This window comes from Pantherophis guttatus, chromosome 3, assembly GCF_059756535.1.
Source record: "Pantherophis guttatus breed Tessera chromosome 3, ASM5975653v1, whole genome shotgun sequence".
NCBI lineage: Eukaryota > Metazoa > Chordata > Lepidosauria > Squamata > Colubridae > Pantherophis > Pantherophis guttatus.
In genome coordinates, this window is record NC_142065.1 from 75,908,982 (window position 1) to 76,197,339 (window position 288,358).

Consider the following 288,358-nt stretch of genomic DNA (forward strand, 5'->3'; position numbering starts at 1 on the left):
AGTTTCCACCCATTGATACTTGTCCTACCTTCAGATGCTTTGGAGAATAGCTTGACTCCCGCTTCTTTGTGGCAACCCTTGAGATATCGGAACACTGCTATCATGTCATCCCATGTCCTTCTTTTCATTAAACTAGACATACTCATTTCCAGTAACCATTCTTTATATGTTTTAGCCAATGGTGAAATCTAAAATTTCTTACTACTGGTTCTGTGGGCATGGCTTGGGTGTGTGTGTGTAATGTGACTGGGTGGGCGTGGCCAACTATTTTTTTTTTACTTTTAAAACCATTTTTTCTACAACCTCTTTGGCGAAGAGGTTCTAAAAAAAATTGCTTTTAAAAGGCTCTGACGATCCCAGCTGAATTGCCTGATTGGCAGAGGCTTTTTTTCTTTTAAAAAAGCTCAGCTGGGATCATCAGAGCCTTTTAAAAGCATTTTTTCTACAACCTCTTGAGGTTGTAGAAAAAATGCTTTTAAAAATAAAAAAAGCCTCTGATGATCGCGGGGCTCAGCTGGGCATGTGGGGCTCAGCTGGGGCAGAGATTTTTGCTACCGGTTCTCCGAACCACCCGCCTCCATTGCTACCAAATCGGGCGATCTGGTCCGAACCGGGAGCATTTCACCCCTGGTTTTAGCCTCCAGTCCCCTAATCATCCTTGTTGCTTCTCTGCACTTTCTTTCTAGGAGCAATCATCCTTGTTGCTCCTCTGCACTCCTCTCCACATCTCCTCTCCACATCTCCTCTCCACATCGTGGCGACCAAAACTAGATACACTATTCCAAGTGTGGCCTTACCAAGGCATTATAAAGTGATATTAACTTCACATGATCTTGATTCTTATCTGTTGAGATGACATGTATGTCTCATAATAAAAAGATACAACCAGAAACCAACAGCTGGAAAAAATTAAACAGTATAAATGTATTCATTTTGTTTTCTTTAAATAAACTGGCCCAATTCATTTATTTAATAATCAGTCGAGTGTAGATTCAAATTACAAATACAAGAATTAAATTGACACAAGACTAATATTGATGCCAGCTTTGTATCATCAGGGTACCAATGGTTTGAAGGGTATGCATAATGAACCTAATATCGATTGGAGGAACACAACATGCTGCAGATGTATCTAACAGTGCTGAGAATTTCCATATAATCACTAACATCTAGGATTCTGACTGGAAGCATATTGGCAGGCAGGGCATTTTCTTTACAAGCAAAGAAATATGATTTATAACTGGTGTTCTCCAATGGGTTTGGAAGGAAAGAAGCTGAAGCTCAAATAGTTTGGCCACCAAATGAGAAAAGAGGACTCATTGGAAAAGACACTGATTTTGGGAAAGATTGAAGGCAAAAGGAGAAGGGGATGGCAGAGAATGAGATGGTAAGATAGTGGTATTGATTCAATGAATGTGAATTGGACAAACTCCAGAAGACAGTGGACGACAGAGGGGACCTGGCCTACTATGGTCCACGAGGGCACAAAGGGTTGGACATGACTTAGCAACTGATCAACCACAATGGGTTCTCCTCAAATATCTCCTACTTCCAAGAATAATGGAATCATAGAGTAGATCATTTTGTACCCTTTCCTAGATAGTGGGGGGAAAGTTGATTTGGAGCAACCAGTAGATTCTAATATTGCCCAAGTTATATAACTGTTGTTTCCTGAAGAAAACAAAAAAGGTGAATTCTAAAGAAGCCTGAAGATGAATGGAGAACACTAACTGTGGTGAGCCAGTGGCTAGAATGGAGTATTGCAGGGCTAATTCACTGCTCACTCCAGGAGTTCAATCCTGAGTGGCTCAAGGTTGATTTAGCCTTCCATTTTTCCAAGGTTGATAAAATGATGACCCAGATTGTTGAAAGCAATATGCTGACTCAGTAAAAACCATACTGTGAAGCAGTATATAAATATAAGTGCTATTGCTAACCAATCTGATGTTGATGAAGGCCATTAGACATGGGTGCCTTCATCAACAAGAACTCAGGTACCTGTATTTCATCATCAATCAGTAGAATTTTTCCCCTGAATCCTTAATCTCAATCTCCCAGGTTGATACTAATAATTTTGCAAGAGCTGCCAAAAATTACTTATTGTTCTGTTAATCATTGCTAATAGGAACAGAGGATGTTTTGAGATGCCCCATGAAAATCATACTAATTAGAAATGTTTGAATTTGTACAAATCCTTGGAGATTAATTTATTCATCATAATCAGTTAATCACTTTTTTCCTTTACATAATTAGACATTGCCTGTTGAAAAGGAGAAATCTTTTTGTTTTCCTTCATAGAAGTAAAGTACATCATGCTGGCAGTCAAGAGATGGAAGGCGGAAATGTGAGGCTTATTATCAATACACGTTCAAGGTCTGTACTGGGTGCTGAGAATAGGTGCCATCATTGTCTACTTTCCAGCTTGAATTTCTTCTTCTTCTTCCTCTTCCTCTTCCTCTTCCTCTTCCTCTTCCTCTTCCTCTTCCTCTTCCTCTTCCTCTTCCTCTTCCTCTTCCTCTTCCTCTTCCTCTTCTTCTTCTTCTTCTTCTTCTTCTTCTTCTTCTTCTTCTTCTTCTTCTTCTTCTCCTCCTCCTCCTCCTTCTCCTTCTCCTTCTGCTTCTGCTTCTGCTTCTGCTTCTGCTTCTGCTTCTTCTAGGATCTATAGCATATATGACTTACGCTCATGCAAAATAAAATTGCCTGTACATTAATTTTATTCAATTGTATTAGAGGCATCAATTATCTAATTTTTACTTGTTTGAAACAAATATGGATCGGGAAAATTCTTTTTATTTATATGCATATCAAATTTCACAGCAGTGTCCAATTATTTTTCTGTAAGCAATTTTAGTGAGAACATATTATTTTCCAAATTACACATAAACAATTTTAATTTATTTAAAAAGTAAATGGCATACCTCATCATCTTGACTTTTATAAATTGTCAGATTTTAAGTATGAAGCCTAAAAAAATGATGTAAGGGTAAGGAATGAGTTAGGAAATTTATGGAACCATTATAATTATATTAGATAATTTATCAAGACATTTCCTGTTCATTAAAGCAATTGAAAAATGTCAGAAAGTTAGAGTAAATACCTGTGTATCTTCTGAAATTTCTAGAAATGAGTTACATTAATCATTGTGGTGACTATTCCAAAATACAAATATAGTATGAGGTAAATACTGGTAGTCCTCAGCTAATGACTGTAAATAGAATATTCCACCACTAAGCAATGCAGTCTTAAAGTGAAAAATAACATGACTGCACCAACTTATAACAGCAGTTCTGGCAGTTCCAGTTGTGGGTGTTAAGTGAATCACTCATGGTGATTAAGCACAATGCCACATGACTGAAACTTGTGACTTTTTGCTAGATTTTCCATTGACTTTACTTATCAGTGAAGGTTGCAAATGGACATCAGGTGACCATAGACACTCTGAGGGATGGAACTTCGAGGACTGGACATGTCTCCTCATTTAGTATCATCATAACTTTGAACAGTCATTGGATAGTGCTTATATACTATTTATTTATTTATTTATTTATTTATTTATTTATTTATTTATTTATTTATTTATTTATTTATTATATTTCTATACCACCTTTCTCCCGTAGGACTCAAGGCAGTGTACAGTCAAGAAAAATATAGATACACAAACATCATAAAATTGCTAATTAAAATTATTATTATAACATAGTTTGGCCCAATTAAATAGAACCTAAAATTAGATAACATTTTAAAAACATTCACATGTTCATATGTTTAGCCCTGCCTGTTGGAACATCAGGGTTTTGAGGGCACGGCGGAAAGCACGGAGATCAGGGATATTTCGTATCTCAGGGGGCAGTTCATTCCAAAGAGTTGGAGCCCTCACAGAGAAGGCCCTCCCCCTGGGAGTCACCAGTCGGCATAATTTGACTGACGGTACCCTGAGTAGTCCCTCCCTGTGAGAACGAACTGGTCGGTGGGAGGCTATTGGTGGCAAAAGACGGTCTCGTAGGAACCCAGGCCCTAAGCCAAGGAGTGCTTTAAAGGTGATAACTAACACCTTGAATCTCACCCGGAAGACCACCGGGAGCCAGTACAGCTCGTGGAGGAGAGGTGTTACATGGGCGCAATGAGCTGCGCCCATAATCACCCACGCGGCTGCATTCTAGACCAGTTGGACCAGGTGCTTTTCAAGGGGAGCCCCATGTAGAGAGCATTACAGTAGTCCATATGGGAAGTGACTAGGGCATGAGTGACCGTGCGCAAGGCATCCTGATCCAGAAAGGAACGCAACTGGCAGATCAGGTGAACCTGATAAAAGGCACCCCTGGCCATGACCATCAAATGATCTTCTAAAAATAGCCGCGAATCCAGGAGGACATCCAAGTTGCGGGCCCTCTCTGTGGGGAGCAAGATCTCATCCCAATTGTCAGTGATGGTACCAGCTGACTATACTGGGACGCCGGAAGCCACAGCCACTCGGTCTTGGAGGGGTTGAGTCTGAGCTTGTTTCTCCCCATCCAGATCCACACGGCCTCCAGGCAATGGGACATCACAGCAAGGACATCATTGGGGTGGTCTGGGGTGGAGATATATAGTTGTGTGTCATCAGCATACTGATGAACACTCACCCCGAAATCACAGATGATCTCGCCTAGCGGTTTTACATAAATGTTGAACAGAAGGGGTGAGAGGACTGACCCTTGCGGCACCCCACAAATAAGGTGCCTCGAGCTCGATCTCTGCCCCCCTGCCAACACAAACTGCGAACGGTCAGAGAGGAAGGAGGAGAACCACCGAAGCACGGTGCCCCCTATTCCTAACCCCTCCAGCCGGTGCAGTAAGATACCATGGTCGATGGTATCAAAAACCGCTGAGAGATCTAATAGGACCAGGATAGAGGAGCAACCTCTGTCCCGAGCCCTCCAGAGATCATCAACCAATGCGACCAATGCCATTTCCATGCTGTATCGTGACCTGAAGCCCCACTGGAATGGATCCAGATAGACAACTTCATCCAGGTATCGGAGTAGTTGTCGTGCCACCACACTCTCAACAACCTTCACAACAAAGCGAAGATTGGAGACTGGACAATAATTTGATAATAAAGCCAGGTCCAGGGAAGGCTTCTTGAGGAGGGGCTTCACAACCGCCTCTTTCAAGGCAGCAGGAAAGACACCCTCACTCAGAGAAGCATTTATAATCCTCTGGAGCCAGTCTCGTGTAACCTCCTGGAGGCCAATACCAACCAAGAGGGACACAGGTCCAATAAACATGTGGAAGCATTAAGCTTGCCCAGAATCCTGTCCACGTCCTCAGGAGCCACAGAGTCAAACTCTTCCCAGATAACGCTCTCAAGACCTACCCCCGTCTCCTCCCCTGGATCTACCCAATCAGAGTCCAGGCCTTCCCGAATCTGAGCGACTTTATCATGCAGGAATTGTACAAAATCCTCAGCTCGACCCTGTAAGGGATCTTCCCGTACCCCCACCTGAAGTAGGAAGCGGGTCACCCTAAACAGCGCAGCTGGGTGGTTCTCTGCAGATGCAATAAGAGCTGAGAAGTAGCTAGACTTCACCACTCTTATCGCCACTAGGTAGGTCTTAATATAAGATCTCACCTGTGTTCAGTCAGATTCAGATTGACTTGTCCTCCAATCGCTCTCCAGGCGTCTTTTCCGACGCTTCATCTCTCTCACCTCCTTGGAAAACCAAGGAGCTAGACAAGATTGGCATTGGGTCAGAGGCCGCAAAGGCACGACGCAGTCCAAGGCCCCAGTAGCCGCCCTGTCCCAGGCGACCACCAGGTCCTCAGTTGAGTCGTGAGCCAGAGTCTCAGGAAATGGCCCAAGCTCCGTCAGGAACCTTTCAGGGTCCATCAGGTGCCTGGGATGGAACCATTTGGTTGGTTCTGTCTCCCTGCGGTGGGTGGAAGTGACTTGAAAGTCCATGTGAAGGAGAGAATGATCAGACCATGACAAGGGCTTGATGTCTATATCCCCTATTCTTAGATCATTCAGCCACTGATCAGAGACAAAAATCAAAGTGTGATTCCCCAAGTGGTGGGGCCTTTAACTACCTGGGTCAGGTCCATGGCCGTCATGGAAGCCATGAACTCCCGAGCCGTCTCCAATATCTCACCAGCGGATGGCAGATTAAAATCCCCCATAACAATAAGTCTGGGTGTTTCCACCGCCACCTCGGCTATAATGTCGAGCAGCTCAGGCAGGACCGCTGTTACGTGGCAGGGAGGCAGTTACGCAATCAGTAGGCCCATCTGAATCCCCCAACCCCATTTCACAAGGAGGGACTCACATCCGGCTATCTGAGGAACAGTGGCCTCCCTCGGGCAAAGACTTTCTCTAATGATTGCTGCCACTCCCCCACCCCTTCCTTAATCCTTGGCTGATGGAATGCACGGAAACCTGGTGGGCACATTTCCACAAGGGGAACTCCTCCCTCCTGGCCTAACCAGGTCTCCATAATCCCTGCCAGGTCAGCACCCCCCTCTGAAATAAGATCATGAATGAGGGGGGCTTTATTTACCACTGACCTGACATTACATAACATCAGCCGTAGACCCAGGGTCTTAGACTCTGAACAACCCGGGAAACGAGCAATGCTTTGGGGGTCGGAGTGCACAATCGCTCGTAAACATCGAGTGCGCACTCCCAAAACATAATATGGCCCCCTGCAGCCGTCATATAGCCGTCATACTATAGAGATGCAGAGTTGAGCAAGTTGGATAGATATTGTCTATGGAGAATCTCAATCATCCAGGTCATGGATGATTGAGATTTTTGTCCCAAAAGTGTTTCTCTCTCTCTCTTTTTCTCTCTCAAAAGGCAACTGTGCTTTCTTGATTTTTCTCCTTTGGAAACCTTTCACTTTTTATCCAAGCAGCTTCTTCAGTTCAGATAGATATCTGAGCAATGGTCTGGCATGAGAAAAGGCAAAAGTGATACGCTCTGCAAGAAAACCTCTCCATTACAGTATGAATTCAAGATACCCAAGATTTCCTGTAGAGCAGAGGTGTCAAACTCAAGGCCCATGGGCCAGATCTGGCCCATGGTGTGCTTAGACCTGGCCCACGGGGCCACCTTGGAAACAGCAAAGGACTGGTCCGCAGTACCTCTGCCAGCAAAAATTGAACTCCAGGATCCCATTTTTGGCAGTGACAGCTCCATTTTTGCTGGCAGAGGGCTGTAAGAGGCTGTCACAGCCAAAAATTGGGCCCAGGGTGGGCCACATGAGCCCCCCCCAGTTCCATTTTCACTGGCAGAGAGCTAACAAAACAAACTAAAAACAAAACTAAAAACAAAACATTTGAGCATGCAAGAAGGGACAGGAAAGGACAAAAGGAAAGACAAAAGACAAAAAAAATAAGGAAAGAAGGGAAGCAAGGAAGGAAGGAAAAATAAAGAAATAGGGGAAGGGAGAAGAAAGGAGAATGAAGAGGGAAGGAAAAAGAAGGAAGGAAGGAAGGAAGGAAGGAAGGAAGGAAGGAAGGAAGGAAGGAAGGAAGGAAGGAAGGAAGGAGATTATAATGAGAGTGAGGGCGGGTCTGAGGGAAGTCCTGTCTTAGCAGTTGGCCACTACAGGTGCCCCCGACATGAGTGATGTTGAGCTGGCCATGCCCACCTCCTGGCCCTCCAAGGTCAAACACAACCCTAATGCAGCTATCAATGAAATCGAGTTTGACACCCTGCTGTAGAGAAAGCAATGGAAGACATAGGGTCCAAGGACATATGAGTTGTTCCCATGTGGATGCATATGTTGATATAGGAGAACATTTGGCAATAGGATGGCAGAACAAAAGAACCTGAACTAAATGAAAGCCCAGCAGAATTTCAGGACTGATAGGATATAGGTAGTGATCTCATATACTACAAAGCTGAGAAGCAGATTTAGGCCAATTTGAAAATCAATGTCTCAAATAGACTTTTAGAAAATACTTCTTGCATTGTCAAAACCTAATGGGCAAAGTCTCTCCAAAGAGAATCCTACAGAGTGAATCTTGCAAATTTTTTGTTTAATCAAGTGGATTTAAAATAGTCTTTGAGAAGCAATGGAGTCAGATCTAGTGGGAGGCAGGATGGGAAGAAGGGAAGATAATTTTATCTTGAAAAATATGACATCAATCTCTAGCATCAGTGAACTAAGCTCATTTCTAAGTTAACTTTAGTATTTTAAATCCATTTTGGAACTTCAAGAATGGCTCTGACAGATTGAGCAATATCAAGGATGTCAAGGTTTCTATACATATTGACTTAGATGCTATAGAAATGCTGGAAGATGACTTTGGTCACAAAGATGAAAGAGGAGACAGACTTCTTTGAAGTGAAAAAAAAGTCTCAGGACAGCTGAAATGCTACAGTTAGCAACACTTGCCAGCAATAGAAAACATCCTCTCCAAAATAGGGAGGTCTGAATTAGCATTCAAGATATCTATAGGTGTGCACCTGCTGACTTATATTTCCAGAAATTTACTAATTATGAATTTATCATTTTGTGCAAATAACAAGGCTCATTTTCTATTAATTATTTTTTTTATTCTTTTATTCTGGTCAGGCAAAAAGAAGCTAGAATTCTCATACTCCTCCTAAGTCGCACCTGGGAGAGAGTCACAATCATAAGATTGTCTGCACCATCGTGGGTTTCATTTACCTTTACCACTCTATGGTGCAGCGGTCACTGACAGTTTTTCATTCAGTTGTTGTTTCCTGAGAAGTCTCATGTAGTATAATCTCTGCTGGACCCTTTTGACCAGTGCTGCAATGTGAGTGCCCCAAGTCAGGTCCTCTTTTATGATGATGCCCAGAAATTTAAAATTTAAAAAATTGATAAGCAAGAGCTGGATGTCTGATCTATTTCTTCTAAAGTCCATTATAAGCACCTTGGTCTTATTGGTGTTAAGGATGAAGTTATTGTCTCCACACGATGAAAGCAACTGGTCCACCTCATCTCGATAGGCAGACTCACACCCCCACCCCCTGGAGATGAGTCCCACCACTGTTGTATCACCTGCAAATTTAGTAATAGTATTATTAGCATGAGTGGGAATGCAGTCATGCACATAAAGAGTATAGAGTAAGGGACTCAACATGCAACCCTGTGGTTTACCAGTATTAAGAATAAGGGCTGAAAAGATATTATTACTTAATCTGACCCTCTGAGAGCAGCCAGACAGGAAATCCATAATCCAAAGGCAGATTGAATAAGAAAGTCCAAGATCCATAAGTTTAGACACTAGTCTATGTGAAAGTATTGTGTTAAATGCAGAGCTAAAATCTACAAAAGGCATCCTCACATAGCCCCCCACCCCCGCTGTTCCAAATGAGTCAGTGCAGTGTGAAGAGTGATGGCTATAGCATCCTCTGTAGATCTATTTCTTCTGTATGCAAACTGGTGTTTATCAAATGTATGCAGAAGAGCAGAAATGATGTGCCAGCAGACCAATTTCTCAAAGCACTTCATGATGATAGGAGTGAATGCCACTGGTATGTAATTGTTGAGGTTGTTGATAGGGAACTACTTTGGCAGTGGAACAATGGTGGAAGCCTTCAAACAAGATAGAATAGTGGACTGGGATAAAGACTGATTGAAGAGTGATAAAGACTCCAGCCAACTGATCAGCACAGTCTTTAAGCACTCAGCCAGAGATGCCATCAGGACCGGCAGCCTTGTAGGGTCCACAGCCCTCAGAATACTCCTCACCTCCATTTCCTCCACAATGAGGTGGGGGCTACAATGGGCTGGTGGCTGTATTTTAGCTGTCTGTGATGTCTCCACTTCAAAGCAACCACATAAATGATTCAGCTCCTCTGTCAACGAAGCATCCTCCTCAGCAGGGATGACATTGGTCGGTTGATGGTTGATAATTTATTGAATCCATTGCCACATCCGCCTCATGTTAATACTATAAAAATTATCATCAATCTTCCTCTTATAATCAGTCTTGGACTTCCGAATGCCTTTCTTCAGACTAGCTCTGGCAACACTGTATCTTGCCCCATCACCAGACCTAAAGGCCTTGGTCCTGTCATGCAAGAGGCACTGGATTTCCTTGGTCATCCAGGGCTTCTGATTGGGATAGATCCTAATACGTTTATCCACAGTGATAGTGCAGTGTTTGATATAGCACAGAACAGTTGCAGTGTGCTCCTCTAGGTCAGGGTGGTAAAAGATGTCCCAATTTGTGTTCTCAAAACAATCCTGAAGTTGTTGGGAAGCATCTTCTGGCCAAGATTTCACTGTCTTTATTATAGGCAGAGCCTGTCTCCTAAGAGGGATATATGATGGTGCTAAAAGCAATGACATATGGTCTGATTGTCCCAAATGTGGTAATTGTATAACCTTATAGCCATGTTTAATGTTGGTATATACTTTGTCCAATATGTTTGCTTCTCTAGTAGCACACTTAACATGCTGCTAGAATTTAGGGAGCACTGCTTTTAAATCAGCCTGATTAAAGTCCCCTGCTATAATATGTACAGCATCAGGATACTTAGAAGGACTGAATGGGAGGAAAAACCCTTATAGATGTCGAGGATACTCTGGTTTTCCCACTGCTTCTCCCTTGGAATTAAATAAAAATCAAATTTAAAATCAATAATGGCTACAAAAAACAGTTTCTAGGCTAGGAAGAACCAGACAGAGCTGATTGGTCTAGTGGTGGGTTTCTACTGGTTCACCCCAGTTCAGGTGAACCGGTAGTAGTGGCGGCTGGAGGCTCCACCCACACACCCGGACATCACCATGGAAGCTCTGTGCATGCTCACAGTTCAGAACTGGTAGTGAAGGTAAGTGAAACCCACTACTGGAGGATTGGTCCCTCAAGCCTGCCAGCATCCTCACTGATGATGTTTTATTTTAAACTAGTCCAATAGTTTTGAATAAGGTTACTAAACATACTGTTAGCTGATTATATTTAGCCACATGATGGACCTTTAGTTAGGAAGATCAAATATATTTCCTTTACTTTGTAAAATGAAATGGCATGTCTCCAGTCAATAGGAAAATGGACAGAGTTTGTTCTTCTTTCATAATTCTAAAAGAATAAAAAATTTTACCCAGGACTTTCCTGGATTTCCTTGGCTTCAGCTGTGAACATGAGGAGAAATTGAGAAGAACATTTCAAAAGAGCCTTGGTGGCACAGCAGACTAAAGCACTGTTAAGTAACACCAGCTGCCTGCAATTATTGCAAGTTCAAATCTCACCAGGCTCAAGGTTGACTCAGCCTTCCATCCTTTCGAGGTAGGTAAAATGAGGACCCAGTTTGTGGAGGTAATAAGCTGACTTTGTATAAAAAAGAATACCGCTTAGGGGGCCCCCGAAAGCCCTACTAAGCAGGTATATACAAAAGTATGAAGGCTATTGCTTAATGCATTGTAAGCTGCCTTGAGTCTCCGGAGAAGGGCGGCATATAAATTGAACCAATAAATAAATAAAAGTAAGATATCAAATCACATCTAACTGAACAATCTTCTATGAGGAGAGAAAGAAAGAGGATGTTATAGACACATTTCAGTATGACATAAGGAGTATCATTCAAAGTGATGTAATGCTAATGTGAAAATTTTGCCAGATCATTTTAGGAGAATGAGCCAAAAAGTCATTGCCTGGCTTCAGCCCTATCCTATACACATGATAGGCTGAGAGTCCACATAAACCAGATTAGCAGTTATTTTGTCTTTTCCAAGAGGAAATGAATTGGTCGTCCATAATAAAGTGACCTAGACTGAGCTATATTTTGAGTTTTCAACATCCCAATGTGGTGGATAGTGAAAGTTGCAAATAGGGTAAAACAGAGAGGAGAGTTTACTTCACAAAACCCTCTTCCTCAGAGCTCAGACTATCATGATAGTCCCACAATTTTTTCAAAAAAAAAAAGACAAACAAAAATGCACCACTCTTTTTTTTTTCTCTTGAAGTTGCAGTTTCATACAGCTAAGCAACAATATCACAATTCCTTTTCATCACCATGCTTGGCTTTACTCCATGAGTGCTTTTCTTGAGACCAACTGCATATAAAAAGATTGGTATGGATTAGAACGCTCACACAAAACCATGTTAACAAACTCTGAAGAGTAAATTTAAGGCAAAATGATGGTGTGATACCACTGCAACAACAAACACTTCAATGGAGTCAAGTCCACGTTTTCTGATAATTCTTCAAATTGGATCTAAGGATGTTCTCCTCTGTGAACTTGCAGGCAGTCAGTTCATTTGATATTGTAACATGGAGAGCCTAAATATGAAGTGAAATGGCTAGAAGTGTCAGTTTCAATTCATTCTCCAGATTCCATCTCAGTTATGAATTTCTTGAACTACCATGTGTGAAATTTATCCATTATTTTCTCTTCTCCACTTCTCCTCCAGTCTGAGACGGTGGGTGCTTTCCCAAAGTAAACAATTAAGATTGTTCTTTGCTGCACTGTTTTTTCAAGAGTTCTGGTCCCCTTCAAAATGGCATTCATGTTTTTAATTACATTGGCTCATTGTGTGTGAATTATGTCTACTTAGATTTGATTATCCTATCTTCAGCTCCACAGGGATATGTTGTCCATCATCCAAACACAGTCTTTTTGAAAGTGCACTCAGATTTCCATTTTGAGTGCTCCCTCTTTAGATGTACTCATAGCTCTGTCTTTCTATTGCGATAAGCCGGCTTCCTTTAACCATTCTTCACAGACTTTTCTTCTTCTAACAAGGAACTGTCAGCCCTCTACAGAAACTGAGGAAGGACTTGTGGTTTATGAGATATACTGTCGAAGCTGCTTGATTTTCATATCTATCTATTTTCCAATAAAATATTTTTGATCTTTGCCTAAGTTCTTTGCATGATTTACCAGAGTTGTGAATTGATCTCAGGTTTCTACATTTATTAATATTATGTCAGTCAATGGCAGTCATGACCTTAAGCAAAGCTATCATTTTTTTTCTATCTTGCAGTACTTGGACATAGTAATGTCCCTCTGCAATTGATGTAAGCTTGTCCCTCGTGTAAAATACACAGAGACTGTGAAGAAAACAGCACAGGATTCTTCCAATGGTAATCTCTTCTTCAAACATAACCCTTCTAATTTTGCCCTGTAGGTTTTTATCTAAATAGAAACGCCTTCAGGTAAAGATAAAAGTACCCCTCGCACATATGTGCTAGTTGTTCCTGACTCTAGGGGGTGGTGCTCATCTCCGTTTCAAAGCTGAAGAGCCAGCGCTGTCCAAAGATGTCTCCGTGGTCATGTGGCCGGCATGACTAAATGCCAGAGGTGCATGGAAGGCTGTTACCTTCCCACCAAAGGTGGTCCCTATTTTTCTACTGGCATTTTTTACATGCTTTTGAACTGCTAGGTTGGCAGAATCTGAGACAAGTAATGGGAGCTCAACCCGTTATGTGGCACTAAGGATTCGAATCGCTGAACTGCCAACCTTTTGATCAACAATCTCAGCATCTTAGCCACTGAGCCACCATATCCCATTTAACAAATGCCTTAAACCCCAATTATTTTCTTCTCTACTCAGGCAACCTGAGAGGACAGGAACTTGAGAGGGCAGGAACCTTTGGCTGTGTAAGCAATCTGCGAGGACAGGAACATGATTCTTAGGTGTGTTTCCTACTCAAAAGTCCTTTGCAGAACTAAAAAAAAGTCCTACACTTTATAAAGAGGAGTGGCAGGGTACTTGCATGTGAAGAGTCCAGGGTCCAAATTGTGGCAATACTCACAAGGAGTGTTGGTAATAGTGTGAAGTGTAGGATATTATGTGGGTGGTAGTAGGAAAGACTACTTATGAGTATTGTGTAAGGACCTGTGCTATTAATGGCGCTTGGGAGTCCACAAAATTGGCTATAGTTGTAAAAGAACCCATTCCAGATGGGATTCCTACCCAAAAAGTCATTTTCAGAACTAAAGATGTCCTCCATTGTTGGGTAGGCATGTCCCTCAAATGTATGAATACACAGATAATTTAAAACCACAATTACATATAAGCAACTTATCTGTCTCAGTATTGCAGGATCTACAGAACTATTGGTTTGCACTTGGTTACTCCAGAGATTCATGTGGTTTAGGTCAACTAGATAGTTCAAATGTTTGAGGTTTATTCACACCAAATACTATTTCTGAGCACTGGAGTTGTATGAGTGCATTTGGAAGCATGAAATGTGAGTTTTGTGCCTTGCTTCAAGATCTTTTCCCTCCAAAACTCTTTCCTATTTTATTTTGGGAGGTTAGGGAAGGGGGAAATATATGACTTACTGTAGTTGAAAAGAAAAAAAATGTCTTTCTTTTATATAAATGCACTGGACTGAAGCACAAACTATCCAAGAAAAGAAGTCTATAGTTCAGGATGCACTGCTGAGGAAGGAAATGAAATTCTATGTTGAATCTCCCATTCTTCATTGGAATGCTTTACAAAAACAAGGGGAAATCATTGCTAAATGATTGAATTCTGAGATTAAAATTAAATAGACCTCAATAAAAGCAGCAACTAGGAACGGCTTACAATGCATTAAGCAATAGCCTTCATACTTTTGTATATTTATACAAAGTCAGCTTACTGCCCCCACAGTCTGGGTCCTCATTTTACCTACCTTAGAAAGGATGGAAGGCTGAGTCAACCTTGAGCCTGGTGAGATTTGAACTTGCAGTAATTGCAGGCAGCTGATGTTAATAACAGTGCTTTAGTTTGCTGCGCCACCAGGGCTCTTAATAATCAAAATCTTCTTCATATGGGAAAACCACAATGACCCATATGAATCAGGACCAATACTTTGGCTATTCTGTCATGTGCCAGAATAGTCATATGAAATTATTTCTGGAATGCACAAAATCTAAATACAAGATGTATTTTTAACTGATAGGTAAAGGTAAAGATTCCCTTTGCACATTTGTGCTAGTCATTCTCGACTCTAGTGGTGGTGATCTCCATTTCAAAGCCAAGGAGCCAGCGCTGTCCGAAGATGTCTCTGGGTTCATGTGGCTGACATGACTAAATGCCAAAGGCGCACAGAACCCTGTTACTAATGTGGTGGTCCCTATTTTTCTACTTGCATTTTTTACATGCTTTCGAACTGCTATGTTGGCAGAAGGTGGAACAAGTAAGGGGAGCTCACCCCATTACACAGCACTAGGGATTCGAACCACTGAACTGCAGACCTTTCGATCGACAAGCTCATCATCTTAGCCACTGAGCCACCGTGTCCCTTACATTTAATTGATAGAAGTTACATTAATGGTATTGTTTGCATCAAATGCTTTCTACTCTTAGAACTACTCACTCAAACCGCTTTTTCTTTGAAAAGAAAATCCTTACCTTTCCCATGGATATAACCTGTCAATGATATTTAAAAAAACAAATAATTGTGTTAAAAATTCATAAAAACACACAAAAATTCTACGTCGGACAAACATCATGTCAATTAAAAACTAGGATCTACCAACACCAGCTGGCAGTCAAATGCCACTAACCCAAATCCTTAGTAATGCTTCAAAGTTACAATGGACCCTCTCAAAAGCTATGTACTGATTTTGAAGTTATGATGACCTCATACACACAAACTCCATGTCACCTGATCACATTTTGGGCCCTTGGCAAATAGTTCACCTTTATCACTGTTTGCAGATCCTGCAGTCACATGACCATGATTTTCAATGTTTTTTCAGTTTCTAGGGTTTACTTCTGATTTCTGTCATAAAAGTCCCATTAGGTAAAGCGGATTCAATTAACCACCACAGTAGTCACTTAATGACTGCAGTGTTCACGAAACAACTGCAACATTCACTTAAAAACCACCACATTCATTTAATGATCATGGTGTTTGCTTAACGATCACCACAAAAATGTCATAAAATTTGATCTGGTCACATGCTGACCCATTTAACAACCTCAAAAATGTACGACTATAATTCCGTACTCAATTATGGTTGTAAATCAAGGGTTACCTATAATCAATCTCTCATACATCTTGTCTTTTAGAACTGAATTGAATACTCCAGTCACAAAATATGACAGAGATCTAGTCTCAAGAATCACTGATATACATTTGTACTAAATAATGCAGGACAAAAGCATTGAATGTCTCTCCTAAACCTGTAAAAATACTGTTCTGTGCTATCCAGTCAACTAATTTCTCTAAAGGTGTGTAGCATACAAGTTGTTTCCTACATGTAATAGGCTAATTGGCAGCAGCTTCCCAGATTCTATTTACAACCTTTTGTGTATACTTGAATTGTAACAGAAACTAGTCCAGTCCTTGGAGAACTGAATTGAATGATCTATTTGTATAAATAAGGAAGTCAACACTGGAGTTCACCAACCCCGATTTAATATTTAATATTTCTATTTAATGTATTTGAGAGAAACTTCCCAGCATCTGTATGTAAGGTGAGCTATCCCATTCTTCAAAAGAGAAAGGATGGCAGTAAGCTAAAAAGAGCACAGAATCAGGAATGCATCATTCATAGTGAACAATGAAGTCAATAGTGGCAAGTTGTGCAGGGTGCCAATCTTTCCACAATGGCTATGGGGTAGGACACAAAAAGTCACAGCTGATAGTATAGTGGATCAGATGCATAATGAATAATTTTAAACAAGAGTATCACTAGATATTCTGTTGTTGTTCTTAAGAAATTACGTGGAACCAAGAGATTAATTATGGTGAGTAGTGCTTTCTCTGGAACTGTTTATAGATTTTTTTTCCATGAAGGAAAGACTTCTATATCATGCACATGTTGCTTTGGAAAGTTTCCTAAGTTTCAAAAATGGTTTTACCAGGTGTCTTGAGTAGCCTAGATTTCTCTTTGACAGTAGGTATTAGTTGCTTAGACCTTTGGGCCTCAGTGTTTATTTCTACCTTAATGCTCTTAATTTGTTTAGCTAAGACACAAACTCATTTTATTATTATGTACTGTTGAATTTACTTTGTTGCTCCTGAGAAACAGTGGACTGGCCTTCTCTGAAAGACTTGTTCTATGGAAAATATATAGTGGAGGTGTCCATCAGATCAATGACCACAGTCTTCTTGAATACTGCCCTTAGTAATTTAGGGTTAATGTTAGCAAGCCTAAATCTTCCTGATTAGAACTTGTTAGGAAGGCTAAACAACCGAATTATATATAGTTGGGATGTGCTGACAAGTTGAGTGATGGTTTTTAGTGAGCTGATCTAACTACAAAGTCAGTTTTGCTTCAGACTTCATTTATGTTTAACCCTATTCTCTTGGGGAAAACTGGGTATTATAGCCTTCAACCCAACCGGCTCTTTACGGACATGATTACATTTACAGGAAAACTTCTGGATTTCACTTTAAATCTTACTTACCTTGAGCCTGTTCACAAAGCGGTAGAGATTTTCCACTAAATTCTTCCTCTGTGAAGTAATGAATATATGACGCCTATAATCTGGGGGAGAAAAACAATACTTGCTATATTATTTTTGAAGATAAACATTGAAAATAACAAATAAGTTTTTACTGAAGTTGATGTATTCTCTGCTCCAGTGGTTTTTTTTTTTTAAAGATACGAACTGACACTTGGAATAATTACTAATCTTTATTTATCCCAAGTGCTTTTCATCTATGAAATTTTTACATCTAATACATGAGTGCTTAATGCTTTACAGACAGATTATAAACCTACTAAAGAGGAACTGGCATGGCAGAAGATATCACATCATCATTCCACTGACTCAAAAGCCTTTTTTTTCTTTAGGTTTTTTTTTTTACTTTAAATTATCTTTCCCATTAAAACCAGGAACTAGAACAATTTTATTCTACCAAGTTACTTGTATATTGGAGCGTGTTTTACCCAGATTGCTTTTACTTCAAATTCTAAGATGTCAAATTTTGAATTTAATTCTTCCGATTCAAACTAGACTGAAATCCTATGCATTTTTTTTACTGAAAAAACATTTTGTTTTTGTTTTAAAAAGTGTCCGCAGCTTTTACTCAGAGCACTGCACATCAGAACAACTAGACACAAGAACAGTTTTTTCCCCGAACACCATCACTCTGCTAAACAAATAATTCCCTCAACATCATCAAACTAGTTACTAAGTCTGCATTACTATTAATCTTCTCATTGTTCCTGTCACCCATCTCCTCCATTTATGACTGTATGATTGTAACCTTGTTGCTGGTATCCTTAAGATTTATATTGACTGTTTCCCTATTACTATCATTAAGTGTTGTACCTTATGATTCTTGATGAATATATCTTTTCTTTTATGTACACCGAGAGCATATGCACCAAGACTAATTTCTTGTGTGTCCAATCACACTTGGCCAATAAAGAATTCTATTCTATTCTATTCTATTCTATTCTATTCTATTCTATTCTATTCTATTCTATTCTATTCTATTCTATTCTACTCTACTCTACTCTACTCTACTCTACTCTACTCTACTTTACTCTATTCTATTCTATTCTATTCTATTCTATTCTATTCTATTCTATTCTATAGGGGTTGGTTGGCTTTGCAGCAGACAAGCTGGACAAGCACATTTTGTTAAATATGGTAGGAATTCAGCTTCTCTTTATACGTGCTGTTGGGGTTCTGTCACTAATGTTCAATGTTAAAGATACAAACGCTCTTTGCTGAAAAATGCAAGGCTTCATACCACATTTCTTTGTCTTTCTCATATGTAAATACCCCTCTCCCCCCAAAAAAGCTGAGCTAGAATTTATCAGAAGGGGGTTAAGGTTAGGGTTAGGATTAGGATTAGTGGAACTGCAGGAGGTGGCAAGGAAAATAGAACAGGGAGAATTCGTATTTTAAAAAGTTTGTCAGGGCTTGAAGGAGTAAAAAACAGGATTCTGGGTAAATTTCATTGATTGGGCAGGAGGGTGCCTCAAAGCTAGAAGAACTGAGAGGTCATAAAAAGGAAATTGCTATCTTCCCAGACTTCTGTGGAGATTCTCAGTCATCCAGGTCATGGTTGTCCCAAAGGTGCTTTTTCAAGAGGCAACTAGACTTCCTTGTTTTTCTTTGAAGATGTTTCACTTCTCATCCAAGAAGCTTTTTCAGCTCTGAGTGGATGGTGGGAATGGAAGCTTTTATATTCCTTGTAAACAGCTGGTCATTTGCATTCTTTTAGAGAGTCATTGAGGCCACTCGTGGTTTTTCTGTGTCCTCGGGGTCACTTGAGTAGTGCAAATGGGTGTGGAGCCTTCTTGGAACTGCTGAAAGGACTGTGCTGTAGAGCTGTGCTTCATGCATGATGTTTTTTGCCCTATGTCCCTTCACTGTTGAACACAGGCACAGGGATGTGTCTGTGTTGTCTGCATCTCAAACTGAACTGAAAATGGTTCCTGTAATCTGCAATTTTTCTGGAAATCCATTCATATTTCCTACCATTCGAAAGGTGTTCATCCCAAAATGCATAGCTAAATATCTATGGACATTCTCAGTCATCCAGGTCATGGTTGTCCCAAAAGTGCTTTTTCAACAGGCAACTGGACTTTCTTGTTTTTCTTTGAAGATGTTTCGCTTCTCAACCAAGAAACTTCTTCATCTCTGACTGGATGGTGAGGAATGGAAGGATTTATATTCCATGCAGACAGAATTCCTTGCAGATAGGTCTTGGGACATATTTTCCAAGACCCATCTACAAGGATGAAAGCAATTGGTACTTGCCTTTTCAGCACCGGTGGGAGGGGCACCCATCAATGAAGAGCTGTGCTGACTGCTGTTGCATTGAACATCTGTCTGGCATCATTGCTCTAGTGAAGGAATGGATTGAAACCTGGATCAGAATTCTTTGGTTTCATTTCCAGTTCCAGGTGCAGCCTGAGAGACATACAGCTTAAAGCATTGCTGTACATTGAAATTGTGTTTGGAATGAACTTTTTGTATCCAGGTGTCATTGATAATTTTCACCTAACTTTATCGTTTTCAGTGAAGAAATAGTTACTTATGTAAGCCAATATATATATTTAAATATTTAAGAGAAAGGATAGGATTGTATGTGCAGCTATTTTCTTGTGGTCTAATCCCTCACAGTGTGCAAGAAATGTGTTGTAATATTCATAATTTCAGAAGAAAAATCATCAGCATACTGATTAAAAAAACACAGTATTTTCCCCCTTGGGGAAACATATAAAACATATATTATAAACATATAAAACACCATGGCAAATAATATAACATCTGATGGATCTCTGTAACACAGCTGGTTTTGCACATCTGGGCCACTTCTTCTTTAGCTTGTTAAAACTTGGCCATTGATAACAATCTGGCAGTGGGGTGGAAGAGGAATGTTTTTCTTTTGTATTATTTTTAATATATTCTCTTTTCTTGGGACCAACCCAGTCTGGAATAGAATGACACAGACACCTAAATAATAAGTATTAATAAGCAAATAGGAAAGAAAGAAAAGGAAAAGAACACTTGTTTCCATCTCCATGAAATAATCCAAATGTTTAAAGTGACTCTAAGAGGTCCAGAGAAATCACGATGTGGGACAGGTGTGGGACAGGATGCAAATTATGAAATATTTGGACAGCGTGCATTTCACACATGTGCGACGTGGTGGTGGGAAGATGCTCGCCTCCCACCCAGAAGGTTGAGAGTTCAATCCTAGGTAGTGGCAGATTTTCTCTCCTAGGATGCAAGAAAAAATATCTGCTGTGAACTCCGTGTAGGCATCAGGAAGGACATCTGGCCAATAAATGCTTAGCTCCATCCAGTCACTCTGACTCTACCTGAATTAAAGGATTACAGGGTCATGTACTAGAGCATATTGCATATATCCATAAAAAGTATTTTCACCTTTGTCCCACTGAGATTATGCAAGTCATCCTTATGAGTTCTGAGAATTGTGAAGCTAAGTATTTCTTTTTCATAATTGCAGAAGAGTAATAAATAACAGGGAACAGTGATGAACCACCAAAAATAAACTGCATTAAGCAGCTCACAGCAAATCTATTTTTATTGCAATGTGAAGTTATTTTATAAATTGGAAAATTAGCTTCCATTTATAATGTAGTTAAGAATTATTCCAACTGCTACTGTTGCATCATGACTGACAGCTTGAATTCTTTCATTAAATTACAGATATTTTTATTATACTGATAGCTATATAGAAATCAACATATCTACTTCCAAGGATGGAGTGTATGTGTGTGTGTATGTGTAGATCAAGCTATAAAATAATTGCTATAAAATAAACCTATGCATGTTTGTATGTATGTGAATGCATATCTCTATGTGTATATACATACAAACTGCATATATAGCACTTATACATAAATATTCACAATATAGATTGGTTCAGGCTTTGCACTAAGCCATGATTCCTATAATCCTTGTTTATAGAACAAGCTGTGATTTGGGTCACAGGTGCGGAAAAAACCATGGTTTGAAAATCTCAGATCACATTAATAGCAATAGCACTTAGTCTTATGTATCACTTCATGATGGTTTACAACCCTCTCTAAGCTGTTTACAGTGTTAGCATATTTCCCCCAACAATCTGGGTCCTCATTTTATCGACCTCGGAAGGATAGAAGGATGAGTCAACCTTGAGATGAATCTTATGTATCACTTGATGATGGTTTACAGCCCTTTCTAAGCTGTTTACAGAGTTAGCATATTTCCCCCAACAATCTGGGTCCTCATTTTTTTTTTTAATTTGATTTATATGCCGCCCTTCTCTGGAGACTCAGGGTGGCTTACAATGTGTTAAGCAATAGCCTTCATACTTTTGTATATTTTATATAAAGTCAGCTTATTGCCCCCCCAACTGGGTCCTCATTTAGGATGGAAGACTGAGTCAACCTTGAGCCTGGTCAGATTCGAACTTACAGTAATTGCAGACAACTGGTGTTAATCACAATGCTTTTAGTCTGCTGAGCCACCAGGCCCTTTATCGACCTCGGAAGGATAGAAGGATGAGTCAACCTTAAACCAGTCAGGATTGAATTCCTGGCAGTTGGCAGAGTTAGCCTGCAATACTGCATTGTAACCACTGTTTCACCACAGCTCCTTAAGAGAAGATCACTCAAACAGCAGGGTGGTTCAACATAATATATCACTCCAACCAAAGCTTCAGAGAACAATCAGAGCACTCCTCGTTTCACATTTCCAATAAGAGATGATGACAACTTAAATGAATAACTTATCTTTAAATCAGGAATTACTGTCTATTTTTTTTCCCCGGTGAGAAACTTAGCTATATAGTTTCTAAACCAACGAGTTCATTGCTAAAAGACAATGGAGGTCATTCATTTCCCAGTGGAAAAGTGTAGAATGTCATAAGCTATTTTTATTCTTAGTTGAGCAAAGCAATGTTAATTGAAATCTAAAATTACGTATAAGATTGTTGTAATTTCAAAGACAGCAGACAAAAGATAAAATGTGGTGTCATTGCAGAAAGGTACATGTAGCTAAAAATGTGCCAAGACAGAAAGTGACAGAGTATAATTAGAACACTAAAGGAGGAGAAGAAAAGCAGGTCTTAAGGTTCATTTTAGTCATACTAATTTTAAAACACCAGTCAGTAGGAAAAAAAAAAATCTTCAAATGTCAGGGTAGTTAAACACAACTTTGCAAATTATGGATGCCATCCAACCACATTAAGATCAGGGTGAAGTTTTACAACAGAACTAAATGGAAAATATATTGAATGCTATGGTTTTATCATCCTACTACCTAATTTGCATCTGTGTTTATTTACAGCTCACTTTATTTGAGAGCGTCATTCAAATTGCGTCCTTGCCACCGCATACTATTTTTTTTCGAAAGTGTGATTCTCTGTTAGTGAAAGCCGATTTACTGTTCAAAATTCAGAGATACTGGATCAAGCACCTCCACTCGTAATTCGCTGCTTTCATAAATTAGTAGAAGAAAGAATGAGGCTTGGTTAAAATATAGTAGATTGTTACACGTTCTGACTATGCTCCTAGTTGTTTCTGTGAAGTTCTAAAACTTACTTTGATTGACATGCCATATATATATATATATATATATATATATATATATATATATATATATGTGTGTGTGTGTGTGTGTGTGTGTGTGTGTGTGTGTGTGTGTGTATTTAATATTTCGGGTTTCTTCCCGTGTAATTGTGGATATATCCCTAAAAGGGTAGAAGCGACGTTTCGACAGAATCCCATCTGCCATCATCAGGCTTATGTCAGCAGTCTTTTGCAGTAACTGCCGTTGCTATTTCAAATCTGGTGCTGGTATTCTGGGATGGCTCCATCTTTTCATTCTGATTGGTTGGGAGTCCCAGTATGTGTTTATTGGCTTGGCTTCAGGTGTATGGTCGGTTTTTCTCCACTATACATACACCCGAAGCCAAGCCAATAAACACATACTGGGACTCCCAACCAATCAGAATGAAAAGGTGGAGCCATCCCAGAATACCAGCACCAGATTTGAAATAGCAACGGCAGTTACTGCAAAAGACTGCTGACATAAGCCTGATGATGGCAGATGGGATTCTGTCGAAACGTTGCTTCTACCCTTTTAGGGATATATCCACAATTACATGGGAAGAAACCTGAAATATTAACTATACATATATATATATATACATATACATATATATATACACATATATATATATATACACACACACACACACACACACACACACACACACACACACACACACACAACAGCTCAGTGCATCTGCCAGCAATGCTGATATGAAATTTTTCATTACAGGTAGTCCTCGACTTACAACAGTTCATTTAGTGACTGTTCAAAGTTACAAAGGCATTGGAAAAAGTGACTTATGACTATTTTTCACGCTTATGACCATTGCAGTATCTCCATGGCCTTGTGATCAAAATTCAGATGCTTGGCTGCTGACTCATATTTATGACAGTGTCCTGGGTTCTATGACACCTTTTGCAACTGTCTGACAAGCAAAGGCAATGGGGAAGTCCGATTCACTTAACAACTGTACTAACTTAACAACTTATTAACTGAACAACTGCAATGATTAGCTTAACAACCGTTGCAAGAAAGGTCGTAAAATGGGGCAAAACTCACTTAAACAAATGTTTTACTTACCAAGCAAATTGTTGGACTCAGTTGTGGTCATAACTCGAAGGCTACTTGTACTATATTTTAAGATCTCTTGCAAAGATCACTTTAAGAGAGCTGGATGCAAAGCCCTTTTCAAACACCACATTCCCTCCTTTTAAAGCCTTTTGAGATAGCTGCAAGTGATTCCTTCTCATGTACAAAGTAGGCAGAGAAGCCTACTTCCAGCAGTTGTTGGATGAACTTTTGAATGACACAAATCATATGAAACAAATCATCATTTCTCTGCTGGAAAACATTTGACTACATTTGCCAAAGCAGGGGATATTTCATTTATCCTATTAGTTTGGATTTGTTGTTTTCAAATCACTGAGAACTGTGCTCCTTAGGATTAATCAAATCTCTACAGACAGATCTCTTTCAACATACTTTTCATTTGTTAGATTATTTTAACACATTTTTTATTGTTAATTTTAATTTGGGTCTTTTGTAAGCCCCTCTGGGCACCCACCAGAGGTGGCAGCTGAAAAATAAATAAATAAATAGCGGAAAAGAAGCTCTGAGGAAAGCATGTTATAACTCATGAATGCTTATTTCCACACAAAGTTTTATTTACACCTTGTGGTGCCTAATAGATTAATGTTTTAAGGTTAACTTATATGTAAATGTAATCTCTCCATATAAAAGTGCCTCAGAAGTCATGAAAGAAAGGAAGCAGAGAACCTAAAGCCTTCTTATTGAGCTTTTCTAAGATAAAATTTCAGGAGAATGTCTGCTTTTATTACGGCAGTCTCAAAAGTGAGAACAGGTTAAAGGCTTACTGTTGCAACAAGTTTGAGTTGGCTTACAAAATTTAAATTAAGACTTGTGACCTAAAATGTTTTTTTAAAAAAAGAATTCATGTTTTTTTAATGAAGGAATGAAAAATTTGGCAAAGTTTCAATGTTTGATTGAAGTAATAATAAAATGTAATAAATACGAAACTTCTTAACACTGGAGAATTTTCTTTTAAATGGGCAAACTATTCTTTGAAGGATGTTGCAGAAAACATTTGCCTGGCCTTTGTAAAACTTATACATCCTCCCTCACCCAAAAGATCCTTTTTCCTCTGTTTGTAAGAATTTCGTATTAATCTAAACAGAAAGATCTATATGAATGCTTAAAATAAACACTGCAGAACAAAATGTTCACAGGATAAATCACTTATCTTCCTGAAGCTAAGCCTTCTTTTTGTCAATTCTGTGAGGTAGACCAGGTCAATTACAGCCACTAGAAGAAATATTGAAAGGCTTCTATATTAATATAGATTATTATAATCACACTCTCTTGAACGATTGAGTTCCTCATTCTCTTTCTTGTTGTACCCATAAGAATCAAGGTTCTGAATCTTGAATTGCCTCCTCGCTCACTCCTATTTTTCTGACCTAACCTGATATTTTTGTTAACAGTTGCCACATTCTTTCTTCAAAGCTAACTCGGTGTTCTACAGTTCTCATATTCTAATTCTTCAAGGACACCTATCCAATGACTGCAGAAATCTGGATGACTCTGATTTTGTGCTGCTACCTAGTGGTCAGCCTGTTGAACAGTTGGCTGGTTGACCCATCGTTTAAAGGTCTCTGCATCTGTTTGTATGTGGGTGGGTGTGAAATTCTGTGAGCGGAAGTCCACCCATGTTAAAGTTGGCAAGTTTGAAAAATGCTACACCACAAAAAGACTTTGTTCTAGTAAATAAAAAGCATAGATAACCCTGGTTCCTTTAGTTTGTCTCTATTACTCACCTAATTTAGGCTACAAGATTTTGTGCCCCTTTGCTTGTCTGGACCCTGTATTTTGAATTTCATTGCCCATTTTTTCTTCTAACATCTTAAGCAAAAGTATGCTTGCATTTGAAATTACTCTAATGGCTTGGAAACAGCATGTTCTCTTGCATTCCTTTTCTTCAGTATAGACATAAACCCAAACTATTTCAATCCCTAAGTCTCCTTCTAGAATTGTTGCCGTGCACTTGTTAGGTTTTCAATTGACTGTTCTCCTGCAGCTTTAAATTCAGTGGGTATTTCATGTGGGTCAGGTTCTTTCCTATTTTTGAGACCTGGTTTTCTGCCTAGTATAGCTCCCCAAATGCAATTGATTCCTGCATGTATATTCTCTCTACAAATGTTTCTGTCACTCCATAATGTCTATATAATATTTCATCTTCTTTTCACGTAAATACCTCTACTGGATCTCTCTTGTTATTATGCTTGTATTAACCTCAGCTGTAAATTTTCCTGTAATTGATACGATATTTCATTTAAACATATTTCATTTTCCTTTGTTTGGTGACATTCCTGATTGCAGTATCTTTCCTCCTTCCTTCTTGCTTGAAACCCAGAGTACATGCTCAGTCATTATACATTATTATATTATCCAAGGGTATTGTTTAAGATAATGGTTGCTTACTTTAAAAGCCACTTGAATTCTTCACTCTCTGTGGTTCTGCGCTTCAGTTTTCACAACATTACTTATTTATTCCCAAAGCTCTCAGATTCTTTCACATAAATGTACTGAGTTTGTTCCATACATTGACCTTTCCCCCTCCATTTTGTAAAAAGATATACAGAAAGAACCAGAGAAATCAAGTTCCGGAAATGACATCATGATCCCATATTGAGTCTCCATTTGTTTGAATATCCCAGTTCTAGGAGCTACCTGAAAAAAAAACAGGCCACAAAAGCAGCTTCTAGTTTATTAAACTATTTTATGATATGTAATTGATATAGCAGCAAAGATAGCCCTATAAGTTTTTTTAAAAGGGCTAATACAAGTAGGAGCTATCTTAAGGCAAGCAGTGAGGTCTGCTTCCTTAGCTCCATATTTAAACCCAGACAGCAGAGCTTGTCTGCAAAATGAGTTTCATTTGCAACTGACTTTATATGTGTGAATGAGATTTACGGAGTGTTACTTGTTAAGGTACAGCTGTTCCCTGTTTTGTAACGCTCACAAAATATGTGGTGCACACATGGCACTGAAAGGCAAGAAAGTGAGCTACTATATAAATGGCTGGAGCAGGTAGGAAATGATTGATGGGGTGCGTTTTCTGCTGAGTGGAAATGGTTGAAGGATGCCAGGGAAACAAGGAAGTGGTAGGCAATATGTATTTTTGCTTTACTTTTTTAATTAGATTGCTCAGTCTTAACTTAACCAATATATCATTTTACTCAGGCATATTGCATCACAGTTGGGCTATTTCCCCCTTCTTACTCCCTCTCCCCCCCACACACACACAAATGGCCAAATGAAAAAGAATCCCTATGTATGGGACATTGCTCAACTAAGGCATTTTGCTGTTTGAGCTTTATCTACTTTTACTTTTGTGCATATAGATTGCTAGTCCAAATTGAACTGCCTAGCTTTTCTACACACCTAAAAATGCCTTTATGGTAGCATGATAATAGCATATCAGCTTAGTAATAAAGATTAAGCTACATAACTATGCCATTAGTGTCCTCTTGCACCGATGAAGATGAAAATGAAGACATGAAGCTCCAAAGCCTAAATAGCTCAGACAGGTCAGAAACAATATCGGCATAATTAATTGATTGATTAATGCATCTGAATATCTTTACTGCTTTAACAAGTGTTAGGCTGCAGCATATTTCTTGGCTGCTGGTTCCTTAAGTGTTGATTAATTACTTGCCCCATCAGGTTGTTGTTGACTCTTTGCAATTACACAGATATCTCTCCTGGGCAATTTGTTCCCAACCTGGTCTCTCATATTTCTCATTAGAAATTTATCTTCTTCCAACCCAGCCTCTCTCAATGGATATTCAATAGATAGGCAGAATAATCAGTGAGAGAGTAAGCAGCTTTGTCTTGTTCCTTTGTTGACCTGGTAACAGAATGTTGCACCATTCTAGAGGGTAGTTATCTGTCCTGTTTATAGGTTTTATATGAGGTCAGATAAATGCTCTGGGTTCCCAATTTCCAAAGTACATTTTAACTACATCTGAATTTGACGTAGTTGACAAAAGCCTATATCAACTAAAGCTTTTCTATAACTAAAGAAGCACATATGAAGTCTTCTGTTGTTATCCTTTGCTTTCTCAGTTATCCAGTGTGTATTAGCAATGCTTGTTCCTCAATCTTCTTACACCAGCATGAGCACCTGTCATTTCCCTCTCCACATAAAGCTCTAGTTGCATGGAATGATCTTAAGCATTATTTTACTGGCAAGTGAATTTAAGTATATTATACAATTGTTTGTGTACTTTATTAAGTCTGCTAATCATATGCAGACTACTACCTCCATTTAAATGGTCATTGTGTGGTGTTTTTTTTTTTTTTGGCATATTGACTTACAATCTTTACTGATTCTTTAGTTATTTGCCATATTTCTCCTAGATATTCTATTCCATCAATTCCTATAGCCTTCCTAGTGAGTAATGACCAGAGTGCTGATATAACTTTATCTTCTAATACTAAATAGGAGATATTTTTAAAAGTATCTCGAGTGCTGACATTTCTTCTGTATACAATTTCAATAGATTCCTTTGTTGACCTTTTTTGGATCACCATTGGTGTCCTGTAGCATACTGACTTGAAGTTGGAGCCTCCTCATGAATTCAAAGATATTTTACAAGATTTTCTTGTTTTTTTCTTTCTTTCTACCTTTAATGTCTTTACATGTGTTGTCATTATAGTGTCAGTTGTCATTTCTAACAGCTCACTGAAATTCATTGACAAGTTTCTCCCTGAGACTTTTGCCTTTGATTTATGTTCTCTTCTTGGAAATTTTCACTAACTGATATACAGTTTGCCTTCTTCTGAATAATAAAATAACAAAAGTTGGAAGGGACCTTGGAGTTCTTCTCTTCCAGCCCCCTGGACAAGCAGGAGAATCTGTACCATTCTGTTCAAATGGCTCCCCAATCTCTTCTTAAAAACCTCCATTGATGGAGCATCTACAACTTCTGAAGGCAATCTGTTCTACTGGTTAATTGTTCTTGCTGTCAAGGAATTTCTCCTTAGTTCTAGATTGCTTTTCTCCTTGATTAGTTTCCATCCATTGCTTCTTGTCCTGCCTTCTGCTCAGGGGTGAAATGCTCCTGGTTCAGACCGGCTCGGGCGAGTAGGTAGCGATGGTGGTGGGCAGTTTGGAGAACCAGTAGCAAAAATCCCTGCCCCCACCCCCCATGCCCAGCTGAGCCGTGCGATCATCAGAGGCCTTTTTTCTTTTAAATGCCTCTGACGATCCAAGCTCTGATGATCCAAGCTCTGACGATCCAAGCTCTGACGACCCCAGCTGAGTTGCCTGCTGATCAGACAACTCAGCTTGGATCGTCAGAGCCATTTAAAAGAAAAAAAACTTTTTTTCTTTTAAATGGCTCTGACGATCCAAGCTCTGACAATCCCAGCTGAGTTGCCTGATCGGCAGAGGGTTTTTTAAAAACCCTCTGAGGATCAGGCAACTCAGCTGGGATCGTCAGAGCCTTTTGAAAGCATTTTTTTACATGGTTTTACATGTAAAAAATGGTTTTAAAAGTAAAAAAAAATGGCCATGCCCATCCAGTCACATTACCCCCCCACCAAGCCACACCCACAGAACCAGCAGTAACAAATTTTAGATTTCACCACTGGTTCTGCGGCTTTGAAAAATAGGTTGACCCCCCTCTTCCTTGTGGTAGCTCCTCAAATATTGGAACACTGCTATTTTGTCACCCCTAGTCCTTCTTTTGACTAGACTAGACATACCCAATCCTTGCAATTGTTCTTCATATGCTTCTTAATTTTTGTAGTCTATATTCATATTCATCTTTAAGGTCTAGACTTCCTCTATCAACGTGGTTGAATGTATGAATAGTTAGTGATCTGTTTCATTATTAGCTTTTGACTATGTCACATGAAGTTATTACTGAACTTTTCTTTCTTCTTGTACCATTATGATAGTTAATTTCATTTTTATGGTTATATTTGGGGTGGTGGTGAGAAAAGTGTTAAAAATGAAGAATATATTGGATTGGTAGAAGCTGCTAAGTTGTTTTCTTGCATCATTTCTTTTTCCTAGATCATACAGTCCATTTTCCTCCTTCTTCCTGCTAGACCATACAGTCCATTTTCCTCCAACTGTGTAGTAAGCAGTATGATCTTCTGACTTATCCAATTCCAGTTGCTAAAGTCATCATCCATCTCCAGTATGCATTGTCCTATATTGCAGAAAGTCCAACTGCCTCTTGAAAAAGAACCTTTGGGAAAACCATGACCTGGATGATTGAGAATGTCTGTAGACATATATCACTGCTATTCATTTGAAATGCCTGTTTGCTTTGATTTTGCAGCTGGGAAATCTTCATGACTTGCATTAACCTATATATTCTTGATTTAAACTTCCAAAGTTTCTTCTGAGGAGCAATACCCAGCCTCCATGAGGAATAGCAGGAAGTGGTTTTGGGATTGGTATAGGAGTAGCTATCGGATAATTCCCCTTTTCATCCATCCTTGATACATTTATTTCTGATAAATTATATAAGCAAAAGAGAGCCAGTTTGCTGTAGTGGTTATGACATCAGGCTAGAAACTAGGAGACAGTGAGCTCTAGTCCAACCTTCATCACAAACCAAGCTGGGTGACCTTGGTCTTTCTCTTAGGCCAAGGAAGAAGGCAATGACAAACCATTTCTGAAAAATCTTGCCAAGAAAATTGCAACGACTTGTCTAGGCAGCCTTCAAGAATCAGATGAAGTGAATGGAAGGGGAAAAAAGAATAGTAAGCCTTTTTAAATTTGATACATGTATTAGGTCTACTTTTTCAAAGTTGTTCAATACAATCCAATAATTGCATTTTATTCCATTATGGGAAAAATTATCAAAAGGGACATTCTAATTTCACTTGCAGCCCATCAATTCTATGCAGCAAATTTGAACAATCATAAAATGACAAAGGAAACACTTAATTCTTCTGATAAAAATAAAAGCAACATTCCCAGCTTTTGTGATATAAAAGCAGCATATGGATTAATGAAGATGATGTTATCCATTCAATTGTTTCTGACTCTTGGTGGGTCAGGTCTCTCCACATCTTCCAATCAGGTATGGCCACATCCACACTTTATGCTCCTATTGATCAGTGGTGGGATTCAATTTTTTTTACTACCGGTTCTGTGGGCATGGCTTGGTGGGCATGGCAGGGGAAGGATACTGTAAAATCTCCATTCCCACCCCACTCCAGGGGAAGGATACTGTAAAATCTCCATTCCCTCCCCACACCAGGGGAAGGTTACTGCAAAATCCCCATTTCCTCCCAAACAGTACTTGGGAGGCAGAGAATAGATGGGGGCGGGGCCAGTCAGAGGTGGTTTTTACCAGTTCTCCGAACTACTCAAAATTTCCGCTACCAGTTCTCCAGAACTGGTCAGAACCTGCTGAATACCACCTCTGCTATTGATTAATAAGAACATATTACATTTAAGAATTTAAAATAAAAGCATTGTATAGTAAAATTTCAAAATATCCCTCAACAAGGAGATGTTGTGTGTTCTATTGGCTGAAGTATTTGGATCGGTGGAATTTAGAAAGACAGGTTTCTCTGCCATTGCCCCTGCTCTTTGAAACATTCCAGAGGTGAGCTGACTCCTCCTCCTGCCCTTCCAAAGACCTGACTCTGTTATGCAACTTGGGGGCTGGCTAGTGGCTTAAGGGTGCTCCTTCCACCTTTTAGCCTTGTTAACTTTTAACTTTGATTTTTTTTAATTTTACCTTCTAAATTTTAACCTTGTTTTTTTAACTCTGTTTTTAACTTGGGTATTAACAACACTTGCAGGTAGTATATTAAGAAATACAGTATTGCATATCAATCTTTTACCTTCAGGGCTTTAAAAAAAATCAGAATAGAATAAACTTTATTGTTTCATCTTTCTCCCTTTCTCCAAAGGGAGAAAAAAGTCTTCTAAAAATTGTCTTCAAATTAACTTATCTCAAATATCTCTCAGCTGTCCGGAAATCTGATATCTCATTTCAGCATTGTTTAGCTATTTTGTTTTTAACAGAAATCTGACAGATACGTACATGTATGGATCTATCAAATGCAGGATTGCTTGATTGCTTAACCATCTGCCAACCTCTGTGTTCTTCATGCAAATTCATTTTCAAAGTAATGCATTCAAACTATCCTTCCTGACATTCATTGTGCGAACTATCGTATTTTGCCTACTTTTATTAAAGAATGGTATTATCATTGAGAATACTTTTTTGAATTTTTTTTTGGATCTACAAATAATAGAAAGGACAAATACAGATCATCTAGAAACTTTCAGAAGATAATCATACGCAAATATGGTTTGAAAGGTAGCTTTATTTTATATTTATAGTTAAAGCCAAATCTTCAATAGGGAGCCTTAATGTCTGGTGACTTCATGGTCACATTCACGTTGGGTGGTTTTTGGGTAGCAGTATGGAAATGGTGGTTTGCCATTGTCTTCTTTCGGGATAGTTTTTTTTTATTTCCTAATCTGACATTTTATTATATAAGAAAGTATAATAACATATTATAGAATAACATATTATTTTGTTCTATAATGTAACATATTGTATTATACTATGTTATAGTATTATATTGTATTATATATTATACTATGTTCTATTCTATGTTTTATCTTTTGGGGAAGGGGTGCTAAGCTATGTTATCTTAACAGTTATATGATAAAGGTTTGCCATTGACAGATCTACCAGATCTAAACTTCTTTAGCCTCCAAGCCAGGGGCGGGTTTCAAAACCCGTCGCTACCGGTTTGCTCATGGGCATGCGCAGAAGCATCCGGGCAGGTGGGCAGAGCCTCCTGCTGCCACTGCTACCGGTTTGCCCAATCTGGAGTAAACTGGTAGGACCCCATCACTGCTCCAAACCCAGGCAAGGGCAATACATAATACAACAAAAATTAAAACTAGCTATTACAGTATTGAATGGAACTGCTATTGAGGTTTAGAATGTAAATGGAGAATTAAGCAACTATTTAGTATTTTAACAGAAAAAAAAATGACTTAGCTAAATCTACAACAGTTTAATAATTTAACTGAGACAATGACTTCATTAAAGCTCTAAAATTATTAAATTAACATATTGGATTATTTTGATATTGACAAATGTATACTGTCGACATTAGAATCCCACAGATTCATATGTACCACTTTGTTTTTTTCCTACTGGGATTATATATATATATATAACTTAACAGCTATATAACTAACAACTTCTTCCTGCATTGCATGGAGGACAGTTGGTAACCTCCACACAAGCATAATGCATGTGGCCATTACAGTACATAGTTCAAAGCCAATAAATTACTACTAGGAATGGAACACCGAGCCCAAGTTGGGAGCAAAGACTGTTGGGACAAAAGTTGATGAAATACTTCTACACCAATTTGCAATGTACAGCTGCCTGTTTCATTAACTGAAGCTTCTTTCACATGGTGACTCTACAGAACTAGATTCTTGAGTAGCTGGTTTCATGAATAGTAGACTCTTTTCTTCTTTCACAGGTGTCCTTGAAGTATTCTGTTTCATTCCATTATTATAAATATTCATCCAATGGGTGTATTTTTAATGGTTTTTCTCTTACATAAGATGTTAATGTAGTGAGAATGACCCTTGATGGTATAAAATCCTTCAGCTTTGTTTGCAACAATATCACGTTCAGAGTCATAAGGAATGCATTGTAGGACCCAGCCCCACAAAAAAGCCTCTTACTGGAGATAAAAGTTTCCCTGAGCATGTTTGTGTCTCTGCTGTGGTCACCTGTCTCTTCTGATTTGATTGCCAAGGTCTAATACTTTACAATTCACATTGCACAGTTTTAGACCTTTCTTTCCTAACAGCTTATCTCTGCTGATTGCATTTTAGAAGACAAAAAACAAAATTCATGTGTTTCTTAAGGACATTATGGAGTTTAAGTGGAAAATGTTTATGTCCAAATCTTTGAAAGGCAAACCAAGGTGGCGCAGTGGTTAGAGTGCAGTACTGCAGGCTACTTCAGCTGACTGCTAGCTGCAATTCAGCAGTTCAAATCTCACTGGCTCAAGTTTGATTCAGCCTTCCATCCTTCTGAGGTGGGTAAAATGAGGACCCAGGTTGTTGGGGGCAATATGCTGACTCTATTAATCACTTAAAGAGAGCTGTAAAAGCACTATGAAGTGGTATATAAGTGCTATTGCTATAAAAAGCTATTCTCTTTTTTTTAAACAGATTTTCTCGAGGAATCATAAACTTTGAAAGAAGTAGCCATTTCAGGAATTAATTCTTCTCATACCAATCTCTCTCGGTACATCAGCTGCAATATTATTATTATTTTTTTTTAAAAAAACACAAGTTCTTCTTTCTTCCTCATTGCTTCAGTTCACCAGAAGTTGTAAAGTTAATAATAATTAACAATCAATAACAATCAGGGAAGAAAAAGAGATAGAGAGAGTGAGAGAGAGAGAGAGAAAAAACCTCCTAAAATTGATCCATTGTATGACATTCAATCCCTGACATGAAGATGCACAATGTATTGAACCTTGTAATAGTTCACAACCAGTATAATAGGATGACACTGACAAAATTGTATAGGAAACAGACTTATTGTAATTAAATTGCAGCTTTCAGCACGAATATCATCCATCTAATACACAGCACACAAAGTGAATGGAAGCGTGCAAACATGATTGTAGTGTTTACAACAAACTAATCAAGACTTCAAGCTCCCTGTTAACGGCAATATATCTCGGGATACAAGTCAGCAACCAGTTCCTGCAGTGTTCTGCATTTTGACTGTGGATTTATGGGAAGCCAAGCTAAGTTTTTGTAACTCACATCAAATACCTGCAAAGTCAGAAGGAAATGGAAATGCATTAATAATTGTCATTCATTCCAAAAAAAAAAAAAAAAACCCTCAGACACATCATGTTTTCTGGTATATGTTTATGAGGGTTAAGGAAATGCATGCTAGAAATACAGAGGCTTGAAAAGATGAAGTATTTTTTTTTAAAGAAGGCTGATTGGATTGGGCAAGAGCAGTGTATTCATTTCAGAATATGTCATTTAAATGTTTGCTGTCACTTGACAGCGATAAAAGAATAACACTGCTGTTAGTCATTGAAATCCCTATTAGGACTGCAGAGAAATGCTATGCATGTTTACTCAACAAAAGTAAAGCCAACTGCATTTGGGCCTTCTTCCTAGACAAGCAAATACAGAATTTATTCACATTAAACAGGATGGACTATAAAAAATACAGCAATCTTCGCTATTGTGCTCATTCAAAAAACCTGCCCTCAGAAACAATTGATATGCACTAAACAGCAGGCAATCCCAGTTAGAACATAGGGGGCAGTCTTGAGCTGGAGGGCTAAATCTGCCAATCTGCCAAACAGCTCCTATAAAATTTATTCTCCGCAAACCTGAATGCCAACCTTTCTACACTCCAGGAGGAGACTTCACTTCTTTGGAGTAGATCCAAATATGAAAAGAAACATTTCTAACTATGAAGCTTTTACTGTAACAACACAGAGGCACATGAGTTGTATACAGACTGATACATTAAGAATTCTGTATTAAGCTATGGGATGAAGAGTTCAGAAACATTCGGAAGCTTTTCTTCCCCACTGTTTCCGATGTGCTCATTTTAATGGCCTTGGTCAGTGTTTCCTGTACCTTTGTGAGTTAGGACTTCCAACTGTTTTTTTTTTCCTCAGTGTCTCACCCTAGTCAGTGTTCTGTCCTAGGTACCCTTAAAAATCAGGAAGCAGAGACTTGGTCCTGGCAAAACCTCTTTTTTTTACACAACTGTGAATTACATTCATTCACAGTCAGCAAGGCTTGTCCAAACAGTTTTTCAACACACTTTATCTCGCTTGGCAAGTTGCCACATAACTTGTTTCCAAATGCAGAGTAAGGCAAAACTTGGCCCAGAGTCTCTTAGAGTCACAAACAGAACTTTCCACTCTTGAAACGACCAAACGAATGAATTGTTTCCTGCAAAAGCCCCCTCCCCATTCACTCCTCTTTTGTTTCCTGTGGGAGGGGCCAATCATCTCCAAGATGTGGCTTTATCCCCAAGTCGACCCTGCTTTCTTAGTTGTTCGTGTCTTCTGGCAGCTCTGTGCATGCGCACACTGGGAATGGGCTCCAGCTTCCCTCTGCTTCACTGCTGTCTAGCTCCCTCTCTGCCTCTGACACAGAGCCCTCATCTGAGCTTTCCCCAGCCCCCAGGACTGGCCCAGGTTCCCCCAACCTCCTCACTGACCGACTCTGCTGCCAACTCTGCTAGCTGCCGGAGGGCCACAACAGTCAGTTTTTTCTTGAGCTAGAGCTCCATGTTGCTTCTTTGCCTCTTCTCACAAATGAAATGTCCAGCTCTTATACCACATTGACTCAGCTGCTATAGCTTACACCAAGCTTCATGGGGAGATGTGCCATCTTGATCATAAGTGTTCTCTGTGCATTAGAGAGGGGAACTTTCAAATGTTCTTCCTTTCCTGTTTCTCTCTCCCATTCATCTTCTTTTCATCCCCTTACCCCCACCCCAGATTTGGGGGGGGGGAGAGAAAAAGAGATGATAGATAGATAGATAGATAGATAGATAGATAGAGAAATAGATATATATATATAGGAGACAGAGATGATAGAGATAGATAGAGATAGATAGATAGATATGATAGAGATAGACATATAGATGATATATAGAAATATAGAGATACAGGAGAGAGAGGGAGAGAGGGAGAGAGAGAGAGAGGGAGGGAGGGGGAGAGAGAGAGAGGGAGAGAGAGCTCTTTTTCTGCTTTCCCTAACTATATTCCTTATGTTCATTCTATCCCCTCTCCTGTTTTCTGAACTTTAGGGCTGTGGCAAGTTAAACTACAACCTACAATCAGCATGTTTCACAAGAAAATATTCTTCATTCTTTCCAGATCTGTACCTGAGTTTACAGACTCAGATCTTGTTTCCTATATCCTGGCATATACAGCTATTAGCTTACAACCTGAACTATTTTGCCTTGCACCCATCAACCCTAAAAAGCACCCGGCTGCCAGGAAAATGTAATTTATCACCTTGTGATACAGCAGATAAAAACCCCATGATCTATATTATACAGATGAAATAGGAGAACAATCAAGGTACTTGACTCCAAGCCTTTGGAGACCACACTAAAGTCCAAGAATTTCCCACAACTATTATTAAGCAGCCCCAGCAAGTAATAATTGCCACTTCTGCCTCCTTTTGCCCTCCATATTTCAGTATTGCAGAATCCCACCTGAATTAATACATTGATTTATTGAAAACAAACATAGCCTCTTCCCAGTTGCAGATTTCCTGTACATTTTCTTTCTCCTCTTTTTTTTTTTTTTTTGCTCTAGTTCTCAAGTATATTTCATATTCAAAGTCTATCTCTCAAGGCATTCTTTGAAGCTATAGCCCCCGCATCCATTTGTTTTCACTTCCCTTTTCCACATGGGACAAGGCTTATATACCTTTGGTGATGTCATTAACGGTTGATCTGCTGACAGAACCTGTGAAAAAAAACATGGATAATTCAGGGTGGAAAGTTAGAAACAAACCAGCCAAGACTGGCTAAAACTATAATCTCTGTTGAACTTTCAAGACTGGTATGAGTCACTCCTACAGAATAGCTATCTTGACTGAAACAGGTCATGTCATACTTTGCAATCAACATGATATTAACTAATAATAATGAGAAGGAGAGGGAAGAACAGGAACAAGAAAGGTGGAAATCAGGTTACTGTGACACAAAGAAAAGCCCAGAAATCAAATTTCCAGGCAGAAATCCAGTTTCATTCCTCATAAATTGTTAACTGTGCATGTAACTGTCAGAAGGACACAAGAACCTGTAAACAGCAAGATATTTTCTGTTACAGTCGTCTCGTGAGGTTCTGACTTTAGAAGATCTCCTAGGTGCTACTAAACCCTTACACAGACCATAATGCCAATCTAACTGGTTTGTAAAAAGAGGCTTGATTGCTGAGAAAAATAATCTTAGGTAATGCAGACTGGTCCTGCTGGACTTACAGATTTTGATATGTTATTTAACTACAATTAGTACACATTTATAACTCATTGTTAGAAACACTGCTCTGGAGAAACTGAGATGCTGATGTTGTTGTAAGACTGTTCTGAACCATATTGATTTGTAATTACAAAGTATGACATGACCTGTTTCAATAAGGAAAGAACCCAAAGCTGTGGGAAAGAACACAATGTGCTATGATGCATGTTCATCACTTGTTTCAACTTTAGGTAGCCTTCTTCCTTATCTGGGATGACAATAAAGATGCTTATAGGGAAGAGGTGAAGGCTCTGGTGGACTGGTGCAATAAAAATAACCTGGTTCTAAATGTTAAAAAAACAAAGGAGATCTTTGTAGATTTTAGAAAGAGTCGACATAGTCATATTCCATTCAGTATCAAGGATGCAACTGTAGAGATGGACAACAGTATTAAGTATCTGCAGATAACTAACAATCTGAATTGGTCTCTCTACACATCATCCTTAGGGAAGTCTGCAAACCAGCGTCTGCATTTCCTATGTCAGATGAGGAGAGCACATCTTTCTCCTTCTGTCCTGGCTACTTTTTACAGAGGCACGATTAAGAGTGTTTTAACAAACTGCATCAGTGTTTGGTTTGGTGGCAGCAGTGCCTCAGATAGAAAGTCCATACAGAGAGTGGTAAGGACAGCCAAGAAGATTATAGAAAGCTCACTTCCTGTTATTCAGGATACTGCTTATAAGTGCTAAGTGCTTAGAGTTCAAAGCATTGTTAGAGATCCCACACACCCACTTTACTGTCTGTTTCTGTTGCTTCCCTCTGGGAGGAGGCTTTGAAGTATTTCTAGCAGGACTATCAGGTTCTGTAACAGCTTTGTTCCTTATGCCATCCATCCGGGAAACTGGCAAGATTCATTTTTCTCGCCATGTACATGCATACATCTGAACTAGACTGTGCTGTTTCTCTGGGTCATGTAATATATGTGGGTATGTGCATAATTTTGTATTTGTTTGTTTGTTTAGTCATGTTTATGTAGTGTATATTGGAGGTGGTAACCCTTTGAGAGCTGTATGCAACAAAATTTCATTTTAATGTATGCCGATTCGTGTACATTCAGAGTGACAATAAAGTTATTATTCTATTCTATTCTATTCTATTCTATTCTATTCTATTCTATTCTATTCTATTCTATTCTATTCTATTCTATTCTATTCTATTCTATTCTATTCTTATTCCTGAATACTATATTTGGAATGTAAGGGGTACCTAGAATATAGGCCGTAGGAATTTAGATGGGACGATTTCAAGAGGAGTAAAAGAAGCGTAAGGTCTTACCTGGCCATCAAAAAATAGTCTTAGCTTAATATAGCTTCAGTGCTGGTGGGATATGCTGTACTGATTTCGTGAAATGAAAACATTAAATTGTTGCCACTGTTTTTGGAACATTTTATATCACATAACTTTGGTGTGCACTGTATTTGGTGGAACTATGAAAAACAATGCCCAAATATTTAAAAGATTTCACTTGATCTATACTCTGGCCATTTATCTTCCAGGCGCCCAGTTTAGGTCTCTTCACAAAGATCAGGATTTTAGGATTATATGGCTATATATCCCCAGGTCAGTAAATGTGCAATTCCAGATATGCTCATTACAGGATTGTATGGCTTATGTATGCTTCCTATATGCTCAGCCAACTTTCCGCAGCTGATGCAAAATCAGAGCTTGGGTTTCTTTAAAACACAGGGATGAGAGCACTGAATGGGGAAAGCTTTACTGAATGAAGCAATATACGTAGTCAGTGCTTTTGCCAAGATCATAAAGAGGGAAGAGAACACACTGCATGCAGATTTTGTATTTACTGTGCTGTCAAATCTCATTGTACATTAAATTGAAAGAACAGTTTTGAGATTCTGATTTGGGGGAAAAAAATCCTTGACATAGCTTTCTTCAAACCAGAATCCTGAAAAAATAGTTACAAGTTCAACATGCTCATGTATAGTAATAAATTATGGGTTAATATATATATAAAGAATGGCTGATGAAAGCTTAGTAGAATAAAATTTTAATTATTTTAGTTCCGGAGTTCGCAGAATATCTGTTTCTTTCTTTACAAATATACCTGGAACTCGTATTTTTAGAATAGTTTGTAATATACATATACATGCACATACATACCAGTATATATGTGTCTTTCTCTGTGTGTGTATGCATATGCGTATGTGTATGCGTATGTATATGTGCGTGTGGGTGTGGTGTGTATAAATTATATAGAAAAAGCAGGTTTGCAAATTCTTCAAACCTTTCTACTTTTCTGGGACATTTTTTAAAAATTCAATTTTCCAAGTTTTAGATTTTATTTAAAACAAATGGATACTTCTTTATGATAATCCAAGTTGCTTTAAATGATTATTAGAAAAGAACCTTTAATACGATTGCTAATATTTGAAAATTGATCTGAAACCATGCTATTGTATCAGTGGTGGGTTTAAAAAAAATTTGCTACCAGTTTGGTGGGCATGGCTAGGTGGGGGGCATGTGACTGAGTGGGTGTGGCCAACTTGACATCACTCACACCCATGCCCACTCAGCCATATGACCCCCCCCCCACCTAGCCACACCCACAGGAAAAGGTAGAAAAATTTTGGGAAATTCTACCCCCGCTTTCCCTTCGCCAGTTGCCCCCATTTCCCCTCCTTTAGCGCCCCCGGCCCTAGCCCTGCTTCCTCCATCACCACCGCCTCTTTGTTCAGGCTGCTTACCTTCCACGGCGGCTGGTCCAGAGTCCAGAAGGCAAGCTGACTAGAATTTTTGGTGGCTCCCAGCCAGCCGCCACTGCTGGAAAGCATCTGGCAAAGAAGCCACAGCTGCAAAGTGGCTCTCAAAGAGACAGTGGCTGGCTGCCGGCTGCTGAAAAATACCAGAGGTTGCAGAAAAAGCTGCTGCCATTGCCGCCATGTTCTTTGCGTATGTGCATCTCACTGGACTTGCAAGGCAATGGGTTGCATATGTACGAAGAACATGGTGGTGATGAACATGATGGGCAGGGCGAGTGAGCGGCAACCGGGGGACTGGTTTGGGGGCATGGCCAGCCAGCCATCGCTACTGGTTCTGTGACCTTGGCCAAATTTCCACCAACCGTTCATACGAACCAGTGCAAAATGGCTGAATACCATCTCTGTATTGTATGCTCTATTGCAACTAGTTCCGAAATTAAAACAATTTCATTTATAGCAGCCAGAGAATAATGGCAACATATACCAAGAAGAGAAGTACAGACAGAAGATGTTCTTCAAGAATCTGATCCAAACATTTTTTGATTAATACAAAGGAAGAGATTCCCTCTCAATACATTACACACAGAGAGATAGAGACACTCAATATACTGTAGGTGTCATCTATGTTCAGAACTAGAATTACATTAGGATTGTACTGGTTCAAAACTAATAAGCCAGCTTTAACAACTATACTTGTAGGCAGTAGACTAATTTAGAAGGCATCAATCTGTCTCCCAACTTATTAAAACTATTTATTCCTTTGGTTGAACATTGGTTGGCTCATCTCTGTAATGGTAGTATCTCTTCAAATAGTTTTTTATAAACAAAGGGATCACATAAGGATCATCAAGGTCTCTCTTTTGATACATTTTCACCCAGAAATGGAGTGATATTGACAATTATATGAGGGTATATCAGTGGTGAAATCTGATCCGGTTTACTACTAGTTTGCTGGCTGTGAATGAGCGCTGTGAGCCAAATGAGCACTTTGTGTGTGCATGCGCAGTGCGCACCATGCACCAAATGTGAGGTGCGTGTGGGCACATTGCATGCCAAAAGGAGGCATGGGATAAGTAGAACAGTGCACGTGGGGGGGGGTGATCAGCTGTGGTGCACAACCTTTTTTTTTACTTTTAAAAATGCTTTTAAAAGTAAAAAAGGCTCTGATGATCGTGAGGCACAGCTGGGATTGTCAGGTTTTTTTTTAACTTTTAAAAGCATTTTTTTTTGTAAAGTATTCGGGCAAATAGGTTGTAAAAATGCTTTTAAAAGATAAAAAAAGGCTCTGATGATAACGCAGCTCAGCTGTGATCGTCAGAGCCTTTTTTTAACTTTTAAAAGCAAAAAAGCAAAACCTTCTGCACATGTGCAGAGGGTACAAAACACATTATTTCCTGGTTAAAACCGGGAAATAATTACAACCAGGCAGCTGGGCGGAGCCTCACACCACGATCGCTACCGGTTCTCCAAACCACCCGCCATGATCGCTACCGGATTGGGCGATCTGGTCTGAACCAGGAGCATTTCACCCCAGGGTATATATTATATTTAAGACTCTGCATGTTTCAGATGAGGTTATTTTTCCCTGAAAAGAAGTTAAAAATTAAAATTTGGAATACAACAATGCACATAGGAAGATAGATATTTCCACAATAAAGCAATGATTTGCATTTTCTCCATAAGAGCTAGAATGACCATATGTCCTTTATTTCAGAAAACTGTTCTTTAGCTTTATTTAATATAATTATCTTTTTTAAACATTTTCTCTTGAATTTTCCTTTGTAAAGCGAAGTTATAAGCATATTTTTTTAATCCCTATGAAGCTCTTTCAGATTTGCCTCTTTTCAGGTTTATCCTTTATTTTCCAAGAAAATAAGCAGGAAATGGTTCAGAATTATATTCTTTGAATATAACTGGGAATGGAAGTATTTAGCAGCCTTGTAAAAATTATTAATTTTTCTGAGATAGAGTTAAAAAGAGTGAGAGGGATGGTGGAGAACAATGAAGGGAAGAAATATTTATTTAAAGATAAATCAACTTGATCTAAATGTTACTTTTAACAATACTGTATTTACGTACAAGAATTATCACATTCTATCACAAGGGGAAATATTTTAATGAAGCAGGAAGATAGTAAAATTGATAACATTTCAGTGGGAAATAATAAATGTATTCTTATTTCTTTTTCTCCTTTTTTAAAGGAACAAAATTATCATATACGGTGGTAGAAATCTCTTTACACTCTAAGCATTCTTCTTTTTTCTCCCCTTCCTATATTAATCTTGAAGACAGATTCCACTAAGCAACATGTGGTTTTCTTTTTCCTGTTCTAGCTGAAATATCTATGTCACTAGAGGGCAGCCATTATCTGTTGGAGAAGTAGTGAAGGTCTCCACGGAAACAGAAGCCGAACTTCAGAGGCAAAGGATGTAATTCTGGATCACTGGGCTGTGTCTCAGCTGTACTAATTTTCAAGAAAAATGATTATCAACATTTCAAGTTTGTGCCTTGGGATGATCAATATAGCTTGCTTTTTAAAGCTGGCAAGAACACTGAAGGTGCAGGGGTTGAGAGAAACCAACTGGTCCCCTGTATTCAGCATCAATTATTTAGATGCATAGTACTTTCCAAATTAGGTTATTTTAGTCAATCTTCAGGTTTTTGTTTTTTTTAGTGTGTCAACTATTTTTTTTTTTAAAAAAATCTGCATACTTAAATCTGTAAAATAATTGTTAGCAGTAATTTCAGAATATGGTGAATAAAAGAAATCCTTTAACTGCTCATTCCACAATATGGATATTCAAAAATAAGGCAAACTGACTGAAGTTTATTCAAATAAGAATAAGAACACAGGCTAAATGTTAAAACCTGATATAGAAAGTCCACTCTGTATACACATGCCAACTATTATATTGTGATTCTGGATGAAGCTGTGGATTATACAGACTATATAATAGGATTTCATTTGGATTGTAATTTCCTGCAGTCCAAAATAACCCAAGCTTTTCATTTATTTTTATTTTTTTCATATTGGCTCTGCTATGTTCTATTGTGAAGTAGTTAGGCAGTTGCTGAATAATTATTTTGAATTATAAATCCATTATGAAATCAAATTTATTTTATCTTGACTAAAAGCAAATTACTGGATACACTTAATATATTTGAATAATGAAAATGTGATGCATCTGTAAAAAAATGAAGCCAAAATAAGAATTAAAACGCAACAAAACAAATGTTGCATATATAGTTGACATGATGGTAAATGTTAAAATGTTAAAGTGAAAACAGAACATAAACTCCAAAATTGGTAACAATATATGCTTAAACATTTTTCTCACTGACACATACCAATATATCTGCACATGAGCACACACACATATTCCTAACAAATCTCTTAAAATGATTTAATATAATTTTATAAATGTCAGATGTAAATGCCTTATTCTCTAATGTGTAAATAGTGTACAAACAGGGTATCAGGGGTTAACTTATTCTTCACTTCTTAATGTATTCATAATTCACCACTCCCACATATAGCTCCACCCATTGTATATATAAGGAGCTTCCTACACACTTTCCCTTGCTTCTATCTGTGAATATTCAGTGAATATAGAATGCCTAATGTAAATAAAAGAATATATAGTTAAATCTTTAACTCTTGCTAATCTTATTGAGTCTGATCCTGAAAATATTGCAACAGATTGGTAGCAGAGGATGGTTAATTGACTCAATAAAAAAACTTTAAAATGTCTAAGAAAGATAGGCCCAACACCAGGGCCTACAGCAAAGAAATGGAAACGGAACAAGAAATAATCAACGAATCCATGAATGCAATTTCGAGAGAATCCGAAGAATACACCACTGAAGACGAAGAAATAATTGATGACCAGGAGGAAATCGAAATAGAAAATAACGAACTCAGGTCAGAGATATTAAAACTATTAAAAAGCCAGAAGAATGATGAGAGCCTCATCGCGAACCTCCAAGATATGCTGAAGAACAGCGGAGCAGCGAGAGAGAAAAACATCACCAATGAAAAACCTAAAGATCCAAAAATTGTGAGTGATATGACTGCGGAGAAAAACATTACAAAGAAGAAAAACGATGATCCCGCGCGAAAATTTGAATGGCGGCCATCTTGGTTTCAACCGACCCCCAAGATGAACGAAGCAGAACCAATCAGCAAGCTTAATTCAAAATTTCTGGCGCGAAGAATGTTATCAGACAACGAAAACGAAAAAGAAGATTCAAACACCTCAGAAGAATCAGAACCAGAAAGTGAGGAAGATCCAACGAAACACCAAATAAAATCAGCGATGAAAACGCTCTTTGCTGCATTTGGGCCAAAACTGAAAATTACTAAAAAGATGCCGAAAAAGCGAGCGAGCAAACCAATGCCTCAAGACCTGCCCGCTCCCATCCTGACTACTAGAGCGCTGACGCCAGAACCCAGAGAGCCCTGCCGATACCGCCCTACGCCGCAGACCGAAGCAAGCACCAACGCTCTCAATAGAAGAGGAAGAACAGCCACCGTCGTCAGAACCACCAAAGTCGAACCAGAGACCGACTCGTCTGAAGAAGAGCAGAGCGAGCAAGCCGCAATGAGGAGAACCTTCCACGACGACGCCGAAGAAGAAATGAGCAACGCGCATGCGCGAAACTACGCTGACGATCCGGGAAGACATGAACTGGAGAGAAGATCATGCAGACTCGTAGCGAGCATCCCCACGCCGTTTTGCAATTTTCTGCATTTACGAGACCACGGACTACCTCAGGTTGTAAGTAATGGGCCCAATAGTGTCGGAAATTTACCCAGTGACTTCCCAAAACTAAGGGTTGATGGCATTAACTTACAAGAATGGTATCAACAGCTCCAGGTTGTCTTTATGAAGGAAAATTTACTGTTTTTTATCACTAGTCCCCCAAAAAGACCTTGGACACTAAAAATAGATTGCTTACACCATAGAGCTTTTTTCTTAATAATATCTAGTGTGTCTCCTGCAATGTATCACAGCATTAAGCCAAATTTGACTGTTTCAGAAATTATTCAATGCATGTTTAATTTGTTTCACAGTGACAGTGTAGCTACCACCACAAGGATATCTAAAGACTTCTTTTCATCTAGGATAAAACCAGGGGTTTCCATAAGTGAACATTTAATATCTTTGAACAAAATAAGAGCTGAACTGCATTTAAGGGGGGAGGTGATTTCAGACCAAACAATGAAAAGTGTTATTATCAACTCACTTGACCCATCATGGGACAATTTTATGTCACATTTAGACACAATCAATCTAGGATACTTATCCATAGAAAGTCTATCTAACAAATTGATAACAGAAGATAATTCTAGAAGGAATCGTTATAACAATCACACAGAACATAAACCATATAGGAAAGTAGTTTTCCAAGAAAAATATAGTGGAACATTTAAATGTCATAATTGTGGATCCAGGGAACACAATAGAAGAGATTGCCCAAAATTCTTAAAAGAAAGATATAGATCAGAATACAGAAACAAATACGATTATAGACAGCCTTCCTTAGAAAGGCATAGATATAGGAGCCCACCAAATCACAGAGAGAATAGAGGGGGCAGAGACAATTCAAAGGATAGAAAGTCTGGTTCACTGAATGGATTAAATAAACAAGACAACACTAACACTCAACAAAGTGAGAACAATAATTGGCTTATTGATTCTGGAGCAACTAATCACACCACTAATAACAAAAGTATATTATCTTCATTTGCAGAAGATAAATTTGTAATTAAGGTAGCTAACCAAGAAAAGGTTCAAGTATTAGGTAGAGGAAATGTAACCTTGCCTGGTCTAGGAAAAATAGAGGGGGTATTATTAATACCTGAAATACCTCATAACATATTAAGTGCCATAAAACTAAGCAGAGATTCTGACATTAACATTGTCTTTTCAAAAGGAAAGGCAACTTTGGAAAAGAATAAAATAAATGTAGGCACTGTGGTGACTAAAGGAGGCCTACCTTATCTGATAACAAAAGAAAAATGGTTACATAACATTGATTCAAATATGGAAGATTGTATTGAAATAGATGATGAGAATGTTAGCAACAGTGACAATGATGAATGTAAAATATCTCATGATCACACAGATGCACACCACGATAAGAAGCCAAAGATAGGTAAACCAATTCATGATGAGTGCGCTCACATATTGCATAGGAAGTTAGGACATGCCAGTTTTCCTGTAGTGCAAAAAATGACTGAACACGCAGAAGGTGTCAAAATAAAAAATTGTGAAAATTATCTGGAATGCTCAGTATGTAAATCTACAAAACTAAAAACTAGTCCCAGGCCAAGAAAATCTACCAGATCAACTAACAAAATTTTTGATTTAGTACACATGGACTTAGTTGGTCCATTAACTCCATCAATCACTTATAGAAAACGTTACTTCCTGACAATAGTGGACGATTATAGCCGCTATGGATTTGTTTATACATTAAAACACAAAGATGAAACATTTCAAAAATTTAAAGAATTTTACAAACGCATAGAAACACAACACAACATCAAAATAAAACAAATTATGACGGACAGAGGATGCGAATTCATGTCTAAAGAATTCTCACAATGGCTAAAAGACAAAGGAATGTTACATTACACATCTAGTCCATTTTCTGCGTTCCAAAACGGGATTGCAGAGAGAAAAAATTCCACATTACAAACCATGATTAGATGCACATTGGAAGATGCTGGCTTAAGCAAACAATTCTGGTCAGAAGCCTTACATTATTCAAATTACACACAAAATAGAACATGGTCCAGCATTGTAAATAAGACACCATATGAAGTGATGTATAATAGAAAACCAAAATTAGCACACATGCATATATTTGGAGTCACAGCAGACGTACACATACCTAAACAATTAAGAAGAAAGGGAGAAAATGTGTCCAGAAGACTCAGATTTATGGGATATGAGACTGGCACTAAAGGATACAGATTCATTGACAGTAACAACAAATTTATAGTCTCCAGAACAGCTGTGTTCCATGAACAAGCTAACTGGTCTAAATTACATCTTAATGAGATATTCCCAAATAAACATGAAGATACAAAACCTCATGAGAAAGGGACTATAGAAAAGCAAAATATCAACAAATATAAAAACAAAACCAAAACTTGGACAAATAGCCAACACAAAATAAAGACAGACACACTAACAAAAAAGGAAGCAAGATATTTGCATGATAACGATAGTAAACCAGAAAAAATCATTAGAAACACCAGAAACCAAATGCCAAATAAATACAAGGATTATGTAATGCACATGGATGGTGAACCAACAACACCCAATACATACGAGGAAGTATTAAAACTCCCTCACGAAGAAAAAGAAAAATGGGAATTAGCAATGAAGAAAGAAATGGAAAGTTTACAAAGACTAAATGTATTTACACCTGCAATTGCACCTAAAGATAAGACAATTATTGGTACCAGGTGGATATATAAAATTAAGAATTTAGAGGGAGGAAATACTCTATACAAAGCTAGATTAGTTGCACAGGGTTATGCACAGAAATATCCGGAGGACTATACTGACACGTATTCCCCCACTGTAAGAACAGAGAGTGTCAAGACAGCTCTAGTGGTAGCATCAGCACTCAATCTTGATGTATTCCAATATGACATACAGACTGTGTACCTACACGCAAAATTAGATAAAGAAATATACGTGAGAGCACCTCATAGTCAATACACAAACAGAAATGAGACTTGGTTGTTAAACAAGAGTTTATACGGGCTAAAGCAATCTGGTAAACGATGGTATGATTGTTTAGTAAAAGTACTTAAGACCATGGATTTCAACGCTACCACTGCTGATAATTGTTTCTTTGTTAAGAGGGGTGATGATTACATTGAATTTGTATTGATTTATGTGGATGACATTTTATACATAGGAAAACATAAAGAAAGAAGAGAAACTTTTGTAACTAAACTGAATGAGCATTTCTCATTGAAATCTTTAGGCAAGGTAAATAAATACCTTGGTGTCCAAATTAATAAGACAAAAAGGGGATTCAAACTTACCCAGAGAGATAAGATCATAGAACTTTTAAATAAATGCAACTTAAACAATGCCAAACCTTGTGATACCCCTATGCAAACTGACTTTCTAAGAAATTCTGATGAATCTTCTCCTGAGTTCAAGGACAATACGTTCTATAGATCAATCATAGGTTCACTCCTTTACATATCTAATTGGACTAGGCCAGATATCGCTTTACCACTCAATTTATTATCTAGGCATGTCAGCAAACCAACAATGTACCACTGGGAAGCTGTTAAAAGAATTTTAAGATATCTAAAAAGTACACTAGACTTTTGTTTAATGTTAGAGCCTAATGATATTAAAGAACCAAAGCTTACGTGTTATGCAGATGCAGATTGGGCTGGAGACACCTCATGCAGAAAAAGTACTTCTGGTTATGTATTTCTCTTAAATGACTGTCCAGTTTACTGGTACACTGGTAAACAAGAACTAGTAGCCACTTCAACGACAGAAGCGGAATATGTTTGTTTATCCAAAGCCGCAAATAACCTTGTATGGTTTAATGATTTAATTTCAGATGTCTGGAAAAAACCAGCTCTGCCCTTTGTTATGCATGAAGACAATAAAGCAGCCATTGAAATATCTAGATCTGATGCCATTGGACAAAGGTCCAGACATATAGATATAAAATTTAAACATGTGAGACAATTATCTCAGGATGGATTTATTAAAGCAATGCATTGCGACACTTCAGAACAATTAGCTGATATATTGACAAAGCCTTTACCTTCTAAGCAGCATAAATATTTAACCTCTAAGTTGTATGTTTTGTATTGTCCTGAATCTGAGTGTAACTGGTGTTGTATAACGAATCGGCATTTAGAGGGGGATTTGTCAGATGTAAATGCCTTATTCTCTAATGTGTAAATAGTGTACAAACAGGGTATCAGGGGTTAACTTATTCTTCACTTCTTAATGTATTCATAATTCACCACTCCCACATATAGCTCCACCCATTGTATATATAAGGAGCTTCCTACACACTTTCCCTTGCTTCTATCTGTGAATATTCAGTGAATATAGAATGCCTAATGTAAATAAAAGAATATATAGTTAAATCTTTAACTCTTGCTAATCTTATTGAGTCTGATCCTGAAAATATTGCAACAATAAAAATTTTCTACTCTTACACGAGAGAACTATTTTTTTCTATTTCAAGAACTAGGCATGAGACGTAAGGTATAAATTGCGATAATATTCCAATTTACCCAATTTAAAATCTAGAAGACCTGGGGAAGAGGAGGGGGAAAATTAAATTTATTTTCACTTCAGTTCATGCATAATTTCCATCAAAAATCTGTATTTCTGATACAGATTACTGAGGGTAAGAAAACCCACTAAAGATCAATCAGCAGACTAAAATTAGACATTGTCTAAAGGAAAAACCTTTAAGAAGGCTTGCTTATTCTTTGTCCCAATAAAACTATCAATGTCTATTCAAAGATAATGTTGAATTTTTTTTTTTTTGAAAACTTGGAGATAAATTATCTACGATGTTTGAAAAAAAAAAAGATGTTTACACGACTTGCATGCAACTGACTTCTGAAGGTTTTCAGTATTGATTACTGCATTTAAGAACTATTTGGGAAAGAAAATGACAGTGGTTTTATCTTTGTGGCACAACAGTCAAACATTTCTAGTTGACCTGAAATTGCCTGAATGATGTTGGCACCAACCTTCAAAGAAAACAAGGAATTGCCTTCAGGAATTAATTACTATGAGCTTTCCAATGAATAAAAAATGGTTGAAGCTTCATATTGCTAAGGTTGGCATCAAATTCTATTTACATAAGGAAATAGAAGCTTTTCTGCTTGCACGATGTATGATACTATTTCTATCCAGTAAATTTATCTACCCATATAGAAGAAATCTTGTTCTTCAAAGAAGGAGTCATATGTGAGCTTCTTTCCTACAAAGTCTTGCTGCTTTCCCATTTTTTTTCCTGCTTTTGGAACCACATTCTTAATATTCAGGGTTTGATTGCTGTGCAATTGTTGTTGATCATAATAATTGATAAACACCATTACCTTGTCCAACCGTACTGTACAACCTATAAATAGGCTATCCATTTGTTTCATCTTTGCCAGTCTCAGTTCCTTGCCCATTAATTAGTTTTTCTGCCTTGTTTCTTGCTTCTATTTATTTTTATTGCCAGAAAAAGTTGTTATTTGGCTTTCGTTTCAAACAAATGTGTGCTATTTTTGTAGTGGTGTTTGTCTTCCCACAGCAAATGTTCATTGTCACATGTCTGCACAAGACTTTAGAAGCTCACCTTTTGCTTGCTTATAAAGTAAGAAAGAGAAGCATTTTGGTGGAATTAGCAAGGTTGGTTTGCATTTATTTATTTATTTATTTATTTATTTATTTTCCTTCATTTTAATTAAACAACTGTTATATAATGCATCATTTATTCACGTGCTAGCAATATAGAGAAGGATAGCCTTCTAAAAGGAGATTAATTAGGGTTTATAGTTTCTCAACCTGAAGGTGTTCTGCTAATGAGAAAAGGGTCATTTACAATCTTGTGTGAAAAATAATGCGAACTCTCCAGGACTTAAAACACTGGTGCTGATCTAGGAAAATATAGAAAACTTAAACAAAAAGTAAAACAAGAAAGGCTATTTCCCCCCCCCCCCCATATAAGAAGCTGAAAGTATTTTGATTCATTTGATGATTGATTTTACTGACAGGGATGTAAAAAGAAAATATACCATGTTCTTTTTCTCCTGTGTTTTGGTACTAAGCTCTCGCACATCTTCAATTTAACAATAATCAAAACATTTCCTTCTTCTGAAATTTAAAATAGGAAGGGAGCCTGGGGAATTAGACCAAATCTTCAAATCAATTATTTCTTACAAAAATCAAACCAACCTTATTTTAAAAAAATGTGGTTCATAATAATTTCACTTACATTTCACTGTGGTGCTAAAAAATAATTGTGGCATGATCCAACCAAAGTTAAATGTTTAAGTTCTAACTACTGCAATGCAATAGTGCTGCATATCATAAAGAAAAATCATCTACACTATATTTAAATCTTTCTCGCTGTAATCAAAACTATTTATGTTATTTAATATTAGCATGACAAAATACTCTTGAATAGTTTTGTTTTGGTTTTTTTGAGGGGAGGATTTTTATTTTACATTTAATCTGTAATGCTCTTTCTCATTTGCAAGTTGTGGTGCTTTGAACTGTAGCTGTGACACATTCCAGATTAGGGACAATGCTGGCAGGGGGGTGGGTAGGGGGTTCCAGACTGTTCTCAACCCTTGTTTTGTGTGTTTGTGTGTGTATGTGGTGTGTGTGTGTGTGTGTGTGTGTGTGTGTGTGTGTGTGTGAAATGCAGTTCATGACTACAGAAGTTTTAGAACAAAAAGAATTGCTAGTGTATGACGTATGTCTTGATGGCTTGTTCCTGTACTCTTGATGGTTCATGCTAAACAAAAGCTGTCTATCAAGTATCTTCATTGTCATTTCAAAGGCTAGTTGTTGTACTTGCTATAATTGGTTTGGTTTCCTTTATATTTGAGTTTAATCCCATTTCCTCGCTATGCCATTTGATTTTTATTAGTAGATTTTGCAGATCATTTGCACTGTTGACTCTTAAGAGTAACGTCATCAGCATATGCGATGTGTCTTCCTTCAGTATTAAAACCATGCTCATCTTCTTCCAATCCAGTTTCCCTTAATACGTATTCAGCATCTAGGTTCATAAAATAAGGGGAAGGTATACAGCCTTGTCACCCTCCTTTGCCAGGGAACATGAAAGGAGCTTCCTTGAAGATTGAATTATTTTTGGCAATTGGGTGTCCCCTGGGCAACGGTGTTGTCACCGGCAAATGCTTTCCACCCAGCAGCACTCTTTGGTTAACTTTGTAGATGCTTCTGACATGAATGGATGGATGGACCCTCCTTTGCCAACATTAGAACCAGCCTCTTTCCCCATGTTCTATCTGTACTGTGGCTTCCTGAGCTGTGTATGACTATATAAGGACAAAAAGATTTTTGGGGGATTCCCATTTTTCTAGAGCATTCCACATTCCACAGCTTAACATGATTGTCACAAGTGAAAACTTTTCTATAATCAGCCAAGTATGTCCTTGACTTATTTTGGTACTCTGGCTTTCTCGGTTACCCAGTGTGCATCAGCAATAATGTTTCAGGTTTCTTGGCCTTTTCTAAAGCCAGCTTGAACTTCTGGTATCTCTTTTTCCATGTAGGACTCTAATCTATGTTGGATGATCCTAATTATTATATTTGAAAGCATAAATAAAGGGCGTAATATGATAGGTTGCACATTCTCTTAAGTTTTCATTTGGAAGAAATTGGAATGTACAATGACCTCTTCCAAATTGTTGGCCACTGAGGTTCTCCAGATTTACTGGTATAGTTTAGTAGAACCTTTAATGATTTTTGTTCTGTTGTTTGCAGTGGTGGCTTTCAAATTTTTTTACTACCAGTTCTGTGGGTGTGGCTTGGTGGCTGTGGCATGGCTTGGTGGGCATGGCAGGGGACGGAAACTGTAAAATCTCCATTCCCTTCCAATCCAGGGGAAGGTTACTGCAAAATCCCCATTTTTTCCCGATCAGCTGGGACTTGGGATGCAGAGAATAGATGGGGGCGGGGGCAGTCAGAATTTTTACTACCGGTTCTCTGAACTATTCAAAATTTCTGCTACCGGTTCTCCAGAACTGGTCAGAACTCGCTGAAACCCACCTCTGGTTGTTTGCCATAAATGTCTGTGGTCTATTGTTCCCAGCTGTGACCCAAAATGTGGCTTTACTTCTAGGAACAAGGTTAGTGACAAACTATGCCAGACATATAACCTATATACTCCTACCAAATTCACTTGAATTTGGAGTATACCAAATTCACTTGAAGAATAGGTCTTTGATATAAAAGGTACGGGTATAGAATAGGGGTATCCTGTAACTGATCTACTTTTTTCAATTTATACCAGGAAGATATTGCTTAAACAAATCATCTCTTCCTAAGATGTTTTCCAGAATAGTGTGCCACTTGCTTATCACATGTGAGCTGGGAACTAAGTATTTTCCCACTCTGACCTTAAGAAATTAATAGGCTTTTTTTTTACTGCTTTTACTGCCTGTATCGCTGAACTTATGTCTCACCACCAAATAGCTTACAATGCCAAACAGATTTTTCTATTGTGTTTCTTTCTATGCAGATTTTCTACTATTTGCCTATGTGTTACTTTCCCATTCTTTAATTATAAAATCAAAGCAAATATAACATTGTAGCTGGTTTTACATAGACTGAGTTGAGCATTCCAAGGGGTGGAGAGAGGAAGGGGGAGACTATGGGGTCTGCCCTACCAAGACAAACCTTTTGTGAACAGATGCTATGTCATTTCCTCCTTGTTGATGCTGTAAGTATGGGAATTTCATTAATAAATTTTTATTAATTGTAATTACCCAGGCATCTTTTCTTGTGCTTACCAATATTTGGTACCCAATTCGCAAATGCTAAATTAGCTGGTAACAATGGGGAAGTAACACGTTAATCTTGGCAACAAAACAGACACGAACTCTAATAGCATTTTCAGGACTTAACTAATTTTATTAGGACATCAGTATCTCTATCAGTGAGCTCCTTCTCACAATAGTTTATAGCACAATAAATCTGTTTAGTCTTGAAAACCTTCTTTGATAAAATATCTGTTGATCTGAACATCATCAAAATTTATTCCCTGATTAACTCTATATTATCTGATTAAAAGTTTATTAAAATACAGTTACACATAATGAAAAGTTAAGATCAAACACAAAATTCAAACTTAAACATCCATCCTGGATGGACCTATAAAATAAATGCAGAATGACATTTGATAGGTATGAACATTGAAGTGAAGAAAATATTTATGATGCTTATTTAGGCTAGTTTATTATAAAAGGCACTTCATCCTATTTCTATTATGTTTCCCTTCTGAAACTGTTTAATGAAACTTCAGCTCTCGTCATGGTATTTAGAAAAAATGAACAGCTGTACCAGTAAGTGGAATTTCTTGGTAAATGTTTCATATGTAATATTAATTTTCCTATAAAACAAATACATATGATTCATGTTCAACATCTAGTTATAGTAAAACGACATTTGTTTGAGCACCCTGTATAATTTTCATGTACATTTTTTTTAGTAGATTAGTAATGATTGCAGGTGATAGTTTTAAAAGTTTGGCCATGCCTGCACTCTCTGCCACCTTGTCTCTATGATGGTGTAAGAAAAACCTGTTCAGATCAAGACATGTTGATAATGGATTATCGGGGCTGTTGGAGAACAGGAAGTGAAAACTTTCTCCCTCAGGTTACAGAAAAACAGTGGAACTGTATAAGGCAATTGTTACAGCCATTATGATATTACAGAACTCATGGTAAAAGGTAAGTGGAAAAGACATTACAGACTATACAAATCATTGACTCAATTGAAGGGCTGTTGTTGCCCCTGAGGCTAGCTTGCAACATACTACACTATTACTCAAAGCAGAGAGGAGCATTCACGTTCACAAAGTGTACTTCAGAAGTGGAGCAGAATTCTTGAGATCACTTTGAAGATGAATCAGGATTTATAGAGGGAAATGTTATTCATTTCTGCCTGTAGGAGATGGCCAGGCTGAGCCTGAGGGAGGGATCAAACGCATCAACTGTCATGAGTCCCTTCGCACCCACAAGAAATCTAAATCTAGTCCACCTTGAATTCCTTCTACTCTTATCTCCTGTTAATTTCTCTTGACTGTTAGTAGTTCAGATTCTTGTAGAGAACTCAAGCTTACACTAAATCTTTATTTGAGCAGTCTGGATCTCCTGATTTTCCTGGTGCTTAACACTATCTTTCAATAAAGAGCCTTGGTAGCACAGTGGACTAAAGCACTGTTATTAACATCTGCTGCTTGCAATTACTGCAAGTTCAAATCTCACCAGGCTCAAGGTTGACTCAGCCTTCCATCCTTTCAAAGGTACGTAAAATGAGGACCCAGAATGCGGGGGCAATAAGCTGACTTTGTATAAATATACAAAAGTATGAAGGCTATTGCTTAATGCATTGTAAGGTTGCAAATAAGGTTAAGACAGTGTTGGAATGGCAGGCTCCAAAGACCCGAAAACAGTTACAAAGTTTTCTGGGCTTTGCAAATTTTTACAGAAGATTTATCCCCTCATTTGCTAAGGTGGCTTTACCATTGACTGATCTCTTAAAGACGAGAAAAAGTGCAGTTGGGAAAGGTAACCCACAACAAAAAATCAATTGGACGATATCATGTCAACGTGCATTTGACACGTTGAAAACCCTCTTCACTCTGCGTTCGCCCTGAGTCTCCGGAGAAGGGTGGCATATAAATTAAAGCAAAAAAATTAAAAAAAAAATAAAAATGACCAACAGGGCAGGGTTCATTAGCTCCATGAATACAGCAAGAATTACAAATGTCAGGTGAGAATAATGTCTAGATCAGGCATCCTCAAACTATGTGTGGCCAACTCGGCCCGCGGGACGGATCCGGCCCACCAAAGCCATTAATCCGGCCTGCATGGGACCATGAGGCTGCCCCGCCCACATCATCACACCACACCACACCACACCTACCCACTGGCCCCCACCCTCCGGCCAAGTGCAGGACTTAAGTTTGCGAGGGCTGGCAGAGTGCTTCTGGGGGGTGGGGGGAAGGCCAAAAATGGGCTGCGCCTTTTGTCAGCTGAGGAAAGAACTCAAACTGCTCGAACTGGGGAGGGGGGTTCAGTTGACACAAATGTCTCCTGACTGTTTCTTCATGGATCAAGGGGGGGATCTTTGCTTGCTTGGAAGCTCAATTTTCTCTGGCAATGGTAGGACAATTTGAGTTTTGGAGAGATTTCGGCCTTGGAATGAGAATCAATCAGGAATCAAGTGTGTGGCGCATGCACTTCCGAACTGGTAGGGAAGGTAAGTAGATTTCACCCCTGCTTTCATGGCTATGAAAGAATTAGGGATGAAGCCAAAGTGGGGGGGGGGATAACAAGAAACACGGCTGTCTCTACCCCTGGAGAGGGAGGCAGGAAGAACATGGAGTGGAATAGAAATAGGAGAGAATGGAATGGGAATGGGAATGGGAATGGGAATAGGAATAGGATGGGATGGGATGGAATAGCAATAGCAATAGGATGGCGTGAGAATGGGTAGAATGGGAATGGAAAGGAATGGAATGGAATTCAATGAGGTATCCCAGGGCACTGCCAGGATTGAAGGGGATTGATGCCCTGCAGAAGTTGCCCCAGGAGAGAGAGGGGGGGAGGGAGGGAGGGAGGTGGAAAGAGATATGGAAAGAGAGTGAGACGCACACAGAGAGGTAGGTAGGGAGGTAGGGAGGGAGGTAGGGAGGTAGGGAGGGAGAGACTTGTTGTTTGTAAGTTCCTTGGGACTGACAAGAATTGCTGCAAAACTGAGTATCCTGAAGTGGACCACTAAACAACTTAAAAAACAATCTAGTAAAAAGAAAAGCCAAGCAAAAGAGCAACATGCAAACAAAAGCAAATAAAACACCTCCAGGAGCAAAACAAATGAAAGTTTAATTTGTGTGTATTGTTTAATGGACTGTTAAATTGGCAAAATGGACTGCTAAATTGGCCATGCCCACCCAGTCATATGACCAACTAGCCATGCCCACCCAGCTGGTCCAGCCCTCCAACAGTCTGAGGGATGTGAGTTGGCCCCCTGTTTAAAAAGTTTGAGGATCCCTGGTCTAGATCCTGTGATCTTTGTCACTGCTTGAAAAAGAACTGCAATTCTGCCCAAATGTAGAACTAGAAATATTTTTCTTTTTTTTTTCTTTCCTTTTTTTTATTGAAAAAGTTTTCAAATACAAATTTTTCCCCCTTTTTTTCCCCTCTCCCTCCCCCTCCCTACCCCCCCCTCCCCACCCATCTGCCCCTGTGACTTCTTCATAACAAAAAAAAAAACCTAATTCATAACAGATTACTTACTCCCTCCTCTAGATATTGACCTTTACTTACTAAAAATATTATTAATATTATAACATCCCCCTTTATCCATACATTTCAGAAAAGAGAAAAGAAAGGGAAAAAAAAAAGACATTATACTATAACATTATAGAATAACTTCTCCACTTTAAAACTATACGATAAGTCCTACTTTAACATTTAATCTTCTATATATGTTACTATAACATTTCAAAGCGGCCTTCCCCATAAAATCTAGTTTAACATTTATTCCACTCTATCCATTTCCTCCACTCCCCTAAATATATCACTTAAAAATCCCTTTTCTTAGACTAATCAATCTACTAACTAGCTTATTCACCCACTATCATACAAAATTACCATACACAACATTTCTTAATATCTTTGATTCACTGCCCACACTACTTAAAAATATATGTCTATATTTTCCATTATATCTAAATAAAAAAAAAAGAAAAGACAATGACTTTAAATTTATAATCCATATAGTATCTTCTTTGAGGTCTTTCCACTGGATTGGTAGAACCAACATCCATAATCGGGTAACATAGCTTGCTGGTGCAACAGTTTATTCAGGATCTTCAATCATATCTGCCCCCAGCAGTAGTAAATATCTTCTTATATGTATAAAAGTAAAAACAACCACCCGAGTGACATTATAATTATATTCCATATAGTAATAATTGTGGGTTTCATCAGGATTATTAATTCCCATCATCGTAGTGGGTAACAACCCGATCTTCTGCATGCCCCAACATCATTCTCTTGCCTTGTGATTCAAGATAATATAACATGTTTATCAACACAAAGAGAAATTCCAAAATGGATAATTCAAATCCATCAGTTTAAGGCTCATTTCACGTCCCCAAATTACGGCCATGCAGAGATCTGCCACAATCCTCAGGATGATATTAACCAATACGTCGCCTCTTCTGTGTTTACACATAATCATTCATATTTTAAAGTCACTGGCTTCACTGTTGCCTAATTTAAAAATTTCTATTTTTATGCCACCTATTTCTCTTTTTCTTTTCTTTTTGTGGGTTTGGTTTCCATCCTGGTTTCCTTTCTACAAATTGTGTATCATCTGGTCGGTTTTTATTCTGCTAAGTAGATTGGTCTTGTTGGTTTTGTTTTTGTATCTCATGTTTCTTTTTTATCCCTTGTTTATCCCCTAGTAGGTTTCCATGCTTATCCTTGCCTTGATAAGTCATCACATTAAAATTAGATGCCACTTCTCTCAAATTTGTAGGTAGTCCAGCTGGGGTATCCAATAAGTCCAAAGGCAATTCATCTGGTACAGTCTCTATAATTCAATATTTTACCTTTATTTCCGGCTCCTTCTGCTTATCCTGTATTATACCTGAAGATGTTAAGTTCATTTTCAACCTATTTTGATAAAATTCTTCCGCTCTTTCAACAGTATTTAGCTGATATCTTTCTCCTTGGTATCTAAATATAATACCAACTGGGGCATCCCACCTGAATGAAATATTTCTCTTTTTTAACTCATTCACCAGAAAACCAAATTTCTTCCTTTCCATCAATATCTTAGGTGGGAGTTCCTTGTAAATCCAAATCTTTCTTCCATACAATTGCAAATTAGAATTGAAGGAATTTTGCACGATATTATTCCTAATTTCCTTATCTGTAAAATAAATCACCACGTCTCTAGGCAATTGCCTTTGCTTGGCAATCCAGGAGTTGATTCGATAAACTCTGTCAATCCTGCAAAACACTTCGTCAGGTTGAACCTTTAGAATCCCAGCTAGAAATTCAGAAGATATTTTCCTTAAATCATCTCTATTATTTTCCTGCAAACCTCTTAATTTTATCGCATATTCTGTGAAATTATATTGTACCATTAAAATCTCTTTTTCAATCTTCTGTTGCAGATTTTCTGCATTACCATACTTTTGATCAGCATCCATTTTAGGTTTTTCTTCTAAGCTATTATCCTGAGTGTTTATCAAATCATTTTCAATTTTTTGAATTCTATTGTCCAATTTATCTTGAATTTCTTCCATTTTAGACTCTAGTACATTAGTATTTGTGTCCAACTGTATCATAAATTCTGTAAAACCATTAACCACTTTTGAGAATTTTTTGTCCAAAGAATCAAACTTAGATTTCACCAATTCTTTAATTTCTTTAATTTCCTGCTTAAATTTTTCAAGTTGCTGATTCACAATCTCCTCCCTTCTTTCAATCTCCTCTATAAAAAATTCTGTTATATTAAAATCAGGTTTCTGAGACTGAAGAGTTAAGACTTGTTCCTTTAAATTATTGGTGGGGGAATCCCCCCCCTTCTTGTTTATCTGACTTTATGAGTCTCAGTGCCATGTTTCCGCCCAGGCAGGCTTTGTTAAAAAAAAGCAAGAAAGACTTCTTTCCAGTCCACAACAATATCAGATCTCCAAGGGAAAAAAAAAGAGAAAAAGACACAGGAGCGAAGTTTTGTCTACAAATGTAGCCAGTGGTATTTATTCCGCTACATTGTAGTAATAGAAAACGGAAGGACTTTCCCTTTCAGCCTCTCCTCCAGCCGACGCCACTTTAAAAGGCTTTTTTTCCTCTTTCTTTTCCTCCTCTCTCTTAAGTAATTTTTTTAAAAAAATCAGTAAAATACTTGCGGTTCAGTATTACAGGTCCAGCTCACATTTCTTTGAGTAATCTGTTAAATTTGCAGGCTTGCTTTTGACGCCTGGCTCTGCATCAGCAGAGGTCTCCCAAAGCTCGGAGCAGCGGCTGGGGATACGGGGCATCTCATCCGCTCCGTCCCAAAAGTAAAGGAAAAACTTTTGGGACTCCGCAGAGAGTTCTACCCACCCCTGCCGGCTCTATCTCCGTTTCCTCATGGAAACGGAGTTTTTTCGAGCCGCCATTCCGTTGTGAAGGCGGCTCTGACAGGCGATGGAAGCTGACGATCCCAAAGGAACGTCTGGCAGCAACAAACAGCAAACCGGAAGTCTCTAGAACTAGAAATATTGATTGTTGCTTTTAAAGTGTTTGTCTTTTGAAATGAGAAGCTTGTTAACAGGCATTTTTAAAAGAAAACCTGTCACTATCTTAATTATATCAACATATGACACAAGGGCATGATTCTACCATAATGGTATGTCGTATGTCCCATGGATGTGATATAAATACAACGGCATTACACAGAAACGTATTTGCCCTTTCTCTAAAAAAATGTGACTTGAAATGAATATGTTTATACATAAACCTGTTACCAGAAGCAGAGAAGTTGCCAAAACAACTTTGAGAGAAGTGAAGAACAAATTTGCAAACATCAAATTCCTGAAACGCTGAAGATTATTTGATTTTTAAGCTAGATCATCATGCAGACAGGATGTTGTACAATGATCATTTTTCTATTATTTATGGAAGGTGTCATATAGAATTCTTTGCTTTTTAAAATGGTGATAATTTAGAATTAACCTTGGAGTTTTTACAGTCCTAAACAGCCATTATGCATCCATATGTGACTGACAAGATCAAAAATCTTAAGATCAAATTGTAGCATCAGACTCTTTTTTTGTTTTAATCAGTGTCTTTTTGGTTTTTAGCCCTGCCTACAGCAAGATCCTGTTTTTCACATGTCAACATAGCTTCCTGCTGTGTGCTGTCAAAAGAGTGAGGAGACAAGATGGAGAATCAATTTAAGAAAAAAGCTTTACTGTAGATCAATGGAATCTGGGTAGTTAAAATATCTGTAGTAGCATACGTTTTGTCTGATCCTATGCTTGAATGTAATAAGTTCGTTTTCCTTCCTGTTTTTGATGCAATGGAGTTGAAACAATCCTTTCCATAAACGTTATTTGTCTGCTAAAATTCTCTAATCATATCAATTTAATGCTTTATGCCTTAAAGTTACAAAGTTCTAGCATTGAGAAATCACTTAACAAGTTTGATATGCCATAACATTAATTAGAAATATGTCCTTCACAGACTTTCCTCAATAAAATGCTAATTATCCAATAGAAGGCATGATGGCTCAGCAGTCAGTTCAAGACCCAAGCATCAAATGTGACAGGGTGAGCACCTGTTTTCACCTAGCTCCTGCTCACTTAGCAGTTTAAAAGCATGAACATGCGAGTAGATAAATAGATATCACTTCAGTGGGGAAGAGACAGGGCACCATAACATCATGCTGGCCACATGACAGCATAAATGTCTTCACACAGCATTGGCTGATGGCCTTGAAATGGGGATGAGAACTGCCATCTAAAGTTGACAAAGACTAGCAGATTAAAATCCACAGGGACTCCTTTGTCTCCTTTCTTCTATCCAATAGAAGTCAACAAATAAAGTACCCTGTTTCCCCTAAAATAAGACATCCCCTGATAATAAGCCCAATCGGGCTTTTGAGTGCATGAGCTAAAATAACCCCACCCTGAAAATAAGCCCTCCCCGAAAATATTTAAACACATGTGCAGTCAGTCCCTGCCATTTCCTCTGGTTAGGGTTAGGGAGACAGAACTGGAAATCAGGTAAGACAGGAAGAGGAGTCCTGTCTTGCTCCACGCACCCCAAAATAATAGGACATCTCCGAAAATAAGGCCAAGCACTTATTTCGGGGTTCAGAAAATATAAGACAGGGTCTTATTTTCCAGGAAACATGGTAGTTTCACTGCAACTTAGTTTTTGTTTTTATGATGTTTTTGAAAGATTCATGTTGAGACCTCATCACTTATGTGTTTGAACAGGTTCTGCCACAAGTAGGAAATGTGTACAGACAGCTGCAAAGTGCATGCATTAGTTTAATACTTATACAGATTTTGGATATTTATTTAATTGGATTGCACTGCATTTGAATTCCTGCAGTAATTAGTTATTGACATTTGTTAATAATAGCAATAATACTGCATTTCTTACAGTACGACCATATAGTCACCAAAGTTTATATTTAAAATAAGTGCCCTAGCCAGGATCCTGATAACTGATTATATGGAAAAATGCACATACGTTCACCAACATTAAATAATTTAGAAAGTGAGCTTAGCCCTGTAGCTAGTTTAGAACAGAAAATGAATAATGTGATCTAGATTTGTCAATGAACTTTGACCTAATGATTCTGTAGGCTTTAAGACCTCAACTTTGAAAACTCATTTAATTGCTTAGACATTTTTGCATTAAAATGCTGCCTTTTGATTTTATCTTTTGTGATATATAGTGATTCTGATGACTCCAAATGTAATGGCTTAAAAATCTTATTGGAGAAACATTACAATTACAAACAGGAGAGCTTTTTGGAAGGTGTACCCACTTTATTTACCAAAATTAGCTTAGGCATATTGATGTTTTGGAGTGGATGTGATGCTGAGCTTTATAAGCCAATTTATCCAGATGAGTCCATTAGCTAAGTAAAGTAACTACTGGAACATACTATCCTTATCCTCATCCTCCTTTCTTCTCTTTTATAAAAAAGTGAGTCTTTATTTAGTCATTTTATCAATTTATGTTATTTTTTTTAAGAGCAACATTGCTGGGAATCCTGCTAAAAATGTATCATTTGTTTGTATAAGGAAGCCTAGCTATGTGACAGTTTGGGACAATGGATGAAGCTATAGAAAGATCTAACAGCCAAGATGTCAATTTTATTGATTGCAAAGGCTAGATGCTCTGGAGGCCTAAGCAGATTTGTTAGCTCAGTATTTTTATATAACTGCTCTCTCATGCGCTGGACAGGCAGAAGAGGTGTCAGAGTTGCTTTTTGAGTTTTATTCCAATATCTGGGCATCAGTTCACCTGGAAGAGAGACCTGCTTCAATGTCCAGATTTGTGTGACAGATCAGGTTTTGGAAAGAATGAAGATGATCAGCCTATCCAAGATTCAAAGTGTAGGGAACTTGGAAATACTTTTGTGTTGTGGAAGATTCCAAGGTTTTCCTGGATGGGTCAATTTGTGCAGAAAAGAAAGGTCTCAACTGACAGGCAAGCCACAAGGCAGGTGGACAAGGCTATATGTACTGCTTCCCCATGTTCCCTTCTGAAGCAATCATTGAGAGCTGGCAGACCCCAGAGGCTACCACTTCACAGTCATCACTAGAGTGCTACGTCTCATATATGTAACAAGGGCTGTGTAAGCAGGAGATGAGAAATGCAATTTCATACAAGATCAGGAAAGCCTAGAGATACGTACCCTTGGCTACCAGGATTGAGAGAAGGTTACGATGTAAGAATGTGACATTAAATAACAGTCAGCCATCCTTGAGCTGAATTTAGAGGAACATCTATATGTGTCCCTTGAAATAAAGGGGTGTATGTTGGGACGGTGTCAAATCCCTGGAAATCAGGTAGAAAACCAACTCAGACAAAACTTCAGGTGTTGATTATTTTCTTTATTTTCCAGAAGCTTAAATGAGAGATAATGGGATCAAATAATATATAGCTGAATTTCATCAATACAGCAGGGGTGAAATCCAGCAGGTTCTGACAGGTTCTGGAGAACCGGTAGTGGAAATTTTGAGTAGTTCGGAGAACCGGCAAATGCCACCTCTGGCTGGCCCCAGAATGGAGTGAGAATGGAGATTTTGCAATATCCTTCCCCCAGGAGTGGGGAGAGAATTGGGATTTTGCAGTATCCTTCCTCTGCCACACCCACCAAGCCACGCCCGCAGAACCGGTAGTAAAAAAATTTGGATTTCACCACAGTGATGAATGCAATGTTAGAAGACATGAAAAATCAGGATTGGCAGATAATCACAGAGAAAATCTAAGTATATGGTCACTAAGAGTTGACACTGACTGAATGGTACATAAAAAATCAACCAAAAGCTCTGTAGAGAAGCATAGTGTTCAAATCAACAGAACTTTGTATTCATTTCTATTTTGTATTGGTTGAAACCTACCTAGAATATTAAATCAATTTTTGGCATCAATTTTAGGTCCAAGCTGAAAAAAATGGAACTTAGTTATAGGACCTCAACTAATATTATAAAGAATATGGAAGGGAAAAAAATGATAATTGGTTGGAAGCATTGAGAATATGTAATCTGGAGAAGAGAAGATCATAGAGTCTTCTCTTAAATATCAATAAATATCAGTCAATGATATTTGTCTACAAGTATCTGAAGGGCTGTCATATAAAACATGCGGATAGATTTGTTCAGAAAGTTAAGATATGAAAACAATTGGAATTGAATTTCAGGGAAACAGTTTTTCCTTAGGCATCAGGAAGAATTTACTAATAGTAAAAATTGTTCAAGAAGGGAACAATGCCAGAAGAAGTATTCTGACTGGGGAATTCTGGGAATTGAATTCCATACATCTTAAACCTTAAATCTTCAAATCAAGTTTGAAAAATGTTGCACTAGATGATCTCTCCAAGGCTCCTTACTCTTACATGCTAGATTCTCTGATTTCCATTTTAATAGAAGTACACTATAGTTAAGCAACTGATAGATTTCTTAAGAAAAAGCTGTCAATTCCTGTTGCAGGATTACATTATAAAACCATTACGCAGAGCCTAAGCAAGTTCAATGTGTTATGGGTTAAAATGTGAATCAAAAATGCCATTGTTTGAAATCACACTTGTTCGGCTGTTGTCTCAAAAACCAGTAGTTCTTTGTGAATGTTATAGGTTAAAAATTATTGCCCCCTGTGTAAACCATAGACAGAAATGCCAAGGCTTAGATGGTTTTGAGTGACAGTTACCCTGTAGCTGTAGAATTGTGTGACTTTGATTGAAAGCCTCAACACATGGGATTTAAATGTACTTGGAGAAGGGTTAAAAACAGACACAGCAAATTTGACGCAGTTTGGAGATAGAAACCGGTAGTTGCATCTTGGAAACTGTCTATCTGAAATTCTGGGTGAGATGTTATAACAACTTGAATGCTTCAGTTTTGCTCTCTCTCCATTTTGTGTGCTTGCTTAAGACACCTAACCTTGTCAATAAAATAGAGGAGAACTGTGTTATTCTACATTAGCTGGGATCCTCTTCTTTGCCTTCTTTCTTTCTCTCTGATTCGTGCAAAGAAAATAATAAATGTGTCCACAACCTTAAGTATCTCTTGGTTGTATTCAAAGGTTCTTTGAATTCAAGGTATCTAGTTTTAGAAGGATAACTGATGCTTTTGATTTTGAACTCTTGTTCTGCAACTTTAGCTTTGACACATTTCTTCTGCCATTAAGGGCAATGCTTTGTCTCTCTCACATACGCAGACATTTTTTTTCATGTCTGTTAAAATTTAAAGATGATTTTTTAAAAATCATCCACAATAATAGCACACAATCATTCACTTCTAGAGGAAAGACATTCCCCGCCTCCCACCTGGCTGCAAATGTAATTTATTAGACTTGGAAGGTAACTTTCAGAAAATTCTGTTTCTGATTATAAGACTGAGATTCCTTGTTTATTTACCTACCACCCAAAAGAATAAGTGGTAGTGGTGCAGGGGTGAGGTGAGGTGGGGTGGGGATAGGGAAGCCTCAGAAATGTGGTCTTGAGCTATTTCTTCAAGGCAAAGTTTCTGTGTTTACATCAGTGGTGAGTTCCTCCCGGTTCGGTCCGGTTTGGCCGAGCCGGTAGCGGTGACGATATGACATCACCGAACCGGTTCTCCCCCCCGCCCTCCCACCCCCCCACCCCCCCCACATTATTCTTACCTTTTATTTGGTCCCACCCCCAATCTATTGCTGCCTACTGAGTCCCAGATGATGACTAGAGGGAAAAAAAACTGTTTAAATTCTTGCCGCGGGGCTTCAAAGGGCCGTCCTACAGCTGATCAGTGTTAAAAGCAAATAAATGAGTCGGGTCATAAGTGCGAGGACTGGTCGTAAGTGCGAGGACCTTCTAGAAATGACTCTGATGAGCTAGCCACGCCTACCTAGTCACATGACCTCCAAGCCACACCCACAAAATAAGCCACGTCCACAGAACCGGTAGTAAAAAAATTTAGAACCCACCCCTGGTTTACATACTTTGGAAATTGGCTGCATTCATCTCAGAAATGCTTAATGGTTATGTGCTAGGTAAATACCATATTTTTCGGATTATAAAATGCACCAGAGTATAAGATGCACCAAGATTTTGAAGAGGTAAACAAGAAAAAAAAGTTTTTGCCCTCCCTAGCCCCCAGGAGCACTCTGCAGGCCTCCCAAACCCTCTGCACACCCCGTTTTTGTGAAAAATGGACCTGTTTTCATGAAAAACAGGCCTGTTTTGGGCCTTCCAAACCCACACACAGTGGTGGGTTCCTCCCAGTTCCGCCTGGTTCCGCCGAGCCGGTAGCAGTGACAATATGACATCACCAAATCGGTTCTACCCCCCCCCGCTCCCCCACCCCCACGTTATTCTTACCTTTTATTTGGCCCCACCCCCAATCTATTGCTGCCTCCTGAGTCCCAGCTGATGGCTAGAGGGGAAAAAACTGTTTAAACTCTTGCCGCGGGGCTTCAAAGGGCCGCCCTGTAGCTGATCAGTGTTAAAAGAAAACAAATGAGTAGATCGGTGCCTGCAAAAATACATGAGTAGATCAGTGCCTGCAAAAATACATGAGGAGACCAGTGCCTGCAAAAATACATGAGTAGACCAGTGCCTGCAGAAATACATGAGTAGACCAGTGCCTGCAAAAATAAATGGCCAGACCAGTGCCTGCAAAAATAAATGGGTAGATCGGTACAGCCTGGTAGACCAGTACCTCTGCTAAATCCTAAATAATTGTCACATGACCATCAAGCCATGCCCACAAAATAATCCACGCCCACAAAATAAGTCACACCCACAGAACCGGTAGTAAAAAAATTTAGAATCCACCCCTGCCCACACACATTGCATTTTTGCCCTCCCCAGCCTCCAGGAGCATTCTGCAGGCCTCCCAAACCCTCTGTGCATCCCATTTTTGCAAAAAAAATGGGCCTGTTTTTGGCAAAAACGGGATGTGCGGGGCAGGGTTTCAGGAGGCCAAAAATGGCTGTATTCAGAGAATAAGACACACCAACATTTCCAACCTCTTTTATGGGGGAAAAAAGTCCGTCTTATACTCTGAAAAGTACAGTATAACACAGGCTGTTATTTTAACTGTCTTAATATAAGCCAGAAGGTGGGAATGGGCTACTTATTAATTCATTATTATTTGTCAAAAGGTCTATGTCTCTACATGTTTATCTCTCTACATGTTTATCTCTCTACTCCTCTACATCTCTACTCCTCTATAGCTCTAGTCCTCTCTCTTTCTCTTTCTCCTACTTTCTATCTTTTGTTCCAGTTAGGTCATATGAATATCTGTGGAACAAATGTTACACATTGATAGTACAGTTATTTTTTTTTGTTGTTTTTTTGAGGCAATAAAAGTCGTTTGTCCTTTAATAAAACAGTTAATTCCCAGTCTTAAAAAAACCCTCAGAAATATCTAAATGCATAATATAGCCCCTCTGCGTCATGAATCCACCCCCCCCGCCCTCACAAAATTAAGTGCATGTTAAGTGCCCTGCAAAGTTAAATGTTATGGAGACCAAAGACTGTCTACTTCTGAATTAAAATATCATTTCACGTGTTAAATTGTTGACATACAAGCCTTATGTATGATACATTTATTTATTTCTATTGGAGCTGAATTACGATCTACTTTCTCATTACAAACTTGGCAATGTGTATTTCCAACTAACAACATTTTTTAAAAAAAGAATATCTGCTTTGTTTTTATATAAGCATTTTTAAAAAAGAATATCTGCTTGGTTTTATATAAAACTGTTCCATAAAAAAAATCAGGATAATGTATGCTCTTTTTTTCCCTGGAAAAATTTGATGCTGGAAAAAACCTATGTCAGGAATTCTGTACCTTCTGGAATTCTTTGGGAAAGAGAATTGTGGAAACTTTTATTAGATGATTGCAATGTATGTGTCTCAAAACAAACACAGGCTTAGGGTTAGGCTGGGACCTTATAATGGCATTTCAAAGCAACACATTCATGGAAAAATGCACATTGTACAACAACAACTGTGGATATTGGGTAATGTCTATGACTGTAAAAATTATGCAAATAGATAAAAGACGTTTTAATGATTACACATATTAATGTCAGGGGCTATAATCAAACTGTTTTAAAGCTTAACATAAAATTTTAGCCAGAAAAATCACAACCTAAACATTGGTCATTCAAACCCTCCCTTGATCCCTGAGCTTGTTTAAAGTAGCTCTGTTTCAATTCAGGTTGGGAATTTGAGATTCAAAGAGGGTATGATAACCTTTGAGTTTGTGGCCTGATATTTGATGGCAATCTGTTTCAATCAGAGGCAGAAAAAGAATAAGGAACAAATGAACAAATAAATAAGAAATGCTAATGATGCAGATCAGTTATTGCACAATCAAATAGCAAAACCTTCTACGTGTAACAAAACCAGAGATTTAAAATCTTGCATCTGTTTCATGATTCTTGCATGAAAATGAATTTCTTGCTGCTCATTTCTTATCCTTGGTTGTGAAGGACACCCGCACCATGCATACCCAGCCAAGCTTGGCTTCTTCCTGGCAGGACTCAGAAAAATGCCAACTTTCTGCATTTTGCAAAATGCAATTTTGCGGTAGGATTCAGTAGTTTTGTTGTCGCTGTCCACAGGGTTTCTAAGATGCCCGGAGAACTGTTGCTTATTTCTGAAAAAGAGATATCAGAGAAGAACTGGAGTATATATTTTGACCCCGAGAAGTTGTCTTGTAGACATGTCCTTCAAATTTTCAACTGGGAACTTGAAAATATATCTTCAAAGACGGTGGGAGAAAAATAACCTTGATCACCTCTCCTCCCTTCGCTCCAATAATAATTCATGTGTTTTCAATTGTGCACTGCAGTGTTGAACTGGTGCGTTGAGGGTTATCACAGGGACACAGTAGAGGGTTGTCATGATTTTAGTTGAGCCTTCTGTTGAATTTGCTTCTTGTTACTAAGAGCCTTGACCACTAAAGGATGATAAATTTGCTTTATCTTAAAAATAAAAGAAAAACACCAAACTTGCAGAAACTTTCACGTAAAACAGTTCGTGTGATATAAATCTGTTATTGCTGGATTAGATATCTGCTGGAGGATGTACACATTAAGATAAATGGATTGTCATCATTCTAGAACTGTTTAGTTTTGCATTTAGGAAGCCATCTGTTCTCTGATGAATGTCCTTGTATATATTGTTAATATATGGGGTTTTAAAGCATTCTAATGCACTGGGGTTTTAAAGCATTCTAATAAATGCCATCACTAATTACAAAATAAAGAGGGTGGGGCGACAACAACTAACTCCCTTCTCCTATTTGGAGATAATGAATAAGGAGTTTCTCATTCTGTATGCATTTTGTTTTAAGTTTTCATCATCGTTGGACAGAAATAAGCAGCTTTTTGGAAAACAACTTCTTTGGGGTAGGAAGTTAGCTATTATTTTTACCAGTTGGTGGAATTTTTGAAGTAAACTGTCTCCTAAACTCCACTGAAGAGGTTACTTAGCCTGGTAATGAAACGTTCAGAAACCAACCCTGGTGCCTTGGTGGCACAGTGGACTAAAGTGCTGTTAAGTAGCACCAGCTGCCTGCAATTACTGCAAGTTCAAATCTCACCAGGCTCAAGGTTGACTCATCCTTCCATCCTTTCGAGGTAGTTAAAATGAGGACCCGGTTTGTGGAAGCAATAAGCTGACTTTGTATAAAAAAGAACCCTGCTTAGAGAGGGCCGAAAACCCTACTAAGCAAGTATATGCAAAAGTATGTATTAACGCGTTGTAAGCTTAACACATTGTAAGCCGCTCTGAGTCTCCGGAGAAGGGTGGCATATAAATCGAACCAATAAATAAATAAATAAACCCACAAGCTTGGAGAGTGACCTTCACCCTTATTTTTGGATTGCTTTAAAAAAAGATTTCAAGAAGCTTCTATTTTTAAAATAAAATGGGGGAGAGGAGTTTCTGTTTCTTTGCCCTTAAATAGATAATAAGCAAAACTTAAGTCTTAATGCACCTTATTTCATTCACTTCCCAGGAATAATACAGAGAAAATCTCATTACCATTGTTTGTCAATTAACCATTGAATTTTGGTAGCATATTCTCAGCTTCTCTGAGCATGCAAAAGAGGGGCTTGGTTCTGCATTAGGGCATATGGATCTTGCTGTATGGTATTATTAGATTGAAAATTGTTAATATTAGAATTAAAATTCTAATTGCTTTCCACAAATGCTAAGGTTCCATCTCATCTAAATTACTCCAAAATTGCAGGCCATTTTCTAGTCTTGTTTTATCTGCTTACCTAAGCTTTAGAGTTGTTAATAAACTTCGACCTTTGCAGGTATCGTCAAGAATACTAATCTTGTTATTCATAATTTTTTATCTTAAAGTAAGCCATGAAATAAAACTCAAAAGTTTTTATCTATATTATATTTTAATTGGAAGCCTGAAAGTATTATTTTTCTCATTCTTTCTCAGAGATGAGCCAAATGTTATTCAGGCAGAAATGATGATGTCAGCATGAAATGAAGCACCCAATGTTCTTATGGATGACGTGGAGTGAAATCCAGATTTATCCTTCAACTGGCAGCAGTGGAATATAAAACAATAACTGAGGACCAAGACTATAAGATGAAACTAATATTTTACTTTACTTTAAAGATGAATGCCTAACCAGGAACCAGGAGCCAATCAGAAGGAGGATAAAGAAGAGATGGTAGAATTCAAAAAGGTGAAGAAAACCAAATTATTCAGAACAGATGACTACAAAGGGAACTAAATTCTCTATCTTATTGACTGGGCTGTGAGACTAAAAAGTCAGACTAAATGTATAATATAATTGACTAAGGGAATTGACTACTATGAATAATGAAAATAACATTGTTGAATTCTCTTGAAATAAAAATTTAGATATATTAAGCTTGTCACAAAACCAGGGATATTAAATTTCATAAATAAGGTCAATACACATCCTAGAATTAATTTAAAAATATTTAATGTATAAGAAAATCCCTGCTCCACTATATTTTTTTTGCAAGTTTTTTTGCTTCTGTAGGCTGCTTGGATCTAGAAATATCTCAGAGATCAGTATTTCCTAAGACACTGCTTTTTAACTTTTACCAACTTAAAGTCTGTAGACACCAAGCTGATAGGGAATTCTGGGAGCTGAAGTCCACACATCCCAAGATTGAGTAACGCTACCCTACTGCTAGACACAATGCCAACAATAGAAATAAGTGCTTTTATAGACCATTCAATCCCACATGCTCAAAAGATCATTCAATTTGACAAAACTATAGGTCAGCCAATTGTTTCACTTAGCAATAGAAATTTTGGGCTCAATTGTGGTCATACATTGAGACTACCGGTAGGTGCAAGCAACAATAACAAGAAACCAAAATCAAACAGAAAGCACAACAATGCCTAACTTTATAGTCACTGGATATTTGGGTATAGACTGTATAGCTGTGGAAGACCAGTAAAACAAATTGGTTACTTTACAGCTATTAACTGGATAATTAACTAAAATCCTCAGAGGCCAAGACAGTATTCTGCTAAACGCAAGCTGCTGAGGGGTGAAGTATAAAGAGTAGGGACAGTTTCCTGTCTATCTTTTGGAAGGTTTAACAAGATTTATAGCAACCTTACTTGAAGGTAAAAATCTCCTTCAAATTGAGTTTGACTCCTGGTGACTTCATGGACAGATCAGTGAAGTTTAACTGACAACATGCCTTCGGAAGTGATATGTTGTCGATCTTTCTCCTCTTGTTTTTAACTTCTGGGCTAGTCTACAGCTCTAATATGCTCTGGAGATTTCCCATCCAATTACTAACTTGGCTCAGCGTAGCTTCTGAGTCCAGACAAAGTGAGCTAGATGCTACTAAATTCAGAGAGGGAGAACGCCCTAGGGTGGAGCAAAGCATCCAACTTGTTCCATGGTAAATACCCCCAAGCGGGGGATAACACTTTATATCTTGGGAAAGGGGTCTATGGTAGCAAACCATAGACCAAGATTGATCTTCTTTGGAGGAGTTACTGTTTCCCATAACATGTGGCAACATCCTATATTAAAATAAGCATCTAAAAAGAAACCATGATTGAATAGTGAGTTTGTCTCTTGCGTCTCTTTTCCTTGCAGTATTTAATATGTGGTAGCAGCTGGCATAAGGTATACCCTGCCTGTTGCTACCGTAGAAGAATTCCAGAGGGAAGCTGGGAATAGGGAAACATGTTTGTAGGTGGAATTCCTGCTTTATTTGTTGCATTGTTACTTTTATTGGTAGGACAAAATAAAAATATAAGGTAAAGTTCATGGGCATTTATATGGATTAAACTGAATTACAAGGAGTTTGCTGCTGCCTGTTTTATCACAGATCACTAACAAGAGTAATAAACTATATATTAAATTATGTTAATAAGGAAAATTGAATTTTACAATGAAGAATATTCTCTCTCTCTTTCTTTCTTTCTTTCTTTCTTTCTTTCTTTCTTTCTTTCTTTCTTTCTTTCCTTCCTTCCTTCCTTCCTTCCTTCCTTCCTTCCCTCCCTCCCTCCCTCTCTCCCTCCCTCCCTTCCTTCTCCCTCTCTCTTAATCTGAGCACTTGCATACAATAGCCAGAAGCTAGTTTAGCCCATTGCTTGGCATGGAACCCATTGCTTTAAAAGAGCTTGCTGGAATGGTTCATTTTTAGCAATTATTCAAAATACTTAACATCTGGCACATATGCTTAGGGATGAACTTCATTTATGTAGTGATTCATCAATCATGATAATAAAGAGCTTACTGCATCACTTTGCAAACTCCAATGGAGCACCTTTTGGATTTTTCAGTTAGATCATAGGGCAATAATGGACTACATTGGCTCTAGGACAAAAATTAATTCAGATTGCATCGAGTATAAATATAAATGCTAACTCTGAGGCAAATCTGCCTGGCAATATCCATAGCAAGCATGAAGCATTGAAGACACGAGGTCTAAATTTCCTTAAGAGATTTACTTTAAAGATTTGCAAGCTAAAAAAAAATGCCCTGAAAAGATTATAAGCATTTGATTAAAGAGTCATTGATTATGAGCCTATATAGTACAATTTTAAGATGCTTCTAAATATCTTTTGGTTTAACTGAATGAGCATTTGATGCATTTTCTGTGGTGCCTAAAAAAGCTATCCTGAGAGTTTCATTTTCATTTCATTTTATTAGATTTCTATACCGCCCTACTCCCGAAGGACTCAGGGCGGTGCACAGCCAAACAATAAAAACACATACATACAAAATTTAAAAATAGAATAAAATCAGATTAAATAATTTTGGCCCCGACAAATTTAAAACCCCAAACTTTTAAACCCAATTTAAAATTGAATATATAAAATACTAAAAGATATTTAAAATTTTAAAAATCTTTTATAAAAGAGGGGGAAAATTAGGCCAGGCCGGCCTGGTGAAATAGTAAGGTCTTTAAGGCGCGGCGGAAGGTGCGCAGATCCGGGATCCTCCGTATCTCTGGGGGGAGCTCGTTCCAGATAGTAGGTGCTCTCCCAGAGAAGGCTCTCCCCCTGGGGGCCGCCAGTCGGCATTGTTTGGCTGACGGCACCCGGAGGAGCCCCTCTCTATGGGAGCGTACCAGCCGGTGGGAGGCTATTGGTGGTAATAGGCGGTCCCGCAAGTACCCAGGTCCTAAGCCATGGAGCGCTTTAAAGGTGGTAACCAGAACGTTGAAGCGCACCCGGAAGACCACCGGGAGCCAGTGCAGCTCGCGCAGGAGGGGTGTTACATGGGAACGCCATGTCGCTCCCATTACCACCCGTGCAGCCGCACTCTGCGCCAGTTGGAGCCTCTGGGTGCTCCTCAAGGGGAGCCCCATGTAGAGAGTGTTGCAATAGTCCAGGCGGGAGGTGACAAGAGCATGAGTGACCGTGCGTAACGAGTCCCGATCCAGAAAGGGACGCAACTGGCGAATCAGGCGAACCTGATGAAAAATCCTCCTGGTCACGGCCGTCAAGTGCTCTTCTAAAGACAGCCGTGAATCCAGGAGGACTCCCAAGTTGCGAGCCCTCTCTGTGGGGGCCAATGATTCGCCCCCAATAATCAGTGATGGCGTCAACTGACTATATCGGGACGTCGGAAACCACAGCCACTCGGTCTTGGATGGGTTGAGCCTGAGCCTGTTCCTCCCCATCCAGATCCGTACAGCCTCCAGGCACAGGGACATCACTTCAAGGGCATCGTTGGGGTGATCCGGGGTGGAGATGTACAACTGAGTGTCGTCAGCGTACTGATGGTACTCCACCCCGAGAGTTAAACACAATGTTCCTTTTGCATAAGTGTATGCCCTTTTATTCCATTGCGATCTATCTTGTTGGCAGTACCTAATCCTTCCATGTAATATACTTAATATGTGTGAAGAAAGCTAAGGGGATATGACTAAAAAACACTTCTGTATGAGAGCCAGTAGTTAAGATGTTGGCCTAGAAACCAGGAGACTGTTAGTTACAGTCCCACCTTAGCAGTAGTGGGTTCCACTTTCCTTCGCTATCGATTCGGAACTGTGAGCGTGCGTGTGCGCAGAGCATCCATGATGACCTCCGGGTGGGTGGGTGGAGCTTCCTGCCGCTACCACTACTGGTTTGCCCGAACTGGAGCGAACCGGTAGAAACCCACCACTGCACCTTAGGCTTGAAAGCCAGCTTGGTGACTTTAGGCCAATCACTGTCTCAGCCAGTGGTGAAATGTAAAATTTGTTACTACCGGTTCTGTGGGCATGGCTTGATGGTGGTGAGTAATGTGACAGGATGGGCGTGGCCAACTTTTTTTTTTACTTTTAAAAGCATTTTTTCTACAACCTTAAGAGGTTGCAGAAAAAAATGCTTTTAGAAGCCTCTGACAATCAGGCAACTCAGCTTGGATCACCAGAGGCTTTTAAAGGCATTTTTTTTTCTACAACCTCTTTGTCTGACGATCAGGCAACTCAGCTGGGATCGTCAGAGGCTTTTAAAGGCATTTTTTTTCTACAACCTATTCGGCCAAAGAGGTTGCAGAAAAAAAATGCTTTTAGAAGCCTCTGACGATCAGGCAATTCATCTGGGATCACCAGAGGCTTTTAAAGGCATTTTTTTTCCTACAACCTCTTCAGCCAAAGGTTGTAGAAAAAATGCTTTTAGAAGCCTCTGACGATTCCAGCTGAGCCGCACAATCATCAGAAGCTTTTTTTTTTTTTTACTTTTAAAAGCATTTTTTCATCTGAAGAGGTTGTAGAAAAAAAGCTTTTAAATGTAAAAAAAAAAAAGCCTCTGATGATCGCACGGCTCAGCTGGGCATGGGGGGGGGGGCAGGAATTTTTGCTACCGGTTCTCCGAACCACCCTCCGCCATCACTACTAGATTGGCGATCCGGTCCGAACTAGGAGCATTTCACCCCTGGTCTCAGCCCAATTTACTTCACAGGGTTGTTGTGGGAAAAATAGGGGAAGGAAAATGGATATGTTCTCTACCTTGAGTTGTTTGTAAAAATAATATAGGTGGCACATAAATAATGGGTATTTATCAGGGTATTTATCAGGGAAGGCAATGTATGGTCTTGACCTATTGGTAGAAGGCTATGAGAAAAGAGACACTAGAGTCTCTCAAAAGACATCTCCAAGATATCTTAGTATGGTGTCACACAATCTCACAATAGAGAAAGAAATATTTCTTATAATTCCCTAACAGCACTGAGTTAAATGCAGATCTGTATGCACGGGGATAGGATGTGGTCATTTATCTTGAAAAGCAAGCTAGAGAGAGATGATTTGAAAGCCATCATTTGATTTCATTATTTCTGAACTTTCATGACTAGCTATTAATTCTTTGTGCAACCTGTTAGGTTGGATTTAGGCTGTTTTAGGAGGAGAGCATTTAATAAGGATGGAGATATTTTAAGATATTTTAAATTACCCTGGTCATTTTATACCATAGCTGTTATTATCTCGTTTAGTTCTAAATCTTTAGAGATGCCTAAGACTAGGAAATCATACTGACTAGGAGGTCATTTCTAAACCTGGATAATGTATGTAACACAGATTAACCAGTTATACAGACTGGCTGATGTGATGATTTCTTCCAATCTGTGATTCAAAAATAAATGGAAGTCTTCGGGCAGTTAGTCTGTTATCATCTATCTTGACAAAAATAAAGTCAATTTTCACTGAGAAAAAGTAGCTTTTAAGAGTCTAGTTCTGAGAAAGGGCATCTTCTTGTATGCATATATAGATAAATTAGGCAATATATGTTTATCTACAGGGCAGTCTGTCAGAGGTCTATGTGAAGCAGTTTGTCAACTCGTAAAGCATTCCAGAACCCTAACACAATTCTGATTTGGTTTGGCTTGGAAAACTCATTACAGCAGCTGTCTGTGGCATTGGCTAAAGCTAAATGTTACTGGTATATGTGAGCATTGCGCATGCACAGACCTCTTTATGACACTTCTAGTGGCTGAAACAAGGCTTTTGAGGATCAATAGAACCTATCTATCTATCTATCTATCTATCTATCTATCTATCTATCTATCTATCATCTATTTCATTTACCTAACAGAACTGGAAAATCCAATAAAACAGGTAACTAAACAGCAAACTAAAGAGCCGAGACTAAAATGACCTTATATATTGATTGTATACTTTACTATGCTTTGGAAAATCAGTGTGAACAAAATTATTTATTTTATTGATATATCTTTTATTACTGATTTTTGGTTGCTTCATTTTATCTGTGGCTCACTTTGGAGGAACTGCTTATTGTTTAGTGTTATTTTAATTGAATTGCGGCTCTTGTATTTATTTATGTAAAACATTTATATAGCCACCTATAAGGAAATCTGGGTGACTCCCAGTCAAAAGTAAAAGTACCTTGTTTCCCTGAAAATTAGACCCTGTCTTATATTTTTTTGAATCCCGAAATAAACGCTTGGCCTTATTTTCGGGAGGTGTTATTATTTTGGGGCGCATGGAGCAAGATGGGACTCCTCTTGCCGTCTTACCTGATTTCCAGCTCTGCGTTTAAATATTTTCGGGGAGAGTTTATTTTTGGTGGGAGGCTTACTTTAGCTCATGTGCTCAAAAGCCCGATTGGGCTTATTATCAGGGGATGTCTTATTTTCGGGGAAACAGGGTAACATAAAAACCATTAAGCACATTAAAAACATTAGAAACAACAAAACCTGGCACCAAGTCACATAGTTTTTTTATTCCAGCAGCTGGGGGGAAAAACAGGCCAATTGTATTTCAGTTACTTTATTGGCAAAATGGGTGGTATAGAAATTTAATAATAAATAAAAAAATTAAAAACTGCCAAGAGTCTTTCAATTGCTATTGGCAAAAATGCAAATACATTGTAATACAATCTGTTTATTTATTTATTTGTTCTTATTTCTATACCGCCCTTCCCCAAATAGGACTCAGGGCGGTGAACAGCCAAAGTAAAAAACAATACATACAAAATTTAAAAGCAGTTTAAAATAATTAAATATTATTTTGGCTGTAAATTAAAACAACTCAATTTAAAATCAATTTAAAATTTAACTCAAGCCAGCCCAGCTAGTTGAAATAAATGGGTTTTCAGGGCCCGACGAAAAATCCGGAGGTCTGTTATTGTACGTATCTCTGGGGGGAGGTTGTTCCAGAGGGTGGGCGCCGCCACAGAGAAGTTTGTTCTAGCCTAGTGCCTTTATCACTACATCAAACTGGCTCTCAGTTCACCTTTATGTACTGCTTTATTCAACATCAATCTGGATATGTTTCACTGTTTTTTTATCTCTCTTTTACTATCCCACTCTCATGTAAAAATAATATGTCCCTTGTATATGAAAATACCTTTCTCAGGATTGTTCTATATTTGTTTAAACAGACTATAATAAAAGCAAAAATATTGATTTTTTTTTTTTTAGTGATTTTACTACAAAAAAGTTAATGCTGGCCATAACTTGCTACAGCACTCCAAATAAGAAATTCACATGGCACAAAATCAGAAGGCTCTGACAATTTTTGGGTGAAGCACAGAAATATTTTTTTAAGGAAAGTGTTTGAGTGTGTTTGTGCACGCATGTGATTGTGCACACATTTATGCATATAAAGTGAAAAGGAGCGGTGCAGTGGATCAACACTCATAGACTCCCCCAGGTTATCCTTTCTATTTAAAAAGGTTAGTAGATTTCCTTTAATAAAAACTCTAAGGCTGCAAAAAGCTTAAAATGAACCACCCAGAATCATTTCTGAATTTATCAATTGCTTTTTTAAAAATATAATTAAAAGCATTAACAGCATTGTGCAAGATAAGTGAATGCTATCTTTGCAAAATTCCATCACACAGTAATTTGCAAGGCAAATCATACTGAAGTCCAGCAGGCTTTTCTTGTTCTATTTTAACTTCTAAAATATGAGTTGCAATTGAAATGTGGTGTGTGTGTGTGTGTGTGGAGGGTGTATGTGTGGGGGGGCATTCTAGATCTAGAGGGAAGATGCTATACAAAGAATTCCCCACTGGAAATGTCAGCTCACCAAAAAATAAAGGTTATTATTATATTTTTCCCCTTTCCTGTGGTATTTAGTTGTATGGCGCTGTGAAAAATCAATGAGGAGATAACTGGACCTAGCATCACTTGCATACTATTGGTGCATATAATGGAGAGTTTCTAATATTGGAAATAGATTGTAGTAGGAAGGGAAGCTGTTTTCTCTCTCTCCATCTCTCTTCCCCAGTTGTATCAGTAGTGATATGTGACTGGATCAAAAGTCATTTAAAAGTCAAAAAAGAAGCCCTGTTACGCAGAAGTCATGTTAAGTTGAGTCAAGTTAAGTCATGAGTCTGAATCAAAGCCCCATGATCTAGAAATCTAGCATATTTTAGATTCTTGACTTAAGTGGCCTTAATAAGATAGGAACATTCATAAAAGAGTTAAGCAGTAATAATTACACAATAATAGCAACAGCAGAGCAACAACAATAACAATGTGTTGCTTTTATATGCAGCCCAACTCTCGGTGATTCTGGAAGGTTTCCAAATTGTTAAAAAGATTAAAAACCAATAACAATACAAGAAATATAAAACAACACAACAACGGGGGAAGAGAGATGGAGAGAGAGAAAACAGCTTCCCTTCCTATGTATTCTCTTTATTATACTGTTCTGGTAAGATACCCAACAAAAATATTCCTGGTTTCAAATCTATGTGTTGCTTTATCATTTTTTTCTAACCATGTATGTATTTTAGTCCAGTATTTTTTCCCTTTGGGCATGCCCACCACATATGAAGTGTCTTTGTAAATATCCATGTATTTTGTTTTTCCCATATCATAGAAAAGCATGCCAACCCAGTTGGAGATCGTATTCCTCTAGACTTAATAATCTTTTGTGTCTCAGATTTATCCATTTTTTTTCACCTATACAAATGCAGAGGCCTGGTAATATAACTCCCAATCTTGCTGTATTTTTGATCAGCTGAAGCTTGTGAATAGTCTTCAAGGACAGCCCTATGTAATCTCGCCATGAGGTGACCATTGAATGACTTGTCTGAAGGGCCCCATTGTGTCAGTCCAACTTTTTTTTTCTCCCTCTGCCAGTTGTTTGTAAGCTAAGAGGAAAAGAGGAAAAGAGAAACCAGTATTTATTTTTCTAGTGCCAAATTTTATATGCAAAGGAAACATTTGCTGAATTTCTCGTTCTTGAACTCATCTGTTATTAGAAATTTCCATAGCTCCTTTAGGGCTCTTGTCTAACAAATGTATTTATCTTGCAAAAAAAAAAAAAAAAAGCTCGGTGTCATTCATTCAGTGAAATCAACAAATATTATTTAAAACCAGCTGTTTGATAGAAATACAAAATTAGCCTCAGGTAAGTGGCTATTGAGAAAAGAACACAAAAACAAGGACTATGTTCAGGGAGAAAAACACCCTCATAGTGCAGCTGATGGAAAGGATCTCCAGACTTATTAGAAAGTTAGAACGTTTCTTTACATGCAATTAAAAAAAAATAGCCTGTGAAATCTAAAAATACTGTCAGCATGCAAAACTACTCTAATCAAAATTAAAAGAAAACAAAGTTCTTGAATATGGAGATTTTTTTTCACAATCAGAAGCCAAGATAATTTTTTTTTAAAAAATGTGATCAGAGAGCAGTCTTGATACGGCTGATGGGAAGATCCAGTTCAAAGGTATCACGTGTAATTGAAAAATAAAAGCCAAGACTGGCCCTCTGGTTTCACACAGGGAAAATAATGTTTTCACTAGATATACTTTGTATCTTACAGTAATATAAAGAAATGATTCCTTGCCATTACTTGCCAAGGCAAGGAAAATGCCTACGTGTTTTAAGACATCAGTGTCTTATTGTGGATTGATAAAAATTAGAAATCCAATTCTGGTTTTGTACCAGTCATGCCAGTGTCTAGAAGAAAAAAATATCTGACTGACCAGACATATGCTTATAAGCAGTGGTTGGATTCAAATAATTTAACAACCAGTTCTCTGCCCTAATGACCGGATGGGTGGGCGTGACCATGGTGGGCATGGTCAGAGGGTGTGACAAGCAGCATTCGGCCTCCTGGACCCCCCCTGGGAGCAAAAATGGGCCCCAAGAGGGCATGCCGCACCCCCCCGTGCCCCGTTTTGGGCCTGCAGCCTTCTGGGAGCGAAAATGGGCCATGGGAGACATGCCGCATCCCCCTCTCCCATTTTGAGCCTAGTAGGCCTCCCTGCACTTACCTGGGAGCCAAAATAGGATGCGTGGGGACTCCTGGAAGGGACAGAGAGCGGAGGGGCCAGCCAGCAATTTAACTACTAGTTCGCCTGAACCGGCACGAACTGGCTGAATCCCACCACTGCTTATAAGACATAAACACAACTTGAATTTGTCAGATGAAAATGCCTTATTCTCCAATGTGTAAATAATGTATATATGGAACATCAGAGGTTAACTTATTCTTTGGACTTTAATGTATTCATAACTTACCACTCCCATTCCTAGCTCCACCCCTTGTATATATAAGGAGCCACCCTCACCATTCTCGTTGCTTCTACCTTGAATATTCAGTGAATATAGAATGCCTATCATAATTAAAAAGAAATATATTTAAAGCTCTAACTCCTATTATCTTTATTGAGTCTGATCCTGAAAATATTGCAACAATCTGGTAGCAGAGGATGGTTAATTGACTCAATAAGTAATTAAAAATGTCCAAGAAAGATAGGCCCAACACCAGGGCCTACAGCAAAGAAATAGAAACTGATCAAGAGATGATCAACGAATCCACCAATGCGATTTCGAGAGAATCCGAAGAATACACCACTGAAGAAGAAGAACTAATGAGTGAAAATAATGACCAGAAAGAAATCGAAATAGAAAATAACGAACTCAGGTCAGAGATATTAAAGATACTAAAAAGCCAAAAGAATGATGAAAGTCTCATCGCGGACCTCCAGGAGATGCTGAAGAACAGCGGAGCAGCGAGAGAGAAAAACGTCATTAAAGAAAAACCCAAAGATCAAAAAACCGTAAGTGAGATGACTACTGAGAAAATAGTTGTTAAAAAGAAAAGATGTGATCCCGCGCGAAATTTTGAATGGCAGCCATCTTGGTTTCAACGAACTTCAAAAGAGAATGGAGCAGAGCCAATCAAAACGCTCAGTTCAAAATTTCTGGCGCGAAAAACACTATCAGACGAAGAAAGTGAGAAAGAAGTCTCAAACTCTTCAGATGATCCAAAATCAGAAAGTGAAGACGATTTAACAAAATCTCAAGTAAAATCAGCAATGAAAACACTTTTTGCTGCTTTTGGGCCAAGACTGAAAATTACCAAGACATCTACGAAGAAGCAAGAAATCAAACCGGCGACTCAAGACCTGCACGCTCCCATCCTGACTTCGAAAGCGACGACGCCCGAGCCCAGAGAGCCATGCCGATTTCGCCCTACACCACAGACAAGATCGAATACCAACGCACACAAAAAGAAGAAAAGAACCGTCGCCACCACCAGAACCCCAAAAACCGAGCCAGAGACCGACTCATCTGAGGAGGAGCGGATCGAGAGAGCTGAAAGGGAGAGAACCTTCCACGACGCCACCAAAGAAGAAATGAGCAACGCGCATGTGCGAAACTACGTAGACGACCCAGAAGGACTTGAACTGGCCAGAGAACCGCGCAGACTCATTGCAAGCATCCCAATGCCGTTCTGTAATTTCCTGCACTTGAGAGATCACGGACTGCCCCAGGTTGTAAGTAATGGACAGAATAATGTAGGTAACTTACCCAGTGACTTCCCAAAACTTAGAATTGATGGCATTAATTTACAAGAGTGGTATCAACAGCTTCAGGTTATTTTCATGAAAGAAAATTTACTATTCTTTATAACTAGCCCTCCAAGAAGACCTTGGACTTTAAAAATAGATTGTTTACATCATAGAGCATTTTTCATAATAATATCTAGCGTGTCTCCTGCAATGTATCATAGCATCAAACCAAACCTAACTGTATCAGAAATAATTCAATGCATGTTTAATCTATTTCACAGCGATAGCGTAGCTACAACCACAAGAATGTCTAAGGATTTCTTTTCCTCTAGAGTAAAACCAGGGGTTTCTATAAGTGAGCATTTGATAAATCTAAACAAAATAAGAGCTGAGCTACAATTGAGGGGGGAAGTGATTTCAGATCAAACAATGAAAAGTGTTATTATCAATTCACTTGATCCATCATGGGATAGCTTTATGTCACACTTAGATACCATTAATTTGGGATATTTATCCATAGAAAGTCTATCTAACAAATTGATAGCAGAAGACAATTCAAGAAAAAATCGATCCAGTAACCAAACAGACCACAAACCTTTTAGGAAAGTAGTCTTTCAAGATAAACATAATGAGGCCTTTAGATGCTACAATTGTGGATCCAGGGAACATAGTAGAAGAGACTGTCCCAAAGTCTCAAGAGAGAGACATAGGCCAGAATATAGGAGCAAATATAATTACAGACAATCTTCCACAGATAGACACAAATATAGAAGTCCACCAAATTACAAAGAAGGTAGAGGGGGTAGAGAAAATTCAAAAGAGAGGAAATCTGGGTCACTGAATGGGCTAAATAAACAAGACAGCACCAGAACACAGCAGGATGAGAATAACAATTGGCTTATTGATTCTGGTGCAACAAATCACACCACCAACAACAAAAGTATATTATCTTCATTTATAGAAGATAAGTTTGTGATAAAGGTAGCTAATCAAGAAAAGGTTCAAGTACTAGGCAAAGGAAATGTGACCTTGCCTGGTCTAGGGAAAATAGAGGGGGTATTATTAATCCCAGAAATACCTCACAACATACTAAGTGCCATAAAATTAAGCAGAGAATCTGATATCAATATAGTTTTCTCAAAAGGGAAAGCAACTATAGAAAAGAACAAAACAAATGTAGGTACTGTAATGATAAAAGGAGGTCTACCCTATCTGATAACTAAAGAAAGATGTTTACATAACATTGATTCAAATATGGAAGATTGTATTGAAGCAGATGATGAAAATGTCAGTAACAGTGACAATGATGAGTGTAGAATAACTCATGATCACAAAAATACATACAAGGAAAAGAAACCAAAAATAGGTAAACCAATTCATGATGAGTGTGCTCACATCTTACACAGGAAGTTAGGACATGCAAGCTTTCCTGTAGTACAAAAAATGACTGAACACGCAGAAGGTGTCAAAATAAAAAATTGTGAAAATTATTTGGAATGCTCAGTATGTAAATCCACCAAACTAAAAACCAGTCCCAGACCAAAAAAATCTAACAGATCAACTAACAATATTTTTGATTTGGTACATATGGACTTAGTTGGTCCATTAAGTCCCTCAATTACCTATAGAAAACGTTACTTCCTAACAATAGTGGATGACTACAGCCGATATGGTTTTGTTTACACATTAAAGCACAAGGATGAAACATTTCAGAAATTTAAGGAATTCTACAAACGTATAGAAACACAACATAATATCAGAATAAAGCAAATTATGACAGATAGGGGATGTGAGTTCATGTCTAAAGAATTCTCCCAATGGTTAAAGGATAGAGGAATGTTACATTTCACGTCCAATCCTTTTTCTGCATTTCAAAATGGAGTTGCAGAGAGGAAAAATTCCACACTACAAACCATGATTAGGTGCACATTAGAGGATGCTGGTTTAGGCAAACAATTTTGGTCAGAGGCATTACATTATTCGAATTACACTCAAAATAGAACCTGGTCCAGTATTGTGAATAAGACACCATATGAGGTGATGTACAATAGAAAACCCAAATTATCACACATGCACATATTTGGAGTCACTGCAGACGTACACATACCTAAACAATTGAGGAGAAAGGGAGAAAACGTATCCAGGAGATTAAGATTCATGGGATACGAAACTGGAACCAAAGGGTACAGATTTATTGATAGTAATAACAAATTTATAGTATCCAGAACAGCTGTGTTCCATGAACAGGCCAATTGGTCAAAATTGCACCTTAATGAAATATTTCCTAATAAATGTAAAGATACGATATCTTGCGAGGAAGGAACAACAGAAAATCAAAATATTAACAAAAGTAAGAACAAAACCAAAACTTGGACTAATAGTCAGCATAAAATAAAGACAGACACATTAACAAAAAAGGAAGCTAGATATTTGCATGATAACCATAGCAAGCCTGAAAGAACTATTAGAAACAATAGAAACCAAATACCAAATAAATACAAAGATTACATAATGCATATGAATGGAGAACAAATAACACCTAACACATATGAAGAAGTATTGAAACTTCCACATGAAGAAAGAGAAAAATGGGAACTAGCTATGGAAAAAGAGATGGAAAGTTTACAAGGATTAAATGTATTCACACCTGCGATCGCACCTAAGGATAAAACAATTATAGGTACCAGGTGGATTTATAAAATTAAGACCTTAGAAGGAGGCAATACCTTATACAAGGCTAGACTAGTTGCACAAGGCTATGCACAAAAATATCCAGAAGACTATACTGATACATATTCACCCACAGTGAGAACAGAGAGTGTCAAAACAGCCCTTGTAGTAGCATCTGCACTTAATCTGGACGTATTCCAATATGACATACAGACCGCATACTTACATGCAAAATTAGATAAGGAAATATATGTAAGAGCACCACACAGTCAATACACTAATAAGAACGAAATTTGGTTATTAAATAAGAGTCTGTACGGATTAAAGCAATCCGGCAAAAGATGGTACGATTGCTTGGTAAAAGTACTTAAGACCATGGATTTCAACGCCACCACTGCTGATAATTGTTTCTTTGTAAAAAAGAGTAATGATCATATTGAATTTGTATTAATTTACGTGGACGATATTTTATACATTGGAAAGCATAAAGAGAGCAGGGAAATCTTCGTAAATAAGTTAAATGAACACTTCTCACTGAAATCTCTGGGTAAAGTGAATAAATACCTTGGTGTGCAAATTAACAAAACTAAAAGGGGATTCAAACTTACACAGAAAGATAAAATCATCGAACTCCTAAACAAATGTAACTTAAATAATGCCAAAACCTGTGACACCCCTATGCAAACTGATTTTCTTAGAAACACTGATGAATCTTCCCCTGAGTTTAAAGACAACACATTTTACAGATCAGTTATAGGTTCACTCCTTTATATATCTAATTGGACTAGGCCAGATATTGCATTACCTCTCAATCTATTGTCAAGATATGTTAGTAAACCAACCTTGTATCATTGGGAAGCTGTCAAAAGAATTCTAAGATATCTGAAGGGTACATTAGATTTTTGTTTAATGTTGGAACCCAATAATGACAGAGAACCAAAAATTACTTGTTATGCTGATGCAGATTGGGCTGGTGATACATCATGCAGAAAGAGTACTTCTGGTTATGTTTTTCTATTGAATGATTGTCCAGTTTACTGGTATACTGGTAAACAAGAACTAGTAGCCACTTCTACTACAGAAGCGGAATATGTTTGTTTGTCCAAGGCTGCAAATAACCTTGTATGGTTCAATGATCTGATCACTGATGTTTGGAAGAAACCCACTTTACCATTTATTATGCATGAAGACAATAAAGCGGCCATTGAAATATCCAGATCCGATGCAATTGGACAAAGGTCCAGGCATATTGATATAAAGTTTAAGCATGTGAGACAACTGTCTCAAGACGGATTCATTAAAGCAATACATTGCGATACTTCTGAACAATTAGCTGACATATTAACAAAACCCTTACCTTCTAAACAACACAAATATTTAACTTCTAAATTATATGTATTATATTGTCCTGAATCAGAATGTAATTGGTGTTGTGTAACGAACCGGCATTTAGAGGGGGATTTGTCAGATGAAAATGCCTTATTCTCCAATGTGTAAATAATGTATATATGGAACATCAGAGGTTAACTTATTCTTTGGACTTTAATGTATTCATAACTTACCACTCCCATTCCTAGCTCCACCCCTTGTATATATAAGGAGCCACCCTCACCATTCTCGTTGCTTCTACCTTGAATATTCAGTGAATATAGAATGCCTATCATAATTAAAAAGAAATATATTTAAAGCTCTAACTCCTATTATCTTTATTGAGTCTGATCCTGAAAATATTGCAACAGAATTTATCATGGATTTCCAGATTGAAACCTCTAATCTCCAGATTGGAACCTCTAATCGCAACAATTCTCTCTGATCAGGCCTTCCCTGTCAGAGTAGCAATTCTAATAAATTTGGAAGTCTACTATTCACCTTTGACACTATTTGGAGAGAATTTCAAATAATAAAGTTCATTTTATTAACTGAATGAACTTCAGGAATCAACCAGTTATTCTTTTAGGGATGGCAGATAAACAGATGGAATGAAGACAAAGGAGTTTGGTTTTATACAGGACTTCAACTGCAAAGTTGCTATATGGCCAAAGATAGAAAGAGGAAAATGCAGCCACAGTGGAAGAATTGACTTTGAAACTAATGGAACTAGCAGTGATGATGAAATTGACTGCTTTGCTTAAGGCAATAATTTGACTCCATTTGTTGTGACTTGGAGGCCACTGTTGGATTTCTTAGAAGATAATGAGACAAAAACAATTTTTGACTTTGGGATTTGAAGATTAAATCTGATTTGACTAGAGAAATACTATGGGTTTTCAAATATATGGTTATTTACATTTGAGAATTTATTATGTGTTAAGTTAGATTCAGACAACCATTGGTCTGAAATGGTAAAAAAAAAAAATGTGGCTTGTAATTGTATTTCCCCCATAATACCAGGTAAACAAAATAAAAGCTCTTTTTATTTCCTCTTTCTTTTACACTTATCGTCCCCCCTTCCCCATTGTTAATTAGGCTTATTTTGGAAAGCATGTTATAAATACAGAAAAATTGCTTTCAAGGCTTTTAGAACTTTTCCAATTCATCCAAGACTCCTTAAAGTAATTTGTTCTCTCCAGTCTTGCAAATGAATCCTCAGAGAAAGACAATGACAAGAATCTACATTTTGGCATGATCCCAAACTCATCAAGGCACTGATTCCCTTGCTCCTTGTGGCAATTTTTATTTGAAGCAATGAGTTTATCAGCCATCACAAGATGAACTCTATGGAGCCAGAACAAATGAAGTGGAACACATATACATGCAACTGAAAGTTTACTCATATTATTATTATGACAGTATACACAGAAAACGAGATGACCATGCTGGATTTCGTATCCCAAATCACTAGTCAAACACTTCCCAAGCGTTAAGGACTGTGTGATGTATCAGCGGATTATACGAGCAGATCCCAGTAAAGTGGCCTTCTGCAGCTGATCAATGGTGATCTTGTCAGTGTCAATTGTTTTTAAGTGCTTGCATAGGTCCTTAGGCACAGCACCCAGCGTGCCGAGTACCACTGGAACCACCTGCACTGGTTTATCCAGAGTCTCTGCAGTTCGATTCTCAAGTCCTGATATCTGGTGACTTTTTCAAGTTGTTTCTCGTCGATTCTGCTGTCACCAGGTATGGCAATAGAATGCCATACTACTACTACTACTATTACTACTACTACTACTACTACTATTACTGGTTAATCTTTATTGAGATTCACAGCCTTTGAGGCTGGTTAATAGCTCAGCAGCTCGAGTCCTAACCAAGGACCTAGGAACTGTTAAGGTATTGTTGGAGGATGTAAGCTGTTCCGAGTAAGGTGGTTTTTTGTACAGTCAAAATGTTTAAGTCCGGTAAATTTAGAATTTCTAAATAGCGGGGTAGCCCTTTGGGTATTGCTCCAAGGGCTCCAATTATAATTGGGACAACACACAATTTCTTTTTCCACAGTCGCTCAACTTCAATTTGCAAGTCCCGGTACTTTGTGATTTTTTCTTGCTGCTTATCTTCAATCCGTGCATCACCAGGTATTGCAATGTCAATGAACCATACTTTTTTCTTTTCAACTATTGTTATGTCAGGTGTGTTGTGGACCAAGTGCCTGTCAGTCTGAATCCTGAAGTCCCACAAGATCTTGAGTTTCTCATTCTCATTCTTATTAATATTATTAATATTATTCATTAAACATGAAACTCAGTCAACTGAACATTTAAAAATGTATCATAAATACTATTGACTGGTGCTAATGGCTGATACGGGTTGCTGTCTTAGGTAACAACCAAGTATCTTCTTAAAATATACAATGTTCCGAGTAGCGTAGTTTTTTGCAGTTGCACTGGTGTTATTGCAGGAAGCTGCAATTTGTTGACGTATCTTATAAAATTCTTGGACATGGTACCAAGTGCCCCAATGATAATGGGTATCAATGTTACATGTTTGATCCATAGCCGTGTAGTTTTGATGGCCAGGTCGCAATATTTCGTGATTTTATCCAGTTCTTTTTCTTCGACTGTGGCGTCTCCTGGTACAACAATATCAATAAACTGTACACTTCAGCCCTTGATAACTGTAATAGCTGGATGATGATGATGATGATGATGATGATGATGGTGGTGGTGGTGGTGATTTCTTCCTGTGAGAGAGGTGAAAAGGAGGAACAAGAGATCCAAGTGGTAGTCTGATAACAAAATTATCAGAAAAAATCTGCTCATCCTTAAAGCGGTTTAAGCAGCAATTATTATATGCCTATTAGAATGACCTATTTTCATCTTTGAAATGCTGGAAGGAATGTTGTAATGTTGTCTGCTCAAATTTGCAGATTTGAGAAAGGTCTGAGGAAAATGCATCTTATGCTCTGAATCTAACAGCATTCTTTACCTCTGACCAAGGTACAACATCTGCCAAAATCATTGACATACAATACCAGAGATATAGATACCATAACTTTTGTTTCTCTGAATAGTGAATCCAGAGGTAGCCTATAGGCCTCCTTGGGATCTAAGGTTTCAAGCAATGTAGTGTTAGGAATCTTAGTGTCACAAATAGAAGAAGATCAGAAGGAATTACTGTAGCTATCACCTTGGTAACAGACAGTTGTAACAACTTGGGTTTGGCATCTCAGCTTAAATAAAGAAGACCAAGTTACAGCATACATTATATTACATGTTATGTAACAAGAGTCACATGTTAATCAGTTTATGTACAATTTGTTCCAAGATAGATGTGCACTCACATTCACTGACATGCTGCTGGTTGAATTTTATCACATAAATATAAATTTCCTAAATTATCCTATGTTTTAAGTTACAATATTTCTGTTCTTCAGATAATTGATTCAAACGATTCTCAAAATCAAATTCAACAAAATTGAATTTATTTTGTTGTTAGTTGTGAAATTGTGTCCGACCCATCGCAACCCCACGGACAACGTTCCTCCAGGCCTTCCTGTCCTTTACCATCCTCTGGAATCCATTTAAGATCATGCCTACTGCTTCAGTGATTCCATCCAGCTACCTCATTCTCTGTCGTCCTGTTCTTCTTTTGCCCTCAATCTTTCCCAGCATTAGGCTCTTCTCCAGTGAGTCCTTCCTTCTCATTAGGTGGCCAAAGTATTTGAGTTTCATCTTCAGGATCTGGACTTCTAAAGAGCAGTCAGGGTTGATCTCCTCTAGGACTGAGCGGTTTGATCACCTTGCCGTCCAAGGGACTAGCAGGACTTTAGACAGATACAAATCAGAAAATGTATTATGCAAACCAACAGTGATGTGGTAGAATTCTAGGACTTTACCTTTTTACCTCTGTATGAATTTGAAAAAAAAAATATTATTTTTTAAATTGCTGTTGCTTTTAATGTACATTTGTAGCTTTTTGTTGAACCTCACTAATTGTTCTGCAGTTGTAATTTACCCAGAGCCTTCCTTTCAATCTGTGGCATTTTTAAAATTAGCAATACATGTGAATAATGATTCCAGGTACAGGTAGGGATTTTTTTAAAAAAAGAATGAGCCTTTATTTTGGTTTTATCACTGTTTGTCAATAAACACCTTTGGTTCACTAAAGAATTCATGCTAACTCTTGATTTCTTTGGGCAACTCACAAAGAGGTTATAGATGATGACAAATGCCTTGTTACCTGCTGGCATTTGAAAAGAGGAAAGAAACATTTCCTTCATAACTGGTTCCCACTAACAGCTTCTCAGTCAAACAGATAAAAAAATACAGTTAAGTGTCCTATATATATATAAAAAAAGAACAACAAGAAGAAGACAGATGCAGCTACAATATACAGACAAGGATTATTTATTGCAGCAAGATACTGGGCCTGAAACTCAGCTAAATAATAGCTACATCTTTATGTTGAAATTTGGACAGTGAAGAATAAAGGGAAACTCAGGACTCGGGAGATAGATGGCACTGTACCTGTGTTCTCAAGCGAACTAGTATTCTGTTAGGTTTTGCTATTTCTTGGATTATAGAGATGGACTACCTGCTGGAAAACAGTGGAAACATCACCGGGTCTTGCCTGATTAAAACAGTGGCTCATGAGTCATATAAATGCCAGCTCTATTCAGATTTACTCATATATCCATATTATTTCAAGCAACAGTAATGACAGATTTTAGTGCCATACTTTGAAGAAAAAAATGATTTCAGTGCAGTAGAAAGTACTGAGAAGAGAATTTAGATTACGGGTAAAGCAAAATGGATAACACACATGATTACAACTGTGAGAAAAAAAAAATCCCTTTTGGTTATTTTTTTCCTGGGAAAAAGAGGTCAGCAACTTTAGTGGGGGCCAGAAATGAAACAAAAAAAAACAAACAAACTTTTTTTCATTAACTTTTAACACTGATTCATCCTTGCCCTTTAAATTTTACATACTGTGTTTATGTTTTAATATTTTATTTGTACATTGCCCAGTTTCAAAATATGATAGGTAGGTAGGTAGGTAGGTAGGTAGGTAGGTAGGTAGGTAGGTAGTAGTGGTGGGTTGCTACCAGTTCACCCTAGATTGGGAAAACCGGTAGCGGTGGTGGCGGGAGGCTCCACCCACCTGCCCGGATGCTTCTGTGCATGTGCAGAAGCATTGCGCATGCGCACACGTGCACAAACAAGCCAACCAGTAGCAAACTAAATTGAAACCCACTACTTGTAGGTGCGAAGGTAAGTAAGTAGATAGATAGATAGATAGATAGATAGATAGATAGATAGATAGATAGATAGATGTAAATAAATAAATAAATAAAAAGATGTGTATTAAAAAGGACAGGACTTGAGAAAAAAATGAGAAAAACTTAAACAAAGGAGAACTGTTTAAATACTTGTTATGAAAAGAAGTCAAAATAAAATAAAAACAAATGAGGAACTGAGTTTCAGCACAGACCTGATCAGGCATTCCTTCTATGCATAGGCTTTGTATCAGAATGGGGAGAACAGGATGCCTTTTGTCTCTGCTTTGTTGCAGAGTTTGGAAATGTTGTTGGACTTCAAACACATCAGAAGGGCATCAGGTTGGAGAAGAATGGCATACATTGTTGATGCACTGACAGAATTGTTGACTAAGTATTGAATTGCCTCAGGGACATACCGAATACTCTGTAATGCATGAAGTCAAAGAAATAGCATCAGAAGCATTAATACACCAATGCCATTTGCTTTTCACAACTTTTGTTCTTCATATATAATCAATCATGGCTTCACAATCAGCTCACCTTTACTCAGGGTTTTATTCATTTGTTTGTTTTATGGTATCCTTGATTACAAAGTAAGTTTGTGAGAGTGTTAATGAGACCAGGCACATCACAAAAGTATTCTAGGAAATAAATGAAGATCTAAGTCCATTTTCCTTGACTTTGTACATTTATAAATGTTGCAAAATATTTAAAAAATTTTTAAAAAGATGGCGAGGATATCCATAGAGCTGGGCTGAATATTCTCTTCATTACGTAGGCATACTTTTATGAAGTACTTTAATATTTAAATCTTTTTGTAAGTTTCAGAGAAGGAAGAGAATTTTAGAAATAATCAGCACTTAACTATTAAAAATGAGTTGGCCCACAATATTTCTCACTCTTTTACCTTCAATACATGCATTCCCCAAACAACAACTTTCATGGAGTGGAAAATTGGCCCTCAGACAAAGTCCATTATATGTCAATTAATGTTGATAGAAATTCTCAGTCACCAGGTCATGGTTGTCCCAAAGATGCTTATTATTTTTCAACTGAGGTTTCTTGTTTTTCCTTGAAGACATTTTACTTCTCATCCAAGAAGCTTCTTCAGTTCTATATAATATGGTTATATAATATACTATATAACTTCAATACAACTTCAATAATATACTATATAACTTCAATCAGAACTGAAGAAGCTTCTGAATGAGAAACGAAACATCTCCAAGGAAAAACAAAGTCCAGTTGCTTTTTTTTGAAAAAGCAACTTTGGGACAATTAATAATGTCATTCTGAAGGTGTACTGTATAACCGAGGAAGCAATCTTCTTCTCAACAATCAGGCTGAGTAAAAACTATTTAATAGGCCTTGCAAGAACTTCAGATTTGATTCCAAAGAGGTTTTTTGTAACATACAGGAACGTAAAGTTAGCCCTTTCTGCAGTTTTAAAGCAGCCATCCCTTTCCTTCAATCACATATTCCAAACTACCTTTCTGGAATCAGATCAAAACCACTGCACAGTGATAATATGTAATTACTAGAAGAATTTCACCACAGATTCTCTTGGGACCAAATTTGGATGTGTCACTCCACAAGCGTGCATTAATTGATAGCATGAACGGGAGATCTGCCAGTATTTCTATTTCCTCAAAACCCAAAGGGTGAGGGGGGGTATTTTTTTAAAAAAAGGCACGGCACAAAACTACACACTAACAAATTTTAATTATGTCCTATTTTTAAAAACCCAGTAATATTGATGTATTCTAATAGAATTTTTAGGGGTATGTTTGTTGGATGCTTATCCTACGGTTGGGTAGGTAATATATAGAAAACTATGTACCGTGACTTTAACTGCTACAAGATGATTAATTGGCTGTGCTAAGCAGACATAAAAGAAGGCAGGAAGTTCATTCACTTCTTCAACCTATTAGAAGGTTGAACTGCTGAAAGGAACTGTGTCTGTGTTACTGAAGAGAACTGGAATTGTAAGCAAACTATGTTTTTGTGTTGAACCGTGATTATTTGAAGAAGTGTTATCTTTGTTTTGAGAAGCCAAGTTTGTTTTTTCTACTACAAGTAAAAACTGTTCATTTTTTTTTAAACGTTCAGAGTCTGTGAGTATCTGTGTGTTTTGCTAAGCAACGTATCTATTTGCTGTCTGGTCCGTTGCATCACTTTGCAGAGGGCAGTTTTACCCTCAACAATGTTTTAACCAGTAAGCGTTATCAGAAGCACAAATTTGCTGATTGTCAGCACTGGAGAAAAAAACCTGAAGTAAAAAAGAGATGGGGTTGTGGTCACTCTTTATAGACTTATGCAAATTAGAATGTGCATGGGATTGGATACAGCAGCCAAATATTTCATAGGGTATCACACATCATGTGGTCAATGACATCCATCAGTGCAACTATGAGGTAATGGGTAAAACTACAAAGACAAGCGGGTTTAGAAAGAAAAAACAGCATAATTTCTTTGTAGAAAATCACTTTCCTTTCCTGGAGCTCTGCTCACTTCCCAGAATATTATCCCAGTTTAGCATCATTTCTCGGCCTTCTAAATATTTTTATGGCTGAGTCAACAGTTTTCATTTCCTTGCAAAGGTGCTTTGTAGAGTGGTAATTGCCTAATTTGACACCATATAGCTGAGTCAGTGCTTTGTTTTCCCTGGAAAGATGTATTTGGGTTACAGCTTTTAACTTCACCCCTAATAATTTCTGAAGGAAGGCAGGGAAGTAGGGAGGGAGGGAGGGAGGGAGGGAGGGAGGGAGGGAGGAAGGAAGGAAGGAAGGAAGGAAGGAAGGAAGGAAGGAAGGAAGGAAGGAAGGAAATTATATTCATTTTTTTCCTCAAATGTTCTTGGTTGGGTTTTTTATCTCTGATTTTCATCTCTGATGAGCATCCACTTTTAACTCAAATGAACATTCGAGTAAATCATATCCCTCAAAATGTTTCTTGAGCACAAAAGTTTGTTGAATGGAACTGCTCTGTGAAATAGTAGAGCAAAGCACCTCTTTGATCTGATTATAGAGTGTCGACCCTGAAGACTTGGAAGCTTGACATTGAGACAGAGTAAGATTCCTTATTAAGGCAAAGTGTCTTGTTAAATTGGAATGATTCAACTCTTGTGAGAGAAATTCAGGTAGTCCTCAAGTTACAATCATTTGTTTAGTGACCATTCAAAGTTACAATGTTCCTCAAAACCATTCCTCGTGCTTACAACCATCACAGCATCCCAATGATCATTTGATGGAACTGTGGGCCCTTGGCAACCAACCAAACATTTACAATGGTTGCAGCATCCTAGAGTCATGTGATCACTATTTTTGATATTCCCAGATGACTTCTAAACAAGCAAAGTCAACGGGGGGTAACCAGATTTGCTTCGTGACCACCACATGGTTCATTTAATCGCAATGATTTGTTTAACAACTATGGCAAAAATGATTGTAAAATTGGGTGTGACTCAGTAGTGGGATTCAAATCCCGTCGCTGCTGGTTCACTCGTGGGCGCGTGCACACTCGTGCGCTAGCGCAATGCTTCTGTGCATGTGCAGAAACATCCGGACATGTGGGCGGAGCCTCCTGCCACTGCCGCTACCGGTTCACCCAATCCAGGGTGAACCGGTAGCAACCCACCACTGGTGTGACTCATTTAACAACCAAATGTGGTCTCAATTGTGATTGTAATTCGAGGACTACTCCTATTTACCACCAAACTCTACAGTCCAAATTCTTCAGCAATTTTCATTAGCAGATAAATATGATAAAGGAATATGCATGCAAACGATGTTTACATTAGCATTGGGATAGAAAAATTATGCTTGCTCCCATTTATTTTTTAGTCCCAAAATCTACTACAGAGACTAAGGAACTGAAACTTTCAGTCCCTTATATCTGCACTGTATGTGTGCTTTTTGGAGATTTATGGCATGAAATCAGTTCCTTGAACTTATCTTTTCCTTTTTGTGTGATACTTAAGAAGTAAAAGTTTGCCCAATTACTTTTGCCCATTAGATGTTCCCTGAAGCATCTTAAAATTCAAAGGACTGAGTTTTCAAGCCCTTGTCAATATTGAAAAAAGGGTCACCGTAGTAATATCCTTTCTACAGGTAAAATAAAAGAAATATTGACCTATTGGAAATGAGAAAAAGAAAAAAGCAATTTCCAAAAACACAAACGTAAAAATTTAGAATTAAATTAGCATTTAAACATTTTTTTTTTAAAAAAATTATGTAATTAAGGGGAAAATTAAGCGGAAAATATAAAGTGTCTTGTCCATTTTTATTTTATTTTATTTTGTATTGATTTGCATATTTTTAGTAATGACAGCAATGGTTTCAAATTAGGAACAAAATATGACAATAATGTCATAGCATATCTCATGCATGATGTTCTCATGCAGAAGTTTAAAGTGACCAGTAGCAATGACACAAGTTAAAAAGATAAGGGTAAAAGATTTGACCAGCAATAAGTGAAATGTGGTCTGATTTCAGTACAGCGCTAAAATAAACATTTTTTTTCCAGAATACTTGTGGAGTTTTATGTAGTTTTTTTAATTTTGCCAACTAACCAAAGTGCCTTTTCATGCCCTTAGATTTTTTTAAATCTATAATTCCATAATTTCCATATTTTTTTTAAAAAAATAATGTCTCTTATTATTTCTGCTTATTTGAAATTTATGTTTTTTCTTCTTGGATTCGGCTGGCAAATTTATATTTCAGATTACTTTGCCATGAATACTCCTACATAGTTATATACTTTTGAACATAGTTTCTGGCAGATATAATCCAGTGTAATCTAATCTTTGCTTGAGTGCTTGCTTCATAGAGGTTTGTCAGATTCAAACGTTGCATTTTCTAAGGAAACAGTATTTCTGAAGAACCAAATCAAAATCCAATGTTAATTTTTGAGTCACTAATATTTCTTTCATAGTTCACTTGAGTTTCACACAGCTTGTGAATTCATGCAGTTGCATCCATTAGCTAACTTTCTGAATTTGTATATTATTAAAAAAAATAAAAAATGGTTCCTTTTTCAGATATGATTTAATGGAAATGGAATTCTCTCTCTCTCTCTCTCTCTCTCTCTCTCTCTCTCCATTTATTTCTTAATTTCCTTTACCATTATTCTGTTCCTTCATTTTGTTGAAAATACTACAGCTGATTCCTTCTTTAGAGCACTGTATAGGCATTAACGGTAGATATAATGATCCTTCATAGAAACCTGTGTGTTGTTCCTATTGACTACATCTTACATTTCTTTTCTCTCCATACCTGTCCATTCTATTGGTTGTTATTCTCTGTTGATTGATTGACAGATAAAAAAAACCTTTGTTCAGGACTTTCTATCAAACATTTTATCACTTCTTAGTACATGTCCTTTCTGTTGCGTGAATGGGAATTGGAAGGTGCTCTCTCCCCTCGAAACAAATATTTCAAGACAAACGGACAATTCCCTCAGTGCTTCTCCTCCTTTAACAAGCACCTACTCTATTAGCATCTGCCTTTCTTCTGGGATGAAATAACACAAAGGAGGTGATACTTTTTGCTTGATGTCTAGCAAAACGAGGGGCCATCTTGTACATTATGATTCCCCTCCAGATCCAGATAAAAAATATAGGTGGAATACTGGCTACATTCCATATTCTTTTCATAAATATCTGGGCCGTTAAAGATCTCTCTACCTGACTGACCAGAGAAAAGTACTTCAAGATATCCATTGAACACTATTCTAGAAATAGGATAAATTAATTAATAAATAATTACATAAAATTATTATATATAAAAACTGGTTTTTTTTACATATAATATGTATATTATATGTAATATTATATGTATTATATTTATATAAAATTATATGTATATTATATAAAATCCTAGTGAATAGGATTTTATATAGAGTGAGGGTTTTTAAAAAACATTTTGGAACAAGGATTTGTCCCCATTAAGTGCAAAGTACCATTACTAGATTTCTAGTCTTTTAAGAAAGAGATTTAGCCTATTCCCAACAAATATATTTTGAGGTTGAAAGAATATTTGAAATGGAATACTTGAAATTAGTTTAATTGTAGCTTTTAAAGGGAGTTTTGAAAAACTTCACTTGGGATTGCTTTTCTTTCCTTCAATAAAATGACACTATGATGCAGTGATAAAAAAAGAAGACTTGATGAAAAGTCTGCTTTTCAAATAGTGCAAAAGAAGCAGCTCAGAGTAGTGGTTAGAGGATCAGCAAGGACTCAGGAGGCCCAAGTTCAATCTCCACTCAAATGAACCACAGTAAGTAATGAAACTTTGTGGGATAAAGGTGGTAGAGAAGAGATATTCCCTACTATCTTTGGGGGATAGTGGGATATAACTGTAATCAATCAATAACTTCAGTGTGTATGTCAGGGCTTTGGCTGTGTGAGTATATGAGAATGAAAAAAAAGAGAGAGAGACTTAATGACTTTCCTATAGTACCTTTAAAAACATTGTTATAATGATTAATCATAGTTCTTTTAAGATATATTCACCAAAAAAAGGAATGAGGATATTGAATGGTAATTTTTTTGGGAAAAGATAGTACCTGATCACTATATCTTCTCTTAAAGTACAGTTGATTCAAAGTAGATAGGGATTCCCAGACTATAGTAGCCTGTGAAATTTGCATAGGAGGGATTATTACATATTAAAATGCATTTTTTATCTGAATTGAATTCCATGTATTAAGAGTTTCCACAGAGTTTCAGAATTATTTCTGGCTCTAAATTAAAATTGCTCATAGTAGATTACAAAAATGTTCTTTAGAAGCAATACATTCTTTACTTTAAAAATGAGAAGAGGAATATCATTTATAAAAAGAAAGTGAAGTGATTTTGTTCTTTTCTTTCCAGTTCAAAAGCTCCAGGGCTCTATTTTTTTATCACATATTCACTACATAATCAAATCATATGCTTATAGTCACAAAACGAGCTGAGGACCCTCATCTTAAAATGATTTCCAATTCCCAACTTTCACAATGTTTCCAAAAAGAATCTACATGACTTGACTTTTTAGATAGGCATAGATGCCTCAGTTTGGGAGCCTAATGCTATTGCAAGTTTGGAATCCATTAATTTTAATCTCTACATATATAGCCATTGATTAATATGGCAGATGAATATCATAGGATAGCAGAATAATAGAGTTGGACCTTGGAGATCTTCTAGTACAATCTTCTATCTAAAACCTAAGATTATTAAACTATACTAGACAAGCCATTGTCATTGTTTGGATCATTGTTTCAGAAATATTTCCTTAACAAAACAGAGGAAAAAAAATCATCACGGGTGAGCAAAAAAGCAGTGGAAGTGGGCATGAAGCTAAATTATAAATGGCTTTGAACTGTTGTAAAGAATATTGCAAGCCTCCTGTTTATGTTGTTTTTTTAAAAAAAATCTTCTACATTTTTTTCTTTCTGCAGTTTAGCTTTCTTTCTTTTTCTTTATTCTTTCTTATTCCATTTTAATCTGCATTAATGTTTACTCTTGGTTTTAAAACTTCAATAAAATTGTATCAAAAAGGAAATAATTTTCATGAAATAATTCCTTGGCAAGGATGTTCGTTTCAAGGAAAGCCTTGAGGAAATTACTGAAATGGCTCAAAGTATTTCACTTTTTTGTGGCTTGGAACAATAATGATTACACCGAAATTTATTTCTTAGACAATAATTAGAAATTTAAAAAACCAAACCACTGCACTAGGCTTAGGACCTGGGTACCTACGAGACCACCTTCTGCCACCAGTAGCCTCTCACCGGCCAGTACGCTCCCACAGAGAGGGGCTCCTCAGGGTGCCGTCGGTCAAACAGTGTCGACTGGCAGCCCCCAGGGGGAGAGCCTTCTCTGTGGGGGCACCTGCCCTTTGGAATGAGCTCCCCCCGGAGATACGGAGGATCCTGGATTTACGCACTTTCTGCCCTACCCTCAAGACTTTTTTATTCCAACAAGCTGGGCTGGCCTAACTCTTTTTAATTGCTTAATTTTAATTTGCTTTTAAAAAAGGGGTGTTTTAATTAGTATGGGCCAAATTTGTTTAATATGTTTTAAATTGTTTTTAAATTTTATATTGTATGTGTTCTATCTTTGGCTGTTCACCGCCCTGAGTCCTTCGGGAGAAGGGCGGTATATAAATCCAAATAAACCTAAACCTAAACAAAAAATGAAGGGAAAGCAATTAAAAAAACCTTTTCAAAAACAATACAGATGTATGCACAGTGATTCAACAAAATGTGGGATTTTCATACTAAGAAATTCTTACTCAAGCAAGGAATCACATACAAAATTGCAGATTTATTTTTGACATTTCCAGATATACATACGCTATACAGAAAAGAGAGAGAAAAACTATTTACTTTCGGCAGTGCCCATGATATGAAAATTAATTTTTTTTATAGATTGATATATTGATTTATATAGGGGTCGGTGCAGTGTCTCAGTGTTTAAGATGCTGGGCTTGTCAGCTAGAAAGCTGGCAGCCCAGATTTGAGACCTCAGTGTCATATGACAGAGTGAGCTCCCATCTTCGCCCCAGCTCCTGCCAACTAGCAGTTCAAAAGCATGCAAATGCAAGTAGATAAATAGGCATCACTTTGGTAGGAAGGTAACAGCACTCCATGTTGTCACAGTGCCCACATGATCACGGAAATGTCTTCAGACATGGTTCAATGACCTTGAAATGGAGATGAGCAACTCCCTCTATAGTTGGCAATGACTAACGGAGTAAAATCCATAGAGGCTCCTATAGATTAATATACTGTAAGCAAGTAGTAGACTTACACTTCACCAGGGGTGAAATGCTCCCGGTTTGGACTGGATCCTCCAATCCGGTAGCGATGGCGGCAGGTGGTTCGGAGAACCGGTAGCAAAAATCCCTATGCCCCCACCCCCCCCCATGCCCAACTGAGCCGCATGATCATCAGAGGCTTTTTTTTTTACTTTTAAAAGCATTTTTTCTACAACCTCTTCGGCCGAAAAAATGCTTTTAAAAGTAAAAAAAAAAGCCTCTGATGATCGTGCGGCTCAGCTGGGATTGTCAGAGGCTTTTAAAAGGTCTGAAGAGGTTGTAGAAAAAAATGCTTTTAAAAGTAAAAAAAGAAAAAGTTGGCCATGCCCACCCAGTCACATTACCCCCCCCACACAAAGCCAAGCCCACAGAACCCATAGTAACAAATTTTACATTTCACCACTGCATTTCACCATATCTGTAGAAGTACTGAGGTGCGTTCTGACAGATTACTCTAGTATAAATTTGTTTCCTAGTTTGCTTGAATTTGGGGATTCACTTACAATCTAAATGTCATATTTATTGGCTGTAAACATTGCTTCTAAATAAACAAACATTTTATTTATTTATAAATGTATAAATTTATTCAATTTATATAATGTTGAATTCTGTCACCCCCATAGCAATTTAAAGTGGCATATAAACCTAGTTAAATAAATAATTAACAACATATAAATACTGCACCAAATGTAGTTTATGCATGGCTTGAAAAGTTCTCACACAGGGCATATTCAGAGGTGGGCTGCTGCCAGTTCTGACTGACTTGGGTGAACCGGTAGTTCTGACCACTGTCTGGGCCCTCCCACCTGCCCCAGTGCTATTCTGTCCTATATATATATATCACTTTTTGGCTTGTTCACCCCACCCACACAGCCCAGCTGATTTCCACGTCTTGCCCACTCTACTCTCTGCGGCTGCCCGAGAAGGTGTGCTGGAAGCCACATGCATGAAATCGCTGTGTGTTTGAACCCACGCACAAGCACGGAAGGCGTGTGTGCGCTCCCATTTTCTGCACTAGGCGAACCAGTTGTTAAATTATGTGAAGCCCACTTCTGGGCACATTTGAATAATCTATACAGGGGGTAATAAGGCTATGAGGTACAATCACCACTATATCAGAGGTGGGTTTCAGCAGGTTCTAACCAGTTCTGGAGAACCGATAGCGGAAATTTTGAGTAGTTCAGAGAACCAGTAAATACCACCTCTGACTGGCCCCGCCCCCATCTATTCTCTGCCTCCCAAATCTTAGCTGATCAGGAGGAAATGGTGATTTTGCAGTATCCTTCCCATGGGTGGGGAGGGAATGGTGATTTTACAGTATCCTTCCCCTGGAGTGGGGTGGGAATGGAGATTGCACAGTATTCTTCCCCTGCCATGCCCACCAAGCCACGCCCACCAAGCCATACCCACAGAACCAGTAGTAAAAATTTTTGAAACCCACCACTACACTATATATGTTTAACATGAATAGTAAACAGCAATAATTGTACAGTTCATCTTTGTAAAGAGTTAAGAATAGGAACCCTGATGTTTGAGTAGAGATTCTGATCTGATTGCAATGTAATAAAGTTACTAACATTATTTATTCATGCTATCGTTCCAAACTGACCAGCAGCACTTCTGCCTATTTCTTACAGTTTCAAGCAACCGACTTGCTCTTCTAAGCACATGATAAATCAAAGGAAGATGAAAGTGAACTCTACGGATCTGTATACAAAACCTTCAAAGATAATTTTTAAAAAGTCTCTAAACAAATCCCTGGCTGATGATATAACAACATTTTGTTATGACACCAGCTGGACATTCAGCTATTACATTGCCGGGAGTCAAAAAAATGAATAATAACTGGTTATAGAAGATGCTGAAAAATAATAATAATAAAAAAGATTGCCCCAAACAAAGACACACTCTATGGCTTTGCTTCTCACTATAGGGGGGTAATTAAATACCAAGCAAGCTAACCAAATAATGTGCCATACGGGAATACGCCATAATATAGCAATACATAATACAAAGTAAGTTGGTAATGCTTGTCCCTATAGTGTCTATAATTAAAATAGATTATGCAATGATATATTTTAACTTAAAATTTTGCATTGTTATAAAAAGATGCTATAAATAACAACCATCATCCTAGTAATCTTGCTCTGCCAAATTCATATTATTTAAACTTTAGACGTGAATTAATTATACTGGCCATGAGCAAAAACTTTAGCAGTATTTGTTAACAAATAAGGAAAGTTATGTTGCACTGTTTGGTAAAGTATTCTAGTTTTCTAGTATATTTCATCATTGTGGTTTCAGATTTATAGTGAATTTCCATGACTTCTTAATCAAGTATGTCACTTCCATCAGTGGTTCTGGAGAAGACGTTTAGTAATATCTCCTTCAAGGATTAAACTTGTTCTTGTTTGAAGAAGTTATTAAATTAACACTGTACGCTTTGTCAAGTTGTCCCTTATACCATGGGTGTCAAACTCACGTCGTCACAGTGGCGTCACGTGATGTATCCCCCCCCTTTTGCTAAACCAGGCATGGCCATGGCCAGCATGTGACGCATCTGGCCTGCGGGCCGCAAGTTTGGCAGCCCTACTTTATACCTAGCATGATGGTATCCAAATATCACCCCTCCTTGTTAATTATTTGTTCTGTTCCACCGAAGAGAACATAGACTTTCTTTTAGTAGACATTGCTGGAGAAAAGTCATGTTAATCTATGATGGCAAAAAAAAAAACCAAACGAACAAACCTAGGAATCCGGTAGCACCTTTTCCAATTGACAATTTTTATTAAAAGGCATAGGCTTTTTATTAAAAGCAGAAATTACAGCTCACAAAAACCTTTGCCTTTTAATAAAGTTGATTAGTCGGAAAAGGTGCTATCAGATTTCTGATTTCTTTTAGCAGATAACTGCTTAGAAATCTTTAAAGAGGTTTCAACATTTTGTTCAGTTTTGATGGCTACTTATTTATTAGATTTTTATCCTGCCTTTATTACTGTTCTGTCCTCGCTACACATTAGTCTGCATGCAGCTCGATATGCAGCTAAACCCACCTAAACTGGGGAAAATAGGAATACGTACAATGAGAACCAAATACAAGATAGACAGTATTAACTTACTGCTGAACATATCGATTAATAAATACAAGCAATTTAAATCTCACCAGCGATGCTCTGTGTGGGATGTGGATTTGTCCTTGGATGACCTTGTGCTTCTGCCTTCTCCAAATGCTAAACGAAATAGAGTCTGGCTTCCCAGCATGCACTTGGTTTAAGAGTGCGGGCTGATGGGTAAAATGGGTTGGGTCAGCTTCAAAACAATATACTTGGGGCATATTTGTCTCTCCGGCCACTAGAAGGGGCTAGAGGACAACAACAGTATATATATTTATATGTTGTGACATAACAATTGCCTTATAAATAATTCAAAGTTGGAAAGATACATATTAATCTTTCCACCTCCTCTTTTCCCTCACAACAACCTGTGTGGTCAGTTGGACTGAAATTGACCCAAAGTCACTCAGTTGGCTTTCATGCCTAAAGCAGGACAAACAATCTTCTGGTTTGTAGCCTGGTTCCTTAAACACAAGACCAAATAGGCTACAGGAAGATTCTGGGTCTAAACTAGGTTTTATTAAACCAATTACATTATAAGAAAGGTTATTAAACCAATTACATTGTAAGTTTTATTATTATTCATTTCATAATGTTAATATTGCTTTATTTATATAACTTGCCTGATAGTATATTTGCAATTTTCGTTTGTGAACGTATATAAATAAATAAGTCAATTTTACTATGATCAGGTAAATCAGGTCAATAATATATGTATATATTATATATAATAATATATATATATATTATATAATATATGCATGTATACACTATTGAAACAGCGACGTCTACCCTGGCTTGGGCATGTCGTGAGAATGGCTGATGGTCGGATTCCAAAAGATCTCCTGTATGGAGAATTAGTGCAGGGAAAGCACCTCAGAGGGAGACCACAGCTGCGATATAAGGATATTTGCAAGAGGAATCTAAAGGCCTTGGGAATGGACATTAATGCCTGGGAAACCTTGACCTCTGATCGTTCAGCTTGAAGGCTAAAGACGCAGCATGGCCTTCTCCAATTCGAAGGGATATTTGTTCGGCAGGTTGAGGCAAAGAGGCAGTCCTGGAACCAGCGAAATCTGGGGACTGGGCCGGGGACACAGTGTATCTGCCCTCAGTGTGGAAGAGATTGCCTCTGGAATTGGCCTTTTTAGTCACACCAGACGCTGTTTTAGAACCTCTTTCTAGAGCACCTTTTGAGACTGAAGGTTGCCAATGCAATTATTCATTTCATAATGTTAATATTGCTTTATTTATATAACTTGCCTGATAGTATATTTGCAATTTTGGTTTGTGAGCATATATAAATAAATAAGTCAACTTTACTATGGTCAGGTAGGTCAGGTCAATAATATAAGATGATACAGTATAATATGTTATGTATAAAATATATAATAATAATCTGAAAGTCTGTAGGTTTTTTTTTTCAGATTATGTTGATAAGACTGCCACAAAGATTAAAAAAACATTATATATATATATATCATCATCATCATCATCATCATCATCATCATCATCATCATCATCATTATATATTTTCTATACATGACCAGTCTGCAGGAAGAATTAAAGTAAGTGTTTTTAAAGGTAATAGTTAATAAGTTCATTTCATATCTTTCAGGCTATTCCATCAATAAACGTGCATTTTAAAATCCAAATAGAATGAGACAGTATGTACAGAAATTCAAAGATACTTCTAAAGTTCTTTCTGGAAAAAAATGTATTAATACCCAGAGACTCGACATTCTTTACACAACTTTTGTGTTTACTTCTCTGCTTTCATTGCAGCATCTCTGATATTAGGAAATGAAATGAAAATTGAACTGTATGTTTTTCATGTAACAAAGTAGACCTGAATACAATTTTCAAATATGAATCTCAGCAACAGCAGTGAGTGCAGTGCAAGATGAAAATGAAATTACCTTACAGAGTTGACTTGGCAATGATAATCTTTCACCCAACAGAATTGAAAAAAGCTAGTAGGTGGATTGTATTTTATACATTTTTTCTCTATGCTGGGAATATCACTGCTGAGAACAAAAATCTAAAACATCCCCTAAAGTCTGCTAAAAGCTTTTATTTGTAGAATAAAATATGTTGCTTTTTGTGAGAGCTAGTACAATATGCTTAAGAATTATTAAATTCATAATGTATAAAAAAGGAACAGAGAAGCTATATAACTTCAATCTCTAGAGTTTATTATGAATGTTTAAACTTGCTTGTAAATATCAAAAGAAAAACAGTTAGACCTCTAAACATCCAATACTGCATAGCCAACGGTTAGAATGCATAGAGCTGCATTCTAACCGTTGAGCCCTGGTGGTGCAATGGTTAGAATGCAGTATTGTAGGCTAACTCTGCCCACAGTCTGAAATTTGATCCTGACAAGGCTCAAAGTTGACTCAGCCTTCCATCCTTCCAAGGTCGGTAACATGAGGATCCAGATTGTTGGGGGCAATATACTGACTTTGTAAACCTCTCAGAGAATGCTGTAAAGCACTATGAAGTAGTATATAAGTCTAAGTGCTATTGCTATTCATAGAATTTAACGAATCCTTAACTTTTACACATGAATCAATCTCCCACATACATGCTTCTTAATTCAATGTCCAAGTGTCAGTTTTCCAGATTGTTTCACCTTATACATTACACTATATTTCTGTTGGATTTCTGTTGGATTTGTAAAAACCTCCATAGCACGCTGCAAGACTTTACTGATTATACAGAAAACTATCATATGACTTACCTTCTTTACCCATCTCCAAATACTTCACATTTACTAAATATAGTCTGGTTGCTTTTCCGACTTTTGCAGAATATATTTCGATAGAGACAACACAAAAGTTGTTGTGCAAGGAATTTTTGCGTGTGTGTGACACTTTTTGCTGGTGTCACACAACCAGATGGCCATTCCAGGAGCCATCAGAAATGCCATAAAGAGTTTAAGTTGAAAAAAAGATAGAAGAGAATTTCAGCCACCTTGTAAGGTTTGGAAAATAAGAGTGACCAATGTTGAATTTACCATTTATTTTTCCTTAACTCAAAATTCAAATTTGCCAGAAGAGAAATCCATCCCTAAAGCAAACTGTATGTGAAAAGAATATCCTGTTCCATCAATCTCTATTTTCCAGTAATGATAATGTAATGGTGAATTTCTAACCTTGGAAAAGATAACCTTTTGCTAATGGTTGTCTCTTATGTATATATTTGCATTCACAGACTTTTCAGTTGATTTTCAAATATATTTGCCTTAGTATTTTGAAAATTTTAGTGGGTGCTCTATCACTGGAGGTTTTTAAGAAGAGAATGGACAGCTATTTGTCTGAAATGACATAGATTTGTTTCTTGCTTGAGCAGGGGATTGGATTAGAAGACCTCCAAGGTCCCTTCCAACACAATTATTCTATTATTCGGAAATAGTTTGATTTGGATGCTCTTTGAACTGTGTTTATACTTCATAACGTTAACATTTATGAACATTTCATTAATAAGCAGTATAGCAATGGTAAAGACACAAATAAAACTACACAGGTATGGAATATAATTAGTGTGTTATCTTAAAGTGAAGTGCTATAAGTCAGATCACTGAACCCCTTCAGATTCTGCTGTTTTTAGAACTGAACTTAGGATGACCCTTGCTCAAGGTTATACAGCATTCTTATTACTAAAAAAAATACTTTCTTAAGGACTACATGAAATTGGAGATGCAACTCTGGAAGCTGCAAAGAAAAAGCACAGGACATATCTTGCAGTGGGTGCTGCAAGAGAAGGGAGGACCATTCCAGTCTCATGGGAATCTGAAAAATGAAACCATTGCTATGTTTAAATGAAAAGCTCTTCAAAAGCGAAAAATTTTAGTCTAAGGTCTTTTTTGCATTGTACGTATGCATATCAGCAAGTCATACTCAAAGTAAGTAAATTGTTCATAAGAATTTAAGTGTAGTTTAATGATTCCATTTTAATCTGACGAGATGGTTCTACTGGCCTTCTAGCTAGAATAAGGCATAGGTTTTCTAATAAAAATACCTCAGCTGAGTCAATGAAAATCATCCAGGGTAAGACATAATATGATTTCTCTGGTGTTTGACCATTTGCATTCATCAAACCATAGTTAAGCAAATAGAATTGTAGCATTAGGAGTCAACAATTTCAAAAATACAGGAAAAACTGAATCAGGTCAACCTATGTTATAAATAAGCAAGCACTGAAGATTCAGTACTTACCTTGGAGAGAGAATGGATAACAGCTAAGGAGAGGTCCTTAGCTGGAAAAATGTTAGAAACATGTTTTCAACCAGCTGTTATGGGGATTCAGTCCAGCTCTACCACTCCTATGACAAAAAAAAAAAAAGCTAAAAACTTACTGTATATTTCTGTTTAAAGGGAAGGAAAGAGTCTCCGAGGCTTTCCATCTTATTCCAATCTTCTGAATTGCATATGCCAAGAAAGATTAAAGCGTCATATCAGACAATCGAAATGGTAGCATTCAGAAATTAGTGACAGAACAGTTCAGTGTCTCGTTAGCAGATACTCTATTAACATTCATAAAACACCCATCCTAACAATTCATCCCAATAGTCGCCTACTATCTGGACAACCCAAGACAAGTTTTAGGTATTCTGATAAGAAAGTAATGTTTTACCTGTTGTTGACACAAGGTCTTCAGTGAGAACATTATAGGGAAAGGATTCAGATGTTGGTGATCTGCTGGTCTCCAGCTGTCCTAGCAACTTTCTTGTGAGGATGCTCCCTTCAGTCTGAAAAATGATTGTATGTCTCCATGATATCAGACATCTCAGTGGTGGGGCTATTTTCTTCTTTTCAGAGGGTCCTGAAATGGAAATAAGGATCTCACGTAAGATTGGATACTGGTCTATCAGGAGGTCAAAATACTTGTTGGTATGTGTACAATTTGTAAAGACTTTGATTAACCCAAGGTACAATCGCATACAGCCTTCTATTACTCTGTTACGAATTAGGAAAATTATCATTTCCTTGGTTGAAAATTGACTGTAATATATAGTATAAACCAAGAGTATAATCAAGCATACTGTTGCTGAACTATACTACTTTTTGCTTAACAGTGCTTACTTTCATTACATCCAATTTCTTTGAAGGCATGGAAATCAGATAATGTTATTTTAAAAGTGTTTTGCATAGGAAACTCTATAGATTAATATTCCTAGGACTAAGCCATTATTCCAAGCATCAGAAGGAGAGAAATGACTATTCCAGATGAATTCCTACAGTACTTGGATTATAATACCCTGCAAATGTTCTTTTCTGTGCTTGATTTGTTTTGGAGAAATCAAAAACAATGTCCTTCAAATAAAAAACAGTAATCACAATAAGGCTCTATTGATAAAAAATGTTTGAAACGGTATAGAACTTTCTCCTTCTGTGTTCAGGGATAGAATTGGCAGTTGTTTTCTCCCACCTAGATAATATTGGGAAAGATGATGGGGATCCTGGCAATTGTTGATCCTACATTACAATGTGTGCAGATAAGACACAGGGGACATACTTTTGATATTGACATGAGCACATTATATGTACTATCCCTTGTACATATTAATTGAACTAAATTTGAAATGAGATACATATCTCCCAAAATTCTCTCAATAATGATCACAGAGAGATATAAATTTGGATAGTATGTTGGATAGTATATGTATTCATTATTCTATTGGATTTTTGAAAATGCCTAGATCTCATGAGAACTTCTACTGTTCTATTTATTCTTTGGCTTAGTTTTAACTAGATGTAATTATACTATTTATATGTGTACAACTATTTTACTGTTTTAAACAGTGTATTTCTTCTATGTATATAAAAGTACAATTGCTAGGCCAATTTGTGCATTCAGCTGTATGGTATAGAGTAGTGATGGCTAACCTTTTTGCTGTCGCATGCCAAAAGTGGGGGGAGCATGGGAAGGTCGCATGCACACATGCCCACACCCATAATTCAATGCCCCGATGCCCCCCCACATGCACGCACAACCCCCCCGCACTCCCCCCGCTTTTGGCACACAATAGTAAAAAAGTTATCAGTGGGCCTGGTAGGCCTGTTTTCGCCCTCCCCAGGCTCCAGAGGCTTTTTTGGAGCCCTCCCAGAGCCTTCGTGCGAGCCCTGTACTTATCTGGCATCCAAAATGGGCCACGTGGAGACTCCTGGGAGGAGTCCCATATGTGTGAGTGTGTGCACATGCATATGTGCGTGTGTAGGTAAATATAGAGGTAAATATAGATAGGTGCAAAAATCCACTAGAAGCTAAGCAAACTTTCAACATCATCTCCGATAAGTCAGTCCTATCTTTTCTAGTTGAATTTGCATCAAACTTCTACAATCATCAAAAGATAACGAATTCTGCTAACCAGAAGTAGATTTGTGATATAATATAATATATAGTAGAAGTCATAATTTATGCCAGTTCAAATGCATATCAAAGAAAAAAAATCATTCAAACCAAGTCTAGGCATGATCCGTGTCAGGTCTCCCTGGTGTGAAGTTGTAGAAAAAGCATGCAGATATGTAGTTAGAAATAATTGGAAGGTGATTAAGACCTGACTTTTCTGGAGCTATTGGGGATGATACAGGTAGTTGAACTGTTTTGCTCTGGGTGGCATATAAATATATATGCCACCCATGTTGATCATCCTGTGATTTTAACCACAGGAATATCAACATGGGGAAACATGAATTATGATGTCATGATGCAAGGGCCATACTTCTGTATTTGCATTGTAATAATATAGGAATTTAATGTTCCAATACAAATGGATGAGAATCCAGACAGAGATATAGATGTACAAACTACAAGGCAAATAACAATGTCCTTTAAAGGGGAGTTTCGAACGCCATTTCTGATAATAGAATCCTCCTCACAGCATTGCAAAATTAATCTTAGAATCAGATCTAATTTCTTTTTTCAGTTGACCATTTCATCGTCCTCTGATATCTCACAATGTTTTGCATCAATCAATTAAAGCAATGTATTGCATTACAAATACATTTGGATAATTACAAGGTTTGAGTACACTCCTAGAAAGGGTCTCATATGTTAATATTTTGATTGCCCTTTTAGCCTGCAAGGGAAAAATAAATATAATTATGTCCACTGACACTCTGTAAAACACTTTACACTTTAATTAGTATTATAGCCACCATCCTTGAATGACCCAGAAGTAGCAGGATTGTGAAGTGGGATTATACTAATGTGTGATTGATGATGGCTGCTCTTACCACATTATCTGCTGTAAGCAAGCATGTAACAGATGGATGTCATCACCATATAATATCTGAGTTTCACCACTTGATGAATTTCTTTACCTGCAAAGAAGGTAAACGTTGTGCAATTTTCTTTACATAAAAAAAAAAAAACTTTTACACTTGTCAGAATACTCATTAAATTATGCAGTTATGCATTTCATTATGCTACAGAACCTTTCTATTTTCTAGTAACTGTGTGCATGTGTGAGTGTTTAATAGACTCCTCATGTTGATTTTGTGGCTGAGATTTTTTAAAAAAAATGCATTTAAAAATGGTTAAATAAGTAGCATTAAGTCAGTGTCAACAGAAAAACTATTATGATTTCAACATCAAATTCAAGATTTTCATTTTACTTTTGTTTAGTGAATTCACATCATGCTTTTTTGAGACAAAGTTATATTTAAGAAAGAAAGATCATTAAGAACAGATTTATAAATAAATAATTAAAAAACTTAAAACACCAGTTCTAGGAATCAAAGAATGCATCCAACCAGTTATTCATGAATGCTAACATTTGATAAACTTTGAAACCTTCCAAATAGCACTTATAAAATCTATAGAAGCAACAATAGGAATAACATATTTTGGCAGTAAGCATTCAGAGTAGGTAGTTCATGACTAGCCTAGTTTATAAGTAGTTTGTTCTATATTACCAGTGCTAGAAATGCTGTCTCATCATCAGCGTTTGTATTCACTGTGTTTCCTGATTTACTGTTGATGCTAATATCATGATAATTGACTTTCAGACTCTGCATTTTTGAACCTGATTTTGTTGTTTAAGGCTACCATATCTGAGTTGCAATGGTCTACACAACCACTAAAAGGCAGGAAAGAATTAGAAGATATCTAAAGATCATTCAATTTTAATAGTCCCAAAGAACTAGAACTACTGAATTCTTTAGCTTGGAGTCATTATGGCTGGCAGGAGACACTTCTTTGTGTTCAGAATCCTATAATCCCAAGGCAGCCTTTACTTCTAAAGACACCTGTTCTTCAGACATGCCCTGCTTATTTAGGACTGAATTTGCAGATGCTTATTTTCCCAAAAGCCTAGCAAAACTTATACTTCCCTGTCTGACTCAGAGATGAGGTACAGCTTTTGATACCCCTGAGCTTTCTAATTTTCCCACTTCCATTTCTAGGGCAAGCAGGGCTTAGAGCACATCCATTCATTTGTCTTCATTTCAAACAAGAAGCCAGAAGAAGGGCCATGAGACAAATAGGTTCTGTTTCTTGCTGGGTTTCAATGCTAATCTTTTTTTTTTTTTTTTAGGTTCAAACCAATAAACTCCCATTCAAAGTTGTTTTTACACTGGCACCATCAGAGCATTTTAGTCCTACCATGCGATGCGGCTTATAAGGAACAAGGGATCTCCAGCATTTTTGGTCTTGGGAAAGTACTTCAGCATCTTCTCATGTGATGTTTAGAGTCTTTAAGTTTTCCATGAATGTTCTTCAGCATATATTTTGAGTGCATCCTCTTGGTTGTTTGGCATCGAGGGAGGTCCCTCTCACTGCCATCTTGAGGATTCAATTATTCTCCATGTGGAAAATATGATCTGCAATTTGGAATCTTCCAAGGGCGACAATGTTATATTGTTTGCAGGAGAAACTCTTTTTTGGACCTCTTCTTCCTTAGTAATATGGTCAAAATAGCAAATCTTTAGGAGTCGGTGAAGGCATTTTCCTGGAAGACATCAAGTCTATTGTTAATATTTGCTGACTTCTTCTATCTCTGACTATTTGAGCACTGAAGATAATTTTTCTGTTCAGTCCTTAAGTGAATAAAGGTCCAGTTGATTTCTGAGTCTCCAATTACATTGCTCTATCAATGTGCATTTCTCTGGCATCTGCTAAAGAGAAAGGAAAGACAGCAAGGCCATACCTACTGATATTGCTGGGAACAATTCCCACAGAGCTCAGTTGTCCCAGAACACATGACATGAATTCATGTTTCAGTTCTGAATAGACTTCTTCTTTACGCTTTCCAGCAACAAGTAAAAACTGGTATATGTATTCTCATTACAGGAAGAATTGACTGATGAGAATTATGAAATCACATGCATGGTTTGATGAGAAAAAAAAATGATGCTGAGGTTTAACCATGATTTCATTTCTTCTGTATTGTTATTTTGACTCACTATTCTGCCAAACATTCAGTATGAAATGGACATAACTATAACGATACGATGGCAGAACATGTGTCACAATATCACAAATTTCATATTGGTATCCCAATGTTGCATGCTAATATATAAAGGGTATCCTTTCTATACTAACATTGCTGTTAGTATAGTTAGTATGGACATTTCTCATCTCCTGCCCTATAGTGTGGGATCTTGATCTTCCCAAGGGGTAAGAAAGTAACCTTCCCAGGATTGGCCTTCCCAGTCCACAACTGCTAGAATGGGGGGGGGGAACCCATAACAAACCAATAAAGCAGAATATTTGTAGCTCAGGATTGGAATGAGGGGTTGTTGGTCCTCTAGTAGCTTGCTTCTTTTCTTGCAGATGTTTCATTACCCAAATTACTAAGGACAGAAAACTGTACTCCTTATTAGCACTGATGATGTTACCTAGTTTGGATAATGAAATGTCCTCAAGAAAACAGACAAGGTCAGACAACACCAGGGACCTCACAAACCATAACAAGGTTAAACAAAACAGATCTGTAAATGGCATGCCTTATATTCTCTAAACCAACCTCCTGCCCACTTTGCTGGAGTTGAAGTAAACTTAAAAGTAGTACTTTGAGCTGAAACATCAGTGTCACCATCTTCTTCGATAGCAAAATGTAATCACAGACCCTAATTCATTAGGCTTTCAACCTTATTTGTCCAAAAAAAAAAAAAAAAACCCTGGCAAATGATTATTTGCCAATGCCTTGGGTATGACTTCTATATTTTTATGATGGAAAGCAATAGACCTAACCTGGAACACATTCTATAATGCTTCCCAGAATTCCATGCATTATAAAGGCATGGCTAAGTGGTTCCTTGGTTAATAAATCAATATAAAAAGCTCCCTGGGTACATCAGATTTTAAAAACCACTGACTAGATAAACACAGATTCTGTGCTTATAAATGACTCATAATTGACTCTTGAGTAAATGGATATGCCTGCGTGTTTTTCCAAGACATCATTCTAGCCAGATTTGTTTCTTTTAAGCTTCATCAAAGGAGACATTCTCAAGCATTTACACATCCCTTAATGCTGTTTGTTTTCCAGCTCTTGTGAGCTCTTAAGAATGTAATGAATATGTTAGAATTCTGATGAAAGTTAAGCAAGTATTAATGTATTGAATTAATATGAAGGAATTGTGCTTTTCTTTTTTCTCCTTTAATGGGCACCATGATTTGCCAATCACTTTATTTGACCTTCATGCCTGGGCTTCATGGTCTGTATGAAAGTAGAATGTCTATGTGTGTAAAATGTTTTGTTTGAAAATATAGTCCAGTAACACTGATTGATGGTGATGCCTGATCTCTAGAACCTTATGGATACTGCATTTTGAATGAGTGAAATAGAGATAGTTCATCACCAGGTTCAAAGTAATCAGGTCAGATAGATGAATGACTCTTCTGCATGTCTCAAGTGATGTCAGTTTAAGGGACTTTTATGTCAGGACATGTCATTCATCTTGTGGATTTCCTTGGAAAACAAAGGCATTAGCACCTATTCACTTTATTTTCACATTTTGTACATGATGACTATATTGTTGCTGTAGAAAAAAAAGAGAGAGAGAACAGAGAGGGAAACTATTATAAAGTTAAATGAGTTGTAACAGTTAAATTGGAAAACGTCTCACAGAAGTTATGTAGTTGTTTCACTTTTGCTTCCTTTTTATTATTTCCCTTGTACAACTCATTTATGTGGCAGAAAAGACGATTACTACCACTTCAGTGGTTGAAAATTAGGACCAATATTAGAAACCACAAGGACTAGAAATTCACACACAGAGTCACACACTCCACCTATCTATGGAGATTGATGACAGCTTTGCTATCAGCTGTTTCTCCGTTTAGCATTTCTGAGCCTTGCAATGCATTAAAGGACAAGTTTCAGTCTTGTCCCTATCTTCCACTCCTGTTTTTTTTTTTGTTTTTTTTTTTAAATAAACTACATAGCTTGGCTTCTCTTTAGGGCAGGAAGAAACTGCCTAATAACTGATGAATAGCTCTGTGCAAATGTGACCCAAGAGTGGTCAGGGGAAAAAAATCACTCTAGATACACAAGCATTAGGAGGCCATTTAAAACAGCTTGTTAGTTGAATTGCACAATAGGGAAACTTGTAGTTAAACAGCTTTGCTAGCAGGTGTTCCCAGTGTGCTGGTAAACAGCTACATGTTTTAAACAATGGAGATAGCAACTCATGTGGAAATTCCAGTCTTACCGTCCCAAATGGGGCAATTAATGTCACTTAAGAGCTTTTCATTAAAATATTTAACTACAGCACAATGTCGCTATGCTCCTTAAGAACAAGGGGCAGGTTTTATGGTTCAACTACAGCAACTATAACTGTCAATTATGTTTTACAGCAATGGTTTGGAAATAATCTTTTCCCAAGAAGCCTTCTGCTATTGACTGATAGGGACTCAACCCTGCCCAGGTGTCAGGAACATGTTCTAGAGCAGTGTTTCTCAACCTCAGCAGTTTTAAGTTGTATGGACTTCAACACCCAGAATTGCTTTTTGGAGGGATTCTGAGAGTTGAAGTCCATACATCTTAGAGATGCTGAGGTTGAGGAACACTGTTTTCAGTATTTGTTGGGTCTTTTTAGCTCCTCGGGGCTTATTTGGACGAAATCAAAGCTATACTACAGGATTACTGGGCACTGGATTGCAATGCAAACCTTATCTGTTCTAGATATGCACTGATTTTATAGGAGACATGACATCCCTATATGGCAGATTTTTACCCTACCTATGGGTGTCGGGGGCTCACAAGTTTCATACTGTTGGTTTAGGAGATGACAGAACAGGTCCATTGTTTTTCCTTTCACACCCTAGTGAAATACTAGCTGAAAACAGATTTTGTTTTTTTTAAAAAAAGCAAATTCAGCAATGAAGTCATTGCTTGTTTTCCTGGCAATAGGAAAACAGGCATTTAACAAGCTTCCACTATCCCAATGTTTCTCAGCCTTTATGATTTGAAGAAGTGTAGACTTCAACTCCCAGCAAGGCTGGCTGGGAAATTCTGGGAGCTGAAGTCTACACTTCTTCAAGTCACCAAGGTTGAAAAACACTGCACTATCCTATAAAAGGATAGTGGGAAAAATCAAGTCAACTACTCTCACCACTGAAATGGACATGTTGTGCTTCAAATGCAATTTCATTTTGTTCAGCAAACTTTCTATCTCAACTGTAAATTTCTTGACTACCTGCATTATCCAGTACTTTCTGATTCAACTCTAATAGGTTACTCTGAGTGTCTCCAGGTCATTACTATTTCTGATACAGAAGATTGTTGAAAAATAGAAGGTGCTCCTTCCTCATTGAGAATTAAGGAATGGTGTAAAAACCATAAGTGAATGGAAATGGCACTTTTAAGGTAAAACTGGTAGTAGAAACAGTGAAATGGGCTCTATGGCCCACCTGAAGACAGCTGGCTTGAAAAATGACTTCTTCAAGGAGCTTGAGGCATATATATGTGTGAGTAGAGGCCATCCAATGCCTTTTAGTAGCAGCATGAAAGGCCACCAGCAATGAACCAGACGATACTAATTCACCTTCTCTTGAAGAAGCCAAATTAGGCAGCATGTAGTCTATAGGAGACAAAATTTATATGACAAAACAGCATCTTACAAAAGCTCAGAATGATCTCAGCTCACATGGCAACACATTGGCCCATCACCTTCCATGTCTCTGCCCAACTAGGAAACACAGGAAACCCTATCTAGAAAATACAAATGTGTCATAGTCTTATCACCAGTGTATAGGGTGGCTCAATTAGCCATGCATATATTCATAATGAGTGTTGTGTAATTGTCACTCTAGGCACAAGACAGAACTGCCCTCCAAATCTCTGTGGAATTTCTGAAGCACATAATAGAAGCCATCAGATTCCATCAGATCCATCGGGCTGGCTACCTGAACACATCCTATCAGAAGGTGATAGTGCTTACAATCTGCAGTATGGCAAGAAATATCCTATCCTGATCCATATCCTAACCTAACAATAGTAAAAGATAAGCATGAAGTTGTTTTGAGTTCTGGATGGGGGACTGATCCCCTCTTCATTCTTTCTAGACCTCTTGGTGGCCTTTGCTACTGTTGATCATGGTATCTTGATGTCCACCTATCAGCATTAGGAGGTGGAGGCATTGTTTTTTAAGAGGTTTGGCATATACTAAATGGGCAGTTTCACTTTATAACCATGGTAGGTGAGTAATCACATGTGTGATTGCCCCAATATGTATCTCATGGCTCAACCATCTCTATAATGCTTTTCAAACATCTTGAAACTCTTGGGAGATAACATCCATAGGTTTGGGATGAGATAGTATCAGCTCATAGTGCATAGATCTGGAAAATGTGATGGCCGCTTTACCAATACGTTTATTCAGCTCAGTATCCAAAGAGAGAGTGTCAGTTGATAGTTGAGCCGAGGTACACAAAGTCATGGACGACCTCCAGTTCTTGTGCAGAGTTGTAATACAGGGAGTATTCTCCTGTATGGACAATTAGTGCAGGGAAAGCGCCTCAGAGGGAGACCACAGCTGCGATATAAGGATATCTGCAAGAGGGATCTAAAGGCCCTGGGAATGGACATTAACAACTGGGAAACCTTGATGTCTGATTGTTCAGCTTAGAGGCTAAAGATGCAGCATGGCCTTCTCCAATTCGAAGAGACACTTGTTCGGCAGGCTGAGGCAAAGAGGCAGTCCCAGAACCAGCGAAATCTGGGGGCTGGGCAGGGGACAGACTGTATCTACCCTCAGTGTGAAAGGGCTTGCCACTCTCGAATTGGCATTTTTAGTCACACTAGATGCTCTTTTAGGACTTCTTTCCAGAGCACGATATCATAGTGTCTTGAGACTGAAGGATTCCAGTGATGCATAGATGCATAGACCACCCAAGCTAGAAATTCTGTGGAAGTCTTGAGCTGGTGTTTAGAGACTGTGACCGACTGGCTGGGCAAAAATAGAAGTTCATATTAAAGCCTCACAAAATGGAGATGCTGAAATAACAGTATCATTTCATCATCACCTGGGTCTAACTATCTTTGATCTAATATAATCCAAATTTTCTGCAGAAAATACATTCAGCTAGTCATTTGGGGCAAAATAAGTATTTCTGAAAATGGACTGATGGTATGCCTGCTCTCCAGCTGGCCAGACCAACCAAAACTAATCCCCAGTCTAGGGAAACAACAATAGCAAAAGATCATACACTTTTTTTGAAATAAAAAGATCCAATGCAACAACGTTATCACAAAGAGATTTCAAGATACTAACAGAAAGGGAGAGAGATAAGCTAGAGTTTTGACTATAATACAACTTTGTGATATACACAGCTAAATGTGTACTGTATTGGGTTTATTATAGTTCAAACAAGTACAGCAAGTAGTCAATCTATAAGGGTGAGTTGGTCTTCAAAAATAGAATATATTTCTTTTTTTAAAAAAAAAATCAATGCACATACAGCATTTTCCTTCATCTACATTTTCTCCCCATAGGTAAAACCATCACCTTATGATGATTATCACTCATTGCTTCATTTCATGTGGCTGTGCTTTCCATTTTTTCTCTTTTATTGATTTGATTGTAAGTTCGTTGATTGTTTTTTTAAAATACAATTTTATTGAAAGTTTTAAAAACAAGAATATGAATTAATATCTATATTATAATTATCATTTATTATATTATAAATTATAATAAAGTAAGATGGGAAAAAGAAGTAAAAAGCAAAGCGAAGTGTAAAAAGACAAAAAAGAAAATGGTAGAAGAAAAATAGGGGAAAAATAAAGAAGAGGTTTCCAATCTTCTTTACAGTAGTTATGAGTACAATTGTAGATTTATTTATTTCTCTAAAGTTAAACTATCTCTTTCCAGTTCAAACCATAAATCATAAGTTCATATTTTTCTGTTTCATCAAAAAGGCCATAAAGGATTTCTAATCAGCAATAAACATAAATATTCTCTTTTCTATAATCAGATAGGTTAATTTGGTTGCCTCAGCAAGTTCTATCGTTTTTGCCAACCATTCCTCCATTGTAGTTATTGCCAAATATTTCTATCTTTGTGCATAATATAATCTCATTCTATTACTTTTTTCCAACTCTTTATTTATCAGTGCCAAGAGGAGAAATTCTGTTTTCAGTTGTATATTAACCTTTAAAATACAATGAACATTTGAACCAGAGCTGGAATTCAGCCAGTTCACACCGGTTTGGCTGAACTGGTTGTTAGCTTTTTGTGCAGTTCGGCGAACTGGCTGATCCAACCACTGGCTGGCCCTGTCCCTCACCGTTCCCCTTCCAGTCACTCCTTGCCTGGCCTGAGAAGATAAGAGCAACAGTGTGGGAGGGAGATTCACTCTGGTACTACAGTGGTTTAAAGCACCCTGTTATTAACACAGCTGCCTGCAATTTACTGCTGGTTCGAATCTCTCCAAGGCTCAAGGTTGACTCAGCCTTCCATCCTTTCTAAGGTAGGTTAAATGAGGACCCAGTTTGTGGGGGCAATAAGCTGACTGTGTATAAATATACAAAAGTATGAAGGCTATTGCTTAACGCATTGTAAGCCGCCCTGAGTCTCTGGAGAAGGGCGGCATATAAATCAAATTAAAAAAAAAAAACAACTATCTGCACACAACTGCATTTCAAAGTCAATCTTAGAATACTTAGAAATTAATCTTAGAATACTTAGAAAATAATACCATAAATTATTTTCTCTTCTTTGAATGCTTCTGATAATTGTACGTAGGAAATCCATTGTTAGTTATGTCTGTCTACCATCAATTTTCTTGGTTTCATTTTGTATCCCCTGTGACAGAATTCTAATATCTCATGGAATTCAAACATTTTTGTTTGCCTATTGTTTGTTGCCAATTTCTTTGATTGTTGTTAGCCATCCAGAGTTGTTGGGGGTCAGGTGGCATACAGGTTCAATGAATTATGATGATTGTCTGCACAGTCGGCCAGATGTTTAGATGAATTTGTTATCCACTGTGTCCTTCCTAAGGACCTAGGATAGACAAATGCTGTTTGATGTTGTAAAAGTATTCACATAGGATGTAAGTTTTAAATTATTATTATTATTATTATTATTATTATTATTATTATTATTGTTGTTGTTGTTGTTGTTGTTGTTGTTGTTGTTGTTGTTGTTATTTACAAATCAGATGCTTGTAAAATAATATATTTCTTACATTTCTTTACTTTATATGGTCTATTGTACCAAAACCCACAAAAACATTATGGCACATTAAAAGCTTTCAGGCCAGATAATTATGTTTATTCCTTGAGTAATTTGTGAAGGAACTGACAGGGAATCAAAACTCATGATCTTAAAGGCTTCTGGGCCTTGGTTGAACATGAATAGAGTGACAGGGTGACATTGTGTTTGGGTTTTATTCTTCCCATTTTTTTTGTCCCATGTCATTATCAGCTGCATTTCATGATACAGAAGAGAAAAAAAAATGGGAAGGAATTAAATCTAAGAGGCAGGCCATGAAGGAGCTCTTTTCCCTTTGTGTATTAGAAGTTAATGCTCTTAAATGTGCAGCTGCCATCCTTCCCTCTTTTTATTTTTTATTTATTTTTTTATTTTCTTCTGCAATTACCTGAAACCTGATACTAGCAAATATTCTGCAGGTGGGAAAAATGATTAGGTACAAGAGGTATACTGAATAGACCACATGCTCTTTCAGACTATTATTTGTCAAACATCTGTAGTTTGATTTAAACAGGCATTTTCTCTGTGTAGCATTCCTTTTCTCCGGACATTATTGAAAATTGTACACAAAATGTTTGTGTATATAGGTAGTAGGTAGGAAGTTAAATCCAAGCAGCTATTCCATCCTTTTGGTAAATAATTATGTTAAGTGCTGTACATGGAAATTCCAATATCTGGACTGTGAAATGTTGAATGAATATTTTTATCATTACTATTACGGTATTTATATGCTACCTGATTAAATGATTCTTGGCCGCAAGATGACTATAATGCTAGCTGTATATAATAAATGTGAATTTTATGTACATCAGTACCGAGGCTGCTGTTGAATTCTATTTTTTTTTTCTGTAAAAGTTAGGTGATACATGATACACTTTTTGAATCACGCTGGGCTGTATTTAGAATATTACAATGCTTTGCACATGATGAAAAAAAAAAGATGGAGCTCCTTGAAGAAATAAATTAACAATTGTCTAGTAAAGATTCTGACTGTGATAAATGTCACATTTTTAATGTGCTTGCTTGGCTTTCAAAAGTACATTTCTGACAGCAGCATCTGTGACACCTAGTAAAACAAATTACAGCTGTAGATTGTCACTGCTTCTCATCTGCCCTCTTTATTATCATGTAATCTGTTAGCTTTGACTTCCCATGTATTGTAAATAAACTTTTGTACTGTGTTTTCATTTTTATGCAGACTTCTTTGTTCCAATGATCAGTTCGAACTATCACCATGAAAAGTAGCACTAGAACATAATTTTATCGTTTCCGGCAACAACAAAAAAAACAAACAGGAAGTTGGATTAGTTTAACACACACACACACAGTTGGGTTCAGGAGCATAGGAGGTTAGGAAGTCAACATAACAGCTGCTATGACCAAATCTATACCATTGGTCATGTATAGTATATGTACAACATACATAAAAAAGCAAGGCTTTATAATTGTATGGTTGCACCCCAAATCTTGGCTCTTCATGATCTACCAAATTTATTGATCATGAAGTGATGAAAGTAGATCAAAAACTGTGCTCTGAAAAAAATTAATTCTGCTTTTAGGAACTGCAATAAAATCACTGGGAAGGGAAGGTTTATGTTAATGAATTCCAAAGAGGGCAGAAAATATTTTTCTGTAATAATTCAAATTTGATTATGCTGTTGGGGCAGCAGAAAGAAAGTAGTTAGAAGTGGTTAATTAATGCTACATTCTAGAGTTAATATGAAAGATTAGAAAGGAATTTTGTTTGTGTAGCTGTTCTATCGGGCTAGAGCTGTTCTATTATGCTCAGCTCATATTATATTAAGGAATTGTGATACTCAAAGTTCATTTTGGATATCCTACTTGCCACTTCCTGTTATAGTCTTTTTGTTATTGTGTCACACAAGGGTAGAAGCACATCCCTGACTAGGCAATTTGTCTTCGTATAAAATTGTTGCATTTAATAAATGCCTACTTAAAACATTCCTTTTGAAATTAATTACAGAGGCTACCAAATAGCAATTACTGATTTTTTCCCCCAGTAAATTCTAATGAAAGAACACTCAGAGCCATATTTTGTAAAAAGGAAATAAAATCTATATAACTAGGACTTTCATTCAAGCATCTGAAATCCAAGATAGAGATTCAGAGAACAATTATGCATCTGTTATATTTTTCTTGATGACCACAAGAAAAAAAAAAACACTGCAAAACAAACACTTTGCTAATTGGAGTGGAAACCAAACTTTGGAAATACGCAGCAATGGCAAAATTAATAGCATACATCCAGTTTAGAAACTTAACCAAATTTAAGCAAGAATTGTGTCCTTATACTGTATATCCTATAACACACAAGAAGGCAAACTTAGACATTTAGAGTACGGGTTTTAAGAGAAAAGCTATTGACGTAAGGTCTGTAATCAGAAATAATTTTAAAGGCTTGATTATAATTATTCTAATTATCAGCTGGGGTACAGTGGGAAGAAAATTGAAATCAGGTTAGCGTTTTAATAATGTTTATATTGATTTTTCCTATATCAGTATGCCGATTGGTAAATAAAATAACCTTACATGTTTGTGTGATTTCCAGAATTTTGATCAGGCAGTATGATACTACTACAATGTGAAGAACAGGGGGATACACCTCTGTTTGTTAGAAGCTGGAATGAGCACAGTCAGGTTTTGGCAGTGTGTTGCAATGTTTTCATGTAGTAACATTATTAAGAGGAGAACAGAGCTATTAGTAGAGGAGCTTGATAGCTTTCTCCATAATTTCAAGTGAGGAATTGAATCAAAGGCCAATTATAGGTCTATAAAAAGAACCTCTTGGTAGACTAGAAAAGCTTGAATGACAATGCAAGATGATACATTGATCTGCTATTGAAAACCATGGTCTGTAGTCAGTATTTTCTACATGTAAGTTTATTTTTAACTTCATTCATCCAATCAGTGAGCTTTTGATAGAGATGTTTGACATATAAGATGTTGGTCATATATTGTATGGTTACTGGGTAGTAATTAGCCACATTATCTTTAGAACGTAAAGGACCATGAGTTCAAGTCTTGTCTTAGCCATGAAAGCCAGCTGAGTGTCCTCTCTCTCTTAGCCCAACTCACTTCTCAGGGTGGTTGTTATGGGGGAAACAGGAGGAGGAAGGTGTATTCGATATGACCTGCCCTCAGTTATTTGTAAAAATAATAAAGACAGGATATAAATAAATAAACAACAAATTTAAGGGAGTATTGTTCAGCTCAGTGATAGAAGGGCAAAATGTTTAACACATGATAGAAAATAATATTAATTGTATTTCATTTTAATTAAAAGGAAAGTACCATATTTTTTGGACTATGAGACACACTTTTTTGTCTCCCAAAAGGGGTGAAAATGTCTGTGCATCTTATATACCAAATATTGCTGAAGTCATGCCCACCCATTGTTTTTGCCTCTGCACACCCCATTTTCAGGCCTTTTTTCAGCCTGTTTTCAAGGCCTTTTTTGGCCAATTGTTTTTGAAAAAACAGTCTGAAAAAAGCTTCAAAAATGGGCTGAGAAAAGCCTTGAAAATGGGCCAAAAAAGCCTCTAAAACAGGCTGAAAAAAGCCTCAAAAATGGACTGAAGAAAGCCTTGAAAATGGGCCAAAAAAGCCTTGAAAATGGGCCAAAAAGCCTTGAAAATGGGCTGAAAAAAGGCTCAGAAATCCACCAAAAAAGCCTTGAAAAACGGGCCAAAAAAGCTTTAAAAATGGGCCAAAAACCCTAGAAAATGGACAGAACAAAAGCCTTGAAAATGGGCCAAAAAAAGGCTGGAAAAAGCCCTCCCAAAAAAGCCCCCAAAATGGCATGCCCAGAGGCCAAAAACTTTTTTTGTTGATTTCCTCTTCTAAATTTCGGTGCATTTTATAGTACAAAAAATACGATAAATGAACTAAGGTTTAATTTTGTCATGGTTCCATCCATTATTTTGAGGGATACAGCTGTGTCATACTGCTCAAAGACCAATCTGAAAATGTCTATCTCTTCTTCAGAGCAGTAGCCCCAACAAAACTGGATACAGAGATATCACCACTGAGCTGTGGTGGTGCAGTGGTTAGAATGCAGTATTGCAGGCTAATTCTGCCAACTGCCAACAGTTTGATTCTCACCAGCTCAAGGTTGACTTAGCCTTCCATCCTTTTCAGATTGGTAAAATGAGGATCCAGATTGTGGGGAAAATATGCTAACTCTGTAAACTGCTTAGAGAGAATTGTAAAGCACTATGAAGTGGTATATAAATCTAAGTGCTATTGCTATTGGTTTAATTTTCTAGATTGGATTCTTCCAAAGAAGGCATTTCTGCAGTTATGTATTGATCAGTGAAAACTGTACAGTTTAAATATTTCTGAAAACCCTTTGTTTTTCCCTGTAAAAATATTATATAAAAACATAATATAGTACAAGTGTTGTACTTTTTTAGCAACATAATGTTAAGATACATGAAGCATTTCTAAAAAAGACACCACCTTATTACAGATGAATGTTACCCTTGAGCAAATTATGAGTGCATTTATTTTAGTCTTATGTATTTGAAATTAATTTTCTTGTAATATCAAAATATTCATAGAATTAATTTCCTGTCAGTTCAGCAGTATTCAAGTGAATATTTTATGATTTTGCATTAGCTGTATTTGTCTAGAGTTGTGACATGATCAAGTCATTCTCAGAGGGAAGCATATTAATAATTGAACTCTGTCCAATGTACGGTACTAAAGATGACAGCATAATTATATTTTTTTTGAAGACCTTCTCACATGCCAAACAAGGAGAAGCACCTTCCTACTGCTTTAGGCTTTCAAAATTGCAGAAGATAAAAAGAAGGGGTGGAGTCAATAGCTTTCCCTTTGTCTTCACGGCTCAGTTTTCTTAAAATGTGAGTTTAAGAGCAAATGTCTGTAACTATTTATTCCTCAAATACTCTTTTTTTTAAAAATCACCATTGTATTTCTTTCATGGTTATAGCACTGCTCATAAAAACAAAAATATTTAGTGATGTATTGGTTACCAAAGGAAAGGGAGTAAAATTCATTGCTATTCTTTGCTATTTTGTATTTATATGAGTTGAACTTTGGAAGAAGTGTTACACAGAAAATGATTCTACAGTGAATTCCAACTGAATTCAGAGAGACAGGGTTCTCTGGAAGGAAACCCAATATTTAATATTGTGAAATAACAGTTCTCTCCCCAAATTTAGTAGCTCAGTTTTCTCCTAAGCATCTGTAACAGCGAGTGTCACATTTCGGTAGATGATGGGCCACAGAGTGGGCCTCCTCAGGGTGCCGTCCACCAGACAGTGTCGGCTGGCGACCCCCAGGGGGAGACCCTTCTCTGTGGCAGCGTCCACCCTCTGGAATAACCTCCCCCCAGAGATACATACAATATCAGACCTCCGGATTTTTCATCGGGCCCTGAAAACTTATTATTTCAATTAGCCGGGCTGGCTTGATCCCACAGTTTTGGGTTAAGTTTTAATTGATTTTAAATTGGGTTTGTTTTAAATTGCGGCCAAAAATATTTAATTATTTTAAACTGTTTTTAAATTTTGTATGTCTTGTTTTTATTTTGGCTGTTCACCGCCCTGAGTCCTATTGGAGAAGGGCGGTATACAAATTGAAACAAACAAACAAACAAACAAACAAATATTATGCTATTACAAAATTTTCTTCTATATGTTAATCAAAAGACGATTGCCTATAATATTCATTTTTAGAATTCCATAACCATTTTCATCACCATGCAGTGTTTCTAGATAAAACAGCACATATGCAGAATACCATCATGACATTTTGAAATAAAATGAAGATGATGGAAACAACAGGAAAGAATAGCTGTGTTCTGCTAATTCCTAATATCATTCAATAAGTTTAACAAAATTTAAATGATTTAGAAGAAGTGAATCTGAAGCTTTATGAGTTATTTTATTATCAGATCCACATCACGGAATGTTTGAAATGAACTACATATCATAAAATCGTGGTTTGAGATCATGGGATTTTGCTGTAGCTGAGTTTGGCTTTTTTCAGTGATCTGAAAGCTAGTTTTATGAAAGCTAGTCTTCTGGGTGTAAGATTCCAGTACATGTGTCTTTAAAAATAACTACAAGAACCATCCTCAAGAGCATGCATTTTGCCCAGTTTGGTACATGTTACCATGATTCTTGTAATTCATGCATCCCAAGATATGCATCCACATCTGCAATATAATTATTTGAATTTGTTTTATCATTAGTGTTAACATTTTAATTAATAATGAATATTTATAATCCATCAATATTCATGAGATGATGTTCACGTTTTTCAGGGTTCTGATCTACCGGGGAAGTCCCAATGGCAGGGCTAAAGGGATTTGGCATACAAGCTCATCATAGGTAAAAAATCATCATATTTCCCTTTTGCTTTTCAAACAATGGCAACATTTTTTGAAATGTATGGCATGTGTCAACGAGGTCATAATGCACCATTGTTTCAATGATAAAATATGGCAGAGAAAAATGGTTACATGGGGATATTTTTAAAAAGCTGTTTCCCAGAACTAAATTCTGTAGTAATAAATCATATCATTTTCCTAAGATACACTGCTTGAAATCATTTATCAGCCTTTGTAATAGGAGAGACACTACCTAAGTAGTGCACATACATCATTGATACTTGCAAAGAATACCATCCTCATCTGAAAAGGAAAAACTTAACTCCTCATCTGAGTTAGGAAAAACTTAAAGAACGAAAGGAAAAAAATAACCCAACTCTAATGATTTGGTAGCTTTTCACATTTGAGTGTAATTAATGCTCAGATTTACATTTCATATCTCCGTTCTTATTTGCAAGATGAACATGAAGAGGAGGACTGGAAGTCAATAGATTTTATTATCTTGAACACAGTTTACCTTTCCATGGATGCAATCTTTGGCAAAGTCATTTTATATCTATAGTATGATATAAATGATCCTATATATCTTGCTAACAAATGTATCTAATTTTCTACACATTTGCAGAGCAGGGGTGTGTTCTATAATTTATGAAATAATAGCTCTATTGGACAATAAAAATATGTTAGTACAAAATTTAGATATTGAAAGAAATGAATACATTTGTGATTTTTGTCCTTTATTTTCTAATTTAGTAGTACATTTAATACAATTTGAGATTTAAAAAAACCAAATATACCATTGATCATTATATTTGATTAAATATGGTTTGCTATAGGCCTACATTGTTGTTTCTTCTACAGTTGTGGTAATGAACCCTGATCTGATAGAGTTTTACTATCTGCTATATCCAGGGCCCATAAAATTTCATAACATTAACTAATGGGATTTACACTGAGTGAAAATTCTTTGAAACTTTTTCAGTAATTAGAAAGAAGAGCCACATTTCAGAGTAAAATGTTATTCATCTCTTTAGCAGCTTCAAAAATTGCACATGAAGTAATGAACATGTTTATTTACATGCAACACCTACAATTTAAGCAATTCTTGTAAATGTTTATTGAGCTAAAGAGCCAAACAAGTTTTTCTATGTAGTTTGCAACTTATGTCTGTAGCTGAAATTAGCTAAATAATAAAAAATCAGAGCTTTCTAGCTGCAGATAGTATCCTAAATGAATGGGTATACAGTTTCGTGAATCCACTTAGTTATAAAATATGCGCTGAGACAAGTATTGAGTGGTATCTAATTAGCAGCCAAATTGAACATTTTTGTTTAGATATATTGTCTGGCAAAAGAAATACATGAATACATCTCGAATCTTCTTTTTCCTAAAACCAAAAATGGGGGGGGGAATCATTTTGGATCCTCTGCCTTTTGTAATGATAATAATTATGATGAATAACTGGCACTCATTTTGCTGATTCCGCAGATCTGACTGCTCCTGATAGACAATTGGTTGCTATAGCTGCTGATCCAAATAAATAACATGAAGAGAATCCATAGAGACAGAAAGAGGCTTTTTGCAGCCAAGTGAAGAAACTTATAATTTTGCAAACAGGAAACAATATTGCTGATGATCATAAAATACTTTCACAAGACAACTGAGAAAAAGTAATACTGTAAACAAGAGAAATCAGCAGCTCTTGATGTATTAAGCGGACCTCTTCCTGCAATGCCAAATTACTACTCTTCATACAAGGATAAGATAGCTTCACTTAAATTAAACAAAATCTCCATTAACTGTAAATGCACAGAATAATTATTGCAAGGATGCATTTATGATTATGGTAGCACTAATTTTCTAAACATTTATTGGTGCCATCTTTTACCGAACGAAGACGCAGCCCCAATTGCATTAAAGCTGATATATTTTGAGATAAGCACTACATAGCATTGTTGCCTAAATTGAGCAGAGCTTCAATTAAAGGGGAAAATGTGGGCAAACAGGAAGATGTTATTTCTGTGGACCAAACAATTGATAAATAAGAGTTCTTTCCCGCTACCATAGGCAACTCTTGAAAACAAAAGGTCAAGGATTTAAGGAGTGTTCCATTCCATATTCCTTCTTCTGTGCATGGTTATCAATCTCCCCCCCCTTTTTTTTCCTCAAAAGCTTTAAATTCCAGAATTCATACACAATTTGAATTCAGTGAATTGATTAATTGACATGCTGACAGGACAATACTCTTTCTAGATAATAGAAATGATAGAATGACTGAGTGACAGCATTGATTGTTCAGTGACAAGCAAGTCAACCATAATAATCTATCTACCATTGGACAGCTATTATGTAGCTCATCTCACTGAGAGGGGATGTTGACAGATTGAGTGTCCTAAAGCTAAGAGAAATGAAGATGGAATACATGGATAAGTGTGAAGCAGAGAAGTGAACAGAAAGTCAGTGCCAATCTATTTCCTAATCTTTTCAAATAGGAGGTCCTGACAAATGAGAGAAAGGCTACAATTCATACACAGAACACATGCTTTGCATGTGGGAATTCCAGCTTCATTTCTAGTATTTCTGGATACTAGTTGGGAAAGGTTTCTTTATTCAATTAAACTGTGGGAGACACTACCTAGACTGACATTCATGAGTCACTAGGATTTGATGTAGGACACTTTCCTAGCATCTCTCAATTACATATTATTAATAAACAGTCACTCTGTTCATGCACACAATAATTAGAGTAGGTATACCTAATGGAATCTGTTAGTAGATTTCACAATCAGATAAATGACACACACACAAGCGTGCGCACACACACACACACACACACACACACACACACACATGTATTTGAATCAATACATATATACATACTGTGTTTTCCCCAAAATAAGACCGGGTCTTATATTAATTTTTTTCTCCAAAAGACGCATTATGGCTTATTTTCCAGTTAGGTCTTATTTTGGGGGAAATACAGTACTAAATGCCTCCATCTGGTTGACAATCTTAACTGGAGCTTATTTTTGGGGTAGGGTTTATATTACGAGCATCCTGAAAAATCATGCTAGGACTTATTTTCCGGTTGGGTCTTATTTTCGGGAAAACAGGGTATATGCAAACAAGAACATCCTTGTGCAGACAGATTTTTAAAAAACTTATATAATTGTTAAATTATAACATGAAGAATAATTTGAGAATAATTTGTTTTGAGCACAGGTAAATTTATGCATGTAATCCATCCTTCAACATCTTAATTATTGTTGAAAGGTCCTTGGCAGATTTACTCTGATTTCCTATTATGGGCACATAATAGGAATTACATGACCATTCTTTCCTACCCTTCTGTATCCCAGAATGTATCTTTGTACTTCCAAACCTCCAAACTCATCAATGTTCTTCTTATTCACGATGCACTTTTCCTTCTCACACAGAATCCCTTCTATTCTTAACCTCCTGCTAAGTGCTAATTCCAGTAACATCTGTAAAATTATTTTTTTTTATATAGCCAACAGCACACATGCACACACTCTTTCTCATTTTACTTGGCCCAGCCCATTATTCACAATTGTGTTATAGATTATGGGGCATGAAGTGGAATGCTACTACTTCCTATGGTATGCGTGTGTGACTATGAATACAATAATGCCATGCTTGTGTTCTAATAAAATGGCAATGCAGTAATTGGATGTATGATGCTTAATAGAGAGCTCTGCCATGACATAGGAACAGGCACCAGTATCTGCAATTAACCATCAAAGGGACAAGATAGCCATACTAAAAAGCACTAGATGTAGCAATGTTGGAATTAACAATTTTATAAATGTTATCTGTGCTGTTTTCATGTGAAGCCCTTCTCACTAAATGACAACACACACACACACACACACACACACACACACACACACACACACATATTATGAACATGTCTCAGCCAATATAATTGAATCAGAAAAATGAACATTTGCAGACTTTAATTTAAATGTCAGCCCTTGTCATTAATAAAAATGTGACCAGTGAAGATTTGAGGAACAAAGAGTTTTTAAATCTCAAAAGTTCTTTCCCCTGTAAAACCAATTTTATATTTCTATGCTCTGTGCATTATGGCACAATCTTATTCAAAGGCTAATTATTTTATCCAGTGTAGGGTTAAAAGTTCAACAGCAAGGCTACTGTTTTGTTACCTTTTCAAATCCTGAACATTAAGCTTCCGTGTAATTTTTATTTTCCTGAATTTTCCTGAATCTCTCTTTTTTATTATTATTATTTCACATGTGAAAGAGTCTTTAGTGTCAAGCAGTAAAGTAGAAGGCTCAAGGCAGTAAAATTAATGTTGCTCCAATATTTAACACTTAGTTTTTAAACTGTAATGGGTGAACGGCATACTACTAAGCATACTATTCTATTGATGCAAACCACACAATACTAACCATAGTTAAAAGGCACAGATGCTTTATGTCTCTTTGAACTGTATTGTCATCAATCTCTAGCCAAAGCTGTTCAAAATATTTTAGTCATTCTCATCATTGCTAGAATGTGAGGTGAAATCTTCTCCTCTTCCAACTGTGGTAACAGCAGCAGCCAACAGAGAATAATGTCTAAGACGAAATAAATAATCTTGCATCTGTCCTAGGGAGATGTTGTTTGGTTTCAGGTGAGTGGGGCTGATCTGTTTACTGGTTAATAGATTTTTCTTAGACTGTGGCAAAGTTAAAATTTGCTTCATGGCATACTCTGTGCTGCAAAACCTATTGTGTATCAGAAATAAGCACAAATGGAAGATGGAGTGAAGTAATTTGGAACAGGTTTTCCTTTACCTATAATGGAGAGTAGAGATTTGAACTTGCTCTCTTCCTGCCTCACAAAGCTGTATTCCTAGGTGATTTCCCTAGGATAAAATGAACTCTCTCTCTCTCTCTCTCTCTCTCTCTCTCTCTCTCACTCTCTCTCTCTCTCTCTCTCTCTCTCTCACACACACACACACACAGACACACACACAAACACACACACACGGGGGAGGGGGCTCTCTTGTCAGTTTATCATTTATGTCAAAGAGGGAGCGGAAGGGAGGTGGATATTCAATACAATTACTGACAGGTTTGCCCTGATATCTGAGTGATTCTTGTGCTCAGGCCCCTATTGTTCATCACAACAATGTCAGTCAAGCAGAAATGTTTAGGCTTGAGAAAGATATTTGGTTTAACCATTTATCTCCCAGACTGTTTCTGAGTGACCCTATGACAACCATTTATTGCTTGCATTAGTGAGTGAAACCTCGCTTAGCAACTTATTTACTTTATGGAAAAGACAAGCAAGTTATTTCTTCATATTTCCAACTTCTAACAAACAGCTACATTACATATGGGAAGACGAATCCCTTTTTTGATAAACATTCTTTATCCTTTCTACAAACTTTTATTAATACATACATACATAAAAACATACACACATAAAAACATACATACATACATACATACATACATACATGCATGCATACAGACAGACAGACAGACATGTATTTCTAAAATTTATAGTAAAATCTATTATTCCTGGCAACTTCATCAAAGTCTATCACAAAAAACAAAACAAAACCCAACCTATGGTACATTTAAAAAAAAGATGTCAGCTTCAAAACCCCGTGGTTATTCCTGAGAGATATGGCATAATTTATCTATTCCAAAGATCTGATTTACCCTTTCATTTCATTTCTGGTTTAACCCTTATATTTCATCCCACTGCAATGAAAACAAAAATGTATGTTGCAGTCATGGAGAACATGCTACAGAAAATGTTGCTTGATTCTCACTTTCCTCCAATCTTATTCTGGATCCATACGCTGAAAGAGAATGAATTATTGCTGGAGTGATCCAGACTATATCAAACCATTTTTGAAGCTCCAAATAAGGTTCTCAAATTGGGCTGATTGGAGTTTTAACCCTCAACTTTTTAGAATAAATTTAGTTCCATTATGTTGTCCAAAATCAAAATGACTGACCCTCCTGTGCTACTTCAGAATGATTCAGGGACATTTAGAATAGAATAGAATAGAATAGAATAGAATAGAATAGAATAGAATAGAATAGAATAGAATAGAATAGAATAGAATAGAATAGAATAGAATAGAATAGAATAGAATTCTTTATTGGCCAAGTATGTTTGGACACACAAGGAATTTGTCTTGGTGCATACGCTCTCAGTGTACATAAAAGAAAAGATACATTTGTCAAGAATCATAAGGTACAGCACTTAATGATAGTCATAGGGAACAAATAAGCAATCAAATCACATTAGGAAACAGTCAATATAAATCGTAAGGATACCAGCAACACGGTTACAGTCATAAGTGGGAGGAGATGGGTGATAGGAATGATGAGAAGATTAATAGTAATGCAGACTTAATAACTAGTTTGACAGTGTTGAGGGAATTATTTGTTTAGCAGAGTGATGGTGTTCGGGAAAAAACTGTTCTTGTGTCTAGTTGTTCTGGTGTGCAGTGCTCGATAGTGTCGTTTTGAGGGTAGGAGTTTATGTCCAGGATGTGAGGGGTCTGTAAATATTTTCAAAGCCCTCTTTTTGACTTGTGCAGTATACAGGTCCTCAGTGAAATGGAAACATATGTGCTAGTCGTTCCCGATTCTAGGGGGCGGTGCTCATCTCCGTTTCAAAGCCAAAGAGCCAGCGCTGTCCAAAGACATCTCCGTGGTCATGTGGCCAGCATGACTAAACGCCAAAGATGCAGGAAACGCTGTTACCTTCCACCAAGGTGGTCCCTATTTTTCTACTTGCATTTTTTACGTGCCAGGAGGGGGGGGTCCCCCTCGTAGAAATGTGTCCACCATGTTTCTGTGCATTTCATCAGCCCAGGGCTCAGGGGAGGGGCGGGGAGTGATGGTGATTATTAGGGAAAGTCTTTGTCCGAGGGAGACCACTGTTTCTCAGATAGCCGGGTGTGAGTCCCTGTTTGGGAAGTGGGGTCGTGGGGTGCAGATGGGTTTGCTGACTGCATACCTGGCTCCCTGCCACGTGGCAGTGACCCTGCCCGAGCTACTCAATGTTATTTCCGGGGTGGCGGTTGACACCCCCAGACTTATTGTCATGGGGAATTTCAACCTACCATCTTCCGGCAAGACGTCAGAGGTGGCTAGGGAGTTCATGGCTTCCATGGCGGCCATGGACCTGACTTAGTTAGTTCAAGGCCCCACTCACATGGGGGGACACACCCTGGACTTGATTTTTGTCTCTGGTCAGTGGTTGAATGATCTTTGTAGAGGGGACCTAGAAATTAAACCCTTGTCATGGACAGATCATTTACTCCTTCACTTGGACTTTCCAATCGCTTCCCCCTGCCGCAGGGAGACGGAACCAACAAGATGGTTCCGTCCCAGGTGCCTGATGGATCCCAAAAGGTTCCTGATGGAGCTTGGGCCGTTTCCTGAGACTCTGGCACACGACTCGACTGAAGACCTGGTGGCCGCCTGGGATAGTGTGGCCACTGGGGCCTTGGACCACATCGTGCCTTTGCGGCCTCTGACCCGATGCCAATCTCAATTAGCACCTTGGTTCTCTGAGGAGCTGAGAGAGATGAAGCATCGGAAAAGACGCCTAGAGAGCATTTGGAGGACTAGTCAATCCGATTCTGACCGAACACTGGTGAGGGCGTATATCAAGACCTACCTAGTGGCGATAAAAGCGGCAAAATCTAACTATTTTCCCCTCTTATCGCATCTGCAGAGAATCGCCCAGCCATTCTGTTTAGGGTGACCACTCCCTTCTTCGGGGGAAAATGCGGGAAGATCCCTTGCAGGGTCAAGCTGAGGATTTTGTACAATTCCTGCATGATAAAGTCGCTCAGATTCGGGAAGGCCTGGACTCTGACTGGGTGAGTCCAGGGGAGGAGACCGGGGCAGGTCTTGAGAATGTTATCTGGGAAGTGTTTTATCCTGTGACTCCAGAGGATGTGGACAGGATTCTGGGCAGGATTAGTGCTGCCACATGTTTATTGGACCCGTGTCCCTCCTGGCTGGTACTGGCCTCCCGGGAGGTTACATGAGGCTGGCTCCAGGGGATTATAAATGCTTCTTTGAGTGAGGGTGCCTTTCCCGCCACCTTGAAAGAGGCTGTGGTGAGGCCCCTCCTCAAGAAGCCATCCCTGGACCCAGCTATTTTAGCTAATTATCGTCCGGTCTCCAATCTTCGCTTTGTGGTGAAGGTTGTTGAGATTGTGGTGGTATGACAACTTCCCCGATACCTGAATGAAGCTACTTATTTGGACCCGTACCACTCGGGCTTCAGGCAGGGGTACAGCATGGAAACGGCATTGGTCACATTGGTGGATGATCTCTGGAGGGCTCAGGGACAGGGGTTGCTCCTCTGTCCTGGTCTATTAGATCTCTCAGCGGCTTTTGATACCATCGACCATGGTTTCATGCTGCAGCAGTTGAGGAGGTTGGGAATAGGAGGCACCGTGCTACGATGGTTCTCCTTCCTCTCCGACCGCTCGCAATTTGTGTTGACAGGGGGGCAGAGGTTGACCTCAAGAAGCCTCGATTGGGGGGTGCCGCAAGGGTCAGTCCTCTCGCCCCTTCTGTTCAACATTTATGTGAAGCCGCTGGGTGAGATCATCCGTGGTTTTGGGGTGAGAGTCCATCAGTACGCTGATGACACTCAGCTGTACATCTCCACCCCAGACCATCCCAACGATGCCCTTGATGTGATGTCCCACTGCCTGGAGGCCGTGCGGTCTGGATGGGGAGAAATAGGCTCAAACTCAACCCTTCCAAGACCAAGTGGCTGTGCTTCCGGCGCCCTGATATAGTCAGCTGGTGCCATCACTGACTATTGGGGGCGAATTTCTGCCCTCCACAGAGAGGGCTCACAATCTGGGCATCCTCCTGGATTCACGTCTGTCTTTAGAAGAGCATATGACAGCCGTGGCCAGGGGGGCTTTTTATCAGGTTCGCCTGATCCACCAGTTGCGACCCTTTCTGGATTGGGACACCTTGCGCACGGTCACTCATGACCTTGTCACCTCCCGGCTGGACTACTGTAATGCTCTCTACATGGGGCTCCCCTTGAAGAGCACTCGGAGGCTCCAACTGGTCCAAAATGCGGCCGTGCGGGTAGTTATGGGCATGACCCGTTACGCCCATGTAACACCTCTCCTGCACAAGTTGCACTGGCTCCCAGTAGTCTTCCGAGTGCAATTCAAGTTGTTGGTTACCACCTTTAAAGCGCTCCATGGCTTAGGGCTGGGATACTTCCAAGACCGACTTCTGCCACCAGTAGCCACCGGCCAGTTCGCTCCCACAGAGAGGGGCTCCTCAGGGTGCCATCGGCCAAGTTTATTTTATTTATTTTATTTTTATTTTATTTTGAATTTGTATACCGCCCTTCTACCTGAGGACTCAGGGCGGTGAACAGCCAAGTAAAAACATCAAGTACAAATATTAAAATACAGTTAAAATATATATATATAAATTTGGCCCCATTAATTAAAAACAATAAACAAAACACTTAAAAACACTTAAAAAATTAGGCCAGCCCGGCTTGCTGGAAAAGGAAGGTTTTAAGGGCACGGTGGAAGGCACTGAGGTCTTGGATTCTCCTTATCTCTGGAGGCAATTGATTCCAGAGGGTAGGTGCCCCCACAGAGAAGGCCCTCCCCCTGGGGGTCGGCTGGCGACCCCCAGGGGGAGGGCCTTCTCTATGGGTGCTCCTGCCCTTTGGAACGAACTGCCCCCGGAAATACGTAAGATTTCTGATCTCTGTGTATTTCGCTGCACTCTTAAATCCCTACTGTTCCACGAGGCTATCTGGCTATCTTTGTAATGATTTTAAATTGGGTGTTTTAATTAGGTTTTAATTCTGAGCCAAAATTATTTATTACTTTTAATTGGTTTTTAAATTGATGTATATATGTTATGTTTTAATTGGCTGTACAACCCCCCCCCGAGTCCTTCGGGAGGAGGGTTGTATAGAAATTAAATAAATAAATAAATAAATAAATAAACAAACTGCTAGATTGGCAGAAGCTGAGACAAGTAAAGGGAGCTCACCCCGTTACGCGGCACAAGGGATTCCAACCGCTGAACTGCCAATCATTCAATCAACAAGCCCCTGAGCCACTGCGTCCCTTCTATGAAAATACTACTTAGTATTAATTCTATTTTGAATTCACCCTCTACAGCTAGAAAATTATATAATGAAGGCAGAGATGCTTTTGAGGCTAATATATATATCACATATAAATAGTATTAATGTACTATGCAATTATGATACAAAACATAAAGGAAAAAAATCTTTAGCATTTCAGTGGCATTAGATATGTGAGAAAAATTATAAGGATTTGAAATCGGTCCGTAAATTTAAGAATTCTTTGTGTAAATGCCTAATAGCTTAACTTTATCTAACATCCTTTTTTAGAAAGGCAGGGCAGTTGAGGAAGGAAGACAACTTTGCCCAAGACGACCATTTAATGCTGCGCAAGTTGAACAAAATGTTTGAAAGGCAAATTAATGAAAAGATCTGAGGGCGAGATTAATAGACTGCCCCTACAATCCCCACCTCCAGCTCGGCAGGTATTGAAGTTCTTTAAAAGATATTTTTGCACTGGAATCCTTCCCATGGGTCAGCACTTAAATCTTAAAAATATCTTTGAAGCCTCCTTGCTGAGGTGCTTCATTTTTTAACATAAAGAATATGTACCGGCCAGAACTGACTCTGATAATAGTTTGTTATATTTCAGATGGGACAAGGCTAATTTGTTATATTTCCAACGAAAGAATTTAAACCAGGGTGGGCAACTATGACCCTTATATGACCTATGGACTTCACCAGAGTTCCAGACTTCCTGAGCCATAATTGCCCACTCCTGATTTAAACCATGCTTATTTCCAAATGTGTTATGAGTTTTATGAACAAATTTCCTAAGAGGAAAAAAAAATTGGTGGAATGTACTGACAGGAAGATATGCAACAAATGACAATTTATTTTACCTGGAGATGGTTGCTCACAATCATACTATCTATTAAAATAGATTTATGTCCTTAGAATTCTCTGCTAGTCCAGTGTTTCTTTGCTTTGATTTTCTAGTACGAAATTATGTAAGAAAATGACATTTGTAATCACAAAATTAAAGAAATAAATAAGCAAACAAGCAAAACAGGAGGGGAGGCGGGGAAGACACACTTTTATTCACTTACAACATATAAGGCCTGTGAAGAATGTAGCTGTGTTGGCCTTACTAGTATTAATAAAATTGTGATGTTCTCAAGTTCAAGTCCTGAGACTGGATAATGCAGAGACCACAAAGAAGGCAATTACAGTATTGACATACAATACAGTATTGTATGTCAAGCACTGTGAATCTTTAAATAGCAATAGCACTTAGACTTACTGTATATACCACTTCATAGTGCTTTACAGCCCTCTCTAAGCAGTTTACAGAATCAGCATATTGCCCCCAACAACCTGAGTCCTCATTTTAATGACCTCAGAAGGTTGGAAGGCTGAATCAACCATAAGCCGGTCAGGATCGAACTGCCGGCAATTGCCAAAGTTATCCTGCAATACTGCATTCTAACCACTGCACCACCACGGGTCCTATTATAATCATTGTATTGCTAACATGATTGGTCTAGCACAGGCCTGTCAAACTGGCAGCCCGTGGGCTGGATATGTATTCTAACCACGCCTACCCCAGCTCCACAAAGGCAAAAAACATTGTGATACATCACAACACAGCCCGCGATGAGAGTGGGTTTGACACCCCTGGTGTAGCATAATGAAGATAGAGCTACTCTGAGTTTACTCCTCATCTTTTCTCCTTTTCTTTCCTTGAAGAATATATTTTGCAATGTCTTGTTTCCTCCCTTAAGTGTCTTACTGCCACACTTTGTCCCTAAGGTTTTGTTAAACATCTCATCACAACATATTCCCTATAAAACTCTCAGAGGACATCTAAAGAATTCTAAAATAACAGACTGGAGAATCCCAGGTAATCCCAAAATCTCATGAGAATTTTTATTCTAAATCACTAGATTCCAGACAAGATTGTGTGCAAACCATTTTGAAGAGTTGAGCTTTGTTCCCAGTTGGTTATGTTTTGTTATCTGGCCATTCCAGGTAACAAAAGGAAAAGAAGTCCAGTAATTGAATATTTGAAAACAAAAAAAATGGCTTATCCTTGTCATATAGCCATGATGGTGAACCTATGGCATGTGTGCCACAGGTGGCACTCAGAGCCCTCTCTGTTGGCACATGAGCCGTTGCTCATTTCCACCCTCCATACATGCATGCTATGCCTCCTGCTGGCCAGCTGTTTTCAGGTCTCTGCCGCACATGTGTGGGGGGCGGTGTGCGTGCAGAAGATGCGCTTGCATGTGCGGGAAGAGTGGTGCACGCAGGTGCAGGGGGGTTATGTGCACTTGCGTGGGGGTGGGGGAGCACGGGGGTGTGGAGCGCCCCCTGTGGCCTATTTTGGGCCTAGCAGACCTCCCAGGACCAAAAATGGGCCACGGGGGGGGGGGGATGCCATGGCTCTTATAATTGCAATCATTTCTGTTTTTAGTCTTCTCAGCTGCCATTGTGCTGCCTCTCACATTTACGACAACTTGTAAATTCATGCAAGTTTGAACAAGTGATTGAATGGGAGTCTGGCAGTTCAAAGTATAATGATGGCAATGCCCCCTCAACTAACTTTTTCTGAGCTTTGAAAACTTGTGAGCAAGTGGGAGACATTTATTCCAAAAGGTATAGCTTTTTGCAAAGATATATGTTTCAGGGCCTGACAATATGTATGTTTTCTAGCTTGTATTGCTCGTTCAGTTATTGGACAATCTAGTCATCAGCACATACTCTCAGATACTTTAAATTTGTACAGTGGTAGATACATTTTTTCAATCATTTTTCAATTAATAAACTGACAGAGTGAAATATATTCTGACTAACAAACATGTTTGGTTATGGGATGTTTTAAAATATTTGTGAGCTGCCTAGCCTCTGTCAAAGTAAGTGGGATTTAAATAACATCAATGAATAACTCAGTGTGGCATCTGGACATCTGCATGTCCACTTGTGGATATCTGCATGTCCATCTGTATGTCCATCTGCTAACTCAACTGGAGTGGGCCCGACCTACTAGATCATTAAGGAAAAACTATTCCAGAGAGCACTTTGACAATATTCGTGCACTCTTTTATTCCTATTATTTCCTTTTCCTTCACTGATACTTACTTTATTTTTATTGTGTCTATTGGCTTCAGGCTTTATGATTGATATTTGATTAGTATTTTTAATCATGCTGTGGAAGCTTTAGCATTTTTCTATATTATGCATCATGTAAGCTGCTGTGAATTGTTTTATTGTAGCAGATATAATTGCAATAAATCAGTAAACAAACAAACTTGGGAAGGATCACAGCAAAGCAATAAGCCTAGTATCCATCAGAGGGATCAATTTCCTTCACAAGTTCTCCTGTAATTCCCTATATTTATGTAGAACAGAATGCCACTTGTAAGTAATCTTCAACTGGCATGATTTTAAAGCTGCATAAATTTCATTATGTGAATGATTACACAATGGGCTTCCTTAAGAAAAGAATTGGGGCATGGATGGTCAAACATCTACTGCAATAGCTACAGAAAACAAGCCAAAAAAAAAAAAAGGCATTTTAGAACTTATCATTACATTCACATGGTGGATAATTGGGCCCTTCGGGGCCTATTTCCTAATTATAAGAGGGCACACAGAAAAGACATAGCATCAAATGAAAATACATATAAAATGAATATGAGTTTAAATGGGCTGCGCTGGTTCCATAAAAGCTGTAAAACTTGATAGCAAAGGAATGCAGCTATTGTCAACATTGCCTGCCAATAAAAAAGCTTTCTTGGTACCATTAACAGAAAGAAGAAGAAGAGACTGTTTTGAGGATGAAAGTCATCCAAAATCTGTAAACATCCAAACTTTAACTGCAAAGACTCAATAACTGTTACAACTTTAAGGCTGTCATGAAATCTGAAAGGTACTTAGGAATACAAACATTTGTGGCAAGTATAAATACAACCTAATAGACCAGAAAGAGAAGAGAGAGAGAAAAGAGAGAGAAGAGAGAAGAGAGAGAGAAGAGAGAAGAGAGTGTGTGTGTGAGAGAGAGAGAGGGAGGGAGAGAGAGGGAGGAAGGGAGAGAGAGAGAGAGAGATTAGATAAACTCAGGAAAAAAGATGAATTTAAAGTGTGAAAGTGCTTCTCAAAATAAAATGCTTTTAAAACTTGAAACATTAATTAATTAAAATTGCATAAGCTTTAATGACATTGTTTATAAGTTTAGCTGTGGGCAAGCTTTTTATCTCACATAATTGAAATGGTGGTTTATTGCTTTGATTATGCACAAGTTAAAAACCGAAGACTTTCTCTTGTCACATTTTCTCCATGCTTTTGAGGATAAGGGGGTGTATTATTATGCACTGCAGAGTTTTTATGAGATTGGCACTCATTTCACTTCGAACAATCTTCTTTCAACATACAGTAGCTATATAAATCTTAATTTGTATGGTGAATGTGTTTGCAAAATAACAGCAAGATTGTCTCTAAAATCTGTCCCTTTAATAGGACATTTGACACAATGGCCACAATAGGACACAATGCCAGCTAGACTTAGGTTCTTCATCAGACCTGGGCATTTTATGTTCCCCTGTGCCAATTCAGCCCTTTGGCTATTCCTGTCCATCCCACATGAAATCAATTGGAAATTAGAAATCAAATGTAAATAAGTGTACGCCATACCCGCAATACTTCCCTCCATGTATATGCAGTTCTATTGAGGACTGCACATTGAATGTGGCTGGTCAGCCAGTTATGAATCCATCTGATGGTGATGCTGTCTAACCACATTTGTCTATCTTATCAAGTAGTAGATTGTGGTCTGTTTTATCAATTGCCTTAGTGAAGTCCAAATTATATCCACAGCATTTCTCTGGTCCACTAATTTTGTCATTTTGTCAAAGAATGCAATAAGATTTGTCTGGCATGATTGGTTTTTGACAAACCCATGTTGGCTTTTGGTTATAACTTTGTTTGCCTCTAAGTGCTAGCTGATTTGTTTCTTGATTATCTTTTCCAGAATCTTCCCAGGTATTGAGATCAGTCTATAGTTTCCTGGATCTTTCCCCCCCCCTTTTTTGAAAATGGGAACTACATCAGCTCTTTTCCAGTATTCTGGTAGTTCCCTGATGGTCCAGGATCTTTGAAAGATGTAGTTCAGTGTTTCTGATATCACATATGCCAGTTCCTTCAGAACCTTGGAGTGTAATCCCTCTGGTCCCAGAGATTTAAATTCGTCTAGGATGGAGAAGGTGCTCATTTACCATTTTCTTGTCTATTTTAACTTGTGTTCCTAGTCTTTTTTTAGGGTACTGTTTTTGATAGGTTGGATTGTTTTTTTTCCCTTTATGTAAGACGAGTTAAGTTAAGTATTTCGGCCTGTTGCTTGTCACTTTCTTGCCACTTTCTTGCCACTTTCTCTCACTAATGGACCAATTGTTTCCTTGACTTTTTTACATGTTAAAAGAAGTTTCTTTTTGTTATTTTTGATTTTTGTTGCAAGCCTTAGTTCATTTTGAGACTTAGCTTTCCTCACTTCAGGCTATTTGCTCATATTCTGCCTTAGATATGTGTCCCTCTTTCCACTTTTTATACTTGTTCTTTTTGTATTTCAATTTATCAGAGAGTTCTTTATGCAGCCATGCTAGTTTCTTTTGAGACCTGTTATTTTTCTTCTTCATTGGTATTGTGCTAGTCTGGGCTTTTACAATCTCACTTTTCATAAATTGTTTGTTACTATAAAGAAAAATGCTATTTTAACTAAATCTAGAGAAACTGAAAGTACTTAGGTTAGCTATTAACATTATTTATATTATCTTCAATACAAGGTAACATGTGTACTCCATTCTCCATTGCACAGATTTAAAAAATAGTGGTGGGGGAGGAAGGAAGGGAGAAAGGAAGGAAGAAGGGAAATGAAGCACTGTAGTCTAAGAGTAGCATTAATTTATCTATAATGGCATGCAAGTGGTATCAACCAAAATAGTGCTTTGATTTCCTTTCCAAAAAGAATTCATTAATGGTCCAGAGTTGATATTTTTTATTATGAGATAAATGCTTAGGAAGTTGTAGAGAAGTTTTCTGGGGAAGTTATTCGTGCTCAATTCCCATTTAAACTTGATAGACTTGGGAAATTTCAAAAAGAAACTTGCCTCCCAGGAGTTACTGAAGATACAGCCCCTATTAACAGGCCTTGTTTCTTCAGAATAACAAGACTTTCCAAATGCAACTTTCATCTCTCCAGTGACAGAGAGATATACTATGCCTTGACAGTGTGGGCAATCCATATCCAGGGAAGACGTAAATATTTCAGAACAATAAGAACAAGGGTTTCAGTTGCTTCAGTTCTCAGAATCTATGTAGATGGTGTCATAGAAACATGAAGTATAAGGAGTTGATCATGCTTCATGATATGTATCAATAAATTATGACTTCTTATATAGTATATTCTTACTGGTTAAGATTCTTGTAGATAGGGAGCAAAGATATCTTCTTCAATAAGGGGGAAAGGGGCAATTTAATGCTCTTTCACAGCAATCCAAAAAAAAAAGTCTCAATGCTACAGGCTGAAGAGATTGTTATAATCACATTGGACAGTATGAAAAAAATCCTAATTCTGATTTACATGATAGATCATTACTTTTCATAAGATTACTTGCGTGTGAACAAGAAAAAAAGACATGGCCAGATTGATTATATAACATCAATTTATTATTCCATTTATAATTTTTTGAGCTGTGAAGGGTTCAGATTAATAAACCCATCAGATATTTCTATAAACCATCTCATGCGTAAGAATGTTAACTATTGGAAAAAATATTACTTGAAAGACTTTTAAAACCACAAAATGCATAAGGACACAGGGATGCACTAGAACAATTTACAGAAGACCATTTCATCAGATTATTGAAGAAATTGTTTGAAGAATTTGTCAAAAAGATGACTGCAACAGTATAGGAAGAAAATGGAAGGAAAAGGAAATGGAAGAAGAATTTGTAGGGATTAAAACAAATCTGAAAGAAATTAAGAAACCTAAAGAATCTGTAGGACATCTGGCTGCAAAATGAAAATAAAATGCTGACAATGTCGAAGTTTTGGAAAGTAAAACAGAAGTTATAACTAGAGAAATGGAGGAGAATTTGGAGAATTTGGCATTATTGGAACAGAGAGTAAAATAACCTTGTTTAAGTTTTAGAGCAATTCTAGAAAAACATGAAGAACATATCAAATGAATGACTGCTAGGTCTCTTTCTGATTTCCTGGATAGGGATAAAGATAATACAAAAACAGATATTGATAAGGTCTACAGAATCAATACAAGTTTTGCAAAATTAAGAAATGTTCCAAGGGATGTCCTTATGTACTTTTTCAGGAAAGAAGACAAGAGACCAAGTTCTACAGTAGCATTTTAATATTAGGTTGAAGTCTTATAATACAGATGCAATTGTCTTAAGGAATTTCAAATAAAATACTATGCAACATAAAACACTGGGGTTTTTGTGACAGACAAAAAACAGAAAAAAAATCAGTTTAGATGAGATAAATTGGAAGAAATGATTATTACTTTGAAAGAATAGAGATTTAGGCTGAACTCTGTAGAGAACTTTTGGAAACAAATTTAGAAAAAAACTGAAGTGATATAAAATGAGGACCCAGATTGTGGTGGTAATATGTTGATTCTGTAAACTGCTTAGAGACGGCTGTAAAGCACTATTTATTTATTTATTTATTTATTTATTAGATTTTTATACCGCCCCCTCTCCCGAAGGACTCGGGGCGGTGAACAGCCAAAGTTAAAAACATACAATATAAACAATTAAAATACATTTAAAACAGAATTAAATCTAAAATGGCTCCCCAATTTAAAATGCCTTACCCATACCCCTATAAAAAGACGAATTTAAAATTTAAAAAATTTAAAATTTCCACATTTAAAAAGGGGGAAGATTTAGGCCAGGCCAGCTTGATAAAATAGAAAAGTCTTAAGCGCGCGGCGGAAGGTGCGCAGATCCGGGATCCTACGTATCTCCGGGGGGAGCTCGTTCCAAATCGTAGGTGCCCCCACAGAGAAGGCTCTCCCCCTAGGGGCCGACAGCCGACATTGTTTGGCCGACGGCACCCGGAGGAGCCCCTCTCTATGGGAGCGTACTGGCCGGTGGGAGGCTATTGGTGGTAGCAGGCGGTCCCGTAAATAACCAGGTCCTAAGCCATGGAGCGCTTTGAAGGTGATAACCAGAACCTTGAAGCGCACTCGGAAGACCACCGGGAGCCAGTGCAGCTCGCGCAGGAGAGGTGTCACATGGGAACTCCATGTCGCTCCCATCACCACCTGCGCGGCCGCACTCTGCGCCAGTTGGAGCCTCCGAGTGCACCTCAAGGGGAGCCCCATGTAGAGAGCGTTGCAGTAATCCAGACGAGAAGTAACGAGGGCATGAGTGACTGTGTGTAGGGAGTCCCGATCTAGATAGGGACGCAACTGGCGGATCAGGCGAACCTGATGAAAAATCCTCCCGGACACGGCCGTCACATGCTCTTCTAACGACAGCCGTGAATCCAGGAGGACACCCAAGTTGCGAGCCCTATCTGTGGGGGCCAATGATTCACCCCCAATAGTCAGCGATGGCATTAGCTGACTATATCGGGACGTCGGAAACCACAGCCACTCGGTCTTGGATGGGTTGAGCCTGAGCCTGTTCCTCCCCATCCAGATCCGTACGGCCTCCAGGCACTGGGACATCACTTCAAGGGCATCGTTGGGGTGGTCCGGGGTGGAGATGTACAGCTGGGTGTCATCCGCGTACTGATGGTACTTCACCCCAAAACCACGGATGATCTCGCCCAGCGGCTTTACATAAATGTTGAACAAAAGGGGCGAGAGGATCGATCCCTGCGGCACCCCACATATGAGGGGCCTCGGGGTCGACCTCTGCCCCCCTGTCAACACAGACTGCGACCGGTCGGAGAGAAAGGAGGAGAACCACCTTAGTACGGTGCCTCCCACCCCCAACTCTTCCAACCGGTGCAGCATGATACCATGGTCGATGGTATCAAAAGCCGCTGAGAGATCTAACAGGACCAGGACAGAGGAGCAGCCCCTGTCCCGAGCCCTCCAGAGATCATCAACCAACGCGACCAATGCCGTTTCCGTGCTGTATCTAGGCCTGAAACCCGACTGGAACGGATCCAGATACGACGCTTCATCCAGGTACTGGGGAAGCTGTCCCGCAACCACACTCTCAACAACCTTCGCCACAAAACGAAGGTTGGAGACTGGACGATAATTAGCCAATATTGCCGGGTCCAGGGAAGGCTTCTTGAGGAGGGGCCTCACCACCGCCTCCTTAAGGGCAGCGGGGAAGACACCCTCACCCAATGAAGCATTTATAATCCCCTGGAGCCAGCCTCGCGTCACCTCCCGGGAAGCCAGCACTAACCAGGAGGGACACGGGTCCAACAAACATGTGGTCGCGTTCAATCTACCCAGAATCCTGTCCACGTCATCTGGGGTCACAGGATCAAACTCATCCCAGATAACAGTCTCAAAACCTGCCTCCATCACTCTCGCTGGATCTACCCAGTCAGAGTCCAGACCTTCCCAAATCTGAGTGATTTTGTCATACAGATACTGAACAAAGTCCTCGGCTCTTCCCTCCAAGGGGTCCTCCCGCGCTTCCTGGTGGAGCAGGGAGCGGGTCACCCTAAACAGGGCGGCCGGGCGATTATCTGATGACGCAATAAGAGCAGCAAAATGCATACATTTTGCTGTTTTTATCGCCACTAGGTAAGTCCTAATATGGGATCTAACCAGTGTCCGGTCCGATTCAGAAAGACTAGCTCTCCAACTACTCTCTAGGCGTCTTTTCCGGCGTTTCATCTCCCTCAGCTCCTCGGTAAACCAAGGAGCCAGGCGAGATCCGCGCCGGGTCAGAGGCCGCAAAGGCACGACTCGATCCAGGGCCCCAGCGGCCGCCCTATCCCAGGCGGCCACTAGGTCTCCAGTCGAGGCGTGAGCCAGAACCTCAGGAATTGGCCCAAGCTCCGTCTGGAATCTATCGGGTTCCATCAGGCGCCTGGGGCGGTACCATCTTATCGTTTCCGCCTCCCTGCAGCGGGGTGCCGTGGTACGAAGGTCAAGGCGAAGGAGAGAGTGATCCGACCATGACAAGGGCTCGATGACTACATCCCCTATCTCAAGATCACTCAACCACTGTCCAGAGACAAAAAGCAAGTCCAGTGTGTTTTCCCCAGTGTGCGTAGGGCCATGAAGTGATATGAAGTGATGTATAAATTTAGGTGCTATTTTATTTATGAAGATTAATGCAGGTTTTTTTTTATCTAAAAGACAAACTATGAGATAGTATTAGAAACATTTCAAATATTCTGGAATTCTTGGAGCAACATAACATAAAGAAAAAGAAACTGCATTAAAATTCTTAGAACCAGAAAAGGACTTTGACAATTTGGACTGACATTCCTGTTTCAAGTTTTGAAAGATATATTTTTTTGAGAGAATTTTATTATATCGATAAGTTCAATTTATACTTCCCAGAAAGCACAAATAATGGTTAATGAAATTAACAAACCCTTGTGATAATCAAACAGGGAAAAACAAGGATGTCCATTGTGTCTACTTTTGTTCCGTTTAGTTCTTGAGATACTGGATAGAGACATAAAACAAGATAAGAGAATTATGGGAGCTAAGATTAAAAAAAAACTTCCAAGTTAAGAGCATTTGCAGATAATTTGATGGTTTTTAGAAGATCCACTAGAGAGAGGACAAACATTAATGGACAAAAATTAAAGGACTTTTGTATATAAGCAGAGAAAAATTAAAATTGTTATTGTTGAGGAGAATTTCTTTGATAAGAATATTCTTTTGATAAAAATTAATGTTTTGTCATGAATGATTATTTTGTTTTGATGATGAATGCATCATTTAAATAATGGCAAAATGATATGTCTAAATGGATGTACCAAATTTTTCCTTACTTTCTACAAGTTTGTATTAGCGTATATGTTTTTTTAAAATTTTACGTAAAAAGTGTGTATATATGTATATAATTGTCCTAATTAAAATAAATTAGAAATCTGCTTTCAAAATGATCAGAGTGAATTTATCTTCAAGTTAACATGTACTGTTCCATTTTATAAATGTTATTTAACATAAAATACTTATGCATATGAATATTTTTAAGTAATTTTAAAGTATTTTTAAGTAATTAAGCATTACTTAAAGGAACAGGTATTTGTGTGTGTGTGTGTGTGTGTGTGTGTGTGTGTGTGTGTGTGTGTAATTTGTCATTACTTAAAGGAACAGATATTTCATATCCGTATATATTTTTATGTATTTTATGTTAAAGTAAAATACATGAATGGAGTAAAATACTCCATTTCAAGATACTCCATTTTAGTCAATTTTATGTCTAAAGCCTTGTAGACCAGTCCAACAATTAGGGGATATTTATACATATTCTGCTGAATATGAAGCACTTTTATTTCAAACAAATATATACATATCCCTATTAGATGGGTTAATTGGGACAATCTTCTCTAATTTTAATGTGTTGCTATATGCATCATCATCATCACCATCATAATATCACTATTATTTTCATATCTTGTCTACATTACCAAGAGATATTCCCTTGACATTTTTTCCAGGAGAGGAAAAAGTTGTGAAAGCCTAACCTAGCTGACATTTAATTCGACTCATGATTGTCATTTATTTTTTAATAATATTTACTGTTCACTAAGGTGGAAGAAATCAATACACATTTGGGATAAGGAAATAAGCAGAAAGTAGAGGGTTCTCAGCAGTCAGATTCTTGGAAAAGAAATGTATTGAACTGATTTTTTTTTCTTTATTTAAGTAATCTTAAATACTCCATTGAACTTGTGGTGAAGTTGGATATGTTCTTTTCTTTTTGTTCTTTTGTTCTTTTCTTTTTCTTCCTTTTCTAAAGTCTGAAGCTCCTTAAGGGATTTTAAGAAGAGACTTAAATGCTGTATTTAGATTATACTTTTAGCTTTGTATTAGACACCATGGTTGATTAAAAATGAGGAAAACTGATGAGTTTCTTAATTAAAATGTTGAAGGCTCTTTTGAACAGTTAGTTCTTAACCTTATCATGGAGGTTGAACATGTTTGCATGTGTGTAACTGGCAGAAAGCAACAAGATGCTGCCAGCATTTAAGTTAATCCTCTAGTGGATCCAATCTACCTGACAATGGTAACTGAAATGGGAAGTAAAGCCATAGTGGTGAATGAGAAATCTAAAGTTGTCCACCATTTTAATTTGCTCAGATATCTTGACCTGGCCTTAGAACAGGGGTGTACAGTTGCTTTGGGCCCATAGTCGGAATTTTCCTTTGATTGTCATTGAGTTTCATTTCTAATTTCATGTGGATAAAATGAACTCAATATAATTAATGTAACTATTCCAATCAAGGTAATCATTCTTTCTGTTATACAGTAGTCCTTGGCTACTAACCACACAATGACTGTTCAAAGTTATGACGGTGTTGAAAAATGAGATTTATAGCTGGTCCTTGAAGTTGCAACTAGGGAAACACTCCTGTAGATTATGTAATTTTCATTTGCAACCTTCACAGCTGGCTTCTGACAAGCAAAGTCAGTGGGGAAGCTGGCAGGAAGTCAGTCAAGCCCTCGGTTAAACACATTCTCATTTTCCTTTGTGATTGTTTATAATTGTTAGGCTGCAGCTCTATCCTGATATTTCCAATGACAGGTTACTCAATTCTTGAATAATTTTACCTTCTTCTAGGAACTCCTTCCAAAATCTTATGAATTGGAGATTTATTTATTTATTTTAATTAGAATAGAACTTAAAATATATTATTAAAGTATTTTTTTTAAAAAAAATCAGGAGGATGGAAAATGCGTGCATGTACCAGATATCAAGTGTTTACTCAATGTCCAGTATATTGCTGAGAATATGAAATGAAATTGCTGTTCACTTTTTATGACAGTTTTCTGTAGTTGCTTCAAAAGAAGTAAAGCAAAACAATGCATTGTTGGAGAAAAAAAAATGTACTGCATAGCACGTAATGGAATAACATATAAATGCAGAGCCTGTGGGCAATCTGTGCTAGATAATAATGTTTGCCATGTTCATTCTCCTGTCTGCTTCAGCAAGTTTTTCTACACTGAATAACCCATCACTGCAGAATTTTAAAGAAGACACGGATCCAGTCTACAGTAAATTCATCCCAAAAGGATATATTTAGGAAAAGAATTTTCATTTCTAGATATTTCTGAGTATCTATTGTAGTTGTGGAGGAAGTTTATCCTATATTCTTATAGTATTCTATCACATCCATAACGATAAACTCACATATCATTACTCTTATCAAGAAAGACTAGTCAATCAGGCATTTATTGAAATCTCAGACTGTTAAAACTACTACATAGTCTACTCCAGGGGTCAGCAACCTTAAACACTCAAAGAGCCACAAAGGTCCTAACTGGAAGCCCCCATTCAATTCTGGAGACGACCGGAAGTCTGGTTCCCCCACTATAGAGTCTCCTCCTAGCGCGGCATTCTTTTACCTGTCTACCTGTCCTACCTCTACCTGTCCTAAACAAAAGCCACAAAACAAAAACAATTGTGGAGCCGACCAGCAACAGGGAGCTGCAGTAGAGGGATGAAAGAGCCACATGCAGCTCCAGAGCCGCGGGTTGCTGACCCCTGGTCTACTCAAAAGATTGTCACTTTTCAGAAGTGGTTTGCTATTGGTTCCTAATGCTAAAAGTGATTGGTTGTTTCTAGGTCATTCAGCTGGCTTTGTGCCTAAGGCAGGACTCACAGACTACTGGTTTCTAGCCACTAGAACAAACTGGTCCTCCAGTACTTAGTTATTATTAAATATGTTCTACTAAAACTACTCAAAATAGTTATTTTCATTTCAACATCCGTTTTTTATATTACTTAGTATAAATAAATGAACAGCTTACCAAAAAAAGGAGATACCAAATATTTCTTAAACTTTGCAAATACGATACATAGAATTTATTAATAATAGAACATCTTTTTTTCTTAAAATAAATTGAAATACTTCAAAAGCATATTGGTAGGCTGGAGTGATGATGCGCCATCTGTGTTGGTTCTTACCAGATTTATTAGGGTTGAATATTTCCGATCTTAATATGAATTTACAAATCTCCTTACAACTCTCTTCTGTTTTCCATGTCAATTTTTTTATAGATCCCAGGTTTTAAAGAAAGAAAGGAAAGAGCATAGAACTCAGTGAATGTAAAAATTGTTTTTAATTGCTTCCACCAAAAATGATTAAAATATTTCACTTATTCATATTCGTATTATTCATTTCAATCCACATTGCAATAAATATGTCATTATTTAATTTTAAATATTTTCTGGGTATCATTCCTGTTTGGATGAAATAAAGACGAACTAGATATTTGCTAGAGCCTAATTCTTCAGTTCTTGGACCTTGCACTGCAATACAGATTCAGCTGCCTACTTGGAGCACTGCATGTTCTCAAGGAAAGGTTGTCAAATTGTCAACCTTGCCAAGAGAAACTGCAGGGACTTGAACAGAAGGAGGAAAAAAAATCAACAATAACTAAGTACTAAATCATAGCAGATCACAGCACAGAGTCAGCTTTGGTGATCTCAAAAAGGCAAGCAGACTCTGACAGAATTGCAGATTGAACTAGCATTTAAAAACATACTGTAAAGAGAGCAATGGCAATCAATTTCCTTATTGTTCTCAAGAAAACAACACAGCTATAACTGAAAAATAATTAGGAGTTGAGCTCTACTGAAGGAAAACTTTAATTAAGACAGGAAATATTCTTACCAATTATTATCCCCATTGTTACCCTGGTGATGAAGTGTTGATGTAACTAGCATTCATTATTCACCTCCTAGCAAAAAGAAGACGGATCCAGAACGTGCAATAACTCTACTTGCTCTTCATCTCTGGAATGACGTCACTGTTATCCATATTCCGACAGGGTGGTCTTATGTGTCTTTGGAGATGTTAAAGGGCTCAGGACTGTATGTGGGCTACTTAGCAGTGATTTACTTCAAGCTGTGCTATATTATGGTGTGCAGTCATCTCCAGCTGCAATGCATTAGCCCTTAGGAATCCAGTTTATGGAGGTTACATCATTTATTTTTTTTCGTTAGGGAAAAAAAAAACATCTTATTGTGGACAGTAAAATAAATACCAATCAGTAACTCCAAATGAGGACATATGAGAACCCTTTAAATTGATGTAGAGTTTAAATGGTTGTTATTTTCTACCATTAATTTAAATATCAGCTAAATTCATGATGTATCTTTAGTTTCTTGATTGTTTTTTTTTTATTTGAAATTTCTTGACAGTTAGAATAATTAATCACTGGAAAAAAGAAACAAGAATAAAGATGAAATTTTGTGTGTATGTATGTGTGTATGTATATGTGTATGTATCAGTGGTGGGTTCGGATCGGTTCTATAGAACCGGTAGTAAAACTGGCAGGAGGCTCCTCCCACTGACCCTGACATCATGAGAAGCAATCTGTGTATGTGCAGAAGCTTCTGCGCATGCGTAGAAGCAAGGCACATAGGCGAGCAAAGCAAGCGCACATGCGCGATCCCATTGCAAACCGATAGTAAAGGAAAGTAGAATCCATTCCTGGTATGTATGTATGTATGCATGTATATATGTATGTATCTCCACACTTTTATCTTTAGTCTTGTTTCTTTTTGCTCATTTTTCATTCTTTTTTTTTTTTATTTGATTTATATGCCGCCCTTCCCCGGAGACTCAGGGCGGCTTACAATGCGTTAAGCAATAGTAATCATTAGTACTTGTTAGTTTTTATTCTGTATTCAAAAGTGTAATAAAAATCATTTGAAAAAGGTTCAACTCCTAATAGTTCAATTTAGGAAAGAACGGATTTCAAGAAATTATTAAAGTTTAGCTCTTGCAAGTCTGCCAGGGATAGACAGCAATACCAGAAATTTTAAATGAGTTAATTGATTTTGAACCATCCAAGTATACAGAAGAACTCAAAACACAAGCCAAAATTAAAAAATAGATTTTTCATTATTTTGTGAAAAAATATGCAGACATTCATTTTTAATGAGATAAGCATCTTACATCTAATCTCTATTTGCATTCCACTGAACAATAAATGATTTATTACTAATAGATATGTATAGCATGCACTTGCAAGACATTTATATTTTGCAGGCTATAAATCTATGTGCAATTACTTTGGAAAGTATGGACTTTACCTGTGGCTGAAGGCCAGTTGCCACTTATATATTACCGTATTTTTCAGAGTATAAGACGCACCTTTTTACCTCCCAAAAGGGGGTGAAAATTTAGGTGCATCTTATACACCAAATGTAGCCCTGCCCACCCACTGGCTCCCACCCTTTGGCCTGTGCCTCGAGCAATTACCTCCTTGCAAGCAAACAGCAAGAAAAAACAGCTCCTTTCAGCTTCAGCATAGGTTAATTAACACAAGTTGATTAGATCGGCCTCCTGACTCTCAGCTGATTTGCTCTCAGCTGTTCTGGGCAGGGCTCTGCTGCTTGCTGCTTGCTGCTTGCTGCTTGCTGGAGCAGATTTTTTTTCCCTAGCTATGTTGAAAAACAAAACTGAAAATAAAGCAGGCTGTTTGCTCCAACGTGTCAAAATGAGACAGAGATTTCTTTTTCTTTTTCCTCACCAAAAAAGGTAGGCGCAAACAATGGGAAATTTAGGGCAAAAGAGGGGAATTTTTAAAACACAAAAGAAAAAAGGCAAAAATAAAAATGGGAAAGGAGAAAAAGAAAAAGAAATGAAAGAGAAAGATGTTATACATATTTAGAATTGAAATATGAATAGTAGTAAGAAATAAATGGGAAATCATGATTGTAAAAATGAAATGAATAATAATTGGAATATTTTTCTATATGGGCAAAACTTTGGGTTATTGGGAGAGTAAGATGTGAAAATGAGTAACATAAGGGGAAAGCTCTATTTAACTAGGGAATTGTAATAATTGAGATACTATTAATTGTATATTATGTTGAAAACAGAAATGGTTAAGTTGTGGAGGAATATATGGGGAAAATTATTTGTTTTATTATTATTGGTAAATATAATTAATTGATTTGTAAGAAATTGGATTGCATGGAAATAATTGGAATATTCATGTTCATATTGATTAATATACAAAAAAGATAGTTATATAACTAATTGATTTATATAAAAATGTTGAATTTGTATTAAACAATTGTAATATTACATAATTAACCAATGTGAGGATGGATATAAAAATAGATGACAATGGGAAGGGGTATAATATAGAATAGAAAGGAAAAATTGAATTTGATTAAGATTAGAGATGAGAATGAAGGGTAATATTGGTTTTTTTTAAAAAAATAGATGAGGAATAAATATGGCAAAAAGGAAATATGGAAATTGTAAATTTAATTGAAATGACTAAACACTGTTTAAATTTGTGAACCAGCCAAATACTCTGTTCAAAGAAAATACATTGTATGTTTGTATGTGTGTTTGTCTAAAAAATAAAAAACCCTTTTTTTAAAAACAAAAAAACAAAAAAGGTAGGTGCGTCTTATACTCCGGTGTGTCTTATAACCTGAAAAATACGGTATATATAATCAAAATGGCAATAAAAAAGGAAAGAAGAAACAAAGGAAAACAAAATTCTCAAAATTTAAATAATCTTGTTGCCCTATATGTCCTAATTTCATTTTTTTTCAAAACAGTAAGATCAGATATAGAGATGAGGATTCATAATATCTTCTGTCCAATTCACTACCTTTCTTCCAGGATGATTGAAAGCTATGCAAAAAGATTGAAGGCTAAAACATATGAAAAATGGTTGAGGAATTGGGTATGTCTAGTTTAATTAAAAGAAGCAATGGATGGAAACTAATCAAGGAGAGAACCAACCTAGAATTAAGGAGAAATCTTGTGACAGAATGATTAATTAGTGTTTCCAGAAGTTGTGGATGCGCCAACATTGGAGGTTTTTAAGAAGACATTGGATAACTATTTGTCTGAAATGGTATAGGGCCGTGATGGCCAACTTCTGGCATGTGTGCCACAGGTGGCACACGGAGCCATATTAGTGGTCATGCCAGCTCAGCTCTGGGGTGCATGTGCGCACCGGCCAGCTGATTTTCAGGCCTTCGGGGCCTACCAGAAGTAGGGAAACAGGCTGTTTCCTGCCTCTGGAGGGCCTGGGGGTAGGTGGGGAAGGCCCGTTTTTCTTTCTTACCTTGCTCCAGATCCTCTCTATGCATCTGGGAAGGTGAAAACAGCCTTTCCCACTCCCTTGGAGGCCGTACGGAGGCTGAAGGGGCACATTTCTCGACTCCCGGTGGGACAGGAAGTGATGTTTTTTGCTGTCCCCAGCCTCCAGAGATTCCTAGAGAGACTCCTAGAGACCTCTAGAGAGGCTCTGGAGGCTGGGGACAGCAAGAAAGGTCACTTCCTGTCCCACCGGGAGTTGGGAAATGGGCCATTTCAGGCCTTTGGAGAGCCTCCGAGAGAGTGAGAAAGGCTGTTTTCGCCCTTCCCAGATAAATAGAGAGGATCTGGAACCAGGTAAGAAAGAAAAACGGGCCTACCAGGCCATCATGTGCCAGGAGTGGGGTGGGGGCTTGGGGGTGGCGGTTACGTGTGCATGCGCGTGGGCACATGCACGTGTGACCCTCCTCCGCCCCCTCTCCTGCCACATGATGGCAAAAAGGTTAGCCATCACTGGTGTAGGGGAGCAGGGGATTGGACTAGAAGACCTCCAAGGTCCCTTCCAGTTCTGTTATTCTGTTAATGAGAGCCAACAGTGAAAATCAGTTTTAGTTTGAATTGGAATTTTAGCCAATGGGATTGCATGCAAACTTTTAGAAAAGCCCATAATTTATACTTAGAATTTATATACATTTATATAAATTATATAATTTATAATAATATTTTATAAGGCTGCCTTTCTCAAGATTTGTTATTCTGGAGAGAGTACTATAATATTAAAAACAATATTTTTTATTAAAAAAAAATGCAGTACAGAAAAGGTATTTTAAAAAATCCAAGCATTACATAATTAAGGTCCTTACTCTTGCCATAGAATGGGTTTATCTACTACTTTGGTCCAATTCCCTGAAGAGAAGCCAGATCTTTATCACTCAAAAACCTTTCAAGCCCCAAAATTGATTGGAAAGCTAACAGAAATGCCAATGGTACTACAGCTAAAGATCCTATATCTCCATAATTACAAATCTACAAGACTTTAATCAGTTGGTTAATCACTTTAGCCTTAAAAATATTTATAGCAGTAAGAAAATAGAGTGAGAGATGGTGTTGAAGCTGAGAATGAACTGGCAGGAACTCTTCACATAAGCAAGCAATGGATGTGGGAAGGAGTTCATTAGTAGCTTATCTCATAAATAGCAACTACATGCAGGTTGCAGAAAGCCCAGGAGAAAAATGTTCACATATTCAGAGACACTTCATCTTAATGAACTCAGTAATGGAAAAAGGCTGGTGGTTCCTATCACAAGTTTTTATTACTTGCCCCTTATTAGAATTCCTTATTGAAGTCTATAGGATTCTTGGTTCTTTGACTGGGCCCAGCAGTACAAGCTTCTACATATTGTGCCACCTCTGCTTCCAGCAAAATATGGAATAGCATTAGCAATCTTGTAGATCTGATCATTAAGAGCTCTGATTTGTTTTCACCAAAAGCAGAAGCTGGAAAAGTAAATCCCCAAATATTTAATTGGCCTGAATCTGCTTAGTACAGGTGCCATTAATCTTTCAGAAAAGTCTGCTATTTGTAGGGCTTTTAGTAAAGATAGTCTCCTTCGTTTTAATATAATTGATAATGCATAGAGATAAAATAATACATCTCTACAAGGTAAGGAAAAAGATGTCCAGGGGTCCACCTTACTCCAGTTTATATGGTGGGCAGGGGATAACCACTTTATCTACATATAGGCAGTGGTGGGATTCAAGTAATTTAACAACCGGTTCTCTCCCTAATGATTTCTTCCAACAACCAGTTTGCCAAACTACTCAGAAAGTTAACAACCAGTTCTCCCGAAATGGTGCAAACTGGCTGAATCCCACCACTGCATACAGGGAAATTGAAACAGGTTTATTTAACAGATTTAATCAAAATGTGTATTAAGGAATTGATGATTTATGTTTTCATCATGTAATGTTGTTAACATTTTAACAAGGAAAGATTCAAAACAGAAAAAAGAAAAGAAAAGTGGAAGAGGAGCAAAACCAAAATGCAAAAAAGAAAAGAAAAGAAAAAAGAAAAGAAAAAAAGAAAAGAAAAGAAAAGAAAAGAAAAATCTTCTGATTTTTATTACAGCAGTTATAATTGATATTTGCTTTTTAACCTATGGTACGACAGGACTTTTTTTCTATAATCTAGTTTTTCTAATAATCAAAATCATAAACATCAGTTCATTTTTTTTCTATGCATCAAAAACTCTAAAAAAGATTTCCAGTCAGCAATAAATGTAGCTATTGTCTTTTCTCTGATCAATGAAGTGAATTTGGCCATCTCAGTGTTCCATCAACTTCACCATCTATTCCTCCATTGCAGATCATATCTAATCTTTCCATTTTTGTGCATATAGTTATCTCACTGCAGCTATCATACATGAAAATAAAGCCCCAGTGCACTTTTCCAACTGTTTATTGACCAGTCCCAACAGAAAATCCACTGGTTTCAATTGTAAACCAATCTTTAAGCTCTTCATAATTAGTGTATATATTTGAAGCCAAAACTTTCTCGCTTTTTTTACACGTCTTTCAGGCATAATAAAAAATGTCCCTTCTTGTTGTTCATATTTCCAACATAAATTTGAGCTCCCTTTATACATTCTTGGCAAGTTCTACAATGACATATTCCAACCATACATCATTTTATAAAAATCATATTTAAGGTTATACCAATGTACATTCCAAACCTTTCAAGAATTGATGATGATTTATGGATACAACATTGCTTATCCCCTATTGGAATAGAAATAGGGCAATGCACACCCAACATGCATTGAAGTATTGTCTTGTAACTGCATAATTGGTAAGAGGTAGTCTTGATTTAGTGACTACCATTGGGAACAGCAGGCCTGTTCCTAAGCAAAGCAGTCATTCAGGGGGAAATCAGTGGTGGGTTGCTACTGGTTCGCACTGGTTTGGGCAAACTGGTAGCAGCAGCAGCGGGAGGCTCTGCCCACCCACCTGGACTTCATCAAATATGTTCTGCGCATGGGCAGAAATGGTGCACATGTGAGCCAAGTGAGCGCGTGCACACAAGCGAACCAGTAGCAAAAGTAAGTGAAACCCACCACTGGGAGAAATCATGTGACACATCAATGATTGTGCAGTTTGAAATCTTTGGCTTTTGTTTGCATCCTAACCACGCCCTTATCCTATGGAATGTCCACCTCAGTGCTGGATTAAACAGGAAGAGAAGTAATGTTTGTATTTACATTCATTGCGAAAGAAGGAATTGAAGGAGCCTAAGCAACCCATTTTGCACTCATGTCAGAAGCACCAAAGCACTTCCAGGTTGAAAGGATTAGCTGGTGACATCACTATTGCCCTGGGGATGTCTAGCTGGGGGTTCCTTTCATGTCGCTAGCAGGAGCTGGAGTGAAGGATGAGATCTCAACCCCGCCCCATGGCAGCAAGCCCATAATGGGTATTGGGCAGGGGTGGGTTCTACTTACCTTTACTACCGGTTTGCAGCGGGGCTGCACACACATGCTTGCTTCGCTTGTGCGCGTGCGCACACACTCTTCTGCGCATGCGCAGAAGCATTTTGGTGATGTTGGGGTTGATGGGCGGAGCCTCCCACCGGTTTTACTACTGGTTCTATAGAACCTGTGCGAACCGGGGGCAACCCACCACTTTTATTGGGTAATATATATCAAAAGCAATGCATTGGCATCAGCATCAGCAGCCATAAGCATATTACACAAATAACTCAATACATTCTCCATTGTGAACCACCTTACTGTTGGGGTGTATGTATGTATGTGTGTGTGGAAGCAGTTAGAATACTTTTCAATTAGATGATGCAGAATGATTTCTGTACGAGCAAGCCAAATTATTTCTAATAGAAAGGGCACTTTTTATCCATCATCTTGTTATTTTGTTTTCTGTTATTTCTAGTTGATCGGCAGCAGATGAGAAATGGTAGATGCACTTTTTTTAAAGGGTTAGGATCAAGTTATCCATAATACATACTTCCTCTTTCTTCTCTGTGTTCAGGGACAGTGGATCTGATTGATCAGCCAATTATAAAGTTCTCTATGGTTTCCCATCTGTGTTGGTCATATCACATGACACATGCTGGCTTATTTGCTCTACACAAGCGACTCCGTTATCTAGCATATTTTTCTCCCTCCCTGCCTGCCTCTCTCTTTCTCTTTCCTTCTCTTTTCTTCTTTTTCTTTGTCCTATGTTTAAAATTTAAAGAAACTTCAAATATAGGCCTTCTGTTGTTTCCATTACAGCTAAGGTGCCATATTAAAATCATAATTTTCAAATATAAAAAGATAGCAACATTATTTTTTCTAGGTGGTAAACTGTAATATATTTTAATTTATTTTTCTTCCTGGATAGCCCTCATTTTTACATTATATGGCAATTAAGAGCCTGTTCCATCTTCTGCTATAAATATGAATAAAAATGATACATTCATTTAAATAATTCCCTTGCTTATGCTTAACAACCCAAAGCTAAAATATCATTAATATGCTAAATTATCTGACATAAATTCTAAGATCAAAGTCTTCAGATTGATAAAGATTTTGAGGTTAGATTTGGCAAGATGTCACACAACCATTCAATAACTCTGGAATAAGTTATGTACGTGAATTTATGTTACAAATTTATACTTGCATATAGATAAATATCAGAAGAGGTCCACTGTGTTAACCTAAGCATATGCATACCCACCCACCCACACAAAAGAAATAGCTTCCCCTCTTCCAACAAAATGCATAATAGACTAAAATAATTAGACTTCACTGAATCTTGTCACTGGTTTATGCACTTGTTGGAAACTCTCTGTGTGTGTATCAACAGGTATGTGGGTGCATATGTTTGGAATGTGTGGATTTATGTATTAAGGTTGTGCAGCATGTCAGATTTTATCCAGTAGGGAATGTAAGGGTACCAAGTTACGGAAACTCTTTAAAGCAGCCACATCTTTTCATGGGAAATTGAGACAATTGTACAATTTGCGTAAAATGCGCAACTGCTGAAATAACAATAACTTTGACTAATGCATGGTATAAGCCATAGAAACAGTAATTTTATCCGGAAAAAGGTGAAAAAATTGCTTAAGCAAATAGACAAATTAAACAAATATTTATTACAAATAAAAAACTCTAAGCATGCATGTTAGCATCTTCGAAACAGCAAAGTGCAAATATATCCTTCGTTTATTCAGGATAGACGTTGACACAGTAACTATTCTAATTTTAATTAGAATAATGGGGAAGAAGATACACCAACCCTACTTTCATCCGTTTCCCCAATAAAATGATCATTAACATATTTTAAAAGTAACCAGACTTTCTCACAAAAGAAGGAAAAGAGGAACTGATTTCAGACTACCAGAGCCAGATCTCCACAGCCTGGAACTTCAAGATGGTGACCATGGAATTTAAAAAGGGGGGGGGGGGAAACCTTGCTCAGAGAAATACAAGGAACAAATAGGATAGCAGGGACAAATAAGGGCACTTCTCTATGTGGCTATAAGTAAAAGAAGCATTAATTTAAACTGGGCTTTGACTTGAACAGGGAACCATTGAAGAATCCTGATGTAAAATGAAAAATGACAACAGCGTGGGAGTCCAAAATAACAGGATGACATTGGAGATGAAGAGAGGAATCAGCAAAACCCAACTGGGACAATTGCAAGAGTTAAGGCATCAGACAACTAAGATATGTCCCAGTTTAGCTGCAGATCCTCCATCAAAACCTCCTTGATTCAATAAATATTCATCCAATGAAAATGTGTGACTCTTGCTGTGAGATCATGAATGCAGAGTCAGCTGATCATCAGTCAAGATCCTGAAGCCATGGGAGGAAGAAACTCAGACAAGCTGAGAGACAAATGCAGAGAAGCACAGTAAGTATGGAAAAGACAATCAGGCTAAACACAACACTCCCATTGTCTCAACACGAGGCAGTCTGAGGCCATGAAAGCCAAAATGCTAATAAAAACCTACTGTCACAGTTGACTATGCCTCATCATCAAAGAGCCCAAAAGACCAAAGACCATGGATGTCATTGATGTAGCAATGATACACTGGTGGATCAGTGCATTCAAGGAAGGGTTTAAAGAATAAACAAAAGAGAGCCCAGGATGACAGCTCCTATGACAGGAAATTCCAGAACTGCAATCCATCATGTAGCAGTGCAAGAGAAAAGGGGAAAACAAAATGAAAAGCCCAAGGATCTTGACACAGACAGCAATACCTTGATGGATGATTATATCAGATGCTGCCATCAAGTTCAAAAAAACCGGACAGATACTATGTTTGAATTTTTGAATACTCTGAAGCACCTTTTTGGAAATAAATCCAAGTCTATGATACCCATGAGTATCTATCATTGGGATTTAATCCTAACAAAGTGTGATTGTCAATATAGTCATTAAGTCAGTGCAAAGAGTTTCGATTTGCAGAGAACTGTTTTGTGGAAAACTTCATGCCTTAAAATGAGGTCATTGTCTCTTATCTTCTCTGCACAGCATCCTACCCAAACAGCATAGCTCATGAGGCCTTTTTGAATTTGCAACTACTGATGGTGTCTGCAGAAAAGAAATGAGGAGCTGAGCAAAAAAAATGCTGCCACTTCATTCTTCAAAGTGAGGGGCCAGGCTACTTTGCTAACCATCTTCAAGAAGTTGCATCTCTCAGAACTTTGCTAAGGTGAACCATCAGCTCAAAGGCTTACACAGCACCGCCCTGATATCAAAGTTTGTTCTATAGAATTCAGTGAGGTTTATTGAAAGAGTTACAGGGAATGCCCTGTGACATCTAGTGGTGGCTCAGATTTTTGAAGTCCACATATATGATTTGTTTAGTGTAGAACTGTAGCTAGTGATTACATCTGGACACGATTTTAGGAAACTCATATCACTCAAATAATCTCATTAATCTTCTTTCAACAGCCTTAGGATGCCACTTTGTTTTAATTTTGAATTTAAATGCAGTAAGATTTGCATATAAAATAGTCTTTATTTTAACACTTTACCAAAATCTAGCAAGAAGGATGAGTTTATCCTGTAGAGTGATGTCTAGGTATGCCCTAAAACTTCAAGCAAGAAGAAATAATTGAGCCATTGGATTCTTTGTTATTACAAAACCAATGAAGTGGAAGCTTCAGTTTTAATTTTTTAACCAGATGCTTGTTCTATTTATAATTAGGGAAAGTGATATAAATTAAAGATGAATCTGCACAGATGATTCGTATAAGGCTATCCGAAAAAGGAAACAGTGCAGATATTCTCTAGAGGGCAGTGGAAAAGAAAACAGCCAGAAAGTAAGATTATAAAACAGATTGTGAATTGGGCAAAAAAATTTCTATTGTTAACAAATATTTATTATATTCCTTATATTAAGGCAAACATGGTATAGTTATGCTTTGAATTTCTTTAGAAAGGGTAATGGAGAAATTGAACTTGAAATTGAAATTGAAGGGTAATGGAGAAATTCGGACTATAAGACGCACCAAGATTTCGAAGAGGTAAGTAAGAAAAAAAAGTTTTTGCCCTCCCTGGCCCTCTAGGAACACTCTGCAGGCCTCCCAAACCCTCTGCGCACCCCATTTTTTGCAAAAACGGGCAAAAAACAGCCCATTTTTTTGCCCGTTTTTGCAAAACATGAGGAACACAGAGTGTTTGGGAGGCCTGCAGAATTCTCCTGGGGGCTGGGTGAGGGCAAAAACACCCCCATTTTTGTGAAAAACAGGGAAAAATTGGGCTTTTTTTTGCAAAAATGGAACGAGCAGGGCGGTGCTTCGGGAGGCCAAAAATGGCTGTATTTGGTGTATAAGACGAACCAACATTCCCACTCTCTTTTAGGGGGGAAAAGGGTGCATCTTACACTCCAAAAAATAAGATAATGTAAATTGTCTGAGTCTCCATGGAAATTGGGATGGTGCTGAATTCTATTTTGAACCCCGATCTACAATTTTTTTCAGACTTTGATGATGTGATTTCTAAATTTAAAGTTTACAGAAATCCATACATTATGGAAGGCCAAATAAACAATTATATTTTGTAATTCTTTATTGGTTTCCATGGACAAATAAAAGATTACATTTTATGTGAAACCAACATAAGGAAAGGCATGTACCATATTTCCCCGAAAATAGACCCTGTCTTATATTTTTTTGAACCCTGAATAAGCGCTTGGCTTTTTGCCATGCACTCAAAAGCCCGATTGGGCTTATTATCAGGGGATGTCTTATTTTGGGGAAAACAGGGTACAAAAATATTTACAAGAGGGCTATGTGCTAGAACGATCGTATTTAGAAGAGAGGAGAGGATGAAACAACATGCCTATTAATTTTTGTGAAGATCCTTTTGTTGTTAGTTTGTTAACTGACAAAGTAGCTCTCATCACCACATTAATTTATAATTTAAAAACATTCACATAAAGAAATGGTCAATGTTTGAAACAAACTGGAAGATAAGTTAGAAAGGATGAAAACCCAAAATTGTTACCATGATAGTTCTGATGGATATAAAGCAATCATTTCATAACAGTTAGCTTTTATGAAGTCTATGTGCATTATGATATCGCACACATGCTCACCATGGTATGGAACTTAGTGCACTGTTCTACTATGCTATTGTCATCCCTTTGATGAAAGAAAAGCTGCAGATGGTGCTGGGAAGTTCTAGTTTGAATGAATTTTCTGTTAGTAGACCAGTCTCAGTCACCAGACGAGTCTTGGCATCCATTCCTACCGTTTTAATAAGCATTAGGCTGTGTTTTCAGCCTTAAGTCAGCAAAATACCTTGCCCCAAATATTGTGCAGCATGTAGGGTTGCTCAATTTTATATTCTAACTTCAGCGAATTGGATGGCAGATTCAGGAATGTCATCTCCAATAATAGAGCCTGTTCTTGTGGCTTGGCTGTTACTAAAATGCTGGTGGTGGTCCTGTTTCATTGTATTTTTTTTAAAAAAAATTAAGTATAATAGGACAATATTACCCTGAATTCAGAATATTTCTAAATGCCCCAGGGACGTTTATGTTAAATAACTTCTGGATAACCCAGCTTGTGTAGTTTTGCACCTCTGCTGGTAAGATTATAAATCTTTGCCAATTTATATCCAGGTAGAATATAGTTGCTGTTATCTAAGATCTTTTACTCTAAATATGGCTTGTTATAATTATTATCATAAATCATAGGAACCACATAGTAGGTGCTCCCTTATATTTTTGTCTCGAGAGAAAGAAATAAGAAAGTTCTTTCTCCCTCTCTCCCTCTCTCTCTCTCTCTCCATCCACCCATCCATCCACCATCCATATCTGTCTGTCTGTCTGTCTGTCTGTCTGTCTGTCTGTCTGTCTGTCTATCTATCTATCTATCTATCTATCTATCTATCTATCTATCTATCTATCATCTATCTTTCTATCTATCTACTCTATCTAGCTATCTATCATCTCTCGTTAAATTATTTCATCAAAGTGCTCTAGACAGGTTGTTTCCGTTAATAGTTCGATAGATTGGAAAACTTCATATCTCTTTTCATAGATTGTCCAACTATAGTCAGTGCTGACTTTCTAGGCATCCCTTCCCACCACGTATTGTCCATTTACCAGCAGCTCATCTGCTTGTTACTGTACAATACTTCAAGAAATTCCTCTAGAAAAAGCTCAGGATTCTCTTCCCTGTTGTTTGCTACTATAATGACACCTTGGAGAAACTATGTGGAGACAATTTCAATCATAACATGTATACAAGAATGCTTTAAGCCCAGGAAACAATATTAGGAAGAAATTCAAACTAGATCTGCTCTAATTTCCTGGGGTAGAAGTAGAAGGGAAGACAAAACACAAGCAGACTTGCAAGAATTATGTCAGTCTTTGAGGTGGATAAGGAAACTTACTCTGCATGTTTGACTGGAACAATGCTTTGTTGGTAAATTTATTTATTTATTTAGTGTATGGCATATCATACATGAACTAGCAATATATATTTATATTTCACCTAAATCATAATAAAATATAAATGTTAAAAAGATCTATGTTCAAACACAAATGTCTAGGCCATCTAACAATTGAAGTGCAACATCATTTATATATATAAAAAAATCAGATATTGGATTGGTATATGTCTTCAGCTTACAGCTGGCTATGATGTGATCCATGTGGAACCACATAGTCACATTGAGGAGTGAATACTATGCCCCATTTATACAGTGAGTCCCAGCAGATGCCGTACGAGTTGCAAATCCTATTCAGGATTGTCCATTGCTGGCATGGTAGTTCAAAGCCTGGCACCTTTTTCTTTGGGTGACTTATATGTCTGCGTGCACCTGGGTGTTCAGTGACCCAATTGGCTTTCCATTGGGAATCAATGTTAAAGTTGTTGAGCAGATGTTGTGCAAGTGCCAATGGGTGGGTGGATAGGGGGTGTTCCTGTATTTGAGTCTTCCAGATGATAAATGAGGAAGGTCAGCATGCATTGGTAGGAGTGAGTTGTTCATATTTTTTCTTTATTCTTTCACTAGTGCATCTTGCCCTTGTAAATTTAGCTGTATGTGGTTCAGAACAGGAAGCCAACAAGTTGGAGTGGTTTTAATACATCCACTTATAATCCTCATGGTCTCATTGAGTCTGATGTCTAAGTCATTAATATGGCAGCTGTTAAACCATATAAGGGCACAGTATTCTTCTTTGTTGACAAAAGCCTACAATAACAGAACGTTGAAAACCTGCCTTTGTTTTCCCTTCCTTCCCACCTCTATCCCAGGAACTTATGGCAAACTAAATTTCATCCTAATATTTTCTTTATTTCCATGGTCTAAAGTCTGTTTGTACAGACATTTCTGTACATTCTGTACTATTCTGTACATAGTATCTCCAAGATCCCCTTGTGCTTCTCTACAGCTATTCAGTAGCAATAACAGCAAACAATAGCTATCTGAGTGGTGCAGTGGCCTAGAGGTGAAAATGCTCGCCTCACATTTGGGAGGTTGAGAGTTCACTTCTAAAATAGCAACAGATGTTTCCCTATCAGGGCACAAAGAGAAAATATCTGCTGTGAACTCCACATAGGCATCAGGAAGGGTATCCAACCAGTAAATGCTCAGCTCCATTCAGTCACCCCGACTCCACCCTGATAAAAGGGATTATGGGGTCATGAAAAGAAAACAAAAACAGCAGCAATAGCTATTTATAACTTTTAAAGACTATTGCTGTCCTTCCTATGCTAACTCCAAGGAAAATACCCATTGAACCACCTGATCAGGTAACACCAACAAAAACTTTAGCATATCAATTACAGAGTTTTTCTGTTTTTCAGGTTCCTGACAAAGGAGTTCTCAAGCTAACCTTAAGCATTTTTAAAAGTTCATATCTCTTTGTGGTACTTTTGTGGGTTTGATTTGTATTTCTTTTCTTTTCATATTCAGAAAATTATACATGCATGTGAAGAATAAAGATCAATACAGCATATTATTTGAAGAATTAATTTAGAAGTTATAGTTGAATAGACAGCAAAAGATAAAAGAAGCATTGCAGTCTAGTTATGGTAGGGTAACCAGGCATCTGAATAGGTGAAGTAAGATATGGACAATGGGAAAGAAGGTTAAATAGGGGGGAGGACACTAGTTGTTTAATTTTCTTGGCAATGAAAATAACAAAGAAACTATAAACAGACAGACACACAGGTAGATAGATAGACTAAAACTAAAGTTAAAGATGTATAGATACAGAGGTACCTCAATATTCAGCATTAATTGATTCTAAGAGGAGAACACTAAAAAGGATGAGGCCAAACAAACCACATGTCTTAGCAGGTGACCCTTTTTTCGGCTGGAAAGAACTTTCTGTCTGGTTGTCCCTTTTCCAATGTTAGCCAACTTCCTGTATCGGAACAACATTTTAACATCAAAATGTGTAAAGTACCAAATTCTATGTGTTTTGAAGCAGTTGAGTACCGAGGTACCAGTTTATAAAAATACATATACATCAGGGGTGAAATCCAACAGGTTCTGACAGGTTCTGGATAACCGGTAGCAGAAATTTTGAGCAATTCGGAGAACCGGCAAATACCACCTCTGGCTGGCCCCAGAGTGGGGTGGGAATGGAGATTTTGCAATATTCTTCCCCCTGGAATGGGGTGGGAATGGAGATTCTGCAGTATCCTTCCATGCCTATCAAGTCACGCCCACCAAGCCACACCATGCCCACCAAGCCACTCCCACAGAACCGGTAGTAAAAAAAATTGGATTTCACCACTGATATACATATACATACTGGATAGATAGATAGATAGATAGATAGATAGATAGATAGATGGATGGATGGATGGATGGATGGATGGATGGGTGGGTGGGTGGGTGGGTGGGTGGATGGATGGATGGATAGATAGATAGATAGATAGATAGATAGATAGATAGATAGATAGATAGATGTAGATGTAGATGTAGATGTAGATGTAGATGTAGATGTAGATGTAGATGCAGATGCAGATGCAGATGCAGATGCAGATGTAGGTGTGCAGTTTTTCATTCACAATATTTTTCCAACAAATCTTTATTTTCAAGAACATATGCTTGCCACATTGTAGAATCAACAACACACTTTCCAAATTTCACCATAGAAATGTATAATGTGATCTACAGATTACAGTGATCATAGATTTGAAGTGGTTGGATTAAAGCCAATTGCTGGAATCAGGAAACAAAATAACAGAAATATAGGGTGTCAAATCTGTGATGAAGGAGGCAAAGAAAGAAGCAAACAATTTACAAGGTCACAAGACAAAAAAAAAAGTTCAAATGGATCCTGTTGTGAAAACACCCTCTCCCCCTTGTGCCAATAAAACAAGACATTCAAAACCTGGGCGATATTTCATTTTAAATCTGTCAGATGGACATGAGGATAAAAAGGAGCCCATGTCCTCCTTTTGCTGGACTTCTTGTAAGCTCAGCCTATAGAGGCCGAGAAGCAAAATAATTGCATTTCAATATGATTTAATGAATGCCTTGAATTACAGATGTTTCAGTATATAGATGCATGTTTCCTATATATGTAAGCAACATGAATACTAATGTTTTCTGGGAATTAGAATTTACTGTTCATCTGCATGCACACCAACACCCATAATTAAATGATCTACAATCATAATCTAAAAATAAATGCAAAAATTCATTCATGGAGCCATGCTGCTACTTAATTGCATTTGTGCATGTTGACAGACAAGCAGGATTTCTTTGCCATGCCTTTATACAAACTACTTTAATAAGTTATTACATTTGAAAATGTAAATGTGCTCCTCTCAAGTTAATGATCAAAAAGAACTTTTGTTTAATTTATGATCTGAATATCCTTCCCAATTCAAATATTCTGCTTCAAATACGTTTTCCCAGTGAAATTCATACATCACATACATATGAACATGTAGGGGGAAAGGAAGACTGCAAGTATGCTGAATAACTTTTTTCCCCTTCACTTTGTAAGTTTTTAATGAAGCCCACAGAAAAACATCAATAAAACATACTGCCCTGTGTGCAGAATTCACTGGGATGTGTGTTGTTTCCACAATCCCCAATTTGTATAGCAACAGAGCACAGCTTTTTTTCCCCATTTTTTTAAAAAAAGACTTTTCTATCACTTAGAGCATGTCAACACTTTACTTTCTAGTGCAAATCCTTTGTTGTTACTTTTCATTGGTTTAATTATGTTTCTATTTGTGAGTGTAAATCACTTCAAGCATTTTAACTGGGAGTTTACATTAAATAGATTAAGAAATATTTGAAACATTTCCCTGTAATTGACAGTTACTTAGAATAGCTTCCTGGTTTCCTTTGTCGGTAGATTTATTAAACAATCACTATTTTTTATTTTGTCATTTCTTTTATCATAAACCTATTATTCAAATCCTTCTGTTTTGATTAAAAATATTCAGCCTACAGATTAAGTATCAGTTAAATGTGCTGAAACAAGTATTGCATAAATATTAACCCATGGGAACAGAGGAAAATAGGATGACGTATCCTGAGACTAATATATAATATTCACTTTCCCCCCCGCCCCCTTCCCCCAGTGTTTTAAGCCACGTTGTGCTTTTTCTTTGCTCTTTTGGCCAGGATATAATCTGGCTTGTTGCAAAATCCTAGTCCATCAGCACTTCCCCCCTCTCTGTGCAAACTCTTAGCCTATTCTAGGAGGAATGACATTAAGCCTCAATATTGCAAAACTGGTTAGATTTGGTTTCACAGCAGTATTACTAAGGGCAACCAAACTGGCCTGGGCTTTGCTGGTAAGAAGAAGACTCACGTACAACTTACCAAAGAAACTGGATAATGAGCATTTTCTCCTTGCGCTGCACTCTGGAGGCAGATATCTTCTTCCTTGGCAAGTACAGAAGTGCAATCAGATAGTCAATCCATCCACAAATCACCATAGCAACCAAGAGATGCTCTTTGGCCTTTCACCCTAAACAGCAAAGGATAAAGAAACCATCCTACAAAATACTCATGTGGGGGGGGTGAGAAATGAGTTGGTTGAGTTGACAATAGAAGAGTGCCCCTTCCCTGTCACCTTACAGGTGATCGTCAAATGCATTGAAAGGGGGCAAAATATCCTGCTTTCAGGGCCTTACTTGTTACTCATACCAGTTGGGAGCAATAGAAAGACAATATAAGGTTCCTTCCTCTCCACATAGCAGGCCAGCAATCATGAACTATCTATGGTCAACCACAGTACTGCCCAGATCTTGGCCCTATGTCAGTGGTAGAAACTGGTGAGCAGTAGCACTTTCTTCACTGTGGTTCATTTTGAGGTAAAAATGATGCTTTTTGGGGACACACTTTTATTTATTTATTTATTGAAATATTTTTCTCCCATTATGCCAGTCAAGAGTTTTTTCAAGCTAAAGGTAAGCGCAATGTAATGGCAACTTAAAAAGAGTGCAACAAAATAAAGCTTAGAGCCAGTGGTTGGCCTTTTGACAACAATCAAAATCTATTGAGCAAAGCAAAATGTCTTTTCAGGGTGCTTAAGTATTCTACAGTGAAAGAATACAGCCATTATCTGTTTACAGCCCGCAATTGAAAGAAAAATAGTGAAATATCTCAAATATTTGTGGGCCAATCCTGAATGATAAATAACCTTTGAAAATAGAATCCATATTTTTTCAGCCCTGCTACAGTATTTAATTGGTTCTTCTAGAAAGGATAGAGGAAAAGAATAGCTCTACAGATCTGTTTTGGCTATATCATTCAAGCTTTCTAAAGTGTCATTTATTGTGATTTAATGCTCAATCTGTGATGCTCTCTTCTTTTCCAATAATACCTGATATCTTTCTCTTGTGCAATTTCAGTTTGTCATATGTTCTACTGCTATACATCTTAAAAGGATAAACAAACAAATTCTGTCATTTTCCCAAGATCTAAATAAGTCACCTAGGGATGAGTCGTCTAGTTTCTGAATAGCACCATCTCTAGGCAAGAACTCGGATTGCATTTTCATCAGGAAAAAAACAGAATTTCCAAGAGGCAGATTCAAATCTGAGATTTCACAATGAAGAGGTTAAACAATGCTACTAAAGTGGCACAATTGCTATTGGCTAGTAGCTAAGGATGCCTCTAGCATTTTTGCAGTTTTTGAAAAAGTCTGAGTTTGTATCCCTAAATTTTAACTGAAACAGATTTTAATAGCATGGTTTTTGTTTTTTTTTTAAATTTGCTGGAGCAATGTAAGCAAAAGATTGTAAGAGGTGAAATGCTCCCATTTAGACAAACCCAACACAACTCCTGAAAAATGGGTTACAATCACAATGTTTGGCAGCAAAAAATGGTAGCTTATTTTGGCAGCAAAATCATGCTCCTGAACACTGAAAGCTTGGTTTTCAGTTAAAAATAGGCGACTAAGATCACTGATGAAATAAAACCTCTATGTCAGGTGAAATTATCCCCTCCCCCCGGTGGTGAAATCTAAAATTTGTTACTACCGGTTCTGTGGGTGTGCTTGGTGGGGAGGTAATGCGACTGTGTGGGCATGGCCATTCTTTTTTTACTTTTAAAACCATTTTTTCTACAACCTCTTTGGCGAAGAGGTTGTAAAAAAATGCTTTTAAAAGCCTCTGATGATCCAAGCTGAGTTGCCTGATAGCAGAGGCTTTTTTTCTTTTAAAAGCCTCTGCCGATTGGCAACTCAGCTTGGATTGTCAGAGGCTTTTAAAAGAAAAAAAGCCTCTGCCCATCAGGCAACTCAGCTTGGATCATCAGAGGCTTTTAAAAACATTTTTTCTACAACCTCTGAAGAAATTGTAGAAAAAATGCTTTTAAAAGCCTTTGACAATCCCAGCTGAGCCGCATGATCATCAGAGGCTTTTTTTTTTTTTTACTTTTAAAAGCATTTTTTTGGCCAAAGAGGTTGTAAAAAAAATGCTTTTAAAAATAATAATAAAAAAGGCCTCTGATGATTGCGCGGCTCAGCTGGGCATGGGGGGGGCCAGGAATTTTTGCTACTGTTTCTCCGAACCACCTGTCTCCATCGCTACCGGATCGGGTGATCCGGTCTGAACCAGGAGCATTTCACCCTTGCCTCCCCAAAAGCCCACTACACAGAGAGAAATGAAATTGAAATTGAAGAATATTTTTGTAGTTGTAACTTTTTCTGTTGATGTCACTGAGTGGACGATCTTCTATGGCTTGTCAGCTGGTCAGAAAAATGAATTGCCATTGCAGGTTGCAGTCTGTTTTCATGATGTAAAATCAGCATAGAAGAAAGACAAGGAGGAAAACTTCAGCTCAATGCAAGAAACCACCACAGCACTAAGAAGAGTTTACTAAAGAGTCATACTAGTATAATCTAAGATTATAACAGCTGATCCTTGACTTTAGTTCCATGCAAGTTGCAAACCATGGGCTTCAGTCTTACAAACATGATTGCACTTGGTTTCACATCACTTGCTTGGTTATATCCTTCAATTTTATTTATCAAACTGTTCTTAAAAAAATCTAGAAGAATCTATTTTTGACAGTATGATCTCTTTAAAAAAAACTTTCAAAACAAAAGCACATGTTTTCCTGATGCCTGCTTACAAGGGAATTGTACAGAAGTGAGGCTACCCCCTAGAGATGTGTTAAAATTTCAGGCAGATGGGATATAGGAAAGCGCATGCAGAAACATATGACAAGAAGAAAGAAGGACCAGAGATGGAACAGATGGGTAGGAAAGTGGGAATACACTACAATTAATTCCTCTTAAAGGTAAAAAGAAACAAGATATAAATATAATCTGTCATTGTCCATTTAGAAATGTACCAGCCCGTGTAATGAGAATGTAGCTAACTACCCCAAATGGTGCAAAAGCCACCATTTGGATAGAAAGAACAAATTATTGTCACTATAGCAGAACATATGGATAGAATGAGGTAAAAAGTATCTGACTGAGTGAGGAAGGAAGGAAGGAAGGAAGGAAGGAAGGAAGGAAGGAAGGAAGGAAGGAAGGAAGGAAGGAAGGGAGTTAGGGAGCAAGGGAGGGAGAGAGGGAGGAAGAGAGGGAGGGAGGGAGGGAGGGAGGGAGGGCTAAAACAGCACCATATTAATATTTCAAATACAAATGCAATATAACAAAATTTCTCAAGTGAAAAATTTGAGGAATGTTGCCAGTTCTCAAAAGTTGGTTTTGTGCTTCAAACATGTGAACACTTAACAATAATAATAGTGGTGGAAAGCAGAGGCTTTGATGACATTGTTTCCATGGATTTGGCCTCACTCAGAATTATTTTATACTGGACATCTTCATTTTCATTAGAACATTACAAACTGTCCCTATGGCTACACTTATATACCGACATGTCAGGTATGAATCGCCAGATATACTGTAAAGCCAACAGTGTGTAACAGCCATTCTTATTATTGCAAAGGACATAAATATTCTGAACAATCATAGAAATTACTGCTGGCTGTTTTTATTGCAACTTGGGTTAACTTGACATTTCTCTTTATTTATTTATGGATTTCACAGGTAGGAGCAAAAGGTATCTTGACACTCCTTTCAAACAGCCTTTGCACAGACATGATTGCTAGACCACATAACTTCCCCAAAACTCACATAGGATTTATAATGAGCTTAATGATGGGCAATTTACACTGAGCCAGGAAAGCAATAAAGTTGCTTGGAGGCTCATTTTCTTTACAAGGGAAGGAGGGTGATGTTCAGAATCAATAGGCTGTAAGCTTCTGAAGCTGCTTTAGCAATGTTTCAGATTCTTGAGCCTTGTTTTATACAGAAATTATCAGTAATTATAAATTCTGTTCCACCCACTTGACTGGTTGACTGATTGAGTCTCCTAATCAATCTGAGTTGTAACTTGATTCAGACACCAAGCATGGCAATGGCAGCTTGATATTTAGACTGGGCATGGAAGGGATTGCAAAAGGGTCTCTTGCAGGGGTGAAATCCAGCAGGTTCTGACAGGTTCCGAAGAACCGGTAGAAGAAATGTTGAGATTGTGCAATATCCTTCCCCCAGGAGTGGAGTGGGAATGGAGATTTTGCAGTATCCTTCCCCTGCCACACCCACCAAGCCATGCCCACCAAGCTACACCACGCCCCCCCCAGGGGATTTTGCAGTATCCTTCCCCTGGAGTGGAGTGGGAATGGAGATTTTGCAGTATCCTTCCCCTGCCACACCCACCAAGCTACACCACACCCACCCAGCCATGCCCACAGAATCGGTACTAAAAATATTTGGATTTCACCACTGGTCTTTTGCCATAATAACGATAACTATGCAGTCACAATTCTTGCTTTCTAGGTGAAGGCTTTTCTCCAATAATGGTGAGAATAGGAATAGAAAAATCTAACCATCAGGTTCTACATCACCCAGGTAATCTTGGTTCTCCAGGTACTTAACCCTTTATTCAAGAATCAGTAGAAGGCTCACACATATGATTAGAAAAATGTATTTTACTGCAGGTAAAAGTTAAGCTACATACAAGGTTGATTGGCCTACTACAGTATACATAAACAAGACATATCTTGTGCATTTATTTACATAGCCTTGGAAACATCTAATCCAGGGCTGTCAAATTTGTGGGGCACAGACAGGATACGTCACGCACTGGCCACCCCCACACTTTAGCAAAGGGGAAAATGTCCAGGTACATCATATGACACTGCCATGATGCCATAAGCTTGACAATATCTAATCTATGTTGACATAACATTCTCTCTAGCCTGAAAATCAGTGGAATCTTCCTTGCAATTTTCATTCATTGCATTGTTAGGATCTCTGATTAATTCCTAGAAAAAGAAAAAGCAGAGTGTCAAACTATTTATCTAAGTCAGGTTTTTTTCCCCAAAATTTTCAACTTTAAGATGCATGGACTTAAACCTGGACTTCAAAGTCCACAACAATTTAAGATGTAAATTGTCTTAAAGTTGTCCAGTGAAAAATCCTGATCTACTATAATTTTTGGAGTATAAGACACACTCCCCCCCCCCCAAAAGAGGATGAAAATTTGGGTGCGTCTTATACACCAAATGTAGCCAAAAACGTGAGGCATGGAGGCGGCAATGGTCTGTGGCAATCTCTGCAGCCTGGAACAGCTGATTGGGGGTATTCTGGGAGGCTGATCCACCCACCAATCAGCTGGTCATGCTGAATCAGGCTGCAAAAATGTGCTGAAGCTGACCTAGCTGTTTGCTATTTGCTGCAAGGACTCAGAGTTTGCAGCAGCAATCACATCCAGAAAGCACACAGAAGTAACTGATTCAGCAGGATTCAATAACTTTTCTTTATATATAATATAACATATGAAGTAAAATATACAATACCAAAAACAGGTTTTCCAAAACAAAACACAAGCAGAGGAGAGGAGTTTCAGTTTCAGTTTTGAGCAGCAGACTAGTTCAGCACATTTAGAGCTTCAGACCTAAGCCATGGCCAGGCTTCTTGCTGTCTCTTCCTTGTTGCTCACACAGCAAATACTGTTTCATTTTCCAAACAGCCCTCAACTCTCACACACTGACAGGACACAAGCCAAATGAATACCAATGGATGCTGGTAGGCAGAGGCAGATTTTTTTTTCTTATTTTCCCCCCAAAAAACTAAGGTGCATCTTATACTCCGAAAAATACGGTAAACAACCTGAAATCCAGAACTATCAGAGATATTGTCTGATAGTATCAAGTCATCTATAAATTAAGTGAGCATCATGCCATACCTGCAGTTCCAGAGCCAAACTTGTGAAGTGTATTGCATGTTAAATTTTTCTGATATTCTTTAAAGAATACTTAACAATACTTCTAAGACTAGAGGGAAGGATTGCAAACAAAAGCTTCCAGATTTAATCTCTTAATTTCTTGTCTGCTATGGCTGTGAAATATTTTATTCTGAATCTATGAGGAAACACTACCAGTGATTCCTAACTCTTCTTGGCTAGAAAGTCAGAAACATGTGAACCTGAATAAAGAAATTTGTTATATTCCTTTTCTAGAAGGCAGGGTTCCTTTGAAGTTGTCAGGAAAGATATACACATTCCATAAATATTATGCAAATTACCATCCCATCAATCATTAGACCTTTGCTAGAGAGAGCCAAAAGATTACTACTTAGTAATGAACTAAAGACTACAAGTAAAGGACAATATTTAATTTGACTTATTAACACAGAATGGAGCAAAATAATTTAATCCTGGATGCATTTGAGGATATTTGTGAGCTATGGATCCAGAGGTTAATCTTAAAGGAGTCTTCCATTATAGATAAATAGCTTTTAAGAAATGTTGTGAAAGAGGACCATGTTTTGCCAGATGGGAAAGTGAATCTGAAACTGGATCTGAAAATGTCAGTCTGCATTAAAATGATATGGGAAAAGATGCTCTATTAGATATACAAATAAAACCAGATGAGGTCTTAATAACTAAAAAGTATGTACAAGTTTCAAAACAAAAGACCGAGTTGGGTAATTTTCTTATATTGGATTTACTAAAAAAAAAAAAAAAATTCTGTTAAAAGATTGAAGAATTTTTTGAGAAGGGACAAAAAATAAAATACATTTTGAGATTATTTGAAGGGATTAAAGATCAAGATGGTAAAAAATAAAAGGAAGTGATATAATTTGGGTTTATTTGATTAAAGTTAAAATAGATAAATTGTTCTTTCTAGTAACTCTTAATGGACTTTGCTGACCAGGACCGAATGACAAGGTTATAAGGATCTGTTTGTAAATATGAGATGAGATATGGGATAAAGAGATTTTCTTGTTGTATTTTAGAGGAAGGTAATAAATTGTTAAATTATTTTCACATGTGATGAATGCGGAATTACTTCTTTATATATTTACTTCTTTTTCTTTGTTATATCTTTACTTTTTCTTTATGTCCTTTTTTCTTTTTATTCTCTTACTTTTTTGTACTTTGTATTAATTTCTGCTTAACTATAATGCTTTTGTAATGGGATTTTATTATTAAAAATACATTTTAAAAAAATCCCTGATGACTTCTTCCTTGTTTAACAAAATTAAAAGTATTTACAAAAGCTGATAATTGCTTTTGTTACCATTTCATCTTCCTTATTAAAGACTTGTATCTCTCTGTGCAAGTTCAAATGAATGGGTCTGTATTTCCTAAATTGCGATGCTACTTTCAAAACCTTCTTAGTATTCATGAAATCATTCAAAACTGTTGGCTCTCTCTAATCTCCAATTCTTGGAAGGGACTTGTAATAATAAAATTAAGATTCAAAAATTCTTTGCCACTGGGTCTTCTACTAGCAAAAAGTAAGGAAAGCCATTTATTGAGGGCAAAAAGCTAGCTTTTGTTTCATCCACTTTCCACTGTGAATGCATGAACATAACCTTAAGCTCTTATGATACATACTGTGAAGCTACTGTGTGTAGTGTAGACTTTAGGCTTAGAAAATGTTGCCTGTTGAGCTGTCATCTTTGTTCAATAAAAAAGAGATTAAAAATTATTAAAGACTTCTCTGCAGTTCTTAGACTCAAACACCATATAAGCCTTCCTTCAGTGCACCTGTCCAAGAGAGTATTGTTGATTCATGCCTGTAACCAACCTCAGAATATAAAGCTATAAAACTAAAAAAAACAAACAAGCCAACAAAGGAAGTTAGCCCAAAAGGGATATCAAGAGATAATTACCTATGGTTACCATGTTAATAGTATGCATGTTTTCAGAATGAAATTGCAAATATAAAAGGATGAGACTTATAGTCCTGGAAAGCTCATTAACCCCCCCCTTTTTTTTTTGAGGTGCCATCAATTCTGCTAATTTGCTGCCTAGAAATTTGTAATTTAAAATGGTGTTTTTTTATTATCTAGAATTCACATAATATAAAGATAGATATTTTCTATTTTCACGCAGAATTGTATAGAACCTGTTCTACAAAGCTAGGGTGGTGCGAACAATTTAGATGGATGTTTTAAATGTATGCTTGTTTGTATATTGGGGTGTGTGTGTGTGTATTTAATTGATTCAAATAGCACCTACATCAAAATAAACCATTTTTCAGGACATGTTGAGTAGCAAGAAAGGGTCCATTAATCGAAAGCCATTGCTTAAAACATCCAAGTGCCACATCTTCTAGAAAGTCGAGGAGAGATATGTATATGAAGATTCTCAGTCATCCAGATCATGGTTATCCTGAAGGTGCTTTCTTTCAAAAGGCAACTGGACCTTCTTGTTTTGCTTGAAGCAAAGGAGAGAAGACACAGTGCCTCAACATGACAAGTGGGCAAGCAAAACAACCACTTCACAAACGCATGGCACAATATAGAAGAAAAATGATTCAGCAGTCCATCTGCATTTGAAAGACAAAGGACACTCTTTTGAAGACAGTAAAGTCCACATTCTGGACAGAGATGACCACTGGTTTTACAGTGGGGTCAAAGAGGCCATTAAGACTGAACAGCCCTCTCTCAACAGAGGGGGATGGATATGACACCACCTATCTCCTGTTTACAACACAGTCTTTTCAGCAGTTCCAAGAAAGTTCCACATCCATTTGTTCAGATGATTCTGAAGGCACAGATAAACCTCCAAGTGGCCTCAATGGCTCTCAGAAAGAGTGCTAATGACCAGATGACTGCAAGGAATAAAAAATCCATTCCAAATTTCAGTCAGAACTGAAAAAGCTTCTTGGATGAAAAGCATCACCAAGGAAAAAAACAAAAATATTTGGAAAGATATTTCTAATTCCTGAAGTATAACCTCATAAACATGCACATGTACTGTATATGTGCAGGAATCATACATACAGTACACCTTTTTTCAGGCAGCTGAATTCATCAAACCTGAAGGCTTTTGAAGTTTAGAGTCACTTCATGCAACCTTGAGTTTTTACTTCTGAATGTGAACTTAATTTAAGCCCTCTTCAAATGTTCTTATGAACATTTGGAAGGAGCAAAGGAACTCAGACCCTGAAGACCATATTCGTTCAAAAGTTCTCTTCAAATGGAGCACTGAATAAATGAGCTGTTCTGAGCTGAAATATATACATCACAACCTTTACTGCACTAAGTGGCCAAATCTGTACAGAATTTTTATTAACACTCCTTTGAAAGGGAGAAAAACTCACTACCACGTTCAAGAAGAAAGTTATATTTGAATCCAAGTGAATGTAAGAAGTTGGCTCAGTTTTATCACTAAGAGTGGAACATGCACACTTTCATTGAGGACACTGGGAGTTGGGAGTCTGCATTCCACATCATATACATGCATGCATGCACGCACACACACACACACACACACAGAGAGAGAGAGAGAGAGAGAGAGAGAGAGAGAGAGAGAGAGTCCCACTCATTCAGAAGTACATGTGAAGAGGTCTCCAATTTAGGTCTATTTAAAACTAATGGTGTTCCCATGTGTTAGCATTTCCCAAGTGAAGGCATTAGATAATCATAAGACCAGGGGTGAAATCTACTTACCTTCCCCACCATTTTGGAAGTACACGCACTGTGCGGACCCTCTGACATGCGCAAACCCTTCTGCACATGTGCAGAGGGCAAAAAACAGGTTACTTCCTGGTTAAAACTAGGAAGTAACAATGACCAGGTGGGTGGGCGGAGCCTCATTCTGCCGTCGCTACCGGTTCTCCGAACCACTCGCTGCCATCGCTACCAGTTCAGCCAAACCGGTCTGAACTGGTAGCATTTCACCCCTGCATAAGACTGGTTTTCTGAAGTTGACAACTGCTATAGAACACAATGACATTGTTTACAGTATTTTCCAGAAGACTTTCTACTGCCTTTTGGGAGCCTGATAAACTACAATTAGGGTTTCAGGAATGGCAATTTCTCCAATTGTTCTACTTTTTTTTTTTTTAGCAAAGATCTTACAAGCCCACAGGCTAAACATTTCAGGAAGAAGTAGGATGGGACCATTGTTGGTTAATAGAGTCAAGCAACATTTCAGCTCACCCTTTAGAGATTTTCACTCTGTTTATAATTAGTCCAGGCATTCTTCCTAACATCCCAGGGGTAGTGAAAAGCTTTATTGCACTGTGCATGTGCTCTAAATCAGGACTTTCAACATGAGCTGGTTTGTTTTTTTTTTTTCATTCGACAAATATTCTTCTTTTACCCTCTTTAATAAATCTCCCATAACATAGCTCAAAAGTGCTTCCCACATCTATTGGTGCCACTTGCCCTTGATTCATTTCCTTGAAAAAATTTTTATAAATTGCAGTGACCACCTGACATTACCAGCCGGTTATGATTTATATTATAGCATCTTTCCTTTTAGCCATTTCGTTTGCTTTATTAGGCTGTTTCTGGTGAAGACATTTCAGGGAATGAACAACAACGGCAGGGTTCCCCCACCCTTTATTTTTATGTTTTGAATCAACAGGAAAATGTCTGTGACTACATAAATGTACCAAAAAAAAGCTCTTTTCCTGTTGATTCAAAACATAAAAACAAGAAGAAAAAAAACCCTGCTGTTTGTTCTTTGAACTATCTTCACCTGAAACAGAAAACAAAAAGACCCCAAAATACCTCTGCTACACTTAGGTGAAAAAATTATTATATCTGGTGTGTTGTCTCATTATTCTCAAACTCTTTTTTTTTTTTTTTTTTGCAATTGGACATTAAAAACCCAGAGGTTATATAAGAGGCAACTCTCTCAAAAAAATAAAGGGAACACAAGCAGAAGACATCCGAGATCAGAATGAATGAAATAGCCTTATTAAATACTTTGTTCGTTACATACAGTAGTTTTGTGTTCCCTTTAGTTGTTTGAGCAGTGTATAAACTACTGTATGTAAAGAACAAAGTATTTAATGAGGCTATTTCATTCATTCAGATCTCGGATGTCTTCTGCTTATGTTCCCTTTATTTTTTTTGAGCAGTATAGTTCATCTAGTCCAAGTCCCTGAATTAGGCCAAGGATACAAAATAATGCCTTGGTGCGAATACTATACATCTTAGATTTTAAAGAAGAATATTCCCAGTAGTCTAGTTCCTGAATTACCAAGGGGTTCATGGAGGTAAGTACAGCTAGTCCTCGACTTAGAACAGTTTGTTTAGTGAGCATTCAAAGTTACAACGGCACTGAAAAAAAGTGACTTATGACCCTTTTTCACACTTATGACTGTTGCAGGATCCTCATGGTCGTGTGATCAAAATTTGGATGCTTGGCAACTGGTTCATATTTATAACCGTTGCAGTGTCCTGGGGTTATGTGATCCCCCTTTTACAACCTTCTGAAAAGCAAAGTCAGTGGGGAAGCTAGATTCACTTAACAACCATGTTACTAACTTAACAACTGCAGTAGTTCATTTTAAAAATGTGACAAGAAAAGTCATAAAATGGGATAGAATTTCTCCACTTAGCAGCATACATTTTGGGCTCAATTGTGGTCATAAATTGATGACTACTTGTACGGGTTGGTTAAAGACACCCAGTATTTTTTTTTATACATACTTTATGTATGTATAAAAAAATACATACATAATGCTTTGAGTTTTGAACACTCTTTTGAATATGACTTGTCATGAGATCTCAGCAATAAATTGAGCATCAATGCACTTGGAATTGTTGCTACCCCATTAGATTACAACCCTAAACATTCCCTCCATAGAATCAGTAGAAAGAAACAAAATTATAATCTGGGAAACAGAAGCTGTAACTCTTTATAATTCATATTTTATACAAACATGAGACTGATAAAATGCTATTATTTCCTATTTGTGCATTGAATCAGAATCAACCCTTGAACAAACACCTCCTGGTATTAAATCAAACAACACCCTCCCCCTTTCCTAAGCTAAAAGACTATCTGAACTGCATTTAAAATTGCTTGAAATATTGTGGCAGACTGCCAGCAAAGCAAGAAACAGATTGACGGGCATCTGAGAAGCTTTCACAAAGACAAGTCAATGGATTCTTTCATAGTTCTTTCATAGTTACTCTTACCTACCATTTTTAAACTTTGGACGTCTAGAAGCCATTAATCCAGGCGTTAAGATTATATTGGGAACCTTTCACTATTTAATTTCTGAAACAAAACAAAACCAGCCATACCCATTGAACAAATTGCAGTTTCAATTAGAAATAGAACTTCGTTGCAATTTTTTTTTAATGGCAAGCAAAGTAAAGGAAGGAAGGTTACTTATCCTTTTATCTTTTGTACCACCATTTGCCTACTCTTTTCAAAATGTCCTTAGACGTTTGCTCACCTAAAAATCTCTCCTGAGTCTTTTGAATAATGCATGGTTGCTACAGTGAAAGAACAGAAGGAAGTTGCTGTGAACTTTTAAATTAATTTCTTTCAGAGGCTAGTATTATCTGACAAAGTTCTTCATGGCTTCAAACTACCAAATCTCAAGGATATGTATTTCTATGTGAGGCCCAATATTGTCTTTGGAAGCTCTTCTATGTTTCTGAGACGTGTATAATGAAAGGGATTTGTTTTCCCCTTTTTAATTTCCAAAGTAAGTTTAATACTTACTTAAATATATAAAGCAAAGTTTTAAGATGGAGAATGCCTTATCCAAATCCTCATTACTGTCAAACTTTAAGTCAAATGGTATTACGTATGCTGATCTTTGCATAACCAACTATTCCTCTACTACTTGATATGTGCTGTTTGCCTTCAGAGAAATGAGGATTTCATCCCTGGTGAACTGCTTTCAACTCACGTTAGCGAGAAATGAATTGCAAAGCAAAACATAAAACTTGGATAAATCTGAAGTGTAAATAGTGCTATCTCTTGTCATGCAAAAAAACAAAGCTTGAGTGAATTATTCACTGTGAATTATTTGTCCAGATCTCTTCATTACACATTAGATGATTATATATCAACAAATCCTCTTTCCAGGGTTCCTTCAAACATGCAAAAATTTGGCAAGCCAAAGTACAAAGGTCAATTAGGATGACCCCACCATGCTTAGATGAGATTTTTGCGTTTTGCAAGAAAAGCTACGACAGAACCTGCAGATAATCTGCTCATCATTGAAATGCAAAAGTTATATGATGGGTTGTCCTGAAGGACAACCATATAGGATAGACACAAGGAAAGGTATAGAAATACAAAGGAGCAGGCAAAAAGAAAAAAGAAAAAAAAAAGCTGTTTGGTGATCCTGAGAGAAAAGAGACAAATAACAGAAGCCAGACAGTTATGAAGGGAGGTAATATATGGGCATAATAAGTGCTGTTGGTTATGGAACATGGTGCTAATATTTGCCATTAAGGTAGACTTGAGTCCTGTTAGAAGGGGGGGGGAGAAGAAATGATGGATAGCCATATTATGTGGTATCACTATGTAGTAAGCTAAGTAATACTGTCAAAGTTCCATTCCTATAATACAAATGTGTTCATATTCTAATTCTACCAATTTTTTATATATCCTTTTATAGAATTTCCTTTGATTACTATTAGGAGCATAAATACCCATCAGCAAGATATGTCTACCATGCATTGTTACTTCTACCATTAACAATCTTCCCTCTTCATCTGAGTATATCTTTTTAGATTCTATATAAGTTTGAACATAGATTGCCACACCCCGCTTCTTTTGGTCCACCAGAGATATGTATAGTTCCCCCAATCGTGAACATCTTAATATATTCATGTGTTTCTTCCTAATGTGGACCTCCTGGAGACATATTATACCAGTTTTTAATTTTTGTAATTTTGAAAAAATCCTATTTTGTTTTCTTGGGGCATTTAATCCATTAATATTAATCAATATCAAATTTCCAATCTTCTCCACCTCTTCACTTCGCTGTGGCTTTCGCTTTTTATATTTGTCTTGTTTCTTGTCGGGTTCCTGGGGTTTCATCTTCACTTATATCACTCTTTCCTCCTTTCATTGTTTCTTTCAATTTCCTGCCCTTTTCTGTTCTACCACTCTTCTGGTTCTCACAGCTCTTTTGTTCCAGTTCTTTTTCACTAACGTGTTCACTTATATTAAACTGGTTTTTGTAGAAATCATATGCCTCTCGAAGGTTCTCGATTTTCACCCTCTTATCCTGCCACATCACACATTTGTATTATGGGGGATTTCAATGCTATAATGAATAGAGAGAAGGATTATAAATTTGGAAAAGGGGGAGGGAGTGAAAAAGTGGGTATTATTTACTCCATACCGGGTGTTGTTGTTTTTTCCTTTTTCCCAATTCAGAGTCCCATTCCTCTGAGAGTAATCTGTAATCGAAGACCACACATATCCCTGATGTATGGAAAGTCAGCATGCAGGAATGGGGCAAGACAAAACTGCACGAATTCTTTATCCCTTCTGACATTCCATTTATTTGAATAGATCACTTTTGCAACGCTTCTGACCTGATGAGTAAAGAGCGGGCTGTAGGACACACATGAAGTCAAGGCCATAGAGACATGCAGTCAAGAGAGGGGTGAGAAACAATAAGGATGCAACCATAGAATGCCCTGACTTCAAAGCAAATTTCTCACCCCATGCTATAATAACCCCTGGGTAAGGTTTCTATTTTCACCAGTGCAATGAGAATATCATACACCTCCATGTCAAAGATCGTGGCAATATTTTGTTGTCGGCTTGAGCAAAAGAAGGAAGGGAGAGAAATACCCTTTTTGCAATCCTTCTACTATCACCGATTCTTTAAACAGAAGACATAAATAGGACAGGACTGCTAAGAATAACAGTTCCAGTCAGAGAGAAATTACTCAGGCATAAGTACTTTTCCTGTAATTAAGTTACAGTAGAAGAATGAATTCATATTCTTTTGCAAATACTGTATCACTTAAATGAACCCTTTAAGTAAAAGACTAATATAGCCATTTCTCTTCTGTATTCAGTCCTTCACGATAAAAATCTTGCAGAAAGTGACTGTCAGCAGCCAAGTGATTCCGTATTGTTATGTTCTACTTCCAAGTTGGCATAAAGCCCAACACTAATAAAACCATATTATTTTCCTTTCAGTAATTAAAACAAGGTGATCATTTTTACACTAATAAAGATTTCAGGCAACTAAGAGCTAAAAAACGGGAGGGACAATTCTCACTTTGGTAAGGTGATACTTTGATCAATAAAGAACAGATTGCTTTCAAATGATGAAGTGGTAGTGTTAGTTCTTTCAGTCAAAATAATGAACTTGGAAAACAAATTGCAATTCATTTTGTGGGTCAGAAAAAGAAAATTCAGACAGGCTATTTAATTTTCAGGGATTTTAAAGAAATGATGTCTGTCAACACGCTGCATGAAGCACTGAGGCTAAACACAATTATTATCAGTTTTTTCTTTTTCTTCAGACTTCTGAAACTTACACTGAGAAATATTGAGAATATTTGAGAAGCTGCACCATTTAGCAGTCTGCCCTTAAATCTGACACAAGATCAATTTCAAATGGTATTTCACATGCAGGTATCTGAGAGTTAGGCCAATGAACTCAGTTATCTGAACAGATATAATCCAATCAGTCTCATTTTACATGCTATTATTTACATAATATTCTTTCATAGCCTGATACTGAACAGATGTGTTGGACCTCAGGTCATCCTGTGTTCTGCAAGACTGACCTATGTAGATCTGAATATGATTTAGTCAGGTGCATGTGTACACATAAAAAGTTCACTGTGGAGTATTTAAACAAATATTTAGAAGGTGAGACTTTTCTAAAACAAAAGCAGAAAGAATGCATTTATGACCATTCCAGGAAAAGTTATCAGTCTTACCAATTCATCTCTCAGTCAAAATCTTATTTATTTCTACTTTGTTGCCATTCCTTGTATGTGTGAGTATATATCTGTACAGATGGATGATAGATGAGGTAGAAATAGATAGATAGATAGATAGATAGATAGATAGATAGATAGATAGATAGATGACAGACAGAGACACAGATAGACACACAGATAGACAGACAGAAATGGATACATGGAAGGTTAGTTGATGGGTAGGATGGATAGATGGACAGACAAATACATGGAAAGATGGGAAGACAGATGGATGGACAGAGAGACAGTCAGAGAGACAGAGAGGTAGAGAGATAGATGATAAAAACAAGTGAAAATTTACATCCCTGTTTACCAAAATAAAGCAGACACATTGTAGGTTTACTGCTCAAAATAATAATGGGTTGGTTTGCTTTTGTTGCTTTCAAAGACGTATAAGCTTGGTGGAAAACATCTGGAGAAACAAGCACTGTTTTGAGAAGTTTCTGTGTCCCTCTCTTGTATGCTGAAAAAGAAAAAGGCAATTCCTCATTGTGTATTCCCCACCTTTGTAAACAGGACTTCCCTCTGATAGTAGCAAGTGTAATGTTTTGAATATGGATATGGCCACACCATCTCTCAATAGGATTTATTTAATCTGAGATCTGATAATATTAGCACTGACAGGTTTTAAGGGAGCACCTTAGAGATAAACAGAGTTTGATGTATTCCCTCAAAGAATTTGTTCTGTCAAGAAAAGTTCCCAAGTATGTCAGGGCACATCAACCTTTCTCAAGAGGCCTGTCTTATCGCCAATAAATGATATGGTCAGGGGATTACTTGTGTTTCAGATATTTCTGATTTAAAACAATGCAACCCTTTGGATGTTCAACCAAGCACTTGTCTGTTCTCATCGCCCTTCTTTCAGAAACGCAGCAAAATGAAGCAGCTGGAGAATAAAGCAAAGTGAAGAAGCTGAACAGTAAAGCAGGGCAAAAAGAAAAAGAAAAAGAAAAGAAAAGAAACCTCCTGGGAAACAGTCAGACAAGGATCCATTTGTAAGACCTAATTTGCATAGAAATCAGAAACAACATTTGCTTCCCTCCCTAACTGGCATTTATGTTCTGTTTCTTTCTAAGCAAAAGAGGTGACTACGGAACAAAAGGATAAGAAGCTAACCCCAAATGGCTAAAAATTCTGTGGCTCGTGAGGCACGTGGGTTTGTGGGGCATAGATGCACATGAAGATCATGCACACATGCATGTCCTGTTGCAAATGGGAGTCTGAGAAAAGCTTGAGGGTTAAAATGGAAAGGTTTGCAATATGCTTGCAACCCTGCCTGCAGCTGAGAGCCCAAATAAGAAACTTACTAGCTTTATGAAACACTGATAGCACTTTTTCTATTGATTTTTCATAAGATTGGCCATCGCAGAATGAAGACATAAACTCCACAGAGCTCCGTGGACCTATTTTTAGTTAAATGGTTAAATAACCAAACTGCAGCTTTAAGAATATTTTAAAAATTAATATTCAAGGGACATCCTTGTAAGGCTGGTAAAAGGCTGACTTGTTCACATAAAATCTTGAATGTCTCATTTGCAAGACTGTGACCGGTAAGTGGCCAGGCTGACTGCTGATATATGATTGCTTCTGTTATTTTATTTGTTAAGCTGCCCAAAGACTTTAAGAGTTGGACAGTATTATACACATATCCTCTACATAAACACACATGTAAGTTCAGAGTTTGAGCACTTTCCCAAAAGGAAGGAAAAGCAACGGGTTGATCGGAGAAATATAAATTTTATGCAAAAGATGCTTTTGTTGTTCCAAAGCATTCTTAAGGTGTTTCAACATTATTTTTCAGATCACAATTTTATGCTCCTCTCATTATTGAAAGACGGTAAGAATACTGATATGGTTACTACTTAAAACATTTTGGTTTGTTCTGTCACTCTCTAGCATCTCCTTCTTCCCTTGCTTTCTGCTCAGAAAAAGCCCCGTGAAAGGAATTTTTGATTCATTAGGATTGAATTTAAGTTAAGGGTCTTCTGTTCTTTGTATCTTACACATGTCTTTTGTCTGTTTGCAGTCTTCCTTCTGGCTCCCAAAAAGCTCCAGAGGGAAGAATGTAGGGAGGAGGTCTTCTCTGGGGATTGAACTATAGTATGCAAAACCAAATAGGTCACTGCATCATGAAAGCCAAGACACGCTACATTACACAAACCATTATGATTACTGAAGTTAACACAAGATCCCTTTCCCATCTATATAGTTTCTTCGTTAATACCTCTCTGAGGAGAAAGAAACAATTTATTTGCTATCAAACCTAATGAGGGCACCCACCCACACCTCCCCAAATGCAATGGAAATATTTGGTTCAGTATCATTCCCCGTAATCCTCAGGAGCAGGGGAAACTTACCTTTTGTTGGTAGTTTGATTACTACAGCATAAAAGCCAATTTGGTGTAAGGGTTAATTGTTTCCCTAGAAACAAGGAGAATGGGAGTTGTAGTCCACCCTTGGCATAAAACTCACCTCAGTGATTTTGGGGCCAGTTACTGTTTCTCAGCCAATCCAACTTCCAGGATCGTTGTTGTAGAGAAAGGTAGATGAAGAAGTGAAACTCTTGTTTTGAAGTGAATTGGTCATAGCTATATATATTGTTATTCGGGTTTTCTCCCGCGTAAAATTGGAGGTTTCTTGGCAACGTTTCAACGAAGTCTCATTCGTCATCTTCAGGCTGGTGTTCTCGGCTTCATGCTTCTAGGAGCAATGTGTGTGATTGCATATATATATATATATGATGTGTGTGTGTGTACAGTATATGTGTGTAGATGTGTATATGTGTGTGTATATATATATATGTGTGTGTGTGTGTGTGTTTTTCCTCTAGCCAGGTTTTTCCTACGTAACCAAGGTTTTTCTGCAGCCCTAGCTCAGTGGAATCACATCCGCTCGATTCTGGGCTTTTTTCTTTCTGGCAGCCAGCAAGTTCTTGCTGCCAGACTGGCAGCAACTTGCTGGCTGCCAGAAAGAAAAAAGCCCAGAATCGAGCGGATGTGATTCCACTGAGCTAGGGCTGCAGAAAAACCTTGGTTGCGTAGGGAAAACCTGGCTAGAAGAAATATATATATATATATATATATATATATATATATATGTATGTATGTATGTATGTATGTATGTATGTATGTATGTATGTATAATCTGGGAATGACTGAGGGCAAAAGAAGAAGGGTACGACAGAGAATGAGGTGGCTGGATGGAGTCACTGAAGCAGTTGGCATGAGCTTAAATGGACTACAGGGGATGGTAGAGAACAGGAAGGCCTGGAGGAAAGTTGTCCATGGGGTTGTGATGGGTCGGACGCGACTTTGCAACTAACAATAACAAAATGTATATGTATATGTATATGTATATGTATATGTATATGTATATGTATATGTGTATGTGTATGTGTATGTGTATGTGTATGTGTATGTGTATGCATATGTGTATGTGTTTGTGTATGTGTTTGTGTATGTGTATGTATATGAGGGCTGGGTTCTATTTACCTTTACTACTGGTTTGCAATGGGACTGCGCACGTGCGCGCTTCGCTCATACGCATGCACACTCTTCTGCGCATACGCAGAAGGGTTTTGATGACATCAGGGTCAATGGGCAGAGCCTCCTGCCGGTTTTACTACCAGTTCTATAGAACTGGTGCGAACCGGGGGCAAGCCACCACTGATGTATATGTATATGCATATGTAATCAGAGATATTAGTAATTGGATACTTGTTTGGGTGTGGGTCTTTATCATATTTTTAATATTTGTATTATCTGTATTTTATCTTGGCTGTTCACCGCCCTGAGTCCTTCGGGAGTAGGGCGGTATAGAAATTTGATTAATAAATAAATAAAGAAATAAATATGATACAACAAGAGAGAAATGACCTCCCTCTTTCTTTTTTCCCCATCTATCCATTTGTATATCCATCTTTGTGGGTGTGTCTTTGTGTGTGCATGTATGTATATGTGTGTATGTGTATGTATATGTATATATAAACACATACACACATGAACAAGTAACCAGTTTCTAATATCTCTGATAACTTCAGTTGAACATTATCTTCCAGTGAAGATCCAGTTGTGGCTTGTAGTGTGGACTACACGAGTGGGCTGGGTGGGCATCGGAGATGTCACATTATAATATTATAGTATCCTAAATACATCAAGAAGTTTACCTCGAAAGAACAAGCAGAGAATGCTAGCAGGAAACCTGCATACGAGTCAGAGGAAAGATATGCATTAGGTCTATTTTATTACAGAGCAGATGTCAGGAATGTTGAACTGTGATATGATGTAGATCATTTTATTGGCTCCTTTGTAACAGGAAAACTTTAAAAAGAGTATTGACTGCTCTCTTCTACTTTCTTGTACACCATCGAGGGAGTGAGATAACTCAGCAGAGAATGTCTGGAAAATGTACAGAACTCTTTGGAAGTGAGGGGGAAAAAGGTTCTTTCCTCAGGCAAGGTAACCTAAAGTGAGGGGACGATTCATTCAGAGTTTGAGGGAGGTTTTTTTTTTTTTTTTAAAGAGTTTCATTAATGGGCCCCTTGATAGATATGACTTTTCTTCCAAGACTTCCCCCATCTATTCCCAATGGAGGAGAGCAAGATGGGGGAGGATTCATCATAAGAAAAGAAAACCTCATAGGGAACATGAGTGATCTTTGTTGACCTTTGACTTTTGTGTAACCATGGCCTTTGGCATGAAGCTCTAATGTGCGTTTTTGTCAAAACAGGTCAGGGAATAGTGCATTGCCTGGAAGGGATATCTGGAATATGAAGAGTTGCTAAAAGATATTGGAGGAAAATGTGGAAGGAGGGAGGGAGGGAGGGAGGGAGGGAGGGAGGGAGGAAGGAAGGAAGGAAGGAAGGAAGGAAGGAAGGAAGGAAGGAAGGAAGGAAGGGCAAGCAGGAGGGAGGGAGGAAGTGAGGAAGTGAGGGAGGGTTCTATCATATTTTTAAAAAATACTCCATGCAAATTTCTTTTAGTTTCCATTCATTTTCTATTGCTGTTTAAATGCAGTGTGTGATGTTTAAATATATTCATTGAAAAAATATTACTGATAAACAAATGATACTATATACCACTTCTGTTGGATAAAAGGTCTGAGGGGTTCACCTCTCTGAAAATGTTTATTTATTTTAATTGAAAACAAATTATTACCCAGGAACACATTTATAACAATTCACAGCTGGACCTGTGCTATTGATCGATTTTCATATCAGTTGAGAAAGGCATGGAATTCTGATTGCAGACCTCCTGCAAAGAGGAAAGTTGCTTAATTTCTTTTCAGATGGTCAGAAGTCTGATGTACTTTTCAAGACATTGAATTTGTTACTATTTCGCTCCAAAAGCATAAATGCAAGTTCCCATACTTTACTCTGTTTAAACAGGGAGTGTTTGGACTTAAGAGCATCTTCCTTCCTTCCTTCCTTCCTTCCTTCCTTCCTTCCTTCCTTCCTTCCTTCCTTCCTTCCTTCCTTCCTTCCTTCTTTCTTCCCTCCCTCCTTCCCTCTCTCTCTCTCTCTGACTCTCTCTCTCTCTCTTTGTTTCTTTCTTTCACATTTTGATAAGTAAACCCAAGCTAAGACGTTTCTTTCTGTTTCTGGAAACAAATTATTCTTGAAAAAGGAATAAGATTATAATAAATATATAATATAAATATATATATATATATATAATATAATATTATATATATATTATAAATATATATAATAAATATATATAATAAAAAACAGGTTTGCGGACTGTTTTGATATTTGGACAAATTTTATGTGAGTGAATAATTACATAAGACAAATTTATCACCAAGTAAGAAAATGAAAGTGGCTTTTCACTTTAAAATTCCTTCCTTCCTTCCTTCCTTCCTTCCTTCCTTCCTTCCTTCCTTCCTTCCTCCCTCCCTCCCTCCCTCCCTCCCTCCCTCTTTCTTTCTTTCTTTTCTACTTTTTTGATAAGTAAACCCAAGCTAAGATATTTTTTTCTAATTTTGGAAACAAATTATTATTGAAACAGGAATAAGATTATAACAAAGAAGCTATATGCACTGTTTTGATATTTGGACAAATTTTATGTGAGTGAATAATTGCATAAGGCAAATTTATCATCAAGTAAGAAAATGAAAGTGGCTTTTCACTGTAAAATTCCTTCCTTCCTTCCTTCCTTCCTTCCTTCCTTCCTTCCTTCCTTCCTTCCTTCCTTCCTTCTTTTTGCCTTGTATAGGGCAAAAGACCATTTGCCTCAAGCCGAGTCCTGCTCTTGCACATCAACATCGCCCCTTTCATCCTGCGAGCCCTGGGATCAGGCTTTGAATACTTTCTTCAGGAGCAACTGCCAGATGTGCCTGAGGGCCAGACAACAAGGTGTTTTTGCAGGTTTGGAGGGGATTTGCTTTGCAAACTGAAAAGCAAATTCTCCAAAGAGCTGAAAGTCATTCTATGGGTGGGAGGAGAGAGAGAGAGAGAGAGAAAGACAACAACTCTCTGAAACAAAGAAAAAAAAAACTTCCCATAATGTATCTTTTGTATTTGACCTTCCTTACCATCTTGAACATTAAGCCTAGGATTAGGTTAATGTATCTCAGCAATATTATTAGCAGAACACGGTTTTGTGCCTGCATTTGCGCAGTGACACACAGGATTGTATTGCAGGATTCCTTTACATCTGTGGTCAACTCTGTGTATTTTCTTTTCTTTTTTTTTTATTGAAAAAGTTTTCAAATACAAATTTCCCCCCCCTTTTTTTCCCCCTCTCCCTCCCCCTCCCTAACCCCCCCTCCCCACCCATCCCCCCCTGTGACTTCTTCATAACAAAAAACAACCTAATTCATAACAGATTACTTACTCCCTCCTCTAGATATTGACCTTTACTTACTAAAAATATTATTAATATTATAACATCCCCCTTTATCCATACATATCAAAAAAGAGAAAAGAAAAGAAAGGAAAAAAAATTATACTATGACATTATAGAATAACTTCTCCACTTTAAAACTATACGATAAGTCCTACTTTAACATTTAATCTTCTATATATATTACTATAACATTTCAAAGCGGCCTTCCCCATAAAATCTAGTTTAACATTTATTCCACTCTATCCATTTCCTCCACTCCCCTAAATATAACACTTAAAAATCCCTTTTCTTAGACTAATCAATCTACTAACTAGCTTATTCACCCACTATCATGCAAAATTGCCATACACAACATTTCTTAATATCTTTGATTCACTGCCCACACTACTTAAAAATATATGTCTATATTTTCCATTATATCTAAATAAAAAAAAAGAAAAGACAATGACTTTAAATTTATAATCCATATAGTATCTTCTTTGAGGTCTTTCCACTGGATTGGTAGAACCAACATCCATAATCGGGTAACATAGCTTACTGGTGCAACAGTTTATTCAGGATCTTCAATCATATCTGCCCCCATCAGTAGTAAATATCTTCTTATATGTATAAAAGTAAAAACAACCACCCGAGTGACATTATAATTATATTCCATATAGTAATAATTGTGGGTTTCATCAGGATTATTAATTCCCATCATCGTAGTGGGTAACAACCCGATCTTCTGCATGCCCCAGCATAATTCTCTTGCCTTGTGATTCAAGATAATATAATATGTTTATCAACACAAAAAGAAATTCCAAAATGGATAATTCAAATCCATCAGTTTAAGGCTCGTTTCACGTCCCCAGATTACGGCCATGCAGAGATCTGCCACAAACCTCAGGATGATATTAACCAATACGTCGCCTCTTCTGTGTTTACACATAATCGTTCATATTTTAAAATCACTGGCTTCACTGTTGCCTGATTTAGAAATTTCTATTTTTATGCCACCTATTTCTTTTTTTCTTTTCTTTTTGTGGGTTTGGTTTCCATCCTGGTTCCCTTTCTACAAAATGTGTATCATCTGGTCGGTTTTTATTCTGCTTTGTAGATTGGTCTTGTTGGTTTTGCTTTTGTATCTCATATTTCTTTTTTATCCCTTGTATATCCCCTAATTGATTTCCATGTTTATCCTTGCCTTGATAAGTCATCACATTAAGATTAGATGCCTCTTCTCTCAAATTTGTAGATAGTCCAGCTGGGGTATCCAATAAATCCAAAGGCAATTCATCTGGTACAGTCTCTGTAATTCAATATTTTACCTTTATTTCCGGCTCCTTCTGCTTATCCTGTATTATACCTGGAGATGTTAAGTTCATTTTCAACCTATTTTGATAAAATTCTTCTGCTCTTTCAACAGTATTTAGCTGATATCTTTCTCCTTGGTATCTAAATATAATACCAACTGGGGCGTCCCACCTGTAGGAGATATTTCTCTTTTTTAACTCATTCACCAGAAAACCAAATTTCTTCCTTTCCATCAATATCTTAGGTGGGAGTTCCTTGTAAATCCAAATCTTTCTTCCATACAATTGCAAATTAGAATTGAAGGAATTTTGAACGATATTATTCCTAATTTCCTTATCTGTAAAATAAATCACCACATCTCTAGGCAATTGCCTTTGCTTAGCAATCCAGGAGTTGATTCGATAAACTCTGTCGATCCTACAAAACACTTCGTCAGGTTGAACCTTTAGAATCCCAGCTAGAAATTCAGAAGATATTTTCCTTAAATCATCTCTATTATTTTCCTGCAAACCTCTTAATCTTATCGCATATTCTGTGAAATTATATTGTACCATTAAAATCTCTTTTTCAATCTTCTGTTGCAGATTTTCTGCATTACCATACTTTTGATCAGCATCCATTTTAGGTTTTTCTTCTAAGCTATTATCCTGAGTGTTTGTCAAATCATTTTCAATTTTTTGAATTCTATTGTCCAATTTATCTTGAATTTCTTCCATTTTAGACTCTAGTACATTAGTATTTGTGTCCAACTGTATCATAAATCCTGTAAAACCATTGACCACTTTTGAGAATTTTTTCTCCAAAAAATCAAACTTAGATTTCACCAATTCTTTAATTTCCTGCTTAAATTTTTCAAATTGCTGATTCACAATCTCCTCCCTTCTTTCAATCTCCTCTATAAAAAAATTCTATTATATTAAAATCAGGTTTCTGAGACTGAAGAATTAAGACTTGTTCCTTTAAGTTGTTGGTGGGGGGATCCCCCCCCCTTCTTGTTTATCTGACTTTATGAGTCTCAGTGCCATGTTTCCGCCCAGGCAGGCTTTGTTAAAAAAAAAGCAAGAAAGAAAAAAAAAAAAAAGGACTTCTTTCCAATCAACAACAATATCAGGTCTCCAAGGGAAAAAAAAGAGAAAAAGACACAGGAGCGAAGTTTTGTCTACAAATGTAGCCAGTGGTATTTATTCCGCTACATTGTAGTAATAGAAAACGGAAGGACTTTCCCTTTCAGCCTCTCCTCCAGCCAACGCCATTTTAAAAGGCTTTTTTTTCCCCTCTTTCTTTTCCTCCTCTCTCTTAAGTAATTTTTTTTTAAAAAATCAGTAAAATACTTGCGGTTCAATATTACAGGTCCAGCTCACATTTTCTTTGAGTAGTCTGTTAAATTTGCAGGCTTGCTTTTGACGCCTGGCCCTGCATCAGCAGAGGTCTCCCAAAGCCCGGAGCGGCGGCTGGGGATACGGGGCATCTCATCCGCTCCGTCCCAAAAGTAAAAAAAAAACTTTTGGGACTCCGCAGAGAGTTCTACCCACCCCTGCCGGCTCTATCTCTGTTTCCTCATGGAAACGGAGTTTTTTCGAGCCGCCATTCCGTTGTGAAGGCGGCTCTAACAGGCGATGGAAGCTGACGATCCCAAAGGAACGTTTGGCAGCGACAAACAGCAACCCGGAAGTCAACTCTGTGTATTTTCAATAGATCTGGATAATTTGTTTTGTCTGTTTGTTTGTTTGCTTTTTTGTTCTTTTAAACTTTCTGTTCTTCACATCCCAAATGAATAAATCTTCTCATTTTGTCTGCAGGGAAAATATTCAACACCTGTTGAGTTGACTGTTGACTGTTTCTTTTGCCACAAAGATGCTACAGCAAATTCTCTCTCCACAAAGAAGACTTACAGTCAAGATATCTGAGCTCCATTTTAACTCTTTCATTCCATACATACTCTATGTTGAAACTGGGAAGACCAAAAACTGAATCTATTTTTTTTTTTAAAGGGATGACCTGATTTTGGGGACAAGTTTCATCAACTTTCAGTATGTATAAGAAAGAGTAGGCATAGATCATTTAAAACAAAAAGGGTTTAGGGGCAACTGCCCAGGGTGAAATCCAGCAGGTTCTGACAGGTTCTGGAGAACTGGTAGCAGAAATTTTGAGTAGTTTGGAGAACTGGCAAATACCACCACTGGCTGGCCCCAGAATGGAGTGGGAATGGAGATTTTGCAATATCCTTCCCCTGGAGGGGGTGGGAATGGAGATTTTGCAGTATCCTTCCCCTGCCGTGCGCACCAAGCCACACCACCCCTACCAAGCCACGCCCACAGAAACGTTAGTAAAACAAATTTGATTTCACCACTGCAACTATCCCTAATGCACAGTTATATCTTCATTTTTAAAACTACTTGAAGAGGGGGGTTTTTTAGAGTAAAAAAACTTTTTTACTCTATTTTCTATTACATTATGACTCTTGATGCCTTCATGTTGTTTTAGACACAATGTAATCCTAAAAGAGATGTCCTAAACTATTAATCCTAAACTATTGCTCTTGAAACTGTAATAAACCTGGGTAAAATATGGTGTTTTTCTGGACACTTTACCACTGTTTTTAAAATGATACATCTGAAATATGAACTGTTAGGACATAATGGCTTTCCCCTCTCTTAGAACAGCAAGTATGTCAAAAACTATGTAATTGGTAAAGGGGTGGTATTTCAATTTAACTTTGTCACTGAAGGAGCTGGGTTTTCAGTAACACAGCTGAGCATACACAATTCTAGTAATTCTCAGCAGAACTGGTCAGAGACAGAGAGGAGAAATGTGTGTTTCCCAGTTCCTTCGTACAAATTTCTTCATCTAATTATGTCTGTTTACTTATCCTTCCCCTTCCTAACACTCAACTCTTGCAGTATGAAATAGTGAACTTATAATGAGGGACATGCCGGTGACTGAAAACACCACTGTCAGCTGTAAATGCTCTTGAGATGAAGATAGGGATGTAAAATAGATTTTATCCCAATTTATTTTACAGGGAAGTAGCAAGATCTGCCAATCTGGAGAAGAGAAAGGTAAGAGTCACCATTCTTCAATTGAAGAATGTGTTGGGAAAATTACATGCAAAACAAGCATGCATTATATGGTACCTCATTTTGAAAACCTGCATATTCAGAACAACGGTATTAATAGATAGTGCATACTGAATTAGCAGACCAAATTGGTTTTTTCTGCTGGCCAAGTTGGTTGCAAAATCCATCAGAAAAAGCTGTATGTGAGGACTCATGAGGCTTTTCTTAAAGTGTTATTTTGTAATGTTTTTAATAGCATATATTAGCAAGCATTAGAAATAAATAGATGCAATGCTGGGAAATAACTTCAGCTAAGCCACAAGTTTCTAGGGGTAGAACCTGAACTGCTTTCTCATAATTTATATAAGGGTCTGCAACAAAAGTAAAAATTGTTGGTGGTTCAGAAAAGTTCTTGCAGTACCATCTCCACTTCGTTTTAAACATAAATTGGTGTGAAAACTCAACCTATCATTGACATGCTGGGTTAAAAAAATCAGGTGAAGAATTAAAAAGGTTGTTTTTTATCCCTTCAGTTGAAAGCATCAAAAACATAGAAAATTGAATTATTTCCTCCTTGACTGTATAGGTAGACGGGACTTGAGTGAGAAAAAAATATAAAAAGTTCATATTTGCTGTGCAGCCATAACCTTTAAAAAGAGAGGAGTAATTTCAAAAGAGAAACTGTCCTTCTTCCCTCTTTGATGTGTGAAATATGATATCTTTTGCTGGGCTGGCTATCTATCTTACATAGGTCCCCATACCCATGTATATGGACTAGACCTGTGATGGCAAACCTATGACACGCGTGCCCTCTCTGTGGGCACGTGAGCCGTTGCCCCAGTTCAGCTCCACAGCACATGTATGCACACCTCCCACTGGCCAGCTGGTCATTGGTTCTCTGCTGTCCATCCATGGGGGGTGGGTGGGGGTGGGGCGTGCATTACATTTAGGGGGTTCGTGCATGCTTTGGGCACTCAGGCCGGAAAAGGTTAGCCATCACTGGATTAGACAATAGGTAGAAATATATTCTTTTCATGGTTTCCATACTTTCCTATTGATAGCCTTTTCCAGAAAGGCATGTCTTGTCCTTGAGAAGTACTGCTTTGGTGTATATTAAATAAAAAATCAGGATGGATGGATGGATGGAAGGGAGGAAGGGAGGAAAGTGTGGCTTCAGCTAAGAAGCATTGGGACTTATCTGAGCACCTTGACTTTGGAATGGTTCTACAAGAGCTTTAAGTTACTCTGCCTGACATTTAAATGATGATGTTAATATATCTGTCATTTCTTTTGAAAGTTGTGACATCTTAGGAAAGAATGGTGACAAAGAAATCAAGGTCCACAGGTGCTTCCAAGCAAGTAAAAAGATACATGAGAAGGACTCTCTCTGTGTGTGTCTCTAGACTGTTATAGTCTTCCAAATGTTAAGCATTTAAGCATCTTTTCACAAAGGGTCAGAAGCATGTTGATATCAAGTTGTCATTTGTATGATGCCGTCTTGTCACAGGTATCATCATTTGCCTCTCCTAGACACTTCCCTGCGGACCTCTATGATCAGCTGAGTATTGTGTACTCGATATGGAGCCGTTCTTCAAAACAGTTAATGCAAAACATATGACACACAGATATTGTCATGATTTTTCACTGCAAGAAAACACTCTCTTGATCACCACCCCAAATCTCCAATGTCTAACAGAAGCACTGTAGTCCATCACGTGTTCCTATATTGACTTGATCTGAGGAACCGAAGAGAGAACCCAAAGGCAAACAGGTAACAGAAAGCCACAGCAACATTAGAGCAAACATGGGGAAACACATTTAAAAACCTTCCGCATCTGTGAAAGCTGATAATATTTTCTAGTATTAACTTGAGCGTTTCATTCTTCCAAGGCAAAAGGTCACCAGAGAACAGCAAAGTACACATTCTGATTTCATTACCACCGCCAAGATTATTGCAACAATACAAAATATCACAATATAAATCCCCTTTCTTGACATTTGCAGATAATAATTTTACAGTTATCAAAATGCCAGCATTGGGGTGCATTTCTACGGTGAACCACTTAGCGATTCCCGGCCTCAAATTTACTAGAAGCATATAATTAGTTTTCCTCCTAATGTGATGATTTGAATATACAAATACTAGTCTCAAAGACCCAAAAAATTTTATAGGACAATACCAAGAAAGAAAGAAAGAAAGAAAGAAAGAGAGAGAGAGAGAGAGAGAGAGAGAGAGAGAGAGAGAGAGAGAGAGAGAGAGAGAGAGAAAGAAAGAAAGAAAGAAAGAAAGAAAGAAAGAAAGAAAGAAAGAAAGAAAGAAAGAAAGAAATAGACAGGAGGATAGAGTTTTAAGCTCTTCACTTTGTACCATTTTTTGTAAAAGCAGAAGTTGAATGGCAACAATAATCCTCCTCAAAAGGATGATCCAATCAACACCCAGAAGAAGGAAACTGCCTTAGCCAGCACATTCAGCAGAGTGGTAACTGGGTGCCATACAGCCTGTGCCAGGCACGCTAAACTGGCAAACTCTTCCAAGAGATTAATAGAAACATTGTCCCAATGCCAGAGAGCTTCCACTGTCTGTCTGGTTTTATATTTTATTATATATATATTTTATTATATATATATATAATAAATAGATATATATAATAAATATATATCTATTATAGAGATATAAGCTATATTGGCAAGGCGGCTTCTGCCAGCAAGGTTCCTTGAAGCTTTATCAAAAAGTGCTTAATTAGAGTCCTGCTACTTCTAAATATTACTTCTGAAAATCTGCAGTGAAAAACAGGCGGTACAGATTGTGGCCAAGTTTGAAGCCTGTTGCTAAAACCTTCCTCACATGATTAGGTAATAGCTTAGCTAAAAATAGCAATAGCACTTACACTTATATACTGCTTCATACTGCTTTACCGCCCTCTCTTAAGTGGCTTACAGAGTCAGCATATTGCCCCCAACAATCTGGGTCCTCATTTTACCGACCTCGCGAGGATGTAAGGCTGAGTCAACCTTGAGATAGTGAGAATCGAACTGCAGGCAGCCAGCAGTCAGCAGAAGTAGCCTGCAGTATTGCATTCTAACCACTATGCCACCACAGCTCAGTGCCCTTGAACTGAGTTTGATTCTTGGTGACTGTGTCCATGCAGTTTTTTCCCCATTATTTTCTCCTAGAAAAGTTACATCATCTGCTAATCTAAGTAATAACTCTGGAATTCCTCATTGACCAGGGCCAAATCTACTTAGCTTCCAAGAGCAATTAAGGTCAACTATATACTGTGGTCTAGTGCTACAGATGTCACAATTCCAAAGCAAGCCAGCAAAGGAAGAGGCCAGCCACACTGTGAGTAGAACGGGTCTCTTTACTGGAGTCCCAGCTTGGCACGTGGTGAACAATAGAGTAAAAGGGTTTCTAGCCAGCATTACTGGCTTCAGCTAGCCATCTGGCTATATGGACTCAGCACGCTCCACCCTCCTGTTTCTGGTTACTCCTGGCTGGCTCCAGTAAGTACTCTTGTTGCAGCCCAGTTCCTCCCTGGTTGGCTCCAGCAAGTACTTTTTTGGCCTGGCTCCAGCAAGCACTCCTCGAGCCCAATTACTCTCTAGCTGGCTCCAGCAAGTACTCTTCAGGCCTGGATGGCTTCTGAACTGACCACAGCTGGTTCTTCTCCCAGGATGAGTCCCATCACCTGACACCCATCTGTGGCCCCATGCATCCCCTCTCCCTACGTGTGTTTGGCAACTCCAAAACAGCACATTGTGGCCACTTTGAACAGCACCCTTTCTCGGACTATAGAGAAAGAGACTATATTATCTGTCTTCTTTTCAGCTGCCTTATTTTAAGCCAGTGTTTTTCACCCCAGGAGAAACTGCATGATGACTGGGGAGTTCAGGGAATTTGTCCCCACATCTTACTAAGGTTAAGAAATAATGCTTTAGACAGGGGTCTCCAACCTTGGAAATTTAAGACTTGTGGACTTCAACTCCCAGAGTCCCTCTGGGAATTGAAGTCCACAAGTCTTAAAGTTGCTAAGATTGGAGACCCCTGCTTTAGACACTAAGAGATGTGTTTTAAAAATCTTCAGCTATGTGAACTATATCAAAACTTTCCCTCCAATTTCCCAATATTTCTAAGTCATGCAGCATTTCATCATGATGGGAAAATAGGATCAGGAAGCCAAAAGAAACTGCCAGATTGAAGTATGCTAATGTCCACCCTTAAACCCCCCATCACCACACACACAAATTCATGGAATGTTTGATTTTGCAGAATTATAATATTTTAAAATTGGAAGCAATCACAAAGATCATCTACTACATTTCTCTGCAATATACAGGAAAACCATTTCAACCATGAGAGATGATCGTCCAATCTATTCTTAAAAACTTTCTGAGATGCAGAGTCTACAAGCATGGATTTCATTGTCAGGAAGTTTTTCCTTATATTTATTAAATCTATTAAATCTATTAAATCTAGGTAACTCCAAATTGTACTTATTATTTCTGGATGTTATTTCTATGCCCAAGATAAATAGTCAATGATAATCTTCTTTATAATCACCCTTTAAGTGCTTGAACATAGCTATCGCTTCTCCATTAAGTCTTCTCCTCTTGAAACTGAACATCTCAAATTTGTTCAACCTGTCCTCATAAGGCATCACTGTATCATCTTCCTTGTCTTCCTCTGAACTTCCTTCAATCTATCCATATCTTACTGGAAATGGAGTGTCCAGAGTCATACCCAATATTTTATATGTGTCATGATATGATTTTGATATGATGCTTTTTCTAATGCACCACAGAAAGGCATTAACTTTTCTACAAACTAAATTACATTGCTTGATAGTGCTTCCAAGCAATAAATCTCTCTTGAATTTTCTCTAAAAGATATTCTCAGCCCAGTCATCCAACCTACCCAGATTAATTATTTTAACCCTGGTCAGATTTCCCAATTTTGTGTCATCTTCAGATTTGATAAACAAGCCATCACTGCCATCATTAATAAAAAATGTTGAATAATGCTTGCCCCCAGAGCTGGTTCTTACATAATTCTGAAATGTTTCAAAATTTTTATAAGGATTGACAGTTGCATCTCTACTTCTTTAAATATTGAGAAAAGCCTGCATTATAGAAAAATATCAACTTTGGAAAGTTGATTTTTGCTCCTCTCACTTTTTCTAAGCCATCATATGACATAGTTGGCCAAACCCCCAGATCCAATCCAGCAAATAAATAGCTGGATTTTTAATTTTTACAAAAAGCAAAACAGACTGAATATTGGTATGTGCAGACACTGACCCCAATAAAGGAAATAAAAATTGGACACACGAACCTTACTCTGCCTCTTTGCAATTCTGCAAAGATTTCCTATAGTTACTAAGTTCTGTTCTACTCACCCCACTTCAGCAGAAGCATCATTTTGCTATGAATATTTGAGGGGTGATTTGCTTGTTTGATCACCTATGTTAAGAGTTTCTCAAGATCTAGTAGAACATAATTAATGAAGCTGTGACGCATTAAGCCAGGAGCCTTTGACAGACTTACTTTAGATGTAGCTATTTCCCAGCAGGCAATTGTCACCTACAATGTCTTATTACCATAACCAGGTTTTCCTTAATAGCTCTCAATAAACAAAAGCAGTACTATGACAGTAATTAATCAGGATTCTTTAAAATGTACATTGTGTTTTATATATACCATTGTGTAGCTAAATCAGTATTCTGAGGCTGGTTCTTATCTCTTGTCACCGTAAGTGTCTCATTATTTCAGAGACAAGTTGTCTGATCTCTGTTTACTTTCAGTACATAAACATACATGCTCAGCTTATTAGATATATTTAATATGACTTTAATAAAACAATGCAATTCCTTTCACTTTCTTTCACTACGAGCACATTAGCATATGCAAAAGATATGACTTACTGAAAGTTATTTCTTTTTGAAACACATTTATTCAAAGGGAAAGTTAAGCAATTACTTAACTATGTCTTCTGATCAATAGAACTAACATTAAAAGTATTTTTGAGAGATTGCTTATAATAGAATAGAATTCTTTATTGGCCAAGTGTGATTGGACACACAAGGAATTTGTCTTGATGCATACACTCTTGGTGTACATAAAAGAAAAGATACATTCGTCAAGAATCATAAGGTACAGCACTTAATGATAGTCATAGGGAACAAATAAGCAATCAAACTATATTAGGAAACAGTCAACATAAATTGTAAGGATACCAGCAACAAGGTTACACTCATACAGTCATTAGTGGATGGAGATGGGTGATAGGAATGATGAGAAGATTAATAGTAATGCAGACTTAGTAAATAGTTTGATAGTGTTGAGGGAATTATTTGTTTAGCAGAGTGATGGCATTCGGGAAAAAAACTGTTCTTGTGTCTAGTTGTTCTGGTATGCAGTTGTCTATAGTGTCGTTTTGAGGGTAGGAGTTGAAACAGTTTATGTCCAGGATGTGAGGGGTCTGTAAATATTTTTACAGCCCTCTTTTTGACTCGTGCAGTATACAAGTCCTCAATGGAAGGCAGGTTAGTAGTAATTGTTTTTTCTGCAGTTCTAATGACTGCCGTACTCATGTTGTTCACTGTCTATTATTTGTTTGTTTGTTTGTTTATTTAAACCCCACCCAATATACAAAGAATAAAAACAATAAACCCTCATCCCCTTGGCGACAACAATCAAACAAGTCACTTGATGGGTTCCCCAGACTGATTGGCAAAATCAGGTCTTCTCAAGAAAGAGTGTTCAAGTGTCAAAGCAGGGCCCAGGCTAATCTCTGCAGGGACGATGTTCCAAAAGGAGGAAGCATTTTTCTAGCATGAGAAAGATTGGGTTTTTTTTCACTCAAAATATTTTACCAACAAATCTTTGTTTTCAAGAACATATATGAGCAGTAATATAGAATCAACAACATATTTTACAAATTTCAAGATATAGAAATATTTACTGTAATAAGTCATATGATCTACAGACTACAATGTTCATACTGTAGATTTGAAGGGACTGGATTTAAACTAATTTCTGTAATCATGAAGCAGCATAAATCTTAAATAGCATTAAATCTTGGCTATTGAGGTTGTCAGCAGATGAAGAAAAGAAAGAAGTAAACTGTTTTCAAAGTCACCATAATTGAAGTTTGAATGACTACTATGAGGAAAACAGTTCCTTACCCACTCACCCTCCTCCCAGGATACTCAAATAATATTTAAATTTCAGGGTATGCCTGCCAGACAGAAGACATAAGGATAAAAAAGAAGGCGTATCCTTTTTCCAGATGTCTGGTAATCTTGTCTTTAAGGCAATATTTGATAATCCATTCACAAATGTATGACTACCAGGGGTGGACTGCTGGGGGTTTGCAGGGGTTCAGATGAGCCTCTGGCTAAGATTCTGTGAAGTTTAGAGAACCCCCAAACCCCACTCTGGCTGGCCCCACCCACCCCGCCCCTCCCAGGAGTCCCCACACGGCCCATTTTGGATGCAGGTAAATCCAGGGCACGTGTGGAGGCTTGGGGAGGGTGAAAAATGGGCCTACTGTAAGTTCGTGAAGGCTGGATATGGGCCTGGGGAGGTCATTTTGGCCCTCCTGGAGGCTCGAGGAAAGCCTCTGGAGCCTGCCATGGTGCAGGAGGCCGACTAAGCCATGTCCATCCAGCAACCAGGCAGAAAACCCCTTGCTAAAATTTTTGAAGCCCACCCCTGATGACTACATGCAATTGATTAGGCCAAACTGACATGATAACCAAAATGAAAGACCTAATAGTCAGTGATCAGAATTCAGAAACAGGAAACAGAAAGTGCCAAAGCCCCAGTTTAAAAGGATAAATCATTCTTTTAAAGGATAGGGGGAGGAAAGGGATAGGGGAAAAAAAGTGTGCCTGGTACAATGAATCCATTAATTGTATTTCTGCAGAATATCTTTATCCAGAAACAAGACAGACAAGAAAAGGATCACTACTGGAAGGAACAAGAACACCAGGACCATCTGACAAAACCAACACCTTGCTTCTTAGGAGTGAAATGAAAGGAACATTGATAGTTTGAGAAACAAATGTAATTGGACAAATAGCTGGACCCAGAATAGTTATGCAGTTTGTTAAGAGATCTAATATTTTATCCACTGAGGAGAATTTTAAGCTAGGAGATGGTCAAGTGTTTGTTGAGTTTGGAGACATGCCATTTTCTGTTACGGTATTGGTGATTCCTGCTTTGCCTTATATGCTGTCATTCGAACCAACACATTCAGATTCTGATGGAGCTTCTGATAACGTAACTCTATGTCCATTGTCCAGAGATAGGATCAGATGAAATAAATATTAGGGATGCCACCTGATCTCTGGCAACTCTGAATAAAACCTTTAAGTCCAGATTCCCTTCATGGATTACTGCCTTGTCCTGATGAAGGATCTTGAGTAGCTCAATGAAGCTATGAGCTATGCCGTGCAGGGCCACCCAAGATGGACAGGTCATAGCAGAGAGCTCTGACAAAATGTGATCCACTGGAAAAGGAACTGGCAACCCACTCCAGTATCTTTGCCCCATGAAAACCCCATGGACAGTATCAAAAGGCAAAAGGATATGATGCTGGAAGATGAACCCCTCAGGTTGGAAAGTGTTCAATATGCTACTGGAAGAGCAGAGAGCTAGTACTAGTAGCGCCAGAAAGAATGAAGCGAGTGGGTCAAAGCCAAAAGGACATTCAATTGTGGATGTTTCTGGTGGTGAAAGGAAAGATCGATCCTGTAAAGATCTATATTCTATAGGAACCTGGAATGTAAGAAACATGAATCAAGGCAAGCTGAACGTGGTCAAACAAGAGATGACAAGACTGAACATCAACTTCTTAGGAATCAGTGAACTAAAATGGACAGGAATGGGTGAATTTAATGCAGATGACCAACAGGTATACTACTGTGGGAAAGAATCCCTCAGAAGAAATGGAGTAGCCTTCATAGTCAATAAAAGAGTAGGAAAAGCAGTACTGGGATACAATCCCCAAAATGACAGAATGATCTCAATTTGAATCCAAGGCAAACCATACAGCATCACAGTAGTCCAAATTTATGTCCCAACCACTGGTGCTGAAGAGGATGAAGTTGACCGGTTCTATGAAGCTCTACAACACCTTCTAGAATTAACACCAAAAAATGATGTCCTTAACATCATGGGGGATTGGAATACTAAAGTAGGAAGCCAAAAGATAACCGGAATAACAGGCAAGTTTGGCCTTGGAGTACAAAATGAAGCAAGGCACAGGCTGATAGAATTTTGTCAACAGAATACGATGGTCAAACACTCTTTTCCAACAACCCAAGAGACAACTCTACACATGGACATCATCAGACAATCAACACAGAAATCAGATTGACTATGTGCTCTGCAGCCAAAGATTGAGAAGCGCTATATAGTCAGTAAAAACGAGTCCAGGAGCTGACTGTGGCTCAGATCATGAGCTTCTCATCACAAAATTTAGGCTTAAATTAAAGAAAGTTAAGAACAGCACTAGGCTACTCAGATATGAGCTAAATCATATTCCTGATGAATATATAGAAGAGGTGACAAATAGATTTAAGTAATTAGATCTGATAGACAGAGTGCCAGAATAACTATGGATGGAGGTTAGCAACATTGTACAAGAGGTAGCAACTAAAACCATCCCAAAGAAAAAGAAATGCAAGAAAGTAAAATGGCTGTTTGAGGAAGCTTTACAAATAGCTGAGGAAAGAAGGGAAGCAAAAGGCAAGGGAGAAAGAGAAAGAGAAAGATACACCCAATTGAATGCAGAATTCCAGAGAATAGCTAGAAGAGATAAGAATGCCTTCTTAAACAGTGCAAAAAAATAAAAGAAAACAATAGAATAGGGAGGACCAGAGATCTCTTCAACAAATTGGAGATATGAAGGGAATGTTTCAGGCAAAGATGGGCATGATAAAGGACCAAAATGGTAGGGACCATTTTGAGAGGCAGAAGAGATTAAGAAGAGGTGGCAAAATTACACAGAAGAACTATATAAGAACGATCTTAACAGACCTGATAATCATGATGGGGTGGTCACTGACCTCGAGCCAGATATCCTAGAATGGGAAGTCAAATGGGGCTTAGGAAGTCTGAGCAACAACAAAGCTAGTGGAGGTGTCAGCATTCCAGCTAAGCTATTCAAAATCTTAAAAGATGCAGTAAAAGTGATATACTCAATTTGCCAGCAAATTTGGAAAACTCAACAGTGGCCACAGGATTGGAAAATGTCAGTTTATATTCCAATTCCAAAGAAGAACAAAGCCAAAGAATGTTCAAACTACCGCACCATTGCACTCATTTCACATGCTAGCAAAGTTATGCTTACAAGCTAGGCTCAAGCAGTATGTGGACCAAGAACTATCAGTACAGGCAGGATTTCGAAGAGACAGAGGAACTAGAGATCAAATTGCCCACATACGCTGGATCATGGAGAAAGCTAAGGAGTTCCAGAAAAACATCTACTTCTGCTTCATTGACTATGCTAAAATCTTTGATTGTGTGGATCACAACAAATTGTGGCAAGTTCTTAAAGTGATGGGAGTACCAGACCATTTTGTTTGTCTCTTGAGAAACATATATGCAGGTCAAGAAGCAACAGTGAGAACTGGACATGGAACCACTGATTGGTTCAAAATTGAGAAAGGAGTTCTGCAAGGCTGTATATTGTTGCCTTGCCTATTTAAATTATATGCAGAGCACATCATGAGAAAGGTGGGGCTAGCTGAATCAAAAGCTGGAAATAAGATTGCTGGGAGAAATATCAACAACCTCAGATATGCAGATGATACCACTCTAATGGCAGAAAGTGAAGAGGAACTAAAGAGCCTCTTGATCCTGGTGAAGGAGGAGAGTGCAAAAGTTGGCTTGAAACTCAACATTAAGAAAACTAAGATCATAGCATCTGGCCCTCTCAATTCCTGGCAAATAGATGGGGAAGAAATGAAGGTAGTGACAGATTTTATTTTCCTGGTTTCCAAGATCACCGCAGATGGGGACTACAGCCAAGAAATTAAAAGATGCTTGCTCCTGGGGAGGAAAGCTATGGCAAATCTAGACAGCATACTAAAAAGCAGACACATCACCCTGCCAACAAATGTACGTATAGTCAAAGCTATGGTTTTCCCAGTTGCAATGTATGGCTGTGAAAGCTGGACCATAAGAAAGGCTGAGCGCCAAAGAATTGAGGCCTTTAAACTATGGTACTGGAGAAGACTCCTGCGAGTCCCTTAGACTGCAAGGTGATCAAACTGGTCAGTCCTAGAGGAGATCAACTCTGACTGCTCTTTAGAAGGCCAGATCCTGAAGATGAAACTCAAATACTTTGGCCACCTAATGAGAAGGAAAGACTCACTGGAGAAGAGCCTAATGCTGGGAACAATTGAGGGCAAAAGAAGAAGGGGATGACAGAGAATGAGGTGGCTGGATGGAGACACTGAAGCAGTTGGTGGGAGCTTAAATGGACTCTGGGGGACGGAAGAAGACATGAAGGCCTGGAGGAACGTTGTCCATGAGGTCATGATGGGTCAGACACGACTTTGCGACTAACAACAACAACAGGTCCAGACACACTAAAGCATAGCAGATTTTTTTTCTGCCATTCACAACAGTTTCATTTCTGCCTACCAATGATTTTCCTACTTGTTTATCAAACTGTAAATAAAAATCACTTGCTTTCACTAGTGTCATCTTGAGTGACGCAGCTTAAAGCCTCAATTTTAAAATAGCTTTTCTTTGACATTTCAAACAATTAGGAAGGGGGAAAAACATAATTTCCTGAGAACATAATGTGTTTTATAGTTTGACTTTCATTTTCATCTGGATCCGGGTTATGATGACCTTCTGACAAAGTTTTTTGGTGTTTGATAATAATTTGTTTGTGGATTTTGGAAAGAGAGACCTTTTTGTTAAGGAGAGTGATGTTTGCCTTCCTAATACTCCAGGTTAGCATTTTGGAGATTATTTTTGTGATGGCTCTAGCATAGCTCTTCTTGACTGCTTATTAGCAAGAAATACTTGCTGTTTGCCATATTTCATTGATTTATGCTATAAACATCATAATAGATTTTTATCCAATATAGCTTTTGTTCCTCAATGCCTATAATACTCTTCATGGTACATATGAAAAGACCATCAGCTAGCTAGCTAGCTAGCTAGCTAGCTAGATAGATAGATAGATAGATTGATTCTGGGCTTTTTTTCTTTCTGGCAGCCAGCAAATTCTGGTGCCAGGTGAGAGACTTATAAAGATCTATTTCTGGCTCGTTCAGCCTGTTCAGCTTCAACATGTTATTGCAGCCTGATTCAGCATGAGCAGCTGTTTGGTGATTGGATCAGCCTCCCAGAATACCACCAATCAGCTGTTCCAGCCTGTAGGGATCGCCACAGTCCATCGCCACCTCCTCATGTTGCGTTTTCGACCTCCGCACACCCCATTTTTGGCCTACACATATCACATTTTTGGCTGATTCCAGGTGGTGGAGATTGCAGCTGCTGCCAATCCCCGCCGCCTGGAACAGGCCAAAAATGCGATGCATGGAGGCCAAAAATGGGGCATGCGGAGGCCGAAAATGTGATGCATGGAGGCAGCAGTGGGCAGCGATGTACTGTGGTGATTCCTGCAGCCCAAAACACGTCTAAAATGGAGCGTGCAGAGGCTGAAAATGGAGGCCGCAAATGGCCGAAGGGTGGGGGCCAGTGGGTGGGCTGGGCTTTGGCAACATTCAGTGTATAAGATGCACTTCAATTTTCACCTACTTTTAGGGGAGGGAAAGTGTGTCTTATACTCCAAAAAGTATGGTAATCTAGCAATTCTCAGTCTTAAATATGGTCCCCAAATTCCATCATCTCCAAGTCAACATTTTGGGTGGGTAGGGAGCAACAGCAAGAAGCAGTGAATTTTAATCACATATATTAAACATTATTTCAGTAAAAAAAGTTATACTTGATCCATAGGAATAATTTAGTATGTGATATAGGTTGTCTAAGTATTTCAAAGTTCCTCTGGATTTGAAGGTTGCACTGTTGTTTCTGTAAAGCATTTGAGACTTTAGAATTATTATGATTTTTGTCAAGCTCCATGATTACATATGCATCACAACTCTCATTTCATTTCATTCTTATCCATTGGTGCTTTCTTTCCATTTCTATATTATTAGTATGTATGTGGCCATGGATAAAATATTGCAAAAACATACACAATCAGCACTCTAGTTTAATGTAGATATAGTTCCACAGTAAAATAAAATTCAAAAGCATACAGATGCAATCATCTATATAGTTGCAGCAACCTTGGTGTGTGTGTGTGTGTGAATTTATAATGTGTCCAAGTAATGGAGGAGAAGGATAAACTAAAAAAAAATATGGAAACTAGGGTTGAAAGATTGATGCATGCTAGCTGAGGAATTCTGGGAGTTGAAGTCCATATATCTTAAAATTGCCAAGTTTGAAAACATGAATTAAATAAACCTAAGGTAATAAGATTATATGGAGAAAGAGTTCAGTCGCATGATCTCTTACCTTGAACAAATACATAAAAAGGTGACTTCTGAATAGGCATATATGAGTTTACATTGTTAATTTTCTTTATGAGGCCTATTAGTTTTCCGTTTTTTGGAATACATTAAAAGTTGTTCACAAATCCATATTGTTTTCTTCATGTAGATTTTTCAATTTCTATCAAGATTACAAGTTTTTGGTTTTGAAATTTTTACTTCTGTCCTCAGATATATGATAATTATTGCATAATCCTAAATGGACATATTGAGAAATTGATTATTTTCAGATATAGAAATAGAGCAATTTTTAAAAAATCCATTCATTAAAAAAATATAAATAAAAATTCTTTTGAAGGGATTCAGTATTTCTTTTTATTCTTTGCTGTGGGAGATTTGATTCTACAAACCACAATACTTATTTCAATTGTAAGAGCTTGAATTACTGCACAGTGATATACTTTTTCTCAAAATATTTATTTCAGCCTTTTTTTCTCCCCCAGTGCTGCATGTTCAAATACTACCTTTGCAGCCCTTAGGTGCAGCAAATGTGTGTGCGGCAGAGTTTTCTATCATCCTGAATTGTCAAATTTCAATCTAATGTGTGAATTCCAGTGCAGCTACACAACCGGGGAAGTTGTTGGCTGAAAACTGCTTACCGCTTTTATGCTGCGGTTGACTTAAAGGTTAAGTGACCTCTTAGAAGAATGCAGCAAACTTATGAATTAGAGAATAGTGTAGATCTCAGGTGGCATTTATTCACCACAAGAAATAGCTGCTAATGAGCTCCCCAGCTAGCAAAAGCTAGATGTAAAATATGTAAAACTTGGAATGGCGACGGTTTTATTATTTTTTTTAAGGCATGTAAGTGGGGCTCATTAGGTAAATTATAATAGATCAAAACCAAAAGAAAGGGCAAAACGAAGTGTCAAAACCTGGAGTGCCCAATCAGAGTATTTTATGCAGGCTTTTTATAATGTAATCTTAGACTAGTTATTTAGTGATATAATTTGCAAATAGGAGGTTACTTCTGTAAAGCATGCTACATTAATATTACTTTAAAAGCAAGCCCGCTGCAAGCATTTTATGTGGGAATGAATGGAAGCTAATTACTGTATGTGGCATTTCTCAAATGTAGCAAACCACTTGAGTTTTTTTTTCTCTGTTGACCATAACAAGGTCATTGAGTCTAAATGCTGTTATCTGTCTTTTAAATGTATGTTTGTGTATATGTACATCTATAAGAGAGAGGGAAGGTGGGAGGGAGGGAAGGAGAGAATGTATATGTGTGCAAGCTTTGAAACAGCTAATAGATGTGCTGAAAAAATGGCTGCATAAAGTACAAGGGCTTTGGAAAGTTGAAGATCATAACAACTAAAGCATTCGTAGGCTCAAATGTTTCCGCAGTGGGGACTTGCAGTATTTTAGGGACAGGAAATCAAATTTGTAATCTTAACACCATTTAGAGTAAAGTAAGGTGCAGGCTCTGATGTTCTATATGTTTTCCCTCTGTCTTGAATGCAAATCCTACAATGTTCCAAAAGTACCCACCTTGCAGTCTCTAATGGGATAATAGGAAAAATATTTTCAATCCATGGGAACTAATTGCATTAATTTAATGTCATGATTTTGACTGATACCTATTCTTCTACTGTAGCTCCTTCCAATCAACACATCCCTCAGTGCCTGATAATGTTATGCCTCCTGGCAATACAACCAGCATGGAAAAAAATCATACAACCTGCAAGATTGTAGGGATGGTGGTGGAAATTATATTAAATAAATAAATAAATAAATAAATAAATAAATAAATAAATAAATAAATAAATAAATAGAATGAAAACATTCACCTGTCTCTCCTTAGACTCATCAGAAGTGATTTTGGTGGTTTCAATATCTCCAATTGAGCAATAGAATCCAGAAGGATTTACAAAAAGCAAGGGGGTAAGATCAGAGATTTGACTGAATTAGAATTGTGACAGCACAGTAACACAAAATACGGAACACCTGCTATGGTTTATATATAAGTTGCTACTGAAATGTGATTTGGAGACCCACAAAGAGAAAGATTGGATGATCAAACAAATGTGGAATATAAGTAGGACAATCAATACACACAATGGGAATATCAATAGAAGAGAAATATTAAAGTCGCTATGAATAATACACTAAAATAAAATTGATGCAAAATGTTCCTCCACTAGTACAACATCCTAGTAATGACAGCTAAAATGGACAACACCGATTTAGAAAGTTATTTGAAGTAAAAATCAAATCAGAATGTTTTACAGTATCTGGTGGTTCTATTATTCTAGAAGATGATCTCTTATAAAATAAAGTGAGTCCTAATGCTCTTTACTTCTTGACCAGTTACCTTTTTGTCTTACTTAATCATATATACATGTACTTAGAAAATACATGCTTTATATATGATCAATGCTGCCAGAATACATTATGCTTTTTTGGGATAAAAAATATATGAACTTCAGAACTGCATTTTTCCTTTATTAGAAGAATAGTGGGTACCACTGTATGAATACAGATCAGTGTCAAACTATACATGAAAAACAATTAGTTCTAGTTTAGTTACATTAGTTGCAATTTAATTTGGAAACCATTTACTGTATGTACAATTCTACATATGGCAAGCTCCACATCTGAACTCTGGAATCTCTTAAAATAAGGATTCTTAATTAATTAGAATTGTCTGCTTTTATAGATAGATCTCTCATCTAATAAAAAATGGGTTTTCAATAGTAATGAAATGTAACACTATAGTAGCATTAAAAATGACACCTTTTGACATTTTTTGTTGTATTTGTTCTAATTCAAGCTGATATATAAAGAAGTGGGATATTTCTACCAATGGAATAGTTTTTACTTTTGAAATCTTACATTATACTTCAAACTTTTTTATGTTACATTTCAATTTTGTAATTTGTATGCATTTTTTATTCTCTCCCCCTCCCCACCTTGTCTGTCTGTCTGTCTGTCTGTCTGTCTGTCTGTCTGTCTCTGTCTCTCTCTCTCTCTCTCAAAATCTCATTTGCAAAATCAAGATCAATGTTCAGATTATAATCCAAAATGAATTAAGGATGGAGTAGAATTTTCATACATTGAAATTTGATTTTACCAGGTTGAAAGTAGTACTGAGTGTTATAAGTCTAAATGCTGTTTTAAAGGCCTTTTTAAGGCTTCTAGCAAGAAAAAAAAAGAATATGCTTGTAAATTTTTCATTTGGGAAAATATAACTCTCCATCTTTATGTGTAAGTTTGTGAACTGGGACAGATACTGTATGGCTGCAGGATAGGTCACATTATTCCTGTCCTTACTTTTTCCCTAACTAATGTGCCTATTAAAGAATTTGAAATCTTGCAGCCAACTTTTCCAACCAATGCAAACAAAGCTTCTGTGGAAATTGTATTTCATAGACAATATGACTAATATTTCTTTACATCAATGAATGTAGATAATAGACATATAGTGCATTCCTAATTGTACATCCATGACATAGACCCATTCTGCATAAAAGCTAACCCTATTTGTATAAAACTGATCCTTTTACTCAAGATACCAAAAAGGACCTTTAGATAAAAGCTTCTCTAAACATGTGTTGCATGCATAACATTATGCCCTATTCTTGTTTCTTACATTATATTTATTTGTATAAATACAATTTACATTGTATTTTGGAAATAGTATAGTGCACTGTATCCTAGTTACTATGATAAAACTCAGAATGCACAATTTATTTGCATTTCATTGACATTCAGTGCAGTGAGGACTGAAATAGATGTATCCATCTGCATTTTGTAATTTTATTTTATTGAGAGATTATTTCATCAATGCAATATGATTCAGGATTGTTGGTGGGATCATTTTAACCCTTATTATACATGTGTAGTATATATTGCATAGGGTCTATTGCTGTTGTAAGAGTATATCCAAGAGTAATAATAGTCAAATATGTTTTTTAAAAGGAAAAAACAAAGACAATGCATAAAACATAGCAATTAAGACAGTTTGTCCATTTTCAAGTAAAACAAAGACTGTGATTTTTGCATATTTTTGTAGAAGTGGTCATTCTAGAAAGGACACCAAATTAGCTATCTAGAAATAAAAGATTCTTGAAACGCACAATGGACAATGTTAATTCCTATTTCCTGGCTTTAGTTTCTGATATAGGTATATGTATAGTAAACACACACATACACACACACACACACACACACACACACACAGAGAGAGAGAGAGAGAGAGAGAGAGAGAGAGAGAGAGAGAGAGAGAGAGAGAAATACATACACACATACATACACACATCAAAATATTGTGAAATCATTCTACTTCCCTCATTTTTCTGATGTTATTGTTACCTCTTGGAATGTAATGCAAATATAATTTCACAGACACATATTTTAGATTTTTTTAAACAAAACACTGCTCAAATTAATTAATATTTTCATTTGCACTGCAATAATGGATTAAATGACTGATAGCTTGTACATAAATCAAAACTGGATCTGCCTACCCAAAGGAAATTAAAAAGAGTTTACATGTATCTTCAATTCTCTTATTTGTAACATAAATTACAGGTAGCCAAATCTGAGTCAAAAGAACTATAATTATTACAGTTTTGCTGCAAAAAAAAGTGATATTTATCCAAATTATTGGTTTGTTTGATAGCTATTTTTCTTATTATCAGCAAAATACAATATTTTCATCTGCTGTTGCTGCTACTATTATTGTTTGAATTGCTAAATAAAATGAATTAGTATAATCTGGAAGGTATCAATAACAGTAAGTGGACTCAGAGGAGCACAACACTATTTATTTAATAATGAACTCATTGTGTTCCATCTTTTGGGTCTTCAAAGAAAATCACCCTGAGAGCCTCATCTTGATCTTGAACATAACCCAGGGTGAAATCCAGCAGGTTCTGACAGGTTCTGGAGAACCGGTAGCAGAAATTTTGAGCAGTTTGGAGAATCGGCAAATACCACCTCTGGTTGGCCCCAGAGTGGGGTGGGAATGGAGATTTTGCAATATCCTTCCCCCAGGAGTGGGGAGGGAATGGGGATTTTTCAGTATCCTTATCCTGCCACACCCACCAAGCCACACCATGCCCACCAAGCCATGCCCACAGAACCGGTAGTAAAAAAATTTGGATTTCACCACTGACATAACTCCAAATTTTTACAATGCACATTGGCTACAGTGCTGTTTCTTCGTAAACATAAGTTAAGACATGTTTCACATGTCACACTAAGTTATGTGTAATTATTTCAATCCAGCCAAGTTGTTTCAGCCAGTTGTGGTTTGCAAAATAAAACCATGGTTAAATTATTTGTAATTTTTAAAAAAAATCCACTGATTAAGCACACCTTAATGTAATGTGCAAACCCAGTTCTAAACTGAAGTCAAGAGATATACAGTAGTTGAAGTAAAATGCTTTTATTTTCATATAAAAAAGAGGAGAATGGCAGTGAAAACAGAAATAGCAATAGCACTTAGATTTATTTACCACTTCATAGTGCTTTGCACCACTCTCGGAGTAGTTTACAAATGTCAGCATATTGCCCCCAACAATCTGGGTCCTCATTTTATTGACCTCAGAAGGATGGAAGGTTGAGTCAATCTTGAGCCAGTCAGGATCGAACTCCTGACTGGGGGCAGAGTTAGCCTGCAATACTGCATTATAACCACTGCTCCACTACGCCTCTTAAAATACAAAAACCTGAAATGTAATTTGAAACCCAGGAATTATTTCATTGATTTCCACTTTTGTTGAATATACTCATTTATAAAGTTGTGGGGAAATTTATGTTTGTTTATAAAGTTCTGGGCTATGGGTATGAAAACAAAAAAAAAAAAACATGGACATTACTTTAAAAAAAAAAAAAACCCCACAAAAATAGTGTAGGACAATTTCATTAATAATGCCCAAATAGTTGGATTATCACTATTCAGTATAAATTACACCCTGAAAACACCAACATCTCTGTCTCAGAATTCAACTCTGTACTTCAAAAGAGCACTGCATCTTCTAAGATAAGTATAATGTGGGTTTAATGGACACCTTAGGAAACACATTTTAAAGCAGCAAGCAGAAAATGACACATTAATGAAACAGAAATTCTCCTTTCCAATTACTTATTTTGGAACCAGTAACCATGAGTACTGGGTCTGTGTGAACACTTTAAAAGAGCTAGGTCTTTGTGAACACTCAAAATAGACTTCAGGTAGATCAAAGCCCCAATAGAAGCATCCTTTGAGATTGATCCATAAAATGTCACAGTGCTCTGTTTCACACCTGCAGAGTAGACCAGACACATCAATTCATCCATCAAAGTTCAAGTCCCACTGCTAGACAAAGGACATCAGCCCTACATGAGTCAGCAGGTCAAAGCAAAAAAGCCAGAGATGAAATGTCTCAGGATAAAGCATCTCATTCTTCACAGAGCCATAATAACTGAAGATACTATCTTACAATTTTAAGACTCTGTTCTGCAAACAGGGCTGGATTATTGGCCTTTTTCAAAACCAAAGTCACTCTTTTGCTGTTGGGATGGAGAATCTTCCACCTCTTTCTCAAGTTGGAGTTCCTGCTTTGCTTTAACTTCCAGTTAGATGCCCTAGTAAAGTTCACAGAATCGCTTCCGTTCTGTCCAGATACATTAGTGAAACCCTTCCCTATTTAGAAATGTCTTGTGATGATTAATCCCTTTCCTCCTTGCCCAGTAAAGCTTCTGATCTCAAGAGAAAATTCCATGACCTTACTGAGGAAATGCAAGGAGATATGTTGCTGCAAACTTCGCTATAATAAAACTAAGAAATGAAAGTAAATGACTAACTGGGAAATTATCCAGGGTAAGGTTATGGATACTGACTTGGCAAGTTCTGTGATTCCCAGAATGCCTCCACTTGACAGATGCAATATTAAACCACCTTTAACCTTACATTTACCATTCCTGGTGGGATGATGACAAGGGGATGCATTCAATTTTGCAGGCCCGAGATAAGGAAATAGTGAAATGAAACTAAAAGGAAATGAAAGGAAAGGGGAAAGGGGAAAGGAGAAGGGGAAAGGAGAGAAGAAAAAGAAAGAAAAAAAGAAAAAGAAGGAAGAAAGGAAGGAAGGAAGGAAGGAAGGAAGGAAGGAAGGAAGGAAAGGAAGGAAGGAAGGAAGGAAGGAAGGAAGGAAGGAAGGAAGGAAGGAAGGAAGGAGCCTCTTTTAAGCAAAGAATAAAACTTTTAATCCATATTGCTAACTACAACCCTTAATCAGTTTTATTAACTTGAAGTAAAATGAAAGCAATTAATAATCCAATATGGGACTACTTGCTACTTATACTTTGAGTAATATTTTTAAATGTCTTCTTTATATTATCGTGCTTTCAATGACCTAGGGTGGGAGTATATTCTCAGCCAGCAATCATACCGAGAAGTGTCTGAAAAACACACTGCATACAAATTCAGATGTAAAGCAACTGATGTGTTTCTTCTGGGATGAGAACCAAAGCAGCCACCTAAAGTTAGTCACCTAACCTACAAACTTCTAGGGCTATGGTTGGATTTAGTCTCTGAATGTGGTTATGATAGACACATGTGTGATTTCATTTGAGAATTTGATTTTTTAATATATAAAATTGCAGAATAATTCAGAAAGAGAAAGGAATGAATACATTCAAATGGAAACCCCTAATTGTAACCAATATCTGTGGCTCTCTAATGTGAACGATTTTCCTATCAGCAGCCGATGGCAGTTCCTGGGAAACTGTATGACTAAAATTCTCTTTTTCTTGCTGTCAAACCAAATAGTCAGACTGAATCAGCCATTTCAGGCAAAAGAGCTTGAGAAGAGTGTTCCTGAAATAGCTCCTGCTAATTAATCATTGTGGGAGTTATTTCTAGTGTTAGGAACAGGTACTCGGAGTCACCTTCTGCTTTATGAGCACCTGACATGAGTAAACGGCACACTTCATGTCCTGCTCAAGTAGCAATTCAAATCGAAAATAGTTTGGGGAAGTTTTGCTCCTGGAGGCCAATCCAAAATCGTTTATTCCTGTGGCTGCTCTGTATATGTGTGAGGGATTTTGAGAAAGTGGATTTTTGGGTATGAAATAATGTAATTCCCCTAGAGTCAGGAACAACTAGCACATATGAGGGGTCCTTAGTGCTTTGGAGCATGATTGCTTTCTTGCAGATGTTTCATTCCCCAAACTTGGTAACATCATCAGTGCTAGTAGACCAAAACACCTCCCCACCAGCAATCAACATGCAAATGAGCAAAGATAAACAACAAGATTAAAATCAGATGAACCATCAAGAAGCATACAATACCCAATCAAGGAACTGCCAAACCAGCCAACAATAAACAGCCCAACCAAAGTACCTCCAAGATCACCCCCACCAACACTGAAAGAGCATGTTGTGCCCTCAGCTTTCTGAGTCATTAAAACACACGAGGAGTCTCAAAAACCTCTTTTATTGCAACAACTGTGAATTCTGTTCATTCACAGATGAGTCCCAATTAGTTGTAAAGAGTTCTTCGGGAGAAGTCCTTCGGGATAATCACCGACCTTTATCTCCCTTGACACACTGCCAAAGACTTAATTGGCAAAGCCACACGGAGTCAAGAATCAAACAGAGATGCCAACTGGGAACAGAATTAACAACATTGCTTTCCTGAAAAGGGCCCATGTGCCTTTGCTCCTCTTTTAAGCCTTAAGGGGAGGGGGGTCAATCATCTCCAGGCCTTACTCCCGAGTTGTCCATTTGTTTTAACTGTTCTTGCCTTGTGGTAGCTCTGCGCATGCGTGCGCTAGGAACAGGCTCCTCCTGTTCCTCTGCCTCTCTGAAGTCTGACTCTGGAGGCTCTGGAGTCCGTGCATAACTCCCAGATGGCCCTCTCCCCATCTCTGCCTCCAATGCAGACCCCTCATCCAAGCCTTCCCCAGATTCCAGGACTGGCCCATGTTCCTTCCTAGCCTCCTCACTGTCCAACTCCACTGCCAGCTCCATACGCTGCTGGCGGACCACAACAGGGCAAGCCAGTAGAATATAAACTGAGAGCAAACCCCAGTTACCTAGTTTGAGTAATGAAACATCTAAAAGAAAACAACCAAGCTCAGAGAGCACCAAGGACCACTCAGAAATTAAAGTTTACTGGACATATTTCAAAGTTTAGCTTCCTGAAAAGTTTTATTCTTGTGTCAGTTCCAGGAAACTAAACTAAACTAAACTAAACTAAACTAAACTAAACTAAACTAAACTAAACAACTTTGAAATAGTTATCTCCCTTTTCCCCAGTTAAATAATATTTACTATATTAAACCCTGAAAGGAAGAGCAGTTAGAGAACTGGTCCATTGTAATTATAATTCTTTCTAATGTTAACAAGTTATGCATGTTGTGTGATCCAGTTGGAGCTACCAGGACATTTCTTGTTCTCCTTCTTTCATTGTACTAAGGACTTTGTGATACCTGAGCAAAAATCCCTTCAACTTTCAACACTATTCAGTCATTAAAATTCGTTTATTGCATTCTGCCTAATGAGGTAGCCCAAAGAAGTATTATATAAATATACATGTATCCACAGAGATTTATAAGTAGGTCAGAATGCTGCTTCCAAATTTACTACTAATTAATTAGGTGAAAATGGGGAGGAGGATTCCCTTCCCTGACAAAATCTATCATACTGAAAATGTCACATTTCACTGGCAGTATTTGCTGTGCTTAATTATTAAGGAACACTTGAAAGCCATTAATTTATACTCAACAACATTACAATACAGTATGTGTTGATTTTTAATTCCTAAGTGCTGTTTCTATACTGTCCAGTCAGGGTCAAATATTTAATTAGTTTAGCAACGGACATATCTCAACATCATTAGCTGAACACAGGTTTAATAGATCAACTCATTTCTCAAATAATTATATTAAGTCTAATTTGATTTCTTTAGTTAGGAAAAATGAAGAGCCATGACTTCAACTATTGTAATAACAAACTAATGTTTGAGATGGAGAGACCAAAGCCTATTTGAATGATTAACATTGGTCAATTGATCTTCCCATAAGCAGATGATGAGGGTATCTGCCATTGCTTCCTACTAACATGTATTAGAAGATCATGAATCATCCAACCAAATTTAGCAAATTTCACTAGATTATTCCATCTTTTGTACAGCACATTCAGATTAGCTTCAACAGACAATAAGTTAGGACTTCCAAGAGCCTGCCTCTGATGTCCCAGTGATGAAGCAGGAGAAATCTGAGCATTGACCTTGAGGAGACACCCTTGGTTTCCAGTATACACCAAAAATCCAGGAGACTTCCACAAAGAGAACTGAAATTTGGAACATTGTGGATATTTCAGTGCCGCTGTGCTGCACTGGTCACATGATTGTCATTTCCAACACATTAAATGTCAATTTCCTGCAAGTCAGTGGAAAAGCCAGCAGGAAGTGTGAACTTTACTGAGGTGATGATGGTACCATAAACTTCTGGGATTAAAATTTGGCAAAGTTGTGGCCAGGACCCATTATTTCTATGCAATTAAAATTTGGTCAAATCATTTCCAATGCTCCTTGCCAGCTTCAATGGGAAAGCTGATAGGAAGTTGGAAGTTTTTCCCACTGCTTTTCTGCTTGTCTGTGATCATTTTATTTTTCTGTTTAGGTAATAAATATCTCTGAATCGATGACCCAATGGGGTCATGTTAAGAATTGGCATCCTTCCATTTTGGACAGCTCTCTTTATTTGTTTGATGATTGATTTGTATCCTGCCTTTATTATTTTTACAAATAACTCAAGATGACAAGCATATCCAACATACCTTCACCAGTGGTGGGCTTCAAAACTTTTTACTACCAGTTCTGTGAGTGTGATTTGGTGGGCATGGCATGGCTTGGTGGGCATGGCTTGGTGGGCGTGGCAGGGGAAGGATATTGATTTTACAATCACCATTCCCTCCCCAATCCAGGGGAAGGTTACTGCAAAATCCCCATTTCCTCCAGATCATCTGGGACTTGGGAGGCAGAGAATAGATGGGGGCAGGGCCAGTCAGAATTTTTACTACCGATTCTCCAAACTACTCAAAATTTCCACTACCGGTTCTCCAGAACTGGTCAGAACCTGCTGAAACCCACCTCTGCTTCATCCTTCTATTTTCCTCATAACAACCATCCTGTGAGGTGATTTGGGCTGAGAGAAAGTGACTGGCCCAACTGGCTTTCCAGCCTAAGGCAGGACCATAACTCACAAGTCTTTCAGGTTTTAGCCACCACTAGACCAAACTGGTTCTCTAAATTAATTGGCAATTTAATTGACTATAAATTCTAGTTATGAATTTAGCTTAGGAAGTTTAAATGTATTTCTAAGCATATTTTTCCCAATGTAAATTTATGTCCATCCTTGGTCAGGTATGTGTGTATTTTTGGAAACATTTCCCCCATATGAAGATGTAGATTAGTAAACACTCCCACATAAAAGCTTTCACAATTCCGTCCACTCCCTGTAGTAATTGTTATACTTTTGTTATTACAGTTGCTATTCATATCACAAAATTCTGAGGAAATATTACTTGGGGGTATTCTTGGGGCATCTGAGGTTGTCCAGAAGTATGGAACAATTGCAGAAAGAGAGGGAATTGGTATTTTCCCCCATTACCCTGCTCTGGGTATTTTTAAAACACAAAAGGTCTCCTGCCTCATTCCTAGCCTTACTTTATGTAAAATATACCAAAAAGAGCTCCAAACAGGACCAAGAACCATCATTTTGGACTATATCAGGGGTGGGTTCCACTTACCTTTGCTAATTGTTTTCAACGGGAGCATGTACATGCGTGGAAGCTTCTGCACATGCGTAGAACATCCGTGATGATGTCTAGGCAGGTGGGTGGAGCATCCTGCTGCTGTTACTACCAGTTTGCAAGATCCGGACCGAACCGGTAGCAACCCACCACTGGACTCTACAAAATTTGAAGATTGAGCTAAAGAGCATGAATGAGAATAGTCTGTTTCTGGTCCTCCTTCTCGTCAGATTGTCAATTTTATAAAATAAATCCATATGTACACCACCTAAAGTGGGCCATATGGCAATCAAATTTCATGGAGGCATTCTTTTTACATACACACAATTTTATTAACAGTATTTTTATAATTTTATTAAAATACTTTTTTACAATAAATAAAAGACCAATGTACTGTATGAATCTGTAGAAAAGAAAAACAGTGAAGAAAGATATAAAACAAATAAGTGAGAAAAAGAAAGTCAATGGAGAAAAAAAAAGCAAAGGAAAATATATAAAATGGCTTCTCATCTTCTTTGCAGCAGTTACAAATGAATTTATCGTTTATCATCCCTCTTTAAGATTATATCCATACTCTGCCCTTTCTAATCAACAAATTCATAAATTGCCAATTGATTTACTCCATTTGCCAGCAAAAAAGTCCATAAAGGGTTGTTCTTTTCTTTTTCTTGTTCTTTTGTCCCTAATTAAGTCATTTTTCTCCATTTTGAATTTTATTGAGACATTCTTGAACACTACAGGACTTCATGAACCTCAGGGATCATATTTTCTTCTTCCTCTATGTCTTCAGCAAATCTAGCATCATAATATCCATTTGAAATTTCTCATCCTTTTAATTCCTTAATTCAGGATACCAGCCAAATTTATACACTTTAATTCATGAATATGGACTACAAAGCAGAAGCATATTATTTGTAATTCTAGTGAAATGTTTTTCCCCAAAACCAAGCTGACAGACCAACATACTGAATGCTGTATAAATAAATACTAAATGTTTTAAATTGCTTGTAGCTACAATTATAATTGAATCTAAGCACAGTGTTCCATAAATTCTGCCCCTGTGATTTGGAATTGGCTCAATCCATAATGGGCAGAAGAGACTTTACATTTATCAGTAAGTTAATGTCAGCAATTCTGGGGTTTTGATAATCCAATGAAAATGCAATGCAGGCTAATTAAGCAATAATGTACTGTGCTGAGCACATTTTAACAGGATAAAGTCATGACTGACTACGAGCAGAATCAAGGGATTAAATGCAAAAATGAAGAACATTTTTTCACCTAATTTGCATTAAAAAGAGTTTGCTAAAATGCCAAATAAATGAAGTGAATAAAACAAACAAGAACGCAATTTTTAAATAAAACTAGTTGACTGAAAGTTTAAGTAAACATTCTCACAGCATGAAGCCAATATATTTGGGTTTGTAATTTTTGTAACAGTATTTTAATCTCTCATTTTACATGAAACAAAATAGACCCAGAGGTAGGTGTCTTAAGTCCACCTTGTTTTCCTAAGTATTGCAAAATATAAATGTGGGGTTGGTTTAATGTATGTGCGCCCTTGGAGCTTTTCATAATATAATTTGACCTTCTTGTTCCTTTTTTAACTGCAAACATTTCAAAGTGTTTTCATTCATTGGACGTAGTTGAAAAGAAAGCTATTGTAGCTTATAGCTACCTAGAAGTTAGAGAAATTGATTTTAGGTGTTCTGACATTTCAGTTTTTGTTGTCTAATACTGAGCCATTTAAAAAACAAAACAAAAAGGAGTGACATTAAAGGAAGATGACATTTTATCTCTAAGTTTTAACATGAACCCCCTCCCCCAATACCCCACTAATGGTTATGGAAGTCCTTGGTCAATGAGTCTGCCATGTTTCTGCCACTGGAATAGTCTTCTAATCATAAAACTTGAAACACATCTCACCTGTGAACTATTTGCCTATAATCTTTGGAGCTATACTGTAATCCTTCTCCTTGTTCTGTTCTCAGACCTCACTCTAAGATTACAAGAAAGATTATAAGCTTCTTTTCTGTTGTCATCACAATACATTGCAAATAATTGAAACTGTCCCTAGGTTGAACAGTAGAGAACACTTTGTTGTGATCATTGGTAGAAATAACTTTTGCCTGATTGAATAAATTTGCTCAGAGAGAGAAAGGCTGGGGAAATGTCACTTTTGCGTACAGCTCTTAGTAATTGGGACATTTTATGCCAGCTTTCCAAACAATGTGTTTGTTACTTTATTTGTAGTTTATTGTGTCCATTCTTAAATAAATTAGCCAAAGAGAGGGGAAATAGCATTCCATATTAGATAAAAGCTAAATGAGGCTTGTGTGGTATGTGCTGATTTAAATTAACTGTGTGATCCATCATCATGTCCCATCTTTAGGAAAATAATGTCTTATATGATGACTTATTGTCTGTTTGAAAAGAGAAGTGAATGATACAGAAAAAAATTAATTCTGCTCTGCATTGAGTTTATTGTTTACTAATTGGCATGTCATTCACTGTGAATTATGCAGCAAAAAGAAACGGCTAGAAATGACGGGAGTGAGAATCAAACAAAACTATTTGATCATTGGTTGAAGTTCACATAATTTTAATTGGGCTACAATTCAGTATTTGTCTGAGGCAATTGTTTGTAGAATAATCACTGGTAATCCATATTGAAATTGCTTTCCTAATGCACATTATTCTTGTCTTTTCCAAAGCGAGAGGTTCATATAATTTATTCACATGACTGTCATCTGGCAGCATTTTTAAATTTCATTTTTAATGTTGGTACCAGCTCGGCAATGCAATCTACAATTTTAACAATTTAGCTGAACATACTCATGCCTCTGTCTTTGGAGGCAACTTTAAATCTGTGCTGATGCTGCCGATTTGCATCCAAGTCCCTTTCTAACATCCTCTTTCTCATCACTGGAATGTAACAAATAAATAAAAGGACCTGGAAATAATGAGAAAAGGGGATGTTATAGGGGATTATTTATTTGATTATTAGATTAGATTATTAGATAATTTGATTAGAACAAAGCACATCATGGCTTAGGACATGTAGAACCTAGCTGTTGAAATCAAGCAGTTAGCCAACAGCATTTTTGAGATTGCAGAAAGGAATGAATTATCTTGCTGTGTGGTATTCATAAGAAATAAACATGATGTACCTTAAGCTAAATTCAACCACCACCAAATAGATTAGGCTTCAAAACTCAGAACTGTCGGGCAATATGGGTCTTGTAGGTATAATACCTTAATATGCACCATGGTATTGAAATTTACAAAGCAGGAAAAAGGAAGCATGATAAAAGAGAAGTTTGTTATAAAAATACACTGCATTAATGCATAAGCCTAAAAAAAGGGTGCTAGGTTAGGTCTCCGTCCTTGAGCAAGGGGTTGGGCTGTAAAACATCCAGGGTCCCTTCCACCTCTATGATTCTATTAATTTTTTACCATGTCCAAGGATGAACAGTATTTTTCAAATTTGGAAATTGTAAGATTTCTAAAGCTTCAACTACCAGAAAGCCAGGAAATTTTGAGACTTGAAATTCAGACATTGTTCTGACCCAGCCTTAGCAGAAGCAAGAAACAGATTCCTTGTCACGAAAAACCCGTCTTTATTTACCTTTTGCGAATTAATTGCATTCACCCACTGAAAAGTCCAAGCAATAGTCCTTCAAGGAGTTAACTGCAGTACAGACCTTATCAGTTCCTTGCGATAATTGCAAGACTGTGAGTTTCCAGCTGAAAGGCTGCAAATTAAATTCTGGCAAGCAGTCTTTGTGGTATGAAACACAATGAGCAAAATCTTCAGAAATACGAACTGTTGTCTCCTACGACAACCACTCCCCTTTTCTTCTGTTTATTCCCCAGCCAGGGATGGGCCATTCAGCATCCACGTGTGCTTTGCTTCCCAAGTCGACTGCTCTGCTCATACGTGCATCTGGAACAGGCCCCAGCTGCCCTTCCTCCTCACTCATATCCAAAGGCAGCTGCCTCTCCGGTGGCTGGGAAATGTCAGATGGCCCTGGCTCTATCTCTGCATCCAATGCATCGGAGCCTTCCCCAGACTCCAGCACTGGCCCAGGGGTGGATTCTACTTACCTTTACTACTGTTTCGCAGTGGGGCTGCATGCTCTTCTGCGCATGCACAGAAGCGTTTTGGTGACAGGGTCGGTGGGAGAAACCTCCTGCCTGGTTCTATAGAACTGGTGCGAACCAGGGGCAACCCACCACTGCACTGGCCTAAGTTCCTTTCCAACCTCCTTATTGTCCGAGTCTGCCACTATCTCTGCTGGCAGCTGGTGGGCCATAACAGATATACATTGCTCAAAAAAATAAAGGGAACACAAGCAGAAGACATCCAAGGTCTGAATGAATGAAATAGCCTTATTAAATACTTTGTTCGTTACATACAGTAGTTTTGTGTTCCCTTTAGTTTGAGCAGTGTATAAACTACTGTATGTAAAGAACAAAGTATTTAATAAGGCTATTTCATTCATTCAGATCTCGGATGTCTTCTGCTTGTGTTCCCTTTATTTTTTTGAGCAGTATATTAAAGTTGCCAAGTTTGAAAAAACATTGTTCTCATGGAAACAATTATGGATGACAATTATTTCCCAACCTCACTATACTTTGCCTTTTTGTCTCTTTTCACTTCTGGCCAAAACAGTCTCTGCCCCTCACTTATCAGGCACTGATAGAGGTGTCTTTTTTTTCTCTTTCTTCTTGCCATTTTGGTTTATCTGCTACAAAGATATGAGGAAGTGAAGCATCCCTGCAGATTTTTTTTTTAAATATGCATGCAACATTGAATTAGGAGGTCCTCTGGACTGCACAGAATCTGGGCCAGAGATCCAGTTCCAGCAGAACTAGGACTAGAACAACCAGTGAATAACAGATCCTTTCTTGAACTTATCTTTCCAGGCCATATTGGAGCAGATAAGAAGTTGCTCCAGATGCCAACAATGCTGTTACTGCTACAACTCAAAGAAAGCATGGACAAATTGCCTTGGGGGGGGGGGCGGGGGGGAATACACAAAACTATGCTACTACTGCTAGTGCTAATCCTAAATCCCAGTCCAAACAACCTGTGGAGAATTTCTCTTTCAACAAGTTTGGCAAAATACTCGGTTTGCTAACAGATTACAGAATTCTCAGAGGTTTGTTTGCCCAGGTCTCTTCTTTGTAGTAGGACCTGTGCAAACCATTAATCAATAATCACCTGATCCAATAAACCATGTTCTGGGAGAAATGGTGGGGAGGCTGGGAAAAGAAGAGAAAAGACAGTCAAGAGATAGCATGGCAGTCAGCTAACTATTTAGCTCATAAATGGCAATTTAGCCTATGTGAAGAGAATGTGAAAAAAAAATCATCTCAAAGCATTGAAAAGAGGCTACACCTTAATTAACTCAATATCAATGGTGGAGATATTTCAATTAGAGTTTTCAGAATTCTCTGTTTTTCGTGACTAGCAAGATACCTTACTGACATTTATTTATTTCTTCCAGGTGAAATCAGTGTAGCCTTTGCTTCCTTGATCTTGCTCTCTCGTTTGGTGCTTGATAGACACACCAATTTGACCCACCATTTAAAGTGTCAAGGATCCTACACTTCAGGTGGCTGCTTCCTTTCACCAGGGATCTTCTGTGCATTTATGTGCATATGCAAAGAATCACCGAAGGCCTCTAAATTATTGTTTTTATGTAGCTTGGCCATAGTAGCTAAGTTATATTTAGTATGTACTTAAACTAATAGTACTTTAATAAGTAGTATGTAGAGGCACTGCTTCATTTTGGGAATAACCTTTGGACCTTTGTATAACTATCCTCTGATTGCTTAGGAAAATAATAGTAGGAACTAATAAATGATTATTGAATTATCTGCCCAAACTATAGCAATTGTCATAATAAATGTCAACATAAAATCAGCAGAGTAGTTCAGAATGATTTAATATTATATGCAATTCAATAACTTAGGCCTGTATGAAACTATATAGCTGGAGAATTATATGCCAATAATATGTCTCATTTCACCGTTAGTTTCCAATTAAGCAAAGACTATCTTCCTATGCATTGTCTTCTTGGTACAAAAAGGAGATACATCAGCCATACTGATAGATACATTAGCCTCACTGTGCACGGTGAAGAATATGCTTATTTTTCTTGATACTTGCAAGGGCTGATATGGATACATATACATCAATTATTTTAGGACACTTTATCCAGCATTAACACATTTTAATGTGATTTAGATAGTTTAGTTTTTTTAGTTTAGTTTTTTTTTGTTCTTTGCAATACGAAATGAAATAAAATAATATAAATTAAGCAAATTAAAAAAAGCAGAATGAACTTGATCAAAAACATCATAATTCTAAGTTTCTGGGATATGTTCTCAGATACGTTTACCAATGTTTGAAGTGTTCATATAGTGTGGCAGGAGTCTATTATTCTAGAACTATGTCTAATATCACTCAGGCTAGTTTTGTGTCCCTCCTGGATTCAGCTGCTATTAATTTTCCATATGTTCTGGAAAATGAAAATGTAAATATCAGCTCGGTTTCAACCCCAACATATGAGTAGCTTCCACCATGCAGAATCCCTTGTCGAAGCTCAGTGCTTCACCAGCAGCTGACACAGAGCAAACCCAGAAGCATATCTAAGAGTTCTGCATTTAATTGATGGATAAATAGGTTCTTATATTTGATCGTTTGTTCTGGGACTTTTAATTCATTGTGTTATTATTTCATTTTGGTTCAACTGATTATGCCTACTTATTATTCAGCTTTGAGAAATGCATACTGGGTCTTTAATCATATACTCATGGGTTCATATATTTGTATATTAGTATATATGAAGCTCTGTCTGTAGAGAAATCCTAAGGCACGTAACTAACTGTGCAGATTTGCTCTGCCATTAAATCGATAAAATCAGATTGTATTTTGCCTCAGGTTAATAGAGCTATGCTGAATAAGATATATGATTACAGGAATGATAATGTTTCTCACGATTTTCACACCCAACCTGTTAATGTTGACATTTGATAGTTAAAAAGATACATCAAAGTCAAATTATGGAGAAAAAATGGGAAAGGAGGAGCAATAGATTCAATGAAGCTATCCCTCTGGGATCTAGAATCAAACCTTATCCAGAGAGAGCTGAGAGGGCAATCCAGTGTAATCTTAGCTGAGCTCCTGTTATTATAGCCTACTTAATTGATGTATTTTTAATAAAAAAAAATTAAAATAACCATATTGATTTTATTGCCCCAAACTCACACATATGTAATTGAACAGTTACATAGATAGATGGGATGGATGGAAGGATGGATGGATGGCAATAGAAATAGCACTTAGATTTATATACCCCCTATAGTTCTTTACAGCCCTCTCTGAGACATATACAATGTCTTTGTATACATTGCCCCCAACAATCTGGGTCCTTATTTTACTGATCTTGGAAGAATGGAAGGCTGAGTCAACCTTTAACCAATCAGGAATGAACTTCAGGATGTGGACAGTTAACCTGCAATACTGCACTTTAACCATTGTGCCATCAGAGATCCTCCTGGATGGATGGATGGAGATAGAGATCTGGAGATAGATAGGGCTAGGGCTAGGGCTAGGGCTAGGGCTAGGGTGAGAGAGAAACATGCAGGCTGCCCAACCTAATATCTTCAAGAAGCTGGATTACAATTCCCTATAAACTTATTCATTATAAATAGTTATAGAGTATGGAAGGTGTGGTCCAGATTAATTGGTGGATGCGATATTGAGAAAGAGTGTTGATGTGATCTCCTAACCACTCGAAATATTTCAAGACTTTTTTACCATTCTTTTTACAATGAAAATATATTTTAGGTCAGCAGATTCATAGACAGTTTTCTTTTATTAGATCAGTGCCTGATCATCTCAGGCAGAGATACTCCATATGATTTGATATCCAATCTTTCTAAATGGCAATTCCAGATCTGGATATGCTTGTGATCACTGAGTTGACCTTCTCTGCCATCATCCCATATTAGATTCAAGGAGGATGCAACTAAACTGAAACATTCAGCTCATTTGTTTTCTTTAAGTAGCATATGTGGGGAGAGGGGGACAAGCTCTGTTTTTCATGTGTAAAGGGCAATTGGTATGACAGTGATTGTCCTCAGTGTCCTTCTCCTCTGCATGCACATCGTGTATATGCATTTGGAGAAAGGAAAGACTGCAGTAGCGTTCTTACTAAAGTAGTCTGTTAAGTTTGGGAGTAGATAAAGATTTCAATTAAGGTAATATAGTTCTTCTTAGCGTTCTCTATTTTCTGTTTTCTGGTGGTAAATGGATTTTCAAGGTGGGTAGCCAAAGGCAAAAGAACCAGGTGGCCTGCCAGGTGTGTCATGCCCTAGTGGATAATGATGATGATGATCATTATACCATCATTAACATTGTCATCATCATTTCCACATCTTAAGAAAAGTCTAATGTTTCTTTATTTTCTTTCTTTATTAGACAAATTTATATGACCACCCATCTACCAAAAGGGACTCTTGGCAGTGAAGGAGAACAGAAACACAGCATAATTATTTTTTTTTCTTATATTAAAATGAAAAACAATGTTGAAGGCCTGAAAAAACTCACATCCATAAATCAGTCAGACCTTGCCACTTCCATCAACATCCTGATTCAAGTGCTTGAGAAAAAAAGGTCAAATATTCATCTCTTTCCAAAAGGTCAGCAGGTTCAGGGTCGTCCATATCTCTGAGGCTGTTTATAAGGCAGGTGCCATGACACAGGAGGCACGGTTCCAAAGCCCTGCCAAGTGGCACTATTTCACAAAGGACATCTAGGGTGCGTTCACCATGAAAATCTAGTGGGACAAGCAAAAGCATTGGTGATAAATGATCCTGCCAGTAAGTGTGTCAGCATGTGATGTAGGACTTTGAACAGCGCCTTATAGTCTACTTGGAGCCAATGTAGCTCCAAGAAGTAGTAATATGTATTGTGAAGTGTCTACTGCATTCAGTGTATCAAGCAGAGATAGTCCATGTGATTTGATATCCAGTCTTTCCAGATCTGGATATGCTTGTGTCTCACTGAATTGTCCTTCTCTGCCTTGAGGACAGCCTCATGGAAAGCATATTGCAAAAGTCCAACTGGGAGGTGACTAAGGCACGAGAGACTCTTAGCAATGTCTCCCAGTCCAGGAATGAGTGCAAATGGCTGAAAAGATATATTTGTGAAAGCTCTCCTAGTCAAGGTTGCCATCTACTCTTTGTGTAAGAACTATGAATCGAGGAGAATTCTGCTTGGGAAAGTATCACTTCAAAGTTAAAGATGTCAAAGTGTTAGATGTAAGGGATCCAAAAACTCACAGCTGGACAGGACTGAGCTGAAGATAGTTCTTCCCATCCAGAACCATAGAGCTTCCCAGCCCTGAGAAAGCTGCTTCACTTCATCACTTGTATGGCCTAAGCCAGATTGTACACTGGTGATGCTTGATTCTATGCCAACAGATATTTCACCCAGTGATTTCATTTAAATGCTAAATAGGAGCAAGGAAAATATTCAGCTCTGTAGCATCCCATAAATCAGAGTCCTAGGGCTAGATCTCCCCTTCCTCACCAATAGTGATTCGAATCCACTTTGGAGGATCTATTCCTCCAACTTTTAATTCCCTTAGCAAGCCTGAAAGATACAATGGTCAATGTTATTGAAAGTTGCTGAGAGATGGCTTTCAGGGGAGGTATGGTGAATTGAACACAGCTGTATGAAAGTGAAAACCATTGCAAAGATCAAGGAACCGGTGAGTAGACTGGTTCCTTGGAACTTCTCCAGATAAAGAGAGGATGGGAGATAGCCCACATGTGCTTCAGATGTATGCTCTCCCCCAAGGAACCACAGAACATCAATTTTCCTTGGGTTTGAGCATCAGGAGACAACAGCTTTAGCCATTTTTCTCACAACTACCTACTAATAAAAAGAATATTTTGTAAGTTTGTAAATTTCATTTTCTAATTGTCAGCCCTGCTGGGTAAACAAGAGAAAAAACATGACAAGGTGAGCCTAATCTATAGTATATTATTGTAAGCCAGGGGTGAAATGCTACTGGTTCACACTGGTTCGGGAGAACCAGTAGTAATAAAAGCTACCAGTTCAAGTGAACCAGTAATAAAAAAAAAGCTACTGGTTCATCTGAACCGGTATTCCCGACGATCAGCTGTGCCGCGTGATTTATATTTGCTAGAAAGCAGGAAATCCTGCTTTCTAGCGAATCTAAATCACGCGGCACAGCTGTTCCCCCCCTCGCTGTTCTACTTACCTTCTTAAGCCTCCTTTTTCCATGCGAACCATGTGTTTGGCGCGCACTGCACATGCATGGGTAGCGAACCGGTGGCAAACTGAGGATGATTTCACCACTGTTGTAAGCCTATGTTAACAAAATCTTGCAAGTCTGAAAATACAAACTTCCCACCCTCCACTTTTAATTGCCTGCTTCATTAGGGAGGGTCCTTCCTTAGTTTCTTTCTCTGACCATTAAGTGATTGTGGGCTCCTGCCCCTTTTGTTTCCTAGGCAGTATTTCTTCTCCTCTTTCCTCAAGGATTCCATTACACTAATCACTTTCAGAAATTTCTCATTACTTCTCAACTACTTCCAAGATATTAGAGACCTTCAGAATAACAAGTTTGAAAATGTTCGATGAATCTGCCTTTAATTCTGAAATTAAGAAATCTTTAATTGTAAGCTTAAGAATGTAAAGAATCTAAAAAAGAAACAGCAAATACATCTTATAAAGTTATAAACAAACCAGGCATTCAGGTAAAATCGGAATACTGAAACATTGACAATAAGATTATGGCAGTTAATTATAAAGTATAAAGAGCTTCACGTGGGAAATAGATTCTGTTTTGGATTTTATAACACCCAGCATAGGTTTAAAAAAAAAATGATTTCAAAAGCTGGACGTTAGAGGGAACTAAAAATTTTAGGTAGAGAAAAGTTATACAGGCTTGCAAGATGGTTATGACAAAATACTAAAGAAGAGTTTTGAAAAAAGGAATCAGAAAATAGTAGTCACAACATCAGCAATTTCAGTAATGATGCATGCTTCTATGGATAGAGTACGTCCAAAACATTTGTATTGAAGAAATGCCAGATTTAGAACAAATTTTATCTGAAAAGATAGGTATGGTATTGAAAATGGATTTACAACTGACAGGCCAAGAAAATGATTTATAAAAGGATGTTTCAATGACTGGAGTTTTAACATTTAAAAATGAAATACAAATGAAAACCAAGGGGAGCAACCTTTTTCTTGCATTTTTTAAAGCCCTTTCTATTTTCTTTTTCCTTCTTTGAACTTAGTTTGCATTACATTTTACTATTATTATTAACATTTTATTAAAATTATATCAGTAGAGATATACAGTATAATAGAATTATTACTAAGAAATCAAGGAAGGCCAGGATATGTATATCACCACAATTATTCCTGCTGCCTGGAACGGGCCGAAAATAGGACGTGTAGAGGCCAAAAATGGGACACGCAGAGGGGGAGTGGCAATGGACGGCAATGGCACTGATGGGCGGTGGTGATCCCTGCAGCCTGGAACAGCTGATAGGTGGTATTCTGGGAGGCAGATCCAACTGCCAATCAGCTGCTCATGCTAAATCAGGCTGTGCTGAAGCTGACTATGCTGTTTGCTGTAAGGAGGTAAATTGCTGGGAGACAGAGGCCAAAGGGTGGGGGCCAGTGTGGGCGGGGCTTTGGCAACATTTGCTGTATAAGACACACAGACATTTCCACCCACTTTTTTGGGGGAGGGAGTGTGTCTTATACTCCGAAAAGTATGGTAAATCTGTTTTCAATTCAAACCTTTATTGTCAGAGTACAACATGTGCACAATGAGATTGGCTGAGCCAATCTATCTTTTATGATTTTTTGACTTTTTATCTATAAACCGCCCAGAGTAACTTAGAGAGTGAGATGGGTGGTGCCTAAATTTGATCAATAAAATAAATAAATAAATAAATAAATAAATAAATAAATAAATAAATAAATAAATTTTATTATTTAGCTGTGACACTTCCCCTTACTAAACATCAAGCATATAAGGAAAGTATATCTATTTTGTATTACAATGCTCGTTTGTGTTTAAGGACATTTAATAGAAAAGAAGAATTAGAAAAATGACTTTGTGTTATTAGTATATTCATGCTTGGAAAACAACATGTTATTGACCAATATAAAATGGGCCTGGGTCTAGAGATAGAGTAATTTATGTTCCATAGATTAAATTAACTTTATCCATTCAACATGGATGGGTTGTTTAATTAGATTGCATCATACTTTTCAATTAGGTTTTCAGGGATGGGAGGCATTGCATTAGCTACTGGAAGATTTTGATCTCTGCAATTTCGATATACAAAATGACAGTTTCTTAAGCATTAAATACTTTAAAATTGGGTATCCAAGGTACTTTTTATTTGTGAAATTACAATACTAAATATGGATAGAATTATTGATGGCTATGCTAATGCTTCAGAGCTGTTTTTGAAATGTTGTTGTTGTTTTGATTGTAATTACTCTAACACATTATTAAAAGAAGACTTAAAAACAGCAAATTAAGCAGTTTAAAACAATTAGAGTCTGTTAACACTGACTTAAAATGTAAGTGGTGATCTAGAAGTTTTTAATTGCTTTGCCAAAGAAATTCTTCTTTGCTTTTAATCTTTTAAAATAAATTGGCTAAACAATAATTATGTTCCTTTTTATTTTTTATATTTTGCCTGTTTCAATGGAAGACGAAGGAATCAAAGGCTCATGGTACTTATAATCTATGATTTTAGCCAAATGTGTCTGCTTATGTTGGTCTTTTGATCATAGATAATTGCTTTGACAACTATCCAACCTTCATGCCAAGTGTAATATAGAATAACCTTTAAATATTGATTTGCTCAATATTTGCTCAAAGTATTTCTTAAAATTGAAATATATATTAGAACACACACAGTATTCTCTGTATGTTTTTGGCATCTTGCCTTTTCCAGGGTCAAAAAGATCTGATTCCACATATTGTAGTTAGTTTAGCCTGGGCATGTTGTTTCAGACATTAATTTGAACCGTGTGTTCCTCCTTAGTTTGTTGAGCAAAATACAGAGCAAACACTGTTTTTTTTTCCTAGAGTCATTCTGATGGTTATTTCCAGGGTTAGAATAACTGTCTTGGCCAGGACAATAAAAAGTGCTAGCAAAGTAAACATTAAGAAAAGAGCCATAGACGAAGAGAGCATCTTTAACAAAGCACAAACCATCTAAGTGATAAACTTTACCTTGTAATTTGGCGCAGGGTAAGGTGAACAGTCTCGTCTCTTCACTTCCTTTACCTTCAATGTATCTGTCATATGACACTGGCAAAACCAATGTGTAAGAATAAAGGTACATGACAAATAAAGAAGAAAGAGCTATTTCAGATGATATCAAGGAATTAAGCATGGGATGAAAATGCTACTGAAGTTTCAGAATTTTGATTAAGCTGCCAGATGTACGATGACTTCAGATGAAGTTGATAATTGTAGGAAGTGAAAATCTAGACTTGGGATGTTTGGGAACTTCACTTTATTATGATTAAATAATACTGTTTCTTCTCTTAAAATCATTCAGATTAATAAGGCATGATTCTTTGTTGGATTGCTCCTGAATCTTGAGGAATGGACTCAAGAGTCAGGAGTGCAATTTATTTGAACAGAAATCAGAAGGGATGCTATTTTCATATTTCCATTATATTTCTCTGTACAGAATAAAATAAAATAAAATGTCTTAACTCAGAACAGTCTACCTCATGTACAGATTGAGTAGGGACATCTCTAATTCCCTACTAAAGTGATTTCAGAATTTATCTTCCATAGAGAAATTTCTCTTCCAAAATATGCAACTCCTCTATTCTTTTGGAAGGAATTATCATCTGAACAACTGAGGAAATTCTGTTTGGAATTGCTTCTGTTCTCCCTAGAATCTGAATGAGTATTTTTGGTATCTATTATCTAATCCTCTGCAAATGATGAATTTAACTGTAGCCTTGTTCAAGACCACACTTGGAATATTGCATCTAGTTTTGGTTGCCATGATATTAAAAAAAAGGTTTTGAAACTCTGGAAAGAATGCTGAACAAATTAATCAATGGAATGGCTTGCCTCCAGAAGTTGTAGGTGCTTCAAAAGATTGGACAGCCATTGTCTGAAATGGTATAAGGCACAGGTGTCAAACTCGCTGCATCACATTGCCATCACGTGATGTTTCACGATGTTTTTCCCATTTATGGAGCTGGCGTGGCCAGTGCATGACACATCTGGTCTGTGGGCTGCCAGTTTGACAGCCCTGGTATAGGGTTTCCTGCTTCAGCAGGAGTTGGACCAGAAGACCTCCAAAGTCCCTTCCAACTCTGTTGTTCTGTTAAATAAAATGGGATCATTTCAACCTCTTTAGTTGACTAATTACTCACCTCACTTTATTATATATTTTTTATATTTTTTGTACACAATATTAGTAACAGTCCCACCTATCTACAAATATTTTTCCTTTTGCACACCTTGGCTTTTCTAGTTTACCATCAGTAAACTCAGAAAGCAAAACAATGAATAAAAAGCTGCTATGGTCATATACCTCTAAATATTATGTGTACTGGGCACTGAGCAATAGATTATGCAGTAGTCAGTTGGCATGGATTCTTAAATGAAGTGCAGGGAAAGGTAATATAATCTGGACACACAGTAGTGTTTGATCTATAAATAAAATGGTGCTTCTCAATGAAGTCCCTGTCTTCAGCTACTGTTTGAAAAATAATACAACAAAGCAAAGTAAGGAAGAACACAGAGTTCAAATTAATGTTTGAAACAACATGCCCAGGATGATCTAACTACAATATGTGGTATCAGATCTTTTTGACCTTGAAAAAGGCAAGATGCCAAGTGCATATAGATAATGCTTCATCTTCTAATATATATTTTAATTTTAGGAAAATTTTTGAGGCTTGGTCTGACTTGGTGGTCTTCTGGTTATATCAACACTTGATTGGATGAATAACACTCAGTATTTTTTGTAGTTGTTTACTAACTTCATTCTGCAAAGCAGCTGTTACAACTGGGATTTCCGCTCTCAGAAGTCTCTTCAAGTATCAATTCTTCACAGTGGAAAAAAAAAAAGAATATTGTAGATCTGAATGCACTTACAATTAGGTAGTAATTGTATGCACACTTTATTTTATCTAACTGTTATCTAAGATTGCTAAGTTATATGTTTCATTTGGAAGAATTCCATCATGTATATTTCTGTTTTATTTTGTTGCCAGACTGTGAAAAATGGCCAAAGGCAAAGATAGAGAATTTGTAAGGGTGCTATATATGCTTTGAAAATTATTCAGAACAGGAGCTTCAGAACATATAGAAGTACTAACACAGCAGAAATTCTGCATGTATTGGGGGTGGGAGGTTAATTACCATTTTTATTTCTCTATCCCTGAGCTTCCTGTTTTTCCTGTGCATTTTTAAAAATAATAAATACAGCAGTACATTATTTCATCACTTGTCCAATCAATTGTAGTAGAGGCTATCAGTTGTTTGGGAACTGGAATTGAATGTTTTCTACTTCAGCTGCCTGAAAAAAAGAAAAACAATGAAACTGCATTGATTTCCCTTTCTTTTTTAGAAAGAGAGAGGAAAAAAAAAACACAGAGAAAACAAGGAAGCTTGGGGAAAATAGTAATTAAAACAAACGAACCAATAACCTGCTGGGTTTCAAACCAGTAACCTTCTGTTTACAAAGGGAAAAAAATTAAAGTTACTGTGTTCTTACAGCAGTCAAGGAAAAGGTGGCTCTAAAAATATATTAGAGCTTATAGAAACCAGTGACTCGGCTGAAGGGGCATTCCCACCTCTGTGAAATAGCTAATGAATGGTTGGGGTTCACCAGTCACAAATGAAAGTTTGGTATCTGATATGGAGAGAAAAGTTTGAGAGGACAAAACATTGAAAAGTGCACTTTGGAAGTGGAGCAGAAAATTAAGCCCTTGACAGCAAGTGAGGGATTAATAGAGATTGCAATCATTTATTTCTATTTTCCAGTTATTATGAGTCATCTCTTCTGGTGATGGTCAGCAGTCTGGATAATAAGCCCCATGCTAACCAATCATGGTCTGATTTGAAGGCAGATCTATTACTCATTGAATCCAATGACTTCCGTTCCCATCATGTTATATTAGCTAAACAATGAAATAAGTCTGATTGACTTTTTGGCACAGCTTCCATAGTGCCACCTTTCACAGACATTTTCTGGATGCTCAGGGAGAGACCCATAAGAACTGAGTTCAGGAGATCCTTAATTATTATAAAGCAGGTTCAAGACCTGAACATCTCTTCTAAATGATTTTATTACATTTTGGGAGTGAAACGTTTCTTGAATTTTATTCATACTCAAAAATGAAGTAGTTTGTGGACTTTATTATTTCTTTTAACATTTGATCTCTAATTAGGAAAATATTTTGTATAGTTTTGTATGGTTAGTGCCAGTAGCAACGGCTAGGAACATTATAAATTTTGGTGTAGTAAGGTAAAGGTAAAGGTTCCCCTCCCACATATGTGTTAGTCGTTCCCGACTCTAGGGGATGGTGCTCATCTCTGTTTCAAAGCCAAAGAGCCAGCACTGTCTGAAGACGTCTCCGTGGTCATGTAGCTGGCATGACTAAATGCCGAAGGCACATGGAACACTGTTACCTTCCCACCAAAAGTGGTCCCTATTTTTCTACTTGCATTTTTCACGTGCTTTTGAACTGCTAGGTTGGCAGAAGCTTCTGGGACAAGAAGCAATGGGAGCTCACCCTGTTACATGGCACTAGGGATTCGAACTGCTGAACTGCCGACCTTTTGATCAACAAGCTCAGCATCTTAGCCACTGAGTCACCATGTCCCTTTTGGTGTAGTATCAACTGAAATAAATTAATGGATTGTTGGTAGAAATATGAAAACCTTCTCCAGTTTGAATTGGAGAAACAAGATTGACAAGAAAATACCACTTTCTGAGGTTCCAAGATAAGGAATTATGAAACCTGATGCTTCTGGAAACTCCGTGTAAAAAAATGCTACTTGGAAATTTAAATTTAAATAAAACCTCAAAAACAGCAATGTGAAAAAATGCAGCCCTGCTCCCAGTGATAAAACAGTGCTCAAGAACAAATTTTAATTCATGATATAGAATTTGTATTGGATTAGCCAATCCTAATTGTTATCATTATTCTTTCTTTTACAATCTGCAGAACTAAAAGCTCATTCTTGATCAGATTTCTTTCTTAAGAAATGACTCCTAAGTGAGTTCTTGTAACTCTATGAATTGTCTACAAGCCATAAAAGCAGGCCAGGGAGCTGATGTTTAATTGTAGTTATATTTAATTGAATCTGTGAGCTGCACAGATAAAATTAACTAGGGGTATTAGGAGATAGCTACATATTCTAAATATGAGAAAATTAAACTGAATGTACATGAAATGTTTCAGGTTGAGTTTCATTAGTATTGAAGGAACATTAAAAATGAATCCCTATTGATCCACATTGAAAGAAATGAACCTGATGTTCCATCAATAGAACAAATTACACAGCCGCAGAGGACAGATATTACAATTATATTTATAACAATTTATCCATACACAATATGTATTTTAATACATTATTTATAGACAATATTCTCCTAATTAGTGAGTTAAGTAATTTGGTCTTAGTTTCTAGGTGAAAAATCTCTGGAGTTTGTACAATAAAAAAAAGGCAGTCTTCTATTTTATGTACAAAATAGCAGTGGAACATCCTGAAGATTTTCCTAGGAAAGACAGACTTCTAGCAATTGTTTATATTCAAGGGAAAAGAAACATAAGAAATGTCGACCTGCATTTCACTTTCAGAACCAGCTTAATTTTATTTTAGGTTTCAAATTGCCTCAAGTAAAATATAATGTTTAAAATTATTAGGATGGTGTACAGTAGTGGCCAAAATTGTGGAAACCTTTTGGAAAAAGTGTATTTTCTAAAACTAGTTAATTACACCACTTTTCTTTTGAAGTAGTACCATAAAATTATATATCAATGGAAAGATAATTTAATCAAGAATGTAACGCAATAACTTTTATGAAGAATTTGCTATTAGAATAGCAGTTACAGTATAAAGAAGAAAAGTGAAACATGTAGAAAAAACAAGATACACAAACATTATCACCATAGAAAAAATGAGATATACAAAAATTATCACATCAGTTAATACTTAGTTGGATAATCTTTAGCATGAATTATGGCCTTACAAGGTCTTCCCATGGAATGAACCAAGTCTTTTAATTCTACAGCTGATATAATGTGAAAGCAAGATTGAATGATTGCTTCTATTAACTGGGTTTTATTGCTGGGTTGCTTCTGACAAACAAGTTTCTTTAGTTGGCTGCATAGATTTTCAATTGGGTTAAGGTCTGGGCTATTCCCAGGCCATTCCAGAGGTGGAATATGATTATCTTGAAACTCAAAAAAAAAAAAAAGTGGTGGTATTAGCCATCAAAACTCAAAAATGCACTTTTCCCAAAAGGTTTCCACAATTTTGGCCACTATTGTAGGTACAAGTTAATCATCCACTTTATCTGTGTGTGGTATGAGATAAGCTTGTGGCACTTGACAAGTCCCCCAGTTTAATTTTAGCCACCATTGGTATGGTAGCAATTATATGATAAAGACTGAGGCAGGGTAGTGACAGGAGACTATTTTTTCCAACATGATGGAAGTGAGGTTCTGCCACTGAGCTACCAAGTTCTGTCCCTTTTGAATTCATACTAATTTGTCAGCCATCACCATTTTTCTTTTTATCAGATTGCATGGCTGGAGAATCAGTAAATCAAGGATCCCTGGAGATACAAAGTATGTAGCTACATTCCAGGTTAGAAGCTTGACTGCTGATGACTTGGGCATTAAGCGGTTGCACTGCTAACTAGAGGCTGGGTGGCTGAACTTTCCAAGGTGAGTAGCTTCACCTTAGCCAATGAATGGGATGGCTGAGATCATAGTTTCCATTGTGAAAATGAAAGGAGAGTGCTGTCAGTTCCTTGTTCTCTCCTTTCTGCCATCTGTTGGGCTGTCAAGACTTTCTTCTCCCCATTAGGGGTCAGGGGAGATTGTAGTTCAAGGAGGGAGGCTGAAAGAATCAGTACATAATGGGCAGCAAAATAGGAACCATTGGCAAGCAAGGGTCCATGCATTGTATCTTGCAAAACCTCTTCACCAATGAAGGAAGAGATGGGAAGATTATTACCCTTTGAGTCGCTCAAACCAAGTGGTTCTTAGAATGAGAGAGCAGATATATCTCCAAGCTGAGTTTAAGAGCTTGTTTGGAATTTTTGCTATATCCAACTCTTCTACTTGGAAATGAGTTGAGTATTGCAGGTATTCGGGGCATTTCCACTGTCCATTTGTGTGTTGATGAAGACATTAGACCAATGTGGTGACAGTTTTCTATCATTATCCTATGTGATGGTTTGGGAAGTGTGCAGCAGTAAAGTAGATATAAGAAATGGATGCTAGACTGTCAGCACTGAACACTGTCAGCACTGAGGAGGACTGGGTCTGAATGAGGTGTCAGATAGTTAATATGATAACTGGGTTTTTTTTTGGGGGGGGGTCATTCTGTGCTCACTTTATTTCACTTGCTCACTCAGTGAGGACCAAGTCTCTTAGCATGGCTGGAAGGTTTATGGAAGATGGAGCATACAATATTATGGCTCTTATCTGCAGACTCATAGCCACCTGTCACTCTTCCACTGAGGTCAGAGTTCATCTTTAAAGAATCTGAGACCTTAAAAGTGACAGGTACCATGCCAATCTGTTCATTTGTGTAAGTCTGGCAGGGAGACATTGCTGTTGAAAGTCAGAAGTGTATGCTTAATATTTTTTAGGCTGGGTAGGTAGTGGAAATCTTTCAGATCAATTGACCTAGTCTGACTATTTAGGAGTTGAGACCACGAGACCAATGATCATCTTGTGGCAGCTCCATTTGTGGACATTCTGATGCATTTCTGGGAAGTTTCTTTCTCTGTACTATATGACAATAATTGGCTGCACTGACTCCTTCCGGATGCCCTGTTGCTGTCATAGGACAGACTGCCAAGGTGTTCACATGCCAGCTTCTGTTAGGGATTTGATTTCCTTAGTTCCATGGAATAGAGGTGAGTCAAAGGCTCCTTAGAAACTATCCACCTTGGCAGCAATATGATTTACACACTGCAATCTAGGAATCAGAGTTTCTGCTGACAATGGGAAGACATAGTGAAAATGTTATGTGATTGTGAGGGCATGCAGGGGGCTTGTTTCAGGGTTTATCTTCATTATTATCCTGCTCCAGAGAATGGCTCAAGCTCAGTCTTTTGAGGGTCAGGGAAATAGCCTGCCTTATTACTGGCTTCTGTGTTGCAATGGATTTTGAAGAGGGAGAGCTTGAAGCCATAAATCTGTTATTCACAGTTCATGGTGTCTTGCAGTGGGAAGATAGGAGTTGATCCTCATCTGTTTCTTTACATTTTACTGGATTTATGGACCCCAGTGCCATTAGTGGGATTGGTACAGATCATTTTCTTACTCCTCAATGGCACGTTTAAGTTGATACATATATATCATATATAAGAGAAAGAGAGAGAGTCAGAGAGAGACAGAGACAGAGAGAAAAAGAAAGAGAGATAGAGAGACAGAGAAACAGAGAGACAGAGAGAGAGAGAGAGAGAAAGTGAGAGTGAGAGAGAAAGAGAAAGAAAGAAAGAAAGAAAGAAAGAAAGAAAGAAAGAAAGAAAGAAAGAAAGAAAGAGAGAGAGAGAGAGAGAGAGAAAATGGTTTACATTGTAATGACTACATTCCTCAACCTGACTCCATGCAAATGTCAGTGTAACCTAACATTCTTCTAAAGATAAATTCTGTTTTGAAACCACTTGTTGAAATGTGATAGTTATATAGATTAAAAAAGTCAGCATAAAAAAATTAAACTATTAAGAATAGGATTATAAATTTTTACTCCCTAGCCAATGAAATGCTACCTCAAGACATTCCTTTTTTTCCATGTAATATATTTGCATAAAGCTAACATTCAGTAGGATTAATCAGCATAAATAATGTTTTATCTCAGTGCAGCTTCTACTTAGAATCTATTATTATAGTTTTATGTCTATAATAACATGGCTTTTAAAAAACTTCGTTATTAGATACTTGGTTTAAGCTTCTCAATAGTCATGATAAGAGTTTTTCTTTATTTAATAAGAGTTCTTCCACATAATTTATTATAATACTTACATGGATAATAGCAGAAGGCTATGTTTTCTGTTATAATTTTTCATGAATGAATTGAATATAATTATGTGTCATTTTCAGTTTTTCCCAAAAAGACTGCAGATGTACAAAATAAATAGGATTGTTATAATCAAATTCTTAATATTTCTTTTGTTTCTTCACTAAAACTGTCTTTAGTATCTCAGTTTTTTGTTGTTGTTTTTTAACAAAATCTGTAATACCGTGCCTATGAATTTTGAGGGAAGTTTATTCTTTATTCCTTGAACATATTCAGGATTATTTTTCTTGATCTTCTGAAGCAAAGAAAAGCTTTCAAAGAAAAGCTTGGTTTTAACACTAGTTTAAGCTTTGATTTTTTTTTTCATTGCTACAAAAATAAGCCAGCTTCTACAATTTTGTTCTGTTATTCCATTATGTCATGGACCTCCCAACTGGTCTGTACAAAAACTAAAAGTTGCATTAGCCTTTTTTTTTTTTGTCCCAAATGTGTTTCACTGGGAAAGTAACTTCAGGAAAGATGACCACTTATAATTTATGACTCCCAAACCCAGAAATAAGTTGACTAGTATGCAAATTTCTAGGTCCTGAATACACAATTGAAGAATAACATCTGTCATACATTACAGGTGATTTGGCCTCTGTTGTGCAAAAAGCAAATAAATAAATAAATCACAGCCTTTACAATTTAATTTGATGGCTTTTTCTTCTCTCTTTCTGAGTTACATAATTTTTTACCATTTTTTTTTTGATGGCCTTGAATGACCATTTATGTCACAGCTCTTTCTAGCACGGGAAGACTGGTAACCACATCACCGGGTGCATCTTTTACATGTGCAGGGAAATGAAGGTGTAACATTAATTTTAAGATATGACAGAAGGTATGGATCTGTACCATTTATGTTGTTCTTCATGTACAGGTATTCCCTGGATTACGAGCATTCCCTTAGCGAATGTTTGAAGTTACATGATGAGCGTACAAACAAACCCCGAAACTATGAATGTTGCAGTACCATGGCAGTTGTTCGCCCTTACAAATGACAGCAGAGGATCTTCAATATTTACCCTGCCCTGATTCTTGATGAACGTATCTTTTATTTTATGTACACTGAGAGCATATGCACCAAGACAAATTCCTTGTGTGTCCAATCACACTTGGCCAATAAAAAATTCTATTCTATTCTATTCTATTCTATTCTATTCTATTCTATTCTATTCTATTCTATTCTATTCCCCTCCCCCCCCAGTGCTGGGTCTTCATAGGCATTAGGCCTGTGGATACTGTACTCACCTTGTGAAGATCTAGAGAGCCTTCACTTTCTTGGCCTGTTTTGGTGCTTCAGGCCTTCAATGAGTACACAGAGATTGGAGGCCTAAAGTACTGCAAGATCACACGAGATCAGTAGTGTGAGATCTCATGCTATTGATCTTGTTGCAATATTTTCAGGATCAGACTCAATAAGATTAGCAAGAGTTAAAGGCTTAACTATATATTCTTTTATTTACAATAGGCATTCTATATTCACTGAATATTCACAGATAGAAGCAAGGGAAAGGGTGTAGGTAGCTCCTTATATATACAATGGGTGGAGCTATATGTGGGAGTGGTGAATTATGAATACATTAAGAAGTGAAGAATAACTTAACCCCTGATACCCTGTTTGTACACTATTTACACATTAGAGAATAAGGCATTTACATCTGACAAATCCCCCTCTAAATGCCGATTCGTTATACAGCACCAGTTACACTCAGATTCAGGACAATACAAAACATACAACTTAGAGGTTAAATATTTGTGCTGCTTAGAAGGTAAAGGCTTTGTCAATATATCAGCTAATTGTTCTGAAGTATCGCAATGCACTGCTTTAATAAATCCATCCTGAGATAGTTGTCTCACATGTTTAAATTTTATATCTATATGTCTGGACCTTTGTCCAATGGCATCAGATCTAGATATTTCAATGGCTGCTTTATTGTCTTCATGCATAACAAAAGGTAAAGCAGGTTTTTTCCAAACATCTGAAATTAAATCATTAAACCATACAAGGTTATTTGCGGCTTTGGATAAACAAACATATTCCGCTTCAGTTGTTGAAGTGGCCACTAGTTCTTGTTTACCAGTGTACCAGTAAACTGGACAGTCATTTAAGAGAAATACATAACCAGATGTGCTTTTTCTGCATGAGATGTCTCCAGCCCAGTCTGCATCTGCATAACACGTAAGCTTTGGTTCTTTATTATCATTAGGTTCTAACATTAAACAAAAGTCTAGTGTACTTTTTAGATATCTTAAAATTCTTTTAACAGCTTCCCAGTGATACATTGTTGGTTTGCTGACATGCCTGGATAATAAATTGAGTGGTAAAGCGATATCTGGTCTAGTCCAATTAGATATATAAAGGAGTGAACCTATGATTGATCTATAAAATGTGTTGTCCTTGAATTCGGGAGAAGATTCATCAGTATTTCTTAGAAAGTCAGTTTGCATAGGAGTATCACAAGGTTTGGCATTGTTTAAATTGCATTTATTTAAAAGTTCTATGATCTTATCTCTCTGGGTAAGTTTGAATCCCCTTTTTGTCTTATTAATTTGGACACCAAGGTATTTGTTTACCTTGCCTAAAGATTTCAACGAGAAATGCTCATTTAATTTAGTTACAAAAGTTTCTCTTCTCTCTTTTATGTTTTCCTATGTATAAAATGTCATCCACATAAATCAATACAAATTCAATGTAATCATCACCCCTCTTGACAAAGAAACAATTATCAGCAGTGGTAGTGTTGAAGTCCATGGTCTTAAGTACTTTTACTAAACAATCATACCACCGTTTACCAGATTGTTTTAGCCCGTATAAACTCTTGTTTAACAACCAAGTCTCATTTCTGTTTGTGTATTGACTGTGAGGTGCTCTTACGTATATTTCCTTATCTAGTTTTGCGTGTAGGTACGCAGTCTGTATGTCATATTGGAATACATCAAGATTGAGTGCTGATGCTACCACTAGAGCTGTTTTGACACTCTCTGTTCTTACAGTGGGGGAATACGTGTCAGTATAGTCCTCCGGATATTTCTGTGCATAACCCTGTGCAACTAATCTAGCTTTGTATAGAGTATTGCCTCTCTCTAAATTCTTAATTTTATATATCCACCTGGTACCAATAATTGTTTTATCTTTAGGTGCAATTGCAGGTGTAAATACATTTAATCCTTGTAAACTTTCCATCTCTTTCTTCATTGCTAATTCCCATTTTTCTTTTTCTTCGCGAGGAAGTTTTAGCACTTCCTCATATGTATTAGGTGTTGTTGGTTCACCATCCATATGCATTACATAATCCTTGTATTTATTTGGCATTTGATTTCTGGTGCTTCTAATGATTTTTTCGGGTTTACTATCGTTATCATGCAAATATCTTGCTTCCTTTTTTGTTAGTGTGTCTGTCTTTATTTTGAGTTGGCTATTTGTCCAAGTCTTGGTTTTGTTTTTATATTTGTTGATATTTTGCTTTTCTATAGTCCCTTTCTCGTGAGATTTTGTATCTTTATATTTATTTGGGAATATTTCATTAAGATGTAATTTAGACCAGTTGGCTTGTTCATGGAACACAGCTGTTCTGGAGACTATAAATTTGTTATTACTATCAATGAATCTGTACCCTTTAGTGCCAGTCTCATATCCCATAAATCTGAGTCTTCTGGACACGTTCTCTCCCTTTCTTCTTAATTGTTTAGGTATGTGTACGTCTGCTGTGACTCCAAATATATGCATGTGTGCTAATTTTGGTTTTCTATTATACATCACTTCATATGGTGTCTTATTTACAATGCTGGACCATGTTCTATTTTGTGTGTAATTTGAATAATGTAAGGCTTCTGACCAGAATTGTTTGCTTAAGCCAGCATCTTCCAATGTGCATCTAATCATGGTTTGTAATGTGGAATTTTTCCTCTCTACAATCCCGTTTTGGAACGCAGAAAATGGACTAGATGTGTAATGTAACATTCCTTTGTCTTTTAACCATTGGGAGAATTCTTTAGACATGAATTCGCATCCTCTATCTGTCATAATTTGTTTTATTTTGATGTTGTGTTGCGTTTCTATGCGTTTGTAAAATTCTTTAAATTTTTGAAATGTTTCATCTTTGTGTTTTAATGTATAAACAAATCCATATCGGCTATAATCGTCCACTATTGTCAGGAAGTAACGTTTTCTATAAGTGATTGATGGAGTTAATGGACCAACTAAGTCCATGTGTACTAAATCAAAAATTTTGTTAGTTGATCTGGTAGATTTTCTTGGCCTGGGACTAGTTTTTAGTTTTGTAGATTTACATACTGAGCATTCCAGATAATTTTCACAATTTTTTATTTTAACACCTTCTGCGTGTTCAGTCATTTTTTGTACTACAGGAAAACTGGCATGTCCTAACTTCCTATGTAAGATGTGAGCACACTCATCATGAATTGGTTTACCTATTTTTGGCTTTTTATCATTGTGTGCATCTGTGTGATCATGAGATATTTTACATTCATCATTGTCACTGTTGCTAACATTCTCATCATCTATTTCAATACAATCTTCCATATTTGAATCAATGTTATGTAACCATTTTTCTTTTGTTATCAGATAAGGTAGGCCTCCTTTAATCATCACAGTGCCTATATTTATTTTATTCTTTTCCAAAGTTGCCTTTCCTTTTGAAAAGACAATGTTAATGTCAGAATCTCTGCTTAGTTTTATGGCACTTAATATGTTATGAGGTATTTCAGGTATTAGTAATACCCCCTCTATTTTTCCTAGACCAGGCAAGGTTACATTTCCTCTACCTAATACTTGAACTTTTTCTTGGTTAGCTACCTTAATTACAAATTTATCTTCTGCAAATGAAGACAATATATTTTTGTTATTAGTGGTGTGATTAGTTGCTCCAGAATCAATAAGCCAATTATTGTTCTCACTTTGCTGTGTGTTAGTGTTGTCTTGTTTATTTAACCCATTCAGTGAACCAGATTTTCTATCCTTTGAATTGTCTCTGCCCCCTCTGTTCTCTCTGTGATTTGGTGGGCTCCTATATCTATGCCTTTCTATGGAAGGCTGTCTATAATCGTATTTGTTTCTGTATTCTGATCTATATCTTTCTTTTAAAAATTTTGGGCAATCTCTTCTATTGTGTTCCCTGGATCCACAATTATGACATTTAAATGTTCCACTATATTTTTCTTGGAAAGCTACTTTCCTATATGGTTTGTGTTCTGTGTGATTGTTAGAACGATTCCTTCTTGAATTATCTTCTGTTATCAATTTGTTGGACAGACTTTCTATGGATAAATATCCTAGATTGATTGTGTCTAAATGTGACATAAAATTGTCCCATGATGGATCAAGTGAGTTGATAATAACACTTTTCATTGTTTGGTCTGAAATCACCTCCCCCCTCAAATGCAGTTCAGCTCTTATTTTGTTCAAAGATATTAAATGCTCACTTATGGAAACCCCTGGTTTTATCCTAGACGAAAAGAAATCTTTAGATATTCTTGTGGTGGTAGCTACACTGTCACTGTGAAACAAATTAAACATGCATTGAATAATTTCTGAAACAGTCAAATTTGGCTTAATGCTGTGATACATTGCAGGAGACACACTAGATATTATTAAGAAAAAAGCTCTATGGTGTAAACAATCTATTTTTAGAGTCCAAGGTCTTTTTGGGGGACTAGTGATAAAAAACAGTAAGTTTTCCTTCATAAAGACAACCTGGAGCTGTTGATACCATTCTTGTAAATTAATGCCATCAACCCTTAGTTTTGGGAAGTCACTGGGTAAATTTCCGACATTATTGGGTCCATTACTTACAACCTGAGGTAGTCCGTGGTCTCATAAATGCAGAAAATTGCAAAACGGCGTGGGGATGCTCGCTACAAGTCTGCATGGTCTTCTCTCCAGTTCATGTCTTCCCGGACCGTCTGCGTAGTTTCGCGCATGCGCGTTGCCCATTTCTTCTTCGGCGTCGTCGTGGAAGGTTCTCCCCATTGCGGCTTGCTCGCTCTGCTCCTCTTCAGACGAGTCGGTCTCTGGTTCGACTTTGGGAGTCCTGACGACTGTGGCTGCTCTTCCTCTTCTATTGAGGGCGTTGGTGCTTGCTTCGGTCTGCGGCGTAGGGCGGTATCGGCAGGGCTCTCTGGGTTCGGGCGTCAGCGCTCTCATAGTCAGGATGGGAGCGGGCAGGTCTTGAGGCATTGGCTTGCTCGCTCGTTTCTTCGACATCTTTTTAGTAATTTTTAGTTTTGGCCCAAATGCAGCAAAGAGCGTTTTCATCGCTGATTTTATTTGGTGTTTTGTTGAATCGTCCTCACTTTCTGGTTCTGATTCTTCTGAGGTGTTTGAATCTTCCTTTTCGTTTTCGTTGTCTGATAACGTTTTTCGCGCCAGAAATTTTGAATTGAGCTTGCTGATTGGCTCTGCTTCGCTCATCTTGGAGGCCTGTTGAAACCAAGATGGCTGCCGTTCAAATTTTCGCGCGGGATCACCATTTTTCTTCTTTGTAATGATTTTCTCCGCAATCATTTCACTCACTATTTTTGGGTCTTTAGGCTTTTCATTAGTGATGTTTTTCTCTCTCGCTGCTCCGCTGTTCTTCAGCATATCTTGGAGGTTCGCGATGAGGCTTTCATCATTCTTCTGGCTTTTTAATAGTTTTAATATCTCTGACCTGAGTTCGTTATTCTCTATTTCGATTTCCTCCTGGTCATCAATTATTTCTTCGTCTTCAGTGGTGTATTCTTCGGACTCTCTCGAAATTGCGTTTGTGGATTCGTCGATTATTTCTTGTTCCGTTTCCATTTCTTTGCTGTAGGCCCTGGTGTTGGGCCTATCTTTCTTAGACATTTTTAAGTTTTTTATTGAGTCAATTAACCATCCTCTGCTACCAGCTTGTTGCAATATTTTCAGGATCAGACTCAATAAGATTAGCAAGAGTTAAAGGCTTAACTATATATTCTTTTATTTACAATAGGCATTCTATATTCACTGAATATTCACAGATAGAAGCAAGGGAAAGGGTGTAGGTAGCTCCTTATATATACAATGGGTGGAGCTATATGTGGGAGTGGTGAATTATGAATACATTAAGAAGTGAAGAATAACTTAACCCCTGATACCCTGTTTGTACACTATTTACACATTAGAGAATAAGGCATTTACATCTGACAGATCTTTTGTGGTCTCACGGTACTTTAGTCCTCGGTTCTCTGCAAAAGGAGGCCTGGACAAGATCTGCAACAAAAGGCTTTGCAAATTGAGGGAAGGCCTGAAACATCAAAGCTTTCCCTCCATTTGCAAAGCCTTTTGCCATCTTTGCAAAAAGCCTTTGCAGTCCAAAATAGAGTTCCACAACTCCGTTTTGGCACGTGAAGGCCTCGTCCAGCACTTTGAAGCTGAAAACAGAGCTTCAGAGTGGCACAGGCCTTGTCCGGCACCTTCCAAAGCTCCGTTTTATGCTGCAAAGTGCCGGAAAAGGTCTCTGCATGCCAAAAAAGAGCTCCTGAGGGGCATGTGTGCCTGAGAGGCTGGACAGGAGACAGCTTGCTAGTTATTTGCACGGTAAGTGACCCGGAGTGGCAGGTTGGAGGGGGGGGAAGCAATTGTGGGGAGCATGAGGTATTTCATTGGGTTGGAGAGGCCTTGTGTGGTCTTAAGCATGTGACCTATTCCATCACTAGGCTCCCCATGGCCTTACCCACCCTGAAATACCTCATGTGCACTTAATGAACTGCACATTTGATTAACAAATGTGTGGGCAAAAGGAGGGAGTGATTGCGTTCAAGGTATGAGATTCACTCCCACAAATCCTTGGGTTACGAATGGAATGGGCAGGCTCCATTACATACCTAACTCGAGGACTAACTGTATATGAAAATAGGAAGTCATAAATGGAAATTACTCATGAGTGAGTTAATATGGAACAAACAGAGAATAGTTTCGGGGGGGAAAAAGAGCAAAATGAAACTTTCTGAATGAATATGATCCAAAAGAAGACTTATTTTGTTATATGTTATAACAAATATGCATTTGTTATATGCATTATGAGCCACCCTGAGTCTTCGGAGAGGGGTGGCATACAAATTGAATTAATACATTAATTAATAAATAAATATGATGTGAATGATTAGGTTAGATTTCCACCTAGGTACCTACAGGTTTCCTTCAGGATAAACATTTCAAAATTGATCTATCTGAACCTGTGCTGGCTGTATCTCTCTTATAGCAGAGGAGGAGAGGCAAATAAAAATAATGTTAAAAAACAGACTAGCGCTATATGTTACTTTTTCGTACTTAAAGAACTTCTTCCGTAATGTAATGTTATAATGTGTTATGCTATTTATGTCATTTCGATTATTTCTTGAAATTGTTACTGTTTCTAGTGTGGATATTTTAATCATATGTATGATTTTATTATGGTTAGTCTTTGAGAGAGTATGAGGATTCAGCAGTATGCAAACTGAATGAATAAACAGGAGGGATCTGTAGGAAATTGTGAGCAAAAATGGAGATGGGAGAAAAGAAAGATATGATAGAAACTAGAATGAAAATACAATATCTATAGGAAGAGAAAATAGTTTTCTATTTTACAAGAAAGACCAGGGAAGAATAAAAAAGAGACATGACAAGGCAATTCTCTCTCTCCCTCTCTCTCTCCCCCCCCTCTCTGAGCTATGATAAGGAAAAACAGGTAGTTCTTGACTTACAACAGTTCATTTAGTGACCATTCAAAGTTACAAAGGCACTGAAAAAAGTGAGTTATCACCATTTTTCACAGTTATGACCTTTGCAGCATCCCCATGCTCACATGATCAAAATTCAGAAGCTTGGCAACTGGTTCATGCTTATGACCATTGCAATGCCTTGGGGTCATGTGATCACCTTTTGTGACCTTCTGACAAGCAAAGTCCATGGGGAAGCCAGATTCACTTAACAACCAGGTTACTAACCTATCAACTGCGGTGATTCACTTAACAATTGTTGCACAAAATGTCATAAAGTGGGGCAAAACTCATTTAATAAAGATCTCACTTAGCAACAAAGAGTTTGGGTTCAATTATGGTCATAAGTCGAGGGTTATCTATAGGTGTTGGGAACAGACTAAACGCCAAAAGCGCATGGAAAGCTGTTACCTTCCCAACAAAGATGGTCCCTATTTTTCTACTTGCATTTTTTATGTGCTTTCGAACTGCTAGATTGGCAGAAGCTGGGACAAGTAACAGGAGCTCACCCCGTTACGCAGCACTAGGGATTCGAAGCGCTAAACTGCCGACCTTTCGATCGACAAGCTCAGCATCTTAGCCACTGAGCCACCGCATCCCTAAATATTAATATAAAGACCCATAACAGATAAAGCTCTGCAAATAGAAGTAGAGCAACTATGGAAAGCAAAGGTAATATCAATAGTGATAGGTGCCTTGGTGCAATCTGAAACATTTGGAGTTCCACCTGGAAGGAAGGAAAGGAGTCCCTGTAGATTTTACTCTGCTAGTCATTGTTGAGTATATGGGGTGGTGCTCATCTCCATTTGGAGGCAGTGAACCAGTAGTGTCCAAAGATGTTTCTGTGGTCATGTGGCCAGCTTGATGTCATGGAACACTATATCCTCCCCATTGAAGTGGTACATATTTATAGATTGACATTTACATCAGAGGTGGTTTCAGCAGGTTCTGACCAGTTCTGGAGAACTGGAGGCAGAAATTTTGAGTAGTTCAGAAAACCAGTAATAAAAGTTCTGACTGGCCCCGCCCCCATCTATTCTCTGCCTCCCAGTTCTCAGCTGATTGGGAGGAAATGGGGATTTTGCAGTATCTTTCCCCTGAAGTGGGGTGGAATGGATATTTTACAGTATCCTTCCCCTGCCATGCCCACCAAGCCACACTCACCAAGCCATGCCACGCCTACCAAGCCACACCCACAGAACTGGTAGTAATTTTTTTGAAACCCACCACTGATTTACATGCTTTCAAACTGCTAGGTGGGCAGTATGTAGGCAAAGACGAATGCTCACCCCATTGTGCAATGCTTGTACCTCAAACCTGGGTTGTCGACTTTCCAGCCAGTAAGCCCAGTGTTTAAACCACTGAGTCATCACACCAACCTGAACACTATTGGCATGGAGAAAATGATCATCAGCCAATTGCAAAAGGAAGCTTTACTTGGACTAGGTTACATTCTGCAACAATACCTTTAACACAATTGAACAATAACATCTCTCTTTTCCAGGTCCTTAATAGATGATAGAGGGGAGGCGGGAGCCAAATCCAGTCTAAACTGTGCAACCAACCATAATAAAAGGAGATAAAATATGAATCCTGTTTGGAACACAATGAAAATAATTATTTCACAGAATGCTATAAAAATAGGTGGAGTTTTACTAATCTGAAGACTGAAAAGATACTTGGTAGAAGAATTAAGTGAAAGAAAGTGTGATGAAACTAAGTATTGACTACGAGAACAATTCCTGCAAAAACTAAGCATAGGAGCAGGTTACTGCATGAGTATGGAGACAGAAAAATAATTGCAAAGTAATCTTGTCAAACAAACAAACAATAAATGGTTAAGATTAAAAGAAGCAAGAAAATGCAGTGACCTTCTTGATTTTGTTTAGTGGAAAATAGATTCAGAGGGGTAAAGAAAATTTAATAGCAAAAAAAAAAAAAAAGTCACAAAACTGTTTGAAACTGAAACTAAAGAGAGGGAATGCTGGAAGGAGAATTATAGCAATATACCAGAAATGTCACAAATGTGATAGTGTCCAAGAAGAAAAGATGAAAAAAATCATAAAAACTGTGTGAATGTTGAAAAATTGTAAAATCACAAGTCTAGCTAGTATAAAGTGGAAAATATTCCTATGGATGTGATTTGTTTATGGAAAGACTGTGAGATTCGTTTAACCTGTGAAGATTGCATCCCTTCTTGATTATTGGAAGAATGCTGTTGTGCTTCAATATACAAAGGTACCAATTGTGAATGTAAAAACCACTGGAAAATTAGTCGCTTAGGTGCACTTGGGAAGGTGTCTGGTAGAATTCTGATCAAAAGGTAAAAGAGGAGACAACAAGCAATGTTAGAAATGTACAGCCTAGTAATATGCTGGCTGTTGATACAACGGCCTGATTTTTGTTCTTCAGCAGATCATTGAAAAATGTATGAACTGGGGAAAGTTAACTTGAAGAAAAAACAATTTGCATGTATGGAGTTGAAAGTTAATTTGCTGAATGAAATGTGTTTGTTGCAAAGTAAAGCATGTGGAAAAATAAATGGAAAGCTTAGCCTATGGTTTAACACTGAGCAAGAAGACTGGATAAATGTATAAAACCTACAGGTAGGTTTTATACATTTAAAGGACCTTAGCCATCTCTAGGCTAAGGTCAAGAAGGCACCAGCCTAGGAGTGCCACAGTTGAAAAGACTTCCAAAACACACACACACAGTGAAAAACCTCAATGAGCCAGTGGCCCCATTCAAGGATTAAATATAATTTCAAGATATAAATGGGATGAAAATATCTGCAGAAAGAAAAGAAAAATGTCTTGGGCTGAAAATAATCAGTGTAAAGCTAAGTAAGTAAGTAAGTAAGTAAGTAAGTAAGTAAGTAAGTAAGTAAATAAGTAAAGAAGGAAGGAAGGAAGGAAGGAAGGAAGGAAGGAAGGAAGGAAGGAAGGAAGGAAGGAAGGAAGGACATTTTTGAAATTCCTAACAAAATTGAATAATGAATCAAACCACTGAAGGCATCAGAATTAGGCATTTTCTAGGGTACCACAATATCTAGATGGCCCTGCATCTGTAATGATGTTAGAAGTGTATTAGTTTGAAACTTGAACTGCATGGTCTTTTATGAGGGGATGATACTATTTTGTTAGCTAACAATGCAAGATAATTTGAGGCAAACATTAGTTGTGTAACATAAAGAAGAGCATGGATCTGAAAATCAATGTATCAAAGACCGAGATACTTGTGTCTCACAAGAAAATGAAGAATTGCATGTTTTACAGAAAGGACAAAAACTACATGAATTTGTTACTAGATAGATAATCTACTATAGGTGGGGAAATTATGGAGAAATGTTAAAACCTGCAAGCAATGTTAGGAAGGTAGTGGATGATTCTGCTGTGATGATATGATGTCTCTCTTATGAAATGAAAACAACAATGTATACCAGCCTGTTTCTGTCCATTTTGTTTTATGGAATTGAGAATTGGGTATGTCATGACAAACTTAAAAATAAGGTGAGTGCAATGAGAGCAGGGTTCTTTAGAAGTACTGTATGAACCAAGTAATAAAGGAAACTGTGAATGAGTACTGAATGAATGTGAGTTGAATATAAAAATGCATAACTATTAGGATGTTGAGGCTGTTTAGTCACAGAAAGAGAATGAATGAGGATCAAATCACAAAACAAATATGAAAAGGATGAGAGAATAGGTTAAGAACAAGATTGAAAATGTTGTAGTTGAATAGAGTTAATGAGATCCTGAAATGGAGAGAGGTGAGAATTTTAAAGAGCAAAAGCTAATGGATGAAGTGGTGCATGAATGAGATGGAAGCAAATTTGGCTGTTAGCATACAAAGGTATCTAGCTATATAATGAATGGCATTGCTGCAAGCTAAATTTCACTATGTTTCTTTTCTTTTTCTTATCTCATGCCTTTAATTTCTTTGGCTTATTATTTCTTTTTTTTTTTCTCTACTCTGCATAATCTCGCTTACCACAAAAAGGAATACTGATATATCCTAGGACCGTGATGGTGAACCTATGGCACGGGTGCCACAGGTGGCACGTGGAGCCATATCTGTGGGCACGCGAGTGTTGCCCTACTCAGCTCCAGCGCACATATGCACACCGGCCAGCTAATTTTTGGGCCTTCTGGGCCCACCTGAAGTCGGGAAATGGGCTGTTTCTGGCCTCTGCGGTGGAGGACGGAAGGCTGTTTTCGCCCTCCCCAGGCTCCAAGAAACTCTCTGAAGCCTGGGGAGGGCGAAAAACAGGCCTACCAGGCCCACTGTGCCATCATGTGCCAAAAGTGGGGGTAGCACAGGAGAGGTCACGCGTGCATGTGCGGGGGTGGGGCACATTGAATTATGGGTATGGGCACATGCATGTGCATGATCCCCACTTTTGGCACGCAACAGCAAAAAGGTTAGCCATCACTGTCCTAGGATAATGGTTAAGGTACTGAACTAGAAACTGGGCTATTGTAAGGAAAAACAGGTAGTTCTCGACTTACAACAGTTCATTTAGTAACCATTCAAAGTTACAAAGGTACTGAAAAAAGTGAATTATCACCATTTTTCACCTTTGCAGCATCTCCATGCTCACATGATCAAAATTCAGATGCTTGGCAACTGGTTCATGCTTATGACCATGCAACGCCTTGGGGTCATGTGATCACCTTTTGTGACCTTCTGACAAGCAAAGTTCATGGGGAAGCCAGATTTACTTAACAACCGGGTTACTAACTTATCAACTGCAGTGATTCACTTAACAATTGTGACAAGAAACATCATAAAGTCGGGCAAAACTCAATAAATGTCTCACTTAGCAAGAGAAAGTTTGGGTTCAATTGTGGTCATAAGTCGAGGATTATCTGTAGGTGTTGGGAACATTGTGTACAGATGCTTTGAACTGTTTAAAACAAAGGCAGGAAGTAATTGTCAGGATTCCAAGTAACATCCCCAACGTAAAAAGACTCTGACGCTTGAAGTTCCTCAAAGTTCCATTTTATTAGAGCTGTCATATTGGCACTTTTGGGGAAACCCGAATCTGAAAGTTTGTAGGTTTTCCTCACCCAAAGAAAAGTCCAAGTCCCTGCCCAGCACCCACAAGTTCATCACATGGTCCAATCAAAGCATTGTCCCAACTGGAGATGCCTCCCAGCCACACACACCCAGGTGCAGGGCAAGATGTTCTTGACTCTCTGAGAAAGGAATGTTATTATGACTATATATCACCGCTACTCCCTCCCAGTTTCCCACAGCAGTAAATGTGGCAAGCCTAAAGATCCAATGCAAAAGATGGCTTCCAGGCCTGACAATCATCATCATCAATCATCATCATCATCCACTGACAATCCAAACTGCCAACTTTGCAATGATAAAGTTGTTTCACATTTAATAAGTGAGTGCAGCAAAATCACACAAACTGATTACAAAGCTAGACATGACCAAGTTGCTAAATTAATCCATTGGTCATGTAAAAAATATAACTTACCTGTATCCAAAAGTCATGGCAACATAAAGTGGAAAAAGTTGTTGAAAATAAGAAGATGAAGATCTTGTGGAACTTTCAAATACAGACAGATCATCATTTGGAACACAACACACCAGATATCACAGTTGTCGAAAACCGAAGATATTGATATCGCTGTACCAGGAGACACCAGGGTCGAAGAAAAAGAACTGGAAAAAATCACAAAATATTGTGACTTGGCCATCGAAACTACACAGCTACACAGTGGTCATGTGGCCGGCATGACTAAATGCCAAAGGCGCATGGAATGTCATTACTTTCCCACCAAAGGTGGTCCCTATTTTTTTACTTGCATTTTTTATGTGCTTTTGAACTGCTAGGTTGGCAGAAACTGAGACAAGTAACGGGAGCTCACCCCATTATGTGGCACTAGGGATTCGAACCGCTGAACTGCCGACCTTTCGATCGACAAGCTCAGCATCTTAGTCACTGAGCCACCACATCTCTATGTCCCTATGTCCCTTGACATAGACAGTAATAATATGGTACTTCCCCAGATGTTTCATAATTTTCCTGTTGCTATGTTTAAAAAAATGTAATTCAACCAAAACTTTTGAAAGAATTATTCCCAAAGTTTTCAAGGACTTCCTGTAGTTCCAAAGCCAAAGATTATATAGTCTTGAGATATACACTTATTCAGGAGTAAACCACCCTGAATCCAATATGACCCAGAATCACATGTCTGTATAGACATTAACAGTGTTGTGTTGCATGGTATATGACTCAATGATATACAGTATTCTCAAGTCCTTCATACTTATCTATTGACTTCTTTATTATCTCCAAAGTCATTGTGTCTCTAAAATTGTCTCTAAAACATTCTCAACCATTTTGTCTCGAAAATTGGTTCATAGGCTCCTGGACAGAAATTAAAATGATTTTGATTTGATTTGATGAATGGGAATTAGCAAAAGTAATGTGTGACTTTAGAATTTTATTACCAAGATATTGCATCTCAGTGAAAGGCAACCTCAAAGCAATATTTTACAGCCATGGCTTTAACATCTTTAGCATCAATGTACATTGAGAGAAGCTAACTTTTATTCCTAATAACAAGGTACCTTTATTCCTCACCAGCAATTTTTCTATGATGAAATGTTATAGTATCCCTGGGATAAGAAACACAGTGTTCCTTATCACAGTTGCTCTCATTTGTCTCTGCTTTCAGTTATTGGGAACTTTTAGCACTATTTATGGCTGCTCATGTTCCAACTTTGGAGGCAAGGACTCTGAAAGGTCACCCATCCTCATGAGTACCTTGGGGAACACATTGCATTAACCACACAGAAAGGAGTTTGTTTCCTTTCCACACATTTGTTTGTCTTCTTGTTTTAGCCCATCCATATTTGCACACACCATTTAAACCAACGCCCACGGGCAGTTTCCTTCCTATCTTTAGTTATAGTCCCAGGCTGGCTTTGTGTGATTGATCAAAGGCCTGCTTTTGGTGTATCTCAGCTCTAGGACTTCAAAACACCACGCGGAACAGCCGATGGCCACTTGCCTCAAAACACACCTGAGGCATGTATTAATGGAGCAATAAAATATGGCCTGCTCTCCCTTAACACTAGCGTCCCATTCCATATGAATTACATCTTCCCCAGACTTTGCCATGGGCAATCCAGTGTTTCATCTTCATGTCTGATTTGAAACTTCTCCCCCTCCCCTCTTATTCTTTCAGATGGCTAACCGGCAGATGTATTTTTTCATGTTCATTAATGCATCTCTCTACTTTGTCTTTATTTGGCATCTACACGATTGCATGGATCAGGGACACTTCGTTAAACATTCTTTTGCCTGGTACAGTTCAATCAATGATTTGCTTCTGAGTTTTTCCCAACACTTCTAAAATTATTAAGGCTAAATAGTCTGATCTAATCACATTTCAAATTCAAGATATTCTCCTGTGAGTTGAGTCACAAAAAAACAAAAACAGGTTAGAGTGATGAGATTTTCTCTCTTCCTTTAATTGATAACCTGTGCTAAATTTGTACACCACATTTATAACTTCATGGAGCACCTGATCACTGATCATTGATTCAGAAACACTTATAAGGATAATTCAGGTGATTTGATTGTACCATCTTTAACTTTCCATTTTACTATTTGTACTCTTCTGTACGGTTGATGTTGGTTTTATTGCTTTTATTGTAGTTTGTACTATACATGTTTTATGCAGTTGTTATAGTCTATAAAATCCCTCATAATACATTTTAGAACAGATCATTATAAGACATCTTCCATGCTGAGAGTTAGGGGATTGCAACAAGAGAGAAATGTGATAAATAAATATATAAATGTCTTTGGTAATGGAAAATTATACTTCCTTAGAAAAAAGCAAGGATAAATGTTTGTCGGATTTGGGGGAGATGTGCCTGTCATCAAACAGTTATTCTTTTAGCATTCTTTTAGCTCTTACCTGTGCTTATAACTGAAAGCTTGTTAACTATGTGCAGTATTAATTGGAAAAACACAGACTTATAGATGCATAAACACTGAATTAGTCACCATGAAGAACTATTCTATTACTCCAGCTATTAAGGACTGGATGTCCAGAACTGGAAGGCACATTACTCCTAACAATGCAATTCCTCCAAAAGGCATGGAGACATTATGGAAAGCAAGCTGCTTGACTAGGTTCCTGGAAGAGGGTCTTTCAGGATTGCAATCTTTGCACATTTTCGGCCGAAGAGGTTGTAGAAAAAAATGCTTTTAAAAATAATTTAAAAAAGCCTCTGATGATTGCGAACCGGGTGCATTTCACCCGGGTGCATTTCTGAATCTGCGAACCGGGTGCATTTCTGAAACTTTCCTGGTAGACACATCTGGAATGCATATCGAAAAACAGGATGAGCAAATCATTAATGGCATTTTATATAGTAGCAGAAGTGCCTAATTAGATAAGACCCCATTTTTGCCTTATAAGAATCATTTACCCTCATAATTTAGGTCTAATTTTATGAAGATTAGACAAGAGACTAGTCCAGAATTACTGAATTACTTCCACTGTACCCGAAGATCTGACTATCATATTTCTATTTAGCCATAATCTAGTTTCAATTATTTCTTCTACCTTTCAAATGTTAACATGTTAAAAAAAAAGTTCTTTAAAGTAACCTGTGTTTAATAGCACTTCTATTTCAAGAAAAGATGAAACTATGGAACTGCTAATATGTTAATAGTTAAAAAGAGTCTTTATGCACCCAACTCATGAAAAGGCTATTAAATATAGTATGTCATTAAAAAAATATATATTTATATAGGGTTTTCCAAATTGCCTGGTAATTTTTCAAACCTGCTTACATGTTTCTCCGCTGTAGAGAAATATTATGCTCTGTCTCCTAAATACATACTTCTTAAATGTCCCCATGACTGCAAATGTAAAGATTATTGAAAGGAATAAAGGATCATATAATTTAAGGTACTTGATGATTTATAGCATAGTTATATTTCGAACCACTAGCTAAATGAGCCTTGAAACTGACTAAAGTTTCTCTTTATTTGGTTTGTCAGAAATATTTACAGCTTCCCCTGAAGATGTTTCTGAGCAACGTTCTGATATTTTACCATTCTTCCTGGATTATTATTTGATCTTAATTATACTTGATTAGCTCTCTAATTTCAGGGATGTTTTTAATTAGTTTAACTCCTTTAGATGGTATTTCTCATTAAAAAGTTACTTTCACGCAGTACTGAAACAATTAAAACACTGGCAGTTCAAGTTGATTGGAAATGACATAAAAGAGGTTATTGTAAGGCCTTGTGGATTAGCCTTGTTTCACCTTCATATTTTCAGTTGTTTTCCATGCTGGATATGTATATGTGGACTCTCTGTCCAGATCTATGTTTCAAGAACTCTTTCTCATGCTTTCTTAGTTCATACACAGGAAATGGGAGAATAGCCTTGAGGATGGAACTCAACCAGCTACATGGCCAATGACCCCTCTTCTTGATAGGTTCTTTCAGAATAAGTATGCACTTTCCTTTGCATACTTACAGTATCCTTACATTACTGGCTGGCAGTCAAACACCACAATCCTAAATCCTTAATCTCTACCCACACCGACACCAAACAGCACCAGTTCAATTGGAGCAACATAAAAATCATAGGCCCCACTACCACCCACCAGGCTCATGAGTTCATTGATGCCTGGCATTCTACAACAATTCCATCAACAGACACATTGACTTACAACTAGCCTACAATCCTTCAGAATCCAAATCAACCGCACAGCCAACCAGAAACAGCACCGACCCTCAACTAACCTACGCAAGCCCCACCCCCAACCAGCACTTCACCTCCCAATGACCTTCACCTAATGTAACCTACCCATCACAAGACTCATCTCAAGACTCTCACTGATGACTCACACCTGACACATCACAAGACATGTTACAAGACTCTCACTTGACACACCCACACCTGAAGCCCTTAGAAGACCACTGACACTGACACTGACATCCCTAAACTCTGAAGATGTTATCTAGCCTGGTAACAAAACATTCAGAAACCAACTCACAAGCTTGGAGAACAAACCTTCATCCTCATCCTACACCCAAGCTATAGATATTCGCCACTATTGTAATCATCATCATCATCATCATAAGTTTATTTGTCAAGCATATATAAGATAACAGGTAAAAGTATAAACATAATTTGACTACATGAAAAGAGTAAGTAAAAAGGAATATTAGGACAGGGACGGTAGGCATGCTGCTACACTTATGCACTCCCCTTACAGACCTCTTAGGAATGGGGTGAGGTCAACAGTAGACAGTTTAAGGTTAAAGTTTTGGGGGTTTGGGGAAGAAACTACAGAGTCATGTAGTGCATTCCAGGCATTGACCACTCTGTTACTGAAGTCATATTTTCTGCAATTGAATTTGGAGTGATTTACCTTGAGTTTGTATCTATTATTTGCTCGTGTATTGTTGTGGTTGAAGCTGAAGTAGTCATTGACAGGAAGGACATTGTGGCAGATAATTTTATGTACTATGCTTAGGTCAGACTGAAGTCAGCGTAGTTCTAAGTTGTCTAAGCCCAAAATTTGGAGTCTGGTGGCATAAGGTATTTATTGCGGTTAGAGGAATGGAGGACTCTTCTCGTAAAATATCTCTGGACTCTCTCGATTGTATTTATGTCCGATATGCAGTGTGGGTTCCAGACAGATGAGCTGTATTCAAGAATTGGTCTAGCAAATGTTTTGTATGCTCTAGTTAGTAGTACAATATTACCAAAGAAGAAGCTATGCAAGATTAGGTTAACAACTCTTAATGCCTTTTTGGCAATGTTGTTACAGTGGGTTCTGGCACTTAGACCTTTAGAAATGAGTACTCCAAGGTCATTGAAAGACTGAGGGTCATCTACAAGGTCATGTCCATCTAATTTGTATTTTATGTTTTGATTTATTTATTTTTGATTTTTTTTTTTTTTTTTGCCAATGTGCAAGAATGTGTATCCTTACATTATCCAAATTCTGTGGAGCTTAGTTTTAGGCATATAACAATAGCAATTAGTAATAGCAGTTAGACTTAGGTGCTGGTTCATATGCTTTACAGCACTATCTGAGCGGTTTACAAATGCCAGCATATTGTCCCAACAATCTGGATCCTTGTTTTACTGATCTCAGAAAGGTGGAAGCCTGAGTCAACCTTGAGCTGGTCAGGATTGAACTCCTAGCTGTGGACAGAGTTTGCCTGCAATGCTGCATTCGAAGCACTGTGCCAGCAGGGTTTCTGTGTGAAAAGAACTGGAATCTAAATTGCTTAGGTGTGAATGTCACACTCTACAAAAATAATGGAAAAAATAGTTAGCTTAGAGAAATCTATATCTTTATACCTGGAAATATGCCCTATCAGAAATGTGAGCTTCAGAGTTTATAACTAAATTGAACTTATATTCTATTTTATCTACATTATTTTCTGACTGTATTGTTCTGAATATATACTTTCTTTTTTCATTATTGATTCCAATTGTATTAATCAAATATTTTTGAGGTTTGTTTTGGTTAAAACTTGTACTTGAAATTTCATTATATTCTATGTTCCTAGAAAATTATGTATGCAATTTAGACTTATATACCGCTTTACAGTGCTTTACAACCCTCTCTAAGCGATTTACAGAGTCAGCATATTGCCCCCAAAAGTTTGGATCCTCATTTTACCTACCCTGGAAGGATAGAAGGCTGAGTCAATCTTGAGACTGGTGAGATTTGAACTGGCAAATTGCAGGCAGCCGTCAGGCAGAAGAAGTAGCCTGCATTGACTGCACTCTAACCACTGCGCCACCATGGCTCATAATGTTACATAGACAGTTATCAACCCAGATCAGTTCAACAGGCAATTTTTAACATTAAAATATGGATTAAAAATAAACATAATATTTAGATGGCATATCTGACAAAGGATAAGAAATTGCACAAATTTGCAAGCAGAATCCAGATTAATCTACTTGACCAGTTCAGACAAGATTGTTCTTGCCAACATCATAAGAAACTCTATAAAAGAGAGTAAGATAAATCATTCACAGGTACATATTGTAAAAGCCAAGTATATCAAGCTTCAAAGTAATGGTTCAGCTAATTAATACTGACTGCAACACAATATTCCACAGAAGTGTTTATCACAGTACATTAATATCAAATGAGCCCATCAGAATTAATATCCTTCCATGAAATATGAATAGAATATAAGCCTATCCATAATATGATTTCTCATATTTCTATCATATATAGAGATTATATATAAAACATTATATGATGGGAAAATAAATATTAAAAATAAAAAACCCTGTCCCCAAAGGAAAAGCAGTGATTTACATTCCATATTTCTCTGTTCCCATTATCAGGTGGTTCATCCTAGTCCTTGAGAGTTTATAGAAATAGAGATAAGGCAAGGGATGAATACATGTGAATAGTCTCAAGTATTATTTTCATAATAGTTGACTGTGCACCATGCTCCACATGTATAATTCTATATCTATGTAATGACATTGAGATATATTACAAGTTGTTTTACACATCCTGATTTTACATCAGTATGGTTGGCATTAACAAAGTGATCATCTAATGCCAAGAGCTCTGATCAGTCTGAAATATAAATTTAGTTGCCTATGCCATAGGTTTCATTAAAATTGAACTTTGGAAGAGGGAGAGAAAAGCTTAGCTTGAATATAATTTGAGTCATAACTCTCCATCAAAGACCTGGAAAATCCTACAATGTAGAACTTTTAAAAAAAAATCATTTCAAAATTTTCAAAAAGCCGCAATGCTTGATTGTGTTACAAATTAACTTCTTGTTTTGTGCAATTCTAGTGTCAGAGGTGATTCACATTTAAATATTTACAAACCTTCTATTGACATTAATATGACATATTAAATATTGTGCTTCTAGCTAGTTTTCTTTAAGATTAGCATATGTTTAATCAATTCATATGTTATATTCAAGGCAGTATAAAGGCCACTCATTTTTTTTATGTGTGTGTTTTATATATCAGTCTCATTTGTTCAAGTAGAAAAAAATGTTTAGGTATTTGAAAATGCACTGTTTAGTAAAAGGTGTGGTAGAATGTAGTCTGGATTTCCAGGAAGGTCGGGGGGGAGCTGCATTCCAGAGGTCCAAGAGACAGCCAAGTCCAAGAGAGGTTTAGATGGTTTGGTTGGGAGAAAAAGAGTTAAGGCAGCTCCTCCTTAGCGATTCTCAGAGTATATTTTTGATGATACAGATAGTTGTTTTAGTTTGACAAGTTTTTGTCTGTAGGTGAGGAAAAATAAAGGAGTTGCTTAAAAGTAACTCTACATGTTTTTTGGAAGTCTGGCAGAAGTAATCCAAGCACCATAGAAGTTCAGCATTAATCTGAGTAACTATATTGCATCAGTATGATGTATTCCTAGGTGGATCAATCTAAAAAGTTTAAGAGAAAGCCTATACACACTAAAACTTTTATTTATTTATTTTTATGGATGAACAATGCATTTACATCACCAGCATATGTCTTCAATAATGCTAGGCAAGGAAAAGCTGAATTGTCTATCCCACTTTATTTCAGCAAAAAATTGTCTAAATTACATTCTTCTGTATAGCTTTTTAGAATATCAAATCTCAAGATCAGACGCAATGATAGGAGAGAGAGTGAGAGAGAAGAGTGCATTGCAAGTTATATTTACATTAACTATGTTATAATTATTGCAGTAGACCTGTATTACAATAAAGTGTCTACAACAATAAATTCAAAACAATCAAGGTTTGATGCAAGGTTTGATTATGAGCCTAGATTCCCTCAAAATCTGTAACTCATCATTTTTAATACCGGTACAATGAAAGTTACAATTACCCGATACATGGGACTTTCTCATACTAATTTCATTTGTATTTAATTGTCATAAAAACATAAACTAAATCAAATTGTTGTTCTGGGATTTTCCAATTCTTTCTGATCTATTCTTGATGATCCCCTCTTTCTCCTAAGGTCATATAGCTCTGACTTACTTAATTATTGTCCTAGCCTTTTGGAAGGAGCATTAGTGTATGAGTATATGGCCCCTGACATTTTTATTATATTTACAGATCATGCCAAAACAATAGGAAGGAGTCCTTATTTACTTATTGCTTTTGGTACTTCGAACTAAGTCCAAATAGAAAACAGAAATGAGTGAATGTGATATAGAAAATGGTCAGTTGTTCCCAATTAGCTTTTTTCAGTTGAAAGCAGATACTGCTGAAATTCTCTCCTTCTAAGATATGCTACATATTCACATATTTAATTTTTATATTCATTCAGTCTGGTGTGTGTGTGTGTGTGTGTCTGTACAATATGGAAAGCTGTAAATAACTTTTTACTGTTTCTTGTGGAAACAACAATCATTATTTCTTCTGCACCTCTATAACTGTCTGGTTTGGTTCTGCAACCCAACAAGACAGACACAGACTTCAGAGGATAATTAGAACTGCAGAAAAAATAATTGCTACCAACCTGCCTTTCATTGGGGACCTGTATACTGCACAAGTCAAAAAGAGAGCTGTGAAAAAATATTTACAGACCCCTCACATTCTGGACATAAACTGTTTCAACTCCTACCCTCAAAACGACACTATAGAGCTCTGCACACCAGAACAACTAGACACAAGAACAGTTTTTTCCCGAATGCCATCACTCCGCTAAACAAATAATTCCCTCAACACTTTCAAACTATTTACTAAGTCTGTACTACTATTAATCTTCTCATCGCTCCCACCACTCATCTCCTTCCACTTATGACTATATGACTGTAACTTCATTGCTTGTATCCTTACGATTTATAATGATATTGTTTCCCGATTGCTTATTTGTACCGTATGACTATCATTAAGTGTTGTACCTTATGATTCTTGATGAACGTATCTTTTCTTTTATGTACACTGAGAGCATATGCACCAAGACAAATGCATGTCTTGTATGTCCAATCACACTTGACCAATAAAAAATTCTATTCTATTCTATTCTATTCTATTCTATTCTATTCTATTCTATTCTATTCTATTCTATTCTATTCTATTCTATTCTATTCTATTCTATTATTCTATTCTACCCTGTTTCCCCCAAAATAAGACATCCCCTGATAATAAGTCCAATCGGGCTTTTGAGCACATGGCAATAAGACCAAGCACTTATTTCAGGGTTCAAAAAAAATATAAGACAGGGTCTTATTTTTGGGGAAAGCCGGTATTCTACTCTACTCTACTCTACTCTACTCCATTCCATTCCATTCCATTCTATTCTCTTGAGAAATGCATAGCATTAAAGGAATACAGTTGCCGTGTGATTCTGAAAATGGTGTGGTTGTGCTTTGGGACTGAAAACAAGGACCACCTTCAGACATTCAGTGTTCCCAAAGCATTTTTTGCAGATCTGGAGCACAGTTTAGACTTCATCTCCAAATTAGTCTGAGAATTGTTCAACTTTTATCCATTCATAACTGTTATTTAGGTTACCCAAGCATTCTTATTCTAAAATTCATTAGTTGGATTCTTGGAAACCAATTGTTCCTTAGTCTAATGTCCAAAACCAGCGCCTGTAATAGCAAATCAACATGTGTTATTGATCACCATTTCTGGAACTATTTGTTTTTTTTTTTAAAAAAGGAAAAAAACTGTCTTCAGATACTTTTTCAGCTGTTTCTTAGTAGTAATTTGTACTTAGAATATGAAGAAAAAGATTGAATGACTTCATAGTTGGATACTTTGGCAAAGCCATATAGTTTGTGGCAATCTGACAATCGATGAAATGAAGTATGAAGATCAGGTTTCCCTCATGTTCAGCGTATTGGATCTAATTTTCCATTATAAGTTGGAGAAGAACAATAGGAAGGAATGCAGCTGTCAAGCATCTGAAATCTATATATCTTTGTTCCCATGGAATACTTTACATAATTAAAATTGTGCTCGAATGACAAAGAAACTCTGCTGAAAATATTGGGGTCCTTCTCTGCTTCTTCTCAGTGGGAGCATCTAGTCTTTCATTCATTTTTTTTTTTAAAGTAAATCAATTCACTGACTCATTTCTCATTTTGTGTCTTTGTGTGTTCTGGTAACCCCTTTACTGAAAGCCTGAATCCGGCTCTCGAGAAAAGTCATCACTACTATTGGATTCTAAGAAGAAGTCCAGATTTCCCCTATTTTGTCTTCATAGATAAAGATCAAGTTTTCTTTTGCCTTTTCGCACAATGCAATAATTCCACTTACAAATGTGCATTCTTCCTTCACAAGGAATAGCAATGCCATTTTTACATGCACCATTCAATCCGATTCAATGCTATACATTATTAACTCTCCTTTTATCAAGATGGCCTAAATTATATTGCACTCAGGTAGGATTTTGGTCAGTGTCAGTTAGAATATATTTTATGCCTTTTTAAAATCCATTGCTATTTGTTACCAACCACAATAATAAAAAAAACACCAACATTACATGCACCAGCTGCTGCTTTAGCTTCTTAGGAAACACTTTATTCCCAGAATGAATCTACAATAATCAGTTGTGTTTCTCTAAGAGGCAAGCTGCTGTAATCTCAGTTCTTTTATTTCTCCCACTTAAGGAAGAGAACGTTTTTCTGTACAGTCGCAGCTGAATACAAAACTAAAGACTTCACAAATAGAAGCTCACAAACACAACCTAGCAGGCTCCATAAATATTGTCCAGGAAGAGCAAAAGCGACTCATTCATCACTCAGAATGCATCCTGGAATTTAAGTAGTCCTGTGCTGTGCTGGGAACATCACCCATTAAGTAAATGCCACTAAAGATCCCTAGAAGAACTTGACCAGTTTAGAAAATGAATTAAGATTCTGAGTGTACACGATGGGCAGGTCAGGGACTCAACTGATTTGCTAATAAAAATAAAGCTTTTCATTCGTAAGTTCAGTATTTGTACTTATACGGTTGCAATGTCTGTTTCGAAGTTGCTTTCTGAGTGAGATTTATAAGTACACTAGAAGTCTGCCATTGCTATTTTTGCTATGGAATTCTAACATTCATCATTCTAAGCTTCTACAAAGTTAGCCAGATCATTAAGAGGCCATAAGGATCGTGAGGAATAAAAAAAAGATGAACTGGCATAATCCATTTAGTAAATAGCCATTAGAAGAGTTGGCTTGTAGCTGCAGGGAAGAGATTTACAGTCTTGGAGAAAAGTTAGCTTTTGAGCTGAGAAAATTAGGGAGGGGGGTGGAATCTCAAGGCCAGAACATAAGAGGTTGTGCTGTGAAGTAGACAGAAGAGAAGCAATAGGAAGGAAGGAAGGGAGGGAGGGAGGGAGGGAGGGAGGGAGGGAGGGAATGAAGCTTCAAGAAAGATCTTTAGAGAAAGAAAAAGAAAGAGAAAGAAAGAAAGAAAGAAAGAAAGAAAGAAAGAAAGAAAGAAAGGAAAGGAAGGAAGGAAGGAAGGAAGGAAGGAAGGAAGGAAGATAAAATGGAAGGGATTGGCGACAAATAGTGTTTTTTGTCGTGTGTTTTAGCAACAAAATCCTCAGAATTTTTCCACTTTGATCAGATTAATGAAAACAGAATAATGCTATTTCAACACAAGCTCCACCTCTTTTTGTGTGGGTGAACTGTCATAATGATAGATATAGAAAAGTGACAGGGATTTCATCACTCTGACCAGCCTTGCTACTTATCTTTTTGACTAGGAGTTATTTTAATAAAATCTAATTTCAATTAGCAAGAATCCCACCTAAACCTGATTGCCAATGTTAGTGCATAAAGTTTAAGGACAAGACTGGAATACTATCTAGTTAGTAGGAATGATAATCAAGTCCATCAGACATAAGACAAATTATATTATTTCAATTTATAATTGGAAAAATAGAGCTTTGTTCCATGATAAAATACTAAATAAACACGGGCATTCTCTTCAGTTGGAAAAGTCAATGTTGCACCATTGGCATAGAAATAGCTACTTCTTTTTTTGGCATGCTTAATTTTCAAGCTTGAAGTGAAAAGAATATTAAAAGTAAAAAAAAATTAAGTAATGCATTAAAATTATCCACATGCTTCCTAAAGCCAAGTTCAGGTTGTCTGTGAAGGGTGTTTGTTTTAAAAAAGTAAAGATGGCAGCTGCAACTAGATGGTTGAAACTCCACCTCTTTATACTGTATATCACACACAAAAGAAGTGGCCTTTTGATAATTTACTTGTGGCTACATTCTTAACATTTTAACTGATTTCATATGCCATACAGTTAATGAATGTAATGAAAGGGGAAAAGAAGACCCTTATGATTTATCCAATCTATATGGCAGTCAAGGCATATAACAGTCAATAATAAAATATAGGCATCTACTAATTTGTAAAAAAATAACTAAAAGTTAGTAATAACTTTTATTAATTACTAATAAATATACTAACTTGGTTCCTGAAAAATATATTATTTGAATGTATCTTTTATACAAGCAAGCTGAATTGTTATATTTTCATTTAATTTTCTTTTTCTATGGATTGTGGTGGAAATTAGAAAAGTTAGAATTCAATCTTGGAAAATTTCAATGTAATTTATTTGAATAGGATTGTCTGAATTAATGTTCAGATTGGGAAGTCACCCAATGTCTGGATGAAGATTTCTGTTCAAACACCAAATAAAATAAAATAAATGTTTTTCCCCAAACAGATGATATACTCATGTAGAACTGTATCCACCCTAATTGGAAGTACAGTTCATAGATTTTGCCATATTGTAATACAACAATAAAAAAAAAAAAAACTGAAAGAAATGCCTTTGAGGAAAAGATAAGTATTTTTCTGATATATATATATAACATTTAAGGATTTGAACCCCTAATTTGTCCCTTTGCAAATGATGGAAATACCACCCAGTAAATTAGATGAATTATTTGACCAAATGTGCACGTCACGATAAATAAGGATTTGGTTGACACCTTGGTAGCTACATTAGCAAATTATTTGTATATCTAGGTTCCTTTAACTATTTAACTCTTTGCCATCAAAAGAATAGGTGAATCTTTTTTTTTACTGCATCCCTCCTGTTTGTAATAATACATAGAACATAATATACATTAACAATTGTGGATACAAACCGAGGGTAGTAGATACACCTTTTCTGGCATTTCTGTTTTATTTTACAAATGCTTTCATCTTTTGTTCTGAAGTATCTTGTCAAAATCCAAGGGCTGAACAAATAACAATTGTCATGAGCCTTTTTAAAAAAATTAAATGATTATGTGGCAAGAAGGGAACACTAATTATCAATGTCTGCATGATACATTTCTAACGGCACTCTTGGAAATGGCTGCAGTTGAACAATGGGGCCTACATCTTGATGTATTTAAAGCATGGACATATTTCTCTCTCCCTCCCTCTCTCCCTCCCTCCCTCCCTGCCTCTCTCTCTCCCACTACACACCCACACACTTCAAATAAGATATCTGAATATGCATCTATATACATCTTTGTAATTTGCACTAATAAATTCCCCCTCCCTTCTCAAGCAGTAGGTGTTGTAAAATTTGAATTGGAATTTGAAGGCTCATGGGTTCCAAACCAGCAGGAGTTTAGGCTTAATTGCTTGAAAAGACATATGCACAATTGATAGTGAAGAACAAGAGATGGTGGTGGTGGTAGGAAACTCATGTCAAGAGGCTCTAAATGAATCATTTAACCATAACATTCAGCATCCCACACCTTGGGACAAAGTAACTGCTAACAGTTTGAAGCAATTAACAAATATTCCTGTGGGATGGTTTCTTTCTTCACCCACCAATATTTTTCCTCTGCCTGAATAAATTAATGCAAAGAAAATGTCTTGTTTTCAATAATACCAGGGTTGATTATATGAATGCTGTCATTCTGAATTCATTATCAAAGCTAATGTGTAGTAAGGTAACAAACTGTTCTGAAATTATACAAATATTCATTGCCCAAACTGAGCGATTCTTTGGCACATTAACCTCAAGAGTCTGACTTCTAGCAATGAAAGACTGGGCAAAAACAATAACAACTAGTTAGCAGATCTTAATCAAGAAAAAGTTCATATTTTTCTTTCTGTCTCTTCTATTCTCAGTAGGAGAATATTGTTTCTGGAAGAGCAGAAAGCATTTGACTTTGAAAGTGGTAGGAGAGCAGATCTCTGGAGCTTACTGACTACCTTGATAAAAAAACAACAACCAGGAAGAGGAAATCATGAACGTATCTATTTCATGAAAAATATAAAATGATGTTCTCTTTTTTCCCCTCCCTGGTCTTTTTTTTTTTTTTTTTTTTGCTCCTTGAGTTCTGAAAATGTCTGTTTCTATGCAGACATTTTGAAAAAGTTCAGACATCAACTTAGCAGCTGCCTTACTTGTCATTGCAGTTTTATTTTCAAAGGTTATACATTTACACAAAATAAGGAAAATAACTCACATTAATTCTTACCTCTGGAGCCAGATTAATATCACTTGACTGAGTAGCCTCTTCTCTTCCTTCGTATTTTCTCATGGTGCTGTCTGAAGGATCCTGCAAGTATCAAGCAGATCAAAAGGTCTATTAGCCAGGGTGACATCAATTTATTAAACTGAGGAATAAAACTATTGCCCAGATTTACTTATTCTACATATTCCACAATTTGACCTTGCAAGCAAATGAGTAAATGCACAATTGCTGACTAAGTATGATTTAGCATGGCACCTTGTGAGCATAAATAGATAATTGTCAATATATTTTAAGGGAGGGGGGGAAGCAGAATACAATGAAAATAGATATTCTACTGCATAGAAAGTGTTCAGGTTATTCTCAAGTACAATAAGCAAGCAACATATATGGTTGAACTCAATTCACTGAACTTATGTTGCATAACAATTGTGATATGCTCCAGATGTTGTTGAAGTTCTAGCCTGCTTTGGCAACCATAAGAGAGTGATAGGAATTGCTGTTCAACATCTGAAGAACCACAGACTCTCCAGACCTTCTGTATACAATTCCCCTAGTCTTTCTGGTTCTGTCTTCTATTATGAAAATATATAAATATTATGGTAGTTGCTAGAGGATTTGCTTTCTTTAAGTAGCTTGTCCATGACAGTAAAAATAAGTAGGTGAATAATCAGCCTTTATGACAGCCTGTATGTATTTGAAATATTTCTTTACTCCACTGAAGCATATATTGCAGTGAAAAGTAAGCATATTTTACAGGAAATCAAATCCCTCTTTGTGAGCCTAAGCAGAGTGTGAGTTGGCTTTGTTAGATTCTAATCAGCAATGAAGAAATAGGGGGAGATATTAAGTGACACAGTAAATTGCATTTCAGATCAGGCTTCTGAGTTCCAAAGCTCTCGCAGTTCTTGGGGTGATGATATAGAAAGCTCTAAAAATTTGAAAATCAATATCCTAAGATTGTCACCCCTGGATATACTGTAAGAGTATAGATGTATAAAAGCTGGCTGGATAGCAGATACATTTTAATTGATCTTTTAGCCATCAATTGATAAACAGTTGAATGTGCAGGGGTCAAAGGTTGCCTCTTCAGAGGACACACCCCTGAGCTCTTTAGGATAAAAAAAATATGGTTTGCTTGATACTATTACACACTGAATTGATCGGTCAAAACCCATTAGTGCTATATTTTTTTTCCAACAAAATGAGCATTCATTTGGTTTTGCACGTAGTTTTAAATATTTGATTTCCAAACATTCTTAATAAGCTTTTATATGCAGTGGATTCCTATTAAAGGCTTGCTTTCAAATATTAGTTTTAATGTGTAACACATTGCCAATATTTCCAATAACTCCTCAGCTGAAATGGATGTCTATGAAACTTGCTACACTTACTCTCCTCGAAAGTAATATGGCTAGAGATACATTTGAGTGACAAGATATTTAGTGACCACAATGAAGCACCATTAAGGCAGGAATACAAAGATGATTTTTTGATGCTGACCTTCACAGAGACAGATAGGTAGAATACTCTCACAGTAATCATTCCTTGACTATAAAATCCAGAATTTTTGAAATGATCAAATATATGAATGGATTAGTATTCAGGAACAGATTTCAGACTCTGGTTAATCCCAGAATAGAAACTATAAAAGGCTTATTCTTTTAAAGGAGGCAGATATCCTGGTGTCCACGTAGAACATATTTTGCTTTCTTTGTTCCATAAATTGTATCATATTTTACAAATGTGGCATTATCAAATTCAGGATGCTTCATATACATGCCAAATAATTTATTGACATAAAATATTCATATGGCCTTGGCTACCTGAACATGAAAAAAAGAAAAAACTTTGTGAATGCAACAGTGATATGCTGATCAAATATGAGAGAAACTCTGTGGGAGCTTTGTCTTATAAAAATTCCTGAACTGAGACAAAAAGTAGACAGTGGACATACAGAAATTTAATTTAATATAGTTCGAATTACAGCTCGACTTTCGACCACAATGGAGCCCAACATTTCTGTTGTTAAGTGAAACACTTGTTAAGTGAGTTTTGCCCCATTTTACTACCTTTCTTGCCACAGTTGTTAAGTGAATCACTGCAGTCGATAAGTTAGTAACATGGTTATTAAGTGAATCTGGCTTCTCCATTGACTTTGCTTGGGAGAAGGTTGAAAGAGGTGATCACATGACCTTGGGACACGACAACGGTCGTAAACATGAACCAGTTGCCAAGCATCTGAATCAGGGGTGGGTTCTACTTACTTTTACCACCGGTTCGCATCGCACCCGCGTGCGCTCACTTCACTCGCGTGCGTGCGCGCTCTTCTGTGCAGATCACCTATGATGACGTCCGGGTCAGTGGGCGGAGCCTCCTGCTGGTTTTACTACCAGTTCTTGCGAACCGGTCTGAACTGGGGTCAACCCCCCACTGATTTGAATATTGATCACATGATTATGGGGAAGCTGCAAAGGGAAAGCTGCAAAGTTTGTAACTGTGAAAAAGGATCATGTCACTTTTTTCAGTGCCGTTGTAACTTTGAACGGTCATTAAATGAACTGTTGTAAGTCAATGACCTGTACGTGTCATGTAATTTCAACTAATTTTTCACCATCAAATTTCCAAGCCATAAATACACTCGTGTCTTTGTGTGTTTTAGATTTTGTAAAAAAAAAGAAAAGAAAAGAAAGAAATTTTCTTAAAATAACCTTGAAAAATGTGACTTTATTATTATTTAATAAAAACCTTATTAAAAATCATATGTTTAAGGAATATTAATGCTGCACATGAAACAACTCAAAAACAATGTTTCCTTGTTGAAACTTGAGGTCTGTAACTTAAATGAGATGGAATTTGCATTAATCTGTGCTTCTGAGGGCTTCCCTTAGGAACTGTGTTATAAGAATCAAAATAAGTCAAGGCAGGCAAGGTAGAAAACTTACACTTAGTTCAAAGAAGTTTACATATAACAGGAGTAACCTAATGGTGAATCAAGTTCTGGTAAGACATTAATAAGTGTAGCATTCAGTGCCACAATTTTTACAGTTCACAGTTTGCATCCCTCATGCATTGATGGTGATCTTTAAAAGGCAGATTGAAACAATGGGGGTGAGTGCTCTGATGCTTGTTAAATGACAAACAAATCAAATCAAAGTTTCCTAGAAATTGAATGAGTTCTGATTTTGCCTTTCCACCAGCTCTTTATCTTCTGAAGAACTTCCTCCATTTGGTTCAATCAATGGATTGATACATGCCTGATGAGGAAGTCCATTTTTGCCATCTTGCTTAGAGCTTTCAGATGCATTTCTTTGGGGTCCCTCCTGTCTTGCTGTGCATCAGAGCAAACTAATATTTTATTGTTCATCATGTTGAATAATTTACCACCCACACATACACTAGATATAAATCTTATTAGGTCCCCTGGACCAAGTGGCTTGGTTTTTTGTTTGTTTTTTTCATTTTAGACCTTTACAGCAGATACTATACCTCGTATTCTAAAAAGCTGGAAAAATGTAATATAAAAATTTGATAAATTGCTTTCTGTCTGTGAATGAGAAAACAGACTTGTAAAATGTGAAATGAACCATTCTGCCAACACAGAATTTGAGCTTCAAATGTAAACACTTGAGTTAATGGCTAGGGTATCTCCGAGTCTCAGAAGCTGTGGTGCCCAGGGAGGGTGAAACTGAGGTTATGGAGGCTCTTTAATATTTTACATTGAACATCCTTACAGGCCGTAATTAGACAGATTACCTGTTATGCATGGTGTAATGTGCTGAACAGTTTTAAACTGGCTTGTCCTCAAGGCAAATGGAAGGCAAAGTCAGAAAGAATTACACTCAACACAAATAACACTCAATGTTCTATTAATGGATCAGGGAGGGGGGAAAAAGAAGAAGGAAAAAAAAGAAGAAACCTTCCCAGCCAATGCTATATTTAATTTTTAACTCAATTGACTACAAAAGAGTTTGTTAAATATTTACCGATCATTTGAATTTATGTACCTAACTTGTCCCACCCCCGCTTAAAAAAATAAAATAAAATTACAAACCAGTGACAAGATTATAAATTGTTGGAAGAAAGCATAACAAAGCCTCTGTTGAGGTTGCTTGAACTTAAATGTGAACTCTGGGGCTATGCTTTGTTATTCTTTGTGTCTTAACATATCAGAGCCTTGGCTCAGAACAGAGATTTACGTGCAAATATGGACGTACTAAAATAGCTTGCACTTGCTGCAAGATCTCATTCATGGACAGGAAGGAAGAGTTTGTCAGTCTCTGCTAGTAAAAGAGATGTATCTCAGGGCAATTGATGAAACTCAGAATATTGGACCACACGAGAAGCACTGCTTGTCCATGAGGATGGAAAAAATTATTATCACCAAGGATAGAAAACCTAATAATCAAAGCTATATATTTTTCTTAAATAAGCAGTCCAGATAAAGAGTATTTCATAAACAAATAAATCAACAAACAAATCAAACTTGGACCTTTCTTTACTATTGAATTACATGACTGCTAATTTCTACTTTCACTAAATCTTGATTTCTCCCCCCAAAAAATTAGGAAAGAAAAAAGGAGACTGTATTATGGCAGTGATGGCTAACCTTTTTGCCATTGCATGCCAGGAGTGGGGTGGTGGTAGTGGTGGTTCCCACCAGAAATTGGCAAACGGGCTGTTTCTGGCCTCCAGAGGGCCTCCGGGGGTGGGGAAGGCCATTTTTGCCCTCCCCAGACTCCTAGAAAGGCTCTGGAGGCTGGGGAGAGAGAAAAACGGGCCTTCCCCACCCCCACCCCCCACCCCCGAGGTCCTCCGGAGAAGGAAACAGCCTGTTTCCCTACTTCTGGTGGGCCCAGAAGACCTGAAAATCAGCTGGCAGAGCTGAGCTCGCGTGCCCACCGATATGGCTATGCGTGCCACCTGTGGCATGCGTGCCATAGGTTCGCCATCATGGTACTATGGTAAAGTAGGGGAAGAAGACTTATATGCTACATGTAAAGTTGGCTTGAGTTGCTGTAATATTTTGGAAGGGAAGAGATAGACAGTCCCTGGTCTTCATGTGCTTCTGAGACTCTATTTCTATGGTACTTAGAGGGGTCCTCTCTAAACATGTTGCTTCCAAAAATGACAGCATAATTTTAAGCTAATTTGCAGTGGAAAACCTAGTGACGTCTCCAGCTGATTTGATGGACCAATTAGACTTACACCCACAAAAATAATGTGAGAGTAAGTCTAAATACCTGGCCTTGCCCTCCAGTGATGTGATTGCCACATGGATGTTACCTGTGTAACATTCAGATTTTGAAACATTTGTACCTGGATACTGTATATAATGCTTGCCCCACTGAAGAGACTTCTAGGCATCATGGAAAACATGCCTTTCATATTGCTGTCATCCAATTCATCCAGTTCCATTTTATTTTAATTGTTCCTCTTATGGTTGATATGTGTATTCAGTTTTTCTCTAACTCTAAATTGTTTGGTTTTTTTTAATTTTCTTCTTTCTTTGTTGTCTAATAGTCTACCTAGAAAATATGGTCCCAATCTTAATTTTAAAAGGTATAATTTCTTCCTACAACCTGGGAATTCTAAACAGCAGCAAACTGGTAATTTTTATTAATTATTTATGTAAGTAATTAGAAAGTGACATTTATTTAAGTGATATTTTTGAAAGTCATATTAAGTGCCTCTTCTTTGAGAATGGCTTTGTTAATTTTTTAAAAAAACTTCTAAAATAAAACATTTAAATAAATTTCAGGAAAACATATATTAAATTGTTGTTTGATCCTGAAATGCTTTTCAGTACAATGAAAACCCAATAAAATTATTGCCTCTAGAATACATATTACTTAACAAAGTGACGATAAATGTTTTATCAGATTCTTCCAAACAATATGAATTATAATCTGATAGTTTGGTTTTATCACACTCTAATAGTTAATATCATCAATATATTTTTTCATTTGCTAATGTTCTCAGTGACCATATTCTTTGAAGGCCAACATGTTGATATTCTATTTGATAAACAATATACATTATTCTATCTAAATATTAAAGTGTAATATTTATTGTACTATATGCTAATTACTGAACAGTTTAGCCAGTCAAGCACCTATGAAGAAAGGTTACTGGATCAAGCCACTTCAAATAGTGTTTTGTGCAAACAAGTAGAAAAGCATTTTAGGGGTGAAAGGTTTTAGAACATAAACCAGATGTACTTATTTGAAGTTGTCCATTTAGGTTTTTTTAAACATAACTTTCCACTGAAAGTAAGCTTTTTGCAGATATGGGTGCATTTTACTAAAGTCTTAATATCTACAAGATTTCCTTCCTTCCTTCCTTCCTTCCTTCCTTCCTTCCTTCCTTCCTTCCTTCCTTCCTTCCTTCCTTCCTTCCTTCCTTCCTTCCTCCCCTCATCCCTTCCCCTGATATTTCTCTCACATTTTCACCAATTTAGTGAGATAAAATTAAGTGTGCATCCTCTTTTTTCCTCATGTAGCATTTTAATGTCATAAAACGGTGAAACTGATTTACTTACTTACAACGAAAAATCCACTGATTTGCTGTCTCTTATTCTAACAGATTGTGTGGCATAAATCTAGGTCATCGCTTCCTGTCAGAACAAAGGATTTTTAAAAATGCACTTTTCTAAAAGCTGATGCCTTGTCAAGCTCCAGTGGTCACATTATACATAAGTAATGCTGTTATTGTATCTTCAGAAACTGTATGCTAGCATGAATCAGTTACCTGATTGGAACTTGTTTATGGTAACAAGACACATAAGATGGAAAGACAGATTGCAAAGATGGGCAATACTATTGGCTATTCAAATTATGTATAAGTAAACATTTATTACTAAGTAAAGGGCAGGTGCTTTTTAGCCCCTTGAATAAATTCCTGGTGATAATCTTTAGGCTTTAGAATAAGGAAAAATCACTACAGAATGACAGTTTGAATACTGTCCTGCTTTAGAATCTGAGATGTGCATTTTATAATCAGTTCAATTTATTTTTCGTCAAGCCTCTTTTTAATTTTCTATTGAGAACATTATTATTGATTTGTCGGCTATGTTCCATTATTGCTTACTTGTAATGATCACAAAAGGCAGACCTTTTACAGGATGACCTGTTCCCAATGTGACCCTTCAGGTGTCCCAAATTGATGCACTCATTGCCTTTATAATCAAGTCAATTCACCTTGCTACAGGTCATCCCCTTCTCTTACCTTCCACTTTTCCCATCATTATAGAAAGAAAGCTGGTCTTAACCAGTGGTGGGATTCAGCCAGTTCACACCACTTCGGGAGAACTGGTTGTTAACTTTCTGAGCAGTTTGGCAAACTGGTTGTTGGAAGACATCATTAGGGCAGAGAACCGGTTGTTAAATTACTTGAATCCCACCACTGGTCTTAACATAATGTGTCTGAAATATAGACATGCAAATTTAAGTTGTGTCTCTAGAGAAAACTCTGAATTGATTTGTTCTATAATCTTGCTGTTGTTTTCTATGCACTGTATTGTTAGAAGTCTTCTTAAACTCTTGAGGTTTAAAAGTGTCCATATTTTTTAATTCTGCTTCTTCAAAGCTCAGGATTTGCTTCCATAGAACATCACAGAGTAAACCATTGCCTGCATATTTCTTAACTTGGTTGATATAGACACATAATGGTATCTGAATGTCATTTACAAGCAATAGTACTTAGCATTTAGACTTATATTTATTTATTTATTTATTTATTTATTTATTTATTATATTTCTATACCGCCTTTTTCCCGTAGGACTCAAGGCGGTGTACAGTCAAGAAAAACATAGACACACAAACACCACAAAATTGCTAATTAAAATTGCCACTTAGTTTGGTCAATTAAATAAAACCCAGAATTAGATAACATTTAAAAAATCATTCACATGTTTGTATGTTTAGCCCTGCCTGTTGGAACATCAGGGTCTTGAGGGCACAGCGGAAAGCACGGAGATCAGGGATATTCCGTATCTTTGGGGGCAGTTCATTCCAAAGGGTTGGAGCCCCCACAGAGAAGGCCCTCCCTCTGGGAGTCGCCAGTCGACATAATTTGGCTGACGGTACCCTGAGTAGTCCCTCCCTGTGAGAATGAACTGGTCGGTGGGAGGCTATTGGTGGCAAAAGACGGTCTCGTAGGTACCCAGGTCCTAAGCCATGGAGCGCTTTAAAGGTGATAACTAACACCTTGAATCGCACCCGGAAGACCACCGGGAGCCAGTGCAGCTCGCGTAGGAGAGGTGTTACATGGGTGTAACGAGCTGCGCCCATAATCACCTGCGCGGCTACGTTCTGGACCAGTTGGAGCCTCTGGGTGCTTTTCAAGGGGAGCCCCATGTATATACCACTTCATAATGATTTACAACCCTCTCTAAGCAGCTTACAGAGTCAGCATATTGCTCCCAACAGTCTGGCTTTTCCTTTTACTGACCTCAGAAGGATGAAAGGCTGAGTCAACCTTGAGCCAGTCAGGATTGAACTCCTGGCAGTGAGCTGAATTAACCTGCAATACTGCATTCTAAGCACTGTCCCACCACGGTTCCTAAGGCCTTCTTTGCTATCTTACCAAGTGCTTTTCTGCAGAGAATTCCTTGATGGCTGGTTCTTTTACTATGATAGTCAGTTCTGAAAAGCAGAAACTATCCTTCACTGCCAATTCTAAGGCTAGTTGCTGTCACTGTTGTCATTAGTTTGGCTTTTGATCTTCAAATCTAATCTTAGCTCCTTTTTTGTCCACTGTGCTCCTTGGCTTTCATTAGTACAGATGGTAGGTACATTTTCAGCTAGCAATGTACTGCCATCAGCATAGGTTATAGCTGACTCCAGAAAGAATGAATGAAATACAAAAAAAAAAAAAAAAGTCATTTTGATAAAAATGAAAAAAGAGAGAGAATATATCACAATGTGATTTTGGATTACTGAATACCTTCATTGTCATTGTTCTATTGCTCTTAGGAACAATTCAGAATGACTCTGGAATGGACCCAAAATATAAAGAGAGAATCTCTACACTATCAATTTAATATTAAATGATTATGCTGGAGCCATCAGGTTTATTTGCAGTTGTGGGTGACCTATCAAGAGCATCAGTGAAAACTCAGATCTTTGGCTTGTCTGTGATCCTTTCAAATTAATTATATGAGAATTTAATGTATCTTTCCCTATTTCTAACCAGTATTAGACAAATGAGAAGTGGAACAATTTTGTAATAATTGCTAATGGATAGATTGATAAAGTGGTACTACAATAAAATGTATTCTGAAAATGATATATTGGCGAAACTTTACTTTTTCTTCTTAATTTAGAAACCACCATTCAGTAATCCTTCTCTGAAATTCAATTAGATTCATAGAATTGTAGAATTGCATACTCAGAAGGAACCACAAGAATTATCTAGCTCATCCCTCTGTAATGTGTAAGAAAACCACAGTTGCTATTTTGCTATCCAATTTCTTCCTAAAACCTTCAGAGATGGAAAAACGTATTTACCTATTTAAGGTAAAAAATGAAAAACAAGAATTAGATCTAAATAAAACTTAGCTTTCCTTGGATAAATAAAAACTGATATTAATTCTGTAGGCCCAACTTGCATTTCATCAATTTAGAACTGAGCTAGAATTTAATTGATGCTTTTTAAATTTCTAATTGCTCCTTTTGAGTAACTAGGGTCTTGACCAATATACTGTTTTTTTTTAATTCCTATTTTATAGAAATTCATGATAAATCTTGAAAACATGGCAATTAAATATAGCTCACTGAAGAAATGTATGAAAAGCAGCTATTCTTAATCTTCATTCAATCTCCATGTAGATCATATGAGTGATGAAATCCACAACCATCCACAAATCTTTTTAATTTTTAGTCAATAATATTGACAAAGGCATTTTAACATACATGAAAAACAAGCAGTACAGTGGAAATGTTAACGGAAGCTCTTAAAAGTTTAGCTGATGATGTTCTTTTGGCTCCTGCAGTGTGTTGGACAAAAAGCAACTTAATCTGTTATACTGGAATCTTTAAGGTCTTTAAGCCATTAGCCACCCATTTACTTAGTACATTGTTATCAAGGGCCTATTTGGACTAGTAATCAGAAGCAAAATAATTGACTGCTGGAGAGAAAGCTGGTCTCCAGAAGACAGACTGGTAAGAATACCCTGGACTAATAAATTGGCTTTAAGCCTAAAATAGCACATAAAATCAGAGCTAATAGAACACCTCATCTACACAGGTCTCTTAAGAGGTGATTGTAGAGCCCCGAGTAATGCCAGGGTCAGCTAGGAGTAACTATATTAAAAATTATAAGAGTCATTAAATCTAAAATTAGAAGAAGCAAAATTAGATATCATATAAGGAATGTATTATGAATGCATAATAATCACTGGACCTTTTTTTCAATATAAGGCTAGGAATTTAGTCCATAAAGTATTCTAAAGTATTCTAAGTATTCTATAATACTAGTTTTATATACATATAATACTAGTTACCAGGAGTGGGCTTCAAAAATTTTAGCAAGGGGTTTTCTTCCCGGTTGCTGGGTGGGCATGGCCATGGTGGGTGTGGCCTAGTTGGCCTCCTGCACCACGGCGTGGGGCATTTTTGCTCTTCCTGGGCTCTGGAGGCTTTCCTCAAGCCTCTAAGAGAGCAAAAACTCTGGAGGGCCCAGGACAGAGGTCACTCCTCTGTTCTGGTCCTATTGGATCTTTCAGCGGCATTTGATACCATCGACCACGGTATCTTGCTGTGCCGCCTCGAGGGGCTGGGAGTGGGAGGCAGTGTTCTACGGTGGTTCTCCTCCTACCTCGCGGGTCGAACACAAGCGGTGTTGGCAGGGGGACAGAGATTGACATTGAGGCCCCTCACTTGTGGGGTGCCTCAGGGGTCGGTTCTCTCACCCCTCCTGTTCAACATCTATATGAAACCGCTAGGGGGGATCATCCGCGGTTTCAGGGTGAGGTATCATCAGTACGTTGATGATACTTAGCTTTATATTTCCACCCCGAACCAACCCAGTGATGCCCTCGACGTGATGGCCCGGTGCCTGGAAGCGGTATGGGTCTGGATGGGTAGAAACAGATTGCAACTCAACCCGGCCAAGACCGAGTGGCTGTGGGTACCGGCATCTCGGTTCAGGGGAGAGGTACCATCGCTGACTATAGGGGGTGAAGTTTTGCCCCCTGTAGACAGGGTGCGCAACTTGGGCGTCCTTCTGGATTCACGGTTGAGTTTAGAAGACCAGATAATGACCATGACCGGGAGGCATTTGCCCAGATACGTCTGGTGCGCCAGTTGCATCCCTACTTGGACCGAGATGCCCTACACACAGTTACGCATGCGCTGGTCACCTCACGGATTGACTACTACAATGCTCTCTACATGGGGCTGCCCTTGAGGACCACTCGGAGGCTTCAGCTGGTGCAAAATGCAGCCGCGCGGGTTGTGATGGGAGAATCCCGATACTCCCATATTATACCCCTCCTGCACGGTTTGCATTGGTTACCGGTTGCCCTCCGGGTGAGATTCAAGGTGCTGGTGATGACCTATAAAGCCCAACATGGCTTAGGACCAGGATATTTGGCGGACCACTTACAGCCAGCAACGATATCCCATCGCCTGGTTCGCACCCATAGAGAGGGCCTATTCAGGGTGCCATTGGCTAGACAGTGGCGGCTGGCGGCCCCCAAGGGTAGAGCCTTCTCGGTCGGTGCGCCCACCCTCTGGAATCAACTCCCCTTGGAGCTCCGATTAGCTCCTGACCTTCGCATCTTCCACCGGGAATTAAAAACTTGGCTTTTCAAATCCCTTGACCTGGACTGATGATGGGGTTTTAATTGGTTTTAAGGGTTAATTTTAATTTTTTTAGATTTTGGTCTTTATTTTATATTGTGGCTTGTGTTTTATTGTTGTGAGCCGCCCTGAGTCCATTGTGAGTTAGGGCAGCATATAAGCTGAATAAAATAAAATAAATAAATAAATAAAAACGTCCTCCCCAGGCTCCAGAGACCCTCTGGAGGCTGGAAACAGGCCCTACAAACTTCCGGTAGGCCCATTTTTCGCCCTCCCTGAGCCTCTGCACATGCCTTGCACTTACCTGCATCCAAAACGGGCCATGTGGGGACTCCTGGGAGGAGCAGGGTGAGGTGGGCAGGGCCAGCCAGGAGTGGGATTGGGGAGTTTTCCAAACTGCACACAATCTTAGCTAGGGGTTCTCCCAAACCCCTGTGAACCCTCAGCAGCCCACTCCTGCTAGTTACTGTATATATAATTATAGTTATAGTTATATATACAGCATGAATAACAGGACATAACAGGATTTTGCTATGTGCCTAAAAGTAATTAATTAAGCTATGAGTCATCCAATAAGTTTAAATTTTCTTTTAACTTTGCTAAGTACTGAATATATGAATATTCCAGGACAGCATATGCCTATTTTTAAATGAATTTGGGACATGCAAGTCATATTTTGTCATTCATTCCTAAACCTTTATACTTCATTAACAATATTTAAAGGATGATGTACTGCCTCTTTATAAAATCAAGTGAATTTCATCAATATTATACAAGCAAGACAGAGTCTTTTGATAGTTAAAAAAATCTGGTAGGATTTTTTTTTTTTTTGTTTCATATTAGTTGTGACCTGCCTTAATCTCAAAGAACTCTAGAGAGCACACAATAACACACAATATGGGATATGGAGTTTGAATTTGTTCAAACTCATTAGAATTTATTTTAAGTATATTTTAGCAAATGATCAGGAATCACCTATTAAGAAAATGCATGGGTTTATGTACTTTGCCAAAATTATACTGTATAATTTGTAAATTTGCTAGTCCCAAAGGTGCTTTTTCAAAAGGCAACTGGACTTCCTTTGATTTTCCTTAAAGGTGTTTCACTTCTTATTCAAGAAGCTTCTTCAATTCTGAGAAGCAAAATGTCTTCAAGAAAAAAACAAAATCCAGTTGTCTTTTGAAAAAGCACCTTTGGGACAACCATGATTTGGATGACTGAGAATCTCCATAGACACCGCCATTTTCTGGATTACATTGGAGTAGTTCCAGAGAATATATGACAGCCATATTCAATTAGACAGTCATTTTGGTCAAAAGAATTTAAGATAATTAGAAAAGCATTGAAGAATTGTTGGTTTCTTATCAGGTTTGACTTAAGGTATACAAAACCATGAAACTTACAAAGTTGCTATTGTTGGTTATCACGTTTGTAACTGCAATATACTTTAAATACATTGAAATAATTGTCCAGAAAAAAACATATACTGGATGAAACATTTAACAAAAGAAAGCACTCTGTCAACATCCTACAGGGGAACATTTCCTTATTCAAAGCCGGTTAACTTTTATTACCTTTTTTAACAATGTTTTTCCTAATAGAATATCTTTTCTAATAGATCATTCCAGATGGAAATATTTAATATAGATAATTAAAATGTTTGTATACCTCGTTAAAATTACATATTCTTTCCCTCTTGCTAATCTTCCTTTTACTTTAATCAGTATTTAACAAGCTTTGTTGGACTGACTAGAAAAAGATGAAAAGGACTCTTCCTTTGTCCTATCTTGCTTCCATTAGCAATTGAATTTTATATTATCAAAATGGGATATCAGCCATTGCTTGTTTCTTCATTTTACTAAGGACTAAGATGTCACCTTGGTTGTACCCAAATCATCACAGTAATAGGAAGGCCATAAATTTAATGCTAGCAATCTTCATTTCAACATGTGGATTTCATGACACTAATGATTTTTCCTCTCTTTTTGTTCTTCCTGATTTTTATTAGGGTTGTTTGATATGGGCTAAAAATATCTGGACTATCACAAGAAGACATTTTTAAAAATACAGAAAATCCTAACTGTTTCTGTCCAGTAAACTGGGATTTTTGCAGCTCATATCAGCTTTTTGTAACATTTCTCCTGAATTTTTTGCACAGGTTACCTATGAAGTTTCTGAACTGTTCTATATTTGTGATTCAGCTGGTCTCCGTTGTAACTTATTATATTTATTTCCGGAAAAAAGAGGACTTGAGTGACACTTGCTCCTTGAAGAATATCAGTCAGAATGTCCAATTATGTCTGAAGATTCAGAACATCTACAAAGCTATAATGCTGTCTTTATATACCATTATTAGTTCTACACATTTTAGTCTTCGGGAAAGATAAAAATGATTGCCCAGTGGAATGCTATGGACACACAAATAATTTATAGCAGAAATTATGATTCAAAAGCTTTTAGGTAAAGGTAAAGGTTTCCCTCGCATATATGTGCTAGTTGTTCCCGACTCTAGGGGGCGGTGCTTATCTCCATTTCAAAGCCAAAGAGCCAGCGCTGTCTGAAGACGTCTCTGTGGTCATGTGGCTGGCATAACTAAATGCCGAAGGTGGTTCCTATTTTTCTACTTGCATTTTTAAGTTCTTTTGAACTGCTAGGTTGTCAGAAGCTGGGACAAGTAACGGGAGCACACCCCATTACGCAGCACTAGGGATTCGAACCGCTGAACTGCCAACCTTTCAATCGACAAGCTCAGCATCTTAGCCACTGAGCCACTGCACCCCTCTAGCTTTTACCTATCTCTTATTAAATACAATTTAGGAGAAGATTACAAACTAATATTCTAATGATGCGCACAAACTCCGGTCATATGTGAAGAATCTCTATTTACAGTATACAACTCATGGGCTTTAATAGAAAATAATGCCATTTTCTATATCAATAATGTTTACTTCCAGATAAATATTTATAGAAATATTATCACTACACATATTGTGTATGTGCAGTTTTGTAGGTGCAATTAAATGTAAAGAGATACAGTGAAGAACACCATATGGAGATGAGGGTTCATTCTTAAATGATGAAGTACTGTAAAATTATGCACTATTTTGCATATATTGAATTAGAATTATTTATTTATTTTATTAGATTTGCATCTTGCCTTTATTACTTTATAAGTACCCTATTTTTCAGGATATAAGACTCACCTTTTTCCCCCAAAAAGAGGGTGAAAATCTGGGTGCGTCTTATACTCTGAATGTAGCCCCACCCAGTTTCTCAAATGGAGGTTTCAGAGGCTGAAAAAAGCATCAGAAACAAAGCTTCAGAAAAGAAGCCCTCAAACAGAGCCTGAGTGGCGCAGCAGACTAATGCTACTGTTAAAGGTAGTATTTAGCTTCCAGCTGCCTGCAATTACTGCGAGTTCAATTCTCACCAGGCTCAAGGTTGACTCAGCCTTCCATCCTTTCTAAGGTAAGTAAAATGAAGACCCAGTTTGTGGGAGCAATAAGCTGACTTTGTATAAAATATACAAAAGTATGAAGGGTATTGCTTAACGCCTTGTAAGCCACCCTGAGTTTCCGCAGAAGGGCGGTGTATAAATAAATAATAATAATAAAAAAATCAGAGCTTCAGAAAAAAAGCCTCCAAACAGAGCTTCAGAAAAAAAA

The 288,358-nt window shown here is 37.5% G+C and overlaps 1 protein-coding gene across 1 annotated transcript; it reads right to left on the reverse strand.

Annotated features, from left to right (window-relative positions):
- Window positions 1-34,567: 34,567 nt before the first annotated feature.
- On the reverse strand, window positions 34,568-152,486 carry LOC132711204 (uncharacterized). Its single transcript, XM_087889864.1, has 5 exons — window positions 152,249-152,486; window positions 108,896-109,084; window positions 108,618-108,679; window positions 37,471-37,509; window positions 34,568-34,822 (listed from the first exon to the last, which is right to left on the reverse strand). Exons 1-5 carry the CDS (start codon window positions 152,262-152,264, stop codon window positions 34,709-34,711), a joined length of 420 nt encoding a protein of 139 aa, XP_087745990.1. The 5' UTR covers window positions 152,265-152,486; the 3' UTR covers window positions 34,568-34,708.
- Between the last annotated feature and the right edge of the window lie 135,872 nt (window positions 152,487-288,358).

Bases quoted from the DNA above. Each gene is read 5' to 3' on its own strand.
- LOC132711204 (XM_087889864.1), bottom strand. The intron at 108,680-108,895 runs GTAAAACATTAC...TATGCAATTCAG, and splicing joins AGACCTTGTGTCAACAACAG to AAGATTGGAATAAGATGGAA. The intron at 37,510-108,617 runs GTAAGTTTTTAG...TTTTTTTCACAG, and splicing joins CCTTTAAACAGAAATATACA to GTTCTGTCAGCAGATCAACC.